The 266,511-nt window shown below is 42.9% G+C and overlaps 10 protein-coding genes and 1 long non-coding RNA gene across 24 annotated transcripts in view; 8 read left to right on the top strand and 3 right to left on the bottom strand.

Annotated features, from left to right (window-relative positions):
• The first annotated feature begins 23,345 nt into the window (after nt 1-23,345).
• Nucleotides 23,346-25,942, top strand: LOC115591012 (interferon-induced protein with tetratricopeptide repeats 2-like). Its single transcript, XM_030432584.1, has 2 exons — nt 23,346-23,424; nt 23,735-25,942. Exons 1-2 carry the CDS (start codon nt 23,417-23,419, stop codon nt 25,035-25,037), a joined length of 1,311 nt encoding a protein of 436 aa, XP_030288444.1. The 5' UTR covers nt 23,346-23,416; the 3' UTR covers nt 25,038-25,942.
• A 2,356-nt stretch (nt 25,943-28,298) lies between these two features.
• On the bottom strand, nt 28,299-37,399 carry LOC115590785 (interferon-induced protein with tetratricopeptide repeats 1-like). Of its 3 annotated transcripts, none has more exons than XM_030432199.1 (2): nt 37,268-37,285; nt 28,299-30,320 (listed from the first exon to the last, which is right to left on the bottom strand). In XM_030432199.1, the coding sequence occupies exons 1-2, from the start codon at nt 37,273-37,275 to the stop codon at nt 29,018-29,020; spliced, it is 1,311 nt and encodes a 436-aa protein (XP_030288059.1). In that variant the 5' UTR covers nt 37,276-37,285; the 3' UTR covers nt 28,299-29,017. The 3 variants fall into 3 exon arrangements, with proteins under 3 accessions (XP_030288059.1, XP_030288057.1, XP_030288058.1); XM_030432197.1 differs by lacking the exon at nt 37,268-37,285 and adding an exon at nt 31,281-31,565; XM_030432198.1 differs by lacking the exon at nt 28,299-30,320 and adding an exon at nt 34,641-36,445 and having other exon boundaries at nt 37,268-37,399.
• A 1,972-nt stretch (nt 37,400-39,371) lies between these two features.
• On the bottom strand, nt 39,372-44,674 carry LOC115590993 (interferon-induced protein with tetratricopeptide repeats 2-like). 2 transcript variants are annotated; one of them, XM_030432524.1, is made up of 3 exons: nt 44,527-44,674; nt 43,233-43,336; nt 39,372-41,067 (listed from the first exon to the last, which is right to left on the bottom strand). In XM_030432524.1, exons 2-3 carry the CDS (start codon nt 43,238-43,240, stop codon nt 39,765-39,767), a joined length of 1,311 nt encoding a protein of 436 aa, XP_030288384.1. In that variant the 5' UTR covers nt 43,241-43,336; nt 44,527-44,674; the 3' UTR covers nt 39,372-39,764. The 2 variants fall into 2 exon arrangements, with proteins under 2 accessions (XP_030288384.1, XP_030288385.1); XM_030432525.1 differs by lacking the exon at nt 44,527-44,674 and having other exon boundaries at nt 43,233-43,376.
• Nucleotides 44,675-50,716: 6,042 nt separating this feature from the next.
• Nucleotides 50,717-56,166, top strand: LOC115591824 (uncharacterized). The gene is made up of 3 exons (XR_003986021.1): nt 50,717-50,757; nt 54,976-55,065; nt 55,155-56,166. It is a non-coding gene; the product is annotated as an uncharacterized LOC115591824 (long non-coding RNA).
• Nucleotides 56,167-58,303: 2,137 nt separating this feature from the next.
• On the top strand, nt 58,304-68,292 carry trmt1l (tRNA methyltransferase 1-like). 2 transcript variants are annotated; one of them, XM_030432130.1, is made up of 16 exons: nt 58,304-58,438; nt 60,043-60,147; nt 60,242-60,304; nt 61,779-61,892; nt 62,263-62,327; nt 62,826-62,982; nt 63,273-63,393; nt 63,503-63,582; nt 63,697-63,949; nt 64,408-64,620; nt 64,704-64,894; nt 65,365-65,431; nt 65,585-65,748; nt 65,831-65,896; nt 66,834-66,960; nt 67,869-68,292. In XM_030432130.1, exons 1-16 carry the CDS (start codon nt 58,378-58,380, stop codon nt 68,056-68,058), a joined length of 2,037 nt encoding a protein of 678 aa, XP_030287990.1. In that variant the 5' UTR covers nt 58,304-58,377; the 3' UTR covers nt 68,059-68,292. The 2 variants fall into 2 exon arrangements, with proteins under 2 accessions (XP_030287990.1, XP_030287989.1); XM_030432129.1 differs by having other exon boundaries at nt 65,353-65,431.
• Nucleotides 68,293-70,387: 2,095 nt separating this feature from the next.
• Nucleotides 70,388-99,633, top strand: LOC115591137 (protein Niban 1-like). Its single transcript, XM_030432851.1, has 14 exons — nt 70,388-70,595; nt 85,529-85,659; nt 86,124-86,252; nt 86,345-86,459; nt 89,916-90,080; nt 90,790-90,905; nt 93,483-93,587; nt 93,881-94,043; nt 94,609-94,796; nt 95,472-95,618; nt 95,927-96,046; nt 96,160-96,267; nt 96,361-96,472; nt 96,566-99,633. Exons 1-14 carry the CDS (start codon nt 70,541-70,543, stop codon nt 97,855-97,857), a joined length of 2,946 nt encoding a protein of 981 aa, XP_030288711.1. The 5' UTR covers nt 70,388-70,540; the 3' UTR covers nt 97,858-99,633.
• kifap3a (kinesin-associated protein 3a) lies at nt 99,633-135,452 on the bottom strand. Of its 2 annotated transcripts, none has more exons than XM_030432852.1 (20): nt 135,255-135,452; nt 133,553-133,684; nt 133,163-133,308; nt 133,006-133,064; nt 132,746-132,887; nt 130,293-130,392; nt 128,888-129,012; nt 128,648-128,746; nt 127,594-127,772; nt 123,740-123,902; nt 119,136-119,236; nt 116,302-116,410; nt 116,110-116,222; nt 115,862-116,027; nt 113,913-114,038; nt 112,346-112,444; nt 111,684-111,769; nt 109,084-109,270; nt 108,838-108,928; nt 99,633-102,646 (listed from the first exon to the last, which is right to left on the bottom strand). In XM_030432852.1, exons 1-20 carry the CDS (start codon nt 135,293-135,295, stop codon nt 102,547-102,549), a joined length of 2,364 nt encoding a protein of 787 aa, XP_030288712.1. In that variant the 5' UTR covers nt 135,296-135,452; the 3' UTR covers nt 99,633-102,546. The 2 variants fall into 2 exon arrangements, with proteins under 2 accessions (XP_030288712.1, XP_030288713.1); XM_030432853.1 differs by lacking the exon at nt 99,633-102,646 and adding an exon at nt 108,122-108,474.
• On the top strand, nt 135,428-150,198 carry ntmt2 (N-terminal Xaa-Pro-Lys N-methyltransferase). 2 transcript variants are annotated; one of them, XM_030432855.1, is made up of 4 exons: nt 135,428-135,502; nt 144,027-144,199; nt 146,794-147,046; nt 148,167-150,198. In XM_030432855.1, exons 2-4 carry the CDS (start codon nt 144,128-144,130, stop codon nt 148,421-148,423), a joined length of 582 nt encoding a protein of 193 aa, XP_030288715.1. In that variant the 5' UTR covers nt 135,428-135,502; nt 144,027-144,127; the 3' UTR covers nt 148,424-150,198. The 2 variants fall into 2 exon arrangements, with proteins under 2 accessions (XP_030288715.1, XP_030288714.1); XM_030432854.1 differs by lacking the exon at nt 135,428-135,502 and adding an exon at nt 139,160-139,602.
• A 31,745-nt stretch (nt 150,199-181,943) lies between these two features.
• Nucleotides 181,944-189,098, top strand: gorab (golgin, rab6-interacting). Its single transcript, XM_030434370.1, has 5 exons — nt 181,944-182,153; nt 182,304-182,634; nt 183,196-183,297; nt 183,407-183,547; nt 186,909-189,098. The coding sequence occupies exons 1-5, from the start codon at nt 182,099-182,101 to the stop codon at nt 187,285-187,287; spliced, it is 1,008 nt and encodes a 335-aa protein (XP_030290230.1). The 5' UTR covers nt 181,944-182,098; the 3' UTR covers nt 187,288-189,098.
• A 12,096-nt stretch (nt 189,099-201,194) lies between these two features.
• On the top strand, nt 201,195-218,990 carry prrx1b (paired related homeobox 1b). 7 transcript variants are annotated; one of them, XM_030432236.1, is made up of 5 exons: nt 201,195-201,894; nt 208,832-209,007; nt 213,120-213,301; nt 215,631-215,696; nt 218,039-218,241. In XM_030432236.1, the coding sequence occupies exons 1-5, from the start codon at nt 201,648-201,650 to the stop codon at nt 218,148-218,150; spliced, it is 783 nt and encodes a 260-aa protein (XP_030288096.1). In that variant the 5' UTR covers nt 201,195-201,647; the 3' UTR covers nt 218,151-218,241. The 7 variants fall into 7 exon arrangements, with proteins under 7 accessions (XP_030288096.1, XP_030288099.1, XP_030288097.1 ...); XM_030432239.1 differs by having other exon boundaries at nt 215,631-215,743; nt 218,039-218,097; XM_030432238.1 differs by having other exon boundaries at nt 201,196-201,894; nt 215,631-215,743; nt 218,095-218,222.
• A 14,041-nt stretch (nt 218,991-233,031) lies between these two features.
• The window catches only part of LOC115591690 (myomegalin-like), a 49,885-nt gene continuing 16,405 nt past the window's right edge, over nt 233,032-266,511 (top strand). Inside the window, exons 1-3 of one of the 2 annotated variants that reach the window (XM_030433889.1) lie at nt 233,032-233,109; nt 243,529-243,584; nt 246,484-246,551. In XM_030433889.1, the coding sequence (XP_030289749.1) occupies nt 243,578-243,584; nt 246,484-246,551 (75 nt within the window). In that variant the 5' untranslated portion in view covers nt 233,032-233,109; nt 243,529-243,577. Of the gene's footprint in view, nt 233,110-239,549; nt 240,185-243,528; nt 243,585-246,483; nt 246,552-266,511 lie in introns of those variants that run through there. The other variant, XM_030433888.1, reaches the window with a different exon arrangement.

Below are 266,511 nucleotides of genomic sequence, written 5' to 3'. Positions count from 1 at the left end.
TATTAGTTATGATTTTGATTTGTCTCTGCCAATTGTATATAATAATGATATCACTTTGTCTAAATGGTTTGAAGAATGTTATTTACATACATATACTATTTGACTATATTCTTTGTCTGTAATGTTGATTTGCACCTGTATAAATAAAAAAAAAAAGTAAAAAAACAGAAAAAAAAAAAATGATGATATCAGACGACTTTCTATTTATGAGTCATTTGGAATGTATGTCACACTATAACATCAGAAGACACACATTTTAGGACCATAAAGCTGCATACAACACTTGGTAAAAATTAAATTCAGGAGAAAATGTTTTTACCTGAACTGTCTCACAATGGTCCGGTCAAAGACAAAACCAAATCTTGCTCGATATATCTGATTACACTGCAGAAAGACAACAAGATTGAATTAGCTGGATAAGCTGGCAAACACAATATGCTTGGAAAGGATGTCAGGAATGTCACTGAATTAAGTTTTAATGATTATTAAGTATCTTGTATTTCAACTAAACATTCTGTCCAAATAATTATGCTCACCACTGACGAAGTGAATGAAAAATGCAGAAGGATGTAATTACTCACACGAGCTGTAACTCTTTGTGAAAGTTCTATGAATTGAGGGCTGGAGGTGGAGAGCAAGACATCTGTAAAACCTTCATTCAACAAGCGTGCTGCTATGATGTAAGTAACAGGGTCAGGGGTTGTTGTTGCAGCTGTGGCTGTTGTTGTTGGGGCAGTAGTTGTTGTAGTTGGGGCAGTAGCTGTAGTCATGGGGGCAGTAGTTGTAGTCGCGGGGGCAGCAGTTGTAGTCGTGGGGGCAGCAGTTGTAGTCGTGGGGGCAGCAGTTGTAGTCACGGGGGCAGTAGTTGTAGTTGTGGGGGCAGCAGTTTTAGTCGTGGGGGCAGCAGTTGTAGCTGTGGGTGCAGTAGTTGTAGTTGTGGGGGCAGTAGTTTTAGTCGCTGGGGCAGTAGTTGTAGTCGCGGGGGCAGTAGTTGTAGTCGCGGGGGCAGTAGTTGTAGTTGCGAGGGCAGTAGTTGTAGTCGTGGGGGCAGCAGTTGTTGTCGTCGTGGGGGCAGCAGTTGTAGTCGTGGGGGCAGTAGTTGTAGTTGTGGGGGCAGTAGTTGTAGTCGCCGGGGCAGTAGTTGCAGTCGCGGGGGCAGTAGTTGTCGTCGTGGGGGCAGCAGTTGTAGTTGTGGGGGCAGTAGTTGTTGTAGTCGTGGGGGCAGCAGTTGTAGTTGTGGGGGCAGTAGTTGTAGTTGTGGGGGCAGTAGTTGTAGTTGAGGGGGCAGCAGTTGTTGTAGTCGTGGGGGCAGCAGTTGTAGTTGTGGGGGCAGTAGTTGTAGTTGTGCGGGCAGTAGTTGTAGTCGAGGTGCAGTAGTTTTGTAGTTGTGGGTGCAGTAGTTGTAGTCGAGGATGCAGTAGTTGTAGTCGTGGGGGGCAGTCGTTGTTGTCGTGGGGGCAGCAGTTGTAGTTGTGGGTGCAGTAGTTATAGTTGTGGGTGCAGTAGTTGTAGTTGTGGGGGCAGTAGTTGTTGTAGTTGTGGGGGTAGCAGTTGTAGTTGTGGGGGCAGTAGTTGTTGTAGTCGTGGGGGCAGCAGTTGTAGTTGTGGGGGCAGTAGTTGTAGTTGTGGGGGCAGTAGTTGTTGTAGTTGTGGGGGTAGCAGTTGTAGTTGTGGGGGCAGTAGTTGTTGTAGTCGTGGGGGCAGCAGTTGTAGTTGTGGGGGGCAGTAGTTGTAGTTGTGGGGGCAGTAGTTGTAGTTGAGGGGGCAGCAGTTGTTGTAGTCGTGGGGCAGCAGTTGTAGTTGTGGGGGCAGTAGTTGTAGTTGTGCGGGCAGTAGTTGTAGTCGAGGGTGCAGTAGTTGTAGTTGTGGGTGCAGTAGTTGTAGTCGAGGGTGCAGTAGTTGTAGTCGTGGGGGCAGTCGTTGTTGTCGTGGGGGCAGCAGTTGTAGTTGTGGGTGCAGTAGTTGTAGTTGTGGGTGCAGTAGTTGTAGGGGCAGTAGTTGTTGTAGTTGTGGGGGTAGCAGTTGTAGTCGCGGGGGCAGTAGCTGTTGTCGTCGTGGGGGCAGCAGTTGTAGTTGTGGGTGCAGTAGTTGTAGTTGTGGGGGCAGTAGTTGTTGTCGTGGGGGCAGTCGTTGTTGTTGATGTGATAGTATTACAGAAATTGGTCCCACAACAGGTTGGCCCACTGGTGAGTGTCCCAAGACTTTCCATGAAAGGTAGGCTACCCAGGGCTGGAGCAACTTCACATACCATTGAAGATGTACAGCCAAAGGCCGGAGAAGTGATGCCTGAATTTGTCACTGTAAATAAAACATGTATTTTATTTATTTTTTAATCACAGTTTCAACACATGTTTTAGTTATTAATGATTTCATGAAGAACTATTCAGATTCTTCAAATTGTTTAAAATCTTTGCAACTGACAATGTTCAAATACTATTACAAAAAAAGGTAAAATTGCATTTAAATGTCTGCGTTATTTCATTAAATCTTCATCTCTCAACTCATGATAGCTTTCATATAAATTTAGAACAGTGAAATGTATTTTGTATGTATTTTTGCCAGCAAAATATACATACAAAAAAATCAACTAGTTGAAGAACATTATTTAACATAACTAAAGCACTGAACTTCTGTGTAATGTTGAGGTACTTGAATATATACACCTGAGAGGCAAATATACATTATACTGTTCTAAATTAATATGAAAGCTATCATGAGTTGTTGCCTGAGAGACGCAGATTTAATGAAATAACGCAGACATTTAAATGCAATTTTACCTTTATTTGTAATAGCATTTGAACATTGTAAATTGTAAACATTTCAAACAATTTGAAGAATCTGAATAGTTCTTCATGAAATCATTAATAACTATTATTACATGCCTCTGATTCACGTATCTTGTAGCACTCTGCACTCTAGAATCTTTGCTCCGCAAGTTGTCCGGTCATTAGCGCGGAGGGCTACAAGATACGTGAATCAGAGGCAAAAAGGCCACTTTCCTTGACAGCGGTCAATCATATGAAAATAACTGACCACCGAATGTTGGGAAGACCCATTCAAGTAAATGGAGCATTCTACAGCATTAAGAAGAGCCGTGTAATAATAGTTATTAATGATTTCATGAAGAACTATTCAGATGTAAGTATTTTATTCTATTTCATTTTATTTTTATTGTGCTATGGACCTCTCATGAGATGTGTCCCTAATAAAGATTGAATTGAATTGAATTGAATTGAATTGGATAAAGACTCACAACTCGCTTGAAAGCATTGGTCCTCGTCTCCCCTGCATGCTAACGGAGTGTTGCATAGTTGGTTGGTACAACACTGCAGGCCGTTCTCTGGCAGAGTTGTTGCTGTAGTTGTGGGGGCAGTAGTTGTAGTTGTGGGGGCAGCAGTTGTAGTTGTGGGTGCAGTAGTTGTAGTTGTGGGTGCAGTAGTTGTAGTTGTGGGGGCAGTAGTTGTTGTCGTGGGGGGCAGTCGTTGTTGTTGATGTGATAGTATTACAGAAATTGGTCCCACAACAGGTTGGCCCACTGGTGAGTGTCCCAAGACTTTCCATGAAAGGTAGGCTACCCAGGGCTGGAGCAGCTGCACAATCATTTGAAGATGTACAGCCAAAGGCTGGAGAAGTGGTGCCTGAATTTGTCACTGTAAATAAAACATGTATTTTATGTATTTTTCAACCACAGTTTCAACACATGTTTTAGTTGTTAATGATTTCATGAAGAACTATTCAGATTCTTCAAATTGTTTAAAATCTTTACAACTGACAATGTTCAAATACTATTACAAAAAAAGGTAAAATTGCATTTAAATGTCTGCGTTATTTCATTAAATCTTTATCTCTCAACTCATGATAGCTTTCATATAAATTTAGTACAGTGAAATGTATTTTGTATGTATTTTTGCCAGCAAAATATACATACAAAAAAATCAACCAGTTGAAGAACATTATTTAACATAACTAAAGCACTGAACTTATGTATAATGTTGAGGTACTTGAATATATACATCTGAGAGGCAAATATACATTATACTGTTCTAAATTAACATGAAAGCTATCATGAGTTGTTGCCTGAGAGACGCAGATTTAATGAAATAACGCAGACATTTAAATGCAATTTTACCTTTATTTGTAATAGCATTTGAACATTGTAAATTGTAAACATTTCAAACAATTTGAAGAATCTGAATAGTTCTTCATGAAATCATTAATAACTATTATTACATGCCTCTGATTCATGTATCTTGTAGCACTCCGCACTCTAGAATCTTTGCTCCGCAAGTCGTCCGGTCATTAGCGCGGAGGGCTACAAGATACGTGAATCAGAGGCAAAAAGGCCACTTTCCTTGACAGCGGTCAATCATATGAAAATAATTGACCACCGAATGTTGGGAAGACCCATTCAAGTAAATGGAGCATTCTACAGCATTAAGAAGAGCCGTGTAATAATAGTTATTAATGATTTCATGAAGAACTATTCAGATATAAGTATTTTATTCTATTTCATTTCATTTTTATTGTGCTATGGACCTCTCATGAGATGTGTCCCTAATAAAGATTGAATTGAATTGAATTGAATTGAATAAAGACTCACAACTCGCTTGAAAGCATTGGTCCTCAGTTCCCCTGCATGCTATCGGAGTGTTGCATAGTTGGTTGGTACAAGAGGAACACTGCAGGCCGTTCAGTGGTTCAGTGAAAGTAGAAATACTGAAAAGAATAAAATGATTTAATTGAAGAAAAGAGAACATGATGAAAGTGTTACATGATGAAAATCAAACATGTTAGAAGATACCAGGGTTCTATTTGTTAATATACTTATAGTTTCTATATTCTGTCTATACTTACAAATGAAAGCTCCACTGTTGCAGTTATCTGTGTTGCAGCAGGCAAGAAATGTTGCAATTGAATTGACTGAAAATGACGCAAAGCCTCGAGGCGTGGCTGGACACTGTGAGGAAAATGCACAACCCCTGAAGTTCTGTGGCACTGTCCCTACAGAAGAAATGTCTAAAAAAAAATCAAAGGTTAGTTTGTTAATATAGTATATTTCACTGAATTAGAACAGACGACATAAAGAAATGAATACCTCGAGAAGCAGCTGTTACACACATTGTCTCGTTATTCATACATGTCACAGATGTCTGGTTTGAACACTGTGTATCGCTGCAACTTCGACACACAAGTGCTCCAGCTGTAATAAAGAGAAAAACAGTTAATGAAGGATTAATAATCCCCAATCATTCGTTCATTCGTTTTTCAAAATAAAACCAAAAATAAGAAAACGAAAAAACAACTCTTTTTCTCAGTATTCGTTTCCAAAAGTGAAATGAAAAAACAGATAACGACTTGTTTTTTCAGTTTTCGATTTAATGCTCGAATGAATAATGGAAAAAACGGATAACGAGCGTTTCCCGTTTCATGGGATGTGAGAGGCACCCATCTGCAGTCAAGATACCGGAAGTGCCAAGCGGAAGTCTCTTCTTCATGTAATGTATTGCATATTCGGCGTCCACACGGATCTGTGGATCAGGAACAGAGAGCGAGGGAATGGTAAGAGAAATAGTCTTGTAATTATCATCCAACGAGTGTGGTTTGTTCTCTAATATGTAATTCGTGCTATTATATATATATTACAAATGCGATGCATCGAAGAATTAGAGTGTCATGTATCGTGAAGGCTGTTTATCCGCTTGACTCGATGGTCCGGGCTTAGCCAAAGACAAGAGTATTGTTAGAGTACCAAGCAGTTCCGGAGCGACTTGTATGTGTCAGATGAACTGTTGTTTTGCAAAGAAGCAGACCTGAGAAATCATAATTAAAGGTGCAGTGCGTGAGAATTAGCCACCTGTCCAAAGAGTACTGTTACTGCTGCTAACAGTAGCTGCTGTTAGCTAGCTATCCCCATTAGCCACAGCCCTCTTAGCTGACTCCGCCCTGGCTGGGAGCTCAGAGGACAGGGGGAGAGTTTCCACTGTTAGCTGGTTAGTATACTAACTTGACATAACGTCACAAGTATAATTTCTCATTTTGTTCATCTTTGCTATTTTTTTTTTTATTTACAACTTAAAATTTTCAGAACAATTTTGGTATGCAAACATTTAGCCTACGGGATCTGCCTGAGAGCTGCTCATGTTTTTATTCAACAAAACCCATAAAAACACAAAATATACTACTGAATGAATTCATGATGAAGTCAGAATGTTTTTGATGCATTTTACAGTACTGTACGGTACTGTATTTAGGAAAAGTGTTTGTCAACTTCAATACATTTCAAGGGATATGTTCATCAAGTGTCTTTTTGAGATCGTATGCCTTTACATGTAATTTTGAATGATACCAGTGTTTTTGCATGTCTAAGGGCATATTGTAACCAGTGTTACTGGGTTGCACTCCTTCGAGGTCTGTGGATAAGTTGTAGCACAGAAAGCAAGTTACTTTCAAGAGATCCCTACTAGTAGAAGTCAGTGGAGTGTTTCACTTTTTTAAGTATACATAACTGTATAAAGTAAGGGAAAAATACATTTGTATATATTGTGGATGTTAAGTAGAGAGATGTTTGTCTCTCAGGTACTGTATGATTTTTAAGACAAATTACTCTCCCTTTTTAGAAAAGATCATCTGCAGATGCAATCTGCCCTGCAGAGATGGAGGCGATTTTCACTGTTCATTTTGTGGAACTACAATTATCCAGAAAGACACCATTATGCCCCATCTTATACAGTGCAAACACAAATGTGATATGACCCAACTCACATCGGCTCCATCCTCTCAACCGTCCTCACCAGAGACCCACCCTACTGTTTTATCATCAATGAGTGTGGAACATTCATACACACTCTCACCTTCTGTGTCAGTCGTCAAAATTGACCATTCCTACACACAAACAGTATCCCCGAAGACCTCCGATCTATCTCAGTCAACCCGAGCTCTAACCTCAGAGGATCCCATTGCTCCAAAGGAAGAAGTAACTGGGGATGTGCTACCAACTCATGTGAGGTGCCAGCACTGCCCAGTGGTTTTGTACAAGAGGAATTTGTTTTTACATATCCAAAGAAAACATGGCCAAGTAAAAGACACAACATCACAATCTCACTTACAAAATACATACGTTGACCAGAGTAACGGCCTCTATGCTGTTAGAAAAACTTCCAGAGGATTGTGTGTTCCAGTGCATGTGCAGCGCAAGACATGGGGACAGCAACATGTGATGAGATGTGAGATGGATGTTTGTTTTTCTACTTTGGAATATTTGGCATTGGATCACAATAAATGTTTGTCACAAAAAAGTCCAAGTCAAGTTATTAATGTTGCCAGCATGATAGTGTAATGTTGTGCATAACTGTATCCCAGAAATAAAATGGATTTAATAGAGTACTGACCATCTGACAATAGGAAAGTCTAATTATTAAAGTCATTTAATAGTTAAACATGAAAATGAACACATCTCCAGACCCAGGAACTCCCTGTTCTGTTGCATCACACTTCTCATCACACACACTAACCTCTGGTGGGCAGGCTCGGCCACATACGGGAAAGACAGGGAGAGCATGACAGCTTCCTGCAAACAAAATCCTATATAATATCCGGGCAATATAGTCCTTACACTGTATTACCGCCAATGATTTAACGTGCTGGCCTTGTGATTTTTCAGTTGTAGCGTGAATGATATGTGTGAGCAGCCCCACACACACACAAACATTGTATTCACGTTTAATAACTGCAATATTAATATTTACAATCAATATTAATTGTAAATTAATAAAACATTTATTAATAAATAAAAACTCATATTTACCGTATACTAATGTGATAGTAAGTATGACATTTGTTGTGACCGTTTTGTTAATTCTGTAATTTGAGAATTCAGTTTATTTAATCTTAGTTTTTCTTTAGTCATATTGTGTGTGTGTGTGTGTATGTGTGTGTCTGTGTGTGCGTGTGTGTGTGTGAGTGAAGCCCCTACCACAACACAAACATAATATTCACATTTGCATTCATAACGTTTATATTGACGCTAAATTCATGAAATGTTAACATTATAACTTAGTGATTATTATAGGCTTCTAACTAACGTGTGTAAAGTCCTGGTGAGACAATTAACTAATCAATTATACCGTTACAATAAACAGGTAACTGCACAAAATGCATAGAATTATGTTATGTGCAAACCATACAGTCTATGGTGCAAACGTACGTGTTTTTTAAGTTTTTATTTTGGTGATTAACTGACTTCCGGTATGGATTGGATATGTGGCGGCCATCTTGACTGCAGATGGGTGCCTCTCACATGAAACGGGAAACGCTCGTTATCCGTTTTTTCCATTATTCATTTGAGCATAAAATCGAAAACTGAAAAAACGAGTTGTTATCTGTTTTTTCATTTCACTTTTGGAAACGAATACTGAGAAAAAGAGTTGTTTTTTCGTTTTCTTATTTTTGGTTTTATTTTGAAAAACGAATGACCGAATGATACACGGATTTACACGGATATTAAGGATGATCACATCTCAATACTCTGATCGCCTGTGGTGGCCAAAAACTCAAAAACGTCTTCCTCTTGTGCAACAGGAGTTTAGATCACACAATGTTGTGTAAATGGTGTCTAGTTTGTAGGACATTAATCTAAGTGGTCATCATTTAATCACCTCTTTAGACTCTGTCTCTTACTGCTATACCATAACATACTTACTGCTATACACCCCCCCCAAGTCTCATCTACAAGGACATACAACTAAAAACCTGATTTTAAGTGTAAGACAAAGACTTGTTAAATTATAGTCTATAAATTATAGTTAAACTTGTCTAAAGTTTTCATTATTACTGTCTAGTACCTGCAGAAAGTCTGATATAAGATTAAGTAGAGTTACCTGTGCTGGAGAGAGCCCAGATGAGAGTCAGAGAAAAGATCAGCTTCATCATGTTGAACAGGATAGTGCTCAAGTTAGTTTTTGGATGGTGATACTACACCTTACCAGCACACCTGCTCTTTTTATACTCTTCAGTTCTCCAGAGATTAATGACAACTTGTGTTGGCACTTAACACTTGGAATCTGCAGTCCTGTCAATACATCTTGCCACACCTTTATTGGCAGCAAGGTTAACTTATGAAAGACTGTGCACCACAAACTGACGCAGTGGGACGGCGGCCAACCCAACCTACCATCTCAATGTGTCAGTGTTTGACTAGTTGTGAACTAGACTCAAAAATCAATTTTTCTTACAAATTGGTCCTTTAAAGATTTTTTAGAATAGGAAAAAGAAAGGTAATATTAGAAGGCTGGTGTGAGAGGCTTGTTGGGGTTATGACAGAGATTGTTCAAGTTAATGGCTGAAAATCTGCAGATTGATAAAACAGGGGTATCAGCAGTACCTGATTTAGAGGCAGTGTGACAGAAGGCAGAACTTTCAGGGTGTCGTGCAAAATTTGAACACTAATAAATAAACATTATGTACGCCAAGAAATCGTCTTTCGTTTGCTGCCAATGTTAAAACTTGAAACATTAGAGTCCTCATGAGGACTTATTTTATGTGTCTGAGATTTCAGAAACATTTTCTAATTAGTTTATTTGAACTAAACAGTTTAATTTGGTAACTTTTATACAGGAACATTGTTGCATCTCTTGCTGTTGTCCAGGGGGAACAGGGAACGGCAAAACGACAAACCAAGGATTCAGACAAGACAAAGTTAACGGTTGAAGAAAAATGCTTTAATGAGGATTAACCTTAAATCAAAATTTGGTTTACAAAACGTGGGGGGATGAAAGGAAGGAGGTAGAGTGCCAAAGCAACAAAACCAATAAAACAAAACAAGGCCTACTAATTCTTAGTCAAAACACAAACAAAAACCTCTGTCGTCTCAAAAAACAACTGTCAAAACAATGCACGAGGGGCATCCGTCCACCATTAAACTAGTGTTTTTAGACAGAGTTTACTATGTGATGACACACATAGGACACCCCAACTCACTTAACTCCCTTCTCCCACCACACACCTTTAAAAATCCAAAACAAAAATGAAATAAAAAATTATTTAAAACAAAGTGAAGATAATGAATTGTATTTGATTATCATTGAAACTTTTTTAATTGTTTCCTCTTCCAGGACAAATTTGACACTTTGGCACATTCGGCTGTCACTTTGACCTCATAACGTAGCATGAAAACTGGATCAGTATTGAAAAAGAAGAGTGTGATTGTTTTCTTTTTTTAGAGGTTTTTAACCACAGAATGAGTGACTGTACATACACACTAATAAGAGGGATTTGTATCTTACACACAGGTCAACATCTGAAATAGGAATTACTTTTAATGAATATATGAAAATAAACCAGACAAAAAAAGATCAGGAGGAGCCGCTGCACCGTTTTCACAAGTCCTGGTGGTTCAAACAATGGGTCTTTGCCACAGAGATGAGACAATCAGGTTATTGATTATCAGAGATCTTCCCCTGTAGGACAGCTGGGGGAGCAAACATTTCTATTTAGACAAATTGACTTTCACCTCGTCCAGCACTCTGCCTCTGAAAGTCTTCAGTTCCTCAGTATAGTCCGAGGATTGTAGTTCCCCTTTTCACCACTTAAGATTCCCATGGAGACCAGGAATGCTCCCTCAGCTCCACTGACCCACCAAACAAGCCCCACTTTCCCTCCAGGCAACGCTGGCTGAAGTAGATTTTTCATATAAAGCCAGGCTTTCATTTAATTCCTGCACATCTCCCTCATCCTGGACAAACACAGTAACATCATCCACATGTGCTAAAATGACACCAGGAGGTCTGTGAGCCAGCTCTGGCAGAGTGAGACCCCTCAGCCTGCTCCTCAATCTGCAGAGAAGAAGCTCAATGGCAACAGTATAAATCTGTCCTGAAACGGGGCATCCCTGCCTGATGTCTCCTAACTGGCACAGGGCAGCTCAACCCTCCTGCCACCATCACTACACAACAAGCACCCCTATACAACTGCTTTACCCAGGACATGAACCCCTTCACAACACCAGAAGCCTGCAGTGTAGAACCTGAGATCTGAGTGGTGCAGATTAGATCGTGAGTCTGTTTGACAGAATGACATCAGTCCTGCTGCATTCAGATGGCTGTAGAAATGTGATTAACCAGGTGAGAAGGCTGTAATACATCCTGCAGGCAGCTGTGGACGACCAGGACAGAGACTGGTCAGCCCTCAATTTAACCCAGTACAGACTTTGATGTTGCTAATGAATAAAGTATCCTTGTGAAACAACCTGGCATAACATTCAGGAAAGCATTCATGTGGTTTTGGAGAGAGGTGTGTGCCTGGGTGCAACCATGAAATGACATCACAGACACATTGCACAGCTGATACACAAACCAAACACTTAGAGACTTTCTTTACTTGTCATTCAAATTACACCTTACAGTGCAATCGGAACGAAATTTCATTGCAGTTGGCTCAGCATAGTACAGGATAAAAAACAGCAGCAAGTATTTACATAAAAATAGATCAATAAAAAGTTAAAACATAAATACTATATAAAATAAGAAATATATTGCACATGTGTATTATTATACTGCACCATCAAGTGAAGCAGTCCTGAGTGGGTGTGTGTGGTTGTCTGAGTGAGAATGGATTTTATTTTGGGGGAAGAAGCTGTTATAGCTGTTCTGCTTCGAAGGCTGCAGAGCCTCTTTGCAGAGTCCAGCAGCAAGTCCATGGTGGAGGTGGGGGGTGTCAGTCCTGATGTCATGAGCCCTGGTCAGGCAGTGTTTTTTTGCAATGTCCTAGATGGGAGGAAGTGAAGTCCCAGTGATTTTCTCTGCTGTCCTCACCACCCTCTGCAGGGATTTCCAGTCAGAGGCACTCCAGGCTGTCGACTTTTAAGCATGAGCACACTTCAGGAAGTTGTTCTTTGAGGCCTGAACCCATACAGAGCGCTGGGCACCAAGGTTCATGAAGACCTTTTCATGTGACCTTTTGATTAATGTGGACTTCCATGTGGACCTCAACCTTTAGGTTCACAGCTTACAGGATCCCAAACAGAATTCACAGTCATCATCATACATGAGCATACATGAGCATACATGAGCGGCTCATGTATGCTCATTGATCGGGAGTTTGTTCCACCACTGAGGCGCCAGAACAGAGAAGAGTCGCTACTTCGCTGGGCGACCTTTGTTTGCTTTCAGAGATGGCGGTACCAACCAGCCAGCTGATACTGTTGAAACCAGAGGTACCCACAGGAAACCAAAAACAGGGAGACCTAAAGTAAAAACACACTCTTCAGGATTTCAATTTTTCCTTCCATTCCTTAACAATACAATTTCAAAGTCAAAATAAATCTATGGTCAGCAATTTTTCAGCAGGATCCAAGAGATGACAAAATCTCTCCTGAACAGCATTCAAATCTAGTAGACAATGTAGACAATAATAAAATAAAATAAAATAACATAATAAAGTAGACAATAAAATAAAATATTAAATAATAAAGTAGACCATAGAGAGAAATGGTTGTATCTTTAAATTACAGTTTTGCTTTGTCTTTTTTTCCTTTTTTTAAATATAAAAAGTCCGATCAACAGAGGGAGGAGTTGTAAAGTTTAATGGCCACAGGTAAGAATGACTTCCTGTGGCGCTCAGTGGTGCATTTAGGAGCAATCAGTCTCTGGCTGAAGGTGCTCCTCTGTTTCGACCAGAGTGTTGTGGAGAGGGCGAGAGCCATGCTGCAGTATCGCCCGCACCTTCGACAGCATCCTCCTGTCTGACAATGCTGTCAAAGAGTCCAGCTCCACCCCTACAACGTCACTGGCCTTCCTGATCAGCTTGTTGAGTCTGTTGGCATCTGCTACTCTCAGTCTGCTGCCCCAGCACAGCACAGCAAACAGAACAGCACTGGCCACCACAGATTCATAAAACCTCCTCAACATAGTCTGGCAGATGTTAAAGGAGCGGAGCCTCCACAGAAAATCCCTGAAAGTTCCTTCTTGTGGACGTCAGTGTTCTTAGTCCAGTCCAGTTTATTTTTGATGTACACCCCCTATTTGCAGTGTTCGACGATGTCCACGTTATGCCCCAGGATGGAAACTGGGGTCACTGGTGTCCTGGTTTTCCTCAGATCCACCACCAGCTCTTTGTTTTTTGTTGTGTTGAGCTGCAGGTGGTTCAGCTCACACCATATGACAAAGTTGTCCACCACAGCCCTGTATTCAGCCTCATCACCCTTGCTGATACATCCAACGGCAGCAGAGTCATCAGAAATCTTCTGAAGATGGAAAGACTCTGTCTGGTAGCTGAAGTTCATGGTGTAAAGGGTGAAGAGGAAAGGACAGAGGACAGTCCCTTGCGGGGCCCCGGTGTTGCTGACCACTGCATCTGACACACAGTGCTGCAAGCGCACATACTGTGGTCGGCCAGTGAGGTAATCCACAATCCAGGACACAAGGGGAGGATCCACCATCATCGCCGTCAGCTTGTCACCCAGCAGAGCAGGCCTGATGGTATTGAAAAGCACAGGTAAAGTCAAAGAACGTGACCCTCACAGTGCTCCCCGGCTTGTCCAGGTGGGTGTTGACACGGTTCAGCAGGTAGATGATGGAATACTCAACTCAATTCCGGGGCTGGTAGGCAAACTGGAGGGGATCCAGGTGCGGCCTCACCAAAGCCCTGAGCTGATCCAGGACGAGTCTCTCCAGGGTCTTCATGATATGTGACGTCAGTGCCACGGGTCGGTAGTCTGAGAAACCACTGGGCTGATGGTGACACCATTTCCAAAGAAGTTTATAAGTGAAACGGCTTTGCCTTTTTAATTGATTCTAAACTCTGAACATAACCGGCTCTGCAACAGGCCTCCTAATCTTGCCTAAGGCACCAAACTGGCTAGAACCAGCCCTGGATGCCAGGTGGTGTAGGAGTAGAAGAATGGTTCCAGTCCACAAATATCAACAAAAGTTGCTGATCCAAATATAAAAGTCCCACCAACATTGTAGCTATCCAGGTGGCTGAGCAGGTTAAGTAATGGTCTCTCACTCAGAACATTGGCAGTTCTGATCCTGTCCTTATATTTCTTATTGCTTTAAAAACAGCCTTTATCTTCTCTCATGTGCAAAAAGGAGCATCTGGTCATCTTGGAGCCTGACTCAAAGAAATCACATCAGAATTTTTCTCAGTTAAAAGACAGTATTGCAAATCCCAGTGAAATATGGTCTAAATGTGAAACTTCAATGAAAGTCTTCAAACTGTGAACAGTCACACTCTCACACCCATAAACACATGCTTTAAGTATCATGTGTGTCATGTTCGCTGAATGTTGTCAAACTGGCAACAATCCGTACATTCCATTCACTGATCAGTGTTGGCTACTGATCGAAAAAAATTATTGTGGTTGCACAGAGACGCTTCCAGCATCTTTCTGTCCCTCACTCTCCTTGTGTGTCAACTCTGTGGACTGTCTTTGTCAGCAGTTCAAATGTTTTTATAAAAACGGCAAGACAACAAATTGTATTTTGGACGTTTTTAACCCACAGTTCAGTGTCCACAGCAGCCGGTGAGCTGTGTGTGGACGCAGCTTGTTGTTAATGATGCAGCCTTGCAAAATGATCCACGCAGTTGCAGTTCTGAACCAGGTGCACCTACAAGTTTTTACAAAACAGTGGCAAAAGTACGGCAATATTACACTGGAGAGGTCACACCACAGTCAGTGCGGGTTTACAGAAAGGATGTTATACCATAAATTATACAACAAGTAGTTCCGACCAAGCAATCTGATGGTCAGCAAGACATTTTGACCGTGCTCAAATCAGCATGACAGCACGCCTGACTCATTACTCAAAATATTACTCCGCCAAGTCTGTGGCAATAGTGTATCCATCTCCATGGCAACATAGTAACTGTCAAAGCTGGAGCAAAAAAAATTACGGCTTGAAATTCAAACTTTCTGCCGTAAAATATGCAGAGGAAAACTCGGGAGAAGCAGCCGCTAGACGTTTCTCTGTCGACCCCAAGAGAGAGTCAGAGATTGGCAATAAAATAAAACGGAGCTGTCCGAGGAGGACAGCAACAGGGCCAGGCTGCCTGCTGGAGGGAGGAAGAAGGCTAGCGAGGAGCCTGAGATAAACAAGCGGGAATTAGTTATCAGCAAACGGGCACACCACGAGAGAGTGTCCCGCCAAATGATCAGGGCAATGGCGAAACAAATGTACGCCACCGTGAGTGACAGCAGAGTTGAGGAGTTTGCAGCGAGTGCTGGTCGGCTATATTGTTTCCTCCGCCGCAACAACTTCACTTGCAGAAGACAACTATTGCCCAGAAGGATGCTGGAGAATTCACCGAAAAGCTGGAGAAGTTTGTGACATTTTCATCCCGGATTTTTGAGAGGAAGGAATTAAACGCCTGTCCCAAATAAACGCCTGTCCCAAATAAACGCCTGGTCTGTTCAGTGATTGAAACAAATAATTTTCCCTTCGGTGTGAGAGACACTATTGTGACCGCAGTGAAAAGGTTTTATAAAAAATACAAAAGAAAAGAAATCAACATCTTTGTTATAACTTGGGCGATAAAAATAAGCATTTTCTGTTCATCTGTGCATTATTGATTTAGTTCGGGAAATTCCCAGACCGTGATAAAACATTAACGTCAGCTCAGAGTTCATCGTCTGGGACTAGAAAATCCTTTCTGTTGCTAGGTCGTTACTAAGGGTTGGATTATTTGCTGTAGTGGTAACTACGTTCCATTACACATATGAGTCTACTGACATGACTGATTTTGTTTCAGTTATTAGTCAGACCCCATGTGTTTCCATGGAAACGCGACGCACACTTGCAAAAACCTTTAAAATTTGAGAGCAAATTGTCCATCAACATGGATATATTTTGATTATACATTGTATTTTTGTTGGTATTAGTTGTGTAATCACAATATTACCCTCGAGGGTGTGCTTTAACGTCATTTGAGCACTTCAGTGCTGCTTGCGGACCTCGCTGCAGGCGCCTCGGTCCTGACCTCATCACTGTCGTGCTCAAATGACGTGAAAGCACTACCTCTCGGGTAATATTGCTTAAGCGACTCTTTTGTGGAAGATGTCCAGATTGATGTCGGGTTAGGGTTAGGGTTAGTTGTATCTTTAAATTGCAGTTTTGCTTTGTCTTTTGTTTTTTGTTTTTTTAATCCACATTCATCCTCCTGTCTGCAATGCTGTCAAAGAGTCTAGCTCCACCCCTACAACGTCACTGGCCTTCCTGATCAGTTTATTGAGTCTGTTGGCATCTGCTACTCTCAGTCTGCTACCCCAGCACAGCACAGCAAACAGAACAGCACTAGCCACCACAGATTCATAAAACCTCCTCAACATAGTCTGGCAGATGTTAAAGGAGCGGAGCCTCCACAGAAAATCCCTGAAAGTCCCTTCTTGTGGACGTCAGTGTTCTTATTCCGGTCCAGTTTATTATCGATGTACACCCCCTATTTGCAGTGTTCGACGATGTCCACTTAATGCCCCAGGATGGAAACTGGGGTCACTGGTGTCCTGGTTTTCCTCAGATCCACCACCAGCTCTTTGTTTTTTGTTGTGTTGAGCTGCAGGTGGTTCAGCTCACACCATATGACAAAGTTGTCCACCACAGCCCTGTATTCAGCCTCATCACCCTTGCTGTTACATCCAACGGCAGCAGAGTCATCAAAAATCTTCTGAAGATGGAAAGACTCTGTCTGGTAGCTGAAGTTCATGGTGTAAAGGGTGAAGAGGAAAGGACAGAGGACAGTCCCTTGCGGGGCCCCGGTGTTGCTGACCACTGCATCTGACACACAGTGCTGCAAGCGCACATACTGTGGTCGGCCAGTGAGGTAATCCACAATCCAGGACACAAGGGGAGGATCCACCATCATCGCCGTCAGCTTGTCACCCAGCAGAGCAGGCCTGATGGTATTGAAAAGCACAGGTAAAGTCAAAGAATGTGACCCTCACAGTGCTCCCCGGCTTGTCCAGGTGGGTGTTGACACGGTTCAGCAGGTAGATGATGGAATACTCAACTCAATTCCGGGGCTGGTAGGCAAACTGGAGGGGATCCAGGTGCGGCCTCACCATAGCCCTGAGCTGATCCAGGACGAGTCTCTCCAGGGTCTTCATGATATGTGACGTCAGTGCCACGGGTCGGTAGTCTGAGAAACCACTGGGCTGATGGTGACACCATTTCCAAAGAAGTTTATAAGTGAAACGGCTTTGCCTTTTTAGTTGATTCTAAACTCTGAACATAACCGGCTCTGCAACAGGCCTCCTAATCTTGCCTAAGGCACCAAACTGGCTAGAACCAGCCCTGGATGCCAGGTGGTGTAGGAGTAGAAGAATGGTTCCAGTCCACAAATATCAACAAAAGTTGCTGATCCAAATATAAAAGTCCCACCAACATTGTAGCTATCCAGGTGGCTGAGCAGGTTAAGTAATGGTCTCTCACTCAGAACATTGGCAGTTCTGATCCTGTCCTTATATTTCTTATTGCTTTAAAAACAGCCTTTATCTTCTCTCATGTGCAAAAAGGAGCATCTGGTCATCTTGGAGCCTGACTCAAAGAAATCACATCAGAATTTTTCTCAGTTAAAAGACAGTATTGCAAATCCCAGTGAAATATGGTCTAAATGTGAAACTTCAATGAAAGTCTTCAAACTGTGAACAGTCACACTCTCACACCCATAAACACATGCTTTAAGTATCATGTGTGTCATGTTCGCTGAATGTTGTCAAACTGGCAACAATCCGTACATTCCATTCACTGATCAGTGTTGGCTACTGATCGAAAAAAATTATTGTGGTTGCACAGAGACGCTTCCAGCATCTTTCTGTCTCTCACTCTCCTTGTTTGTCAACTCTGTGGACTGTCTTTGTCAGCAGTTCAAATGTTTTTATAAAAATGGCAAGACAACAAATTGTATTTTGGACGTTTTTAACCCACAGTTCAGTGTCCACAGCAGCCGGTGAGCTGTGTGTGGAAGCAGCTTGTTGTTAATGATGCAGCCTTGCAAAATGATCCGCGCAGTTGCAGTTCTGAACCAGGTGCACCTACAAGTTTTTACAAAACAGTGGCAAAAGTACGGCAATATTACACTGGAGAGGTCAGCTCCCTCCCGTGGGCTCACCACTCGCGGGAGGGTTCAGAAGGGGCCGGTGCAGAGGGATATGGGTGGCGGTCGTGGGCGGGGGCCCCGACGGCCCAACCCCCGGATGGTGACTCTAGCCATGGGGACATGGAATGTCACCTCACTGGGGGGGAAAGAGCCTGAGCTGGCGGGGAGGTTGAGCGGTACCGGCTAGAAATAGTCGGGCTCACCTCCACGCACAGCCTGGGCTCTGGAACCCAACTCCTTGAGAGAGGCTGGACTCTCTTCTACTCTGGAGTTGCCCGCGGCGAGAGGCGGCGAGCTGGTGTGGGCTTGCTTATAGCCCCCCAGCTCAGCCGCCATGTGTTGGAGTTCTCCCCGGTGAACGAGAGGGTCGTTTCCCTGCGCCTTCGGGTCGGGGATAGGACTCTCACCGTTGTCTCGGCTTATGGGCCGAACAGCGGTGCAGAGTACCCGGCCTTCTTGGAGTCCCTGGGAGGGGTACTGGAGAGTGCTCCAACCGGGGACTCCGTCGTTCTCCTGGGGGACTTCAACGCCCACGTGGGCGATGACAGTGTTACCTGGAGGGGTGTGATTGGGTGGAACGGCCTTCCCTGATCTGAACCCGAGTGGTGTTTTGTTACTGGACTTCTGTGCTAGTCACTGTTTGTCCATAACAAACACCATGTTCAAGCATAAGGGTGTCCATATGTGCACGTGGCACCAGGACACCCTAGGCCGGAGATCAATGATCGACTTTGTGGTCGTGTCATCTGACCTCCGGCCGTATGTCTTGGACACTCGGGTGAAGAGAGGGGCTGAGCTGTCAACTGATCACCACCTGGTGGTGAGTTGGATCCGCTGGCGGGGGAGGAAGCTGGACAGACCTGGCAGACCCAAACGTATCGTGAGGGTCTGCTGGGAACGTCTGGCAGAACCCTCTGCCAGGGAGATCTTTAACTCCCACCTCCGTGAGAGCTTTGACCAGATCCCGAGGGAGGCTGGGGACATTGAGTCCGAATGGACCATGTTCTCCACCTCCATTGTTGACGCGGCTGTCCGGAGCTGTGGCCGTAAGGTCTCCGGTGCCTGTCGCGGCGGCAATCCCCGAACCCGGTGGTGGACCCCGGAAGTAAGGGTTGCTGTCAAGCTGAAGAAGGAGTCCTACCGGGCCTGGCTGGCCCGGGGGACTCCTGAGGCAGCTGACGGGTACCGGCAGGCCAAGCGTGCAGCAGCACGGGCAGTCTCGGAAGCAAAAACTCGGGTCTGGGAAGAGTTCGGGGAGGCCATGGAGGAGGACTACCGGTTGGCCTCGAAGAAATTCTGGCAAACCATCCGGCGCCTCAGGAGGGGGAAGCAGTCCTCCACCAACACTGTTTACAGTGGAGGTGGGGAGCTGTTGACCTCGACTGGGGACATCGTCGGGCGGTGGAAGGAATACTTCGAGGATCTCCTCAATCCCGCTGACACGCCTTCCATAGAGGAAGCAGAGGCTGGGGACTCAGAGGTTGACCCATCCATCACCCAAGCCGAAGTCACTGAGGTAGTCCGTAAGCTCCTCAGTGGCAAAGCACCGGGGGTGGATGAGATCCGCCCTGAGTACCTCAAGTCTCTGGATGTTGTGGGGCTGTCTTGGCTGACACGTCTCTGCAGCATCGCGTGGCAGTCGGGGACAGTGCCTCTGGACTGGCAGACCGGGGTGGTGGTCCCCCTATTTAAAAAGGGGGACCGGAGGGTGTGTTCCAACTATCGGGGGATCACACTCCTCAGCCTCCCCGGGAAAGTCTATTCCAGGGTACTGGAGAGGAGAATTCGGCCGATAGTCGAACCTCGGATCCAGGAGGAACAATGCGGTTTTCGTCCTGGCCGTGGAACACTGGACCAGCTCTATACCCTCCGCAGGGTGCTCGAGGGTTCATGGGAGTTTGCCCAACCAGTCCACATGTGTTTTGAGGACTTTGAGAAGGCATTCGACCGTGTCCCTCGTGGCATACTGTGGGGGTTGCTCCGGGAGTACGGGGTCGGGGGCCCTCTGTTAAGGGCCGTACGGTCCCTGTACTGCCGGAGCAGGAGCTTGGTTTCGCATTGCCGGCAGTAAGTCAGACCTGTTCCCAGTACATGTTGGACTCCGGCAGGGCTGCCCTTTGTCACCGGTTCTGTTCATTACTTTTATGGACAGAATTTCTAGGCGCAGCCACGGGCCGGAGGGGATCTGGTTCGGGAGCCAATGGATCTCATCTCTGCTTTTCGCGGATGATGTGGTCTTGTTGGCTCCTTCGAGCCGGGACCTCCAGCATGTCCTGGGGCGGTTTGCAGCCGAGTGCGAAGCGGCTGGGATGAGAATCAGCACCTCCAAATCCGAGGCCATGGTTCTCGACCGGAAAAAGGTGGCCTGCTCCCTCCAGGTGGGAGGAGAGTTCCTGCCTCAAGTGGAGGAGTTTAAGTATCTTGGGGTCTTGTTCACAAGTGAGGGAAGGATGGAGCGTGAGATTGATAGACGGATCGGTGCAGCGGCCGCAGTAATGCGGTCTTTGTATCGGTCCGTCGTGGTGAAGAGAGAGCTGAGCCGAAAGGCGAAGCTCTCGATTTACCAGTCAATCTACGTTCCGACCCTCACCTATGGCCATGAACTTTGGGTCATGACCGAAAGAATAAGATCCCGGATACAAGCGGCTGAAATGAGTTTCCTCCGCAGGGTGGCAGGGCGCTCCCTTAGAGATAGGGTGAAGAGCTCTGTCACCCGGGAGGAGCTCAGAGTAGAGCCGCTGCTCCTCCACATCGAGAGGAGCCAGCTGAGGTGGCTCGGGCATCTGTTTCGGATGCCCCCGGGACGCCTCCCTCGGGAGGTGTTCCTGGCATGTCCCTCCGGGAGGAGACCCCGAGGAAGACCCAGGACACGCTGGTGTGACTATGTCGCCCAGCTGGCCTGGGAACGCCTTGGGGTCCTCCCGGAAGAGCTGGAGGCAGTATCCGGGGAGAGGGAAGTCTGGGTGTCCCTGCTCAGGCAGCTGCCCCCGCGACCCGGCCCCGGATAAGCGGATGAAAATGGATGGATGGAGGTCACACCACAGTCAGTGCGGGTTTACAGAAAGGATGCAATACCATAAAACGACTCTTTTGTGGAAGATGTCCAGATTGCAATCGGGCTCTGTCATGTCAGTTGACATGATGCTATCTAGTTGTTTTAGTGGAATTTTTGCATAGTATTTTTGCAAAAGTATGGTGTAAATATAAGTAATATTAAGTGATAACTGATAATTAGTCTGTGTTAGAGCAATAAGTCCCGTTAAGTGTGGGGGTTTTGTTATTTATGTGACCATGCATTGAATGTAACACAGACAGTGTTTGTTACTTTCCAGTTGTGAACTTTCCATGTAGCTCTAGCAAGTTAAGGATAGAGGGTTTGTAGCACCCTATAATGTAATAATTTCCTGAGGGTTAGGGTTAGTGTGTTCTCAGAATTTGAATATTTACAATAACAATGATGTAATAATACAGTCATTTTCAGTGAACAATACTTGTACTACAAAGTTATATCTTCTCTCTGCTGTCATCAACAAACTGCACTTTGTTTTTGTAGCTTATCTGTCTGGAGTTGCGGTACCCACAATCTTCAGAGGGTGTGCATCTTCCTTACTGTGTCCAACCACAGGCTGTCAGATCTGATATTTCATTACAAAGCCTACTGTTTCATTCACAGCATGAAACACGACGTCACAGTCAAATCCAAGAGAGGGAAGTGCATCTGTGTGGCTGAGCAGAATGCTGAAATAAGCTGAACTAAAACTGGAGACAACCAAACCGAAGTCAATGATACTGACGTCTGATTAGAGTGCTGTTCGGGCTGCATGTCTCTGTCTGAACCTGGACGAGTCTGAGTGAGTAGTAAGTGAACCCGACCAGAGTTCCATTTTTTTAAGCTTTAAGCCCTGTAGCACCCTATAATGTAATAACGCCTGAAAATGTAATCAAATTTGCACATAACTCAATCGAAAATGTAATAAAATGTAAATGACATGATTGTTTTACCGCTGAGCAGTGTTCAAGAACAGAAAATCAACAATGTAAAAAAGAAAATGACCACAAAAAACTAAAATGCCACCACACAGGGTCCCCTGGTGGTGAGAGGGCCCGTTTCAGTTGCTTTATAGGAAAAATAGCCCTCAATTTATTTATAGAATCTGATTTGGTTTATTTTTGGTAAGAGTGTATCATATTTTCAGCTACCATCTTTGTGTAGATGAGGAGCAGAGTTGCAGCTTCTGAAAGCAGCTAAAAATCTTTGATATTTATCAGCAATCCAGTGATTTTCTAAAGTTACAGGTTTGTCTTATGAATGTACGGCTGCGGACCTAACATACGTATCCATCAAAGGAAACCTTTTAATGCAACATTTTTTAACTTGCTTTTAGCCTAAATATGTGCATTGCAGCTGTATGAGTGAGGGGAAAAACAGAGTTTACAATCAGAATAAATAGCGGAATGGACCCTGAAATCAGCAGAACGTAAACAGGATCCTGACCTTTCTAATTTTGACTAATCTCGGTCGCCTTACATTAAAAAATGTTAATAACAGTTGCTTCAAATAGGGGCTCTGATTTAGTGAGGTTCATTAATAAGGGTGGGTAAAGCTTTGGTGTAGAACAGGTTTTATACATGATCGAGCTGTGAAGGTCGTCAAACTTTTACTTGAGTCATACTTCTGACACTTGGCTAAATTGTAACTTCTCTTAAACATCTGTGACTCACAACTTCACTTGATTTTTTTTCCCAGATATTCGAGTCTTGGCTATGAGCTATCAAGTTGAAGAATGTTTTGTGAATCCTAGATAAGTGATTACACACCTATAACTAAATGTATTGTAGTTACCTAACTGTAATTGTTACTCTTACATCAATTCAATAACTTTTAATATCTAAATAATGAGATGTTGCATGTTCGTCCCATCACGAAGTTACAATGAACTGAAAGCTTTGCATGTGGGTTATCTGTGGTCAGGAAAATAAAGAGTTAAAGGTCATTGCACACTTTTTAATCTGAGGCAAACTGGAATTCTTTTAAGCGTCGGTAACATATATCACTTCGTTCCAAATCAAAAGGCCAACAGCGAAGTCAAACAGCGGAAGTGACAAGATACCGTGGCGTGAGCCCCACATGCATTCCTTCTTGTGACGCAAATTGTCGGCTGACGTGTGGCTGCAGCTTTCTATTGGTGGGAAAGGAAGTCCACAGTCCAAATCCAGAGTTTAACATGAAGCCATTAACAACTCCACAGAAGTTAAACATTACTGATTATGACAGTCAGCAGCAGCGTACATAAAGAACAGAAACCAGAGTAAGACCAGTGACAGCTGGATGATGAGGTGAGTTTCTGCTCCTGCATTAATATATTAAACATTATGGATTATGTTACTTCTGTCCTTTATGCTCCCTTTCTTTAATTGTTCATACTTTTTCCCACTGTGATTGTTTCTTCCTTCTCTTCTTCCTTCCCTCCCACACACTCCTTTCTTTCTCTCTTTTCGTTGCTTGTATAAAGGATATCACGACATGAGCTTTTGTGAACACAGTTTGTTTGCAAATGATTTTTTTTACTTGTGTTTGAGTACAACGTTTTTTTGGCATCAGTATTCTGTATGTCATTTTGTATTTGTGATATTAATTCTTCATCAGTGCTGCTCAATCAACACTGGAGTCCAAACTGGAGGCCCTGCAGTGCCACTTCACCTGGGATCTGGACTCCAGCAGGTCCAAACTCTTCCGTCTCAGGGACAAGCTGCAGGACATCGGCACAGAGGAGGGTTACAGCTGGCTGGGTCACATTTACAACCTGCAAGGTTACATCCACTACCAGCTGGGATTCATCGAAGAGGCCCTGCGTTTCTTCAGCAGGGCTGCAGAGGCCTTCCGCCAGATAAGAAACACCGTCTCAGATGAGGGTCCCTGGTTACTGGTGAGCTACGGGAACCTGGCTTGGCTGCACCACCACCTGGGAGAACCAGCAGAGAGTCAGGCTTACCTGTCAAAGGTCGACGCCCTGATGAATAAATACCCATCTCCATCCCAGGACGAGCTCCATCCAGAGATCTATGCTGAGAAAGCCTGGACCCTGATGAAGTTCAGCAAAGACAAGAAGCAGCTGGCTGTGAATTACTTCCAGAGAGCCATCAGGATGCAGCCAGACATGGTGGAGTGGCACACCAGCCATGTGATAGCGTTGGTCAATGCTTTTAAATACTGCAACAAAAAGCTGGAGGCAGATATCTTTGAGAAAATGAAGATCGCCAAGGAACATGATCCAGAGAACTTGTACCTTGCTGCACTTTACCTCCAGGCATGTGCGAAAAAAGGGGAAAAAATACAAGATGAAGTACGTGAGTTAGCCCGAAAGGTTTTAAGAAAGCCTGTCAGCAGCTACAGTGGTATCAAACCAGTACTAAAGCTGTACAGAATCTACGTATCTATGGATGAGGCAATTGATTTGGCAGAGGAGGTTCTGGAAAGACATCCCGACGAACGTTATCTGAAGAGGTGTGCTGCAATCTGCTACAAGAAGAAGATCTTGTTACACAAGTCCAATCCCCTGGAGACCGGCGTGATCAACAGAGCAATCAGTCTCTACAGGGAAGTGATTTCTCTGTACCCACACTCTTCACTTAAAAGAAAAATAGTTCTTGCTGACATATACGGAGAGTCGAATCACCAAGCTGAAGCTGACGAGATATACGAGCCACTGCTAGAAAGTGATCTGGATCCCGAAGAGGCACAGATGCTTTACAACTGCTATGCAAAATATGTACATTTCATTCGAAAGGAGAGCTACAAGTCCATAGAGTATCACATGAGGGCAGCGGAGATACCGTTACAGTCTTCCTATCGCAAGAACAGCATCCGAACGCTGCAGAGGATTAAAGACAGAAACAGAAACCGAATGTGCCGACAAATCGAGGAGCTTCTAGCTAACCTGCAAGATTAAGAGGCTGCAATATAAAGGGAACATGCTGAGCTGTCCAACTGAGTGGACTATACTCCTTTGAAATATATCTTAGTCTGTTTGTGTTGTTTGTAACTATTGTTTGAATAATGTTATCAGGCTGCCCTCTCAATTTTAATCTTAACAAGACTTTTACCTGATGTTTACTGGCTCTGATGAACTGTTCACATCGTTGTTTCCTTCAGTACTGGCAGGGAGAATGGATTAGTATGGTGTTGTTTATAAGGCATACCTTGGCCAAATATTAATTACATTTTTAGTTTATGATATATAAAAGGGGATAGGATGGAGGAGCCGCCAGAAGGAGCCCGCCAGAACAGAATGAGCTGTGGCCCAAATATTAAACAGACCTGGTTTTGCTCTTGGCTGACATCAGTGCCATCATGTGGACAGATCTGGGCCAGAACAATTTTGCTATCTGGGATGTAAGACACAGTTTACAGAGAAACTTAGAACTGAGACATGAGCTCAGTGATTACTGTCCCAAAAACACAACTATTCACTGATTTTGGTGAGGCTTGATCATAATTAATTAAGGAAATAACTGGGATTTATTTTTCCTGCTGATAGGAAGCTTTACTTGCTGCTTAGCTAGTTACTTGAGTTAGCCATGAGCTCAGACTTGGAGCTTGAAGCATGGAGGGAGGTGGTGATTGAGTCTGTAGCACAGGAGATTTGGACCAGCGGGAGGAGGTTTTCAGTCCCGGGTGGGAGAGTCAGTTATTAGGACTGCTAACTGCACAGCTAACTCAGCTAATTAGCTAACAGAAGCTAATTTTACAGTAGGGAAGTACAGGGTACATTTCTGTTGTATAGCCTCAAACTCAATGTAACACAAGATATAACAGACTAAAACAGGATAAAGGAATTAAAACATAATTACTTCATCATTTTATCGCGTGAGACATTTATGTGACATGTCTTAATTTTTGTCTTTGTCTTAAAAGGGGCACTATGACATTTAGGAGAAGAAATTCAAAACGATTCTTATATTCACAATATTATTAAGGTAATGATACAAATTCATGTATTTTTTTCCACAAGTGAATAAACAAGATGGAAAAGGAAGGAAAATAACTTCCCTAGGACAGTGTTTGAAGCTAGAAAGGTGGCAGGGTCGGCCACAGTTAAACAGTATGAGACGTGTTGTCCTTTAAGGTGAATTTGTTTATAATGTTTAGACAAACTGACCTTGAAACCAAAGACAGTTTGTTTATTTAGTTTGTTTAGGTAGAAGAAAACAAAATCAACCAATGAAGAGCCTTCTTTTCTCATGAACATTTCTTCCCCAAAACTACAGAGTGCTCCTTTAATTATGCATTTAATATTTTGGGCAATGTTTCCTGAGGTCACAGAGACCGACACAGATCGTTATCACTATTACCGGCTTTACAACATTCCTGATGAAAAGCAAAAAGCATGTGTGAGGGAAACTGTAACGCAAAGAAAGGTTATATAAGGTCACTACTTTACACAGTGGAGGTTTCCCTCACAACATCAAACACAATGACATTCAAGGGGGAAGACGCACCAAGATTTCAATTAACAGAAGAGTTTATTGATCTAATCTAAACAACTGTTTACAAAAATGAGATAAAGTGTGTAAGTCAGTATTATCAGTAGTGTTTGAAGTGTATGTGTGTGTGTAGAGGACAGTCATCAGTGCAAAAAAGAAGTTGAAAGCATATGAATCAGCTCCGCCCACTTTCACCATCACACTAAAAACAAGAACACAGCACGTTCCCTTAACGGAACCCGCTGTCTTAACCTACCAGGGGAACAGAACTTAATGCCATAGCAAGCATTGATGAAAAACTAAAGTTTGAAGGTTGCCATCGACTGATGCGAAGTCTCCTTTCAAATAAGCAGGACAACTATCCGTGTGAGTCCCCCACCGAAACTGACCAAGCCAAAAACCACAAGTCCATTTAGCTCACGAGCCCCCACTTTGTCATAAACCAGCTCTGGGTTCGGACATAAAATATGGGAGACCACACCAAGATTTTAATTAACAAAAGAGTTTATTAATCTAATAAGTGTTTGACGAGCGTGAGAGTGTGTAGCAAATAAATCTAACCGAACAGAAGCCCTGCATACTGGGAAGGAGAGAGAGACGGAGATAACTTGATTTCCAGGTTATGTAGGGAGGAGGAGCTCTGATGTTGATCAGTTTCAGGTGCGGTACCTCCTCCATTAAAGACCCAGCCAGGAAAAAAAATGTATTGCTATTATCGCTGTAATTAACAGCCAACACTTGTTGTTGTTTGAATTCATTGCAGGTATAGCAGCTTCATGCTTCCTACAGCTGCTGTGAGGCTGAGAATAGAGAACATTAAAAGATAAAATCAACAAAAAATATAATCTTAAAATAACACTGCGTACACTGAATACTGATTTTGAGTCTGTACTGGGTTAAATTGAGGGCTGACCAGTATCTGTCCTGGTCGTCCACAGCTGTCTGCAGGATTCAACTCTTAACTGGGGGAAAAGGGGGAACTACAATCCTCGGACTTTACTGAGGAGCTGAGGACTTTCAGAGGCAGAACTGGGAGGGAGTGCTGGACAAGGTGAAAGCCAAGTTGTCTAAATAGAAATGTTTGCTCCCCCTGCTGTCCTACAGGGGAAGATCTCTGATAATCAATAACCTGATTGCCTCATCTCTGTGGCACAGACTCAGTGTTTTAGTACCACCGCCAGGACTTGTGAAAGAGATGCAGGTTCCTCCTGATCTGGTCTGGTTTATTTTCATATATTCATTTAAAGTAATTTATATTTTAGATGTTGAACCACTTACCTGTGTGTAAGATACACAGCTCTATTATTTCAGCAGTGTGTATGAACAACAATCAGTCATTCTGTGTTTCAAAACCTCTAAGAAAGAAAGAAAACAATTACACTCTTCTCTTCCCATATTAATCCAGTTTACTACATTATGCGACCAAAATGACAGCCGAACGTGCCAAAGTGTCAAATATGTCCTGGGAGAGGATACAGTTAAAAATAAGGCTCCAATAATGTTTCAGTGATGATTAAATACAATTAATTAATTAATCTTCACTTTGGTTTAAATAAGTTTTCTTGTTTCTAGATTCCTGTATAAAAGTTACCAAATTAAACTGTAAAACTTAAATTAAACTGAAAATGATTCTGAAATCTCAGACATATAAAATAAAGCCCCATCAGGATTCTCAAATGTTTCAAGTTTAACGTTGGCAGCAACAAAAGAAGATTTCTTCGTGTACATAATGTTTATTTATTTATTAGCATTCATATTTTGCACAGCTGGGACACAGATTAACAAACTTTATGTGAATACAATCAGTTGCATCTGGTGATGATATTCAGGTTATAAGACACATCTTAACATGATCAATAAGAGAGTTTCATTCATCAATACTCCAAAGATTACAGCAAAGCAAGTTTCATACAGAGATATTATAATACAGTCCAAAAGAAAAACAAAGCAAGCCAACAGAGTATGAGCTGATCAACATCTACGAGAATCAATCTGGTTATCAACTGAGTTCAGATTATATATATATACACACTAGTGGATGTTTTGTTAACTAGCAAACTGCACATTCAAAAGCAAAAATCCTGCTTTGTTTCTAAAATAATTATGTGATTTATTTTGTGTTTGTAACTCTGAAGACATTCAGCCACACCTGGTAAACTAAAGCTGATCACGTCAGGAGGTCAAAGTGAAATTACGCGTCTTTACTTAATATTTGGATAAAAAATCTTTTCTGCCATAATTATTCGCATTGGATAAAGTCAGACCTTACTTTATATCGCGCTGTGATCAGTGGCTCACTTCCATTGTAGGTTTATTTATTCTTTCCTCAACTGCCGCATATCTTTCCAAATTATTATTATTATTTTCACTTTCTCTGTACAGATTTCTTCAGGTGATGCAACACCGACACTTCTGTCTGTATTTAGAACCAGTGCTGTTAAAACCACTACGGCTCTTGCAGGTTTTCCAGAAACTGCTCTATTTCTCTACACATTCGGTTTCTGCTCCTGCCTTTAATCTTTCCCAGAACTTTGACGCTGTTCTCACGATAGAAGGATTGTATCGGTATCTCTGCAGCCTTCATGTGATATTTTATCGACCTTTGACGATCCTGTCGATCAAAGTTCAGATATTTTGCGTACTGGTTGTAAACCAGCTGTTTGTCTGCAGGATCCAGATCACTCTTTAGCACCTCCTGGTAAATCTGCTCAGCTTTAGCCTGGCTGTGATTTGACTTTGCGTATATGTTTGCGAGGTCTATTTTCTTCACAAGAAAAGCCTGAGAGTAAAGAATAATCACCTCCTTATAGAGACTGATCGCTCTGTCTATCATGTTTGGCTTCGGGCGACTCTCTCTGAAAAAAATGATCTTCCATTTGTAGCAGAGTGCAGCGCATCTCTTCAGAAAACGCACATCTGGATGATTTTTCAGAGCCTCCTCCGCCAAATCAATGGCCTCATCCACAGAAACATAGTTTCTGTAAACCCTGAGAAGTGCTTTCACACCGCTGTAGCTGCTGACTGGATTCTTCAGAATCTTTGTAGCTAACTCTCGAGCTTCATCTTCAACTCTTTCTCCTTTCTTTGCACATTCCTGGAGGTACTGAGCAGCGAGGTACAAGTTCTCTGGATCTTCTTCCTTTGCAATTCTCATTTTCTCCAAGACGTCAGCCTCCAGCCCTGTGTCGCTGTGCTTAGAAGCATTGACTAACCCTATGACATGGCTGGTTTTCCACTCCACCATGTCCGGCTGCATCCTGATGGCTCTCTGGAAGTAATCTGCAGCCAGCTGCTTCTGGTCTGCGCTGAACTTCATCAGGGTCCAGGCTTTCTCAGCGTAGATCTCTGGATGGAGCTCGTCCTGGGATGGAGATGGGTATTTATTCATCAGGGCGTCGACCTTTGACAGGTAAGCCTGACTCTCTGCTTGTTCTCCCAGGTGGTGGTGCAGCCAAGCCAGGTTCCCGTAGTTCACCACTAACCAGGGACCCTCATCTGAGTCTGCTCTTCTTGTCTGGCAGAAGGCCTCTGCAGCCTTGTTGAACAAACTCTGGGCATCTTGGGTGAACCCCAGCTTGTATTGAACGTACCCCCGCAGGTTGTAAATGTGACCCAGCCAGCTGTTTCCCTCCTCGGTGCCGATGTCCTCCAGCAGGTACCTGAGACGGAAGAGTTTGGACCTGCTGGGGTCCAGATCCCAGGTGAAGTGGCACTGCAGGGCCTCCAGTTTGGACTCCAGTGATGTTTGACTGATGGAGAATAAAAATACAGATCATCAGTCGGCTTCAACAACAGACTGAAGTGTGCTGTATGTGGAGAAACTCTGTTCATCTCATGTGGAGGAAGAATAGAAAGTGGATACAAACATTGAAAGGAGACATTTATCTCAGGAAATGAACAACTGAATATGTGTCTCAGATTATAGGTTGATATCTCAACATGTTCATATGTTACTGTTTAAAAAACCTACTTTAATTAAAAAATTATTGCAGCTCACTTATTATGACTTTTGGACTGTTATCAAAGTTGTAGTCTGTAACTATTTTTTTGTTATTTGCTAAATTTGTCATTATGATCCGACAGTAGAATAAGATACAGGTCAGTTGTCTGTGGCTCCACCCGGTGGCTGCAATTTGGAGAATAAAAATACAGATCATCAGTCGGCTGAAGTGTGGAGAAACTCTGTTCATCTCATGTGGAGGAAGGAATATATACATGATGTGAGGAGCACTAAATGGCCAGGAAGGAAGGAAGGAAGGAAGGAAGGAAGGAAGGAACAATGTAGGGAAGGGTGCAAGGAAGAGTTGAGTAAGGAGCCGGAATAGAAGGAAATAAGGAAACAAGGAAGGAGGGGAGGAAAGATGAAAAATGCAGTAAGGAGCATTGAATGGTCAGTTAGAAGCTAAATAAGGGCGTAAACACTGAACACTGAAATAAACAGAGAAGGAGAGAATGATGAAATGACGGAAGGAGAGACAAAATGAATGGTTAAAGAAATATGAACAAAGGAGGAAGATATAAAACACTTAAAACCACATTTAATTGAAACCAACCATCCTGGATACATTTAACACCACCAGGATCACAGTTTACAGAAAAAGACAGGAAAAGGAGGAATGAATATATCGTCAGTGACTGGTTGGTTCCAGGAGTCAAAACTAAAACATGAAATGCATCATAATGATGTGAAAGCAGCAGCAGTCACTCACCTCATCATTCAGCTGTTTCCTCCACACAGTAGCTCTCTGATTATTGATTTGGGGTTCGCTGACACGATCTGATGTCCAACTTCCTCCTCCACTGTAAATGTTGAGCTGCTGTCGAGCAGCAGTTTGAACACCCACAGGAGAGTTTTACAGGCGGGGCCGTTTCCAAGAGAGCGGCGGGACGCGAGCTGACGCGAATTCGCTTCCGACGCGCGGCGAAGTTTAAAACAGCTGTAGGAGCTCTCATCATGAACAGTCAGAGAGACGAGCAGCTCTCATCGTGAACATTCAGAGAGACAAGAGAGAGGAAAAAGTGAGAATCGGAGAGAAAATAAGCGAAAGAATGAATTTGTATCTGTGCGAACTGGTTCGCGCGAACAAGGCGGCGCGGAAGTCCGCCCTGAGTTTCGTTTCCCCGGAATGAAAACTTTAAACCTGCAGCCACAGATCTGCCCGAGTCCCCCTGAATGCACAGACATGACTTACTGCACTATTTCACAGTATTTCTGTCATCGTGACGTCAGAACTGCTGAATATTCATCATAAGTACACATATAAAACAGAAGAAGCAGTAAAATGTAATAAAAAAGAGGTGCGTCTTATTTATTGGTTTGGAGTCACTGGGTCACATGACATGGAAGCTATTGACATTTAAAGAAAAAAAGCCATTATCTTATCTTAGCACTTAAAATTACTGTGCTACATGAAATTAGTTCTGTATTTTTTATTTATGTTGTATTATAGTGTTCACTAATTTAATGAAGTCAGCCAGAAGAAACATTGTTTTGTGCAAATCAATCAAACAATAATAATAATTTATTGTTGGTCCATAAATCAGCCTCCAGCGCAGCGCGAGGTTCTGGAGGCAGCTGACCGTCCTCCTGCTGCCGACACCGGGTGACACTGAGGGAGAGACGCCGCTGGGTGTCCCTGGATGTCTGTCCAGTGTCCAGCATGAAACTAACTTCACCTCATATAAACTCTGTATGGTGGTGAATGGAGCGAGACAAATAATGTTCTGATCCAAAACTTTAAAACATCACCTCCTCTGTGAACATTTCATTCATCAACATTCAGAGAGACAAGAAAGCGAAATGGAAGAATCAGAAAAAGGAAAAGTGAATCTGAGTATTGAGCAGTTTGAACACAGCCACACCGACCGGACTGCAAACCTGCAGCCACAGTTCTGTCCGTCAAACTGAGAGCAACAGAAACACGGCTCGTTACACTTTGGACTTCATTCTTCTCTTGAGTTGATTCACAATTAGTGGCAGTTTTGTTTTTGTCTTGCAGCGATGGCTCACTGGCCGTTTTCATAGTTTGACTTTAATGCAGCTGTCATGTGAGTAATTTTGAACACATCAGGCAGCTGATACCTGGAAGCGATGAGCAGTCTGTGGCTGTCTGCTGAGTCACTGTTAGGAGAGGTCGGTACGAAGAGCTGGGTGAGCAGTTACCTGGGTACCTGGACACACCTGCACAGTGACGCTCTGCTGCCACCTGCTGGTGTAACCAGGTTACTAACGACTCCACCAGTCGTTCACATTAAAGTGTTTTATTACAAACCAGTAATAAGAAGCTCTCTGTGACTCCAGAGGAAGCTGCGTGTCATCTGACAATCTGATGACAGCTCAGTGACTAAGTTGCATTGTGGGTAATGTAGGCAGCAGTTTCTCAAAAGGAAGAAGAACGTGTGGAATAAAAAAAAGTGATGTCTCTAGTTCTGCTGCATCAGTTTTTTGTATCACTTGTTTTGAAACTGTTCATAATGAGTCCAACAGTGTTAGACCAGTGGACTGCTTTTAAGGATTATTTCCCCTGATAATTATTATTAAAATCATTCAAATTAGATACAAACTCATTAGGAAATTATTCTGATATTTCGGATAAATGAAATAAAGCCTCAGTGGGACTCTTTGGAAAACATGAAAAAAAAAATTGAGTGTTAAAAATAAAAATAAATGCGTTTCTTGTATTTCCAAATGTATTGTTGATGTTAGGTTTTAATTTTTCTGTTTGATTAAACGTCATCAGCGACCAGCGTAAAGGACTGCAGCCACTAAAACAAACAACTCAAAGAAGATTTTTAGGGTATGTTTATTATATTCATGAGTAATTTGTACAACTGAGATATCTTAACAGACTTTCTATGAATACAATCAGTAACATCTGGCAATATTTTTTAGGTTATACAATAAATAACTGTTACATCATCAATACTCTAAATATAACTGCAGAACAAATGTTGCATAAATTCAGTCATGTTCCTATATAAACTTAAAATACAGTGCAGAGTACAGTGAACACCTTCAAGGACAAAATGGATTTAATTAATCGTGTAATTTGAATTTCATTACTGACAGTTGAACTGAGATCTCTGGTACTAAATTGGTTAAATCCTAAATCTAAATCTAAATGATAGAGACTACTACTGAGCGGCTGAAAATGACAAGCGGAGTACCCCAGGGCTCCATTCTGGGGCCTCTACTATTCAACATTTACATGCTTCTTCTCGCTCAGATAAAAACAACAAGATATGTTACCATAGTTATGCAGATGACACACACATTTATATAACCATATCACCAGGAGACTATAATCCCATACAAACACTGAGTAGAATAAGTAGAGTGAATTTCAGCAGCCACACTACGATAATTACAAAGTCAGCCTACTATCACCTTAAGAATATATCCAGGATACGAGGACTTGTGTCTCGGCAGGATTTGTGGAAACGTGTCCATGCATTTATCTTCAGCAGACTCGACTACTGTAACGGTGTCTTTACATGACTCCCTAAAAACTCCATCAGACGGCTGCAGCTGATTCAGAACGCTGCTGCTCGAGTTCTAACAAGAACCAACAAAGTTGATCACTTCACTCCAGTTCTTAGATCTTTACACTGGCTTCCTGTCTGTCAAAGAATCGATTTCAAAATCCTGCTGTCGGTTTATAAACTACTGAACAGTTTCGGGCCAAAATACATTTCTGATCTGCTGCCACGTTATGAACCATCCAGACCTCTGAGATCGTCTGGTTCAGGTCTGCTTTCAGTCCCTAGAGTCCGAACTGAACACGGAGAAGCAGCGTTCAGTGATTATGCGCCACATATCTGGAACAACTCTCACCTCTTTTAAATCAGGACTGGACATGTGAGGACCTTTCTGTTTGACACTCCTTTTCACTGAAGCAATTTAAAAGCTTTTAACTGCACTGTGATTTTGATTTCATCTAGTCTTGTATCTTTTAACCTTTTCTATTTTAGCCTACTTCCTTTCTCTTCACTTGTTTTAATGTTTTGTTTCTTGATGCATTCTTACTTGTTTTGAAATGTTTTTATATGCAATTTTTAATGTCTTTTAATGTTATTTTATGATCCTGTAAAGCACTTTGAGTTGCCTTGTGTGTGAATTGTGCTATACAAATAAACTTTCCTTGCCTTGAATTGATGTGGCTGTTGTTTAAAGGACAGTGTTGTTGAATGAAGCTGCTTCATTAAACTGTTGAGAGGTCTTCAGCGCGAATGTGCAAGTTTCAATCAGCCTTTGTCTCCCGTTAACTTTGCTTTAATCTGACAACTTGCTAGCTTGTTGATTGGACAGAACGTGTTGTGAGTAAGTAATTGCTTCCTTAACTGACTTGTTTTCTTCTCACCTTTTCCTTTTTCTGTGTTAACTTAAATTCTGGGTAAGATGATCCTCCATATTTATGCAGTCATCTATGAAGATGCACTGGAAGCAGACTTGCACAGCATCAGCTCTCCTACGTCTCGCTGGATTCCACAAATCTTAAAGTTTTACTAATGTATACGTATGTAATCAGATTAATGAGCCTGTACAGATTTTTCTGGCTTACAGCCACTGCACTATGGCTCTTGCAGGTTCTGCAGAAACGCCTCTAATTCTTCTGCCCGTCTCCTAAATGTGTCTTTAATCCTTCCCAGAGCTCTGATGCTGTTCTCACGAAAGCGCGATTTGTGCGGTATCTCTGCAGCCTTCATGAGATACTCCTTCGACCCTTGACGATCCCTTCGATCAATATTTAAATAGTTTGCAAATCTGTTGTAAACCAGCTGTTTGTCTGCAGGATCCAGATCACTCTCTAGCAGCTCCTGGTAAATCTCCTCAGCTTTAGCCTGGCTGTGATTTGACTTTGCGTATATGTTTGCGAGGTCTATTTTCTTCACCAGAGAAGACTGAGAGTAAAGAGAAATCAGCTCCTCATGGAGACTGATCGCTCTGTCTATTGTGCTTTGTTTTGGGAAACTGCCCCTGGAAGTAATGATCCATTTGTAGCAGAGTGCAACACAGCTCTTCAAATAACGCACATCTGGATGCCGTCTCAGAGCCTCCTCTGCCAAATCAATGGCATCATCAACAGATACATATTCAAAGTAAACCCATAGTAAAGGCATCATACCGCTGTAGCTGCTGACTGGATTCTTCAGGATCTTTTCAGCTAACTCTCGAGCTTCATCTTCAACTTCTTCTTTCTTCATGGTTTTAGCACTCTGCTCAAGGTAGTGAACAGCGAGGTACAAGTTCTCTGGATCTTCTTCCTTTGTGATTCTCATTTTCTCCAACAAGTCAGCATCCAGTCCTGTGTTGACTGATGTTGAGACACTATACAACAATAAGAAGTAGCTGGTTTTCCACTCCACCATGTCCGGCTGCATCCTGATGGCTCTCTGGAAGTAATCTGCAGCCAGCTGCTTCTTGTCTGTGCTGAACTTCATCAGGGTCCAGGCTTTCTCAGCGTAGATCTCTGGATGGAGCTCGTCCTGGGATGGAGATGGGTATTTATTCATCAGGGCGTCGACCTTTGACAGGTAAGCCTGACTCTCTGCTTGTTCTCCCAGGTGGTGGTGCAGCCAAGCCAGGTTCCCGTAGTTCACCACTAACCAGGGACCCTCATCTGAGTCTGCTCTTCTTGTCTGGCAGAAGGCCTCTGCAGCCTTGTTGAACAAACTCTGGGCATCTTGGGTGAACCCCAGCTTGTATTGAACGTACCCCTGCAGGTTGTAAATGTGACCCAGCCAGCTGTTTCCCTCCTCAGTGCCGATGTCCTCCAGCTTGTCCCTAAGACGGAAGAGTCTGCACCTGCTGGGGTCCAGATCCCAGGTGAAGTGGCACTGCAGGGCCTCCAGTTTGGACTCCAGTGATGTTTGACTGATGGAGAATAAAAATAACAAATATTAAAACACATCATCATAGGTCAATATAATACTCTCTGAACTATAATGTTTAGATTTCCTGTTCATCTCATGTGGACAGAATGAAGGCAGGACAAACAAGTGGTGTTAGGACTATAATTAAATGAACTGTGTAACGTGGGTGGTGAAAGGGAAGGTTATGGTCTGCTTTCAATGGCGGTAGCTCTGGTTAGCTTAAAGACACGGCAGGCAACATGTGAGATTTCTGCACGTACTTTTATTCCACTATACAGACCATACCAAGCCAGGTCTCTATGGCACTAATTATTACATGCATACATGCAGTGACGAACACAGGCTGAGGGTCCTACACCAACACATCACAAAATAAAATGAAATAAAAAGGGGTTTTCACTCCGCTGGCTGCATGTTTTCGCACGGTGGACCGGAAGTAAACCTGCTCTTCTTCTAGGTACAGGTAACATTAATCCCTAAACTAAAGGAGGCGCCACCTCAATAAATCCGACTGTTACAACCGCAAGGAAATGTGGAAGGAAATAATGTAGGAGGAGAGAAAAAAGGTAACGAGGAGCATCAAATGTACAGGAAGGGGAAATAAGGATGGAGATAAAGAGGGAGCATTAAATAGAGAGCAAGCAGATACAAATGTGAAGAGAAGGGAAGAAAAGAAAGATTAAAGAAGGAATTGAGAGAATGAAAACATCAATATAATGTTAATAATTTGGGCTGCTGGACTCAACAAAACAACAAAAACAGAATGAAGTAATTATGCTCATTATTTTTTACAAGCCTGTGAAATGCTGAAACAGCCACTTACCTCATCATTCAGCTGTTTACTCCACACAGTTGTTCTCTTTTACTTGATTTTAGCTCCTGAAGCTTCTTTAGGGTTCAACGACAAGATGTGAGTGATGTCCAACTTCTGCTTTGCAGGTAATGATGTGAAGCTGTTGAGCAGGTTCCCCTTAAATAGTGCCAGTGCCTGATGAACAGTTACTTTCGGTTTCCTTCCTCCAGTTATTCATGAGGCACCCTGACTTTCATTTCCCAGTAACTGAAACCTCCAGCCACCAATCTGTCTGTCATCCCTAATAAACAACTCTCACTTTACTTTTTAAGGACTTGTTTCATTTTCTTGATTTATACTGACAAATAGGCTATAAGTCATAGTACACCACGTGTGTATTTATACTTCTTTTTTTGATCAAGATAGTATGAAACTATTAACTAGTAGTTTACTGAAGGTGAACTTTATGTTACAGCCATGACTGTGACCCTGACATCCTGTTTCTGGTGTGCCCTCGTCTCTCCATGAGGTCGAAACACTTTAAAGTGTCTTTAAAGCTGCAGTCTGGAGTTTTGAGACAGAATTAGCCAGAATAATGGAATGAGCACAGATCCCAGGTCAGTCCTTCTTCTTCTCTGCTGCTCTCCACAGAGGAGCCTGCTGTGCACAAGCAGGCTTGTAACCATGGTAACAGAGAACACCAGATAACCAAGATGTCATATTCATAATAACAACAACATAAGCCCTGATTGTTCTATTTCTGATCAATACAACTAAATTACAATGACGAGTGCCTCATGCAGATCACTGTAGATATTCAGAGTAACAAACAGTATAACTCACATGGCTGTAGACGAGTTACCAGCTAATCATTCGGGTAATCATCATCACCATGCTGCCTTTCTGAGGCATGAGTAACTTTATTTCTCTAAACCAATTCAACCACATCAGAGCATCCTGAACACAGACTAACTTATGACTGCCCGCTCACCTGAAAGACGGTTTTGCTAACCAGTAGCCATAAAGACAAAGCTAAACACCGGAGTTAGCATACAAGCTAACAAGCTAGATTTAGCAACCACCATTGCCCACTTCAAAGAGAAGAAAGAAGAAGACTGACGAAGAAAAGCAGTGTAAAAATAAAGAACTGGACCGAGTCAGAGAGAAAACTAGGATAAATATCGGCGAGTCATTTCAGAGGTGGATGAGCTGCGGGAGCTGTAAGGACTTTTTTGCTGGACAACTAAGGACCGCTGCTTGATATATGTTTCATTCTATGTTTTAACCACATGGGTAAGATGGCGGCGGTTACAGTGATACTAACAATAGCACATATGGCCTTACGATGTTGCAGTCGAGCTACGTAGCTTGTATGCGTGAGAATGACTGACACTTCTCAGACACACCCCCTTGGCTCTGATTGATTGTGTTGATCCGGGAGCGGTGGATTCTTGCAGATCAAAATACAGCCACTGGGTGGAGCCACAGACAGCTGACCTGTATCTTATTCTACTGTCAGATCATGACAATTTTAGCAAATATAACAAACAAATAGTTAAAGACTACAACTTGAAAGTGTGTGTGTTTTTTTTTTTTACAAACCAGTAGAAGGAAGCTCTCTGTGGCTCCAGAGGAAGCTGCGTGTTATCTGACAATTTAGTTCCAGCAATAACAGCTCAGTGACTAAGATGCATTGTGGGTAATGTAGGCGGCAGGTTTTCAAAAGGAAGAAGAGTGTGTGGAATAAAAAAAGTGAAGTCTCTGGTTCTGCTGCATCAGTTTTTTGTATCACTTGTTTTAAAACTGTTCATGAGTCCAACAGTGTTAGACCATTGGATTGCTTTTAAGGAATTATTTCCCCTGATAATTATCATCAAAATCATTCAAATTAAATACAAACTCATCAGGAAATTATTCTGATATTTCTGACAAATGAAATAAAGCCTCATTGGGACTCGTTGGAAAACACAAAAGAAAAAATTAAGTGATAAAACAAATAATTTGCGTCTCGTATTTCCAAATGTATTGTTGACGTTAGGTTTTAATATTTCTGTTTGATTAAACGTCATCAGCGACCAGCGTACAAGACTGCAGCCACTAAAACAAACAACTCAAAGAAGATTTTTAAGGCATGTTTATTATATTTATTAGTAATTTTTACAACTGAGACATCTTAAACTTTCTATGAATACAATCAGTTACATCTGGCAATATTTTTTAGGTTATACAATAAATAACTGTTACATCATCAATACTCTAAATATTACTGCAGAACAAATGTTCCATAACAAATATTGCATAAAGGGTGTTATATTCCTATATAAACTTGAAATACAGTACAGGAGTACAGTGAACACCATCAAGGACAAAATGGATTTAATTAATTGTGTAATTTGAATTTCAACAATGTCAGTTGAACATGTGGATGTTGATTAAAGGACCATTGCAGTGTTGTTGAATAATTGTTATCAGATTAATGAGCCTGTACAGATTTTTCTGTTATTTTTCTGGCTTTACAGCCACTGCACTATGGCTCTTGTAGGTTCTGCAGAAACTCCTCTAATTCTTCCGCCCGTTTCCTAAATGTGTCTTTAATCCTTCCCAGAACTCTGATGCTGCTCTCACGAAAGTATGATTTGTGCGGTATCTCTGCTGCCTTCATATGATACTGTATTGACCCTTGACGATCCTGTCGATCAAAGTATAGATAGTTTGCGAACCTGTTGTAAACCATCTGTTTGTCTGCCGGTTCCACATCACTCTCCAGCACCTCCTGGTAAATCTCCTCAGCTTTAGCCTGGCTGTGATTTGACTTTGCGTATATGTTTGCGAGGTCTATTTTCTTCACCAGAGAAGACTGAGGGTAAAGAGAAATCAGCTCCTCATGGAGACTGATCGCTCTGTCTATTGTGCTTTGTTTTGGGAAACTGCCCCTGGAAGTAATGATCCATTTGTAGCAGAGTGCAGCACAGCTCTTCATATAACGCACATCTGGATGATGACTCAGAGCCTCCTCTGCCAAATCAATGGCATCATCAACAGATACATATTCAAAGTAAACCCATAGCAAAGCTTTCATACCGCTGTAGCTGCTGACTGGATTCTTCAGGATCTTCTGAGCTAACTCTCGAGCTTCATCTTCAACTTCTTCTTTCTTCATGGTTTTAGCATTCTGCTCAAGGTAGTGAACAGCGAGGTACAAGTTCTCTGGATCTTCCTCCTTTGCGATTCTCATTCTCTCCAACATGTCAGCATCCAGTCCTGTGTTGACTGATGCTGAGACACTATACAACACTAAGACATGGCTGGTTTTCCACTCCACCATGTCCGGCTGCATCCTGATGGCTCTCTGGAAGTAATCTGCAGCCAGCGGCTTCTTGTCTGCGCTGAACTTCATCAGGGTCCAGGCTTTCTCAGCGTAGATCTCTGGATGGAGCTCGTCCTGGGATGGAGATGGGTATTTATTCATCAGGGCGTTGACCTTTGACAGGTAAGCCTGACTCTCTGCTTGTTCTCCCAGGTGGTGGTGCAGCCAAGCCAGGTTCCCGTAGTTCACCACTAACCAGGGACCCTCATCTGAGTCTGCTCTTCTTGTCTGGCAGAAGGCCTCTGCAGCCTTGTTGAACAAACTCTGGGCATCTTGGGTGAACCCCAGCTTGTATTGAACGTACCCCCGCAGGTTGTAAATGTGACCCAGCCAGCTGTTTCCCTCCTCGGTGCTGATGTCCTCCAGCTTGTCCCTAAGACGGAAGAGTATGGACCTGCTGGGGTCCAGATCCCAGGTGAAGTGGCACTGCAGGGCCTCCAGTTTGGACTCCAGTGATGTTTGACTGATGGAGAATAAAAATAACAAATATTAAAACACATCATCATAGGTCAATATAATACTCTCTGAACTATAATATGTGTGGATTTCCCGTTGATCTCATGTGGACAGAATGAATGCAGGACAAACAAGTGGTGTTAGACTACAATTAAATGAACCACAAGGAAATGTGGCAGGGAATAATGTAGGAGGAGAGAAAAGGAGGAAGGAAAAAAGGGAGCAAGGAGCATCGAATGGGGGGGCGCTGTTGAGCAAGCTTTAATGTAGACACATCTCTTGCGAGCTCCTACAAGGTCGAATTTTAAAACTTTTTAAGACCCTGTCAAAACAAGTGCCAAGACCTAAACCTATGTCTTATAGTAATTTAAACACCGAACAACAAGATGAAACTGTTTTAAGACTATAATGGCGGCTTCAAATACTCAAAACAACCACGTAGCACTCAGTCAGGCATGGTGCCGACCGCTGCAGTTGGCTCGGCTAACCCCGAGGCCTCGACACTCGACACCCCGAGGCTGACATTGAAGATGCTTTCTGATTCGCTCTCTTGAAGCCAGATCCTGTGCCCTGTCCACATTGTCAATATTGATCTATGCACCTCTAGTCTCAGACACCGCCCTGTATACAAGAAATATCTTGGTCAGAACAACACTTAGAATATGGAAGCAGGTCTGCTGGCACAAGGGATGGCATAGTTTCTCATTGAAATCCCCAATCCATGCAAATCACATGTTTCCCCCCTCTCTTCAGGACAGTGTTTCTGCAGTGGCAAAACAGGGGACTGCGCACACAGCATGACCTTTTTTATAGATGGTTTCTTTGTATCTTTTAAGCAATTGCGCACTAAATTTCTTATCCCACACACACACTTCATTCGATACTTACAGCTGTGTGATTTCATGCATAAACAGCTGCCTCACTTTGCAGAAATTCCCCCAAGCTCTGATTTTGACTCTTTATTGGAGCCTGTCCAGTCATTTAAAGGTATAATATCTGACCTATATAGTGCACTTTCATCCCAAAAAATCCTGTCCCTTGCCACTATTAGACATAGATGGGAGCAGGATATAAGTGAGATCATACATGATGAAACTTGGAATGCAATATTAAAAAGAGTCCACACCTCCTCTATCTGTGCAAGGCACGGACTACTACAGTGTAAAATATTGCATCACGCTCACTGCACCAAAAAGAAGTTATTGGAGAGATTCCCAGACACAGATCCAGCGTGCAATCGCTGTAAAACGACCCCATCCTCAAATTTACACATTTTGGAGCTGCTCCAAGCTGACAACTTACTGGACTTCGGTGTTTAAACACTCCCGGAGGTCCTGGAGGTGTCTATAGCCCCCTGCCCCGTCATAACCCTTTTTGGAGTGCCTTCTGTTGTTTACAGTTTGAACAACTCTCAGTGGGACTTTCTGCCTTTCTGCACGTTGCTTGCCCACCGTCTAATCCTTCTGAAATGGAAAGATGCCATCCCTCAATCCCACACACATCGATCAGGATTACTTTATTTTATATGAAACTGGAAAAAATAAAACATACACTTAGAGGTTCATCTGGCAAATTTTGTAAGATTTGGCAACTTTTTTTTTAGATACATGAAAGAGAAATCAGAGCTGCATGAAACAATCTAATTGGGACAACCACTGGCTTCATTTTATTTAGATGACAACCCACTTGGATTTTACTTTGTATGTTCCGTAGCTTTCTAATATTTATTTGTTTGTTTTGTTTTTGTAAGATTCTCTCTGTGTATGTGTATAATGTCCTCTCTTACAACAAACTGAACATGCATTGTCTTAGATATACTCATCTACTTTTTTATTATTATTATTTATTTATTTACTTTTTGGGGTGCGAATTCTGTATGACTGTTCTGTTGTGAAAAAAAGCTCAATAAACAAAGTTTGAAAAAAAGAGCACAAATGGACAGGAAGGAAATAAGGATGGAGATAAAGAAGGAGCATTAAATAGAGAGCAAGCAGATACAAATGTGAAGAGAAGGGAAGAAAAGTAAGATTAAATGAGGAATTGAGAGAATGAAAACATCAATATAATGTTAATAATTTGGGCTGCTGGACTCAACAAAACCACAAAAACAGAATGAAGTAATTATTCTCATTATTTTTTACAAGCCTGTGAAATGCTGAAACAGCCACTCACCTCATCATTCAGCTGTTTACTCCACACAGTTGTTCTCTTTTACTTGATTTTAGCTCCTGAAGCTTCTTTGGGTTCAACGACAAGATGTGAGTTATGTCCACTTTCTGTTGAACAGGAAATGATGTGAAGCTGTTGAGCAGGTACATCTATAAATAGGTGCACCCATTTAAAGGTACACCTTTAAAGGTGTACACCTTTAAACAGGTTCAACAGGTGAACTTGTTTGGACTTGTTTTCCAACAATTACTTTTGGTTTCCTTCCTCCAGTTATGATCCTTAATTTTCATTTCCCAGTAACTGAAACCTACAGCCACCCATCCGTCTGTCATCCCTAACAAACATGCTTTCAGTTTACTTTTTAAGGACTTCTTGGCTTGGTTCATTTTCTTGGTTTATACTGACAAATATGCTGTGAGTCATAGTACACCATGTTTGTATTTGTACTTCATTTTTTGATCAAAATAGTATGAAACTATTAACAAGTAGTTTGCTGAAGGTGAACTTTATGTTACAGCCATGACTGTGACCCTAACATCCTGTTTCTGGTGTGCCCTCATCTCTCCATGTGGTCGTAACACATTAAAGTGTCTTTAATAAGGTAAAAAGTTGTCTGGAAGTGCTGTGATGCACAATGCTGTATTTCTCCTGGGGTTGATTCCTGTCCTCAGAGTGTTTCTGGGCCTCTATAATCTGTGGATAGATGGATGGATGGATGTTTGTCTCAGATGTCTCGTTAAAGTTGGCATGTAGTTGGAATGTGCAGCTCAGTTATCACCTCCTGATAACTATGGCCTACTTGAACAGTCCCATTTAAGTTTATTTGATAAAATGAACTTGACGTAAACTTCTGTTTTGGAAGGGAAACTTAACAGCAACATCAACATGACCCGTCAACATTTTTAAGTTACTTTATTAGTGTTTTTACTTATTTTTTCTACACAACTCTTCTTGTAGCATTAATACCTTAAAGTGAAACTCTTGCCAAAATGCAACCTAGGCTGTTTTTGTAATTGAATATGAGTCAAACCTTTGTGTAAAAGCATAATTACGATGAAAGAGGCACTTTTAAGATTTACTGTATTTTCGTTTTCGGGTCAAACTCATTTTCAATGGGAGTGCTACGGGCACTTTTACAAAAGCATCAAAATATCTATTTTTAAAACAGTAAGAAGTCTCGACACAACATGAAACTTTGCTGGTAGTATCACCAGGGTCTCTACACATGAACACGAGCATTGAGAACATTGTTTGTGTACACAAAGTTTACTAAAAATAAAGTTTTTGAACAACTCACGTTAGCAGTAGCTTGTTCCACTCCCAGTCGTCCTGCCAGTGGAGAAGAGTCGAAGTGTCGGAGTCTGTCAGGGAAATGGCGGCAATTGGTGGCAACATTTCAACTTCAGAAAAGGCAGACTTCCTGTTTGACTGAGGCGGGGCTTCAAGCTTTGTATCTTCCAGGGGGCGCGGTGGAGCCATCTTGTCACCGAATCAGATATCAATTCATTTAATCATACATTTTTTTTCACCAGATGTGATGTGTGTGCAGAGTGCTGTGAGTTTTGGGGTATGTGTAGGCCACCAAACAAACTTTCAGCGGAAGAAGAATTTCAACTTACAGATAAAATGGCGCTGATGGTGCTCAGGCCCTAATAAAAAGGAAAAACTTGGCAGAGTACACTAGAGGTACTTCAAACTTGTACTTAAATACAGTACTTAAGTAAATGTACATAGTTATCCATAGCTGACCTTTGGTATTAAATCATGGAGGGTTAAGACTGTAAAGCTCGATGTCACACAGGCGTCCCCAGTGAAAGCAATGATATGTAATTCCATTATAAATCAGGTTCAAAATCCTAATTTCATTTGTTGCCATGAAAGAGATTTTACAAAGAGAATATTACTGCAGTTGAGCCAGCCGTGGGTCGCGTTTGCTTGGTCAAATCAGCCGCACCTTTTTTAAAAATCCTGTGTCAAAATCCTTAACAGAGGATTGTGGAATAAAATTTTGATGTGGAATAAAAAAAGTACTTTGCATAAGTAGTAAAAAATTATTATTGTTCTCTGGTAAGGACTTTGATAAAGTATTACTCAAAAAGTACACAGTAAAAGCACTTCATATTATTCATTCAAGTAGTCTAGGTTGTAACCATAGTAACGGGCACGCAGTGGCTCGGAGTTTCTCCGGGGAACTGACGATGCATTCAGGTGTACTCTTAGACAATGGGACATGGGACTTATCGAATCTGGGGGCACTGTGTCAAGCAGGCGCCACCTACTGGACATTTGGGTAGATGCACTTTCCTTTTTGTGTACAAGATGCACTTTCCTTTGTTTGTGCAATTTAGGCCGCTCTCATGTCAGAACCATTTTACAGTCCCCACACAAACCTTATGTAATAAAATATTAGAAACATTTTCTTATTTATGACTGATCAGAATATTACATCACTGACCTCATGCAATTCCCATGAATCGTGATTGACTTACAATCACAATCAGAATTCCTTTATCGGTCCTGCAAACGGGGATATCTGTGTGTCAAGGACAGTTCATTTTAACAATAAAAGGACAAAAAACTATATAATAAAAAAGTAAGAAATAGATTATTTTATATATAATATGTACAAGTGCCATGCCCCTTTCTGTGACATCAACCCCATGAAGTCATTATTCACATTTAATTTCATTTATTTTATGTTACAGTACAGAGCAGAAATCAAAAACAATTGAGAAAATTACCTGAATTCACCCGATTACAATATTAAAGTAATGTAACTTGATTACATTCTGTTAGTAATGGATTAATAAGACAAGAGAAATGAAATATCAATTAAAAAATGTCCTTTTTAATCCCAATAACAATTGTTTATCTGTGTTAGATCTATTGATATTTGTTTTATTTTTATTTTGCCCTCTTTTGAAAAGACAGATTATAGGAAACAACAGTGATTGACCCTCAGGTTTAATATGAGTGTGGCGACACGAGAGTTATTACTATGTTATACACCAAATACCAACAACGCCACCTTGGGTTAGGGCCCAAGGACCGGAACTAAAGGTCAATTATTACCTTCAAAATGAAAAGGACACTCAGGTTCGTTCACTCAAGGAGGGCAGGAGACAAAGTTCAATGTTCACATACAAAACTTTATTGTTAAAAGGTTTGGCACTTTATCAGAAAAGGAGAAGGGAGCCCAACTGAAAAAAGAGGGGAATACGGTTTGAGGCTTACCGGCTGGAGGAGGGGGTTGGGTAGGGGAAGTGACATCCAAAAGAAAAAAGGAGAACACCCCACTCACACAGCAAAAAGTGACGTGTAAACAAAAAAAATCTTGAAAGGGGATCACACAGCACACAGGGGACCATCACCACCCAGGAGAACCACCACTGTCGGCCTTCAGCACTAGGGGGGAGAGGAGAGACACAATTAAGAGGGCTCAAAATTAGACAAATAATGACAATAACAATGCATGCCAACAAACTAAATGATCTAATAAGAAGGTGGTTTTTTATTTTAATGTGTATTTTTTATGTGTATTAAAGCAGATGAGTTGCCAATAAGAAGTTTCAGTAGTCCCGGTAGTAGTAGTTTGGTAGTATTATAATTAAAGAATAACCACCTCTGTTAAGGCTGCATAATTTGTTTATTCTATCATATATCTGCAGCATTTGACATTAGAGCTGTAAAAACCAGAGATAAAACAAAAACAAAACATATTCTTAGCTTATTAATCTTTTTATTTAGCTGATGGATTTTATGACCACATCTCACACCATTCTGGGAATTTTTGCACTTTTAAAACAAAAGCTCTGTGGTTTCTGGTCCTAAATGTCTGGATCCGTGAATCCAGCTGGTTCAGCAGGTCCAGCACAGTCCTCTCCCTCAGTAGCCTCAGCCTCTGTGGCCTGGATGGAATAACAGCAGAGGAGAACATGAGCACAACTCAACAGATGCAATAGTAAGTGAAGTTTGTTTCTTAACAAAGAAACCTCTGGCAACAGGGGCGTATAAATGGAAATTCCTTTGGGTTTTTTCAGTAAAATGGCATTTGCATATTTTTGACTGAGCCATCTTCCCTCAACAAGCTTTTCTTTTCTCAACCCTTCTTTCTTCTCTCCTTACTGTCTCTTCACTTTACCTTTTCACATCACTCCTTTACTCTCTTCTGCCTTTACTCAGTTTGCTTCCTCTTACACTCTTCTGCTCTTTTCCTAGTCTTCTCTCTCCTCACTCATTACTCTTTTACACCTTCTTATTCTACAACAGAGCAAAATTAGGTAATGCTATTGTCACCTCATGATTATCTAATCACACCTTACAACTTCACCAACACCAGTGACAGTTTGGCAATAGCATTGTGGCTTCAGTTCAGGTCTTTAACTCAGATAAACAGACGCACTGTACTATACTCAATCTTATTTTACCTCACCTAACCTACAAACAGCCAAGTCTAGTTCAAGCTCACAAAATAAATGGGTTCATACTACACAACTTACTTAACAGACCAGGCGTTTATTTCGGGATGAAAATGTCACAAACTTCGCCAGCTTCTCTGTGATTTCTCTGGCATCCTTCTGGGAAATAGTTGTCTTCTGCAAGTGAAGTTGTTGCGGCGGAGGAAACGATTCAGCCAACCAGCACTCGCTGCAAACTCTGCAGCACTGCGGGTAATACTGCTTAATTGAAACCCGGCTATTATTTGGTAATTTAAGTTACTGTACCTTATACCTTACACGGTCGCCTATCTCTGTCTTCAGCAAGCAAAAGTAAACAACTCTGCCGCGTATTCTGTTTCCGGGTACCGCGACGTAACGTTAGTTTAACTGGCGACCGTAATAACTGGAGTTTGCGTCTTTGCGCAACTTTTTTCTCTCCCGTTCAAATCGGGGACATTTTTAACCGGGGACAGGGCGGCCTAATCGGGAACTGTCCCCGGAAAAATCAGATCCATCCATCAGAAAATGAATTAATTGTTTATTTACTCATTTTCTGATTTATGGTTTAAAACACTCACGCACACACACTCATGCAGGCTTAACAAGTGGCTCAGAATCCTGGCAAAACTCGTAGCATGCAGCAAGAGTGACAGCCACGTACACACCAAAGTAGCACCACACCTAGCAGCAGGAAGCAGGCTAACCACAAGCGGCCGACCGGACCAGAACCAGGCCGTCGGAGCAGCGGCAGCAAAGCAGCAGCAGCAGGAGAACAGCGGCGAAGCAGCGGCAGCGAGGTAGCAGTGGCCAAGTAGCCGTGATTAATCAGCAGTGCTCTTACTTAGCTTTAGCGTTAGCTTTAGTGCTAGCTTAAGCGTCCATAGTTCCGGTTATAAGTCCGGCATTGGCGTCCCTTCCAAAGAGGGAGAGGGGTGAAGAGAAGCAACGTAGCGGGGAAGACAGCCACCATACAGCACAACCAGCAGACTGTTAGAGGAGCGGAAGAGGAACTTAGCACCTGGCTACAGCAGTAAATGACAGGAGCACGTCATAACTCACCAGTGCTCTGCTCGGCAGCGGTAAACAACCCCGATGGGCTCGACCGCGGTGGAGACGCCGGATTTATTAAAGAACGACGGTTTTAATTAAATGAAACACAGACGAATATACACAAAACAGCACAGAAATGTGCGCTTACCTGTGCTTGGATGCTAGTGGCAATGCAAGACCCGGAAGTGGGCGGGCCGAAGAGGCAGGAAGCAAAAGGTCAGGAAGCGGACACGGCCTACCTTTATCCCCTTGGTAAGAGCAATGATTGGCTAATAAGCCAGAGGGGCCGTGGTGCAGCCAATGAGGTTTAATTTAGCAGTGCTGCTCATTCCTACATAAGTCCCGCCTACAGACTCTCTAGCGAATGCAGTTGGTGCACGCCAAAAGGGGCGGTCCAGCTCGTTTCCCGCGTGAATTTAGTGCATTTCCCTCCAAAACTGTAGATGCCTATATAATGGCTGAGGGACCTTCACTCTGTTTGGAGCTGCTCTTCTCTGAGGACACGAACACGGTCAGTAAACTGTTCTGTATGATTCTGCTTGATGTGTCCAGTTACCTGCTCAGTACAGGTGTATTCATGTCTGTGTGGGAGGTGTGCAGATCAGTTATTACCTACAGAGCTCAGGTATCAGCAGCTCCACATAACTACCTTCATGTTGTCTAAGTTCTACATATGTGCGGGTTAACAGAGAGCCAGCCTCCCTGTTATGGCGGTTAGATTTGTTTTTGCCTCAAATGTTTCTGAAATAACTCTGAACAGAAGCCGAAGACTTCTCATTTAACTGTTAAGTGTTGAGGTAAATTCGGCTCGAACATAATCCTAATTGACCTAATTAAATCCGCGATGGACGTTATGTTTAGCTCTGTGCACCAAACTCCATTGTGATTTTGGCCGTTTTTTCTCTGCCGTGTTTATTACATGAATAATGCACAGCTAATTAAATGTAGGTCACTTTCTCAAAACAAGTTGTTAGTTTCGGTAAAGTCGGCATGTAGTAAAATTAATTTACTATTTTGAACGGCATGAAAGCTGGTTAGCTGGCCAGTGTGAGTGGTTATGTTTTATGCTATGTTAGCTAGCTGACTTTAAAGTTGTTGCAGATGCACTGCACGGTTTGGGAAACACGTTAGCAGCGGCTCAGCTGCCTTTATTAACGGGTAATGAACCGAGTACTGACACTATAAGGAGCTTATAAAGACATCTGAGTCATTTAATCGTCGTGTTTTTACAGACAGGTTTGCATGTTAGCTAACGTGTGTGTCTTGTTGGAGAGTTTTAGCTCGACGCCATTATCCTGCTGTGTAATGTTAGCTTGTTAATAGTAGCCCCACTAACGTTACAGCTGAATATCTGAGTACAGCACAATTAGCTAACAGGCTCCATGTGTTGTGTTGTGTTGTGTTGTGTAATAATGTCTCAGTATGTTAGTATGTCAGCATCTAGGAGGTCATTTTCAGCAGCTAAAGTAGTTTAACACACAATATGCAGCCTCATTGTAGCTGCACAGAATGTTTTCAGTGTTTGTCTCAGTTCTGGTTAATATGTTATTTAAATCACTGCACTGACTCCCTGTGTGTCAAAAGATAGACTTTAAAATCACATTACTTGTGTGTAAAGCACTAAATGTTCTCAGGATTTAATACTTTTAGTTTACTTTTGGTTTATCTTTAAAAAAACACATTTATTAAATCACATTATTGTGGATATAGTGCAGAGTGATGTGAGACTCCTGAAGTGATGTCATGCACATGGTTACAGACTGTTATATCATTCTTTATTATAAAATTATAATCCTGTAAGAAATCCCCTTTTTGCTGGATGTGTCTGTAATCTGATTACATCTTCTTTTTTCGTGTTACAATCAGAATAGATATACACACCACCCACACACACACAAATGCATGTGGTCATCATGTTATATTAAAGTTCTTCCTCCTCTCTCCAGGTGAACAATGGGACTTGTCTTCAGCTTCAGGTGGAACAGTTCTGACCTGTATGGTGATCAGACCCGGAGAGGAGAGACACCTGGTCCAACAAGGTCAGTGCAATGTAGTTGCAAAAATTAAAGGCAGATAGTGTGAGATGTGTCAGTTGCTGTTCATTAATACTTTAGGATCAGTAAATGATTCTAGAGGGTAGTCGAGTCTCATTCACAGGTCGTTGAATACCGATAGTTTGTGTTGGTAGAAGCCACTACAGTGTCTCTGTGAGGACACAGCTCTTTAAATTTAGCAGTATTTTAAATGTTTTTTGTTTACTGAGAGGAAATATAAACAGTCTGTCTGTTTAGAACGCCTGCATTTATTTGATCTCATTTATATGTAATATGAATGACATAATCATATTTTATTTAACATGTTGGTCTACACTGTTCAACCACAACATTAAAACAACTGACAAGTGAAGTGAAGAGTTCTGTCATTTCTGTGGATCCTCTTTGACAAACACCACCCACCCAAACACCGTTCAGACCAACTACACCTCCTCATGGCAAAGAACCCAAGGTGTCAAACTGGCCTCCTCATTCTCCAGATCCCAATCCAGCTGACCATCTATTGGATGCGCCAGAACCAACTCCCATCCACGTTGGGGCCCCCGTGGATCGTTCTTGGCTCAGACTGCATCCAGTGGAAGCTCAGTTGGATTGAGATCTGGGGAATCTGGAGGCCAGGTTGACACCTTGAGCTCTTTCCCACGTTCCTCGGGTCGTTCCTGAGCAGTTTTAGCAGTGTTGCAGGCGCGTTGTCCTGCTGGGGGGCACTGCCATCAAGGAGTGCTGCTGCCATCAGGGGGTGTACTCGGTCTGCAGCTGTGTTTGGGTGACTGGTGTTTGTCAAAGAGACATCCACATGAATGCTAGGACTCATGGTTTCACAGCCGAACATGGCATTGGAACACAATGATCCATGTTATTTATTTCACCTGTCACTGGTTCTATTATTGTCGCTCTCAGTGTATACACATGTTAAATACTTTATGAATTAGATCAAATAAATGCGTTCAGGCACTATAACCAGGCTTGTTAATATTTCCTCTCAGAAAAACAAAACCTGTTTAAATGACTTTCTCTTCCTTTGAACCCTGTGGGTTTTGAGCTAAGACTTACACATTTTAAATGGACAGCTTCATTTATGTAGGTTCAACATTAACATAAGCCTCGGCCTATTCAACCAGCAGGCCACTAATAAGGATCATATTCAGTTTCTGACGTGCAACTGTGCAGTGGTGAAGTTTTTGATTTAGCGGTTCTTGTGGTCTCATTCATGGTAGAGGTGCAGCAAACTGAGCTACAAACACCAGCAGAATGACCGGAGACATGTTAATTTCTGTCAGCATGTGTAAGGTTTTGCTTGAGCAGTTGTTAGTTTGTCTGCGTCCTTTGAGTGTATAAACTATGTTTAGCAGAGCTTGGTGTTAACATCGGCGTTCTTATTCGTGGTAGAAGTGCAGTGAAGTGAGAGCTACAACAACATCAGAACTGAGCGCAGAAGTGTTGTTTTGGAGGCCTCGTTGTATAGAGCTTTCTAGGGACAAAAGCTCAGTGACAGTAATATAGTTGTTAGTGGTCTGCCAGGCAAACCTGGTGTTATCATTGTTAGTTATAGGTTAACTGGACCGGACTTCAGCTATCTTCAATGGCAAATGCCCGAGTGCTGTCCATCAGAGCTGTAAGCTGTGTTTTCTATGAATGGCAGTAGTCAGGCCTTTGATCAGCTGCTGGTATTGGTAATAGCGTATCCTACGAGCCCTTGTGCCATCCCGCCAACTTACAGGCCCCTGTTGTTACACACCTATGGTATGGTAGAATCGTGCACAATGTGTACGTGTTTAGTTGGGCCTCGTGCCTGGCTAGGGACATGCTCAGGGCCACGGTAAAAGCTAGCTTGACGCCACTGAAGCGGCTCCGGTCTCTGCCCTCATCTGTCCATGCCGATCTCACTCGCGAGTTCAGTGTGTATGGGCGCGATGCCTTTGCTTGAAGATAATGTTGAACCTCTGTGATAAAACAAAATGAAAACAATTGCAGGAATTAATTTTCCTTGCAACTGTTTGCAACAGCATCCTGCTTGATAACACCATGCAGAGATCATTACAAAGCTGTTACAGGGCCCTCGGCCTCAATGCCCAGCAGACCACTAATAACGATCCGATTGTGTTGTGGTGACGTTTTTTGGTTGGAAGCAGATGTTGTGGTCATGTTCATGGTAGAAGTGCAGCTGACGGATAGCTACAAACAGCTTGAGCGGTTGTTAGTTTGTCTGCGTTCTTCTGAGTGTATTGAAGGTTTGTTTTCAGTTCAGGTACATTTCCACTGGAGCAGGCAAATGTGCATTCAGTGAGTGCTTGATAAGCTTTATGAAGCCTTGGAAGTTGTTGTTTTCCTGGAGAAACATCGTGGTATAACGCTTTTCAGGCTAACAGTGTTAGCTAAACAGTGTTGAGCGCAGTAAGCTACGACAACCAGTCTATCACTGTAGAGTTCTAGGCACAACAGTTCAGTAACAGCAATCCAGTTGTTAGTGGTCAGGCTTGTGTGAACCGACCAACCAGAGCAGACTTATGCCCTGCCTCAAAACCCACAGGATTCAGGGAGTTTTTTTACAGCTACTGGATAAACACGAAAAAGTATATATAGAAATATATCTTGTAATAAAATGTATATGAAAATACAAGTCTTCTCACTCTCTGAGTCCTGTTAAGAGCCCACAAAGTGCGTTATTTGACGACCTGAGAATGAGAACTCATAACGCAATTTTGTAGAAAGACAGCGTATTTTTGAGTATACCGACATCACGTAAATGAATCGATTGATTAATAATTGTCCTCTATAATGCAGCACACTGGCTTGTCTCACATTTCCTCTCTGAGGTCTCAACTTTCTGCTTTTAATGCTGTGTAGCTTAATCTATAATAATACATCACGTTTGATCAGCGAATATTTAATTTATTAATTATATGAATCTGCAAAGTAAATAGTAACTAAAGGTGTTAGACAAAGTGCAGGGAAAATATGAATAATATAGTATAAAAATATAATATAACTCAATTTTTGCAAAATATTAAAAGTATTTAACATGTATATCTACACTGTTCAGCCACAATATTAAAACAGCTGACAAGTGAAGTGAGCATTGATCATCTTGTTACAATCAAATGTTCTGCCGGGAAACTTTGAGTTCTGTCATTTCTGTGGAGCCTCTTTGACAAACACCACCCACCCAAACACCGTTCAGACCAACTACACCCCCTCATGGCAAAGAACCCAAGGTGTCAAACTGGCCTCCTCATTCTCCAGATCACAATCCAGTTGAACATCTATGGGATGCACCAGAACCAACTCCCATCCATGTTGGGGCCCCCGTGGATCGTTCTTGGCTCTGACTGCATCCAGTAGAAGCTCAGCTGGATTGAGATCTGGGGAATCTGGAGGCCAGGTTGACACCTTGAGCTCTTTCCCACGTTCCTCGGGTCGTTCCTGAGCAGTTTTTGCAGTGTTGCAGGCGCGTTGTCCTGCTGGGGGGGCACTGCCATCAAGGAGTGCTGCTGCCATCAGGGGGTGTACTCGGTCTGCAGCTGTGTTTGGGTGACTGGTGTTTGTCAAAGAGACATCCACATGAATGCTAGGACTCATGGTTTCACAGCCGAACATGGCATTGGAACACATTGATCCATGTTATTTATTTCACCTGTCACTGGTTCTAATGTTGTGGCTCTTAGTGTAAATGCTTATAGATACACTCAATCCTCGATAAACAAACACAAAACTTCCACAAATACACACAAATACTCTACAGTAACACTCAAAACCTCCACAAATACTCCACAAAAACACTCAAAACCTCCTCAAATACACACAAAACCTCCACAATAACACTCAAAACCTCCACAAATACACACAAAACCTCCACAATAACGCTCAAAACCTCCACAAATACTCCTCAAATACACTCAAAACCTCCTCAAATACACTCAAAACCCCCACAAATACACAAAAAACCTCCACAAATACACTCAAAACCTCGACAAATACACAAAAAACTTCCACAAATAAACACAAAACCTCCACAAATACATACAACCTCCACAATAACGCTCAAAAACTCCACAAATATACACTAAACTTCCACAAATAAACACTAAACTTCCACAAATAAACACAAAACCTCCACAAATACATACAAAACTCCCACAAATCCCCACAAAACCTGCACAAAGAGACGTGAAACTACCACTGCTCTTCTTTCTCATCTTGCAGGTGACGGACGGTTGAAAGGACGAATCACAAAGATGAACAAGACAAGTCAAACAATGGAGACGAGCCGCCAAAGGAGCCTGAAGGGAAAGTGTGAGTATCTTTCACCTGTACTTTACGAGGGGGATCAAACATGGCTGATATATCTGCAGAGAACTGATGGTCACTGTTCATTTCTCCAGAGCGAGAGCAGCCAGGAGCTGAAAGTGTGGGCAGAGGAACAGGCTGCTGAGGACGAGCTGGACGACGGCTTCCTGGACTGAATCCTGATTTCCTGTAATCAAGTCTTGTGGACTGACATGTTGTCTGGTTGGTGCTCGGCCCAGGACAGGAAGGCTCTGCAGCGGGTGATCCATCCATCCACAGAGCATCAGTGACAGAGGAGAGGTGAGGTGTCTGCTCAGAGCTCAAAGAATACTGAAAAGACAAACAGAACCAGAAGGAACTACTGACATAGCTTCTGTCCTCAGGCTGTGAGACTCCCGAACATCCTCAGCAAAATAGACGGCTTTGGTTTCTGTCCGTCTGTGATGTAGCATTACAGTTTTTCTTAATTGTTAACGTTCAAATACTGGTACATGAGACACAATGACCACAACATGTAACTCATGCACCAACTCCCTGAACCAGTTCTGCTAAACTACAAGCACAATTCCTGCTCAAAATTCTAAAGTTAATTGCCCTACTATCCACACTGACTCATCACATGGGCAAACACCTGTCACAGTTTTACAATTAGCAACCAGAGCTTCAGCATACAGTTTTTCTCAATTGCTAAAACACAATTTCTGAAACCTTGCTCCATTTTCCGAAAACCTTAAACACAATTCCTCAGCTTTAAGCACTATTTACAAAACCTCTGACTTCTCGTGCAAAATGAAACTTTCGCCTCAAAACAGATTTGCCTGTGCTCAAAACCAAACACTGCCCTCAAATCATAAACAAAGCGATCAAAATGATATACACTATCAAACAGTCAGTAAACAATACACGAAAAAATAGAAAACACGTTCAAAACATAGAATTCCTTAGGGAGAAGTACATTTTTAATCTCAAAACAAATTTAATATTTTTCTGTCATTGTCTTTTGATCAATGAAAACATGTTCTATCATAGTAGCTCAAAATTGATCAGAAATTATACTCTGCTTTGCTGTGCAATTTTTTTTGTTCCTCCTCCTCCTTGCACCCCTATTTTTACAGCACTGTACCCTGCATCTCACAGACTTGTCCTTTGTTTCTGTGATACTGTAATTCTTGTTCTTTGTTGATATGAACCTGTAACCAGTCAAATCTATTGAACAGTCAGTACTGTAAACAAATGGAAGTTTGTTTATTGTACAGTATACAGCCTACAATGCACTGTACTACAGTATACAATACAAAAATCAAAGGAGTAAACGTGATCAATGTGCTTCTTCTTGTCTTTGGGCTGGGTCAGGCCAGAGCACTTCGTCGACATCACAAGCAATATTTTCCCTCCTGAGGCAACGGGGAATCTGAACTGGCTTATATTGGTTGTTTCACATGATTTGAAACGAGTGAAATCAATTTTGAGTGGTTGTGTTTAATCAATGACGTGAAAACAGTCTGCACAATTAGCTAAATGAGATCAGGCAACTGCGAACTTTGTTCAGCAAATGGGTTTTAGTGTTTTAGCAATTGAGAAAAACTGTAAAAGGGCAACAGGTGAGCTCTTCTGTTTTGGAGCAAAGGAAAACATTGCTTGTGATGTGGATAATTTTTTATTTTTTATTTTTTTTTACTGTAACTATACAGTGAATTATTCTGTTTTGTATGTAGACCACTGTATGTGCAACTTTGTGTTGGTTGGGGTGTACACTATGTACATTGTTTTTGTGGGATAAATAAAATATATTTGTTGTTTATTTGTGTGTTCTGTGTATAAAAACAATATTTTAAAATATTTTAAAACACACTCATGTATGTACTGTCTGTAGTAAGTGTAACACTGAACAAAAAAAGGCCTAAGTCATTATGATGAATAGAGAAGAAGTGTTTTCCATTCATAGTGTTTTACATTGAGCACATCAATGACCAACTGGTTCTTATAAATGTCTATTCATATGATGGTTTGTGTGTCATTTGAAAACAAAATACCATTTTGAGAAGAAATAACATTGTTTTGAATGTAAAGTTTAATTTTGCGGGAGAATTGAGGGTTTTTGCCCATTGTGTGTGTCTTTTTTTGATTTGTGTGTAGAGTTCTGAGTATGAGGCATGATTTCAGAAAATGTGTGTAAACAATCACGAAAAACTGTAAAGTACACATGAGTTCAAACCTACATGCCAAATTTGGTGAGTCTGTGAACATCCTAAAGTCCTCTAAACAGTGTCGGCAAATTAAAAAGATATGGACTTCCTGTTGGGGCAAAAAAAATCCACAACATTAATTCCTGCCTGGCTATATCATGAGACCTATTTTCATTACGATCAGAGACTGTTTTTGGTCACATGACTCGGCGCTATGAAGTCCCCTGGCAACGCCCACAACCCAATCACGTTGAATAATAATGTTTCACCAGATGTGACATGTGTGCAGTTTGGTGAGCTTTGGGGGATGTTCAGGCCAACAAACATGCGCTCCCTGATTATAGTTTTTGCCGAATTCTTACACACATGTTGCAGACTTTGGCTCACTGTGTCATAACTTAACACACAGGCCGAGTGGGGCGTATGGTGGCAAGTTGAGTGCAATAAATCTATTATGGTTGGTGAACCAGTCCCGAACAGAGCGGCCCGATGGAAACTGACATTATCCCAGATGACAACAAACTGGGGCTGCTCTGGCTCCTCACATCAGGTGTATTGGTAGTGCTATGGCTTAGACTGATTGGTCTACAATAAGATTTTAAATGTTTTCATGTGTGTGAGTCTGTGTGCTTTTCCAATTTTAGTTGAGTTTTGTATTCTAAATGGAAGTGTTTTCCCAATGATTGCATGAGATTTCCTTTTTGAACAATGTAAAAAAACAGTGTGTAGTGTTTTGCAAGAAGTGTGTTGGAGAATTTCAAACTCAGTGCAAAGCATATATTGTGTTGGTGCTTTTGTTTAGGGCATGGTCACCAAAGTTAGAGGTTGTGATGCTTTGGGCATAGTAACCAATTTTAGTGTTTAAGCATTAGGCAAAAACTGTATTATAATAATGTTTCACCAGATGTGACATGTGTGCAGAGTTTGGTGAGTTTTGGACTTATTTCCAGAGAGGAACATTTTGAACTTACAGAAACATGAGTGTCCTCGCAGTGATGGTGCTCGGGCCCTAATTAAACGTTACACGAGTCAGATTTCAGGAAAATTGACGCTCGACTTACGTTTAAAAACTGCGCAGTTTGCGTAAAACTACGCACGACAAGATTTCCTGCGTGTGTTGCCGTAGTTAGTAATGGCGGAGCTCAAAGAGGCAGACGCTGGTCAGCTTCACCAGGAGGACGTCGATATCAAACGTAAGTTAACTGGCCCTGTTTGTCGCTTGAGCGCTCAGTTTGTGGCCTTTAAGTGTGAAATAAATCGCAGATGAGTCACCATCAGCGCTGTGCAGTGAATTCATGGAGAATTTGAGTTCTCAACTGCTCAACTGAACGAGGGCCTCACCGCGGAGCTCCGCCATGGGACCTAAATAGTCAACAAACACAGCGACAAACGGGCTGTGGCTAATATTAGCTAAGCTGTTGTCGTTAGCAGTAAGCTACATTAGCGAGCCCCTCCACAGAGGCTGTTTCACAGGGTTGAATTTGGGTTAAAATGTTACTACAGTTTCGGTCGACACGGTCTCATCACGGAGCTGCACTACAGGACCACAGAGCCGCTCAGTTTGGACATCAACCGTGTGATTATTAACGGGTTATTAACGGTTTATTAACGGTTTAACCTCCACGGAGCCGTTGGTTAAAAGACGTTGGCTTTAGTTTGCGAACAACAGACGAGCGTTAGCTAAACTTCAGGGGATATTAGCATCCTGACACTGACAATAGGATGCTGCTAACCAGTGGTGGGAAGTACATTTACTCAAGTAAAGTACTTAAGGTAACAGTTTTTCTGTTTTATTTTGTCATCCCTGACAGCTTTTAAAGATCCCATGACGTCAAAATGGCTGTTTAAGTTGTCATATCTCTCAAATACACCAGCATTAGGCCCGATAATGGCAAAAAAAAAGGTATTTAAGAGTATGTAACTGACTGGAAAATCATTTAAAATGTCGATGACTCATCCTGCACTCCAGGGGTTATGTTTATTTGTCGTCACAGCACTTTCGATGAACCCTATGAGACCTGATTTGATAAAAACTTTGTATGGAAGTTAATGAAGAGGGACAAATAATGTATTAATCCTGTTTGAATTATGTCATGAATCACACATAGGATCTTTATACATTTAAAAGAGATCATGTTTCAAGTCAATAAAGTCTCAGTTTGTTGTAATAAAAGTTTAATGTTATGCAGCTTTGTGTTAACTACATCTGCTCGCTGAACACACATCATCAACATGGAGACAACTCGGCACGGAAAGGGTTATAATGAAAATGAAAATCACAATAAGTCTGCGCATGTTGACAACTGCAGTTGTGTGAAAGTACAGTTGGTTCTGGTTCAGTTCTGTAAGCTGCTGATATACAAGAGCAGCTCGACAATCTTTAAGTTAGAGGTTTTGGTGAGCGTTCAACAAGATGACGTGACTTCTTTATTTTATGAGTTGTTGAAGCTGACAACTAATCTATTATTTGATTGCTTGTCATCTATTAACTTTTATCAATTGTGATATCGTATTAATCGTTTAACTAATTCTGTTGGGTAAACTAGGTCAAAATGATCTGATTTCAACTTGTTAGATGTGGATATTTTCTGGTTAGTTCCTCCTTTGTACAGTAAATTGAATCTCCTTGTGTAGACAAAACAAGACGTCATCTTTTGGAAACACTGAGCCCCATTATTCACTATTTACTCTGACAATTTACGTTAACATTTTGACAGATTAATCAGCAGTGAGCATTGGTCATTAGTTGCAGCCCTGACTCAGACTGGTGTTCTTTCCTTCCTCTCTGTCCCTGAAGGTGAAGGTGGAGATGCACCCTCAGCTGGCGACCCGGCTGCAGAACAAGCGGCAAAGCATGAAGCTGCTGCAGACGCCGATACCAAACCCTCAACCACGACTACTGGTGACTGACCAGCTATCTACTGACTCTCACTAAAGCTTTACAGACAGATTTTTTCTGACCTGATATAATGAGAATTCCTCTCTTCCACAAACAGATAGACACATCTCCATCCAAACCAAACTGGAGGGCCTCGAGATCCTCGTCGACCTCGACGGTGGTAGGTTAACTTCTTCAATAAATCCTCATCACTTCTTCTCTTTTTCTTTTACGTTTCTTCAAAGATAATTTAGAGGAGCTACAACATTTAACTGTTCAGACAATAAGCATGATGACCTAAAACTGAATTCTCAGTAGCTTTACTAAATAACCATTCACTCTCTGCCTGTTTGTTGTTTTCCAACTGTTCAGCTTTGATTGTTTGCTTGATGACTTTGTTTGAAAAAGATCCCCACCCCATCTTGAATGAATGTAGAAACTAGAATATTTTTGAATTTTCAAGCTTCAAATTCAAAACTGTATTGCAGACTCCAGATAAAAGACAAGACATAACATAAAATAAATAACACACAAACTCACAGGTAGGGGTGCAAATTTGAAGCAGTTTCTTCCATTGATAGTCAGCAACTTCAACAACCAGTCGCGATTTTATCATTAATGTGATTCCTCCGTTAGAAAGCTGCCTCAACCACGAACGTCTCTGTGTTTGTTACTTGAAGAATGATACACAAAGTAATGACATCATTTTAATTGTGGTGTCATTCGCTATTCAACAACTCTCCCAAAACAATCCAACCCACACTGAGGCTACTAAATAGCTCAACTGTAATATTATCATTGAATATGAAATGTACTCTTGTATTTAAAAGTTTAACTGATTCATCATTCACTATTTACATCCCTATTAACAAGAAAAAAATCATAGTTTAAATTTAATATACAACTAAGATGATTTCTCCTCAGTGACATTAAGTCAGCAGGTACATTTGTACATAATATTTCTTTAAACAGATTCCTGCAGCAACAAACATCTGACCTGCACGGTTCCGTCTCTTAATGAATATTCTCATGGCATCATTATAAGCTACCCAAAGTCTGTATATGCTGCTTTTCTGTAGTTTGACCACAAGTGTGCAGTATACAGTGTTGCACTGTATGTTGTGAACAGAGACCTCTTCACTCCATCTGTAAACAAACTCAACTGAGAGCATGTTTGCTTCTGCATACATCTTGCAGCATTGCTTGTTAATGTCATCATCATCTGCTTATAAAAGTCCTCAAGATTATTATCAGACAATTTGAAGTTTTTTTGACATTTCTTTCCATTTAGATCTACAGATTAAGAAAACTCATACTGGCATTGCATGTGATATCCTGTTCAACACCATACAGAACATACAGTAGAGTCAGGAGCTGCTGATTTTAACTATTTAAGCCGTTGTTCAAGCAAATATGCAAAAACAAAACAAGAAAAAAAGATTGACCTCCATCCTCGGTTGGTGACTTTGCCACCTTCTATTCAATTCCATTCTTTTGAGTTTTTGAGTCGGACACAACAAGACATTTAAGACATTTGTCTTCAGGAATCTGATGGGTATTTCCAGCATTTTGTGACATTTAAAAATACAGTTTTTCAGCCAGTTGTTTAAACAAGAAAGTAAACTGCAAATTCATCTGTGATTTTCACTCCTCAGCGGGACGGAAGTCGTGTCCTCTGTGTCCGGAGGAGAAGTTTAAAGCCTGCTACAGCCACAAGCTCCGCCGACACCTGCAGAACCTCCACTGGAAAGTCTACGTGGAGTTTGAAGGTGAGAAAACACAGTCACATTCTTTTGGCCACATATTATCTGGTGCTTGCATAGGTTTGGAATGAGGGAAAAAAGTAGGCAAAGCTAAAAATGAGAGCCCCATTGATCAGTTTGTCGATATTATCCACTAATATTGGCCAATCACAGATATACAGTATCAGTTATGTCAGTATTGTCTGATATGTAAACATTTTTACAGATTATATTGCAGAAAAAGATGCTACGGGTGATTCATGATTATTAGATTCCAGGTGAAGTTTACTGACTAAAATGCTAAAAGTAATGATTTCCAGAACTGTCAAAATATACAACCTGTGTGAAAGTGACAACTTCTACTGACATCTCAACTTAACTGTTGATCTTTTAACAGGTCAGAGGATGTGCATCTGCCACCTGCCCTGCAGAAACCTGAAGCCCAGCCTCAGTGGAGATCAGGTGAGAAATGAAACACACAAACTGTCTGCACGTCGAGTTTCTTCATTTGGGAACAACAGCAAACAGTTTGGCTTCAGGCGGCATCACCACAGTTTGACTCATTCATGTCTTTATTGGAGAAACTTATAATCTATATTCTGAAATGTTACATCAGTATCGTGGATCAGAAAAAAAAGATGGAGCTCATTTCCAAACTGAACTTCACAGTCGTGCCATATTCAATCCACCCAAACACAGAAATTAGAGGGGTCAGATAAAATACACACATAAATTAATTACCAAGTGTACTCGTTTAAGTTTCAGGGAATACATGAACACTTGCAAATAAAATTTATTATTGGAGATTTTATCTGTAATAGCGATCAAACTAAAAAGCAAAGTTATAGTAAAAGAAACTCTCTCTTCACTTATCTTTTATAACCATGCTGCATATCAAAGATCATCACCTGTGAAGTGGCTGCAGTCACCAACATTGTTTTTTGTGTGAACTCCTTCAAGGCACCGGGGAGACACGTGGCTCATTACCACTGTGTCGTGTGTTCAGTCACCATCGCCAGGAAGACGGACATGATCAGCCACCTGAAACGACACGTCAACAAAGGAGAGACCGAGGCCAGTTACTCTGGGAACTCTGACGTACCGTTTGAGGAGCCGGGTAATGACCACTCACACCATCTCTGCTCACGGCTCTCTTAGCCTGCCAGTGTTAACATCTGTCTCATCTGATCCAACCAGTCAGCAGTCTACATTAACGAATCACCTGATTCTAAGAGTTGTTTCACGAGGACAAACTTAACAAACTTTGTGAAACGACTACAACAAATTCTAAATCATTGTCTCCTTGTCCTTGAACATTAAATCAGAACATTAAGTTGTTTGTTTCCTTATGAAACACAAATGTAGGAAGTGATTATGATGTTTGTGTGTGATTGAATGTGTCTGCAGCTCCGTCTGGTCAGGCGTATGAAATCATGAAAGAACTTGGAACCAACGTCCAGCTTCTGCCGAACCACACCACCCCACAGAAGAGTGACACCTACTTCAACCGCAAGATGAAGACCAACAGGTCAGCCGGCACATGAGATGACTTCTTTTTTTAAATGTATTTCTTTTTTTTTAACCCTCACATCTGATTAAGCAGAATGTGTTTCTGTCTGTTTGTGTGTGTGCTTCAGGCAGCTGGTGTTTTGTTCACTGGCTGTTCTAGCGGAGGAGAGAAACCCACTCGAGTGTCTGGATGCTTTCGGAGCAACAGGTGAGAGTATAATGATCTCATGAATCAATAAAACAGCAGTAAAACACACAGAACTCCACTGAAAAACAAATCAATACCACACAGCCTGATGTTTTAACTGCCGGACTCTCTCAGGGATTATGGGCCTCCAGTGGGCAAAGCACCTCCGCAACGCAGTCAAAGTCACCATAACGGACATCAGCGACACGTGCGTCAAAATGATCAAGGAGAACTGTGAGCTCAACCACATCCGGGCTGAAGGAGGCTCACGAGTCCCACGGGGACCCGACGGGACCAGCAGTGAAGCCAAGGGTGTGTCCATCGCTACCGTGGAGGTCGCCAAGATGGACGCCAACGTCATCATGCACCTGCGACCCTTCGATTACATGTAAGTAGGAGACCAATCCTCATCTTTAGAGATTTCAAAATATCAAAATATATATATTGTGTATTGCAATATAGCTCAAATATATCACAATATTATATGATAATAATGAATCTCATAATACCCCCTCCATGGATTTTTCTTGTATTAGTAATTTTCTTCAGTTTACACAGATGTTGCTTGTCTGTAAAAGAGGATAAGCCTGGATGCATGAGTTGTTTCTTATCCTGCAAGTATTGATATCAATATTCATATTTAAGAAGGCTTCAGTTAATACTCCAGTACAAAGTGTGTTTTTGCTTTCTCACTCCGACAGCAAGTTGAGAAACACACTGCTGTGTCCGTCTTTCATCTTTTTGTGCCCTCGATGTTGTCGGTTCTTCTAATCTAATATCAATATTTTGAAAGGCATTGTGTTGAAGTTAGATTTAATCAGTCACTTAATGTCGTGAATCTTTCAGCCACTTGGATCCTTATGGGACGGCAGTGAACTACCTGGACGCTGCCTTCAGAAACATCCGGAACCTGGGCATCATCTCTGTGACGTCCACAGATACGGGCTCTCTGTACTCCAAGTCTCCCAACGTCACCCTGCGTCACTACGGCTGTCACATCGTACGCACCGAGTACTACAAAGAGCTGGCTGCACGCATGGTGGTAGCCACGGTGGCCAGGTAGATCTGTCTGTCCTGAGGTGATACTGAGACGGGAAAAAAAACGTCAGACTAGAATACTTATCTCTAACCATGTGTTGCAGGGCGGCGGCTCGCTGTAACAAAGGCATCGAGGTGCTGCTGGCGGTGGCGTTGGAGCATTTTGTCCTGGTGGTGGTGAGAGTTCTCAGAGGTCCCACACAGGCGGATGAGTCGGCGAAGAAGTTACGTAAACTGGTCCACTGTCAGTGGTGTGAGGAGAGAGTCTTCCTCAAACAAGGAAACATGGTGGACGGTGAGTCTGTTACAGAACCGGATTTGATGGTTTGACTTTGGTTTGACAATGTTCTTGAATATTTATAAAGTACAACATATGAGAGTTTGTGCTGTGCAACTCCCAGTATTGTTTTACCAGCTGGATAAGATTTTGTAAACTTTGAGTTGACAGTCATCTGTCGCTTCCTCACAGGCAATAAAGACAGCCGTGTTTCTCGTCTTTTTCAAGATGGTGTTTGTGTTTCAGCGAGATAATCTTCACGGATGATTTTTAAAAGCAGAAATGCAATGGCTATAAATATTTTATTATAATACTTTTATTAGATGTGGTGTTTAATTTGCTCGACACATAAATGGAACTACAGTTACTCTCACATGTTGTCAGGTGCAGCTTGTTGACGTTATTCAGTGGGTTTGCCAAAATATCTTCTTTTTTATATGAAGTTTGGTATGAAGCTTAAAGTAAATCCTGTTCAGTGTCTCCTCCAGACACGCTGCCCTGCAACTGTCATGGAAGTCTGCCTGGAAAGACAGCGGTGCAGCTTGGACCATTATGGTAAATCTCTCAGCATGACACACACACACACACACACACAACTTCTGTATGTAACAAAATAAATCTGAAAGCAGAAATTGAGATATACTGTAAGGTGACGGTCCTCGCAGGTACAGTACAGGTATTGATGTGTGTGTGTGTGTGTGTGTCCAGGTGTGGTCCACTGTTTAACACAGGCTTCCTGAGGAGGATGCTGTCGGCGGCGGTGCAGCACAGCATGGACGACATCCAGCCGCTCGTCAAAACTCTGATCTGCGAGTCTGAGTGCACCACCCTCAAGTCTCTCGTCCACGGGCCGTCAGCTCTCACCAACCAGGGTAAAACTCCGACATCACACCTGTCGTATGTAACGTGTGAGGAAAACTCGTGTTTACAGAATATTGTGCTTCCTCTCTGCAGTGGAGTGTGGAGTCGTCATTAAGACCTTACAGAGTGGAGAGGAGTCGGGTCCTGCTGATCAGTCCGGTGAGTCCGTCACAGTCGTTACAGAAAGGTTTCTTCTAGTACAACTGAAAGAGAACAATCTTTTTTAGATGTACACATTATCATACAGACTCTAGAGTTGGATTATTCATTTATTTATTTATTTATTTATGCTCAATACCAGCTTATATGTGTCTCTTTGGAGTTATATAATTTGTTGAATTCTGTGTCGCATCCTCAACTGTGATGTAAAAGACTCTCAGGTATATTTTGTTTGTTGACTTCCTCAATGTTCACAAAGTCTGTAAAGTCATGAAGCCGCTTCTGCACAGAGCTGGTACGCTGTTGAGTCAAAATTCAATAATATATTAATACTAAGCGTGTGGTATGTCCGAATTCAGCGCTGCACTTCCTGTGGTCCTCAGCAACAAACCTGCCAAGTGTGAAGTAGATCAGATGAACCGTTCTCAGATATGTGAATAACACACAGACAGAGTCCTTGCTTTATAGTTTTCACCGAGATCCTCCTGATTCGTGCACATTTACAGCCACAGGATTTAGGATCAAAGCATAACCCCAAACACTGTGTGATGCTGAGCAATCATAAAATAACAGGAAGAGAAAAGCAAAGCAACAAGGAGAAACCAGGACTGTCCAAGGCTCCATGTAGTGCAGACCTTTACAGTCACTGTAGCTCTGCCATTGTCCTCTAGAGGGCAGTGTAGCCCAGCCAGGGAAAATAGTCTTTAACCTCCTTATCTCATTTTTTCATGAGTTTCCCCTAAAGATTCTTGTACTCCAGAAAACTTTTTCAGATTCTGTGTACTGTATTTCTGGTTCTGGTTCTTGAAACACTTGTGAAAATTGAGATATTCTTGATGTAAAGATGGAGCAGAGTATCAGAGGATATTAAACATGACGTTGAATCCTCTCAGTTTAGTTTTCTCTTCAGATCTTAAGTAGTTTTTTTTCTCTGCAGGGAAGAGGAAGACCGGAGAAGAGTCGGGTAATGTCGTGAAGAAGCTGAAGTCTGACGCGTCTCTGGAACACCCGTCCTTCTACTACAGCATCCACCGCCACAGCATCAAAGGCATGAACATGCCCAAGTAAGTGACCTCTGACTTCTTTGTCTCCGGGTATGTGGCAGGTGGTGGACCATCGAGGGAGTCAGCCATTTGTTTTGTTTCACTGCACTGGAAAATTCCCAGAGTGCTTTGTAACGAGCTTGGAGCATCTTTGGTCATTAAACGGCTCGTCTGAGGGAATTCCCACTCGAGACGACAAGACGAGAGCTGGCGGCTTCAGCTGGAGGAGCGACGACTAAAAGCTGCTTTCAACTCAAAGAAATCATTAGCAGCGAAAAGCTAATGTTAGGCTATAAACAGACGACATCACGGTCACATGACTTAAACGTCACCACCACTAAGCGGCTCACTACACAATTACTATACAGGTTGTAAAGTTTGAGTTAGAATAGTGTGTAACTAAAGTGGCCTGTAAAGACGGACTAGTGAGTAGATGAGTCTCCGTGTTCGCTGTGAGGACGTTTAATGTCCCCGTCAACCTCTGTAGTCTCATTCAGACACTCATTATTAACCACTAACTGTTTTTAACACAGAGAAGAGCTTTATAATTAAACTGTGGGACATTTAATGATGATTTTATGTCGGAGAACAAAACCTGAAAACCCTTAAAGCTTGTGTTAACCAAACACTTCATGTCAAGCTTCTAAATGGAAACTGTTTGTCTTTGAGACGAGAGAACTGAGGTGAAAAAAGGTTAATTTCATTCCGGATTTTAGGACTCACTGTTTAGTCCTTAACAAGCTCTGTTTCCTCCAGTCTGTTGATAAAAAATACAATGAGCAGCTGTTTTAGGAAATGACTGAACCTTATTAAAACATTGATCTATATTTTTGTGAGGTGTTCTTAAAGATTTATGTCCTCAGTAGGAGCCAATGAGCTTGGAGCTGAGAGAAAGTGTTGAACCTTTGTTTTTCTATTTCTCTGCACAGGTTGAACAAGTTCCTTCAGTACCTGACGGAGGCCGGCTTCAGGGTGAGTCGGACTCACTTCGACCCGACGGGAGTTCGGACCGATGCCACGCTGGAGCAGTTCAAATCTGTCCTCACCAAGTACAGCGTGCCAACGTACACCAACGCCACGGCCACTCAGACGAGCGTGAGCATGCAGAAAACAGTGTGAGAGAAACCAGCACTCACACTCCTCAGTGCCTGAGAGGATCCAGCCGCTCTCAGTTGCTGTCCTGTTTCTGCAACCCGAACAAAGTTCTGACTGCACTGATCTCTGAAACGAAGTAGAAACTCTTTAATCAAACCCAAAGTGAAATCTGTTTTTATTAAAACTGCAAACCAAACTGATCCCGCAGCACAGATGAGCCCAGTCTGTCCTCTGTTTCTCTATTTATTTCAGATTCCTCCTCAGAGAAAGTTATTTTCTAGCTGGTTTATTGTTTCTTTTTTTTTTTTTTTATTCTTCTTGTCTTATAAAAACAAAATAAAATCTGCTTTCTGCATGTGTGTGAAGTCGTGTTATTCTTCAACCTGCACAGACATTTCTTTAAGTGTTCCTGTCAAAGTTCAAATCAACGAAAAGTGTAACAACAGTTGAATCAAGCTTCAGTTTTTTTATTTATTTAATTATTTGAAGGATAGTCCCTTAAGATGAATCATCTTGTTTTCAAGGGAGTCCTTAACATGTATACAGACAATAACAAGACAAAACATTACAACATGACATTACATTACAAGACGATAACATCCACACAATACACTCTTGACCCAACCGTTCCCTGCCCCCACAGTCCATCTAGATTCACATTTATACACGAGTGGTATTATAAACTACCCTTATTATATACCCATCTTCATATCCAGTACATTCGTCCATTCAGTGTCGGTGAGATGTATTTTATCCACAGTTCACCAAAGATCAACATTATCGTCAGTAATTTGTTAGAAACAAGAACAGGGTTTTTGTAAATGAATAAAAAGGGATTTCCTAAAGAGATGAAAAGAAGTGATAGATTTAAAAAAATTAGGCAAGGTATTCCAATCTGACTTTGGAATTGAAAGGAAAATCGACCAATTTCCTTCTGAATTCTCGGAACAAAGAAAAAAACAACTGTCAGTATGGCGTAAGTAGTGCTGTGACCTATAGGGGGTCAAATATTGTTTTAAGTATGGGGGGTATTTATAATAAATACATTTGAAAATAAACTTGTTCACAGGAGTCTAAAGAGTGACGGCATAAGATAAAGATGGAAAGCTTAACAATTAATTCCAGTGAAAATTGTGAGAAAACGTCCAACATGAGGATGATAAATTAACAGCAAATACCTAAAATCTTTTACACAGTTCATCCAAAAAGTAGAAGAGATGTCTCCATACAGCTCGTCTGCTGTCGTCACAGTCTGCAGAACAAACTGATGTGAAAAGATCAGAGAAAGAACTCATCATCTGTCAGATTAATGTAGTCGAGTCGAGGTATAAAGTAGAATTAAGAGTAAAATAAGTAGTAAAAGTAATTCAAAATTGTACTTGTGTACAGACGACTGACTGCCAAAATAAAAACTTCATAAGTAGCTCAATAAATTACTAAATGTAATTAAATGCAACAAAAACCCTTAAAAACAAACATATTCTAGAAGTGATTTAATTCATAACATGTGAACTGATACTTCTGTTTTATTGGGATTCTGTACTTTTATGCCTTTAAATTAAATTCTGTTATTCATTTACACTACTTGTTTTATTTACTTATCATGTTATTTTACATATTTATTCATGTGTTTTGCAAAATGCAGCGAAAACAACAGAGAAACAAATACGTAAATGAATCATGTAAAATAACACTAATGAATAAAAAATAGAAAATCTGATAAAATTGGATGATTTTTACAAAGGTAAATAAACACAAGTGCACATTTAAAAAGAAATGCACATTGTTGTGACATTTTAGATTTATTTAAAATATCTGCTGTGGTGCAATTAACAACATATTTATAGAGTCTGATCAATATATCTATAGGTGGATATCGGCTTCTTACAGATAAATCTGATATTAAAACTGAAGTTTATTCATGATTGTTTATTATTATTAAATTATCTGTGAAGTTTACGGTTAAACTAATCTTAACCTGACACAAAGTGTTCGATGACCATATTTCAGGGCTCCCAAATCAATAATCATCAGGCTCTTATATTTACTTATTTATTGAGCATTTATTGATCGGATTATTGTTTTGTATTTCGGCAGTGTTAGTCCTCCATACATCTTGTCGCCTGCTTAGTTCCCTTCCCTCTGCTGGTGTTTATTGTTTGAGTTTATATATAAAAATGTTGTTGATGCGGGCTCATAAATAAAGTTTATTCAAATGTAGTGTCATTAATCTTCATCACCATAATTACAGCTGTGATCAAAGATAATCACGGGCGATTTTTAGGCGCCTTGAGGAAGATAAAAAAGAAAAGAAAAAAGAAAAAGCGAGCTGGTTTTTCTGCCTGAGCGTCCCTGGATGACACAAGAGGAGGAGGAAGAGGAGGAGGAGGAGGAGGAGGGCGTGCCGTGCTCCTCCTCCTCCACTGTTGCTCCTACAGACCGATGTGACGGTGTCAGTACCTGAGGACTGAAGCGTACCTGTGGATCCTCTCCCTGCCGCAGCACCATGGGGATCTCCGCGTCCAGTCTGCTGGATGAGACCAAATCTGCCTTCATCAGAGGTAAGACGCGCCGCGGACGCGCCGCCGCATGTTGATCCAACACGGCGGCTCCCTCCTGATAACGTCTCACAGCAAAACTTCCTCTTCTCTGGTTTGTGTTGTCGCGGAGCTGAACGTGTAATTGTTGGTGATTAGTGGACATCGGACAGAAAACTTCTCCTCCCTTTTCCTCCCTGCGCCTCTGGGGAAGCTTGATTTCAGCGTCTGTCCGGATTCATCTGAGCGTCTCATTCAATTACTGAGCTCAAATCTAGAAATATAGTTTTACTATTCTTATTTTATTTACATTCTCGGGAAGCAGAACGATGACTACTTTCACCTGAACTTGTTTCCAAAGATCTGGATCTCTCAGTGGAAACCTGTCAGTCTGGTTTTGTTGCGTCTGTCCTCAGAAATATTCCACTTGTGTGTTTTTCTGCTCTCCGGGCGGTTTGTCTGACAGATTGAGACGCTTAGATTTAAAGCGTCTTCTTATTTCCAGTCGGTGTTTTTATCAGGTCACTCCTGACTTTCCAGTCCTGCAGGGGGAGAGAAAAAGTGAGGGAGGAGAAAGTGCCAAGACCTGTTTTCCCCCCTTCTGTCTCTGGTGTCCTCTGCTGCTGGGTGTGTCCAGTCATGGCCACAGAGGACAAACGATGCTCCTGCTTTTCTTTATTGTGTGTGCATGACGCACAGGTGAAGACAGGTGTTCCTTCATGGATGGTGGCCTGTGTGTAACAACTTTCACAGAGCAAATCACACAAATACTTGAGCAGAAAGTGTCTTTTAATGGAGAGGATGTTACTTTAACTTTAATTCACAGTTAAACAGAGTTGCAGCATTCTGCTAACCAACTGAAGTAGCTGGGGACTTGATTTAAAACAGAAAACAGCAAATAAAAGAAACGGAAAAAGGCTCTAACTCCATTCAGACTTTGCAGAATTAGCTGTCAGCACTTCCTGTTTGCAGTGAACCTGTGGAAGTACAGACAACTGTCACTGGGTCACTGTGATACTGAAGAAAACCTAAAATCATAATGTTTCTAAGGCAAGTTCAGCACATGTAAGGAGCGTCTTTTTTTGAGGATTCCTGAGCAGATTTATAAAGTCCTCCTCTCCTCCTGATGATATAAAGTCCTCCTCTCCTCCTCCTGATGATATAAAGTCCTCCTCTCCTCCTCCTGATGATATAAAGTCCTCCTCTCCTCCTCCTGATGATATAAAGTCCTCCTCTCCTCCTGATGATATAAAGTCCTCCTCTCCTCCTGATGATATAAAGTCCTCCTCTCCTCCTCCTGATGATATAAAGTCCTCCCCTCCTCCTCCTGATGATATAAAGTCCTCCTCTCCTCCTGATGATATAAAGTCCTCCTCTCCTCCTGATGATATAAAGTCCTCCTCTCCTCCTGATGATATAAAGTCCTCCTCTCCTCCTCCTGATGATATAAAGTCCTCCTCTCCTCCTCCTGATGATATAAAGTCCTCCTCTCCTCCTCCTGATGATATAAAGTCAGGTGAAGTGTTGTAGTCCACAGAACAGTTCTGGAGCTTCACAGTAAAACAGAGTTGCAGCGTTCTGCTGTGATCACAGTCTCCTGAAGCCCCAGAGGTCCAATACTGAATTGAAAAGATGTTGTTTATAACCTTTATTAAGCTGAAATTATGATCAATTAATCGATTGGTTGTTTGGTCCATCAAACGTCAGAAAAAGAAAGCAGAAAATATTCACATTTAACAAGCTGGAATCAGAGCAGTGACTCAAACTGATGAATCGATGATCATTGTTGAAGCGCTGACGTTCATCATGATTTCTCCGATTCATTCAGCGGGTGATCAATCACACTGATTGGTCAGTATGGAGGAAAAGGAGTCAGGAGGAGACATGAGACGCACACCTGAAGTTAGTCTGATGATCATCAGCTGGAGTTGGTTTGAAGGTTTCGAGACTGAACAGCTGCTGCGTTCACGTCACCGACTGATCACAGAGAGTTCGAGCGCTTCATTCATGCGTCCAGCAGCCGGTCAGGTGTGCAGGATGGAGGCCGCTGTCGGGCCGTTCTAGCTTTCTTGGGGTCGCCTGAACAACAGCCGGGGGTTCAGTGCTCCGTGAAACCAAACAAAATGAAGGTGAAAAGTCAGAGAAGGCTGAGATGAGACAAAAGAGAGCTCGGACAAAAGTGCAACAATGATTCAAAATGCAGAATAATCAGGTCTTCTACAGCCGGAGAAAAAGGCTCGTCTGTGAAACAACACCGCCACGTCTGTTGATGCTGGCGCCGGTTGCGTTGCCGCTGCAGTTGCCGTGGTAACAGGACAGAGTATCATATGCTCAGGATGTAAATGGAAAAGTTAAAAATCCTGTGCCTGAGCGTGTGTCCTCTAAAGTGGAAAATCATGTAAATGTGTTCATGTTGACACACAGGAAGCCTCAGAGAGTCTGCTGGGTCTCATGAACCTGCAGATATCAGTACACAGGTCATGTTGAAGGCCGTCAGACGAGCGCGTGACGGGCTGGGAGCTTTTTATCTGCGCTGAAAGCAGCTCGTGGCATCGAGACTCTGGGACGTGTCCGGGCTTTTCATGTTTGCCTCGTCAGTTTTTCCTGGCTGCTGTTTTTAGTGCAGGACTCAGTCGGAGCGGTGACTCTGTGCATCATCTGTCAGAGTGAAGACATTCCTGTGTCTCAGTCTGCAGAGGGTGGAGGGTGTGTGGAGGGTGGAGGGTGGAGGGTGGAGGGTGTGTTCGGGAGATGAATGTCAGGGTTTCTGGGTTGGGCTGAGATGACAGTCCAGTTCTGGCGGAGGCCGATCCCTCGATGGAATGATGTCACTTGTCCTCTCCGTGTCTCTCTGCAGTGTTTGGACTGTGTGATGTAGAAACACTTTTCTGTTTGATTCCCACTCGTGTGACTTTATTTGAACAAACTCAATCTCCAGAATGAATGTTAGCTAAGTAAGTTTCTGCAAACTGTTTCCATTTGTTGCAACTTTCCGTTTGTTTTGGTTGAGTTTTTCTGTTCCTCTCTCTCGTCACAGCGCTGTGTTCGTTCTCTGGTTAAGCTCAGGCTCAAAAACCACTCGGTCAGGGCGACGGAAACATCGTGGTTTCTCCTAAAATACTTGTTTTGGTTGCTGCGTTCACTGATGGAGATCGTCTGACTTCACGTGAATAATATCTGCTTTTGGTCTCCACAGAAACAGCTGGAGTCGGCAGCAGGTGTCCTGTAAAAACACCTGCTTGTGATGCCATTCACATCTGTATAAATCCTGTGGTGTCCTCTCAGATATGCTCCACCTCTGTCCTCTTTCACCTCCTGTTTGACAGTCAGATAATAATCATATAACTTGAGCATGATATGACACGTTTTGTATGAATGTAAACCTTGGAAGCATCTGTGGTTGGCAGAAAGATTAACTGCCAACATTACATCCTGGAGACGAGGCTGATTTGGCTTTTTTAGTCCATCAAAGTGATTTTTTTCAGGGGGGATTCAGACTGAACACAGTGTGAAGACGACACACTGCGCTGGCGAGGGCGTGTGGTTTAACTCTCTTTATCAAAGTCAGGGTTGCTTCTGTTGTTGTTTCTGCATAAATCCGAGGACAGAAAGTGGCCGCGCTGCTGCGAAATTCTGATTAAAATCAAATGTTCAGCTCTTCCTGTAAGAACTTGATAATGAGGCGGTGGAGGCCATATTTCACTAATTGCTCCAGCGTGTCTCTGTGGGGCTTTAAGGATTCTCGGGGGATATTCTCAGCTCAGCTTGTGAGATGTGTTTTTTTTCCTCTGTGAAGACTTGAACATGTAGATCCCTACAAACGACGGATACCAAACCACGAGTCTACGGTTCTTTACAGGGACGATGAAGAAGACATTTATTTATCCGAGTGTCTTTAACATCTGGCAGCGAGGTGACTCGTGTTTGTCGTCCACATATTTTATAAAAGGGGGAAAACAGAGAAGCTCAGCGGGGCAGAACATCTGTCAGCTCGGTGGAGTCTCTGTGTTACTCAACAGTTTGAAGCGTTTCCTTCGTCGTCACCGCTCACAGACTCACGTGTTCAATCTGCACCGACCTCACGATTAGATTCAGATTCACCTGTCGACGATTCTCAACTTATTCTGATGAATCTCATTGTGTCACACACTCCTTCTTCTGTTCTTCTTCTTATTTACATAGAAAAAACATGTTGGTCTGTTATAAACTTGTACATGAAGATGAATACTTCAGTTTGCTTTAAGAATCAGAATCGACAGTAAATATGATTAAAACTTTCAAGTGTTGCAGCCAAACAAGCGTCACGTCAACGTATTTGTCTTTGTGTGCGTATTTGCAGTTGAAATTCAAGACATTTTATTCTCAGTCGCAGAACTTTATAGTAACTCAGATTCCTCCATCGTGGCTGTAGAGTTTCTGCCGTTCCCGGTCTTGTTTTTGCTGTCAGCGTGCCGCCGTTCTTCATGCTGTGTCACTCGGCCTCCAGCTGCCATTACACAATCCCTCAGATATTCAGAGGAGCTGTGAGTCTGTGAAACTTTCCCCCCCTTCAGATCTGAATGCTCAGCTCTCCACAAAGAGAGGAAACTGCTGCTGCTCCGGCTCTCAGCTGGAGCCCCACCTGTTGTTTACCACGACCGACCGAGTAAATAAAAACCACAAGTACAAATACTGCACGACCTGCTGCCACTCAGACGGCTTTCACCATGAATCCTTTTGTTTTTGTTCTTCCTATCAGCATCATTTGCTGCTTTACTGCGCGATGACTCAGAGTTCAAACGGGACGGACGAGCCTCTGACATCATGTCAGAAACATTTTGTCTCCAGGCAAACAGCTCCTCCAGCCGAGATCGAAGCCATGAAGGTTTTCCACAAACGTTTGTCCGTCTTCAGCTCGTGTCTTTGAGAGTCAGTGCCGATGCAGTTTTTCAAGGTCTTTTCATGGAAGTTGAGCTCTATATGTGGGTTATTTTGAGTGTAAACACAAGAGATGAAGGTATAGAAACTCTGATGGTATGTGAATGTCAAACAGGCCCTGCAGCTCGTAAAAGTCACTGACAGGCGGATCAGAGAGTTTATGAGTGTTTCAGAAAAGCTTTTAAATGGTGACGCCCATCTGAAGCAGTTCACTCCCTAATGATCGGGGTGTGTGAGCATCTTTCCTGTCAGTGGAATCACATCAGGCCAATAAACGCTGTCAGCGCAGTGAGGGATGTTTATCGATGCGACCTTTCTCCGTGCGGCTCTTTGTCCTCTAATTGCATTCGAGGACGGAGCGAAGCATCCATTTATCTGAAAGACTGTGACCTCCTGAACATCCGTCAACAACCCACAAGGCCCTTTAACAAAACTCAACGCTGCTCTTGAAGACTCTTCTCAAGAGCTGGATGAAAAATATAAGTTTTTCTGCTGCACAACGTGACGACAACGGATGGTGAAAATCTAAAAGGGGCATCGGGGAGATTCTTCAACGTGAGACGACAACTAACTGTTTGAAACAAGAGGAAAGACAGAAATTAAGTTCTCAATTATCAACGACGCACAGCTAACGTATGCTAACATCAGCTGCTGTTTAACTGTAGTAATTAATAACAATTTGTCAGATTGTGAGCTTCCAGCTCTCAGTGTGACGTCAGAGAAAAATGGCCGCCATGTGAATATGAACATTCCCATCAGCCTCAGCTGTACCTTGTGTTTAGCTACTGCTAGTATGCTAACATGCCGAGACAACACCGCGAACATCAACACGACCTCAACATTAGCGCTTGACGACATTAGCATTTAGCTCAAAGTGCCACTGCAGCCTCTTAGTCCTGTCAATAATTGATGACTGTCTTCTGTCAACTGAATTATTGATTAATGAAGCATTTCTTCAGCTTTTAGTCTGATCAGTTCTGATCTTTATGCTGTGGCTTCGTTCTCCAGAGATCAGAACACACACACACACACACACACACACACACACACACACGCACACACACACACACACACACACGCACAGCCCCCTCCTCTTCACACACTCATTGTGTTTTTGCGAGACATTTTTCTGCCTTGCAGCGACTTGTCGGTCGTCTCGGGTGTTTCCTCCTGACACCACCGCTCAGAGGAGTCGTCTGAGCAGCTGGCCTGCAAGTGGAAAAACAATACAACATTATTTCTGAGTGTTTTTTGGTCTCACTGTACATTAAACTTCTTTGTGAAACACGTTGAGCCTCTTCTGAACGTGTGTATTTGTGAGTTCTGACTCGACGTGTAGATTTAACTTGAAACTGTTTTAGAGACGTCGTCAGCAGTGTGTCTGCATACTTGTTCACCCTGTCATCATGTGTGTTTGCATGTCAGAGTTTGTGTGTGTGGAAACAATAACATGTGCGGACTTGTTAAAGTTCCACACACACACACACACTCAGACATCCACTGGGGGGACATTCTCCAGCTCATTGTGATTATCTCATTAGATTTTTACTCGTACTCTCCTGAGAGACGTTTGAGACTCACTCAGAAAAGTCCACAATCCAGAGTGAGCGCTGATTTCTGAACACCCGCACGCACAAACACACTGTCCTGCCTCGGTGGCCTGTTTCAGAAGGAAATATTCACGACGTCACTGTGCAGATATGCAACAACTCGCTGTTTCAGTGCACAGAAGTACCCAGTGACTGATCCTGAGTAAATCTACACATTTCTACAGGTTGAACCTGTAGTAGATGTGATGGAGGATAACATTTGAGTGTGTGCAGGTGAAGTGACCTTGTGTTTAACTGCAGGGCTTCAACATACCAATGTTTTCATTGTGAATAATCCGTCGATTGTTTTCTCAATTAATCGATTCCTTGGTTTGTTCTAGAAAATGTTGAATAATGTCGATCAGCGTTTCATCTCATTTTCTCCAAAACTCAAAGATCTTCAGTTTACTGTCACAAAAGACGAAAAGAAACCAGAAGATGCTCATGTTTTAGTAGCTGCAATCAACAATTAATCGATTATCAAAACAGTTGCAGTTTATATTGATAGCTGGCAGCGACTTGATAAATCGTGAGTGAGTTCATGAGTTAATTTCACGGTACAAGTTTAGTTTTGCTTTCGTGAAATTGTTGAGCAGAGCTAACGAGCCGTCCACATCTGATCCTGTAGATGAATTGAATTAGAAGACGACGCTCTGAACGAGAGTCTCTCATTTGAGTGTGATTCTCCTCGAATGCTGTTTTACTGTGAAGCTCCAGAAATGTTTCGTGGACGACGAAAACTTAAACTGAGGAGACGATGACTGAAATATCTAAATGAGACTTGGAAATGAATTTGGAGGATTGTGCAGCTCCGGTGGACGACTGAGCTGTCTGAGTGTTTTCTAGCCTTCAATAATTAAAGTGGCCTTATCTTTTAATCTTTAACTGACCGAACTTCATCCTCAGACGACTGATGAAACGTGCAAAGAACCTGCGAGAACTTGTGAAGACAGAATGTTTCTACTTTGGTCTGACGTTATAGATGTTGGAGGTGGAGGAGCAGGTTTCTTCAGTGAAACACACACACACACACACACACACACACACACACACACACACACACACACACACACACACACACACACACACACACACCCCTCACTCATAGTTCACATACCAGCACACGTCTCAGGTGACGGAGAGGTTTGTCACTGTGAACATGTACAGTGTGTTCGGAGGGTTATTGATCACTGTGAGCGTTTCTTCTTCTGTCCGGGGATCAAAAACCCAAAGAAATGAATGTCGTATGAAACAAACACAACATTTGTTTTAGATATCTAGATATACATTTAAGTTTATAACCATATTTCAGTGACCGGTCTTTAAGATGAAGCAGACTCTGTTGCACCTCCTGGATGTATTTCTAACAAAAGCTGAGCGAGAGTGAAATCCTACGCACACACACGAGCCGCAGGATTATTCAGCTGGTTTCCAGGAGCTTTACTTGCATCTACAACGTGGATTATTCTGCAGGTGTGGCTCGCCAGGTGTTGTGTTCTTGTGCAGCTGCAGCAGGTGTATCGTACGGCACACGGCCACATATTATCACCACGCAGTGTTTCTAAACGTTGTCAACACACCAGAAGTTTAAACTTTGAGACAACGCTTGTGTAAAGAAATACTCCTCAGTGCTCGATGGCAAGAAGAAACAAAGGCCTCAACACACAAAACAGCTCCCATTTTTTATTTATTTATTAAAACCTTGCACACAGTAACTGAAAACGTACCAGCAGATTGATAATAATCTTAATATCTGTGCAGACTCAGGTGAAAATCTGATTGTAGATCTTAAACGTTTGCACATATTCTGTTTTTTTTAAACACGTGGTATCGAAAAGTAACCAAAGTATTGATGCTTTTGACAGCTGGAGCCTGACAGATACATTCCAATATTGATTTATCAGCTGATAGCCACATTTTTTATTATGATCCCTGAAATGTGGTTATCAAACACGATAACAAAGACTCATTAGAGGCAGATTTTACAGTTTAATGATGAACTTTATTGTCTAAAATGAAATCTGTGCACTGAAACTTAAACGTAAACTTCCCTGAGAATTGAATAATTATGAATTACCACGAGCATCTGCTTCTGCATTATAATAATTAATTACAAAAGAGGGTTCAGAGGATGAATACATCGATATCAATATATCTGTGATAGCCATATTATACTATTGTCTCCTAACAGAACCTTAAAACTGATTCATGACAAACCAACAATGGAATAAAAACACATTATCGCTATTTTTAGTTTTGTCTCTGAACTCTGAGCTCACTCGCGACTCTTTAGAATAAAGAAATAAACAATTAGACAGCGAGTGTTCAACCAGCGGACTGTTAAAATGTGAGTGTGTACGAGGGATGTATTACGGAGAGGCATGTGAGGATAATTACATCATCGTAAAGAGTTTCCTGGCACAAAAGCTGCAGAAAGCACCGAGTTCCTGAGAGAAATCCACTTTCAGACAAACACATTTGGTAATACGAAAACTTTCTTAAACCAACAGAAAACCTGTTTTGTTTTGTTTTTGTTTTTGTGGACGTGTTGAGTTTTGGGATGAGCTGGCAGAGCAGATTGTCACGATCCCGTTCTCACATTAAAACGTTGTGTTTACAGGCTGGAACGCCCTTCAGTTACAAGAAAACTGGAGACGTGAAGTCCAGCTATGAGCATAATGTCGTCCACATAATGACAGTCTGTGGTTCATGTGACCACGTTATTAGTCTGCATGTAAACACTGACGCTCGCTGTGTGACGGCTCGTCCGCTCTGCACGACCCTGTGATGTTGCTTTTATGACGATTTTGTCTTCGTCTGTTTTGCATCATATGATATCTTTATGATCTGTGCTCGCCGCGCCGCACAATGTTCAGCTTTAACAGTTTTTTTCTTTACTGGTGCCAGAGGACAGAAAATGAGAAGCAGGCAGATGGCTTCAGTCCTGCTGATTAATGAGAACGGTGCTGAACAACAAGACAAAGCAGCGACTGTGAGTCATCAGTGATCATGTTAATGAGATATTGATTCTGTTTTTTTTTTAAATATTTTTGTTTTGTTTATGAAATATCACATTTTTCTGCACACTGTGAAAATGATTCAGGTGTGAGGAGGTTTGATACGGATACAGACGGAGCTTCTGTTCCTACTTTGTGCTTATTTCAACCGTGTTTCTGCAAGTTTTTCTGATGGCTCGCGGTTAGAGGAAGACATTTTGAAAGATGGTGAGGGGGTTTTAAACATCTGCGTGATGTCACTTTGCTCGACAACAGAGACGATCTGTTACTACAGAGCAGCTGTGAGAAGATCAGGACAGGAATTAAACAAAGGAAGTAAAAATGGAGGCCGATTTGACTCTGAGCGGCGCCCTCCAGTGAAGGATGTCGTGCTTAACATGCATGCTAACGTGAAGGACGCCTGGAGGTGTTTGAAATGGACGTATTTCTTTCTGTACGTAGAGGGAGAATAAATAAGCTTGAACTCTTCAGCCATCTTGGCAACACCAAGTTGTATTGATGCTAACTGTTTCCTGGTTCAGCTCAATGAACCTCAAAAAGATGGAAGGATCATTATGTCACATCTTTAACTCTGCTGACATATCTACATGGTTTGACTTGTGATGAAGGAATGCCTCCGGAAAATGAAAAAAAGCACTTCACAGAGGAGGCTAAAGGCCAAATGTTTATCGCCATGTTCGTTCCTTGAATTTGAGTCCGACGGTCTCCAGTTCGCGCTGCTGGTGTCGGGATAGCTGCAGTCTCATCAGCACCACAGTCCGGCCCAGTCTCAGGTGCTCCGCCCACCTCTGCATACTAAATATCCATCGTTAAGATTGGCTGGTGTGTATTTTGATGTGTGTTTTGGAGCTCTTCTCTTAAACAGCTGAGGCAAAAATCACTCCAAATCCCCCAAAATACACCCGTTACCTTTTAGAAAACGCCGGCTGTGTGCAGCATGCTGTCGTGTGCTGTTACTGATAACTGTGGTTTTGTGCAGCTGATTATGCACAAGGTGAAAACAACAAAGCGCTCAATGTCCGCGTGAGTTAAACGAATCATTTGACATTCAAAACGGCGTCGATCAGCGATGTGTGATGTGACAGTGACACCGGTTTGTAGGTCAGCAGACATTCATGTGGAGGCCGTTAGGGAACTTTAAAACACTTTTCAGAACTTGTTTCTTAGATCAGGATGTCGGCACTTTTATTTTTATTTGTCCAACGTTGGTTGCTGTGGTAACCACGTAGGCGTCAAGTCCCCCAGGAAGAGCGCCCGGCTTTGGGGCCAAATTTCATAGCGGCCAAACTGTGTAATGACATCGTTGCGTGATGCACTGGGGCCCAAAAAAAGATATCCATCCATCCATCCGTTTCTGTCTCTCCTGACACATTTCATGCAGGTTATTTTGCTGTTCAGACTTCCTGAAGTCAATCTGGATAAACCAAAAGACAGATCTGTGCTGGCAGTCTGAACACATTTCCTCAGTTCATGTCAAAGATCTCACTTCTTCTCTGACTCACTGCTCTCAGATCCAAACAGATCCAAAGTAACAAGCTTTTAGACTCAATTATCAAACCTCTTTGCACACAAAGAGGATGTATTATAAAGGCCATCTCAAGGTGTGTCTGGGTGCTTCCTCCCTCCTCCAGCCTCCATCCAGTGTTTGCATATAGCCATTCAACCTGAAAAGTGAATATATTAAACAAACAGCGGCTGGTTGTATTTGCATAAAGAGCAGCTGAGTGATCAGATCAGCTCTGACGTCAAGGCCATTCAAATCCTCTGTGAGCAGCGAGAGGAGGAATCAACTGTGTCCCGGCTGCAGCCACAGCGACCGAACCAGCTGACAAACAAAATCCGTTTTCTGTCCGGGCTCTGCGTTCTCTCTGTAAGATGAAACCTGCAGCTTTTTTACGATCGCCCCCGAGTGACTCACCGCTTCTTCTTTATTGGAAAAATGTGAACCTCCAACCTGACTGAAGTAGGCTGCAGCTTACATCGTTACATAAGCAGAGTCTCTGTTTCTGTCTGTGGACGACCGGGTGTTGTCTAGAAAAAAAAGTTATTTTCTGTTTCAGTGCCCAATGAGCCTCTGCTGACAGCTCAAAGGCACAAACCTCCATATCTCTGAGACTCTGCAGCTCATACTGAAACAATCTAGATGTATACAAGGCAAGACAAAAACAAATACTGTGAACTGTCCCTTTAAGAGATTTAAAGGGATTTCAATGAATTATCTGCAGGTTCAGGGGCCTTAAACATTAAAGGGGATGGATTTCATGCTATCTGGTAAATCTGGGCTCTTAAAAACCTCTTTAACCATTAAATTAAAGGGGCAGTATGTAAGAATTTTGGTTGGAACTTTGAAAAATTAAAACATTAATGTGCAGCCTAAACCTCCGCTAGTCCCTGAGCTCCGAGTCTGAGCCGCTAGCCGAGCAGCTAACTGAGCTAACTAGCTAAGGGCAGCCGCAGTTAGCAGCTTCTACGCCGATTCTTACACATTGCATCTTTAAGATCTTTATAAGGCCAAAGTTTAAAGTTGTAGTAGTTTTTTTGTAACTTAGGATCATTAACGTCTTGAAAACGCCGTAATCAATGTAGAAAAAACATGATAAAGACATTAACACATTACACACCATCAGTTTATCGGTTTATTATCCCAAATCTGCGATAACTTCGTTAAATATATGAAGGCTGACTAACGATCCCTTCACACAACCAACTGCTGACTTTAAAAACAGCCTAAATTGAAATTGAATTGTCCTGTTGAAGGTGTTTGTGTATTTAAGGATTCGCTGAGCGTATTTTAACGGACTGTGTTTCACAGTGGAAGTAAGAAGGAGGTTGTTTCTTCATCAGCAGCTCGGAGCTGTGGATGGAGGATCTCAGGGGACCTTCCTTGTTTTTTCCTCGGTCTCAAACAATGTGGCGTGTAAAAAGGTCAACGCTGTCTCTCGTCTCCCCGCTGACCCTGACGAGGCCTGACAAAGCCTTTCCCCTCTGATCAGCTCATCACGCTGGATATCCTGCTCCCGTCGTTAACAGTTTCCACCTCCAGTCCACAGAGATGACATTTCATTCAGGAGTTGTACCCTGCTGGTGGTGGACAGGGATTTCAGAAGGATCATCCGAACATCTGGACCAGAACAAGAAAACCTCTGAGGATGTTCGGTGGGAGAATCCAAATGTTTTGTTGACCTGCTGACATGAGAAAATCACATAAAACCTTTTTCACAGTTCATAATCTTACACAAACTGTAGCTAAGACATCACGAGCAGCCGTACTTTAGAGGAGCACACGCCAAAGAAGTTAGAGTATTCCCACTAATCAGGGTTTCCTCGTATACATTTGTTATAACACCACATTTGAGAAATGTTTCTGTCTATCGTCCTCAACGGTGAAGTCTAAAATCCGCCCCTGGATATGTCCGTCTCAAACGATGTAACTTCCCACGTACTGCCACGAGTCCGTGTGGACGTTGAACAAAACATACAGTAGATTTTGACGGTGATGGAGGAGGAGGAGGAGGTTGTGATGGTGTACCTGTGTACTGAGGCTGTGTTGTAGACAGTGTTCAGGACGTGTGCACGGAGAATTCTGGAGAATTGACGATGAATGTCATTTTCCAGTACTGTCAGATGTCCAACGATGATTAGACCTCTTCGTCGGGTCGTTTGTCTGTCTGTATCCACCCTTAAAATGCTCACAGACTTTGTTTCTCCACATGTAAACTCTCATATATGTTCCCTCCTCGGCCCAGATGTGACGAAGCACTGCAGGTTCTGTTGCCATAGCGATGTGCAGCTGGCGTCATCATCCCCTGATGTAAGACGTCCCGGAGAGATAATGAAAGAGCCGTGAACCCAACGTCAACCCCGACACAGTGCAGTGAGAGAATAAACAGCAGCCATGTTGATCCTTTAAGTGCAGGATGTGTCACTGGGAATTACCTGTAATAGTTTGTGGATATTGAGCGTCTAAGTCTGAGTAAACACTCATCGAGCAGATCTATTTTTTTCGTGATGTGGTTTGCAGCCGTGCAGGCAGAAACTGGAGAACTCGTCCGGTGTGTTGGACGGAGCGTTCTTCTGTCTGCGCTGCCGAGATTTGTTTTGTTTTTCCGTAGAAACTGAATCCCTGCGTGTCAGGAATCTGTCCCGGTTAGGCAGAAATCGGAGCGGATTTTCTTTTCTCTCTGTAACCGTGTGAATGCACTGCCAGCAGTCGTAGGTTGACAGACCACAGGAGGGAGGGAGGGGGGGGTGAGGGGTGAGGGGGTCTGGTTGGTTGATGCTGTGTAAGTGAGAGTGGCCTTGGAGACTTGGACAGAGACAAAGAGTCTGATTGGACGCTTGTAATCTGGATAGAAGTTACTCACAGACACTAACAGCAGCCTCAGTGACCTGATTACTGTACCGTGTGATATCATCTGGTGTTTGTTATCCAGGCGGGAGCAAGACTTTGGCCGGTCTCAGCACAGAGGAAGAGATAGAAAAAAGATGAGCTCAGGTTTTGTTTTTCAGAAAACTGTGTGTGTGTGTGTGTGTGTGTGTGTGTGAAGATTTCTGGCAAATGAGTCGCTGCACAGACGTCTGAAAAGTTTTGAGCAGTTCTGACAAATTCAGCTTCATTTATGCAAATTAATCTGACAACACTTGAAAATATTCAGATGGACGTCGAGCTCATGACTGTGTCGAGAGCAGAGCTGGATATGATTAGCCTAGCTTAGCATAGAGACTGGAAGCAGGGGAACACCTGAAGTATTCAGTCTGAAGGTCAACTGCGAGGCTGCTGTTTATTGATTAATACCTACTCTCTAATCAGCGAAACAACTCTCTCCTGTTTTAACGACGACGTGGAGAACAGGATGGACAGATTTATATTCCCTCTCTTCTCTCCTCTCCTGCCCGTCCAGCTCGTTCTTCACATGTGGTTTTACTTTGTGAATAATTCCTGCCTCCCTGATTATTGGCAGTCCTGTTGGTGTCGGAGCATTTTTTGTACGTTATTGTTCCAGAATGATTCATTCAACCTCAATTCTGCTCCACAGTTTCCCCCCCTGCTCACGTCTGAATCACTTTAAATTAGTTGCTGATTCATTTCCTAAATAAAAATAAAAATAAAAATAAGCCTTTCAGCACGACCTTGCAGCTGATTGTGCTGTGAACAACCATGTTTGTAGAATGTGGTCTCGAGCGAGCACAAACACGGAGTCATTGTGTTTGCGAAGCTTCAAACTAGACTTCCTGGTTCATATTTCATCCTCCGCCCCGCCGAGCATCCTCTCTCTTATTGTTAGTCTGAAATCTGACCCGGTGCTCTGAGGTCACAGTGTTCAGCAGTGATCCTCGATCATTATCGCTGCTTTTAAAGCTCTTTAATGAAATCTCCCAATGAAACCAGTCAGCCTGACTTTAAACACTACCTGTCCTGTCTGTCGTCCTGCAGGCGAGGCCGAGGCTGAGCTGAAAGCGTTCAGTCCGTACTACAAGAAGCAGTACTCCACCGCCTGTTTCTGTCAGTTCGAAGATGATCTGGAGCAACACAAAGAGAAGATGACGCAGCTGCTCAAACAGAGGGTACGTGTCCCAGCGATTCAGCTGAATCAACGGCTGCACACTCACTCTTTAAAACAGGCCGAGCCAGTCAGGAGGTTTGGTTACAGGTTGCACCAATACGCACTTTTGAAGGTGTGACTAACAAAAAGAAAAGATCATAATCTACAAGAAAATAAAGGTTCATGCCTTTATATTCTGACAGAATATAGAAATATGTTCTTTGAATTTCTCTCCACACCCCCGCCATCCTCAGGCTCTGTATTTATTTATTTATTGTATTTATTAATATATTTTTTTACCTACGGTGGTCCTAATCCCCTCTGTAGGACATAATCATTCATTTCAGGGGTTTTGTAGCAGAAAATAATATTATAAAGGATGTGTAAAAGTGTGGATTTAACCTCTTTCTGAATGTAAGTTATTTCTAAGGATGAGACAGATTCTCAGCATGGTATTTATATCTGTGTTTTGTGTGTGTGGACCAGGAGGCTCCTCAGGAGGCCGAGGTTCTGTACGAGGACGCCGTCCTTTTCTTCGACGAAACCAGGAAGTGGAGGGATCGGTACCTGGTGGTCAGAGCCAACTACTGCCTGGAGTGTCACGACAGCCTGGAGGTGAGCGCGACCACAAGGATTGATTATACGCTCCCAGAACTCAGTTTCACAGCCTCTTTCACAGCCTTCTTCTTCTTCTGTCGTCTCGTCAGACTTTTGTTAAAGGAGTTCCTCCACGCCAGAAGCTGCTGCCTACAGGGGGCGCCGTTCTGACCACCGAGGAGAAGTACATGTCCATGGTGGACAAGTGTTTCCCCGACGACACCAGTGAGTGAAAGACTCAATAAATGTTATCACTTATCACCTCGTAGAGAATTGATGGAGCCATTTAGTGATTTTTTTTGTATTTATTATTATGTTGGAGGTATCAGACTTAAAATGTTATTTAAAGTGTGTTTATCTTTATCTGGTGTTGGATCACCGGCTGATTATCAGGATGATTTCAGCCTCAGACGTGAGTGTTGTGAAAACAGGCCAACAAATGCTGAGCAGACGTGAACCTCCGCAGAAGACGAGCTTCTCACGTAAAGAGATTATTTTTTGCTGTTTGCACACAAACATGCTCTCAAAGTGTCTCTTATCGTCTAGGAGAATAAAAAGAAGAGCGAACAGAGCGGCCTCACACTCAAAACATATTATTTTACACATTAACCTGCAGAACAAAAAGAAAATGACAAGTTTCATCATCATCTATCATCATGTGCCACTTCACATTCAGCTGGATGTTCTGAAGTGTCTGAAACAGGATCACTGAGCATGTTTGTGCTGAAACCAGCAGCTCTTTAAACTCGGGCTCACTGTTCAGTTTTCTTTTTGTTTACACATCCACCTCAGATCTTAAATCCAAGAGAAGAGAAAGTTGAAGTGTGATTCTGAAGAACAAACTCCACCCACAGCAGAGCTAAAAGCAGCTCAGGTGGGAGTCCGCAGAGCAAAAGGACTGAAGGAACTTCAGTGAGAACATTTAGTAGAACTCTGCTGATTCAGCCGCCGCTTACAGAGAGTTTACTCTGAATATTTACACCAGTTCGACACATTAATCTAAATATGAAGTCACACAAATCAGGTGAAACATGCGACACAGAGCACATGATGTAACAGGAAACAGCTTTTAGGTGAAATTCTACAATACTCCTTGTGTTTGATAAGATGATTTTCTGTGGAATATTCCTTTAATCTCACCACGTCATCAGTGGTTTCCTCTGTAAGTGCAGGCAGGTTTGAACAGGCAGAAGGTTTCCAATGTATTTACTGTTTATTTACTGCAGCGCACCTGGAATCATTACACAACACTTATTCACACCTGAACACAGACCTGGATGACCTGTGTCAACACACCTGATCCTCCCTGATCTTCAATCATTAATCTTTAATGGATCCCCATTATTCAAATTTCAGCTGCAAAAAATACAGATTAAAACAAACAGTGCAGTGTAACTACAGAACACGCTGAGAATAAAGACGTGATGAAACACAGAAGAGAGAAAAGAAGACTGTCATGGTTTCACTGAGCTTTTGGTCTTTTATAACTTGCTTGTGACGCTCACACCAACACTCGCTGCGTTTACAGGGAGCCTGATATCCTGATTATAATCGATTAAAAAGTCAAACAGAATAAAAAACAGAATAAAAATGCTCCATAAAAACACCTCGATCAGAATAAACAGTCCTAAATCTTTTCATAAACCCATCAAATCAAAGAATCGTCCCATGTAAACGATGTAACCTGATCGTCTTCTGGCTGTTTCTGATAACTGAATATAAACTCTTTGGATGTTCGATGCCGAGACGATGGATGTTCATCTTCAGGACGGGGAGCTGATCAAACACGCGGGAAAAGAGACGAGGACGATGAAGAAGTCTAACAGCTGCAAAATCTGTTCTTACACTTAAACATTGAAACATGAAATATAATAAAGCAGAGAGACATCTTGTTGGTGCTGACACCTGACCTGAGGGCCTGAAGGAAGTCTCATCCTGTCAAGTCATCAACAAACTAGATCACATCCCACGCCAGCGCTCAGAAGTCATTCATGCAGACGGTCTGTCACAGAGAGCAGCTCACAGCCGACAGAGCTTTGAGCACGATGATGCGTGAAGTGTTAATGCTCCAATGTGCAGAAAGCTGAAGTTACATAATAGATTTAATTTCCACATTACTACGTTATCACTTACTGCATGTTTAAACACACAGTAAGTAATAATCAGCCTCACTGAGTCATTGTTCCTGTTCTGTGGGTCATTAATGTTTCAGACAAATAATAACTGGAGATGGTTCAGGCCCGTCGTCAACATCTGGACAGCTGAAGTCTGTCGGTTCTCAGCTACATTATTTTACACAAAGACAGAAAGAAGTTCATGTGGAACATTTGCCGAATTCACAAGAAGGAACAAATAATGCAGAATGAGTCAGAGACAGAGATTCAGAGTTTATAACGATTCTTCAAACTCAACAACTCACTAAACTGACACATTTGTTGAGGGAGTCTGGTGACTTTTTTTTCTTTCATGCCCGACAAAGACGAGGTTTACTTTATTTGTAAATATCTGACATGATTAGCGTCAATGAAATGTTTTCATTCATAAATCAGACAGTGTGTGATCCATTCAGCTTGTTGTTGTGGCGTCTTCCTCTTCCTCTTCCTGTTTCTCAGAGGACATCAGTTGAGTAGGCGGTCCTTCAGCGTGGCGCAGGACACATGTGCTGTGTCTCAGTTCAGTCTTTGCGGTTTTTGAAGGAGAGTCCTTCAGAGAGAAGGAGCATCTGGAGGATCCTTTGTGAGGCGTTGTGACATGATTGGCCTTCAAATGCTCCTCTGAAGGATGCAGTCCCTGAATTGAGACACAACAATGTGATCACATGTGGTCCAGACCACCTCTGAAGGTGGTTTACTGTGATGTTCATGACATGTTTGGTCTCTCTTAACCTGCCGATGTTAGCAGCAGATGTTTTAGAACACACCGTTTGTTTCAACTGATCCAACCACTGAACTATCACCAGACTCCCTTAACAAATCAGCTAATTTAAGGAGTTTTTGAGTAGCGTAAAGCTTTATAAACATTGTGAAACTGTGTCTCTGACAGATTGTAACACATTGTGTCCTTGTTGTCAGTTCAGCATTAAATCTTTCAGCTGAAGTTGTTTGTCTCCTTGTAAAAAGTGTCAGTTTGTGGCAGCATGTCTTTACCAGCCTGTCTGCTTCTGTGTCTAAAGTGCTAAAGTCTTACCTGCCAACATTGATCAGCTGTTTGAACACACTGTTTACACTGATTTCACCATTTACACTCCATTTATGAAAGAAGAAACATGTTATTGATCTAAACATGTCACATGTTACAAAGACACTAAACAGTAACAATATAGGCTCCTTCTTTGTCCCCGTGGAGAAAGTCCCCAGACTCCCTTAACAAATGTGTCAGTTTAGTGAGTTGTTGAGTTGGAGACACTTTATAAACTCTGTGAAACTCTGTCTCCGACTCATTCTGCATTATTTGGACCTTCTTGTTAATTCGGCTTAATGTTCTAAATGAAGTTCTGTCTTGTCATTAAGTAAAACACATCGTACTCTGATCACAGGTGGACACTTGAGATGCTTGTTAATGCAGGTGACTGATGAAAAGCTGTCTGCTTGTGATCGATCGCTCAGGATGGAGGATAGAAACAAAGTCTTGTCTCGGCCTAAACTTCATACAGTTTGTAGACACATTGTGTTTCTGTTTCAGGCGTGAAGGAGGACTTTGCTCCTCCTCTGGCGGGGATGCCTGGACAGTTTCCGGTCTACCTGCGTCTGCCCTACAGGAGAGACTCCTACTTCTGCTTCAGGCAACAAGCCAAACAAGATGCGTTCCTCTCCATCCTGTCGGACTGCATCAGACACCAGAACCAAGGTGAGACGACCACGGACCTTCAGGACAGAGAAGATGTTTCTGTTCTACTTTCTCGGACACCTTACTAATCCACCATTGAGAACACAGCAGCTTAAAAAAGAAAGTGCTAAATCACCGGTACTTATGTTTTATTCGCACATTGCTCTGTTGCGTTCAGATGAAGCGCTCCAGTAGAGCCGCTTGATGGAGGCTGAAACAGACGTTAGAGAAGAGACGAGGTTGAGAGTCTGCACTGATTTCTGTTGCTTGTTTCTCGACTGCACGCTCATCTTCTGTCTCCTCCTGCTGTAGTTCTGTATCTAGTTAAATGAATGATCCTGCTGCAGCTCAGCGATCAACTGTGCTACAAACAGGAAAAGCCGATCATAGGAGCGAGTGTTTTGTAACCTGCGAGATGCATTTTCGGCTTGTATCGCATCACTTGAACCACTGTCGACAGTTGCCATGACAACAGACTCGCCTCACCAGGAGAAATCTGAGCTGTGTGCAGCCGAGAATGTTGATGAATCTTTCCATCTCATTCAGATTTATGAACGTCACATCGCAGCGCTTAATCACAGGGAACACACACACACACACACACCAGAGACTGAAGACACATTGTAATGGTAGTTCATTCATAACAAACAACGTGCCTGTGTGTGTGTGTGTGTGTGTGTGTGTGTGTGTGTGTGTGTGTGCGTGTGTGTGTGTGTGTGTGATCCGTCAGACTTCCTGAAGAAGAAGACGTGTGAGGTGCAGGCCTTCCTCAAGGCCATCCAGCTCTACAGGCAGGACAAAGGCAGATACGAGGCGTGGGACATGCTGATAGGAAGTGACGTCAGGGTACGTACGGATACTTTGTTACTGTACTTGTACTTGATTATTTATTTATCTGACAGCTTTTGACTTTTTCTCCCTTCATTTGTACATTTCAGAGCCTGTATTTTCTGACTTTTACTACTAAACAGCATGTTGGTTGGCAGTTTGGGATGCAAAAATGTCAAGATACTGTCGGTCAAGACGATGGAAATAAACCCAAGTTATCTCCAACAACAACCTCTCCAACCAGATGATTAATTACAGTGTGATGTTGAGGGTTAAACTCTCTGTGAAGGCGCAGCACTTGATTGATTGATTGATTGATTGATTAAATATGAGCTGCTGTACTGACATAACTGAGTCCGTACACAACCCTCCTCCCAATTAGTTTGGATAGGAGAGAGAAATGCAGTCTAACCAGCCTCAGCAGCAGCATTTCACTCCTCATTACTAAACATCACGAGGGGTTTAAACCTCCTCATCATACGTGTAACTTGAAATCTATAACCTGCCGGAGTTCAGAGTCAGAAACAGTCGAGCAGCTTCCTCCGTTCTGTTTACCGGCTGCAGCGTATTTGCATGAAGGGAGTGAACAAATCAGAGTCACGGCTCGTTTGCATCCTCTCCCTGTTTGCTTTTAATGTTCTGTGGAGAGAGAGAGAGAGAGAGAAGCTCTCCGTCCGTCTTACACTCGTCTCTCACTCGTTTCTTCTCCCGGCGTTTTGTTCCCCTCTGTTCTCTGTTGTGCTTCCTGCTGGTTCTGTTTTCGTCTCTGAGCAGGAATCCTCCCACAGAATGGCTTTCACGCTCCATTGTGTTGTTGTTGTTCGCTCGCATTGTGTCTGTTCAAAATTAGTTGGAGGTGAAAGGAAGTTTGACTACAGGAAGAGACGACACACACACACACACACACACAATTTAAAGTCAATTTGTTTGAGCAATAAGTCAGACATTTCCTGTTTTTTCTGCTCCACACACGTGCAGTAACAGTACATACCGAAGCGTGCGTGTTTGCACTCACCGGCACTTTTTTTCTTCCACATAGCTCTCGACTGACTGACACACACACACACACACACACACACACACACACACACACACACACACACACACACACACACACACACACACACACACAGTCAGAGGTGACAAATGAAAGGAATGAGTGAAATGTTGGCAGCAGATACGACACGAACAATGTCAGCAGGTTTTAAAACAGCTGCCAAATCGTCAATCAGTCAGACTCAACATGTGTGTGTGTGTGTGTGTGTGTGTGTGTGTGTGTGTGTGTGTGTGTGTGTGCTCACATGTTCAAGGTCAATATTCATCTAAGAGGCTGATGGGGTAAAAAAAAACATTTTAACTAATAGATCACCATGAAACTTCCACAGGTGATTATTTTTATGCAGAGTTGTCTTTTTTTCCCACGTTTTCTGAAATTATGTTTAAATATGCAAATGAGGCCATCTAATTAAATATGCGCTGATTTACATCAATGTCCAGAACAGAAATCTGAACTAAAATAAACACCTGAATGTGCATTTTGGATGTTTTCTTTCCATTAGTGTGAAAAAAAGACCAAGTGAGGATTTCTTTCTGTCGTATCATTAAAGGTAGAATCAGTAGGATTTGTCCCAGCTGTTCCTGAACGCACCACAAAGACAGTTGATTGTTGAGTCTCATTCCCAGGACGTCAAATAGACACATGTTGGGTTGGTAAAGCGTCCCGAGCAGCAACAAAGAGAGAAAATCAGAAACTCTCTGCAGATACGAGACACTAACACGCCTTTTCTCCACATTCCAGTCTCCCTCTCTGTCTGTTTACGGCTTTTACGTCTTTGTCTCGTCTCGCTGATTGGTTGAAATCAGTCTTGTGATGGTGGGAAATAAAAATAATCAAACAAAAGTAACGAGCCTGTTTTTAAAATGAATTGACAGCCGGCCCGTCTCTCTCCGACTGGCTGCAGCTCTGAGACTCTGAACACCTGTTGTATATTTTTGTGCTCTTATTCTGTAAACCTCGTGTTTTCATGTTATTGCACCTGACAAACAGGTGTGTGGTAAACTGACAGTCTTGATTTGAACACAACAACATGACCTCGCTGTTAACAACAGTTCAGCCTCTGACAACGAGGTTTACTGTGTTTGTTGCTGCTCCTTGATGAAATTCTTAGATCAGATTTGGTTTGGATCCAGAATTATTAGCAGTTGTTGAATATTTCAGCTGTTTTCTCATGAACTTTTGCACTTTTGATTGGAGAAAATCTGGTATTTTGATGCTGATCCAGGACTGAGAATCACTTTTAGTTAGTTATTTGATCCCAAGCTGAGCGGGAACCCTCAGTATTTAAACCATTTCAAAACCAAATATGGCAAAATTTCAATTATGTCTTTCCAGAAAATGCAGCGTTAGAAATGTGTTTGTAATCAAAGAGGAGCCCAGAGTCAAAATCCAGTTTGTAAGACTTGTAAAATTTAGCATATTCTCTAAACGAATCGGTGTGAAATGAAACCCCCACATGGTTAATCTGCCAAATGGAAGCATCTCATTAATCTGAGGTTTATCAGGCAGTATGAAAAGTGTCGTGTCTGTGTTTGTAGGTGATGGCCAACCTGGTGATGGAGCAGCTGCTGCCGTCTCTTGAGAAAGACATGTTGCCTCGTCTCAAAGCCAAGAAGACGGAGAAGAAGAGAGTCTGGTTCGCTGTGAGTCGCGCAGAAATATGCTGGAATTTATAACTGATGTCAATGCAGATGAAATGTGGATCTCATTTGCAAATTGGCACATGAAGAGCTTTTTTTTAATCGATTTAAATATATACACGTTTCAGCGTTCTGTTTGATGGGCTCGCAAATTTAATCCAGTTACATCTGAAAACACACATTATGCATTCACGCTGGAGGCCTTTCCCTGAATTACTGCTCTTATGTAACTGACAAATGAAGTCACTCCTTATGAAGATTTAGAAACTCTATTTGAATTCACTGATTGCACCCAGACGGTGGAGGCGGCCTACATCCTGGTCCAGGAGCATCTGCTGGAGGGACTCTCAGCGCTGAAGGAGGACTGTCGGATATCGGTCCGGCAGCAGGAGGTCCTGATCCACTCCGACATGGACCAGATCCTGGAGTCCAGGCGGCAACTGGAGGAAAAAATCCGAGGTAAATGTCCCTGTTGGTCTGACTGATACTTGGTGCTGTCACACACAGGATGAGCTGCATTCCTCTGTGATAAATGTGAATGAAACTGGCTCTCGGTCAAAGATCAGCCGAGGCCAGATGCATAAAACTGTGTACGCATAAAGACACGCAGATGTTCTTTCTGTCAGATTCATGAGGAGTCTAATCCAAGTCAACGTGGAGCTGGCTTTATTTTATATTTGTTAAACAGAAACACTCTGAAAGGAAAAGTGTGAATTCATTCACAACGCTGATGGAGAGTCGGCTGAAGATCTGAGTCCACCAAACATTTCTGGGGGTTGGAGCTTCACTTTTTTAGGGGAAGCTAATACAGATGTTAGCCTGTTGGAGAAGCTAATGATGCTAGCCTGTTTGACACTCATTTTAGGCTGTTGGAGAAATGAGTCTATGTATTAATGGTTATACTGCCTCTCCTCCACGGACATGATAAATGTCTCTGACTCGTCAAAGCCAAAAGCTGAACGTGTGAGTGTCCCTGCAGGTTCAGGTCGTGTTCTAACATTTAACATTTTCTTTCCGTCTTCAGTCAAAGTGTCGGAGCCGGCAGAGAAGCTGTGCTCCGAGTCCGTCCAGCCGTACCTGGGCTCGGTGCTGGAGGAACTGATGGAGCCGATCAGCTGTGGGTTCCAGGAGGGACGGCAGCTGAGTGAAACCATGATGGACCGAGTGTGTCAGGACGTTCTGCTGCAAGGAGACAAAGAGAAACTCAAAAAGGTTTGTCAGTAAGAAATAATCTGTTACTGAAGACCAAACCTCTCAATCAGAACAAAAGATGTCTGATGTCATGAAGGAGTGTGGGATCATTGGGATTGCTGTCAACCGCCAACTGTTCTCGTGATTCAGCCTCAGATGTTTTGTCTTACGTCACGGTAAATTAGAAATATCTGAGCTTTATTTTTGTCTAAACAAGCGATGTGAAGTCGTCACACCTTTCACAAAGTGTAATGAGCACTTTCTGATGATCTGTAGTTCCAACAATGAATTCATATGAAAGTAGTTGTTTGTTACATCACAATAACTCTGTGTGAAATTCAAGCAACTCATTGAACTCTCGCTGTTCACAGTTTGTTTTGCATTTGGCTCCACTTAGCCGTGTGTGCACTGACTGATAGCAGGTGTTGCTATGACAGCAACCAATGTTGCATCACCGCTGCATATAAAACTGTGGTGAGGTGAGAGAAATGTCATGAATGTGAACAATCCAGCTGTTAAACTCTGAGTGTTCCTGCTAGATGCCTCCAGGAGGGACAGAAACCTGTAGCTGCAGTTCCTCAGCATTCATTTTAAAATGACACAAACTGAATCATTCAAGGCGCAAATTTGTTTTCAGGCAGCTGCATGAGCTAAACAGGCCGTTCTCTCAAACCCCCTCCTCTCCCTCTCCCTCAGGTTCTCTCTGACATGGTGAAACCGAACCTGCTGAGCTGCTACCAGAAGATCGGCTCGCTGCAGGAGAAGCTGCAACACCTGCAGGAGAGATTTGGCTTCTCGAACATCACAGGAGTGATTCACAGCGCTCAGATCGACCTGCAGCAGGTACACAAACACAAACACACACAGCTCACGTCTGATTTATTTTCATTCAGTTCCTCCGCGGTCAGACAGCTCAGCTCTCGTGTTTCTCACTCAGAGTGGGCGGAGGAATTTCCTCTGAGTCACTGTATCAGCCAGCATTTCTGACACACTGGTGATTGTAATGTTTCAATGCACTGACTCAGCGTTTCAGACTTAAAACAAAGAAAGTGTCAGCTGTGTGAACACATGAATCAAAAGGGATTTCCAGCTCTGTATCAGGGGCCTCACGCAGCCGTCTGATCTGATCTGGTCCTCTGTGTGTGTTTCAGCTGATGGAGAATGCAGCGTACACGTTCGAGCAGCTGCTCTACAAAGCCGTCCAGGACAACCCGGACAACCCCAACAACGCCAGCTCCGCCATCGAAAAGGCCAAACACAGAGTGCTCAAGGTCAGAATGTCACTGAGAACAATGAGATGACACATTTTTATCACTGTAGTCAAATGAAAATGTGACGTCAACACACCTGAGACATGACACAGAGTCTCCTCTTTGTTCTGCAGCAATATGATTATGACAGCAGCACAGTGAGGAAGAGGATCTCCAGGGAGGCTCTCGTCTCCATCACGCTGCCCTTCATCAAGAAGAACCTCAACCCCACCTGCAAAACTGTGAGTCTCTCTCACACACACACACACAAAACAAGTATGTAATCATGCACACACAGTAAAGCTTGACTCAGGTGTGTGTGTCTGTCTGTTCAGGAGCTTCAGGGTCTTGAACAGTTCAGCGACGCCGACCACTCCAACTTCATCCATGTTGACAACGTTTACGAGAGCATCCTCCTGCAGACTCTGGACAAGGAGGTCTCTAAAGGTAAGACGCTGCATACACACTGATGAGACACAAACACAACCTCACAGGGATAGAGGATTGGTTTTAACCCTTTCTTCTCTCCTCGTCCTGCAGTGGTGAAGGAGGCAGCGAGCCTGAAGAAGTACAACCTGTTCACAGACAGCAGAGACCTGCTCAGTCAGTCCAGCCGCTCCAGCCTCTCCTCCCCGTCCGTCTCCACCCCCAACAGCCCCGCCATGGCGCTCGCCTCTCCGACTAAAACCTCCTCTGAACCGCAGCCTGCGTCTCCTCTTGCGGTGAACGGCCAGCCGTCCACCCCTGAGAAGGTGGAGAAAGTGAACAGCGTTCTACGGAATGAAGCCTCAACAGACAGAGCGGCAGTCATCGAGACGCCTCTGGGGAAGGTGGAGCAAAAAGAGGTAGCACAGAGCGTCGCTGTCAGTCAGGAAGCAGAAGTACCGGCACCCAAAGAAGAAGAGATCATCCAAACTGTGACTCAGGCTGCTGTCGAGAGCACAGCTTTAGCAGCAACAACCAACCAGAGAGAGACACAGGAAGTGAACATAGAAGCCGCTCCAGAAACTGTGACCCAAGAGAAAGTGATTTCTGTCCAAACAGAAAAAGTTGAGACGGCTGCTGAGCCTCTGCAGCAGAACACAGACGCCCCAAAAGAAGCAGAAATCACTTTGTCAGAAACTCCTGCTGTTGTAGAAGATATAAAGATAGAAGTAGAAGCAGCAGCAGCACAGACAGAAGCTCCTGATTCCACAGATGTACCTGAAAACACTTCAGCAGAAGGTACTCAGTCACAAACTGCAGCCAACAGTGAAGGACAGACGCACTGTGAAAGCTCACAAACTGAGTTAGAGGCTCCCTCTAGTGGTGAAACAGCTGTACTCACACCTGCAGACCTCAGCCAGGGCCTGCAGGAAGCAGAACCAGATACAGGCTCAGACCCAAATTCTCTGGATGTGTCAGTAGGCAGCGAGGCGGCTCCATCGGATGTCGAGTCCGTGGAAGAGGTCAAAGTGACACAGATTAGCGAGGACGAAGTCTCGACGACCTCTGACGTCTTGGAGGACGAGAGGACCAGCAAATTACCTTTGAGTTCAGATGATCCGGCTGAGGACAGACCGGCTCCTCAGACCCAGACTGAAGCCGTGAGCAGTGACATCGAGGTTGGAGCGAGCGTGGAGGCACCTGAAGCTACAGCTGAAGCTACAGCTGAAGCTACAGCCGAAGCTACACCCTCTGAGTCTTCTGAACCCGTCGTGGAGGAAACGCCCTCCAGCCCTGAAGCCCAGGCCCTCGACTCCATTAAGGAGATCCGGGACCTGGTGGTGGAGGTGATCGAGGTGGAGGAGCTGGTGCAGCATTACCCCGATGGAGTTCCAAAAGAGGAATGAAGCATCAGGACCAGCACCTGCGTCGCTGTCCTGCGGAGGGATTATGGATGTTCTGCTGAAGGAACCAGATCACGATCCGCTTCCTCAAACTGTCCTGAAGTTCAAACACGGTCCTCCGAGCAGAAACAGAGAGACTCCTGGGAAACATTCACACACTTCCATGAACTTTTTTTAAAAACACATATGCATGAAATTACTGTAAATTATTTATACAAATCATTAACATATCAATATATTACCGCTGTATCAAACCAACAGGTCTGATTCATTCCGACAGGATTTGTTTTTTAACACTACGATTATTTTAGCACCAAACTGTTTTAGAAAATCTGGATGTAGAAATGTTTTATCAAGATTGTGAAGAATCTTCTTGAAATGTGCTATGGAAGATAAATATTATGGAAAATACTTTCTAAGAGTACGATGTGACGATGGATATCAGTTTTTTTTAATTTTCACACGTCAGCTGAAGTCAGGACGTTGTTAGCCTAGCTTAGCATGAAGACTGGATGCTGCAGTAAAAAGCCCGACAACACGCGTCACATTTATAATGTATATTTACTGGAACATAATTAGGTAATATTGTAAAGTTCAGCAAACACATTTCATTACAATACATCTTCCTTTATAAACTGATCACGTGTTTTCAGTGATTTGCCGATAAAGTAAATAAACGTTAGCAGTTCTAAACTAATTTAGAAATGTTAGCTCTGACGCCGTGTCGTCTCACACAATGTCCCGCCCACAACTATAAAATAACATGAATTTGCAAAGTAACTAGTCATTAAGTTTATAAAATGAATTCAGGTAAAGTAACTGAATGAGTTGAATCACTCTTGGTTTGAAATTTGAAAGTTCAAAAGTCCAGAGTTTCATTTCTGCTGCGATTGAATATCAGTCGACCTCCAACAAATAACACGGAACAGTGACAAAGAAACGAAGCTGTAGTGTGTACAGTTACAAAAAAAATTAAAATGTATAACTGATAACACATAAAGGAAAGGAGTGACACTTATCTTCAATCTGAAAATGATTTATACGTTAATTATACGTGTATTAATCCCCAGATTGAGGCTGTGATGTCTGGAGGTCGGCCGGTTCGCTCATCACCCAAACGTCTTCATCATCGATTGATCATAATGACTCAGACTCATCAAACTTCGCTGATACTGAAGATTGATATCCATCTGAACATCTCGCTCTCAGGGAAAAATGTTGAGCGTTTTCTCTAAATCAGAAGTGTCACCAACTAATCTAAAAATCACAGTAACAGATATTTGATTATATTAGACTGTTTATCGATCAGCTTGATTGATACCACTGAAACCGTAGTTCAGGCACAAGTTAAACTTTTGACCTACTGAAGGATTTTAACTGAAGAAGTAGCTCATCAAAGTGCCTTTACGTACCTCCGCGGTGCCTCCACATGCCTTAACTCACACGACGACGGGCATCCGCCTCTGTCGCGTGGATGCGGTTGCCGTAGAGACCGGTCCGAGTCTGGACACCTGTGATGGAGCACCGTCTCCACCGAGTGCCTTCTCCCTGTATAGAGCATCTCATGCAGACGTGGTTAGTTTACAGCGATGACCTGAACTGACCGCCAGATGAATGTTGCTTAATGGAAACATTGTGTGGAAATATGAATAATAAAATAAGTGTCTGTAAACAAACATGCCCTCGAGCGATTCCTGCGTGAACTCTCTGCTCTCAGTGTTGGGAAAGCAACACAAACAATAAATGGATTTATTTGCCAATAAAACAAACACAGCACGATGCTTTGATTATTTATTTATGGTCCACAACAAATTTTTTTTTTTTTTTAACAGATCACAGACACGGCGCACTGACTAATATCAAAAACCTGCAACTAATCCAACATCTGTGAGGGATTATAAACTAAACACAGTTTGACTTCAGTAATATTCCTTCCATTTATATGATATATTGCACCACAGAAAAAAAAGTAGCTCATATTTCAGCAGGCGAGCGGCGCTCCAGGCACATCAAGGACAAGGATAAAAATAAAAAGCTGCAGCAGATTCTCTTTAACATTTGTTCATATTTAAAACACATTTTTCAAGATAAAGGCTGTTAACATTTCTTCTTAAATTACATTCACAGATAGAAAGATAAACGACATCTTAATCCAGGGACTAGATTTCATACAGTGGACTGCAGAGCTTCCAGTGTAGAAGGAAAAAAACCCCAACAAAAACATAATAATGGTCACTTTTCATTTTTTGGTCCATAATTTTCAGAGACGTTTCCTGACAGAACTGTGTCATTTAGTATTTATTACAGGGAAAATACAGACAATTGTCTCAGACAGTTATTGAACTTTGGTTAGTCGAGCATTTCCACTTTGACTTCCATGAAAGAAAAGCTCCATTTACACCAAAATAAACATTTAGTAATAGTTCAGTTATTACTGTATTTGTCAGACATGTTGGATTGTTTGCTTTCCTGTAGAAGTTTCACGACTGATACTGCCGGAATCAGAAATAAATAAATGGCTCAATAAATATGAAACTGACATTAAATGCACAGAAAATACAATAAAATAAATGTAGCCATTGATTTATTTATAAATCATGACTAAATTGGCATTTCTGTATTAAATTGATTAACTGTTGTATTAACACATATTTATTCACTGTAACATTTAACTTAACATATTTATTTTTTGGTTACCTTTGGATTTTGCCAAATAACACAATGAATCAATAAAAAAAGGTAAAATGCATAGTAAGATTAAAAACAATAGAGCATTAACACAGAAGCAAAGTAAAATAGAATTTATGCCTTTATGACATTAATGTCTACATATATTTTTAATTCTTATTTTATGGCGTAACATTTTTTAAATTTATTTCTTTATTTTTGTAGTTTCAGTCCTCTACTAATTAAAAGATTTCAGGTTATACAAGCAATTAATTGGTATTAATTAAATTTAAATTGTGCCAACAGAACTTTCTGTCTACAGTATTTCCTACAAACAATAACAATAACAATAATAATAATAATAAGCACCAAATTCCATAGTTAATGCATAACTATTTCCAACAAATATCCCAGTAAACACTTGAGAACATTCCGACCCGTGACAAAGTGTTAATCCTGACGTATAATTATCTGAAGCATGTTGCATAAAGAACGATTAAAGGGATCAGACAGAAAGAGTTTCTCTCATTTTTTCGCACTTTTTTCTCTTCAAGCCTCTAAAATCCTTGAAGGGGAGACACCACAGATGAAAAGGGAAAAAAATAAAATAAATAAATAATAAACACAAAACTTGCCCGGGAGTTTACTTATATTAAGATTATTATCTTTTGTAGAACAAGCTGTGATATTTTATGTTTAATGTAAAAATGAGGCATTTTGTTATTTAAAATTCACCAATTTGCTTCAACATGAAAGAAAACAAATCCAGTTTCATCTTTCTTGTTTCATGTTGTCGACATCAGAGCCAGAAGTTTTTACGCGGGAGTTTTGAATATCTTCTTTAATCGCTCAATAAATCAAGAAAATGCTGTCAACAGCCATCAAAGATCCATTTTCTCCATGTTTTAGTGTTTAGAAGTTATTTAAAGAGTCTGTACAGAGCAATAAAAGTGGAGTGTTTCTGCCTCAGAGTCTGAAGAAAAAAATCATTTAAACAAACGTTTTTTTTTTTAATGCAAACTTTTTTTTTTCTTTAATTTAAAATGTTGACAACCAGACTTCACCATGAAGCTTCCTCAGCTGATTTCTGAGGGATCAGGATTCTAATTAAATCGGCACTAATTTGCATAAATGCCCAGAACAGAAATATGAACTTAAATAAACCGTCCACATTTTCTTTCCACTCACAGAAGAAAAACAGATTGAAAAACAATAATTGTAACAGTGCGGGAAGAATATATGTTTTCATCTGTCGTGTCTCCGCTTACATTAAACTCGCTCTCTAGTTAAAGACTCTGATGATAAATAATTTAAAAAAGGACTTCAGACAGTGAAGCTGGTGTTCAGAAGCCTTTATAAACTTTACAAAACATCTCTGTTGAAGGAGAAATCTGATGTTTCAGATCTTTCTGCATGAAAGACTCAAACCAGCACTGAGTTTAAATATAAACTACTCAGAATCAGTCGGGGGCATTTTAGTGTTTCACTCGGCAGTTTTTTCTGTGACAAACTCAGGTTTTATTTTGTTTATTGTGAATATTTCTGGTCCCCAAAAGTAATGCAGCGTTTTTTTTATTTGATTTTATGTGCATATCTATTCACATCCCAACTCATTTTGAATCGTGTTGCCAGAAACTATTTAAAACACAGCGATGAGCTCTTGTTTCTTTTGATTTAAATAATGTGACTCGTCACGTGAGGCAGACTGTGGTGACAATCACAAAGTCTGAATGCAGCTTATCTTTAAAAACAGAACAATATCGGGTGCTCTTGAATCACTTCAGCAAAGTCAAGTGTTAAGTTACAAATTCAGAATAAAACTAAAATTAAACCTCTTGAAACAAGAAGAAATGACTTCCACCTGGTCCCAGCGGAGATCCTGAATTAGCGTCAGTAGTATTAAGATGATAATTCTTGCAGTGAGACACATAAAGCTAAGACACGTGTTCATATTATTCCTTCACAATCGGCTGCAGAGTGCAGACAGTGTTTGTACAGTATTTATGTGTGTGTGAGGCTCCAGGTTTACCGGGAGGCCGTGCTGTAGTTGTAGAAGAACGGGTCGTCAGGGTGGAAGCCGTAGGCGCTGACGGGTCGGGCTGCTGCCACAAACTGCTCCGACACACTGAGACAGCAAGAGAGGGGAGAGACGGGGAAATTAATACAGTCTGATAGAACCAGACAGAGATGAGGAGGACACAAATACACAAATACAGTCATGGATGACTCTTCATTAAAAGGTGTGTGTCGGCCGGACGGTCACTGATTCAGTCAGTCGGACTTTAATTTGCTCATACTGCCGTCTGAACATCAAGTAAATCACAAAATATATTTCAATAAATACATAAAACACCCAGAGTTAACTTTTCTAAATGTTTCTGTTCAGTGGCATTAAATCCACTGATGTATGAAGTTGGACATGTCGGCATGAAACGGTCCGTTTAATGAATCAAACATGTCGCGTCCACAGTTCAGTGGAGGTGACTGGCTGCGACTTCACACATCGCCTCCATTACAATTATCTAATAACTTTGGTTAATAGTTGCTTTGCAGATTCAGATTATTCTGTGTTTATAGGCTCTCACTTGTGATGTTAAATTGAAGATAGATAGTGCTGAGTGAGAACACAGAGTGGTGACTGCAGACAGAGAGAGAATAATGCAAATAAATCACTTTTAAATTAATTAACTGCAATTGTACATAAAAAGCGCAAGACACAGATAATCTGGAAAATGTAGATAATGTCAAAAACCAGCCGGGGCGATAATAAATAAGATGAATATCCCTCTTTTTGACTTCCAAACCTGACTAATGTCGGCAGGAGTGAAGAGTGGAGGCTGATCTCACATCACGTTAATCAGCACAAGCTAGACTGACTGGTTGTCCACATACTTTTGTCCCCATAATGTGATAGTTTAGAGTTTCGGATCACCATCAGGGATATATTAGTTTTATACCATCACACCAGCAGGTGGAGCTCTGACACCAGACATCTCTCAGGGAACCTCCTCCCTGCCGAGGTCAGACCGATCACTCAGTCACAGCACGGATGAAAAAAAGAGGCTCATAAAAAGTTAATGTAATATTCATCTGCCCTGCTGCAGGTGTTGGACATCCACAACGAGTGTGTGAGTTACACACTGCTCATGGCTGGAGGGGTAAACAGCAGAGCGGCCAAGTCATAAAAATCCTGAGAGATGTCAAAACACGCCGCCGTGACGAGGGCGGAGGCTGACGGCCAAACCTGGAGGACCTGGCTGCCCTCTGCCCGGCAACAGGGGCCTGTTGAGGGGGATGATAAAAGGCCTGTATCTACAGCGTATAAATCAGTTACTATGGGGATGTGGATACGGAGGGTGGGGGACGATTTCACGCTCCATCTTCTGACCAGCTGCTGGGAGTCTGGCGGCGGTGGCGGCGGTGGTGTTGGGGTCACAGCGATGGGCCACGCCAGGATGGAGCGTTTGATGGATAAACTGGGCTCTGATGGATGACACCACCTCTCACACGTATCCCGTCCGTCTGTGCTGCCGGCCGGCCCGTCGTCCTCAGCCCAACTTCTAAAATACGAGCTGTTTGCTTTGCCCCTGCAAGCGCCTATAATGACGTGTTGTTTTTAGCCAAATCACTTCCAGCGATCAGTTACACAGCTTGCACCATATCCCCACTCCACCTCCTCCTCCTCCTCCTCCCTCCTCCTCTGTTTTGCCTTTGCCCCCCCCCGCCGCCTCCCCCTCAACCACCATCTCCTCTCCCTCCTCCCTGGGCAGAAATATGTCTTTTTCCTCTCCGCACGCTACGGCTGTCAGGGGGGATTTGAGAGCCAGGCTAAAGGAGGCTGGAGGAACACTGCAGCTCTGACTCACACCATCCGCCCGCCTGCCGGGATAGTTAGACCTCAGCCTGGACTTCCAGGATGCCTGCAGGACCTGTCCTGACTCACAAGTTTAGGATGGGACAACAACTATGGTTTGTTGTAAGCAAAGATTCCAACCATGATACTTGCGCGATCACGTGAACTCGCAAATGCATCTGTTCTCTCGCCTGAAGCTGCCAGTAGTTCCTCAGACTGTTTGTTAGCTCATTATGGACAGTGACTGACAGGTGGTTCATCCAATCAGCTGCATATTATATTTTGAAGGTGCTTGCCGTTTTCCAACAAGTTTATAACTCTGTGAATCCAGATCGTCCTGTTCTACAAACCATCCGGCTGTGTTGTCTATAAAATGTCAGATAACAGTGAAAAAGGCAGATTATTATATATATCTTAAACTGTTCTGCCTCTTTACACCCGGACACAATACAGATTTAAAACTGTTTTATAAAACTTAAGGAGATTTTGTTTTTGCTTTTCTATCCTGTGTATCATCCTGTAACCAGTCAGTTATCTCACAGCACTTTTGGATCGACATCATGAGAGGGAACCTTTGGATTCATTAACAAACCATCAGATGTCTGATTGATAATTTGGAAATAACAGCTTATAAACTCCAGGATTGTACTGTTTATGATGCACCAGGATCAGGAGTGTTATAATAAAAGCAAGACAGGCAGTCAAACTGAAGCTAACACCCCCAAAGTACTGATTTATGATCATTTCTGACAAATATTTTCACTTTTCACGTTTTTTCAATATTTGTGACCGATGTTACCATTTCAATATGACTAATGTTTGGTGCAAATTAACAATGTTGCATGACAATTTTAATTTTCACTGAAAGTTACATTGAAATCCTGATGATGTGTAATTTGTTGAGGCCTTTAGATCTGTATGTCAGGACATCTCTGCAGCTCTGCAGCACCTCACTGTGATGCTGCTCGTCACACGTTGTAACTTCTGCAGCCATATTTTGATCATATTTCCATTAAATGTGGAGCACTGAAGCAAGTACTGAAGTAAGGTTGTAAAACGTGCATGTATTTATTTAGAAGTGCTGAAGAAAGGGATCAAAAAACTAAAATGGGAACATTGGAAACTTGGCTCTTAAATGAGGCCGAGAGCCGTCGACACAAGCAGAACTCAGATTTTTAAAAGCTGATCCAACAGGACGATTGTTGACTTCTTTCTTTCATGTTTTGAATATTTTTGAAGCGGTGGATTTAGAAAGACGCTGCTGCCGTCAGCTGTGATATTTCTCATTATGAAACATGTAAATTAACCTGCCAGCTTATTCACTTTGTGTGTGTTGTGACACGCCGACAAAATGAGGCAACGGTGGGTGCAGACCACTGAGACAAGGGGCCCAGTGTTCCCCGCTCGGCCCCAGAGGAGGCGGCGGGGACGCGTCCCATCCCACAGAGGACATTCCTCTGCAGTGAACAGGAAAAGGAATCAGGCCTTTTTCCTCCTTCGGTGTGACCCTTCGCCTCCCTGCGTCCGTCTCTACAGGGCCTCACTTTCATCTCCTCCTGCTGTCACTGCTCAGGTTACAGATAACCAACACGCCAGCCTCCACACATCATTATTATTTTAGCATCGATTCTGAGTCGACGGGTCAAATCACCTGGTATCCATGTTTTCATCAAACAAAATGCAGACTACATGAACAATATGTATTCCCCTAAAATACAATAGAAACAGGTGTGTCTCTTTCAACCTGTATAGACATTTGCAGCATTTAATCTGCAAAGTAACTGGTAACTAAAGTTATCAAACGAATATCGTGGAGTAAAAAGTACAAAATGTAGCGCAGTGGGAGTATAAAGTAGCAGAAAATGAAGTACAAATACCTTAAAATTGTACAAAAGTGCAGTACTACAGTATACGGTTTGTACTTTGTTACGTATTTACACTCGGTCTTAAAGCTCATTATGATATTCATATAAATAGCAGTGATTGTACAGCGTGACGTCCATTTTAAAAAAGGCCCCATTCACACCATGTTTCACACATAGTTTAAAATAAGCGCCGGAGCTGGCTTTGATTATTATGTTAACCTGGATCACTCAGAGTACAGCGGCCAAATTAAAACAGTCTCACAGACGCCGATTCCCCCGGCGCTCTCAGTATATTTAAAAGATATCAGTTACAAAGCTGAGAGAGAGCGAGCGAGCGAGGCGAGCGACAGAAAGAGAAAAGAAAGAGAGAAAAAACAGACAATAAAGAAACGAGTGAAGGGGTTTCTCTCTCTGGACGTCCTCCGGTTGGAGCGACTGTGTCACAGTCGGCCTCTCAACAGCCGCCAAACTAAACATTCATGCCTGCGAGGGGGGAGGAGGAAAAAAAATCCATCAACACGAGCTTTATCGCACGCAAGGAGAAGTTTGATAACAAATAAGATAAATTACTCACAACAAACTCTCCGCTTCCTCAACTATTCATCATCAGCAGCGTATCGAATCAGCTGCCGCTCGATATTGGGACCAAAAACGGATTCAGGAGAAACTCGAGCGATAACAAGATTGATTTTTAATTCCTAGGCTTCAGTTTCATGTTTCTCTGTGGAATGTCAGCGGTGGACTGGGACTGAAGCAGTTGATATGTTGGAGCCACAGAGGACAGAGAGAGAGAGAGAAACAAGAACATGGAGACGGAGAGACAGCCAGAGTGTTTGTTCTCAGAGCTGCAGTATTGCTATTGAGGGTGGAGCGATGCCTTCTGGGATTGGCGAGGCTTGTTGACTCAGGCCCGGCCTGGTTCAATAACACAGATCAGCGAATAGTGATTCAGAATAACAATGTGAGCGGGCAGCGCTGGCTGCTGGACGAGCCGGCTGAAGGTAAACACTCACAGTTTAGTGTTTCCTCTGTGACACTGCCAGTGATTCTGGACGAGGACAACCTGCCTCGCTGACAGCCTCCATCACACACTCACATCCAGCGTGTGTGTGTGTGTGTGTGTGTGTGTGTGTGTGTGTGTGTGTGTGTGTGTGTGTGTGTGTGTGTGTGTTGGGTCCGATATCTGGCTCAGTTCGGTCTCCAGTCTTAAGATACTGAATTCCACTACTCACTTTGCTCAGGGTCAAATAAAGGTTTCATAAATCTGGTGTGCGATGATTGTCACCTTCACCAAAATCAAAAGCCAAACATGAAACTCGTCGGTTGTCTGGTTAATGTGCCGTCAGCAGAGACTGTGAGGTGCCTCAAACCTGCATTCTTTCTAATGACCAGCAGGGGAGGGAGTCTGTTTGTATGTAAGCTTATGAGAAAAAGACCCAACTTCTAACTTCATTCACCGTCTCACTAAATTGTTTCCTAATGAGATTTTGGTCTTAAAGGTCCAATGTGAAGCATTGAGGGGGATTTATTTATCTATTTTTATTTTATCATATTTTCTTTTGCGGTTAATCACCTGAAACTAAAATAGTTGTGTTTCCGTTCCCTTACTAAAAGCATTTTACCTCCAGAGGTGTGAAGTAACCAAGTAAAAATACTTGTTGCATGTTCCTGTTCTGAAAGTAGGATTTTCTGTACTGACGTCTAAAGATAAATATCTGAACTTTCTCCTCCTCACATTTTAAAAACCAGCTCGTTTCTTTAGTTTGAAAGCATTTGAGGGGAATCAGGGATTATTTTTGATCAATTCAATTTGATCAAATGAAGTTAACTCTGAGATTTTTATCACCTAAAATGTCCAGTTTTTTTGACACTCATGTTTTGGTTAGTACATTTTGTTATGAGCCAGTTTGTTGCTAGCTAATATTAGCATCCCAAAAAATTAGAGCTGGGCAAAATGCGAAACTCACGGCTTCAGTAGTCCACAAACCTATGAATGACTTCACAGTGGCTACGTCCACTTCTTTTATACGGTCTGTCGCTCTTAAACAGCTCATGTGTTTACTCAGCCAGAGAGTATTTAACAGAGAAAGAAGAAGTCCTCACCGACATCACTCTAAAATCTCGGTAAACGTTAAAGGTGTCCTTCACACCACTTCAGTTAGCTGAGACAGGAAAGAAGAGATATCAATAGTTCCCTGATGGTTCAGTGTTCTCACTGACGTGTTGGACCAGGAGCTGTAAACATGAAGTCACGTGGGCCGACAGGTAACTCATTGTTTGGACAGTTTTGGCATCATCAGCTCTACATGGACCCACGTGGGGAGATCACATTCCAGTAACAGCAGGTCCAGCAGCACTTCACTGATCCTTATGTTTTCCATATGTCATCAATAATGATCAACAGCTGTTAAAATACGTGACACACCTCCGTCTGAACTCAAACTGATCAAACAGATATCAGGCGTCACAGCGCGTTCAGCCATTGTAATTTTAGGCATCAGAAATGTTGAAGCCAAACTTAAACACGTACGATTTTAAATGATTCAGATTCTCTAACTGGATTTGGAACCCGGTCCAGGTAAACAGGGAGCTCCGTACCTGTTCATGAATCCAGTCTGTCCCAGCTCTCCGCTCTGGAAGTCAGTGTAGAAGTCAGGACTGAGGGCGCCGTCAGCTGAGATGATCCCGTCTGCATCAAACAATTCAGACACTAGTTAATATACACGATCAAGCTAAAATAACATGACATTTGGTGTAAATGGACATCACTCTTCTCATCCTACTCTCAAAATGAAAAAGCCTGTTTTCTAAATTTACAATCTATCCCTTTAAAGCCGTCAGTACCAGGGCTGTAGAACAGGTCGGGTCTCTCCAGGATTTCTCCGTTCCCGATGAAGGATTCTGCGTCCTCCCCGAACAGGAAGGGCTCTCCTTCATCCATCTGACGGTTCTCCACCATCTCCAGCCACTGACCGTTGTACCAGCGGAACTTCTCAGTCTGGATCTTCTTCCCCCACTCCTCGTCGTATTCCTGGAGAGACGAGGAGGGAGAAGAGGGTCGAGTGGAGGGAGACAGACTATTAGTCCACAAACTGACGAGCAGGTAACAGAAACAAATCTTTCATTACACTGTTTGGCTGTGCTGTGAGCTACTAGCTAACATAATCAACCTTTATTTATACTGAAGAGATCATTGAGGGGCGACACGAGTTAATCACAAAACCAAAAATATATGGCTGAAAACAGGATGAGGGGCAGAACTTCACGTGAAGATGAGTTTTCATGTCAAGAAACAGCAGTTTCATCATCAGACACTGTCACTGCCGTCTGATCATTAGGGCGGCAATAACAAAATTAACAACATTCATTACCAGTAAATAATTTCAGAAAAATCTATGAATCGTTTCATCTATAAATGATCAAAACTTTGCAGGAAATGCTCATCACAATCTCCCAGAGATCTAAAGTGACGTCTTCAAGTTGCTTCTTTTGTCAAATCAACAGCCCACAATCCAAAAATTCCTAATTTACTGTCAGAAATGACAGAAAATTAGTAAATCCTCAAAATTTAAGAAGCTGGAAGCCGACAATGTTTGAAATTGATTACCTGATTATCAAACTAATCGTTGGAACTGTGGTGATCACTGTCAGCATGGAGTGAGCGTCCTGAGTGTGTGTGAGGAGGAGAAACTGAGAATGTGTGTGACTGGAAATCACTTAAGAGAGGAAGTGTGTGCACAGGTGTGTGTGTGTGTGTGTGTGTGTGTGTGTGTCTTCTCCATCCTCTTCACTACAGCTAATAAAAACCTCCGTCCGGTCAGCTTGGCTGTTTACGTGCAGAGGACGACTGCAGAGTTTTCTTTTCTTTTCTCTGCGGGGCTGAAGGGGGAGCGATAAAGGCCGCCTTTGAGACCACGACGCCCCGGCCTGAAAGATTAATCATTCAGATGCAAAGCAGAGCCCCGTGGGCACTGACAGCCACCCGAGGCCCCGGACTCATACAGGCCCATTGACCGCCGCAGAGGCCCCCGCTCAGCGCCGGGGTGACAGTGACACATTTGATCCAGTTCAGAGGCTGGAATCATGACTCAGGTTGTGACCGAGCAGTAAGTCTCTCTAATGTGACTGATTTTAGTTTATTAGCCACTGAGCTCATGACTCAATGAGCTCATCGCAGCAGGAGTGAGGAAGTGCAGTACAGTTTTTGGAGCTGGAAAATTCAGCCCGGCTAAGAATATCACTGTTACTTCGGCGTCTGTCCCACTTGGAGCATCTACAAAGCTGCTCGTGAGGCTGCGTGTGTGTTTGTACACGAGCAGGTCCACGATGATCAAAGGCCGACGGTTCAGGACTGCACAGTTACGGCGTGTGCTGCCAAAAGGAGCCCGCACAGCCAAGCAGTAATGATTGCGAGTGTGTGTGTGTGTGTGTGTGTGTGTGTGTGTGTGTGTGTGTGTGTGTGTGTATGTGTGTGTGTGTTTGGGTCGGCGGCTCTGCTTTCTCTCTCACCTCTGCTGTCCAGCGGCTGACACACTCCAGAGCCCACCGGCTGCCTTTCATGTGGTTCACATCTTAATAGGTCTCACTGATAATTTCAATGAAACACTTCCTCTGGCCCGCCGCACCGCCTGGCTATAATCTACAGCTAATTACGCTGATCTGAGGTCTGGCAGCGATCACACACTGACTGGGAGCTGACCACACCTGTCAGTCACGAGGTGATTCAGGAATTCATTGGGTAGTTAATTGCCGATGTCAAATCTGACTCGAGCGGATCAGGAGAAGGAGAGAATGTTTGACTGAAAACCTGCTGGAGGTAAAACTGACCCTTTCAAACTCGAACTGTGTGGTGTTCTCTGGACAACAAGGCCAGATTACCAACTTTGATGAAATACAAAACTCAAGTACTGAAGGTTCTGCTTTATCACCTGATGTAAAAAAGGTTGTTGACTTAAGTGCAGTCAGTGATTCATCGTGATTGTTTAGTTGTGAGTTGCAGAGAAGGAAGCGTGTTTACATCACGAACATCGTGTCCATGAGTTGATGAACATTTCCCTCTGCGTGGTGATGCAATTCGGTAAGTAGTTTGGTTAAAAGAAAATAGTTCCTGCATGAAACTGCTCACAACAAAGTCTGCAGATTATCTTGAGTCACCCGGTCATGATTTCTAGAAAGGGACATGCTGAGTTTTTCAGGAGAGGGCAGACACCTCTACAGCCGATATCTCCAAAACTCACACCACAACAATCTACATGGACACATATCACTACAGGTAAGAGAAATATTTAGATTTTGGGGTGAACTGTTCCTTTAACAGCCTGTTTTTGAGCATCAAAATCTTGTTTTAAAAACCCTCAAGGTCGATTATTTTATCTGATATTCAACATCAAGATTTCAGCATAAAAATAAAGAACATGTTGTTAGTGAGGCGTCTGAATACTCACAGCGATGATGTCCAGCGTGTTGTTGCAGACTTTGCGGATCTCTGCGTTGTTATCGTGCATCAGGTCGATCAGGTACGCAGGAGCTTCTTAGATTAGGACTCAAGGATGGAAAACATTTGATAATCTCTGGGACATTTCCATAGTTAATCAATCATTCGTCCCTAATTAATCGAAAGGGGGAAATAAGTGGATGTGTCGGTGCCATGGGAGGGAAAATCTGCACACAGCGTTTCATTTAAAGACGCAGGAGAGAGACAGGTGAGGGCGAAGGAAACTACTTTTCCTTCAACAAAATGAAAACTTACTGCAGTGCCTGAATCAGACTTTCCCGTCATTTTCTTTACACAGAAAAAAAAACATCACTCACAACATGCAGAGAGAAAGCATATTTGTAATTTGACACAAATTGCCACCGACCACAACTATGTACAATTACAGGCAGCTCAGAAAGCTCAGAGAAAAATGAGTGGAGGGGTTAAAGAGGTTGCAATCGAGATGCAGATGGAAATAAACAGTGATGAGATACATGCAGGGTGGCACTGGGAGTTACCTACACTACAGACTGAACACAGAAGAGCTGCAGAGAAAAGCGTTGGAGCAACTTGCTCTCTAAAGATGGGAGAGAAATGTCTTCAGTTCTTTAGGAATAAAGAAAAGGATACGAGTCTCTTTGACGATGACGTCCCTGGTTGCTTTGTGAAAGACCATCTGGTAGAAGACGTAGACGATCTGACACACAAACTCATCGTCCTCTTGTTGAGCTGAGATGGAAACACAATTAACAAGGTTTCATTTGGATCACGTCGCTTTTCATGATTCTGTGGAAACAAACTTTCGGTTGTTGTTCGATACGCTGATCTTAGTTTTCTAACTCAAGAGAGAGATATAGACGAATGTCATGATGATAAGCTGATTGTTCACAGAAGTTTACTCTCATTTTGTAAGAATCTCCAGAAACTTTTAACCTTTTTTTTCTTAGATAATCTGAGTAATTGTAGCTCTGAAACTTTAAAACGTTCTAAGACTTTTATCAGGGTTTAACTTGAAAAAACACCTGGAACAATCTCTGGACTTACTTACTTAATTCATTTTGTTTTTTTCGCCATTATTCTAACAGTCCACATTAAAGGGATATTCCAGTGTAAGTTTAATCCATGGTCTAAATCACTGTGAAACTGTGTTAGACTCCCTCTCGAGAGATCAAGTTAGCAGACCGCTAATTTACGGAGTTTTATCAACCTCAGAAACGACCGCACGTCAACAATACACTGCAGTAAATGGATCCAAATATAAACCGCCACCAAAAAGCCACAAATAATGCTCAGAACAGCACCAAACTTCAGCAACAGTACAAATAGGGTCTCAGCACATAGTCCGGGGCATCTAACCTCCGCTAGCTTAGCTGGATTTCTATTGTGAAGCTAAAAACAGAGTTCAACTCTCCTCCATCAGCTTCCGGGTCGGGGAAGTCCCGACGCGACGATTACCGAGTGCGGTTAGAAATGCTCAATTCCGTTCTTTTCCCTGTCCGCTCTCGATAATAACTGTTATAAACTGGCAGGTAAGACACATATGAACTTTGATTGCTTTTCCATGGCGGTTTATATTTGGATCCATTTACTGCAGTGTATTGTTGTCGTGCGGTCGTTTCTGAGGTTGATAAAACTCCGTAAATTAGCGGTCTGCTAACTTGATCTCTCCAGAGGGAGTCTAACACAGTTTCAGGGTGTGTTAGAACATGGATTAAACTTACACCGGAATATCCCTTTAAGCTTCATACATGGACAAGTTTCAAATTTGAATCTGACTCAATTTTGCATTTGTTTTGTCTGAGAAAGGATGAATTTTTCAATTCGTCAGGTCAAGATTTGGTGTTTTTTCACTGGGAACTCAGACAGAAATTCAGGAAGTTTAATTGTTGTATCTAAATAGATGTTTTTAAATTATTGTCTGACCTTTCCTAAACAAATTACAGCCATTTATTATCTTGTGTCTTTATTGTAGATGTATCCAAAACAGTTCAGCGTAAACAAAAAAGGTTATTAAATTAAAACAAAGTTAAATTTTTCAGAGAAAAACATAAATATATGATCCATATGGCTGTCGGCCAAAAGGAAGAGAGAGAAGTTGTGTAGGAGCTACCCGCTACCAGAAACTGAGCTACAAAGGGTTTTTAGCTTCCTGACCCAGACCGTAGAAAATACTGTGATACAGGATTTAAATTCTTACCATTGAGCAGCTCGATGAGTGCAGGAATGATGCCGGACTTGGCCAGCATGGCTGCACAAGAGTCATCCACGGACACGGTGCCAATCATGATCACCACCTCCAGAATGAGGTCATCCTCAGCAGAACCTGACATCAGGGAAAGTACCAGTTGAGTGGATGGCTGGCAAAGAAACCTCATTGATCCTGTAAAACATCTGGCCTCCGCTGAGCCAGGGAAAACATCCATATTGTGCGTCCATACAGAGCAGCTGGACTTCAGTGTCTTCATACCAACACTGTCTGGAAAACTCGGCTTGGAAAAATAAGGTTATAAAACGGCTCTTTTCCATTTGTGTCTGAAGACATCTATTTTGTTTTAAATGATCCCCGGAGGCTCCTTTAAAAGATTATGAATGACTCATCAGCCGTTTCTGTTTGAGGATCGGGGTTTGATGGAATCGGTTCTTCAGAGGTGTAGTGAAGGATGAAAGACGGCTGGACGTCTGTGCATCGCTGGGATCTGTTTGTGTCATCAGTCAAACTGTTGCAAGTGGCACATCATCACCATGTGTGTCAAAACTGCAAGTTTTTATTACTGACTGAAATGTCAGGTTAGATTCATCTGGTTTTTGCTACTTATTCTTCCATAAAAACATTTATTTAATTCATTATTTTGTCAATTTTTAGATGAAATTTGGGAGTTTATTCCCTTTCAACACCTTGTGGGAAACAGCACAGTTGATGTTCAATCCCAGGTCTAATGCCTCTGCAGTGATCACAGGTGTGGACCGGCTCAGATGAGCAGTGATGGAAACATGACACCCGGGTTGACAGGCTACGTTTTTACTCTGTTCCTGCTCGGCGGTGTTATGTACACTGAAGTTAAGGACATTGGCGCTTAAAATATGAGAAGTAATCACCGTAACATTGTCACATTTCAATTCTCCAGAATCCCCAATATCCCAAATTGATTAAAAAAAGGTGTTATTTACATCCTCAATGCGAGGTTGTGATCTTGGACCCAGACGAGGTGCACACTAACGCTTTTAGCTCAACAGCTACAGTGAAGATTTCAGCTATAAAAAGGGCATGAAAGGATTTCAGGGCTGCTGCAGACTGGGACCACAGCAGACGAGATGTATGGAGACATTTGATGTTTGATTTTGGTTGTTTTTTCCATTTTAAAAAAAGTCTCCAGCTACTTCAGTTATTTAGGAGAATGCTGTAACACGGTTTTGCTGTGAAGCTCCAGAAATGTTTTGTGTACAACGAGACTTCACCCGACTTTCCATCAACATGGGGGGAGGGGATGATGACTGGATTTACATTTTTGTGTGAACTGTTCCTTTAAATGAAGAACAGGTAGAAAAGTGAATCAAAAAAGCAGATGTGGGATCAGAGCTGAAAAAGTAAGTATCAAAAACAAGTGACCCAGTTCAAAACGGCACAAAACAACATTTAAACTTGATCCAAAATACGGTAAACCTGCAACTCTGGCAGCAGCATGAAGCAGAAATTAACATAATTTTTCTTATACATCAAAATAATGATGTACCACATGATCAGAGCCGGCACTAACACACAGACCTCAGACCTGCAGCGATACAGCGCACTGGAGATTTTCTGTGCTTTGATAAAGACAAAAAAAGGAAACGGGATGAGGAGGTCAGGGGTCGTTAGAGGTAAAGATAAGGCCCTCGATCTTAATGAGGGTTCTCTGTCCTCATATCATCCATGACCTGAGACACTTCACTGCGGTGTGATTTAGGGAGAGTTTTAGAGGTTAAGACAGGTCATGGGAGAGACGACTTGGTTTTCTCTGGTTTTTAAAGAGGAAGATAGATGAGAAACTGTGGCAGGGTCATCCTGCAGGAGCATTTCTGTCTGTTCAAAGATATTTCAGAAACATTTTTGTAACATGTAACAAAAAAACTCTGATCATAAACATCTTTGTATTCATTCACACACACCTGGTTTGAGTCTGTCTTTCAGGTAAGGCACCAGTTTGTACTCCTTGAGGACCAGAGCCCAGTCCAGGTCGGGGATGGTCAGATTGGCCAGCGTTCCCAGACACTCGATCACAAACTCCTCAGCTTCGTCCTCAGTGATCTGAGCGGCCAGGTCACCGACGTGGTCCTGCCAGAGGATACAGCAGCATGAGTGGATCACATACATACACGGTGTTGGGGAGACTCATCCTAAAAGACCAAGAACTGACCAGGAAGAGGCTCTTGGTGGGTCCATTGTGCTGGGAAAGATTTCTGATCATCTTCATCACCAAAACATCCTTCAGCTTCAGTGCGCGCTTCATCAGCATCTTCAGACCGTTACCTAGGGCAACAAGGAAAAGCTAGTTTACTTCAGTCTGTTCGTCCACACGATGTGTTCATCCTTTCTTTGGAGCTCGTACCTTCACAGATGACCTGGGCGTCACTCTTGTTAGCAGCCAGGTTGATGCAGAGTGAGATGAGCTCCACATCCATCTTCTCCTCCCCGCAGTCAAACACCATCCTCATCAGCTGTCAATCACAGGTTACGAATGTCAGTTAACCACTTAATTCATCACTGAAACAAAACACGCGAGTACTGGAGGTGTGGAAATTTCTCAATTCTGAGACGAATCTCTGTCGTGAATGATTCTGACGGATTTTCGATCCTCGGATGGACAACAAGTTGTACAGTTAAGTTGCAAAATCGCATTCTTCTTGAATTGTTGTGACGCAGAAATGCGATGACAGAATGACCCAATAGTGCTTCTTCTTGGTCTTATTTAAGTAAGCCAAATAAGTAGCAGACGGTAATTCTTAAGCTGTGTGTACGTTTGTGTGCCTGGTTATAATTTGTCATTATGAGAAGATCATCCCTGCAATCTCCTCCAATCATGTTAAAGACAGTCATCGACGTTTGAGCCCTGCAGAGATGAGAAAATGATAAAAGAGTGAGTTTGTGAGTTGAAAGGAGAGTGTTAGAGATAAAGGGAAGGTGAGCGTCATTCCTTAACTTCCCCAAACACCCTCCTCCTCCTCCTCCTCCCCTTCCTCCTCACTCCCTCGGTCTGTCCGTCACTCCTGCACTGATTTAACATTAAACAGGAAAAGCTTTGAGCTGAGGGGGTTGGCAGGGGGTGCAGAGGTGCACTGCTACCCTGTGAGGAGTCAGGAATCAGAGAGAGGGAGCGAAAGGCTGGGCCGGGCCTGGGTAAGGTATCACATACCAGGGGCCCCGGACCCCAAATCAGCCCCGTCTAGACTCTCTGGCACCTGCCTCTGCTTATTTACCACAGACGGCCACCGGAGGCCCAGGCAGGGCCGCAGCGCCACGCTGCACTACGACCAGCGCAGCCACCTCCGCCCCCTCCTCCACCTCCACCTCTGTTCCTCCTGACATCTCTGCTCTGGAAACCTCACATGCAGCACCAAAAGGTGACCCCATTAAAAGCTGCATAAGGGGAGAGGGGCAGGTCAGTCACCAGCCTGGGAAAGTGATAAAAGAGAGAGCTGTTAAAAGTCCTAAATAAGGTGGGAAACAGGGCGAAGCAGTTTGTTGAGAATGTAATTCTACAAACAGGACAACAGGGGAGTCGGACTCTCTTAGTGCATTAGAATGGTTCTGGTGTTGAGGCCGTTTTCGTAAAGATCTCCATTAACACTCTGTACTACTGTGCATCACAGTAAACATCTGGTGAGCAGCGGGGCGACTCTCTCAGCTGGTTCACCCTCTGTTCTGTGCCTCTTGTGCTTCTGACGTCGACCAAGAGGTGATTATTAAAAGGCCGATATAATATTGATAGTTTAGAGCAGGAAACAAAACCGATGGTGGATTAACTGGCTGATATTAAACCAGTTCTGTTCCCTGCAACAACAAAAAAGTAATATTTGACTTATTAGAAACGGACTTCCGATGTTCAGTTCAACAGTTTAAGTAATAAATATCAAAAACAATAAGATGATTACATCCCCACACAACTTCCTGTGAAGACATCTACGTCTATCAAGTTCCAGTGATAACAGTTGTTTCTAAAATATCCTGTTGGTGCAGATTCATTAACCAATTAACAAAATAATGATTTGACCACAGCTACCTGTTCACCAGCTGACCAGCAACTCTTGCTGTGCTGCATGTACACGATAATTAAATCAACTAGTTGATGATCTCCTTACTGTCGACTAAAATCAGTATACATACATGTTAATGACAACAATGTGTCATAAGATCAGCCACACTGGCATTTAAAACGATGTAGGTCCAAATTTCTCCTGCATTATAAGATTTCATTTCAATTTAATATTTCATTTTTCTTAAAAAACATCATAATTTCATCTAAAATGAAGAGTTGAATTTGTAGGACCTTGATGGTTCATGCTAATTAGCAGCTACATTTTCAATCTGTGTGGAAGCTAAAAGTTGTCTTCTTGATGTCATAGTTTTTCATCAACAATAGCAAACAAGACCAGCGTTCAATATTTATTTACTGTTCTGGTTATAAAAGATGGAGGTGTGGTGTTGTCAAATCAGCTAAAACAGAGCAGAAGAAGGATGGACAGCATTAGAGAAATGGAGGCAGAGGAGGGCAGTGAGGGGAGAGTGAGCGGGCCTGGGGGGAGGTTAGAGGTCATGTCCTGGTCATGCTGCTAGCCAGCACCCCGAGGTTCAGATCTGCTGCTGATGTGACCTTCTGAACAAACAGCCGACTCTCCCAGCCACATCTGGCCGGCATTTACACCCAATCTTCGACAAACAAACACACACACATTCAGCTAATCGCTGATGATGTGAGGAGCGACTGACCGGGTCAACTCAATCAGGAGGGAGTGTAACTCAAAAATGTTAGGATTCGAAAGTTGAAAGAAATCCGCCTGAGGGGGTTTGAACCACAGCGGTAAACTTCATTTCCATGATCACTACCTTTATTTCAGTGTTGACAAATGGTTCCAATTCTGTGTTGATGCTCAAATTTAGTAATGGCCATTAGGAAGATAATATGTGAGCAGACACAGAAAAGGATGAAGTGGAGTGAGAATCTTTTCAGGGCTCAGTGGAAAGAAAAGGAGAGGAGAAAAAACAAAGTTGTCATCGCTGTGAGAGTGAAGACTGAGCAGCAGTCCTCTGGTGGTTTCTGGTTCCAGATGTGGCGTGCGTCCCTCCCTCTCACTCGTTCTCATGCATTAATTCCCCGGTGCCGTTAGCAGCCGATGCTAATGCGTCTGTCTCGGTCTGCTGGCGGTGTACATTAGCCAGTCTTACCTGCGGTATGCAGTCTGTGTCGGCAAACATGGACTTGAATCTGTCGTCCATGCTGATGTGGTACAGAATGCACATGCTGAGCTGTCTCTGGGCCTCGTCAGCTGCAACATAAACACACGAGAAGGAGGAAAGTCAATGGATGAATGACCGGTTGTGCCGTAACGCTCCGCGGGATGCCAATGACCACATCTAGGAGAGCTGGGTGTTTTTTAAAAATATTAATGGGCTGAATGGTCTTTTTAAACAGAGATCCCTGTTGGAGGTCAAACGGCACTTGCTGCAGAATCACAACCGGTCAACTGCAGTTTGTCAGGTTGTCGTGTCTCACAGGCAGCTAACCAGAGGAAAAATAATATTTAAAAAAAAGGGACAAAAGTGGAACTGTAGTAAGCTACTCACAGCTTAAAAGGGAAATAGTCTAACAAATGTGGATTCATTTGCAGCTGAAAATAGTTCAGCACTAATGCATTACTTCCTCCTGTTGAGTTACATTTGCTAAGAATTCAATCAATAAGAAAAATAGACTATGCAAGCCCAATCATATATAAAAAAAAAAATCCCTTCTCAGTCCAGAAACAGTGACTCAGTTACTCATGAGAATAATCCACTTCACTGTGAACACTTTACACATGGACTATTTCTTTGGTCGAAAGCAGTTCCAATGAAAACTGGACAGTGAGGTCTGTGGATCATCCAGAATAACCGTGACTCTGTTAGTGGAAAGACACATTCATGTTGAAGCTGCATTAATAATTTTTTTGCTACTTGGAGGCAGTGGAACAAACTGTCAACCTCGTCAAGTTTTGATTGCTGTGTTATTATTATAGTTACAATATTAACATGTCCATCAGACGCAGAGCAACAGTATCATTGGAGTCGTGCTCGTGTCCAAATGATGAATCTAAGTCCAACAGACACAGATATATTAATGCTTTACTTCTTTCTGTATGATCACACAAATGGAGGCGTGCGTCTTCTTATTGACTGGAAGCTAGCCAACTAAACTAAGGAACGTCAGAGCTTGCGGAGCCGAGGAGGACGCCATTGATTTTTGCATCTGCAAAATCGAGCCTCTCGTCCATCAGTAGATGCACGCTTCCCTCTGCTCACTGATGGAGAAATAAAATAATTCCTACATTAAACTGCTCACAATAAGCTCTGTGAGGCGCTTTGAGCACGTCAAGCCGAGTGCGATCTGTTTCTCTAAATTGGATACAAGGCAGACATGTCTACAGCTGATATCTCCCAAACTCTTCAGCTCACACCGAAACAATCTGGATGCATAAACAACACTGATGATTGTGTGGTGAACCGTCACTTTAACTCTCAGCATAGATAGAAACTCTCAGAGGACAGTCAGAAAATGTTTCTTTTGTAAATTGGGTGAACTGACCCTTTAATATATGCTTAATAAAATGAGTCGACTGCTCGTCACTGCAGTTTCAGGTGCTTATCAAGCATCAGCAGCAGCATGAGGGAGATAAAGACAGAATGGATTGAGTGTTAGACTGTCGGTGAGCCCAGGACCTTTATGAGTTTGACCTCTGACCTGAGCAGGAGGCCTGCAGGAGGAGCCGGCCAGGGAGAATTAATAGAGTTCAGACCAGAGTTTGACCCGGGAACTTTTCATTAAGAGAAGTGTTAAGAGAGAGGCTCTTCACTGGACCAGAACCACTGACAGACCTCCTGTAATGCCCACCAGCCTCCAAAGCCCCGAGCAGGTCCAGTTAAAACTGGTCCCAGCCGTGTTCGGTCACCGGCCGTACAGGGAGCCTTATCGGCGAGTATTAGATCCAGATGTGCTCAGTGAACCCCTGGAATCACAGGAGGGAGAGAGGGCCGAGGAGAGACGGCTTCGAGCTTTAATTGGGAAAACAGGAGGAAGCATCAATTTTACTGCCTTTAATAAGTTAAAGCTACGCTGCTCGCTGCTCCGGCCCGTCAGCACAGCCAGCGATTGGCCAGAACATGTGCTTCTCATTAGTGATCCTTTACCTCAACCAATACCTCCAAATGCACATGAAAACAACCAAGCACACACACACACACACACACACATATACACACACTCGCAGGGAATAAGCTCCCCCAGACCTGGAAAACTCCCTCACGCTGCTGGTAGGAACATGGAGGATCCTTTATGGGCGAAGAGAGAGATCCCATTAAATGTTCAAAACACTGGTGGGGTTGGGGCAGGAGACAGAAAAAAAGGTGAGGGGGAGCTGTTAAGAATTAACTAGACTGTTCATGGGCAGTTAGTGGGAGAGCTAAACTCCAATTACACCCCAGCCTGATTTAAAACCGCCTAACCTTCGTAAAATTACAGCCGCACACATTAAGAGGCGTCTGGGCCTCGGTTTGTGGACTGCGCCGCTCCGCTGTTATTGCATTTTCTGGATAAATAAGCAAGCTGGGTTTGGTCGCCGGAGACATCACACACACCACATAACAGGGTCAAACGCTCTTTAAGAGGGTCCCCACCCCCACTCAAGTCCCCTAATTTGTTTATGTGAAGTAAAGATGCTGCATCACAGAGTGAACAGAGAGGGAGTGAGTGACAACGCTGGAAATATCGCTGCAACAAACGGGCACATTTCATCTTCAATTAATCCATTTATCTTTTTTTTTTTTTTACACAACTTCGGAGCTGAAACCAAAGAACGTTTAGTATTTCTTATTGATAAATACATTTAAGAATTCAAGATATTTATGATTAGTAGCATTAAAAATATCAGTTACTGTTATTATGTACTGATCAGCAAATCCTGTTTAATATATTATACGCAACATTTCTGCATTGAAATGTCTAAAAAAGAGTGAGGAAGGAAGACGGAGAACGAGACGGAACGTGGCGTTACATTCCTTTTAAAAACACAACCTCGTCCGAGAACATTTCTCGTCCGTGACTCACATCAGAGAGATTTTCATCTGCAATGGCAGACGTTTAACAATGAAAACAACAACTCCCATGATCCTTCGCCACTTCACCACATCAAAGTACAACAGAACGTAATTTGTTGTTATTGTTTTGACGCTGGTTGAACTGTTCACAGCTCATCAGTCAGAATCAGTCAGATACAGACTTGAACCTGGTTTTTCTTTTACTACATGTGGTGAATTTTGGTCAAATGAAACATGTTGACACGCGTAAACATCGCCCTGCAATTGTTTGATGAATTGATCAAGAAATTTGTGATTGTTGATCACTACCAAGGAATATCCAAGTAAGTATAAGTATCAAAAAACCCTTAAACTGGATTAAATTACACAAAATAAAACTTTTCTTGTAGATTCTTACTGGAAAAAAGAAAACTGTACAAGTTTTGTTTTTTATATCAAGCGGTATAAAAGTTGTGGCAGGACGTGCTTGTGTTCATTTGCCTGAAACAATATAGTGTGCAGCCCAAGTTGGAGTTTAAGGCTGGAACCTGGGATGAGTTTAAGAGGAGAAAGTACGAGAAAGGAAAAAATAAATAGGCCATCAAAGTTTTACATAATCCATGTGAACTCAGCCAATAATCCAAATATATTAAGTTTACTAAGATATAAATCAGGGAAGGCAACAGATGGATCCAGACGATGTTTGGTGTTTCTGCTTAATAACTGAAATGATGAGCTGATTCTAAAAAGTTCTGTTGATCAAATAACTGACCAAATGTTTCTGCATGAGCTGAAAAATAAATGAAATAAAGAAATGAAGAAGCAGCTGACAAAGAGGAGTCAGTTCAGGTGCTGGTGGGATAGATGGAGCGGGAGGTGATGATGACAAGTGGAGGCTCCTTCTCCACTTTCATCTTATCACCAGGGGTCATGAGCCTCGGTTAGGTCCTGATGGAGGCTGACAGCGCCGGCCCCTCGCTGTCCTCTCTCTGCAGAGATAAGACTGGAGTCCTCATGCAGAGTGCGTCAGTTGAAAAGAGGACAGTCGGCAGTGAGAGCAGATGATTAATGACACCTCGCCTCACATACAGAGTGAATTACACACACACGCAAGTACACAAATACAGCAAACTCAACAGTGTCAAAACTGTGAGCCGGTGTAATATTTCAGTGTTAACTTATATTATGTGTGTGCTTTGCTTCCTGAAAGAGCAAACCCCCACCCGCCACTTCCCAAAAAAACAGCCCTGCCTAAATCTCTGAAGACCTCTCCACCTCTCCGGCCTGCTCCTACAAAAACAACATTTGTGCAGAGGCTCTGGCATGTTATTCTAACAAATATATTATATTAATTATGCGCCGTTACCCGAGCCTCCCCCTGAGAGGCTTCAAAAGGCCTGTCAGAGATGCTTCTGACTGTGTCACATGCCCCACGGATGAGGAGACGCACCAATCGCACGCTCCGGAGCTTTTAGGAGGTCACTGCTGTAATGGTCACCAGAGGCAGATCTGTGTAAAAGCTGCACCTGCACGTACGCCTCAGTATTAACAAATTAGAGCCTCAACCACTGGGCACAGGACGGATACGCGTTTTCTCCTGACATGCGTCTGTATCAGGTTTCACTGACAGAAACACATACGGTACAGCCAACGTCATAAACACACAGACACAATAAACCTGTTAACATCGACAGGAACAAACAAAAGAAACACAAACAGATTACCGAGCAGTGAGGAGAGTTTGGGGACGAGTGCTGCCTGGACCATCTGGCTGCGCAGCGACGTGTCGAAGGAGAGGTTGAGCAGGAGGCGCAGGGTGGTGCTCTGGAGCTCCTCGTGCTCGCAGGGAAGCAGCCGAGCCAACTTCTCCACGGCCAAAGTTTCAGCCTGCACACAGCAGACAGACAGGAGAAATGACACCACAACACAAAGTTATCTGTAAGACACAAGTCACCAAAACTCCAGCTGTACAACATAAACAAATTAATGTTGTTCATTAATATTTCATTTTTAAGAATCTTCGTTGAAAACATTAAAATAAAATCATCAACAGAATGTGAACAAACAACAGTTTTGACATTATGATGTCTGTGTATTGTGTTGCAGATGTACTGCTAACCAGCTAGCATGCTAACCAGCTCCTGTCTCGGTCCAAAGCTCCGGCGCTGTTGCACCTTTAACCATCACCAGATAGACCGACTGACACCAGTCAAACTCCGACACAGTAGAACAGATGTACAACAGCAGAGGTCATCGCGAGAATGTTTTAAAGATAAAACTGTAACAATGATGTACAGTGAGCTCGCTGCCGTGCTGGAAAGACATCACACGAGCTGTAGTTATTTTACTTCCAGGATCCAGGATTTTTTTCTGATTTCTTTAACAATGCGAGACACGATGTTATTCAAAACACTTTTCATTAATTTCTTGATTGCGTTGAAATTGTTGAAAATAATCTGGCGTATTTAGATGACTGGTATCTCTGAGTGAGTACAACTTCATGTGGATCCAAATAAAAATCTGAATTAAATATAGGTTTGATTGATTGAAGGGGACTGTTGGGCCTCGGTGGAGGTATGCGCTCTACTGACTGCTATTCTGGTTTCTTAAATTAAGTATCTTAATGCTGCTTTTTTTTTCCATCCCCATTTGAAAGGCTATAATCAAATTATTATACTCTACATAATGTGATGACTGACAGGGCTGCAGGATATCATGAAACAATCATATTGGAATAATTTTGACAAATACAGTCATTGCAAGATGATTCACGATTAGTGGGGATGATCATTTTTGCATCACAATTTTCATCTTCACTGAAGAATAATCAAAATCCTGATGATGTGACGTTTTCCTAATCTAGAGACCAATCTTCTACATATTTTCACTCTTACTTGTACAGTTCTACCACCCTGTCACACATCTATATTTAAATACAGGAGCTTTGTCACGATTACATGCAAAAAGATGAAATATGTCACTGAATTATCTTCGAGTAACACTCAGGAAACATCTGTTCAACAACGTGAATCCTGCCTGCAGCTTGGAGAAGGTTCACAGGACCTGCAGGTAGGTGGAGGTGTTGAGCTGATGAGCTCAGAGACAAACACATGACTGCTGACTCTTCAGGGATTCAGACTTGATCCACATGCCGTCACAGTGACCGTCGGTGTGACACAGCAGTACCAGTCAGTTAACTTGTCTGCCTCCCTCCCCTGTGGTCTCCCCACAGCCAGATATCACGGTGACGCAACCTGCTCCCAGTTAAAACGGCCTCACTGCTACTGTGTGCAAAACCAGCTCCAGTCGCACCGTCACAAACCAGACGTCGAGCAGCTTAATCAACTGCAGCCTGCGTCAATTACCACTGACATCCCCCTCCATTAGTGACAGCAGCAGGAAAAAAAACTTATCAGCCTGTGTTTGAGTCTTATCTGATGAGGAGAAAGTCCCAACATGTTTTCTGAGTAAATAAAACCTGATGACACACGGCGCTGCATCATTAAGCCATCAGTCTTCTTTTGAATGTATTAAACGTCCATGTCCTTAAAAGGAAGCTCATCTCCCTCGTGTAAACTGATACACTCAGCTGAGTCAAAGTGTTGAAACCACCATTTTCCTGCTGGACACATGCTGGAGAGGGTCTAAACCCCTGAGGGGTTCTTTAATCTGAATCAAAGATACACTGGAGGGGAAACAAGCAGATAAAACCAGTTCCTAACAGGGTCTGGCTTTGATAAAGACCCACAAACGGAGTGAGATTGGAACCAGGTGGAGCTGGATTAGGGAGAGTCGGAGCAGCGAGGTTCCTGTACGAGCGCTGTGGGACACGAGGCCGGCCGTGGACCTTCTGAGCATTTATTAAACTGAAATTTGATAAGCGTGGTTTCAGCTGGCATTTCTACAGGCGAACAGCTATTTGTCAAAATAAGCTCGGGAGTGTTTCGCAGTACAAATAAAGAATGATCGTTTCCTCTAAATATGACTGATTTAGTTTAAACGTCAGCGAACTATGTTGTGAGAGAACGAAGTCATTAGAGATGTAAAGAAGGTCTAATTAGGTGATTGATTCTGTTGGAAGAAACGATGATTAAGAAAAAACACACAGACGCCGTGAATTTCAAACAATGAACAGTCGGACTTATTCGCTCCAACATGCAGTTAATTAATTAAACTAAATAAAATGTTGATCCAAGAGTAGTTTTCCTTTTTAACTTCACTGCAGGATTATTTTTTCATTTTTCTTTGCAAATCAGTGATTAATGTCGTGTTTGTTGTGAGAGTGAATTAAAAGGAACATGAGGAGAACGTCTGCGGGTCAGAACTGTGTAAGAACTCAGACTGTTTAAAATCCCGAATCCAGAACAATCCTCAGGCAAACAATTTTTAAAGAAACAACTATTGAAAAGCACAAAAGAGAGACAGTCTGGCTACGCTGGAGAAACATTACATGGTAAAAACTATTTGGACGTCAGCCTCCCGTCTTCTGGTGTCAGCGTGTCCGTCATATTTTGGAAGCTGCTGCAGGGATTTCAGACAAAACAGCCAAATGTGTTGGACGGGGTTGAGGTTAGAAAAATGTATATCAACTCGCGGGGAGATCAGTTCCAAATCATAACTGGCTGAGATCGAAACGTCTCCACTGAACCTCTTGATTTTCAGAGGTGTGGATACTTCTGGATTTTACAGATGTACAACAATGTGGGGTTTGCAGCCTACACAAAATTAAAGCCTTCTCGTGTTGTAAAGTTAAATTTGCTCTCCTGCGGGTTTATCTTAGGTGTTTATCTTCATACTTTTGTCCGCGCTGCTCTCCTCTGCCATCTGTGTACGAGTTTGACCCACTCAGCATTCAGTTCCAAGTCTTAAACTTTGAAATCTACTTCGGTTCATTTGACAAATGATACGTGTACCGGCAGGGACGTCCTGGTGCGTTCAAGTGCACCACATTTATCCAGAAATCTATACTCGAACGGCCACGTTGTTTGAATAGGAATGTTTTCCCCCTCGTTCTTTCACTACAGCACTTTTATATTTTATAATTAGATGCTAAAATAATAACATCCCTCTCCCATAGGCAGATTTTTCCTATTCAAAAAATCTGACCAAATTGTTCTCTGCAAACTCAAAAGGCCCCTTAAATAGCTACTCTCTGATCATTAAAGTTGTTCTATTGCAGCAATTTTAAATAATTAATTGTTAAGGACAAGACATGTGAAAGAGGTGATGTTAACGGTTTAATTGTCATTTAGTTAACCTCAGTTGTTCCGGACCCCTGACCCTACACAGAAATCAGAGTTTGAGAACCCTTTGATTAGCCTAACAATACTTTTACATGTTGGGAGCTGCGGCAGAGGCAGGCAGGGAGTGATATTTACAGTATTTTGAAAGCAGACATCTTGGAACATTTTGGATTTTATGAACTTACGAAGAAATCTGCCTCACAATTCATGAGAAGTTCATGAGCTTATTGTTGTGTTAATTTTTTGATCGACACGCAGACTAATGCTCTGAGTGAGAGCGACTCTGCACATCTGAACACAATGTTCAGGTATCTTCATCCCTCTTCTCGTCTCACCATGTCGTTCTTATTCTCCAGGAAGATGGAGAGCTTCTTGAGGAAGGAGACGACCACCAGCAGCAGCTCCTCGTCCTCCCGGTCCAGGATCTTCACCAGCATGTGGACGATGTTTTTGTTCCTCATCTTCAGCTCCGTGCGAGTGTCTTCAGCCAGATTCAGCAGCAGACACAGAGCAACTACAGGATCAAACGCACCAGAGACAACAGGATCATTCACTGTTCCAAGCAAAAACAATTATTCTTATCATTAGTTAATTTGTTCTGTTGTCTTTATAAATAATCGATTAATTTTTTAGTGTATAAAACAACAAAATAAATCAATCTGCCCAACATAAAACCGATGGTGACATCTTCAGATGTTTTGATTCATCTGATCAACAAATCAAACCTCGAAGATACTCAGTTCAGGACGAGCGACAACCAAATACTGCTTCATAAAATATAATTGATCAATAATCAATATTTTGGCATTTAACTTTTCATGTCAGATTTTATCCTGTTGAAGCAATTTGTTAGTTTTGTTTTTGACATCACATGAACTGTATATTGTTCACAGCAGCTGTATGATGCCGACTTTGACACCAGTGAGTTCATGTCTGACACATTCTGTAGATAACAAACGTGTCTGATAACTCTGGAAATGTTGGGAACTCCACTGAAATCTAAAATAAGAGGAAGGTTAAACAAACGGGCCTTCACTGCCAGTAGACTGATGTTTGCTCACAGCGCACGTCAAGTTCCATTTAGTCTCGAGAAAACTGTCAGACTAATCTTAAGACACCGACTACACTGACACTCATAACGTGTTGTCAAGAACCGGACAGAATGTGTGGTTTAATCTTTTTACCCTTCCTTCAGGCTTGTGCACTGAGGGAGTTGCTGGCTTTAAGGTTCACCAGTGGTCTGACTTGTGCAGCACGACCGGAATGTAACCTCAGATTTCATCTGGATGCAGCTGCATCACGTTCTGGTCGAGCTACGGCTCTGTGGCGGTTCAAATGTCCACAGGAAGCAGTTCAGTGGGGAAGAGTTTCAACAGAAGAGTTCAGTACCTCGGAGAAGCTGCTCCTGCTTGATCAGGAGGCTCTGGTACTTTCTGAGCGACTTCTCATGTTCCTTCTTCAGGTTTTGGTTGTCAGAGAATTCTTCATGTGAAATCAGTCAAGGAGCTCAAAACATTTACACAAAAAACACACGTGAACACAATGTCCTCTTGCACGCGAGTACATTACTATCTTCACCTCTGAGTTATTTTACACACAAACCTCATCTGTTTTCAGAAAAAAGGATATAGGCCTTCTTCTTCTTCTGCAGCTCGTCTTGCCAGAGGTCATACCTCTTCAGCTCATGCTCGATGATGTTCATACACAGGGCCCCAATCTTAAAATGTGTGACCAGGCCGTGGAACTGGGAGAAACTAGAGAGGAAATCAAGATGGAGAGAGAGAGGGAGAGAAAAAGACTTCCATTTATCCAAAAGTGGATTTTAAAAAACGTTTTTGGGGGGATTCCAGCTGGGAGCTGTCATTGAAATGACCCGATCCGTCACCCCTCAAGTAGTTTACACAGTAAACTGTCAAAGTCAAAACACGTTCAGTCAAACAGTATGTCCTGGTCCGACTTATAATCAGCCCAACTTGAACCGTTTCACAATCCAAACAGCATAACATGGAGATGGACGCGGGCCAAGAGTGACGATCAGTTTTCAGACGTGCACGTCCTCTCGCAGCCTAAATCAGCTCTGACAGACGTTTATGTATTATTCTAGCGAGGGCTAATTTTAGTGTTTCCTAACACCCAGTTGGAGAGCGAAACTTCAGTGCGAGGTACGCTGCCAAACGTGGATGACTACTGTATGAAGAGAGAGAGAAGAGAGCAGAGGCGACTGACTGTAACGGTCAGCGCTGTTAAAACTAAAACTCAGAAATACTGCGAGGAGGAAAAATGTTTTGACTGCCATAATTTGATAAAATCAGTTTGAGTTTCGAATGTATGGCCGGCGATGTGAACGTAATTTTGATCTGGTTTTTTTTCCTGGCTTTTCCAATGGAAGCAAATCTTCATACTGCAGTGTGAATAATATTTTAGACAACAGTGTTCCTATAAATTCAACAGTTTGATTTCTTTTCTGAGAAGGTTTTCTCAGTTTGATGTTGAAGAAGATGTAGAAGAAAACTATCAGGAATTACTGTTGAGAGTCATTCCTCTAATTGCTAAGAAGATTATCACAATAGAGAAAAAGCACACAATAGATGAAATTAATATGGAAACATACTTAACATAAACATAAAACAGATGAATTCCTGCATAAATGGTCCCGAATTATTCCAGAACTTTCCAACTTGCGTTATCGAAGACAAAGTAAAAGTTATAAATATTGTTTTCTTTTTTCTTCTCATTTAAATGGATCAGAACACAACAGGTCTATTTTTCTTCCTTTTCTTTTAGTTCATTAATATTTTCAGGATTTCTTCCCCTGAGAATATGGACGGTGGGAATTAAATATATTCAATAAATAGTTGCTGAAAAGGACGCAGTTGTGTCTCTGAACATCTGACTGCACTGTACAATTATAGCAAACTTTATCCAAATTTTAAAGGACAATAAAATAAATAAAACTGTGTCCCAAAGAGACAGAGTTGGCGACCGTCACTTGTGGCTCGGTGCACGTGTTGGAACGGAGGTGCTGCTGATTTACCTGGAGAAGCAGAAGAAGATGTAGGTGATGGTTGTTGCCAGGTCCACGCTCTGCTTCCAGTCCTCCCTCAAAACTCTGGCCAGAGCTCCGAGAGCCGCCTCTGTTAACATACAAACACATATCAATAAAGACACACAAACGCACACGGAGGCCGAAACAGAAAAGGTCAGACAGGAATGAAGAGCTCCAGGCGAGAAAGAGTAAAATATCTGTGTAGCTGAGAGCCGTGCAGCTGCAGATTAATGTAAAGGAGCGTGGGGGGAATGTGATGGGCCGAGGCTCCTGGGGATTTTGAGCTATGGGTGCTTCTCAACGTCAGGACGTGTGTCCCAGGGTTCGTCTCCTCTTTCCAGGCTGACCCGAGGCCTCTCGGTTCACACGGAAACTCGGCTCTTATCAACATCGAACCGGTTGATGCGGCGCGGCAGATGGAGCGAGCTGACGACTCATTGTGACAGATACAAATGGAGCTGTGCCATCACACTGCGGCTGCAGAGGATGACGGCTTCGTGCTGTTGTGGAAGAAACAGTCCGGTTGTCACGGAGGGGAGCAGAACTGAAGCTGACCTGTGTTTTCTTTAAAGGGGGAGCTGATAAAAGCCAAACAGACTCTTCTCAGGCAGCATTCTGATCAGTCCTATATAAAAAACACAACTCTTTTCATGCTCCAGCTTGAATTTGGAATATAGCTGAGGTCTGCACTTTTGAACTCTAGTGATTGGATCCACTTCACCAGGAAAAAAAAAAAGGTTTTTCAAAAATGAATAATTGAGCGTGAAAGTTCATTGTTGACATTTCCAGAGCTGTCAGCCACGTCTCAAGGTCTTCCCGTGCAGTCACAGAGATAACTGTCATACCAACAGTCACTGGGCGGCCAGAAAAAGATCAGCGAGGACGGTCACGCAACACCATCTTCCCTCCATAAACAACCGCCTGAACAATCTCCCCCTCAAGACATTTGAGGTCAAACGATTAATCATCGTTAAAAGTTTTCTCCGATCCAAATCGACAGTCTAAGGAGGCTGACGTAAGCTGTGCAGACTGTAAAGCTCCCTGAGGCAAATCTTTTACATGGAGCTGCATAAAAACAGGCAGGGTAGGTTTGTACCAAAAATATCTCTCATATGTGCAACAACAACATGCTGGAGTTGAAAAAAAAAATGGATGTGGACAGTGGACGCACTATTAATACAACTGTGGCTGTAGGTGAACATTTACACATGACTGTTGGTGCAGATGGTGCACTGTGTCACAAGTTTACACAATGCTGATTGAACCGATCACCACGAGATGCACGCGAGACCGTGGCGACTCCCCTGCATAGCACATCCAGTCAGTGTTCGAAATAAAAACACCCGGTGCAGGCTCGCAAGCCAGAGCACACAAAGGTCAGAAATATCAACAACAAACACATTTAAACCAGACGAATAATGAAACCATTTCACTACGTAGCTTACTGAAGCACGAGGAAAAATTAGGAAATAAACAGAATCTGAGAAAGTCAGCAGTGATCCTCTGCTGAGACGCTCCTGGTGGGATACGACTTTGCTTGGTTAATGAATCATTTACTCATTACTGACAGAAACATGGATCTATTGATTTTAATCTCAAGCTGTTCTGTGGTCTTACTTTCTATTTAGTCTGAAGCTGTCACGATGCTGACGGGACTGGACCTCGTTAGAGACTTTTTTTTATACTGGTGCCAAAATGTTTGCTGCCACATGTTTAGCTGCTCAACAGCTTTGGATAAAAACAAGTCGACGACCGGCTGAACGGTGAATCAAATCTGTAATAATGCGATCAAAGAAAGAAAACACAACTCTGAATGTGACCAGACACGCAACGCTACACTGTGCTACAGACAGATTCTGGTCAGTACAAAAATATACATAATTTATTCCCAGCCCTTGGAGTCATTAATAGATACACTGACATGATTGATTCCAGTGACACACATGCCGTCTTCACTGAGTACAGAGGACCGATAGAGAGCTTCATCACATGAAGATCAATATCAGCTTGCAGTCGACCACAATTCTTTAAATATGGATGTTGCTGCAAAGAAGCTACTACTTTTAAAAAGATGGATGCTTCCCCCACAGAAGATCAACACAATCAGGACAGTTTCAAGGTGAACACAGAAGAATCGGACAGATAGAAATTAACTTCATTACGTCTTCTGGTCTTTTAGCAACGGGACAGAAGTCCTGTCCTGTCATGTTCTTAGAAACAAGCTCATTATTTTAAGATGGAAGTATCCAAAGCCTCTTCAGAACCAGTATTTGTACTGTGCTTTGTAAAAAACGGTATACATCCATGTTATTCTGGAAAATCAACAGTTTGTAATCATGCTGTTGGATTTCTACAGTCCTTCTGCAGTTGTGCATCAACAGACACAGAGTAGAACTAAAAGAGGAAGTATGTTACTGAGTTATTTGGGTCATCATTTGTACCGTTCTGTATGAGTTCCTCCAGGTTGTCCGGGTTACGAGCCAGTTGGAAGATGAGTGTAGCTCCTCTGATCTTCTCCTGGACGTCTTCATACAGCAGCTCCACATACTCATCGATGCGGTTGATGCTCGCCTCCTCGTCCAGCTGACGGAAAGAAAACAGTTCAATACAGTGAGACTGGTGAGTGCAGTCTGAGTGACGGTACTGATATTGATAACAAGATAGCACAAACACACTAGAGCTTTCCTCTCTCAGTTCCTACCTCCACTCCTGCGTAAGGTGTGAAGTCTCTCGGCGAGATTCGTTTCTTCTCCTGGTTGTCTGTGAACGGAGACACTCAGCGTCACAAAGAGGCCTCGCACGACACATTACTTCCACGGTTTTGTTTGTAAAAGTAGTCACGATAAACTCGTCAGTACCGTTTGAATCTTTCCGTTTCTGCAGATAGAAAAGCAGCTGCTCCACCTCGCGGAGTTTCGACGGGTGAATCAGCCGACATTCCTCCACGACTTTCCGGGCCAAAGAGGACGTATCGGTGTGGGCGTTCAAGCTTTTCAGGCGAATACTGAAGGGAGCAAAAACATGCAGGCAAGTGAAATTAAAACAGAAAAGTCAACACTTGGTTTTCAGATGTAAGATATAATGTATGATCATGATTCAGATATAATTACAGACTAGGATGTGTTGATAATATCATTTTTTGACTTCGAGGCATTCATTCTCACTCTTTAAATCAGCAGTGCAGATAACACACAGATAGGTAGGATGACAGTAAACACTGAATCCTGAATTTAACGCATCATTCTCACATTTTCTGACACTCTTTGCGTTCTCCAATCATCGCCTCTCCCAGCTCCCCCAGGATGGTCGCCTCCACCTCATAATGGACGACGAGTGCTTTCTCAGTCGGGTGGACATCCAGAGTGCAGCTCTTCACCCTCCTGTGGGTCGTACGAAGGAAACAATGTTCTCACAATGAAACACAATCCAACAGTGATTTCACTTCCTTTAATTTACTTTCCAAACAATTAGTTAAATAGTTAAAAAGTTAACGCCCAGTCTGGTTTGATTCAGTTTGCCTCCATAAATTTAGGTTGTATAATTTGACCAAACTTATTCAGTAAACAATAAGTAAGAGCATTATAATCACATGCATTAATATTGTTCACAGGTTGAGTACAACAGCAGGACGTCTGTACAGACAATTAAATGACAGCAGAATATTTACAGGAATAATACGAGCTAGAGTCAAAGTTCAGCTGCGATGTATAAACATGGTTCTCGGATGTAACGCTTGTTAAGACGAGGGGGATTTAGAACAGCTTACCGGATTCATTAATGAGTGCTTTAGGGCAAATAAACTGAACAGAGCGAGATTGTTTGACATTATAATATATGTACTGTACTACCTGTTTTACAACAGTTTTTTAATGTCAGTAAAGAAACGGCTCTAGACTCGACTTGGAAGATAAAGTCTCGTGACTTGACTTGAAACATGACGACTGTGTGTCAGTATTTCACTGTTTAAAAGTGTTTTTTGACTGAAATAAATAAACAAGCTTTAAAAAAATTTACTTTTTTGTGTCTTGATTACATTTATTTGACTGGATATCAATAATCATAATATAAATCCAACTCTTTGTCATACTTTTTGAACAGGTTAAAGAAATTGTACAATAATCACATAATTAGAAAATTAATATTGCCTCGTCTTTTCTTTTCATAAAGACGGGATTCTGCAGGTAACACTGTCGTATCTTTAGGAGAAAAAAAGAGAGAATCAACTCCACTTGACACAAACTAAACTCAGTTCTGTTTTCTTCGCATCCCTTTTTTTTTAAATTTATAAATCACTTTGATTGGTTTGAAAGGTGCAACATGGACACATTTAATTGATTGAGTTAATACAGTGTTTGGTGATTACATCCTGAGTCATTCCTCAGTTCCCTGCATACAACTGTGTTTGTGTTGCTAGTTTATATTTGTATTTATTTTTTGGGTTTTTAATATAATCTGTATTTGGACTAAAGCACAAATCAACCCACAACAACATCAACTAGTTAGCTACAAGGTGTTTATATATTTGATTTCAGGCACATTTACATAATTGTAGCAGCAGTTTAAACTGTTAACATCAGGACAGCAAGTTTTCTATCAACATTAATCCTTCTTATTAATATTAAGTCCCCTAATTGTTAGAGAAAATGGGGTTTATGTTGTATTTTCTTCATTTAGCCTGGCTAACGTCCCACATCATTAACAGACATACAGGTTAGCTAACATTAGGCTAGCAGTAGCTGCTTTTAGCTCCTTTCAGCTAGTCAAACGTTCACAAAAACACATTATCATGCGAGTGTCGCTAACAGAAGAGTCTGTTAACCTCAGTCAGTCATTTAAATGACCTGTCGCACTGAAGATGAACAGCTGAGCATCCTGCTGGCTGCTGCTGCACCGACATGTTAACAAGCTAACGGTACAAAAACAAGTTAGCTTAGCATGTTTTCACTTCACCTCTTCAGGTAACGCGGATCTCCTGCTAGCATACTGTCCATGTTTCAGAAGAGAAATGAAGCCGTCATCAGAAGTCGTTCCTCTCGGACAGGAGCAGCTGGTGCTGATGCAGACGGGCGGATGTTTTTTATCCCTTCAGCTTGTTGCCAGGGCGGCGAAACATCTCCCAGCATGCAACGTGACGGAAGTCAGCGCTGCTGCCATCTGTGGTCAGGGAGGACGAGGCTGCTGCAGACAATCATGCACAGGTGACGTCTTATAGAGAAATATATTCATATATCACAGTTGCCGAATTGATCAGAAGGCCCGATTGATTAATAATATGTCGGAGAAAGTGTTTCACGGGGTTTATAAAGTATCTCCAAACTCCACAACTCTGAAAATTTAGCGATTTTCTAAGGGAGTCTGGAGACGTTCTCCACAGATGTCAAAGAAGCTTATTTATTCGTTTATTTTTATATTAACTTGTTTATCATCAATAAAATGTTGTCTTTTTTCATAAATTGGTGTAAATGGTGAAATCAGCTGAAACAGTGCGTTCAAACAGCATTACAGGAAACATTTACGAGGAAGGAAACAACTCCATGGGTTGTATTTAATGCCGAATTTACGAGAAGGCGTGTCTAATTTGAATTTTGCTGATGCAAAGTTTCGTAAAGTTTCTCCTCGTGCAGCAGCTTGTTAAATCAGACGATTTGTAAAGGGAGTCTGGTGATATTGTGGTTACAAACATCTACTTTCAACATTGGCAGGTTAAGAGAGCTCAAACATGTACTTTAGATCACAGTGAACCACATGGAAGTCATTCAACAAAATATAAGACAGTTATTTGTTTTTCCTCCATTTTTTTACAAGTTGAAGTAAAACATTGAAGACCTTTTTGATGCAGAAACGTGTTTAAATCCGTGAGTGTGAGACGTCTGCGTCAACAGTTCAAGACACACCTGTGCAAACCTCTGCTCAAAATATGAGATTAATAATATTATTTGTCCATTCAACAAAGCATATTTACTTCAACTGGGTAAAATGGGAGTAAAAAGTGCATTTATAGTCCTCGCTGTTTTTCAATGATAATTTGGTTGCCCAAAAGTGAACATTTGCTGCTTTTCCTTTAAATGATCAACAAATGTTTCCGTCAAAATATAGAAATTCTTCTTCTGTGTTAGAGAATAAAGCAGTTTGACTGGTTTGACTCTTAAGTCAGAAGACGAGTCAGAGTTACATAACTGTGAATATGAGCTGAAGTAAGAGATCTGTGGAGGAAACTGATACCCGCTTCAACTTTCTTTTGACTATTTATACTTTGTGGGTTCTCTTTGGTTAAACTTAAACCACAGTCAGTGCAAGACAAAGTGTATTCTAATTGGATAAGATATAACCTTATTTATCTCAGAAGGAAATTCTTGAAAATACAGTATTGTTATATAATTTATTGATTCCTACAAGTTTTGATTCTTTACGAGCAGACAGAAATATGTTTGGTTCATAGATACAATGTGATTAAATTATTGAGAAACAACTACATTATAATAATTAATAAGAATAAGGCAGATCACAATGAGAAATCACACTTGATAATGTAAAATGTGCTGAACTTCCAGATTTATTCCCACTTGTTTCCTTGGAATCAGACTTTTAGGATCTAATGCAGAAGAAAGACACTTTATTTATTTTGAGTGCGAGTGTTAGTGTTGAACATTTAAGGTCCACACCAGCCACGTATCTGACAAATTAAAGTCACAAGTGAGAAATAAACACAAGTAGTTGTAATCGATACTGTAACTTGGTAAATCTCCTCGGCAGGAAGTATTTGCTCGTCTCAGCAGCAGCCAGTCTCCACCTTTGTGACAGCTGATGTCACCGCGCTTAATTTAGCCTCTGACTCGTGATGGAGATATCAGAATATTATTTGTGTTAAGAGTCAGAAATAAACCGGATATTCCCCTGGAGACCGACTGAATGATCACTGCGTTTACGAGCATGTTAGTATTCTGTTTATGATCAGGTTTTCAGAGTATCCTGGTTATTTCTCTGTGCGTGCGAGCAGCTTGTCCTGATCCTAATTGTGAGAAATCAGAACCAGGGTACTTTGGCATAAACATCTAATTCATGTTTCCAAACCGTCTGATTTAGTCGCTGAGATGGTGAGAAGTCAACACACACCTGCAGGCCGACAATCAGAAACACGGAGACTGTTATAGGATATGAATTACCTGCACTTCAATCTGAAAACAATCAAAACCAGGATAAAAACAATATTTTTATTAGATTATTTTCTTACATCTGCAGCCATCAGGATTAAACGTACTTTACAAAGCTGAACGTTAAATGTTAAGTTGAGAACAGGGACGACAGACAGCTCCATGAATCACCAGCGACTGTAACTCATCCTGAGGTAAAAAAAAAAAAAAGGTGAGTTGACAACCTGAAGTGGTCGGTGAGTGTGCTGCATATAGCCAACGAGATGACATAACTGAGGCGCCGAAGCTTCAACCTCCGCAGGCTAAAAGAAGCAAAAATCAGTTAAAGTTAAACTCCCAACATTCAAAGCTTCTCTTGTGCTGTGGTTGGATTTGATTCGGAGCTGCTGATATTTAAAAAACCCAGAGATCATGATGAAAATGATGACTTTGGACTAAACATGACAGAATCAAAAAAGACTTTAGCCTTCGAATGATTTTGAAGCCAAAAAGATTCAGTTACATGTTGATATTAAAACAAATCAAGTCAGAGGTGAATCAACTCTTCATTGTCCTGACAGTGGATGTAGTTTAAATCAATATTTCAGCAGCCAATCACGTTGCACAGGACTCAACAGGTTTATAGACAATCAGAATAAATCAGACAACAACATGTGAAACGTTCGGCTCAGAAATGACAAGAGGTCGTTGTGGAAAGAATAATACTGAGGTACAACTCATCATTTTGTTTTTAAAACTCAAATTTCAGATTCAAAATATCTTCTATTTTGGATATCATGATATGTAATAACCCACCATTTATCTACATTGATGATTACAGATCAAAAGTGTCATTGTGCTTATATTTTGTATCAATACTCATCTCTGCAACATTGTCACAATATCCATATCGAGGTACTTGGTCAAAAATACTGTGATATTTGATTTAGGACTACCGGAGGTTTCAAATTATCAAGATGTATATTGTATATTTAGCCTAAAGATAGCACATATCATTGAGGGCCATATGTGGTAGCCTAGAATAACTTAACCAAAAAAGAAAAGTGCAGGACTTGGTCTTGACCTTGGACATAAATACAGAAGGAATTTTGTGTCAGTCTCTAGTTTCATGAATAAATAATCTCTCTCCGGCGTGTATTTCTTACAAACATTTTGGCCTTCTGTACAAATTAAAGGCGTTTCACGTCACTGGAAATGACACTTCTGCAAAACTCCTGCCAGGATGAAGATATTCAGTGTGTAGACAAGACAGGTTTTTTTTGCCTCGTCTCCTTTGTTTGTCTGGTTTTCATGCATCGGTTTGGATCAGTGTACCTGTGGATAAGATCTTATTCCTCTCTGTTCTCCTTTAAATGACTGGGTTAATGGATGGATTTGTGACTTTAGCCTATAGAAACATTTTGTCTGACCTTTGCACTTTCTTATTTTTTAAGAATCTAGATGTTTTCTAGGGTAAAAAAAATCACATGTTCAACAAAAGTGTAAGATGACTTTAAGAAGTCTAAACTGTGACTCTGCCGTCTGGCGTCCGTGCTGATACAAACCAGGAGCCGTGTATACAAACACGAGGAGACGTAGCTAATTTTAGGAGCACATTATACGGGCGTGGGGGTTGGACGCATGGACTCTCATGTCCCGCTGGAATCTGCAGCCTGAAGCTCCGTTGCCTCTGTTCACCCAGAGACAGCAGGCGTCTCCTTCCCTACACCAGCCCCCCTCGCTCACTCCCTCCTAAGTCAGTGTCCCGAGCAGGTGATCTGTACATCTGAGCACCGCCCCGTGAAAAAGATCTCTGCTGATCACTTGAACGCTGGCAGAGACGTGTTGAACACTCAGCTTGACAGATTTAGCAGCAGCTGGAGAAACAGTGTCCCAAACGGGCACCGTGAGTGTTACTCTCCTCGTCAGGACACCAGCACAGCTCTGAGGTGGCCACAAACAGCAAGAAATGGAGATTTCTGTTGAGGATGATGGTCGCAGCTCATCACCAAGCTTTGAGTACAAAGCCGCTCACCAGGCGGTCAGGGATCGCTGGAAAGAGACGGATGACTCCATGTGTCGTCACAGCATGTCCTTCCACCTGAACCACACGCTGAGGAGCGAGTTCTTTGCCAGCTACCTGTACCTGGTGGAGAAGATTCCTCTGGGTAAGAAGAAGGGCCACACACAGGTCCAACCCCCACACCAGTGTCGCAGTCGAGAGGTCAGGATTTACAACCTTTTCTTGACCCTTGACTCCATTAAGAGCCGGGCAAAGCTGGCGATGCATGCCGCTGGTTTTGCATGTTTTGGTTGAGTACAAATCACTTCACGCTGCAGCAGGGGCTTTAAAACATGCAGCACAGCAAACTTCACACTCTTAATTAGTTGAGTTAAAGTCACACATTCATCATGAGCCAACGCACTTAGAAAACTACTGCATTACCTATAATAATGCAGCAACGATTGAGAGAAATCAAAGCAGGCCTGCAGAAAATACTTTTCAAATCTGTGCAACAGTGCATGTGATGTGCAGCAGCTTCATTCTGAATGGATAAAACACAAACACACCGTGAATGACAACAGAAGTGTTTTTAAATGCTACACACTTGTTGTGCACGTACAGATGAAAACGTATCTTAAATTTCATTGGTTTGTTTTTGTTCAAGAGCAACTAATCTCTAACTTCATACAGTTTCTCAGCCTTACTGCAAACATGAAACATGTTTCTGGAGTTTAAACTCTTTATTCTGAGCTAAATACACATCTGCTGATACTGGACAGTACACAAAGACGGAGCAGGAACTCCCTGTTTCATGTATTGTACAATAATCTGTTGCGTATTAAAGTGGGTCACAGTAAAGTGTACGGCAGCTTAATGCGGTTGTAGCATGACGAGTGTCTGGCGTGTGAGCCTGCAGGTTCTCTGGTGGTTTCTAAGTTACAAAACAATCACAGGAATGTCTGTACACTGATAATGACAGAAATAACTGACCAATAACTTTGAATAATATATATTGTAGCTTGTAGATTATCTTGCTATCATGGATTAGGTTGTACACACCTAGTTATTTACAGTTAGGCGACCCTCACGTGATTGCAGCAGGACTCATGGGTAAAAATTTGGGGCTATGTGTCAAACGTATGACTACATGGACTATTAATGTGGTCTGTACTACATGCTCCCTCTGCACATGTGAACATGCACACGTGTTGTTTGTGATTTGTATTTTTAACAGCGAGAATGGCCGAATGGTAGCACACACCTGCCAACACACACACACACACACACACACAGAAACATCTGTACATGAGTACAAGGTGTGTTGCTACATCACTTTGATCACGTAGGTGATGATACTCTGTAGAGTGTGTAGGCTACAATATAGCAAATGATTCAGTGTGTTTAGTTTATATTGTAGTTTGAGTTTATTGGAATCTAAATTGAAGGTGGAGGGCAGAAAGAGAGAATCAGTTCTTTGCTGATATTTCATATTTCTTCCATCTTTATTGCTGAAACAAGTGCTACCTTTGATAGAAATACATTCATCAACAAATAAGAAAGACTGCTGGATTAAGAGCAGCGGATTTGTGATGATCACTGCTGACGGTGTCTTCCGATCATCCAACCTGACCAGCCGGACCGGCCCGGAGGAGAAAGACTGTCAGAATAAGAATCGTGCTTATTCTGCTTGGATTTAAGGCTGCTCCTGGCTAATGTCTGGTCACAGGAAAGAGAAATAGACGAAAGTCTGACCAAACAACATGAAATAGGGGACTGTTGTCCACATGTTTACAGAGACCTGTCTCCACCACAACGTCCTGGATCAAACGGCTGCACTCGACTCTGTTCTGAGCCGACAGCAGCAGGAGGAGAGGTGGACCCTGTGTTTACATCATTGATGCTTGGTGCTCGTAGCGGATGGACAGCGATGACCTGAGGTCATAGTATTAACATGAAGATGCAGATTATCACTGACATCTTATTGCTGCTGTCCAACAAACAATCCAATAGCGCACAAGAGAACAGACAAATCTAATCATGTGTTTGAAAAGGAGTCAGAAGAAGACTGAATTTATATAATCCAACCGTCTCTCCCCTGATGTATATACATAAACATACAAACATATATAATTCATGATCAAATATGTCCTGAAAAATATAATTTGATTTAATTTTATGTTATTTATTTGATGTATTATAGTTTATATATTGATTTCCCCTCAGCTTCAATGAATAAAAATATGTACAACTCCCATAATTTATAATATATGTTAGAATAATTTAAGTAAGTGTGTTTTCTGCAGCACCATCTTCACTATACCTATCTAAATATTTACACACACACATATATATATTTATATACACATACTGTGTATTTATACACAGACATGAGATGGATATTTAAAGCAATTAAAGATTAAAAATGTAGGATTTGTTTCATAAACTGTATCTTGTTTCTTAAAGAAAGACTCAAAGAAAGTTAAAATACATTGAGAACCAAAAGGTGGAACAAAAGATGTTTATCATATCAAATATAATGTAATTCATTGTACTTTATGTTTATTTATCTTAACGTTAGATGCACCACAAGACAATCTCCTCACCGTGAAGACTACACTTCATCATCGAAGGTGTAAAGACTGAGTGGAACCTGATCCTCCTCAGGACGGGATCTTGTCCATCATTAGAGCACGGGCTGCAGAAACAGGAGATCCTGACCCGCCGGTCGTTCTGGCTCAAAGATGCCTTATTCTCTTACCACCAACTTGATACAGGGCCCATTAATGGCATGGCATGTCAGGCATGACCGCACTTACTCATGTCAGTCAGACGGCTTCTGTCGGATTATTTACAGCTTTAAATGGACTCAATGAAATCTATTTTTTGTCTTTTTTTATGTCTTAATTTAGTGTCTTTATTTATTATTTTATTTTATGTCTTTAACTTAATTTAGACATATGATACAGAAATAATCATCATCTTCTGACACGAATGTTTGATCAGTTGTCTTATGTTGTTACATCGGAGCTCAAAGGTTGACTTCTAATGAGCCGGTCATCTTTGAAGGTGTGAGATAGAAGAATATGGCGTCTCTGGATTGACACTTCCTTGGCAGACATGTTCGTTGTCCCGCTGTCTCCGCCTCGTCTTGGTCCCGCTCGATGTTTCTATACTTACCCGTCCTCTGAAAGCCTCCCCAAGGAGTCGCATGACATGCAACTGCCAGCTTTAGATGCTCCAATGACAAAACCCTGAAACATTTCATGGCCGAGTGAGCACTCGTGTGGAGTCGTGGCATGATATGTCCGTTTCGGCATCTATAGCGTGACTTCCAGGTGCTGAACGATTCAGTCCATTTCTTGGCTCTGTGCCTCGGCCTGATGTTTCGGGTCCAGCTGGACATGAACCCCCTCCCTCCCTCTTAATGTTTCACTGTGGTGTCATGAATTCTGTCACTGGACATCCTTCACAAGAGGACAGACATTCCCCCCCCACCACCTCCGCCCCTCTACAGCGGGAACGTGTCATCTAAGCCTTCGGAAATGTTGCGCTCATTCTCAGGATTTATTTCAGCTCAGCAGAACTGAAGCATTGACAGTTTGGGATGGTTGAAGAAGGCAGGTGTAAAGTTTCTTAATGTCACAGGATGTCATTGACATCGTGTTATCAAAGACATCGTAGTACAACACATAATTGAACACTTCAATCAGCCGTGTCCTGATCCGTTGTGATTACAGAAGCGTTGTCTCAGTTTCTCAGTAATGTCAACTTCTCGCTACTCGGGAACCTAAAAACTCTGTAAATGCAAACAGTGGAGATGATTGAACCAGCAGCACGTTGTCTTATATCATGTAACAGCTGAGCAGAGTGTCTTTATTTATAGTCTTCTGGTAATCAAATTATCATTCTACATCTCCTGAGAGATTGTAAACGGTGTTGCAGTCCTGTGTCAAGTCGGATCTATTGTTGGAAACAACCTTTTACTGATTACCTTCCTAAAACGGCAAAACACTCCTGTATCATTAGAGATGTAATCATCCTTGAAGAGGTCACATGATGCTTTCTGGGTTTCCTTTCTTTTTCTTTAATGTGTGATGAAGCATTTTGTGCACATGAGTTACAAACTGCTCCTGAAACGCCTGGTTTGGAGTCGAGCCTTTACTTCCGGAGCTTATGTGCATCACTATGTTACATACTATAATATATATATATATATTTATGTATTTATATAAATGAGCTCTGATAGAAGCCTTGATGATGATCAGGTTTGAAAAATAATAATTGTTGCAGAAAGAAGTGAGCTGACTTCTGCAGCCCGCTGCTCATCTCTGCTAGAGGCTCCAGGCTACATTAGCCGCTAGCACTTAGCATTACATACACTTAGCAGCACATATCAGGCGCCCGTCCAGTTGTATTGTGGGTAACAAAGGTGCTAGTTTCTGCAAAGGAGAATAATATTTTGACATCACTGCTGGGTGTCATCCGTCAGTAAATACATTAAATTATCCAATTAATTTGAACCGTTCTCATTAATATGACCACACCTGTCTTCATCTGTTGTCTTACTGTCCGTCTGCGTCCGAGCAGTGAAACTGTTTCCGGTCACCTGTGAGTACATCAAAGGAGAGAAGCAGTTCTACTACAGAGCTCAGAAGTTCTACGAGGATGTCCCCGCCTCAGAGGAGGGCATGATGGGAGATTACGTGGACATATCCAACGTGGATCTGGAGGGTTCCCGGGAGTTCCTGAAGAGGTTTGTGGTGAGTGTCCAGATACAAACTCACATTAACATCACGAAAAGCTGAATCAGATCTTCTACTGTGGCGTCTGTCTGTGAGTATATTGATTTACACTGTTGCTGTTATCTCTGAACATACACGTCAGAATCTATTCTGGACGAGGAATTTATCATCCTGACTGTACAAAAAGAATTCCACCGTGTTTCATGTGGGAGGAGGCGTCTTTCTAATAGTAGCTCAGACGTGATGCCAGCCCCATAAACACCCCATACAGAACAAGCTGAGCCAACAGCTGTTAATCAGTTTGTACTGTGGTCATTTTTTACTGCCACTAATTAGTTCACAGTGGAGGAGGAGGAGGAGATATTTCTGAGACTTTCTGTCGAGAAACATACAGAGTGTGATGAAATACAACAAGGTTTATAATTGTTTTAAAGTGATTAGTCTGAAAGGACACGTTTGAAAATGTGAGTACCTGTTCATGACACAATACGCCACTTAGAAATAGTGTTTGTGCTTCTGTTGTTCTATCTGAAGCTAAATTCACCTCAAAAATGAAAAAATCAGTTGTCATATCATCATCCCGACGCCGAATGAAAAGTCAGGTGGAGTTGTGTCGTCCGTGAAAAATTTCTGGAGCTTCACAGCAAAACAGAAGTACCTGGGGATTTATATGTTTATATTTATATGAAATGGCTCCATACAGCTCGTCAGGTGTAATCCAAGTCTCCAGAATCTCCAGAATCCCAAATTGAAGATGTTATTTACACCCTCGACATGCAACCGAGCTCGTACTCTCACTTCAGACCGAGTGCATGCTAACATTTTTAACTCAGCAGCTACAGGGAAGATTTCATATAAATAAATAACTTATAAATAATGGGGCTTCAGGAGACTGTGATCACAGCAGACGACCTGTATGGAGACATCTGATGTTTAACTGTGAATCTCCAGAACTGTCCTGTGGACCACGACGCTTCACCTGACTTTATATCATCAGGAGGAGGAGAGGAGGACTGGATTTTCACATTTGGGTGAACTGTTCCTTTAAGCCTCCCTACACTCACACGTCTGTGCGCATGCGTCTCTTCGTCAGCTTCAGCGGGTGTATGTCAAAGTTTTTTTTTTAGATGCTCGGAGAGTCCAAGTGCTAATTCAGGGGGACGGGTTTGGCCCAGAGACCGGGTTATTTAGAGGATCATTTTTACAGGAGCTCTAATTATAAACTGCTAAGATTGGACGCTTTAAAGGAACCTCGGGAGGCTAAGTAGCTACTTCTGCACGGGTGCTAATGTAAACACAACACAGCCTGATTTAACACAGCTCAGCTGTGCTTCAGTGTTCATGCTGGCTCATACAGAACAGTTCAGTTCAGTCGGTCACGAGAATATTACAGCTGAGTTATTGTTACAGAAGCATTTATTATTTGTATTACTCATTAATCTGTTCATTTTGGATTAATCAATTAGTTTATCAAATGTCAAAAAACAGACAAATTAGAAGAAGTTTGGTGAATAATTTCTCTTGATTGACTAATCGCTTAATCGATGAATGCTTTCGGCTCCTTGTGGGATAAAACAAATTATAAATCTTCCAAGAGACCACAGATGTAAACGAGCTCTAAGCTAACCAATGCATCAAATTGCAGCATTTCAAAAATCAATTAAATAATAACTCCAATAAATACAAAGCCAAAAGATTTATAGTTTGTCATTTCTTTTCATCATCATCAGAAGGACGATGTGTGAGATCTGGCCAGAATTTTAAATTAAAACATTAAACAAAAATGAACGATATCAACAGGATGTGAAGGAATGTCTCTGCATTCAGTGCTTTTTATATCAGTTCTTCTCCTTCCATTGGGAGTCTTGGTTTTCTTTTATGCTCTCTCTCAGAAATTAACTTTTTTCCTTTCACTCTAACATAAAGACCCTGAATGTCGGATCAATAAGCTTCTCTTTCCTCCAACAACTCAGCTACAAATCATCCCCTCCAACAGTCTCCTCCCCGGCCGTGAACAGCTCCTGTTTAAACCTGACGTCTCCATTAAAAGCTGGTGTGGTAGGAAAAGATTTAGAATACATCCAGATTAAACTGAGCTACATACGCACGGAGCAATGTGGCAGTAATTCACTGCGACCAGGAAGCCTCCTGTAACAAGCGCAGAGCTCCTCGGGGCCCCATCTTTCATACAATCACACACCGGGGCCCCCGGTGCCGAGGGGTTGGAGTGAGGTCAGAATACCAAATGAAAAGGAAGAAAAACCAGCATGATTCAAGTGAGGTGACTTTTGTTCCCCTCGCGGTGGAGTTCATAGTCTGGTTGCCCCGAGGAACTGAGGTCGACTTGTTTGTGCCGCCGGTGCTTTGAGGTGCGGCGGCCTGACATCTGGAAACACAGAATAAAGAATCGACTCCTCTCTGACTTATAGAAATGGTAATAACATGCTGCAGGGAAACTGACATTTAGTGTTCTGTGAAACATCAATACAGCTCTTCTTTTTATGGTTCCCTCACTTTTACTACAAACGATCTTCATCCTGCAGATAAACCTCCAAATAAGGTTGAATTTTGTGATATTTAAGAATAATGTAATGTATTTCTTCCTGCTGCAGGGTCCTGGTAAAGCCGGCACACACTGTGCTCTGGACTGTGGCTCCGGGATCGGCCGTGTCAGCAAAGGCGTCCTCCTTCCCATCTTTGAGAAAATGGAGTTGGCAGACATGATGGAGCACTTCCTGCTCCACGCACACGAGGAGTACCTGGGCGACGACGCCGACCGCATCGAGACCTACTACTGCTACAACCTGCAGGATTTCACACCTCCGAAGAACAAGTACGACGTCATCTGGATCCAGTGGGTGGCTTGTGAGTACGAGAAAGAGTTAATTACAGAGATTTGGTGTAATGTCCGCAGTGAATCATCACGTTCTGTGTGAATATATCCAGACCTGCAGAGCGGTGCCGTGTCGAGGTAATGAAGAGAGAGATTCTTGCCTCTCGTGTGGTTATGGAGGATGCACAATAGTTACTGTTAAGCAGCATATACTCCTTTTCTACTGGTCAGAAATCTCATTTAAACCCGTTGAGATTGGACTTTTCTGTGCAGTGGGAAAGTGTAATCTCTGCATTTACACCCGGGTCAGTTATCGCTGCAGTTGACCCGGGATTTTATCATCTCGGCTCGGCTCTGATCTAAACGTAAGACCCCGGTAAACATGCTAAATTCTGCTGCGCGAACTGATGACACAGGATTAAACATCCGGTGGTGGAAGTAAATTGGGAGGAGGTCTATTCAAGTTTGTTTCACAAAAGCTGCTCAATGGTGTTTTGATGCAATAATACAAACATACCTGGGTCAACGACCGAGCCGGCTAACTTTTGTTTTATCCCCCGACTAACTTAAATGGGGATAAAATAATTTGATCGCGCGGCTCTTCTAATCTTCCCAAACGTTATCGGAGCGAATGGCTTAAATTATGTCACTGAATCGAGTCATTTCTCAAGAGTTGTGATGCTCAAAATAATTTATCCACCGTTTTACAGGCGCCTCTTTCACAACGGGTCTGTTGTTGTTTTCTCAGGTGAACCCGCCTTTAAAATCACCTGTGTAGACCCGCTAATGTTGGTGGAAAAGTGGCATTAACACGTCATAAATTTGGTTTTTGAGTCTCATTCCCAACTCGTCAGATACTGGTGCTTTGTGACTGGAGGTCGGGTCAGTCGTCATCCCAAAGCGTCAGTATTTGGTGAGTTGGAAACGAGACTCAGGATTCAACCTTCAGGTTTGGAAGATGTGACAATTATGGTTCAAAACAAAAGAGGCAGAAGTCTGATGAGCTGGATCTGGAGAGATTATATCCTGTTAGACCTGAAGATGATCCTTCAGAGGACTCTTCTCAGCGCCTCTCTTCACCACCAGATTGCAGTCGGTCAACTTATTCATATAGCGATGTTACCTGAGTTTTGTCTCCGTCTCTCTCTTCAGGCCACCTCACAGACAAAGACCTGACGAACTTCCTGTTTCGCTGCAAGAAGAGTCTGCGTCCGAACGGCGTCATCATAATAAAGGACAATATGGCGCGGCAGGGCTGCAAGCTGGACCCCATCGACAGCAGCATCAGCCGCCACCTGGACATCATGAAGTGCATCATCGCCAAGGCCGGCCTGGAGATCCTGGCTGTGGAGAGGCAGGACGGATTCCCAGAGACAATCGTGCCTGTCTGGATGATCGCCATGAAGTAGACGTGCCACTATCACCGAGTCTGAGGGGAAAACCAACCTAAAGCTGAATTCACATGTTGTTTAAATCTAGATTTGTGGCACAGCAAGAAATCTTCAAGATGTCATCAGGAGATAAATCCTGCGGGCGGCGTGATGGCACCCGGGGCGATTATATGGAGACAGAAAATGAAATAAAGGTTTAAAATGGGCATTAAACTTCTGCGGAAGCACCCGTACGTCCGCAGCGTCGGACTGTAATTTATTGCAGGACGACCACCTCCAGGTTCTTCATGCTGACGACGTTACAGATCGACCCTCGGTTCACAGGAAGAACATGTGGATTCAGATTTACTGTTCGGTTTCTCCTCTCAGTGAATGATTTGTACGCCTTTTTGACTAAATCCAACATGTTACAGCAGCAACAATAATGTACATGTTAGATTTGTTAGTATGATTAACATGTGATCTGCGTCTGGATGCAACCCGCCACAGCCTGAAAACTGAGGGTCACGGTTTCATTTCACATCAGCTGCTTCTAGCAGAACCGCAGTCCGCTGGGCTGACCCGGAACATGGCGGACAGGAAGTGTGGAACACCGATGCAGCGACGACTCGGCTGCCAGAATGACATAATTGCGTTGCACGTTTCTGCAAAAACAACACATATGTTGAATTGTTATGTTTCATACGTACCATCTCAACATGTCACGGTGCATTCAGATGATGTTTACGAGCAGACTGTCATCAGGAGGAAGACGTGTTGGTGAAGGCGTGAGGTGAGACCGCAGTCTGACGCCACTGTGGGTAGTTTCAGCGTGAGTCGGGACGTTTTACAGCCGTGTTTTGGGCGACAAAACCTGGTACTTCAAGCCAAAACATGATATTTTATCCGAACCCTAACCATGTGGTTGTTGTGCCTAAACTTCACCACATCAGAACCAACGGTCACAACATTTTATTGAAAATTGAAACTCATATCTGTGGTTTGCAGTAACGTACAATGCCAACATTTATTCGGCAGATCTTGTTGTCACCAGTGTCACTTTAAGTTGGCCTGTACTTAAACTCAGTACTGGCATTTTTACAATTTACTCCTCGTGTATTGTGACATTTTCTGGCGTTGCAGCACTTCTGACAGGCTGCCACGACTGTTTTCTGCCCTCTTCATATCACGCTGTGGACACGCAGGAGACAGAAGCGCCATGAAGCGCTGCCAGCTTCCTTTCGATGCCCATGTTAACTGATTTGGCCTGTTTGGACAGAGAGCACGGTGCACCACTCTGCTGCGGCATCTGTTCTGTTTTATCTGCGTGCTGCGAGCAAATCTGGGAAGAAAACCCTCCGATAATATAATAGAAATAGTGTTTTTTTACGTATTTGTTCTGCAGAGTCGAGCAGTTAAACACACAGACACATACAGGTCATTTTAACTTGATGGCCAGACTGAGACAAATCCTCTTCAGAAAAAGGCCACAGATAGTTTTTTCTTTACATCAGACTTCCTCCAGATGTGGTCTCTGACTGTCCTCCAGTCGCAGCGCTGCGTTCATTTACATGTGTGTTAACTCGACACTGAACATTTCCCTGATCCAGATCCAGATCACATGTTAACACCAGGTGGAGACGTGCTCTTATGTCACCTTCACAGCATGAAGTCCTCTGCTCACTTTCTCCTGCAGGAGATGCGACGTTCATTCAGTTTCGGTCGGGTGTAAATATTAATATAGTTTTTATGTAACGATGTGTTTTATACTTTTGCTTGTAACATTGCATTAATAGACGTAGTTTTTATATCGATCTCTTCTGTGCATTTCTTTCTGTGTAGAGCTTTTGTCTGTATATTTCAGCGGAGGAGGTTTCAGCTCAGGCAGCATGTGGATGAAGTTTAATGATTTCTGAATGCTCTTTTTTGTGTGTGTGTGTGTGTTTAATGTTTCATCTCACGGTCAGAACAAAGGCTAACGGGATTAGAGACGGATAATCAGCATTCGCTATTATAATCAAGGCTGGAACATAAACGATGAGCAATTTCTTGATATATTCCCACAGCACAGCCGTCCACACCGTCACAGTGACGGTGCTGCAGTCTTCCAGAGTGGGCGCAAAACACACAAGATAATTGAGATCCTCTGAAATCGTTATGGTAATTCTTTTAAGTATTATTACTGTTATTATATATTCTTTTTTTACAGACTAACAGTAGAAGCAGCACATTGTTTCGGGCTAATGACTTTCAGATGGGCCCCTGAGGTGGATGGTGGGGCTGATTATTTCCTGGTTTTGACAGACAGTGCCTGCTTTCATATCTGCCCTGGCTTCATTTCAAGCCTGTCAGATGTTGTCTGCGTAAAACACATCCAGGAGTCGCCTCAAATATTCACCATTTGCGTGCGTAAGCGCTCGACGGGAGCGGCGCGGAGTTGTTCCTCCCTGAGCTTTTTTATGAAAGGATAGTTTGTCAATGAGCAGACTGGCACCGAGAAAGCACAAAATCATCAAAGTGTTGAAGGCGCGATGGCGTGAGATGATCTCCACGGCGTGTTTCTCTCGTCAGAATGACTCTTTTGAGATGTGAATATACCAAACACATTTTCCACATCCCGTATGAATTAAAGATCAAAATGCCCCCGAAGTTAAACTTGTAGGTATTTTTTTTCTCTCCCTCAGCAAATAGCAGCCAAATGTGCTGTCACCTTTTCAGGAGTGGTTAGCGTCGCTGACAGTCAAGGCTATCATTTCTAATACTTCTCAATGTCTTCTGCAGCCGCTCGGCAGCGGTTTGAATATATTAGCCGGGGTAACACTAATTTGTCCAGTCACGTCAGCAGAGCAGAGCTTTGGGCCTGAGTCCAGACGGAGTGTATCTCAGACAGCTCAGAGACACGAGGCGGTGGAGTGACCGACACCATATTCAGGACAGGAGTCATCACCTCAAGGAGCACAACGCCGCTGGGAACAGCTCAGCTTAAAGCCAGAGCTCAAACAATGGACGGAAATGAATACTTCTTTCAGTTTGCTTAGAATCCTCTGATCCATCGCTCACGTGCAACGCCAAGTCACCCGTTCAAAATGGTTGCGCCTATCCGTCACATTGTTTGTTTGCAGTAACAAACTCCTGACTGCTGGTTTGACGCTATAATATCTCTATAAGTGACAATACTTTCATATATGCTGCACTCAAGAATATACATATATTTTTATTTCCGTACAACAGTGGCTTTATCAATCATGCTGAATATTTCTGATATCAACTGGTCCACACAGCCAGCGTTGCCAGATATCGCGAGAGAAACAAGCAAGCAGGCCTATGAAAACAAGCCCAAAACAAGCGACTCCTCCGTTCGTCGTAAAAAGAGAGAGATTATTACACTTTGCACACACATAAATATCACCCTGAATCCAGAAATGTATTGCATTGTATTTATTATTGTTTTTATATGTTATGATCCTTCTTTGTTTTAGTTCCAGGACTTTAAAACAACGACATACAATATAATAGGAAGAGGAACACTTTAACAACAAGCCCAAAAACCCGCAACCAGCGACTACCAATATTTACAGGCGACTTTACAGAAAAACAAGCCCAAAGTCGCTTATAATAAGCAGACTTGGCAACTGTGCGCACAGCTAGCAAATCCTGTCATAGGCTAGCTAGCTAGAGGTAGCCACAGCTAGCCTTAGCTAAAGCCCCCCTGTATTAACTGTTAATTGTATTGTCAGTGACTTAACATCATAGTATTTTAGTGTTATTCCACATAAGAAAAGCAAAAGTTAAATCCAGTCATATACTGTAGATGAAAACTGTGAGACTAGATCTGCTGGACTAACTAACTAACTAGCTAAACATTAGCTTATCAGAGCAGCAGTAACTGCAAGTTGTGAATCTTAATTAGGCCTCATGCTTCTTTTATATCATTTATCTACAGGTGTACTGAAATATGTGTTTAGTTAAGACCTAAATCTGACTTGTTGACATTAATTGAACATATTAAACACACAGTTAAAACAATAAACAACTAAAAACTAAAAACTACACAGCTAGGTAAAGCAGATCCTGTTTCTAGGCTAGCTAGCTAGAACTACAGTTAGACTCAACTGCTCCCCTGTTATAACTGTTTGATATATTAATGTAAGTGAAGTGATATATTAGTTTTGTAGTTAGTTTTGTGAAACTAGTCCTGCTGAAATGCTAGCTAGCCACAATGCTAGCCTAGCAGAGTAGCAGCTGTAAAGGCATTTTTTCGCCGCTAAACTACATTTTGGTGATGGAAGGCAGCTTTTAAATCACTTATTAAATGTATTAATGTGTAAACTAAAGTATTAAAGAATAAGTTTTACTAAAAAGATACTTGAATGCAGATCAGCATGACACACACCCATCACATTATTATTTCTCTGAGGACAGTCTGGGTTTTCTATTCGTTTAACACCGAGGACATCATCAAGAGAAAATGTGACTTTACAGTTGTGGACGCTTTTACATCTTAATACTTTATTCAGAACTTGTACCAGGACATTTACTCATTTCACTAAGAGACTCATCTGAATGGACCTTTCATCCTTTGCAGCCCTCTGGACCAACTTTGCCAAGCCCCATTACAAGTAAAACAACACAAAAGCTTTTTCAGTATTTTTCATTTTTATTGTAGGATGTGATGAACGCTGCAGCCTCTTGGGGGTGCTAACAGTGCTTCAGCTCTTCAGTCATGACTCTTGTTGTAAAAATGCATTGGTCACACTATAGCTTCCACCCTCCTGAAGACAGTAAACACCCCCAGGAAGCAGCAGAGGGGTCATTTTCCAGAGCAGAGCCACCGGCTCAGACAGCCAGAGCTTTCATCGCGAACAGACTGAGTCTTTGTGGAATCAGCAGCCGAGAGAGAAACCTCAGTCAGCCGCTGGAGCCGGGATGGTTTCAACGAGACAGCGAGAGGAGTAAGCCTAACCTCCTCTCCCTGGGAGAATCCATACCAGAGGAATGTGCCTCCTCTTCATCTCCAGTTCTCATAGTAAATCATGTCACAGAAAAAAAAAACCTTGATGATGTTTGGGCTGCTCGTTCGCTGGCTGCCCATTCAGGGTTTTTACTCTCCCAGCATGTCGTCGAGGGTCTGAGGGTGGGATTTTTTGCCACACTCAGCTCTCCTCAGCTCGGAGAGCAGGGATTAGTTACACAGACTTTTTTATAGGCTCGGCCCTGAACATGTAATATTTCACCCAGCGATGTGGGTTTGGAGCTTGGATCAGGTGCTGCTGACTGTAAGGGTTTAATCTGTGAGCCAAACATAAGATGACAAATGATGACTGCCTCAGAGCACATACAGTAGGTCCTGCCTTCAGCTTCACACACACACACACACACACACACACACACACACACACACACACACACACACATCGAGCTGTTTTCATCTGAAAGTAAACTCTGCAATACCAAACGGAGGAATCATTTGTCTTCCCAAAAATGACCTTCCTGCTGAGCCGTGTTTGATGGAAAGCATTGCTCACATAAAACAAAAAAGAATTTCTTCCCATCTGGAGCTCGTGCACAAGGCATGTGTGTGTTTGTGTGTGTGTGTGTGTGTGTGTGTGTGTGTGTGTATTTGTGTGTGTGTGTTTATGAGTGATTCAGGGAGCAATGCAGGGCCAGTGTGTTCCTGGGTGTGTTGCTGAAAACATTTCTATGTGTCGTTATATTTTCCATGACAACCTGCTCTCATCCTTCTGCTTAAAATAATCAGTAACCTATTCACCAGATTCAAACACGCACTGTAATGACTTTTGTTATGAGCTGACTTTCAGGTTTGTAGATTGAAGGATGGCGGTGGCGTTACACCGATGCGGGGAGGCTGTTCAGCTGCACTTCAGCCTTTGTTGCACAGTATTTTAAAGGAATCGTCTGGACAGTTTCTAGCCATGTTTGTGACGACAGAACCAGATTCTGAGGCCAAAACACAATCACAGTCACAATCAAAACTGTAACCAAGTGGTTTTTGTACACAAACATAACCAGGACATAAGCACAGTGTTGACACTACAAAAAAAGACGGAAAATTTACCCTAAAGAAACGTTAAGTTGTAACATTAAAAAATGTCAAATCTGAACATATCTTTGGTTTGCAGAAATGTACATGGGCAGAAATAACAGATCATCATCAACAGTCACAGTTTAGAAAAACATGACGTAAATTAAATCAAGTTATGTTCGTTAACTTTGAGACGATCAGCTCTGGTGATTCTGAGCCGCTCACCGACGGGAGGAGAGCTCAGAGATTACTTTTGGACTTCTGGGGTTAAAAAGTGGATTTATCTTCACTCCTGTTTATTAACTTGACTGAAGCAGTGGTGGTTCACGGAGGAGACCTCCACCGTCGTATCTGGAGGGGAGATGTACTTTGTGAACCAGAACCAGAGTCTCTGCTGAGTGCTGAGGTCAGTCAGAGGCTGAGTTGAATTCAGACGAACCTCCTCAGTGCTCACTAGTTTACAGATATTGTACAGTGAAGTAATCTGGCTGTTTTGGGGTGAATAAACACAAATCATCCTGTGGTCAAACTCACTCAGCTGATGTCACATTTAGTCTTGTTTTAAAGTTACAGCACATAACAAAATATGTAATAAGGCTCCAGAAATGCAGAAACCACAAACTTCACCTGACTTTGACTTTCTCGTTCTTTAAACTACATCACCTGACATTGTATATGCATCATATTTAGACAAATCTGTGTGAACAAAATTGGACCGTGGCATATTTTTCCTGCGCGCAATTTTAATTCTAAAGTTGTGTTATTTACACAGATTGATTCCAGGAGAGTGGAAGCTGTTACAGCAGCACATTAATGCTCATGGAGCCACAATCATATGTTAAACTCTCACATATGAGTGGAAATGCTCGGGTGTCCACATACTTTTGGCAACGTGGCGTTTCCTATAAACCTCCTATAAACAATTAAGTTTTGCCTCCTGACAACAAACAACGTGCAGGTCTGAATAACATCCAGCATATCACAGCTGGAAACCACCAGCACAGATGATGGCATCCGTGTGTGTGTGTGTGTGTGTGTGTGTGTGGTAAGTGTAAGTGTATACATTAATTCAGTGTAATTTGGAACAACAAACACCTCATTTCATTGCTCTGAGTGAGGTTTGAGAGCAGAGCCACCCAATTAGATTTACCCACAATTCATGCTTGCCACCGCCGCCGCCGCCGCCCCCCCTCTCAGTGTTGCCGTGGTAGCGTGTTGTCTGACAACATGTGGAGCCGCTCTCGGGGCCCCGGCGCTCTCGGTGCCCTTGGAAGCTCCGTCCCTCATGCTGGTTTCAATTCCATAACCTTTCAGATCACGGCGTAATGAGTCGAAATGGCTCGCACATGCACATTATGCCCCGACGAATCATTTTTCCACCGAGCCAATTTACTCCCATGATTAAATCTTTTTTTCCTACGTGAGTCAGAGCAGAGAGCCAGGCGAGGCCGAGGTTTGGAGCGCGTTGTGTGTCTTCGGGGAGTCAAGTGTGTGTGTGGAGTCAAGTGTGTGTGTGTGTGTGTGTGTGTGTGTGTTGGGCATCGGAGGTGGAAAGTAACTCAGTACATTTACTCACATTCTGTAGTTAATTGCAGTTTTAAAAGTTCTGGTACTTTACTTAAATTTTTTCTGACATTTTTTTTTTTTACATTTCAGATGGAAATATTGCCCTTTTTTTCTCACAGTAAAGTGTTTTTCCTTACTTTCTTTCGTCTCTTTTGTCCTTTTCTTGACATCGCTCTTTATCATTCCTTCCATCCTTTCTGATTAATTTGACTCTTTTCGTCTTTTCCTCTCTTGCTTCTTCACTATTTTCCTCCCTCAGCTGATTTGAGAGCACAAAAATCCCCCAAACAGCAAAGTGATTCCAGTCGGACAGCTAACACTCACTAAACTATTTTTAAATACTTTTATATTTGTAAGAGCAGTGGTCAAACCATTAGCACTTTACTAATAAGACTGCAGTGTTAGCGCACCAGCTGGACTTTTGCACTGGTACTTTTGTTCCAGTTCTACCATTTGCATTTCTGTTACCAGTGTAAATACGCCAAGAGGTGCATCATCGTCATCGTGCACCGACAAATGTTAGCGTCCTTTTTCTTCACTGATGGGTCCATTTTGTCATCCTGTCTCTGTTTTTCAAACAATAAGCAGTAGATTCCGCGCAAAATCAAAGTGCTATCGTGAACGGCAGTAAGAAGGCGGCTGCTTCAAAACGTCATCACGTTTTAATCACGAATGCGAGTCCCTGTTGCGCTGGACTGACGAGTCCCCCAATCAAATATGTGTTTGGAAAAGTGCTCCTTTAAAATAATTTACAACTTTGGAAGTCATGACAGGATTAAAATAATTAATCCTGTCATGACTTCCAAAGTAGTAAAGTCCGTTTTCAGAGTTTTAAAACTCCTTCTCAAGAGTTTTGGCATCTGATAAACCTTCATACTCATGGATTTGTTACTCAAACTGGACTTCCTGGATCAGATTTCAGGTGAGTGGTACCTGAAACAACGTTCTCCCAAACCCCTTTACATTTTACGATGCGATACATTTTAGTCTGAACGCTCGGCCATGTTTCTTTATTTTTATCCATAAGTACATTTTGCAAGTAGCTTTCAAGCATATAAAAAACTTGTGTGTGCATGTGTGGATATCTGCCAGTGTGTGTGTGTGTGTGTGTGTGTGAGTGTGATGTGATGTATTCATGAGAAGGAGGGCAGAGAAACAGGCCTCGCTGCTGGAGCCATTAGCTGCTCCAGTAAATCTGCTGGGACCTGAGAGAGTCGGCCCTTCAGCGGCAGGTATTTCCTGTCTCTTGATCTCGGGAGGCAGAGCTCATTTCTGCCGGTGGGGGTTCGGCTTCATAATAAGTTGCGGTTTGATGCCAACAGTTTATTATTCAATTTCTTTTTGTGGAGCCTAGTGTGTGTGTGTGTGTGTGTGTGTGTGTGTGTGTGTGTGTGAGAGCATGCAGCCCGCTCGCCAACTGTTGTAATTGGACGATTCTGTAAAACTGCACATTTCATTCATTGGCAAAGTTCTCGAATGTTTACTGCCAAATTTTTTATTTTTTTTTTAAATCAATTATTCCCACAATGTTCCTGCATTACAACGGCAATTTAGTTTAGGGTTAAGGTGTGGTTATCATAAAGCATAAAGCAAAAACACTTTATTAAAGCTCCACAAACTCAAATTCTTTATATTAACAATCAGTTAAATACTGTGTGTACTGTAAAAGGGTCGCACGCGGTGAGGAACCCCACAGAGAATTCACACCAGTTTTAATATGAAACCTTCGCTGTTTCCACTCCAAAGACTCAATAATAAGTGTGTTCAATCACATGGATCCGGACCAAAAATTGTAAGAATCCTGCCAGCACATCAACATCCTGATGTGGCTGTTCTTATTCTCCAGGTGTGTGTGGAGGCTGAGTGGAGGGCAGTGGACATGGCATCCTCTCTGGATCTGTTTGTTCTAACAGCGTCCAGGCTGGCAGGGATGTTGCTGGGGAACAACTTTCTCAAAACACTGAGAGCCACAGGGTGGTAGTCACTGAAGTGAAACTCTCGCCAAAATGCAACCGAGGCTTTTTTGTGAATGTACCCGAGTCAAACCTTCGTGTAAAAGCATAATTACGATGAATGAGGCGCTTTTGAGATTTACTGTATATTCGTTTTTCGGGTCAAACTAATTTTCAATGGGAGTGCTACGGGCACTTTAGCGATAGCATCAAAATCTCTATTTTTAAAACAGTAAGAAGTCTCGACACAACATGAAACTTTGCTGGTAGCATCACCAGGGTCTCTACACATGAACACGAGCATTGAGAACATTGTTTGTGTACACAGAGTTTACTAAAAAGAAGGTTTTTGAACAACTCACGTTAGCAGTAGCTTGTTCCGCTCGCCGCCATCCTGCCAGTGGAGAAGTGTCGATCTCAGAATGTGACGTAACCTGGAGGACAGTTAAGGTGGAACGCTCCTGAAGCTTAGTTCATATAAATGCAGGATAATTTGTTGTTTTGTCGTTAGTGAAAAACAATTTTGACCTTGAAGTTAAAAAAGGAGCCTCATATAAGAAACTATACGAAAATCAAAAGCTGGAAAAGTCTTGTGAGATCTCGTGTAGATAGTTGTTGCTGGAAGACAGTAGTTCCACCTTAACTGTCCTCCAGGTTACGTCACATTCTGAGATCGACACTGGCCGTTTTTAGACAGAGCACCAAGCCGCCAATCTGCCCGTCCTTTTGGCGGCTCCGTCCGCGGTTTTAGACAGAGGCCGGCAAACTGGGGGTCTGTTTTGGTCCGCCGATTTTCCGCCTTGGAGGGTACATTTATTTCCACCACGCCTGCTATCTAAGAATGAGGCGGAAATGTGCCGGCCTCTGCGTGAGGTGGGCGGAGGTGAACATAGTGCGACCCACAGCCGGGGAGTTTTAAAACCAGGAAACAGCTGATCACAGCAGTCAGTCCATCACTTCATCCGCGGACATTAAGATGAGCAACTGGACAGCTGCTGAGATCCAGGAGATGCTAGCGTCTCCTCGGTCTCCGTAGCTGTTTGGTTGTGTTAGCTTGTTGTTGTGTTGGCAAGCTAAGGACGGTCGCTACTTTCAAATTAAAAGCCCCCCGCTAAGAACCCAGTTTATTTACTGACAGTTACAGCAAGCATGATGTGGGAGCTTCTGCTGTCATAGCTGGTGATGTTCTGGATCTCCTGCCACATCATTTTAGTGCTGTTAATATTAAGATCTGTCCTCTTCGCCTCCTTGATACCAGCTTTCAGTCTTGCTCGGGTTGTATACTTTATTCTCACTTGACAGAAAGGATAGCAACTTTCATCCATCTTTACTTAAAGAGCTGTTTCCAGAGGTGGAAAGCAACACAAGTCTTGCTTCTTCGCCTCTGATCGAGGTTTCATGCCAGTAGCAGGTGGTTAAATTCTGCCCTCAGCGTGACGCTATAGTTAATCGCCTCTTGAGGTTCAAAGTTGTGTTTTTGAGACAGGACAGATTGAGGCTAGCTGCTAAGCATGCTAACTTCAGAAATTATCTCACTATCTTGCAACACAACACAAAAACATCTTCGACACAACATCAGCATTTTACTTTATTTTGAGAAAGTCTCTAGTCACGGTCGTAAAATGTTGAAGTGGCCTTGTGGGGATCATTGAAGTCTTATCTTATCAAATAAATCTTGGAATATTAGTAGTTTTTCCCCATCTGATCTGTTTTTTGCACTATATCATACTAACTCTTCACTTCCTCCCTTTTTGTGCAACACAAAAGTCAAAATTCATATGATCCCAAGAGGTCACCCGTCAGATAAACATAATTATAGGTCGTTTTAGGCATTTCAACAAACCACCAACGCTGGCGTTTTCCTGCTGAGGACAGTGTTGGTGCAACAGTGAGACGGAAGAAGAGACAGTGAACGCCTCTTTCAGTCAGAACGCCTCCTTGTTCTCTTCCTCCCTCGTCTCCCACGCGGGAACGGGCAGCAGCGTCTTCCAGCTTCTGATGTGTCTTTTCTCCTCTCCTGGTCTTTAGCCACTCAAAGATCCTCAACCTCAAGCAGGGTGTTTGCATTCGGAGGAAAACAGGATGTGAACTTTTAAGACCACACCAAAGGAGTTTATGATGCAGGGAGACATTGTTCAGTCGTGTTCCAGCGCTTGTATACAAGGGGAACATTGAAACACCCCGGCGGTTAAGATGTGAGGGGGGGAAATTTATTGGACTCACATGGGCGACATTTTTAGTCAAACCTAATAGTAATTTGCCCCTCAGACTGTTCCAGGGGAGGAAAGCTAGAAGTAATTTGGGTCGGACTGAGATGATAAGTGACACTGATCGTTAAAGTACACACATGAATCAAAGCGGTTCACAGTAGAGATTAAATGTTTAGATTGATGTGGATAGGAAATATTTGGAATCATGGATTTTAACGCTGATTGCACCTTGAAACAGTCACAACATGTTTATTAAAGGAAAGTATCCACTGCTGTTTAAAAGAAAGTGTGAGGGAGAAACATAAAAACCCCACTGGGTATAGAAAGTTTGTTTTGTAAAGAGCAGACATCACCAGGAGCAACCAAATAGATTAAAGATGTTCATACGATTCCTGCATTAAAATGTCAAAAATCGACTTTATGTACTTCGAGTCTGCAGGTCAGAGAGTGGACGTCTGGATGTAGCCGCCATTGTTTGGATTGAAAGACCCCGTCGTATACTCTTTAAAATGGAAACAGGTAACTTTCCCACTCTCTAGAGTTACAGAATGGTATTTATGTTGGAAATAACACGTTACAAAACATTATTTTATCTTTCATTTAGTTTATAATGGAGACAGAAAGCAGATACTGGATGACTAGTCAGCCTTCATCTCCAGGGAGATTTCGTGCCGCATAGTGAAAGTGATATTTATTTTATAGCCATTATATTCTCTAATTAATGTTTATACATCAGTATATGTTAAAGCAAAACACTTTTCTATTGCCAGTTTATACTCTTCATTCTTTATTGTAAAAAATGTGTCAAATTACACCAAAAAACTGCACTAAGTTGTTTACGTTGATTGAATATAATATTTACATCTTTTTCTAATGTAATGAAGATTAAAAGAAGAGTATGAAGTGCGAGAGGTGTTCAAGCGTCTGGTTGGTGAGAGCCCGAGCGGTGAGACGCTGCCACACTTACAGCCTCAATCATCACAGTATTTATGGTGTGAGGAAATTTGCTGCCATGTGTTCAGGAGCCAAGACTCAAAACCTGAACCTGATGTGAGCCGAGTGATCCTGACCTGAGATGGCAGCTCGCAGCTCGATGGCAGAAACTGTGTGAAATCCAGCGCTCACCCATCATTCCCCTCTGATGATTTGCAGGGAGGGAACCGAGGAGGAGGAGGAGGAGGAGGAAAGAGGGGAAGGACGGGTGAGCAATCCTACTAATTTGAAGCAAGTTGAGCGATTTTATGAACTAAGCTGTGAAATATGACTTTAATAATGGTTGCAAATGGCAGGGCCGGCGTCTGGGAGCAGGGGGAGGGAGAGGAATATGGCGGGAATAAAAGTGTGGAAAATAAAGAAGTCAAAATTCCAACGCTGGGATCAACACCAGCTCACCGCCGCCTCCCTCTGCTCTCGCTGCCACCCTGGCAAAACCCACCAGCTAATGAAATGTGAAAATACTTGTGGGCGCGGCGACTATGGGCTCAGCGAAATCCAGCTCCATAAACTGATGATTAAATTGATGTCCCTGCGGCGGGGGCTAAATTCTGTATAGACGCTCCACTTTGCTTTGGCGGCCTGCAGGGTGAAGAAGTGAAGAAGAGGAGCAGACTGAGACAACCGACGTCTGACGAGAGGTTTAACGGGTACGGCGGCGGGGTTTAACGGGGCACCACCCTGGCTTCACCCCGGCTCTGTGGTCGGACTGTTAAAACCATGACGCTGATGTTTGGATTGTCCTTTTACAGCTCTCGCTCCTATATTTAGACAGAGTGAAACAAACTGAAAATAATGACTCTGCAAAGTCTCACTAACAAGCATTTAATCAACTCAGCTGGTTTTCCTGTTTTGAGCGTAAATGCTGGAGTAATGTGAGGCATTTATCAACATTATAGCTGAGACACCTCCCTGCCAACATAAAAAGCACATGTTGGGAAAGTCCCCCTTTCAGCGCAGCCTCATGATCCTCCTCTTCCTGTGGACAGGATCTCTGTCTGTGTGTACACAAACACATGATGCCTGCCACATTTGGTTCTCGATAGAAAACATGCTCACATTTCCCGATGAGAAATGAGACTTTAATGACCGAGCCACCACGGGCTGCTCCGATCGACCGAGCGATCCTTGGAAAGAGTTAAGGGATGTTGTTCATTGTCACATGACATTAGGAGCCCCGACAGAAACTCTCCACCTCCACCTCCTCCTCCCTCCATCCCTCCATCCCCCAAACCCCCAGCCCCGTACGCACATCTTGCCTGCAGATGTGGCGAAACCGCAAACACTTCAAAGTGCCTCCCCTCAGACCAACAGCGTACCCTGACGCCAACTGTAAATGTCCTGGACACAGTGCACGGAAAATATTAAACCCCCCTGACTCGCAATGAACAGCCGGGCTGAACCGGGCAGGCAGGAGGGCGGGGAGGGAGGCACACATCTACAAAGGCCTCCTAAAAACACTTAATGACTCATCATTCTGTAGCACAACAACAAGGGGAGAGTCATCTCTGCTGTCTGTCTGCCGGTTAGAGACGCAGGAACGCTGCGGCTTCTCCGCCGCTGCTGACGGACGCGCCTGCAGCCCACTCATCGCTGTGTCAGACGCTTACCTGGCATCACATGGAGGTGTGTCACCAAAACATCTCCGCTGTGAGTCATGTGCAAGACCAAAGTCTGCAAAAAAAAACAAAAGATGTGGGAGGAGGAATGAAAGCGGCCTTTTGCTGTGATGAATGTTGGTCTGATTGTGTTTGGAGAAAGAGGTCTCAAGGCCTCTCCGCAGTCAGCTCGGTTAAGATAATGATGTAATTGGCCGGGGCCCCTAAAGAGCTCCATCACGTCCACACACACACACTTTTTTTGTGTGTTTTTTTGTAGCTTTAGCCATTATTCTTATTGGTTATGATAACATTTTACACAGCAGCTTAATTGCAGGGACGCAGGAACACAGTAACGCAGCTTTACAACGTCCACGGTGAGTCGTTTTATGATCAAAAGTCCAATTTAACTCAATTATATAAACCACAGAAATTTTTAGATCAAACAAAGGCGGACTACTTTATTATCAGCCAAACCATCAGGTGTAAACGTCCATTAGTTTCAGAGCGATGGTGCAACAAAAACCTGCCGTACCTACCACTTTAAATACAATACACAGCTGTGACGGACGGTTGTGTTCCTGTGGCTGAAAAGCTTAAAGCTGACTTTAATAAAACTGTCGTCTTGTGGACTTCTTGTTTGTTTACTCTGAAGATGATGAGTAAATGGCTTCCATAACGAATACAAAACTTACACAAATACCAAACAGTGAGCATTAACAGCAAACATTAACAGTGAGCGTTGTGCAACATCTAAGCATGCGTGTGAAATCGTCTGCAGCAGCACATGTGCTCTCTGAAACGCTTGCCACTTGCCTACGCATCATGCGTGGGATGGCGTGCCGGCACAGACCTCTGCACGCAGCTCTGCGCCGGCTCCACCGTGCAGCTCGCTGCCGTTTCTCATGGAAGATGAAATGCGCTGCTGGCTATCCCAGAGGGACTGCTGGGAAGGGTTGAAAAACGAAGGAGGGGAAACATGGCAACGTCTCCTCTGATTCCACATCCCAGGGAACTTTGACCTCCAGCAGAGAAAACCAAAATAAAAATCCCCTTCTCGCTGCCAAAGCCAGCACAACAGGAAGATGGGGTCGTGGAGGAGAGGTGGAGGGAGGGAGAACAATGAAGCCTCTTTCTTTCCCTCCAGATGGGTGCCTTTTGACAGCTCAAAGCTTTTGTTCTGCTAGAATAAGGGGGCATTGCTGCGCTCTGCGAGGTTGCCAGACATTGTAGGTTTTCTCATGACGATGCACCGCGACAGGGTTTAATATCACAGGCTGGAAGATCCTCCACCACCGAGGAGATGTGGTGAGGAATCAACTCCAAACCAGTGTGATGTATTACCACTTGGCTGGCCTTTTATACACGCTAACACGCAATGCACACACTCTGCTACATGCACACACACACACACAGCAATGTATTCAGTTCACGTGCACGGCAACACATCAAATCATTGATGTGTACTGCTACTTACAAAACTACCTTTTCAGTATCATGTGCATTATTTCCATTAATTGTAGACTGTCTATTTTAATTCTGCCCTTTTTTTCCGACATCAATCTGATTTCTTTTGTTTCACATGTTAATGAAAACAACTAATGTCACATATCAACATGGGAATGAACATTTTTACATGTGAATTACACACATTCACATGCAATTAGCTTTTTCTCACATGTGGAAACGAAACATTGCACATAAAATCACCTTTTTTTGTTTTGTTAAATTTGCTTCCTCAGATATGAACTCCTCATCTTCACACTTTTCTTCCTGAGAACTGTTTCTACATAGGAAATATAAATGTTCACATGTGTATTACAAACATATCCACGTGTACAATTTGCTTCGCAGGTTAAGGACCACGTGGTTCCGAAAGAAACTAAACATCTGAACTGTCTTTTGTCTCATTTTGTGTTTTTTCCTGTATTTCTTTATTTAGACAACATTTGAGACGTGATTTTCCAAAGTTTGGGTTTTAACTCACTCCAAAAATGGGATTATTAAATATACAAATAAAAACATTTAATATGTGCAATAACACATTTTATTATTCTAACACATACATTTGGATTCACTGCGACAAATTTGAGTTATTTTGTTAACTAGGAGCCAAAAATAATGCTCTTCAATATTTTGGGTATGACGTGTGCATCATATAACACATTTTGAAATAAGTAACAAATAACAGATTTGGGGTCGGTGTATAAAAAATTACAGCAGCCTGATGAGAATTTTTTATATTGTACAACAACTAACAAGTTCAAGATGTGCAAAACCAAATTTTGGGATTTGCGAGCGCTGTAATACATTTTGAGTTAATTTAGAAAAAACTAATTTATGATCATCGTTTCACATTCTTTCAATGTTTTTGTTTATTTGGCATTTTTGCTGAAGAAGACAGTGTTTGCCTAAGCAATGTGCATGTGTGTGTGTGTGTGTGTGTGTGTGTGTGTGTGTGTGTGTGTGTGTGGGGCACTTGTCCAGCCGTCGGATGGATGAGGTGTGATGCTGGCTTTATTCTCCCATGACAGCGCAGCAGCCGAGGCGCAGGGCAGCGACTCGCACGTCTCCGTCTCACATGATTCCTCACTGTGACTGACGGAGTGGAGGAGGCAAACAGTGACTTAACCTCATTACTGCTCCAACAAAACTACTATGTGGATTTGTTTTCAATTACAGTCTAATTCAGAGCCCTCCCCACACACACACAGACACACACACACACACACACTAATCTACACTTTCTCATGCTGGATATGAAATGTCTGTGTGCGCAATCATAAATATTTTACAGCACAAATGGGATTCAGATCTGATTATGGGTTCAGAGAGTGAATGTGTGTGTGTGTGTGTGTGTGTGTGTGTGTGTCTTGTGCATGTGCGTGTCACGACCTTGGACACCGTTAAGCCAACAGATCCTCCATTTATAAAATCAAAGTGGCTCCATATGTTTCATATCACACGTTTGACTCACGGAGGATGCTGTAATCTCCGTAGCAAGTCATTCTTCCTGTGACGGCTTAATGTGTGTGTGTGTGTGTGTGTGTGTGTCTGTTTTCATTAAGCTAAGTTCTTGTAATAATCTGCCTTCTGCGGGCCAGAGGTTAGTCAACTTGTTGTACAAAGCTCGGCAGCGGGGGCGGTGGGCGGCGGTGGGAAATGGATTCTTTTTCACCATGACTCAGGCGGCGCTCGTGAACGCTAACAGACGTGAACGTTAACAGGTGTCGCAGTTTGGTGTAATCGTTACTTCAATCATCAAATGTGTGTGTGCGCCTTCTGTGTCTGTTTGTGTGTGTGTTTGTTTTGGTGTGTGTGTTAGGAGGAGCACTAACACACATGTGAGATTGATAAAGTTCCTTTTGTTTTTGAAAGTTAAGTTATGTCTTTGCCTTAATAGGATTTGCTTCAATTGTTCCTCTTAATTCCCCAAAGTCACAACTGAAGGTGGCTCACATGCCCCCATGTTTGGCCCATGTGACCTCTGCAGTCACCTCCTTTGGCCCCTCTGATTGGCCTAAATCCCCACCTGTAACTCTTGTGACCAGTTGCCCCAAGTCCCAATCCCTCACCTCTTTTCCACAAACTTTACTCAGGCTCTTAAAACCTGTTCTGTTCAAAACTTGTGGGAAACAACTATTATTTGGTTGAAATAATAGTGTCCTAAACCACTGTAAAGGTACATGTCCATTCCTAAAACAACATGACGGTCGCAGCAACAGGTGTACTGGACCCTTGTACAGTTCAGGAACACATTGTGGTTTACCTCAAAATAACTAATATTTCCATGAACTTCCTACATTACGTAGCCAACATAACTTGCAGCTACATTAGGTGATGTTATTGCCTTTTAGATGACCCAGTCCCTCTCAGTTTGACCCCTGTGACACTGATTGAACAAAATGCCTCCAAAAGCCCTACGATAGGCTGAAGAGCCAAGCCCCTCCCCCTAGAGGGACCAAGCACCCCTCTGATTGGCCCAAGTGCCTCAAAAGTTCCCCTGCTCAGCTGAAGTACTGCTCACAGGTGCCCCTCTGGTTCTGCCCCTGGCCCGGAGAGAATCTGTACTTACCACCACACACACACACACACACACACACACACACACAGTGATTGTCAGCCATATCTGTTACCAGTTGCCTGACGGTGGGTTTGATTTGCAGCAATGAGACAGTACGTGTAATGACAGCATTAAGGCTTGTTCTGCATATATAGAGTTTCAAGGAAAACGAAGACAGATGCCTCTCCCTCGCTGCTCTTACACGTCAACAGAAATAAGGACAGAAAACACATTCCTGGTGGCTGCGCTGGCTGTGTTTAGTCGTGTCTGTGTGTGTTCTGCCCCGGCACTCGGAGCGGCCCAAAAAACAGGCGATGCTGGATGTCTTGACTCGAAGCCGAGGCTCCTTGCCATCGTCAGCCGGTAACGTGAGTAATGAGCTCTGTCAGACGCTGGCGGCTGACTGATGTTTTCCACCGCAGACGAACCTCCCTGAGCGCTGACGGCCACATGCTAACGACAGATCCACGCATCTGAATGTCAGCGTATCGGACCGGCTCCTATAGAGAAAGGTGATAAGATGATTGGAGTGATACGAGCACTAACTTCTCAGCTCGAGGTCAGGACCTGCTGGAGTTTCGGTTCGGTACTGTGTGTTCTTTGGTTGAGATTACAGCACGAGGGAGCGAGCACGGCTGCAGGACAATCAGCGCGCACCACAAGTTCACTAACACTTTGTTTTTTATTACCCAGAAGACATCTGAGTCTGAACTTCCTCAACTATTTCAACTTTCGACTGTCAAAGCCTGTTGTAACATCAATATGTGTTAATGTGACTTGAGTGGTTTGGAATGGAACATTTGGGGGGAACGAGGAGCTCAGAGGGAGTACGGCCGAGGTTCTGAACATTTTAAGACCTGAAAACGGGACTTGTTTTTGTCAAAACTGACAAGAGCAGGACTCCGGTTCTACAGCCTGTGACGCAAAAAAACCCATGTCAGGCTTTACAGTTCTATGTTTTCAATTAATCATAAAGGCTTTCACACGTTACAGCTCGTTGTCTTGAAGCATCTTCTGAAATTTCAGCATTCTTGGCTCTTAATTGGAGTTTTCTCAACTTTGCAGAGGATTAATGTGAAGAACCAATTAGAAAGCAGCTCTTACTGAAAGCTAAATCTCGTTAACTAAAGTAAATATCCTAAACTAACCTACCCTGAGCTGCTGTATGAGGGCTCAGTCAGACAGGGTGCAGTGTCTGAGGTCGCTTAATGGCCGTTAAAGTTGCTGTAAGTGATGTTTTTAAATTAAAATAAATGTTAAATAGCTCAATATCCCAACAGCAATCACTGTTATACAGCGTTTGGTCAGTAACCGATGTCTCTCCTTCCTTCTCCTGCGGTTAAAGACAATAAAAATGTTCTGGTATCCCTGCCCTCGTTATCCAATCAGGACAGAGAACTCTTGGCGATTACTTCTCTGTGTTCGTGTGGTGACGTAGAGACAAGGTCGAGGTGCGCTAACTGCAGAACGGACGTCAACACTGACAGTAGCTTTACGTGTTTTGCGTGCTGCTCATGCTCCCAGAATGCCTTGTGTTTTAGACGATGAGAAAACTTCAATGCAGTGCAGAAAAGCTCCTGACATCATTTGATTCTTCTTGGAGGTAAAAGTGTTGGTGCTGGATCCACGGAGCTGTGCGACTTTACCAACTACTTACACAATCACCATGATTTTAATCAGATTTATGACATTTTTACGAAGACAAATAACTTTTTTTGAACGATGATAACGCCTACAGAGCTGGTAGAAAGGTGCAGAATTAAACATTTCCCTTAAAAACTTTATTATGATCGTGTATTGCTAATTTTGTAATGTTTGTCGGGTCCAAAATGATTCTTCTGTTTATCCCTGTGTCAGAATTCAGACAGCTGGCTCCATTTTCTAACAGAGGTCGTCAGCCAATAGTATAACTTCATTGGTATCTCGGTAGTTGCCAGTTTGTGGAAAAAAACGTAAGAATGGCTAGCTAGCGTTAGCAAGGTAGCTACAACATGGCAACATACAGTTGATGGTTGAGCTCAATGTCAACAAAACCTGAAATATACTTCTGACGCTCAGCAGGTCCAAGTTGGTGGTCGTTTATGTGACATTGGACCTGGCGGTCAACAGCTGATTCCCGACTCATCCTAAAATAAGCCATGAGCGGAACATCGTCATCCAGGTGAAGCTCCTGGACCAGCTGAAGGTGTACAGGTTTTGGGAGTATCCTCAATAAAAGCCAGTCCAGTTTTTGTGCGGATACATGTATATCTAATTAACTATATACTATCTAAAATTAGCGATTAGCTTGTTAAAATAAAAGGTACAGATGTGTACGTTTAGTTCAACTAAAGATGGCCGTGTGTTGCGTAACCAGTCGGGCCTTCTTTCTGTCCTGCAGCTGACATCCTGGTCGAACAACGATGTCGTGACAGATTCTTTCCCTTTTAGCGATGAAACTTGCAAATCTCGTCTCTCAGCCTTCTGTGACCCAAATTTACGACAGCTCATTATAATTCCTCTCATGTGGGGAGCCATCGGACACAGAGTAATGACCCGGTCCCATCCGCGGATTGAGAAAAAAATGACACAGTGGAACAAAAAGCAGATTCAGTCTGAAGAGCCGCCATTGTCTCTGAAACAGTTTGTATTTGATCGACGGCTTCAGATAATTAAATCAACAAAAAAAAAAAAACGTCCCTATTTGTTTTACGGTGAGTGATTGTTTCCCTCGTCGGGCTGGTGGAAATTTAAAGAGAAGAAACCAAACAAACAAGAGGAGCATTAAAGAGCGCTGCTTTAACAGGACACACCCTTTGTGTTTCTAACACATTAAGGAAACCTTGAGGCCACTCGTAAAATAAAACAACATCTTTCTCTCTCGGCCATAAAATAAAACAAGGTTTGGCTGCCTCCGCAAAAAACACACAGGCAGCACTTTTCTCCCTGTTTTCCTCTGAGAAGAAAGATTGTAAATGTGTAATTAAATTAATAAAATAGTCCCGGGTAGTAAATCACTGCCCCCGAGGATGCCTGATTGCACAGCTGTGTGTGTGTCTGTGTGTGTGTGTGTGTGTTTGTGCGTGATGCAGAGGTGTGTGCGTGCAGTGGTTTGTGGTTCAGGGTTTGCGTATTAAAAACAAAACAGCAACACAGACTTTAAATGTTCTCCAGTCCTGAGGGCAAGGCGCTCACTCGGTATTACCTCCAGCGGTTAGTTAGCGAGCTGAGGTGGGGGCGGCGTGGCATTAGGCCTCGGTACACGGTGCCAGTTTCTGCCATAATAAAGGCATTAAAACGCTCCTCATTAAACTATTTTGGGCACAGGGGTTGGCGTGGCAGGGTGCTGAGGGCTGGGAGGGGGCTGAGGCACTGGCTGCCAGTGATTCTGTGCCAGGGCACCTCTATGTCACTGGTGGCTGGAGGGATATAATTACAAACACATGCTTCTTAATGGGGCTCCGGGGGACCTGAGTGATGGGAGAACAGAGAGGGAGTAATGTTCAGGGGTGTAAAAGAGAAAAAGGTGTAACAGCACGCAAATACGGCCTCGTTCACACCAGCGCAGATACGTGTAGGGATGCATCATTTCCCCTCAGCACATTCCGTACGGGAAAATGAATATTTCCAACAAGAGAAAAGCATTCTGCGTTTGTTCAGATTGTTTGAGCAGTAGTGTGATGTCCTCATACTGCTGTCCAAAGTGGCGGTACGATGGTGACACGGTTGCAGCCGTTCTACACCATATTCACATTTCCAGCGGCTGCACCACGGCACGTTTCAGCGGCGGGAGAATACGTGGCGAGTCTATTTGCACAGAACAGATCGAGCCAGACAGGAAGTCAAGACAGCAGGCCAACACCTGGTGCCGACCCTCAAATCTGCAGCACAACAAAGTCTGAAATATTAACAGCAAACACAATAAAAACAGGCAAATAACGGTTTAGCTACGTTAGCTGGTTAGCGGTTAGCCTACTCAAAAATCACAAAAGATGCACAAAAATCACAGAGAAATGACGCTCTGCTTCTGAAACGCTCCCAGTGGGATATGAAGCTGAGTCCGTTCCAAACCTTTTTGTTTTATCTGGTAATCTTTCAGTGCATAACGAAAATAAATCATCGGCCAAATATCGTTAAAATTGCCAGCAAAATAATTGGCACGCAGCCGTCTTTGTCTGATATTAACGATGGACATACTCTGTGAACGGCTGGTTGATCTTGGCCGGATCCGATCGTCCACTCGTGGAGGAATTTGTTCTTCTCCCATCTGCTCGGAGATACAGACTCCCCGGGGCAACGAGCAATAACTTTTTATGTTCTTGTTCCTGAGTTCCAAGTGTAATAAATTCGCTTAATTCGCCCACAAGTGAAAAAAACAAATTCGGTTGTTTCAGTTTTATAATACTAGACGACTTTAGCAATGATTTTGTCTTCTGTCTTGATGACTGTAGCGTAACAGAGACGAATCACAAAGTGTGAACTGGAGACTTGGCTGGAATCGTACCTACAACCTGGTTTCACGTCGTAACAGACCTGTCGGTTCGTCGTGTCACTGTTGGACATAATAAATATGCATCCTCCGGTTGCACTTTCAAAATAAAAGCAGCAAAAACGACTTGGTCACATTTATGAGAAGATCGTGGTTTCACTTAAAAAAAAACTTGTAAACGCTAGAGAGAAAAATTGTCTGCTACCACTTTAAAACTCCAACCACCTCCCCACGCCAACGTTCTGGCTCTTTAAACTATTTACGTCTGTCATTATCGCTCCCAGCTGGTATCGCACCTTCATACACCTGTATAGGTGACGCCAAGGTGAGGCAAACCGTGACACTGCCCTCTAGTGGATGGTTGTTTCTGTTGTAGTGTTGGTGTGACACTAGGCTCCTCAGTCATGAGTTCTGAAGAATTGTCTGAGTTACAGTGGGTTAACCACACGTGTTACAAAGAGAAATGTTGCCAGACTTTGGTAGGAAAACAGGGTGAATATTGTAAAAATTCCCCCCATAAACATTTCTTACCTACCGTTATTTGCTGTCTCGCATTTTGACCTGAAGGGATAAGTTAAAAAGGAATATCGATGTTGCAGATTCTCGTCCCAGTATCACTTGGTATTGGATCAAAACCAAATGTTGTCGCAGCGTCCACATCTTGTCTTCAGCCTCGATGACGGCAACAGAAAAACAAGTTGTCTCCAAAGAGAAAAGGACTTGATGTTCCAGCAGCGATCTGAAATGGATCAAATTAAATGTTCCTTCGTGTCGCAGTGTTGAGCTTTGTTCAATTCGCCGGTGGTCAAACAGAGACATGAAAGTAAGTAGTGACGGCACCTGTATTGTGTGATTGGCTGTCTTTAAAAGAATAAATGAAAGATCACAGAGGACACAGAGCTTCAGAGCTCCGTCCTGCTGATAGACCATGAAGAGGAACGGAGCATGTTTGTACCAGATGCTGGTGGAATTAGAGGAGATTTAGCTGCTTTTCAGTTGTTCTCTCGAAAACAATGTGAAAGTGCAAAGCGTGTCGAAGGCTACGACACATAAAAGACATCTTTAAAAGCATCTGCATCAGCGTGTAGCAGCATGCAATAAGTCAGCTCGGGTCACAACATCAGGATCCGTGACCTCTCCTGAGCGATGCTGCGTCAGGAGAGTTTGACTGACATGAATAATAAGTAAGGCCTGTGTCGCTGCGGCAGGCGCTGCGGCGGAAAGCAAAGTGTTGTGTAACTTTTGAGGTGGCTGATAATGATGATGATGGGAAAGCGCGCGGGTTCTGCCAGCCTAACCATGGCAACCCCCCTCGTGTTTACGTTAAATGTGGGACGTTTAGCGGCTCGGCGCTCTGATGTGGCTCGGCGCTAATCATGTCACCGAGAGGCAGAGACAGACGGAGAGAGCGAGAGTAGCTCTTTGAGAAATGATCAACACCAACAAACGCACTGATGAAAGAGCTTGGCCGCAGATTCAAACGCCCCATTTCATGAATAAATTTAGACGGGCGTTAAGAGAAACGGCTGCGGTGGCGACAGCAGATACATTTATGAGGCTGTAACTCAAATTAGACAAACAAAACGGCAGAAATCAAATTACTCGGCTGTCTATTGTGCTCCACTGATGGAGACTGTTTAAAGCCGTTCATCACAATCAGGGTTGATTGATTGGGTGCTCACATGACGACTGAACATCAGTTCACCTCACATCGAACACAGTTTGTCTGAACAGCAAACAGCTGCTGTCCAGCCAACACAAACACATCATCCTCGTGGTTACAGTAACTTCAGTTTAATCAGATAATGTTGGTTTATAATTTCTGGAAACCATGAATGTCGGGGGGAGGTTGTAGTTAATGTTACAGCAGCACAGGAGGAAGTCAGGTGGAGTCTGTAGAGGGAGGAGTTCTGGTTGGACCGCTGGGTCAAACACTAAGACCCCAGAACACGATGGAGGAATTATACATCTCATCTGGCCCGGGTTCCTCCAGGAGGAGCTCGAAAACGTTCCTGCTCAGAGGGCCGGCAAGAATACCTGAGTAATTCTGCTGCGACCACGATCCGACCTGGACGAGCAGCGTCAGAAAATGGATATATGGATCTTGGTGCAGCCACTGAAATGTTTCCCTCTAACTGTGAAAATAAACTTAACCACAACCTTCATTCTGTCGCTGTTTGACCTCTAACATTCATCTCACACTGATGTTTCATGGCGTCCAGCTCTGACAGTAAAGACTGTTTCTACTGTAGAAAGTTTCACACACACACCTGAACACATGTAGTCGTCACACACACTGATGCGTTTCCTGTCAATGTTCGCGTCCAGTTCCGGTTCCTGTCCGTTGTCTGTGTGTGAGTTTGCTGATCTTTGTGACTGGTTCTCATGGTATCAGACCACCATGTTCCCGGTCCCCCGGTATCAGCTGGCCTGTTGTGGTTTCGATGATGCAGCTCAGGAATCTGTCACCCCGAGCAAAATGCATCGTGGTGTTTAGAATCAGGGCCCACAAAATATGGAGGCGGTTTCTGAGGGGAAGAACTCGGCGACTCGGTCCCTGGATCTGATTAACTGTGTGTTTGTGGGAGGATATCTCGATCAGTGTGTGTGTGTGTGTGTGTGTGTGTGTGTGTGTGAGAGAGAGAGAGACAACTCACATCGTTTCCCTTCAGTTCATCATCTCCTCAGATACCCTTGTCTTATTTTTGTTCAGCAAGAAGAAGCAGCAGGAGACAAACAAGAAATACGACAGTGTATAAATATTAAATTTCAACTGAAAACTGTAATTTTACTTTAATAAAAGTAGAGATGTGAAAATGTGTGAAAATAAAATTGCTTGTGGATAAAACGTTTTTATTTCTAGTTTCGAAGGGGAAAAAAAATGACACCAGGAAGGAGAACGATGAACATTTTGTAAGGATGTCAAAAGAAAGAAAGAGAAGTACATTTTTAATGTTTGGATGTTTTGTGAAAATAAGGAACATTTGGGAAAATGTTCGGGGACGTATCACACGATGAGGAATGATCCAAAAGGGATGTTTGAATGTTTGCTTTGGAAATAACAAAGAAATTAAAGAAAAAGGACATTTGGGAAATTGGGAGGATTTTTCAAATATAATGAAGGAAAGTGAGAAGATTCTTTCTTAAACATGATATTTTTGAGGACATTCTTGAACACATGGGTGGAGGAGAGAGGACGTTTTAAAAAAGGAAAACACAATTTATGTAATATTTCACAACAAGTACAAGTTCTGATAATGTCATCAGAGTGGGAACATGTTATGAAGTGTGGATATTTTCCAAAAGGAAAGACATTTTGGAAAGTTAGCACAGCTTTGGATCATGAAGACAGTTTTGGAATCAAAAGGTATTTTTGGGAAATTAAGATCATTTTTTAAAAAAAATTACAATTTACTTACTTTCCAGAAAGAAAAATCCCACCTGGAAGTTTGGAACATTTGGGGACAATTTGGAGAGTGAGAACAGTTATGGAAACACAAGAACATTTGGACACTTTTGGAAATCAAACTTTACTTATCGACAATGTCAGAAAAGTGGGGACCAGTTTGGAGGTGGTCGGGTATTTGGGGACACGAGGACAATTTGTAAAAAGTCAGGACATTTGATATTTTTGGAGATCAAGGACATTAAATGAAAAGAGGAGAAAATATTCAGAAGTTAAGACAAAACTTACTATAAAGAAACTTAGGACACTTTGGACATTTATGAAGAGAATGGAAGACATTTTGGACATAGTTACTGGGACATCAGACTTTTTGGGGGGATATTTTATGTAGAAGAGAAAATATTTATTAGAACAAAATGAGTTTGTTTAACTAAATGACAGTGAGGACATTTCCGAAAGTGAAGACACTTAAAATGTTGGGAATGTAAGGACAAGATTTAGCATGTAAACAAAGACAGTGGACGGTTAAAGGACATTTTGGAAAAAAGATTTAGGATATTCTTTTAAATTAAGGACATCTAATGAAAATAGAAGAAAGATTATTGAGAATGTGAGAATAAAATCGTGGTATTTTCTGCCCGATGTCAACATTCGTAAAGAGTGAGGACATTTGACAAAGTGGAGACGCTTAAAGAATGTTTGTGGATGTGGATATTTTTGGAAGAACGGTTGAGTAACGTGAGGACGTCTCGTCCCGTCCTCTCGTTGTCGTGTTTGGAATGAACTCTGTGTGGTCGTGGTTTTGGTCACGGTCAGCGTTGGTGGGGTTAAGAGTTCATCATCATCAAAACCTTCATTCTTTGGATTCATCTCGTGATTTCTCCTAATCGTTTAATCCGCTCTGCTCGCTCTCTGTTAGAGACCAAAACAAGTTCAAACGCTGTCAAATGTTCCCGAGACGAAACAACGTCAGAGATCTTTTACCAACTGGCTGCTACTTTTAATAAAAGCCTGTTTACAGGAATGCTTTTCTATTCATCTGAGATCCCTGACCTCTTGTTTCAACCCACATTTGTATTCCTTTATATCTCCGCTCCAGAGATCCTAATAAAATTTGATTTTGAAAATAACCAAATCAGTTTTATGTAATGTTTATGAAGAACATAAAAACAAGGCAAGGTCGTAAATTAGTGTAATTATCACAGCTTTTTTTGTTCGAAACAATGAGTCATTATGGCTTTGCATATCCACAAACACGACACATACTTGGAGTTAATGTGATTAACTCAGCCGCGGCCTGCTGTGTTTGTGCCATAAATCTCTATAGTCTGCTCTCAGCGGGGCTCTTTACCTCCAGCAATGGCCAGAAAAATCCCACATCCACGACCACTGTTCATTTTGTTCCCCCGCGTAATGAAATCAGGTAATGGGGGCGTGGCGAGCGAGCTGAGCGAGAGCTTGTATACAACACAAGACTACCAGAAACTCCAGGGGAGATGATGGGGCACTGCTGTTCACGGTGTACCTTCGCCAGAGACGGCTAATAGGCATTCTCTCCATCTCCCTCTCCGTAGATTGGCTCCAGATGTGTGTGTGTTACACTCTGGGAAATGGCTGAGATGAGAGACAGCGAGGCCGCCAGAGCCGCAATAAATTCGTGGAACGGCTAATGAATAAAACAACAGCGGATTAAATGTGCCATAGCTAAAAATAATTTGATTAAGAATCTGATTCGGCAGCCAAATTGTTGGAGGCCATGCTGGAGACAGCTGTATCTTTATTTGAGCTCTGGTGTACGAGACCACATTTTCCCTCCTAATGAGCTTCTACGAGCCTTCGATCGAGCTCTTTTTATGGGGATTTCTGGGCAGAGCTCGAGGCTAATGAATCAGTTGTCATCACATGTGATTGCCTGTTTAAAAAGTCCCAAACTTTTCTGACTCTGCTCCGTCAGGTTCAGCCAGGGTCAGTCTGCACAGAAACTCACCGTCTCCAGCCAATAACCTGCCCGAATCAGCAAGTGGCTGCAGCTCACCGTCACTTTCATCACAGATCTCTGGAGGGAACGCAAGACTTTATATTTTATTTTGGGGTACACATTATCTGCAAACGTACATATCAAGTACATGTCCTTGTGTGCGCACTTAGCATAGCTTAGCATAAAGAGTGGAGGCGAATGGAAACAACCAGCTCCATCGACGTTAAAAAATACAACAGAACAGCTTAAAACAGATTAACATGATTAAACTGATTTGTTTCTGTGCTTGAAATTGTAGTTTAAGGTCAAGACACAATAAACCGACATCTAAGAATGAGCGGCTACAAAGGCTGACTGTTGTGACGCCTCCCATCTTTGACATATTTCTCTTGAACAAATATAAAAGACTGCAGCTTCTCCAGCAGCATGAAAGGAAATAACTCTCCATACCAGCAGGTAGTCGTCATTAAAAAGGACAAAACTTTAAGATACTAAAGTTAATAATGGACCTTTGTCGTCACATCTTTTCACCGTCATCAGTTACAGCCGCTGCATGGTTGGATTCAGGCAACAGAACTACCTGGTTCGGTGAAGGAGAAGATCACGCTTTAGGTTCAAATAAGCTCATCTATTTTGTCGCCTGACTTCCTCCTTTGCTCCTGGTATAATTACCACAACAACTAGCTGTCAGCTTCCAATAATAAATGTAAATGCGGGTCATACTGAGCCGGAGGACCCGACCACTCATCTCCTTTCTTTGTGTTGTGTTATCTGCTTTTTCTGTCAGAGACAACTTGTCGATCATGTCAGGTAAACTGCTTCCTGTTTGTACCAATCTATGCTCCAGTACGCTGGGATCACTCTCGTTACAGGACCCACGAGATTATCCTCTCTTCTGGCTTCCAACAAGAAACTCAACAGACATATTTCCCCAAATGTCAGAGATTTCCTTGAAATACTTGAAGGAAATGACACAAATATCAGAGGAGCCCAAAGAGGGTTAACATTTGCTGGTTGTGTGAGAGCCGTGTGATGGTTGAGAGGTCCACCTGCCTCGGGCCAGCTCTGATTCACATCCTTAGTTCCACTTGTTGTGCTTCCTTTGTGTCCTTTTGTTCTCGTCCTGCCCTCCTCTCTCCGTCTGAGTGTCTGTCTCATCTGACTGCTTGTGTTTTTCGTCTCAACACGAACTGACAGCCCGACTCCACTCCTGACTCTCACCCATCCGTCCCGCTCGCCGCTGCAGGCTGCAGCTGGGGATCGACTCCCGGGTCGAGCCCAAACGTCAGACTGTTGAAGGGCCTGTTGAAAGCCTGAACCCTGTCCAAAGAGCTCACAGGGCCCGCACACCCAACGGACTGCCAGGGGAAATAGAGCTGGGGGGGGAGCCGGTGAGACCATGCAGAGACAGGGAGGCATTGTTTCTCCTCCTTACAGGTGGGACTCCTCAGCGTCCGCAGCACAGACCTCTGTTCAGATGGATCAGGGACACTCTCCAACAACATTAAGAGGGCTTGGCGTGAGGCTGGCACGCCGCGGACTGAAAGCCAAGTCTGGAGGGAATGGTAATGATGGCAGACGAGCTCAGGTGCAAACTGTATTCTGACTTTTGATAGCCGTGAAAATTGGTGAAAATTCCTGCAAGGCAAGCCCAAACCCACAGAACTGCACTTCAAATGAAATGCAGGATCCCAAAGTGTTCAAAAATACCAATGTGTTAGCTTTAATTCAGACAGAAGTCTATAAAATCATTCATAAGACGTTGATATTTCTTGCAATATATTTCCTTTCCTCCCTAAGTGCTGCACTTACACTTGGCTTAAGTTATTTCAATATAAAACTGAATTTAATAATTAATTTTCTTTTCTTTTCTCATTTTAATGCTACATGAAGACACAGTTCAATTATTCCTAAAGTGTGAAGGGAAACATCAACACTCAAGAGATTAAAACACCGAAACAAATCCTGATGAGAGTTTACACCAAGAGAACCAAACCGTTGAGAGGCAGACGATGAAACAGATGACTGAATCAAAGAAACGACAGAAAGAAAGCAGGGAGGGCAGGAAAACACACAGGAAAGACGAGATAGAGACGCCGAGGGTGAAGTGAATGAGAGATAAAGGGAAACAGCGCGCATGATGTCAGGCCGCTGTTTAGCACCGTAAACTGGCTGCAGATGGCGGGACGAGAGGTCAGGGATGGAAATTAAAGGACAAATTCAGAACAGCAGCCGAGGGGAGAGAGGAGGCGCGGTGACCGGGACGAGGGGAGGAGGCTGAGGGGTCAGCGTGGACCCGGCTGCAGAGTTTAAACAGCAATTAGAAGTTCCTCCAGCTTCAGCTCAGCGCCACCTCCTGACCTCTAATCATCCTCAATTTGATTCAGGCTCCGACGCTCTGATACACGTCTCCTCGGATCGACTGTTTAGTTTTCACAGCACTTCCTGTTTGATTGGGCACCACGGGCTCTGTGTCTTTATGGACAGCAGGGAGGTCAAAGGTGACGTGCACACTCACTGCGCGTGTTAAAGGATCCAACAGCAACCAACCCATGTCAATATATCTTTATGTGTTACAGTTATGGTGGAAAATCACTACAGAACTAAACAAGGTTTACTGATTTCCAATATGTCCGCAATGCAAATCAAGTACATTTTATTTCTACAACCCAAAATCACAATCACATTACTTCAATGGGCTTTACAACCAACCGCCAGTTGTCTTCCAGGAAATTGTGTTATTTGTGCAACATCATGGTGATTCAGCCTATTTCTGTGATAAGCTGCACGTTATAGAACTGCATGTAGACAATTAATAAAGGTTTTTACACTATATTTACTGTAAAGTTCCCCAAGTCCAACAGGTAACCGCTAACGTTGGTCTGGATGCTGATGTTGTTGCAACCAAGACGACTGTATCCCCACCAACATTAGTGGCTTTCGTTTAGGGAGATAACCTCTTTAAAACATTTTCCCTTACAGCCCTGGTACTTTTATATTTTTTTTACAATGCTTTCAAGTTCTTCCAGTGTCTTTGCATGTTGGATATTATTTACTTAAAATAACCAAATAGTCATAGACAAAGTGATATGACTGACACCAGTTTGGTGTTGACAGTATTGATAAAGTTACGTAACAGGTCGTCTAGGTAACATGTGAAGGTGTTACAAAATTCATCGTCCTGGTTCCCACCCAGAAAATACATTTTGTTTAATTAGTCATGCATAAATTAACTTGAGGCCGACGTCCACTTGCTGCGTTAAAGAGTGGAAGAACTTTCTCTGGTTCTTGGAAGACGCGTCTCGACACGTGGACGACAGATCTGACATGTTGAACTTCTGAACTGAGTGCAGTCATCATGGTAACCTCCTCCTCCATCAGTACCACCCATTCCTACAGGGGATTTATACACTTCCCCCACCTCTAACCCCGATGTGCCTCCGCAGGTCATCCCAGTAATGAGCCATGTGCTCCCCTCTGGCACTCACTAATCAGGGATCCAAGGCCGTCCCATCCTCGGCCCGACGCCGCGGCAGCAAAAACACACTCTGAACCCAAAGTGGTTGTCTCTCTGCCATCTGGCCTCCATGCCTGGCCCTGTCTCCACTCTGCCGGCGATTTATGCCCTCCTGAGGTGTTTCGCCTTTTAACTCGCACATAATTGGCCCCCAGATGCAAAAAAGATGTGGAGGCCAGTTTTTATTAGTTGCCAAGCAGAGGTCATTGTTTTTGCATCGCTCCGGCTCCTGAGCACTGCCAAGGTTAAAAAGACACGCTTCATGTCTGTACCTTGACCAATTACTGAAGGAAATAAGGAGGCTGTACAAAGTCATGCATACATGAAAGTAATGATGGAATATGGAGCTGAATGAGGGCAGTATGTGACGGTGTGTGCTGAAGGACAGTACTAAAGAAAGCAATAAAAAACAAATCATACAGACTCAGCTCTTTCCTACAAATACCTTCTGTCCTCATTCCTGTCTGACGACCACCTCCACGCACACAAGTGACTCACCAGACATGATACGCCTGCTGTCAATTTGTATGAGTTAATAGGAGATATCCACAAGAAAAGCACACGACAGGACAGGAATGAGAAACTTAACTGTTTTCTGGATAGTTGCAAAAGTCCAATATGATTTTAAAGTGCGACCCCACCGAGTGGTAAAAGGTGGAACCTGTTCTGAGGGCAAGACTGACAATAGCCCTGCATGATTAAATCTGTAGAGTCTCTAGAGCTGTAAAATCCTCCAGTATTATAAACCTGTTCTTAAACCAGCCTTCCTGGATCGTGTTAATCTTTTATTCTGTAACTGAAGCAAGAAGTAAGGCGGTGATATTCTTCTGGTCTGAACGCAAACTAAACATGTGTCCTACATGTTTGAACTGGGGTCTCAGACTCTGAATTTAGATTGGCACAGGCCAGGCTGTAGAATACAGTAGCATGTTATTGAGTATCAGTAAAACTCAGTGGCAAATAAAATAAATTAAAATGTACGTTGTTCACCTTTGTTAAAAACTATGTGCTGCAGAAAAGTAAATTAGAGCGATTTTAGTGTCAGGTGTATTGTTGTCAATCGAAGGCAGTGGGCATCTTACTAAATGTTAACTGACAAATAAAAAATATTTTAAAAAGTGGTTTTTTTTATTATTATTATATTGCTAGATAGTTCAATAGATGTATTGATCGATAGCTGGGTAGATCAAGTTGTGCACTTAAATGTCATGCTGCTTTCACACGAAGCACTTCTTCAATTAACCTCTGACCCCACTGACACACAGGTGGCCTCTCTACAAGAAACGATCTGGACCAGTTAGAGGTTAGGAAATTGGTGTAAAACGGGTGTAAAATGAGATTAACACCCTGAATATTTTTTTTTTTAATTATTGAAATAAAGTGACGTGTTGATGTGATCATGCAGAGTGTGGGCTGTGAACAAATTAGTATTATTTGATTTTATTTGATGAAATACCATGAAACCATTATTTTAATTTAATCTGAACCATAAAAAACAAATTCCTTCAGTGAAACTTTCCGTAAGGAGTTACGGAGCTCGTATTTAGTACACCTTACAGATGCCTTTTGTATTATAACCTACAAAGTAATAATTTATTTGAAAGATTTATTTAAAGGTAAGATTGTTTAAGTTCTTAAAGTATATATCATGATGGGTGACTACATATTGTGTTATCTTACTTAGATTTAATGTTAATTGTTTTTTTGTACAGGCGATATCTGCAGCTTCAACGTCACGGGTCTGTTTGGGGTCCTTAACGTGGCAGTGATAAACAAAGATGGCGGCGGCTTTAAGAGCCGCATAGAGTTTTTCTGAACTGAGGAACTTTAGAATGATGATTTTACATCATTAATCACAGTATTTCATATATGCATCATTTTCCCGTCTTGTTTGTGGTGTTTTAGGTGTTCCGTTGTAAAATGAGCGGCTGGGCCGGTTTCTCTGATGCGGAATTACGGAAGATTCAACAGAAAGGTAACTGCTAACGTTAACCTGAGAAGTTAGCATTTGACTTTGCTGTTGACATTTTAATCCTCTTTAACATTAAGACTGACTCATGTTGTCCTTTGGCAGTAATTACGGAAGACCTTATATACCTTATATATAGACTGTGTGTATTTTCAGACTCGGCGATGCCCGCTGCGGCAGCCCGCGGTCGGAAACCGGCTCCAGCCAACCGGAGTCGGCAGCAGCTGCAGCGGGAGAAGGCCCTCCAGCTGGCCGCGCAGAAAAGCACCGGAGCCCCGGCACCTGGCCTCCTTCTGGAGCAGCAACTAAGCACACCACCGCCGAAGGAAGAGGCTGTGTTTCAGCCCATGGCCCCTACAGGAGCTCCGGCTGTCAAACAGGAGCTGCAGCAGAAACCAAACGAGGTGAAGTCGACTGAGAACCATCAGCCGCGTTCAGAGGAGGAAACCCCGGCTGTGAAAGAGCTGGAGAAACAAGAGGTGGAACTGTTAGTATGTCTTTTCTACTGTCCTCGGCTGAGTTTAACTGAGTGGAGAGCAAATATTATGTGCAATATAAACGACCTCTGTTTCCTAATGTTTAGGCTAATGACATCTGTTTATCCAAGTTCTTCTGTTAGAGCCTCAATGTTTCATATTAGCCCCATTTGTAAAATAAAATAAAAAAACTGTTGGAAAACATAATTTTGCCCATAAACCAGCTGCATCATGAAGACATGTTGGATAATCTCACAGATCTACAGTCTGCCTGTTAACTTACCTAAAACCACTTTTGGCAGCAGTACATGGTGCAATCTGCACAAATCTTAGATATAAACTTTAATGTTGCTCTAGAGACAAACATTAAAATGTTTTGTGCAGACTGTAGACATCTATGAGATCACAAAAATATGATTTGCTGGATAACAGTCCGTAGTGAATGGAGTCCCTGAGGACACACACAGGGTTATTACTGGCTTTGGAGTCTAGATGAAGATGAATGATAAAGGAAAAACAATGAGATGTTACTGAGACAGTGAACCGAGGATCCACTCCATGTCTAATTACAGACGGGAGAAGACGCGTCTGGAGCAGCTGCAGCAGGAGCAAAAGATAATCGAAGAGAGGAATAGGCGCAAGAAAGCTCTGCTGACAAAAACCATCGCGGAGAAGTAAGTATGGCTGTCTTGGTTCTGTGTTGAGCAGCATGTTAGTATGACCAGAAGACCAAAATTGAGGCAATAAGATTAAATTGATTAAACAGTTTGTTACCTTCCACAGGTCCAAACAGACTCAAGCAGAAGCCGTGAAGTTGAAGAGGATCCAGAAGGAGCTCCAGGCCCTCGATGACATGGTGTCCAATGATATCGGCATCCTGAGAGGAAAGATAGAGCAAGCAAGCTGGGAATACTCTACAGCCAGGTACAGAGACAACACGAGGACATGTGGGAAAACGGGGGACGTCAAATTGTGGCAGAAATGCTTTTTGAGTTTTAGTCAGTATAGAGAATTATAGATCCAATATGAAACTGACAGAACAGCCAAAAAAAGTTCAAAGTGGTGCTTCAGGTTGTTGATTTTAATAATCATGGTGTCGGATATGAGACATACTGGTTGTCAGAGTCCATCCATTCTAAACTTAAAGGTCAGATTTTCACTGTTAATTTTCTCTGTCATCTCTCATCTGTGTGTATCTGACTCGAGTCGCTAAGAATACACAGTTGATTGGCTGAGTAGCATCCTGTAACACTATTTAGCATGCAACTAGTCTGAGTTTCCTCAGCTGCTAGTTCTGTAGATGCAGGAAATGCTGCTCTTTTTTAAAATAGAAAAGTCCTTTCAAAATCTGAATAGAGAAGAAATATGCAAGCAGATGCATGTCATTAATTTGCATCTATCATCTGCACATCTTTAAAAATGCACCTTTATTGCTGTCCGTGGTCTTGAATGTAGCATCGGCCAGTTTATTCTCTCGTGTTTCCATTTGTTGGTTTGTAGCTGTTTGTCGTAGCAGCAGACTCATTATGAGGATTTGGTTCTAAGTTTTCTAATACTATCAGAAGTTTGTCGTAGACAAACTCTGAATGAGCTGTTTTGGAGTTGTCTCACAACCAAAGATTTCACCTTACTTCAGTGAAATCAACCCAAAAATCACATAAGTCAAGTTATCGACCTGTCTCAGTGGGATATGAACTCACACTGACTAAGGTAGCAACTCTCTTAATGAGTAAATGTCAACATATGTAGAAATACCTGAGGTTCAGACGTCTGAGTCTGACTGTAGAGTCCATCAGCAGGTAACAGGAGTTTAATACCACAGAAGGCTGAACAAGAAAGTTGCAACAACCCATCGAGCTGGTTAGAGCTTTTCTTTGTCATTTCAACAGTAAATAACGAGTCTTTGAGTTTCACACTGTTGGTTGAACAAAAGAAACAATTTGAAGACGTCACTTTGGGCTCTGGGAAATTGTGATGATCATTTTTTACAATTTCTTGACACGAAAGACCAAATGATTCATCATGAAAAAAGTCAGGTTAATTTAAATTAAAATGCAACTAATTTGCAGCCCTGCTGAACAACTGTAATACAAACTGCTCTTACACATCGCTGTTCTCACTAATGAGGAGTTATTGTGCTTCTCATTTAAAGGCAGCACGGCTCGACCTTTGGGAGTTATTTGGGGCAGAGTGTCTCGTCTCGACCTACTCGTAGACAGACGAGTTTGGTCATCACTGGGACATCAAAATGGTTGTAAATTTGAGCCAAGGAGCTCTCAGGGTTTTAGAAAATTATTTGAGTATTTATCAGAGACAAACAGTTTGATCTGAATAAACAAACTTCAGATTCAGTCGCAGTCCTGCAGTAAACTGTGGTCACTTGTAATAAAAGTGAGCAGGTAATGAACTGTACACCGACTGTAAATGCTCTCACTGCCCCCTGCAGCTTGTTTCCAGTATTCCTGTGTTCTCAAACTCTTTGAGCCAGTTCAGCAGACGCGGTCCTGCTCAGATGTTCGACATGCAGAGACTAATGAAGCCCTGAAAAAACTTGATAAAACTGAGTGTGAAAAAAACCTCTTGAATCATGTTGTTAATCAGTGCAGCATTAAATTCTCAGCAGCCACAGAAGGTATAGAGACTGTAAAATCTTTAATACACAATACTTTTTTTTACCCACACTGATGCAGTCCAGCTGTGTTTGACCTTGTGCTTGTAGCTGTGATTTTTCTCAGCAGCCTGCTGTGTGGTGAGATTAGCTCCACGTCATGAACGCTCCTCATTACAGATGTTTGTATAAGGGGAAGAGGACCCGGCCTTCACACACTCGCTGCTCTGGATTCTCCTCTGATTATGTTGATTTAATGAATTGTTGAGATTTCTCTGAGGTACAGAATTGAAACCCTGTTTGACATCATCTGTTTCCAAACACTGTGTGATGTTTCTCACAATTAAAACAAAGTTTCTGTATTCAGACATTGTGGGAGGACTCGTGTGTGTCCTCAGCAGGGCCGGGCTCGAAAGTATTCAGTGCTTCTGCCAAAATGATGAACCAGACCTGCACTTAACATCCGACCCGAGTGATCCGCACACAAGTTCAGCTCTCAGACCGTCAGTTCACAACTACATTAGCATGTGTCAGAGTGACTAACTCTGATCCGATCTCACTTCAAGTTTATAAAGTGTCTCCAACTCAACAACTCACTAAACTGACACATTTGTTAAGGGAGTCTGGGGACTTTCTCCACGGGGACAAAGAAGTAGCCTATATTGTTCCTGTTTAGTGTCTTTGTAACATGTGACATGTTTAGATCAATAACATGTTTCTTCTTTCATAAATGGAGTGTAAATGGTGAAATCAGTGTAAACAGTGTGTTCAAACAGCTGATCAATGTTGGCAGGTAAGACTTTAGCACTTTAGACACAGAAGATGTATAAAGTAATTTTTCTACAACAACATAAAACACGTGTTTTCAATTAGCAAAAGAGGTTCTCATAATTATGGCTGCGACTAATGATCATTTTCTACATTCATATGTTTGTTGGTTGGTTCATAAAATTTTAATAATTAAATATAACCAAAATCAAACAATTAATCTAACATCAGAATTATTTTTCTGTTAATCAACTCATTGATTAGTTGACTGATTGTTGCAGCTCTAATCAAGAGTCTGATTCTGATCAGACATTCTCAGAATCAAAGCAGCGTCATCATATTGTCTGTTTGTCAGACGAATGCTAAGGATCGGATATTAAGTAAACAGTCAGAAAATGCTCACATTTTAAAAACTTAATTTGCATTTTTGGTTTATGAATTATTCAGAAATGTATTTTCAAAATAGTTATTGATTAGTGTTGCTAGACTAGTCATAACCTACACAGTGCAACACCTCACACTCTTCCTCAGTGGATTTACTGTCTAATATTCTAACTGGTGTTTTGGTTTTTATACCAGTGAGCTTTTATACATTTGCTGGATTTTTCTGAATTTATTTAATTTTTTTCTGTCTTCACGTTACGCTTTGACAGGAAGCAGGTGTTAAAAGAGGAATCTGCATGATTTGAGCTCTCAGCATATTTGGTCATAGTAGATGTTATCAGCAGGAAAGGAATGCAGACAGGAGAGTTTTGATTTGTAGCAGCAAATATTCAAAATGAAAAGAAACACTCCTCCTGTCACGATCTGTAAGCGAGATGTCCAGTAAAGTTCAGAGTGAAAATGAGAAGTTTTTCACGCCTGTAGTTTAGTTTTTCTTCACATTTTCTTCCTCACGTATTCTCTCAGAAAGCGCTACGAGAAGGCGGAGGCCGAGTACGTGACGTCCAAACTGGACCTGCACAGGAAGACGGAGGTGAAGGAGCAGCTGACGGAGCACCTCTGCGCCATCATCCAGCAGAACGAGCTGCGTAAAGCCCTGAAGCTGGAGGAGCTGATGAAGCAGCTGCAGCTTCAGGCCACTGAGGAGGAGCTGGAGAGGCAGAAGGTGGAGGAGGAGGAGGCGGAGAAGAAGAGGAGAAGCTGTGTGGAGACGCAGAGAAACGGTTCAGTGGAGAATCAGGAGGGAACGATGCAATCAACCAGAGACTGTAGACCCACAGAGGAAGAGACGGTGAAGGAGGAGAAAGGAGGTGACGTCCAGCAGGAGCACCACCCGACGACCTGACGCAGCGACGACTGAACAAGACTGTAAAACTCTAGAAAACTGTGTTCAGAGTGAGGCCGAGGCCTCCTGATGCTCAGAAAAGACAATCACACGGTCATCATCTGTCAGCTGAGCTGTAAAATATCTGGACGTTATCACACATTAATATAAAATACTAACGCTAATGTAACACACTGATACTGTCAGCTAGATGAGATGTTGATGCTGTAAGGTTCCGGGCTGGGTGTCCACGTCACTACAAACTGAGTCAGAGTCTCCTAAACATCACGCTTTTAAACAACTTAATGTATTACGATAATGATTACTGGCACCAGAAGTCGTGGGGAGGTGGTGGTTGATTTTTATGTGGTGATGAAACATTGTCTGTTTTAATCTGTTTAAACAAAACCATCAGTGAGAAGATTGCTACTTCGATATAGTTATTATAGATATTCTGAATGCCTGTCACCGGGTCTGATTCCGATTTATCCGGGTCAGAGAAGTCATAAAATTACAAGTATCTTTTATGGAGGAGTGCTGAGGGCGAGTCGAGGAGTTTCACAACCTGAGAAAAAAACAAATTCTCCTTTGTTTTATGTTTTATTGATTCTGGCAGCTTCTGCGGACAAAAAGTAAAAGTTCCTTCTAGCAGCTTTAACCTAATTATAGCCAAAACCTTGAGTTGCCTTAAACGGAACAATAAAATGTTAAAGAGAAGCTCCGATCAGAAATAGAGAGCCGGTATTAGATCGTTACCAGGGTGAGTAAAGTTACATCTTCACCTGCAGCTCTGCAGATCAGTTTATGAATAACAATTCTTTATTATGCTGATAAAAGATGTCAGCTGGAGTTATTGCATGTTCTTGACAATGTGTTTTCTGTTGCTGATTAGTAGAATACACACATATTTTTAGCAGACAGAGTTGATCTGTCAAAAACTGTCAAGTCACGAAGAAAATTTCCAGATTCAGGTCAAAATGCAACAATGCGATTTAGTCAAAGTTCGTCCGGCTGCTTTTGTTTAGATGTTTTTTTTATCGAGAATTTTACAGAGCTGTAATCCATCTGTAAAAAAGTTGTTTTATGGTACTCGTGCTTGAGTTTTTCATCAGCAGTGGTATTTGATAAGAGTCAAAGGACACCCGGCCCTCCGTACATGTGTACCTGCAGCATCAGACACAATCATATTCAGCTGCAGAGTAAAATATCTCACAGCCATAATCCTCCATTGTGTCTTCATGTGTGCCATTCCAAACAAAAAAAACTTCTTCCAAACATGTGGTTTTACATCCCATGTGAATTATCTCTCTGAGCAAAGGTCGAATTCAAAAGCTGACTGTTTCTGATTGTCGTCTCTTTGTGGCGACAACCAAAGATGGGTCCTGTTTACTTCCTGGATCGTCTCTGTTTGATGCAGACGCTCCGCAGCATTCGTCCAAACAGGAACCGTCCTGTCTCACGTGCTGCAGATGAACACGTTAGCCGGCGCTGCGCTCGTGTTTCAGAGATAATTTGGGTTTTTGTCGGTGCTGCTGAGGAGCAACGGGCCTCCTGATGGTAAGATGATACCTGTTAATGTATGGACGGATGCTTTCGGCCTTTCGCTCGCTGCACATGTGTTGAAAATAATATATGACAATAATCTAATGTTAAACTTTCTATCTGTGGGCCTGACCAAAGTCTGTATACTCTGTGGTTTGTATGTGGAGCGAATGACTGTTGCCTATGAGAAGTTATTTAAATGGGTAAATATTTAAGAAGGTGATATTTAGGTATGCAGTATGATATTTTACTAAAATAAACTCTAAAGGAGCTCAGTTTCCTCTCGTCTATTTTGTCCTGGTGTTGTAACTTTTTTTTGATAATGAGTTATCTGCAGGACCGCAGCTTGTGGTCCTGGAAGGAATTTACACGGGGGAGCACTCTGGGACTCTCACGGCTTTTGCAAGTCGTTTTTTTAAAGTGCAGTAAGTGTTTCTGTAAACCGCTTTGAGATTTTACAGCGCTCCGGTCACATCTGGCCGTCTGAAGCAGAGGCCGTAAAAGCAGCTTTTTTAATTAGTTGGGAGGTAGAAGCTCGGAGAGGGAGAGTGACCACCGTCCCGTCTGTCCCCGCTGAACCTCCAAGGTCAACGTTTGAAGTCCCGAGGAGCTGATGTCAGATCAGATTTGACCAAATTAGAAAGACATTTAAATTAAAAAAAGGTGCAATTATGTCATTTCCCCTCAGCTGTGACCTTCACTGTGAAACAAAACCCACGAGTGGAAGATAATTAAGAACATTTACTCAATTACAATTTCTATCCTGCTCGTTTTATCCTGAAGTGTGTTTTTATTCAAGGATACTTTATAATGAAATGTTGTAATTTTTACATTTATTCAACCACTTTTTGTACATTACAGTTAAGATATTTTAAAAAAAAAAAAAAATTGTAGAAAGTCAATCTTTCCTGTAACTGAGTCATAAAATCTTATTTTCTTTTAAAAACATTTTTAAAAAGTAATGATTGTTGTTCTTCATCCTGCTTTATTCTGTCTTGCGTATCTATAAAACTTGTGATTTAGGCTGTAAATGTAAATGCTGCTGTAGATATTCTGATTTAGATAAAAGATGGAATTGAAAAAATGGAAATATTCTGCAGAGTCAGATTTATTTTCCCACTTGTTTAAATAAAAGCAGGTTTCAGGACTCAGTTATAGACTCTGTAAACTGCAACATTCAAATATAATTAAAAAATATTTTTTAAAAACGAATTATATAGATATAAAACGATATTAAAGGTGCTGTTTAACATAAAACATTTGCTTTTGAAACTTCAGGGCGGCTCAAAGTGAGGCCTGCGGTCCGAAGTCGGCCAGCCGACCGGTTTTATTTGGTCCAACAGACTTGGAGTGATAAAAATAATAGAATCAGTGTTGATACTTTAATTTGGTGATGTAAAAAAGCTCCTTTAAATATGTAGAAATCCTAATTGTTAATTATTATTTTCATACTCTGATCACGACGGCAGCATGAAGTCAGTTCAACCGAGGAAATGAAAAATACGGAAGCCCTGAGAGACATTTTGTTTTTATTGATTATGGCAAAACACTTTTAATTGTTATTATAAAAAACAAATAAAGAAAACAAGAGAAGATGAAGAGAAAACAATTTAGATGAGATTTAGAAAAGAGGTCACTAAAGTGTTTTCTCACTGACCTCTCAGGGCTTCCGTAGATTAAAGGCCTTCCTTCTGTGATCTTAGCAACATAATACAATAACGAATGCTTTCTTTTTATTTTTCAGTTTTGGCTCTCAAAGGGAGAAAGTTTGAGCATTTCTGTATTTCTGTAGTTTCTCTTTTTGCTGCGTTATTTCAACCAAATATTTCAAATAAAAACATGATGTAGAAAAGTTCAATTTCCCAACAAAGTGAGACTGAGGAGAGTGTTTTATCCTCCTCCACATGTTCACATGATCCTCCTCGCTGCTTCAGCTTAAAATGGGAATAATAATAATTGTCACAGGACTCCTCTGGAGGGGGGTCCTGTGAAAAGAAATGTGTTTTGGATTATGACAAAGAAAAATGAGAAGATTCAGGCTGCGGAGATTAAGGCATCCAGCCGGGCTTCAAACTGCACAAACGGCTCCTACATTTGGAAATACATTTCCATTAATGCGTGTGTGTGTGTGTGTGTGTGTGTGTGTGTGTGTGTGTGTGTGTGTGTGTGTGTGTGTGTGTGCTGGGCCGGACTTCAGAGGGTTTATAAAGTAAAGTGTGATTTATGTGGCGCTGGCGTCCCTCGACAGGTCGAGAAAGACCCTGAAACCCGAGAAGTCCAAAAGCCGAGAGAGAGGAAAAAAAACAAAAAAAGCCCCAAAAATCAAGTTTTCCTCCAAATCTGCGCCATCTGGACCAGCCGAACTTCACCTCCACACCGCTGAACTCTGAACTCACTGTCGGTACAACTGTGCAAGACAGAAAAAGAGAAAAATGCAACAAATCAGATTCAGATTTGATGTTTTCACAGTGAAGTTTCGGCCTAATTTGCTTTGGCAATTAACAAAAACGCGCGTCCGGTTTAATTTAGCTGCTGGATGATTAACCCAATCTCATTTTCAGTTTTAATTTAATGCTTCACTGTTGCAGCCGAATTAATATTATTTCCCTGAAGAACAGATATCCAGACTCCATATTTAAATATCTCGACAAAAATTACAACATTTTATCTTTCAACGAAATATTTAAAGAAACTTCAATCGAATTTGGCTTCGTGCGTAAACAGATGATGGAAAATAAACTCAGCTCAACTGAAAGTGCGTGTTGAATATAAAATATAACTACAAAACATTGTGATTAATTTCAAAACGTTTAAAATTGATTCAACCTACAACCTGAAAAAATAACAAACACAAGAACCGGAAGAAGCAGAAGCGCTCATTGATTTATGTCCTCTGATTAATTAGTGATAACCGACGTGTTCCGCCGTGTTTCCGGTGGTTTTGGCGGGTTTATAATAATGAGAATGAGCGCGGCTGAATTAATTTCACACGCGCTCTGTAAACTCCGCGTGTTGTTTTAATCAGGAGCAGATCTGCTGTTTAATGTCGGAACACCACAGACCGTTTACAGTTACAACATGTGAGCCGCCTGCAACAACAGAAACAGAACCAGAACCGCTCGTAAAACATAAAGAGGGGACGCTCATAGTTCATATAATACAATTACATACAATTACCGGGAAGGGCGGTTGTTTATATGTCTTTTCACACCGCCAGTGGATCAACACGTGACAGCGTCATTCTGAGGATCAAGAGTTTCAATGAGAATTAAGAAAGAATTCTATTGTTTTATTGTTTGACTGCAACCAAAAATGTTGGATTATGAAACCTTAAATGTCCACTATGTAGAAATCCATCCATTAGTGAATTAATAAAGGTGGCAGGGTCCGCCACATGTAAACAGTAAAACAGTACGAAATTGTGTGGCGGACCCTGCCACCAGCCACTCTACGGGCTTTGCATAATTCATAAACAGTCAAATTATTAAACAATTAATATTCTGTTAAACTGAAAATGGTAGTTTTTTCTTTTTCAGCTGCTTCAGTCGTGAAAACAAAGAGAGTTTGTTGGTTCTCCTTAAAACTACGGACTGCTCCTTTAACGCCTACATTTACTGTCGGTATTATATTTTTGGAGCGTTTAACGACGAACTGATCGATTTTATCAGCAGATATTTGCTCCTCACAGATAAATCAGTATCTGTGTTTATGTCGCCTGATATGTGCCAACATGAAAACATTTGTTTTTAATGATGACTTATAATTATTAAATTCCTGTGAAGCTTACTGTGTTATTTTACACATTTAAGTTAAATATTAAACAACTTTAAATATCTATGACACAAGTGTTTGATGACCACATTTGAGGGATTGCTGCCAATAAATGTCTGCATATTGGTCCAAAATCCATTATCATAATCTCTTATATTTACTTATTTATTGAGCCATTTATATATTTCATTATTATTTAATTTGGCAGTATTAGTCCTCCGTACTGTAGTGAGTAATTGTCACCTGCTTGCTTCCTCTCCAGCTCTGCAGTCTTTATTTTGCTGGTGCTATTTAAAGGGGGCGCTCTGTAGAAAGGTGGCAGGGTCCGCCACACATAAACAAAGTAAATCAGTATGAATTGTACACCTACTGAAGCACACTTGTGAGTATTTATTTATTTATTTATGTATTCTGTGGGACTACATTTATCTGACGGCTGCAGTCTATCAGTGAACAAGCAGGTAAACCTTGTTTATATTTAAATATTTGATTGTGACACACACTCGTACTCGTGCTGCAGCGTGTTGATCCATTCAGAGCTGTCAGTCAACATGCATTCACATAAATCCTCCATCTTGGTCTTAATGTGTTCAGCTCAGTGCCTCTGTGCAGTCCTGGCCTGAGGGAGCTGAGGGTGATGATGATGAAGGTGATGATGATGAGGGTCCCAGGCCGCCACCCTGCCGCCGCCGCTGTCCAGTGACCCCTGGTGCTGATTGGAGCAGCGCTGTGGCCCCTGTCCTCTTGTATTTCCCTAATTGGCAGTGAATGGCCTCCTTGTTGACTCTAGGAGCCTCATGTTGCTCCCTCTGCGCGCCGCCTGATTGCAGCGGCTGCACCGGGATTTCTTCCTCTTATAGCGGCGAGCTGCTGCTGCTGCTGAGCTGCAGACGTCTCACACAGTCTGAGCTGATTACAGGCGGCCGTCACAACACCACAGACTCAACATGTCACTGCAGACATCAGGACGTCTTCAACACTTTTCACATGGAGCTAAATACATTTAGGCTGCTCGGTGTTTGTTCTCAGGAGGAGCAGTTTATACTTGTACTTCACTACATTTAGAGGGAACATGTACTCTTTTTTATTATTACTTGGCAGGTTTTACACAGAAACACATCAGAATTGAATTAAATGCGATGAATGTTGTGGATTAAACTACTCATCACCTCATACAGTAGTTTATGAAAGAATAATCTGGTAACTTTTACTTTAATGATACACTGTGCGGATGATCCAGATGTTTTCGGCCTCGTGGATCTTTTTGTTCATCTGGTTCACTTTTGTATTAATTGTTGTTTCTTTGTGTACAGTCACGGTTGCTCTGCAGCTCCCCGCACCAGCATTTTAACTGTAATTTATTTAAAAACCCATTAAACAAAGTTAAAGCAGCAGTCTGTAGAAATGTAAATGAGCAGAGAAGATCTTCATCGGCTGGTTAACAAACTAAACAATCCAATTTTCTTTGTTTTCGTGTCTGAATAAACCGAATGAACAAACTTAAAGGACAAAAACACAGTTTATACTGTTTCACTTTGTTTATATGTGGCGGACCCTGCCACCTCTCAGAGATGTTCCTCTGAGAAAAGCTAGTTTATTCACGTAATGGAACAAAAGTTTATATTATTACCTCATTGATATTGTAATTATTAATATTCAGAGTTTAGATTTGTTCTCAAAACTTAATGGTGCCTCTTCAAGTTTAATTGTTTAATTTTGTGCATTTTGAGTGAAATTAATTTTTGATTTATTTTCAAAACACAGTGAACAAAGTTAAAGATGAATTTGACAAATACATAATTTTTTTCCCGACAGATATCACAATAAGATCACGATAATCATGCGGTGAAAATCTGATATCATGACCGATCTTTAGATGATTTTATTGTGTATTGACACTATAAAAGACTTGCTGACATTTCATGATTTGATCGTACGTTTAATGTAAAGTCTGAATCTGAGGAGCAGCTCCATCTGTCGTCTGCTCTGACTTCACTTCCCTCCTGGTTCAAGTCTTCGGTTGTTTGATTAAAAGCTTAACGTCATGTTTTCACCTCCTTTAATTTCAAAATCTTCCTCCAACATGGTACAGAGACGGATCACACACTCTCACCTGTCCACTCATTAAGATTTACACTCAGAGGGTCGGCAGGTTTCTGTGGGTTCATGTTCAGTCACCACCCACAGTCCAGAACCAGAGCAGAAAAACCTAATTATCCTGCTCGGGCTTTCAGCCCTGACGTGAGTTAAAGTGTGGAGTTTCATGACTCTGTGATTAAGTCCCGTTTCCAACCAATTCACTGAAGCTCTGCATTAATTTATGATCCGTCCTGTTTCTGGTTTGTGCAGTTTAATACAGAATCAGAGCGGCTCGTCCAGATTTATGTGTCAGACTTTATCGAAGTTAAAGGCGAGCCCAGAAGCTGCCTGTCAGACTGTAACTCTGATGAAACACTCACATCGTTTTTTAATCCCTGAAGATAAAACAACAGATTATCAGAGACGTTGTGTGACAGCGACATGTCTGGAGTTCAGCCGGTGAGTCGGACGGTTCACGTTGGTTCTGTTCATCATGTAAACACAAGAACATGATGATAACCTGCTGATTGATTATCAGAAATGATGATGTCAGCTTTTCATTGATAACCTCTGTGTTAATGTCCTCTGCTGTCATTACTGATTGATAAGATGTTTATTAATTTATTTATTACTGAGTGTCACACTGATCAACATTTATTGTTTTTAAATAAACTGACTTGACTTGCTGTTCGTCTCCATTATGAGTTCATGTTTGATTAATTCAATAAAGCCTCAAATGTTTCAGGAGCTTCAACTTGCAATAAGAAAAACTGAATTTACAAATGTATTTCTGAATTAACCGGAGTGTTAATGTGTGGAAGCTCATTTCTGCCAGTTAAAAAAGAAAACTGAGCTTGATGAAAAAGATGATAAGTCATAATTATGAGATAAAAAACAAAAATATGAGACTTTATCCCATAATTATACTTTTACCTCATAATTCTGACCTTCTATCTCATAATTATGACTTTCTATCTCAAAGTTTTGGCTTTTTATCTCCTAAATATGACTTTTTATCCCATAATTATGACTTCTTTTTTTTTTAAATCGAGGCTTTACATAATTATATTCTCTACCAGCAGACACTGGCCTCCATGTTAATGTCTTCATCCCGATGCAGACTCTGTCGCTGCAGAGTCCGTCTCGGCCTCCTCCGCGGACTCGTCCTGCAGGATGGCATTTTTTTCCCCTTCTGACATGTTTGGACGTTTCCATTCGCCACAGACAAACTGGAGCAGGCGGAGCAAACAGGCCACTTTCACATCGAGCTCTGAACAAAGAGCCGAGGCCCCGGAGGAGAAGACTTGGAGTCTGAGACACGGGGAGGCCTTTTTTTTTTCTTTGCTCTTTCTTTTTTTTTTCCCCTAGCTGGCACCGGAATGGACTTGTAGGCAGGAAAAGAGAATCTGGAGGGAAAACTAATGATGAAAAAGTCTACTCTATCCCTGTGCCTTCATTAAATACATGGAAAGAACGAGAGAGGCACATCTGGATTCAATCCGCGTCCCTTTGATGGCATCAAGTGTTCTTTTCCCAGATCAGGGGGCTGGAAGCTACGGGATGTCTATGGCAGCTCGGAGCCCGGAGTCGACTCCTGCCATCTGAGCACATGACCCCCTCCTCCTCCTCCTCCTCTTCCTCCTCCTCCTCCTCCTCCTCCTCGACATCACCTCCACCATCCAGCTCACCTCCCTCCATTCCTTCACTCCTTCACCCCCACCGCTCCTGCAACCCCACTAACCTACAGTTCAGCGGTGGGAAGTAACTCAGTATCAGTCTATAGGTACTTCACTGGGACACTTTCTACTCTTTCTGCACACATTTCTGTTTCTCCTTGCCACAGGAAGCTTTAGATAAAGTCTTCTTCTGACCCCTCGTCACAAGTCACGACCTGTTGGAATGAGCCGATCAACCAATCAGGGCTGTTCCCTCCAGATTCAGGTCTTTTCAAGCCTTTCTATTGACTGTAGAGGTGATAACATGCAGTGTGTCACAAAGATCTGAACAAACATGGTGCGACTGCTCACTGATGTCAGAAATGTGCTGTCCTTCTCATCCTTCTTCACCGACTGATCTGAAAACATAAAAATCAACTTTAATGAACTAATTTTCATTTTCACGCCACAGTGACTGAACACGACCGCTACATTCTCACCTGCTCGGGTCAAACTGAAAGAAACCACGTGAAGTAAAAGTCGGGGGAATTCCTTCGATCCAGACTAAAACTACCTGGGAATCACTCACCTGTGAGCAGTTAACAGCCTGATTTAACTAGAAAGTCTTTAAAGGAACAATGCACCGAAAAATTAGAATTAAGTCATTGCGCTGATATAAAGTGTCGTAGTCCACAGAACAGTTCTGGAGCTTCACAGTGAAACAGAGTTGCAGCATTCTGCTAAACAACTGAAGCAGCTGCAGACTTGATTTAAAAAAAAAAAAAAAAAAAAAAATACTAAATAAAACAGCTGTGTAATGCTCGCAGAGTGTGATCCAAGTCTCCAGAAGACCTGAGATCCCAGACTGATCTGAGAAGAGGTTTATTTACATCCTCGATACGCCATCAAGCTAAAAGCGTCGAGCTTTATATCATCAGGAGGAGAGGAGGACTTTATATCATCAGTAGGAGAGGAGGACTTTATATCATCAGGAGGAGGAGAGGAGGACTTTATATCATCAGGAGGAGGAGAGGAGGACTTTATATCATCAGGAGGAGAGGAGGGACTTTATATCATCAGGAGGAGGAGAGGAGGACTTTATATCATCAGGAGGAGGAGAGGAGGACTTTATATCATCAGGAGGAGGAGAGGAGGACTTTATATCATCAGTAGGAGAGGAGGACTTTATATCATCAGGAGGGAGGAGAGGAGGACTTTATATCATCAGTAGGAGAGGAGGACTTTATATCATCAGGAGGAGGAGAGGAGGACTTTATATCATCAGGAGGAGAGGAGGACTTTATATCATCAGGAGGAGGAGAGGAGGACTTTATATCTTCAGGAGGAGGAGAGGAGGACTTTATATCATCAGGAGGAGGAGAGGAGGACTTTATATCATCAGTAGGAGAGGAGGACTTTATATCATCAGGAGGAGAGGAGGACTTTATATCATCAGGAGGAGAGGAGGACTTTATATCATCAGGAGGAGGAGAGGAGGACTTTATATCATCAGGAGGAGGAGAGGAGGACTTTATATCATCAGGAGGAGAGGAGGACTTTATATCATCAGGAGGAGGAGAGGAGGACTTTATATCATCAGGAGGAGGAGAGGAGGACTTTATATCATCAGGAGGAGGAGAGGAGGACTTTATATCATCAGTAGGAGAGGAGGACTTTATATCATCAGGAGGAGAGGAGGGACTTTATATCATCAGGAGGAGGAGAGGAGGACTTTATATCATCAGGAGGAGGAGAGGAGGACTTTATATCATCAGTAGGAGAGGAGGACTTTATATCATCAGGAGGAGAGGAGGACTTTATATCATCAGGAGGAGGAGAGGAGGACTTTATATCATCAGGAGGAGGAGAGGAGGACTTTATATCATCAGGAGGAGGAGAGGAGGACTTTATATCATCAGGAGGAGGAGAGGAGGACTTTATATCATCAGGAGGAGGAGAGGAGGACTTTATATCATCAGGAGGAGGAGAGGAGGACTTTATATCTTCAGTAGGAGAGGAGGACTTTATATCATCAGGAGGAGGAGAGGAGGACTTTATATCTTCAGGAGGAGGAGAGGAGGACTTTATATCATCAGGAGGAGGAGAGGAGGACTTTATATCATCAGGAGGAGGAGAGGAGGACTTTACATCATCAGGAGGAGAGGAGGACTTTACATCATCAGGAGGAGGAGAGGAGGACTTTATATCATCAGGAGGAGGAGAGGAGGACTTTATATCATCAGGAGGAGAGGAGGACTTTACATCATCAGGAGGAGGAGAGGAGGACTTTATATCATCAGGAGGAGAGGAGGACTTTATATCATCAGGAGGAGGAGAGGAGGACTTATATCATCAGGAGGAGGAGAGGAGGACTTTATATCATCAGGAGGAGAGGAGGACTTTATATCATCAGGAGGAGGAGAGGAGGACTTATATCATCAGGAGGAGGAGAGGAGGACTTTATATCATCAGGAGGAGGAGAGGAGGACTTTATATCATCAGTAGGAGAGGAGGACTTTATATCATCAGGAGGGAGGAGAGGAGGACTTTATATCATCAGTAGGAGAGGAGGACTTTATATCATCAGGAGGAGGAGAGGAGGACTTTATATCATCAGGAGGAGAGGAGGACTTTTATATCATCAGGAGGAGGAGAGGAGGACTTTATATCTTCAGGAGGAGGAGAGGAGGACTTTATATCATCAGGAGGAGGAGAGGAGGACTTTATATCATCAGTAGGAGAGGAGGACTTTATATCATCAGGAGGAGAGGAGGACTTTATATCATCAGGAGGAGAGGAGGACTTTATATCATCAGGAGGAGGAGAGGAGGACTTTATATCATCAGGAGGAGGAGAGGAGGACTTTATATCATCAGGAGGAGAGGAGGACTTTATATCATCAGGAGGAGGAGAGGAGGACTTTATATCATCAGGAGGAGGAGAGGAGGACTTTATATCATCAGGAGGAGGAGAGGAGGACTTTATATCATCAGTAGGAGAGGAGGACTTTATATCATCAGGAGGAGAGGAGGACTTTATATCATCAGGAGGAGGAGAGGAGGACTTTATATCATCAGGAGGAGGAGAGGAGGACTTTATATCATCAGTAGGAGAGGAGGACTTTATATCATATCATCAGGAGGAGAGGAGGACTTTATATCATCAGGAGGAGGAGAGGAGGACTTTATATCATCAGGAGGAGGAGGGAGGACTTTATATCATCAGGAGGAGGAGAGGAGGACTTTATATCATCAGGAGGAGGAGAGGAGGACTTTATATCATCAGGAGGAGGAGAGGAGGACTTTATATCATCAGTAGGAGAGGAGGACTTTATATCATCAGGAGGAGGAGAGGAGGACTTTATATCTTCAGGAGGAGGAGAGGAGGACTTCTATATCATCAGGAGGAGGAGAGGAGGACTTTATATCATCAGGAGGAGGAGAGGAGGACTTTACATCATCAGGAGGAGAGGAGGACTTTACATCATCAGGAGGAGGAGAGGAGGACTTTATATCTCAGGAGGAGGAGAGGAGGACTTTATATCATCAGGAGGAGAGGAGGACTTTATATCATCAGGAGGAGGAGAGGAGGACTTTATATCATCAGGAGGAGAGGAGGACTTTATATCATCAGGAGGAGGAGAGGAGGACTTTATATCATCAGGAGGAGAGAGGAGGACTTTATATCATCAGGAGGAGGAGAGGAGGACTTTATATCATCAGGAGGGAGGAGAGGAGGACTTTATATCATCAGGAGGAGGAGAGGAGGACTTTATATCATCAGGAGGAGGAGAGGAGGACTTTATATCATCAGGAGGAGAGGAGGACTTTATATCATCAGGAGGAGGAGAGGAGGACTTTATATCATCAGGAGGAGGAGAGGAGGACTTTATATCATCAGGAGGAGAGAGGAGGACTTTATATCATCAGGAGGAGGAGAGGAGGACTTTATATCATCATCAGGAGGAGGAGAGGAGGACTTTATATCATCAGGAGGAGGAGAGGAAGACTTTATATCATCAGGAGGAGGAGAGGAGGACTTTATATCATCAGGAGGAGGAGAGGAGGACTTTATATCATCAGGAGGAGGAGAGGAGGACTTTAGAAATCTCTTTAGAAATCCTAAAAACGACGCTCCTTACGTGTGCAGAACTTGCCTTAGAAACATCCTGATTTAAGTTTTCTTCAGTTTCACAGTGATCCAGAGACAGGTGTGTGTACTTTCACAGGTTCACTGCAAACAGGAAGTGCTGACAGCTAATTCGGCAAAGTTTTTATGGAGTTTGTTTGTTTTCTTTCTTGTTTTGTTGATTATGAAAGTTCACCTGACTTTCCATCAGAATGGAGGGAGGAGACAGTGACTGAAGTTTTTAGTTTTTAGAGAGAACTGTTCCTTTAATTCTATCTTGCCCAACCAAACACTAAACTGTCACATGATGATGGTCCTATCTGACGGTGACATTTGGACCAGAACTTCTTCTCTAAATGTCGGTTCCGTGAGAGACGTCACTCTGCTGTGGGCACATCTGTGGACAGACTGACTGGCACGGGTTATGGTTGGGTTTAATTGGTGGCAGACCGCAGGACAGTCAGAGTGGCTTTATCAACACACACACGGGCAGTGATAACACACACACACAGACACACACACACACACACACACACACACACTCATTAAGACGAGGCAGGGTGTCGATGGTGCTGATGGTGTGTTTCTGCTGAAGGGGGGGCAGCTCGTGGTGGGGGCCTGTGAAACGTCAGAAACAACATAAAGGCACTGCCACGTAATTAGAGAGAGAGAGAGAGAGAGAGAGAGAGAGAGAGAGAGAGAGAGAGAGAGACTCGTCCTGCCTCCTCGCGCCTAGCTGCCGCTGAGCAAGCTTTGCGCACACACGGAGCTTTGCGCATCTGGTCGTCATCAGCAGCGGCAGCAGCAGCAGCAGCTCTTCCTGCTCAGATGTGACTCGACCAGAGTGGGAAGAGAGAAGAGAAGCTTCTACTCAGAGGACTTTCTCTGTTCCACTTCTCTGTGTGAAGAAGTTCTCGGGCTGCGGGACGAGCTGAGATCACTCCGGATGGATTGTCTGTAGGAGTTTAACTTTGCTGAAGAGTTTTTGAACCCTCCGCGGCTTCATCTTGGATGTGAACAGACCCGCTCTCTGCGCGGAAGAACCGGGTCTGTCTCCGGCTGGTTTCTGGAGCCTGCGCGCTCCGCTGCACGCACGGATCTTGTTGGCTCGCTTCTATTTCTTCTTCTTCTTCTTCTTCTCCTTCTTCATTTTTCTTCTTCTTCTCAGCGCCGCTCCACTGTTTTCCGCTGTTCCCCACTTGCGTCATGACTTCTAGCTATGCACATGTAATGGACAGGCAAGCCTCGATATCAAACCGCCTGGAGAGTCCGATCACGTCTAACCTGGACAACCTGCAAGCCAAGAAGAACTTCTCGGTCAGCCACCTGTTGGATCTGGAAGAGGCCGGGGAAATGGTCGGCAGCCAGGCGGACGAGAGCGTCGGGGAGGCGGGGAGGAGTATGCTGGAGTCCCCGGGTCTGACCAGCGGGAGCGACACGACCCAGCAGGAGAGTAAGTGAAAAAAAAGGAGCCTGAAGAGAAAAACTGCTTTCAGATCACGTCACCAAAATGTTTAATTCCTCTTTGGTGCGTTTTTTTTTTTTTTTTTTTTTTTAATAGTGCAGATGTGAAAACAAAGCGTTCAAAACAGGCCCGATCTGCGGAAAACACCGCAGAGTTCACGCAAATGTAGTTCTAATGAGCAGCTGAGGACTGAAAGTCATTTGTTTTCATTATGTTCTGGCGTGTGTCCGCCTGCAGAGCGCATGAATGGAGCTCCGCAGCGCGCATGGAAGGAATCCTTTAGTGAGTTTTGGCAATGCATCATCCCTGACGGCCTCCCCCTCAAAACGGCCATTAATTCACCATTAACACTTTGATGTCAGTGAGGTATGGTGATGTTGGTGGACATGGTCAGTGAAGTAACCCTGCGAGTCAAACTCCGGGGTAATAAATCTCTCCTCTCCTCCTGCTGACCAGAACGAGGCCGCTGCTTTTCTTTAAGCTGGTTTTTTTTTTTTGATCGTGCAGGTTTTCATCTTTTTTATTCAAGAGAAAAAAGTTTTCTAACTTCATCTGAAAACACTCTGAGTAAGTGACTTGATGCTTTGACGCGTGTGTGATAGTTTGGTGCTCCACATGTGATTTATTTTATTATTTCATAATCATAAAATACAGTTTTGTTTTTTTCCCCGCGCCGTCACTCGCTCCTCTCCGCCTGTGCGTAAAAGTGTAAGCCGACTTTGGTGAGGTGAGAAGCGGGCGCTGCTCCGCTGAGCTGCCCGCTGACGAGGTCAGAAATGAAAATTTACAACTTTATTGCGTCAAAACGCGCAGTGAGGTTGAGTAAAACTCGGATAAACTCGGTGAAAGCGCAGAAACCCGCAGCTCGCCCTCTTCGGCGCACCGTTGAGAGAGTAAATAAACGCTCCCTCCTTCCTCCTCCTCCTCCTCTTCTCCTGCTCGGAGGCCCATCTGCAGAGGCTGACAGAACCGTTACAGGCTTTAATGAGTGTTATTGTTATTTTTTTTAAAAGGCTAAAAGAAAAAATCGGCTGAGAAATATGCGGGAGGAAGTGGCGAGGTCACGCCGTTAATTCACGCTTATTTTCGGCCTGTCAAACTCTCAGAACGTCGGAGCCTAATCATTTGTCATAATTAGCGCGCGTGTCTTCGCGGCAACAATTACGGAATCAAATAACAGCTCATCGGATCTTTTTTGTGTTGAGAGGAGAGTTTAAATAAAAAAAAAACAGCAGAAGGAAACAATCATTCTGGGGTTGGTTTGATGGGCTGAAACATTAATGGTGGTTTTGTTGTTTTATTATTTAATTCGATTAAAATAGATTTCAGTAGATTAACACAGCATCCTAATCCTGCAAATTACGTTTAATTTTTCCCGATTTTCTCACAGAAACTTGAACGCAACAGTTGATCTGACTCAGCCGAAAACTTTAATCTGCTTCACAAATTATCTTTATTTTTACCCAAACACATTATACAAGTTCTACATCGAGCAAATCAACGTTTCAAGTTAAAATAGTAAAAAACAATCCAAACGTGGTTCCGTTTGTTGTTTTAAGGACTCGGTGAGATCTCTCCTCCTGAATGAGTTGTGGCAGGAGGACTAATTGACTTTCACTGATAGCTGCTAATGAGATCAGTCTGATCACACGTGCTGGCCGCAGCAGCTGCAGCATGATGAAGATGATGATGAAGATGATGATGATGGTGCTGGTGGGAATGGCTTTGATTTGCTGCGTTAAATGTCACCCTGCAGGCGTAATTAAAAGCTTTCCGAGGCCAAAAACCGCCGCGCAGAAACTCGCACGACTATTAAAGGAAAACTCAGTCCGGAAGGTTTTCAGCTCCACTTCGAGAGAAAGAAAAAACATTTAGATTTTATACATTTTTATTTTTGTCCATCATTTCACGACAACAAAATAATTGTGAATGTACTAAAAGCCGTGTCACATTGTCACAGATTTATATTAAATAATAATAATTAAATTAAATTAAACACAGATGAGAACCAGGAGAATATATTTAGTATTTTTTATTTGTCATTTGATCAGATTCACCCAATTTAGCGCGCTTTTTACGCACACGCCCTGCGCGTAAAATCCTCCTTAAGGACTCGTTTTAATACCAAATGAAATTCTCAGTCATCATCATATTTAATTACTTCTCCTCGGACGGACAGACTTCATGTTGTTGTCGCATTTTCTCCGGTCGTAACGTCATCACACGGTGCGGGCAGCACTAATGAAGCGCGTCATGATTCTCTCCAGCGGCTGAGGGGGGAAACTATGCGCGGTCGCTGGTCAGCCATGTGCGGCTGCCGTCAGCGTTTACAGCCGCAGTTTACTGTCAAGAATCCGTCACTTCACTCCGGGTTTTCTCTTTTTTTCTCTGTGCAGCCTGCAGCCTCAGAGCTGCTGCGCTGATTTACAACAGAGTCAGGAGAGGAAACAAGATGGAGGAGAGGCAGGTGAGAGCGTTTTGGCCTCAGCTGGTTCAAATATTTACGCATAAATATTCACATGTGAGTGAGTGAAGGAATATAAAAGCACGTAATCTGTGCGTAAAGTAGATCCTGCGCAGTTTAGCACCTGCAGCAAAAGTAACATGTTCGGAATAATATGTTTATTATATATCTTTCATTAATCTGAGAGTTGGAGTTGGTATTTACGTTGCAGATTGAGATTTTACACTTAAAGCAAGATAATTGTTTGAAATATTGAGTGTTTTAATGGTTTTAATGTGCTGATGTTGGGCCCCGGGGGGTCAGGACCCCCACAGAGGGTCAACAAGATAAACCTGAGAGGTCACACAGTGATTATCTGGATTAGGACGAAGAAAGAAAAATAAATCAGCTTCACCAAACTCTGTTTATTTTCCCCCCTAATCTTTAAATCTGCACATATTTATTGATTTTCAGTTTTGAGTAAAAACACGAAAAGATAAAACTTCTCTGATCTCTCGTGTGGAAACAGAGAAAACTGTTATTGAACGATTAAAACAGAACAAAAATATAATAAATAATAGAATAAAAAAAAGTAAAATGAGCAAAAACATTTTACTTTTATAATCTGAGTGGACCAGCGAGGAGCAAAGACTTATTTTATTATTTCAACTTATCTTCATTATCAAACACATTAAAAAAGATACAAATCTAAAAGTATAAAGATATTTAAAACAAAACCAATCATGTGAACAGAGTAATTGGTTTAAGATCATTTAGGTCATTTAAAACTCTTCATTGCATAAAAACATTCAGAGCTGCAGCATCGATAATTCAACAGGCGACAGAAACGCAGACGAGTGTTTTTAAAAATTGATTGAACCTTCAGATAAACGTCGGCTATAAAAGGTGAATAAACACAAAGAGCTCCTGAGATAAATGTGACCGGACACGATCGATTAAATTCACACATAAGAATCAGAAATGAGTCTTTTCTTTGTTTCTGAGTTTTCTCATAATTTTGCTTTTTGTTTTTTTTTCTGGTAAAACACAGAAAATATTTATGAGGCCTGAAAAAATCCTGCGAGATGAGAAAGTGTGTTCAAAGTGCTCAGTGTGTGTCAGGAGGTTTATATTAATCAGCTGCTCTTCAGTCGTTTTAAAGCAGAGTTTACATTTAGTTTACTTTTAGTTTACATTTAGTTTACATTTAGTTTATCCTCTGCTGCCTCCTGATTGGCTGAGCGTGCTGGTGGGGAGATGGGGGGGTTTAATTAGTCAACATGGTGACAACAAAACAAACTCGGGCTCGGTGTCGACACACTGCGGCATCTGCTGCAGGACAGAGTGTGTGATGCTCAGCGACGACGTGTGTGTGTGTGTGTGTGTGTGTGTGTGTGTGTGTGTGTGTGTGTGTGTGTGTGTGTGTGTGTGTGGAAAGAGTAGCAGTAGTTAACATTCACAATTCTGCATTAAGATGTTAGCAGTTACGTCATTTCTTTAAAAAATGTATTTTTACCGTATGTGTTAGCTTTAAAATGTACTTTAAAAGTTTTTTCTAACGGTCTCATGGACGTAAAAAACTTTTTGGTGTGTGTCAGTTTTTCAGCTTTTTAGATGGAACACCTTCTTCTGCAGGTTGAGACGGTGTTAAACTTTTTAGATTTGGATATTTTAGATTTACTGAGTGAAGACGACCATGAGATGCAGCTGAAAGCTCAGAAAAGTCATCGTGTCGTTGAGGTGTTTTTTAAAAAAAGAAATCCTCCTTCATTTTATTTTATTTTATTCCATTTTACAGAAGTAAAAGTGGTGAAAAGTCAAAAAAATAAAAACAGGTAAACTCAAAATGCTTTGAATATTTCCTGAAGTAAAACAGCAGCAGAAGAATCTGACTCTGAATAATTTACATTCATATCCGACTTTCCTGCATCAGCTGAAATAAACTCTGCATTAATGTTTTTTAAAAATACCCCAAAACAAAATAAATCAACGTGAGCAACAAATAACAGCCTCAGATAAACTCGTTACGATCTGTAGTCACTTCAGTTTATCGCCGAGAGACATCGAGACAGTTTGAGACCTGAAAAATACAAAAACAAAGTGAAATAACAAAACAGATAAAACAGTAAAAATGTATATGTATGTATGAAAAGTTCAAGTGATCGTTGTTCATTAAGTCATGTGTCAGAGCACACAGTCGTCAGAGGAAGTGATGCACAGGAACATCGATAATTCTCATTATTGACCAACTTCATTCCATAAATCATCGAAAAGAATCATCATCCGGTTTTTATCAGACTACTAATGACCACTAATGAAACTTCTGTCAAATTCAGAGCTATAAAGATAAATAAATAATTTAAAATTGTTAGCAGGACAAAATGTTCCGCAAACGACCGACAGCATTGTTTCTTGCGTGTGTGTGAACGTGATTCTGGACGATCTGACAACAGGCGGATTTATTTTAACGCAAAATCCAAAATCTGCAAAGTAACTTAATACTCCAGCTGCTCTTCCTGCGTGTGTGTGTGTAATTACGCAGATGATCACAGCTGTTTTGTCGATGTGTAAGTGTTATTTTGTGGTCTTGTCGCGGCTCCGGCTCTGACTGAGCCTGACGGTGGAGCAGAAGGTGTCTGTGATCAACTCGCATCATGTGATTATCTTCACCATGAACGCTGTTGTTTCCTCTGCAGTCCTGTTTGTTTGTCTCTACATCTGTCTGTCTGCTAGATAATTAGTCTCCGGGCCGGTGAAACAAGTGATTTACTCTCGGCTCAGATCCAAGGAGTTCCTTAAAGGATCAGTTCACCTAAATTACAAAAAGGAAAAAACATGAAGTTCTCGCTCGTGTTCGCTGGATGCTTTTGGTTTTATGTGTGCAAGTCGAGAGATAAATGTAGTTTAGTTTGTGGTGCTCACAACTTTTCCAGAGAAAATATTATTGTCACGGGAGAATTATTATAATGTGACACACACACACACACACACACACACACACACACACACACACACACACACACACACACACACAGTTGGCACTCTTGTTATTGGCTCGTTTGACCAGACAGGAAGTGTGTGTAGACAGAGAGAGGGATGAGATGCAGCAGAGGTTCTGGCCCGGTTGGACCCGGTGACGTTGAGGTTCACCTGCTGGTGTTTGAGCCGCGGTGACACGGCTCGGCTCTCGGTGCGTCTCGCTGCAGATTCCCGTCCGGCAGCAGGTTAAACATTCAGCCTGGTGCAGACGGCCGTGCGGTCCTGGTAGTTATTGTCATCAGATTATCAGGATTCAGATGCAACGTGATGAACATGTGCTGCTAAACTAAAACTCCGTGTTCAAAATGTTACCTGTGCGTCTGAAAGCTGCAGGTCAGGTTGGCTGTGAGTCCTCCATCAACACCTGAACCTCAAACTGCTCCGATGTGTGAGCATGTTTGGGAATAAAGCTTCAAATTCACGTCATATAATGAATATTTTGAAGACATTTATCCTCATAGTTTAAATAACAACAATACCACTACGACACTACGTTGTCACTTTGCATCTCCACAGATCAGTGTTGTGAAAAGACATCGTGCTGTTTGCTGCAGACGAGTGTAAATATAATATAATATAGTGCTGACATTTTGAAGTTTTTATAATAACCAGAGTAAAGAGAAGAGATGAGCAGTGTTGGAGTAAGTGTGGAGATGTTTCACTTCAGTAAACGTTCTCAGTCACAGATAAAAGTGTTTATCGACGACGACGACGTAAAGAATCAAACGTAAACTCTAATTTAGCAAATCAGCCTCATTGAGAGTTAAATTTATCAGGTGAATATTGTCACATTTTATGTTGTTATGGTGGAAATAATTTTTCTGTAGTTTAATTTATTTCATGATCTGATCATTTTATAAACTCTCGATCTGAAAAGTAGCTGTGAAATAAAAAACGTACAAGATTTCCTCCTGAAATGTGGCGGAGAAAAAGTGTAAAGTAGCAGAAAACTTAAGTACAGCTGAGTTCATTGATACTTGAATAAAATTTAAGATATCGTGTTAAAATATACTTAAATATCAAAAGTACGAATTAAAGTAAATAATATGTGTGTTTACATGAATGCACTGTATAATACGGGTCGACTGAACTGATATTCAGCATTTTTCTGATTATTGGAATCTGTTTTTTTTATCTAAATATCAATAAAGTTCAATTAATTTAAAAGTGTGCTACTTTGGCAGATTGTCGTAGAGTAAAAAGTCCAATATTTGCCTTCAAAATGTGGTTGGAGTGGAAGAATAAAATGGAAGAGTCCCTCAGATTTGTACACGGTGCCGTGATTCGGATCCTTGAATATTAAGTTCTTATAAGTTCTGTGATTTTATAACTTTCTGATTGGAGTCTGAGGAGCTGCATCTTCTCTGCCGCTGCAAACTAAAATGTTCTGTGTTGCCATAAAGTTTTTGTGACATCGCCTCCTTCTTCTTCTTCTGCCTGCAGACGAGCAGATGAACACGGAGGAGAAGAAGAAGAGGAAGCAGCGCAGGAACCGGACCACCTTCAACAGCAGCCAGCTGCAGGCTCTGGAGAGAGTGTTCGAGAGGACGCACTACCCCGACGCCTTCGTCAGGGAGGACCTGGCCCGCCGGGTCAACCTCACCGAGGCCAGAGTCCAGGTAGTCTTTTACTCTGATATACATCCTCTTTCCTTACAAAATAAAAGCCTGATTCCGTTGAAGTTTGAAGGTTTTCTTCCGTCTGCAGTGACTTAGCTATAAAAGTCCTCAGAGTGCAAAATATAAGAAGAGTTCTGTGGGGATCAAACTGTAAAGCACACATGAACAGATTGTTTTAAACCCACAGAAAAGGTTCTGGTGGCTCTGTTGGACCTGCTGAGGAGCTAAAATTATAAATATGAACAGATTTATGATGTGTTTTGTGTTGCAGCAGAAACAACATGGTGCCCAGCGTCCTCACATCATCTGTTAGCTCTTACAGGTTTACTCGGTGGCTGGTAGTTATCAGGACCTATTAACGTGTTTGGATTTCACATTACGGGCTCTCAAAGGAGCTGATAAGAACTTGTCAGCGACTTGCATCCCGCTAACACGCTCTCTTAGATTCAATAATGGCTGATGGTTTAGAGTCTGCGAGCAGTTTTGGGCCGTGTGTTATCAGAAAAGTGGATGTAATGACGTCTAATTTCCCTCCGAGGTTTACAGATCAGTGATAAACGACAAATGTGTTCAGCACGTGAAGGCTGCAGCAGAACGGGAGCTAAAAACTCTGCCTGTAATTGGCCAAATGAGCGATGTCACACTCTCAAATGTAGCCGAATAAAGGAGCTAGAGGAGGGATTTGATATTTTAAAGGAGCAGTTCACCCCAGGATAAAAATTCAGTCTTTATTTTTGTCTTCGTACCGCTTGTCTGCTGTGATCCAACTCTCCTGAAGCCCTGAGATCACACACTGATCTGAGGAGATGTTATTCACACCCTCCACATGCGGTCGAGTTCATTCATGCTAACGCTATATGCTACAGTGAAGATTTAAGATTAAAAAAGTGTGTAAACAACTTCTTTTCAAATCAGTTTGGATTGAGCAGACGAGCTGCGTGGAGACATCTGATGTTTCTTTGGTTGTTTCTCTGTTTTAAATCAAGACTGACTTTATATCATCAGGAGGAGGAGAGGAGGACTGGATATTACTTTTTGGGTGAACTGTTCCTTTAAATGCAACTGGAATAATTAGTTAATTTGTGGACCTTGTGCCTCCTGTGGTCGCTGTAGGTTGTGGGTTGGATTCAGGAGTGAGGGAGGGGACACAGTGAAGTTAATTTAGTTCCTTTCAGACTCAGTTAAGAACATTTTCACATCTCTAATTACAAAACATATAATCTGCAGTTGAATCTTGAGTTTGAGTCTCAAACTTCGCCTATGTTGCTTCATCTTAAATCAATGTTTCCTTTAGTTTCATCATTAAAAGCTGTCTGCTGGCTCGGCGGCTTCTTCTTCTTCTTCCTCTCTCGTTGTCTCCACATCGTCTTTTTCCATCTCATTGGTGAACCGAGCCTCGACCGCTCTGGTACAGAAATCTGATTTAATGATCCGCAAATTTGATTTGGTTTTTTGACATCGGCTGCTCTTCCTGATGAGTCCCTCCACATTTATCCGGGCTGGGAATAAGGAAATGCATTCTCTCGTGCATCCTGAGCGGCCGGGGAGGAATTCGGGGTTTTGGTCAACAAATCTGTGATCAGTAGACGACATGTTCCCCTCTGAGAAATCTCTCAAATAACAAAATAAATTCTCCCCAAAAACATTAAAAACGAGACACAGGGTGTCGCCTGCTCTCTCTCAGTGGGGCTTCACTTCTTGACCTTCACGTTAAACGCTCCAAATTTCTATTTCTAACTTTAAAATGGAAACAGACGACTTTACAACCCCCGTCTCCTCTTTGTGTTGCAAACAAGGCGTTAGCATCATGGCTACCGCTAGCAGCCCGGCTGCTGTCCAGAGCAGAAGACGATAGTACGAATCGCAGTTTGATCCAGAAACTCTGATCTCATGTCAGTGAGAAGTCGGAGTCAAACAGCCGGTTGTATTGATAAGTCGGCAGGTTTTGTAGAGAGAACGATGGTTTGAACTGTCTGAAAGTGCCGAGAGGACGAAGAGATCAGCGTCTCCGTCCAGTGAACGTCCGTCTCTTCACTCTTGTTTCACCTCACCTTCTTTCTCTGTGTTCCCTGTAAACAGTGACCGGGGAAACAATGCCTCAAACTGTTTTGGTTGAGTAATGGCAGGCGTGCTTCCTTCACGCTGTCATTCGACCTTCTTTTATTTTTATTTTTTGGGAAGAATTCAGCCTGATTTCATTACTGGTGTTATTTTCCTACATTATTTACTCTGTGACAAGAGTATTTACTTCAGACTGAGAAGTTAAAGCAGACAAAAACTTTTCTTTTGCTTGATTAAAGAAAAAAAGAAAACGTCAGATGACTTACGTGAGGTCAAACTGCTCGCCGCTCTGCTCTACACATGGCTGCTGAAGACTCGGCTCCACCCCTTCATCTTCTGATTAATCAGCCTAAACAAAAAAAGTGTCATCAGCGTAATTAATCAGCACGTTGTGATCAATCGCAAATTCAAACCTGTTGAATATATTTGTTCCCAGAGTGTTTCCTGAGTTGTGTCCGCCTCCTCCAATCAGATCGGTCGGGTAAATCCTGTGACAGAAATTTCGCGTTTCGAGCTGCAGCTGCGAAACTGTAGAAGAAGAAAAGTGGGATCTCGATGTCACGTCACGTGTGTCTCACATGGAAAGTCACGCCCTGGTTCAACTGATAAAACGCTGGAATGTCGGAGCAGTTATTCTCTCAGGCGTTACGTTTAGCGATCATGAATAAAACATGTTCGACTGGATAGAGTATTCACTGTATTTCCTGCAGATGTATATGAATATGTTCCTGTAATTGCCCGCGCTCCCTGAACGCAGCAGTGAGAGTATTTGTTCTGTGGGCAGAGCGAGTGGGAAAGAGGAAATGGTGATGTTGGAGGGAGCGAAGCAGCACATCTGTGATTAATGTGGAGCAGAGAGCGATGCAGAAAATCCTTTGATAAAAGAGACTTGGGGCTCATTCCTGAGGCTGTGCGTCAGCGGACAGCGAGCCCCTGCGAGCGCCCACGGCTTCTAATAATGGATTTTATTTCACAGCGAGGAACAACGTTAGCGCCCCCCCCCCCCAATCACCAGAACCCTCCCGGCCCGAGACACATCATCATGTGTTTATCAGGAAGAGGAGGGTGATGATGGTGACATGTGGATGAAGGATGTGTGCGTGCTGGAGAGAACACGACAGTTTTTAACTCCGAGATTCAGCCTCCGTTTGTTTGATCTGTTCTGAGGAGGTTTTAGATTTTTACGGCCTCTGTTTCCTTTTATTTAACTTCACATAGTGCAGAGAAACACAGCCGGAGAACAACAAGGAATTTAGACTTTTAGTGAAGAAAAAAACAAGTTACAGATCACGGATGTTGATTTTCACTTTTAACGTAATTCAATGCGTGTTTGTGAGTGTGTGTTATGATAGTTAGTTTAGTATTCAGTACTTTAGGTTATTATATGTGTGTATTCTGCTGACAAGAAAAGGCAAAGCTTTAATAATTTCCTCCACCGAGGAGGTTTGTTGGTTGGTTTTTCAGCAGGATGACACAAAAACAGCTGAGCAGGTTTTGGATCCAGGATGTTTTCAGTAATTTCAGAACGCATGGATCTTGAAGGAAAGGTGTTATATTTAGGTGGCTGGTGTCTGTGAGTGCCATTCTGGATATATTTTGATTATTGTGATTGTTAAACAAAACCAAATCAAGACAGAATGGGTCGATGCAGATGAGAACTATTCAAGAAGAACCCAAAACCTGATCCGACTTAGTGTTAGGAGGAAAATGATCCGGTTCATAAGTCTTTTATTGAGTGTGTTTATCGCACATTGAAAACAAAAAGTCTCTTGAATTCCTCAAATTTCTGGTAATCTGGGTCAACAAATATCCAACCAACAAACAGAGGAGCAGCACCATAAAGCTCTCAGCAGTGATGAAGACTGTGAGCTGTGGTTAAAAGTTGTTGGACCTTTGAGTTCCAGCACCAACCCGGGATATTAACTCCTGATTGTTTTCGTATCTTTGATACTTTCAAGGCTTCTGTAAAAACTTTGTAAAGACTAAAAAACTCCCAAACAAGCAGCTTTAAACACAGAGACATTCATCGTGTTGTTCTCTTTGTATTCCAGGTTTGGTTTCAGAACAGGAGAGCGAAGTTTCGCAGGAACGAGCGCGCCATGCTGGCCAGCAAAAACGCCTCGCTCCTCAAGTCGTACTCGGGAGACGTGACGGCGGTGGAGCAGCCGATCGTACCGCGCCCGGCACCGCGCCCGAACGACTACCTGTCCTGGGGCAGCGCCGCCCCCTACAGGTAAAGACTGCTCTGCTCTCTCACCCAGTAAGCCGACATTTACACTTCAGCACCCTGTTCACACACTGCACGGCGTCTGTACTAACATGTCTGCTAACACGGAGGAGGAGGAGGAGGAAGTGCAGCTACTGAAGTCTAAAAGAAAAAGTGATGAAGGTGGTCTGTGATATAAAAAGATAAAAACTACCATCTGACAAAAGGGTTAAAAAGCGTTCTCGAGGTCGCTGCTTCAGACTGTGATTCTTAAAAACACAGACAAAACAGCTGAGTGAGGAAGAAGAAGCCCGCTGGCGCCGCCGCTCGTCTCCAACATGCGTTGTCAATTTCAGTCAAGAATTCGGAGGATGTTTCATAACTGACCCGTCTTCAGAGATCAGCAGTAAAAGTCAAGTGTTAGTGTGAAAGTTGGGGGATTTTTATGCTTTTACTTCAGTTGAAATTGGAAGGAATGACGGACTGACACCTGGAGAAACGGAGGGAAGAAATAAAGGAATGAAAGAAAACAGTAGCAAAGAAACAAGACCAACGAACAAACGGAAGGAAACAAGGAAATAATGATAAATAAATGTATCTCACATTGGATGTAAAACCAGTTAAATGTATTGTAGTATTATATAAACCCATTATTCTAAATACTACAGTGCTGCTGCAGTAAACTAAACTTCAGTCCTGACTTCTTCTTCTTCTTCTTCTCTGCTTTCTTTTCTTCTCTCGGCTGCAGAACGTAGAATTACACAAACTGTCTCCAGTTGAAAAAGCTCAAGCTGATACCACAATAACCACACGTTAACACCACCGTGACACACACACACACACACACACACACACACACACACACACTCTGACCCCGGCGCTGCCTGCTGTTATTGTTTCATTTCCTCGTCCTGCTCTACCTGCACATACTCCTCATACTTCATCTCCTCTGATCCACCTGGACTCAAACCCGGCGAGCTGCGTCTCAGCGCAACATTTAATGTCCGCCTGTTTTATTCAGTCCAACTTAACTCGCATGAGTCCGTCTCTCAATAGCGTCCCACTTCCTGTCTCAGCTCCGAGCCCGTTGGCTCCGACCGAAGACCTTCAGAAAACACCTCACAGATTCACAGATTCACAGATTCACGTTCTGTTCAGGTTGTTTTCCTGAAACAGCTGCTCACTGTCGTTAAACAAACAGGGAGAAGTAGTTTGTCTGCTGGGGACTATTATCAGTGGCAGATTAAAGGGAACACTTCACCCAAAAATGAAGATTTAATCTCGTAGTCCACAGAACAGTTCTGGAGCTTCACAGTAAAACAGAGCTGCAGCAGAAACAACAGAAGCAGCTGGAGACTTGATTTAAAACAGAGAAACAACCAAAAAGATATTCAATGTCTCCGTACAGCTCGTCTGCTGTGTTCGATCTGCAGAAGACTTCACTGCAGCTGCTAAGCTAACAGCGTTGCAGAGGGTGTAAATAACATCTTTTAAAATCAGTTTGGGATCTCTGGGCTTCTGCTTATAGAAGCCAATGGATCCATTTTATGTTTCTCTGTTTTAAATCAAGTCTCCAGCTGCTTCAGTTGTTCAGCAGAATGCTGCAACTCTGTTCTACTGTGAAGCTCCAGATCTGTTTTCTACTTTCTGTCGGAGATGAGACTGAATTTTTGCATTTTTGGGTTCCTGTTATCCACATTTGGTGCTCTCGTGAGTATCTGTGGTAATGAAAGAACATGGGTGTGGCCGAGGAAGAGGATAAATCACACGCCGTGTCCTGAGATACATTCACTGTCTGTTTCTAATCATAAAACACTTTAAAGTTTAGAATTCTTCCTGCATGGCTGTGAGGAAGCGTTCAGACGGCTCGTGGACGCTGTGTGTCTCCTCTCTTCTGTCCCGTCCTGCACGTTTTCTAACTCCAAACCAGTTGTGTTGAATCAAAACAGCCGTCTCGTCTCGCCTCGCTCTCACCGCTCCCCTCTGTCAGGGAGCGCGAGGGGAGGGGCGGGGCCAGATCCCACGCCCCTCCTGACGAGGTGATAATGTGAAAACAAAGCGTATTAAATCCACCGTTGACCCCCGCGACCCCTCTGTGCTACACTACACCAGATAATGAACGCTACACAGAGGGACAGAGCTCTTCTGGGCAACATTTTTTGTGACTCTGGTTACATTGGTCATGATTTACAGTAATCCTCCGTTATGAAAGTCGGTATAAAATGTCAGACCCTGCGGCCGCGGCTCGAGCTCACTGAGAGCTTGTTGGCCGGACGCAGAGCGGCGAGGGAAATCTGTTGTGAAACAGGAATAATGCTAATGTGGTGCTAACGTTTGACTGTATATTATCCTAAAGCTGGTACCCGATGCCGGAGGGGGGGCCAGTGCGAGTGCCACAGAAAATGCTGCCCTCAGAGAACAAGTACGCCTTCACTTTACTACAATGAGTTCTGTTCATGTTAAAGAAAAGTGAGATACACTCCATTTACATGTCTTATTGTTTGTTTGTTTCACTGTCAAGTTGTTTCCTGATTGTATTTCTTTAATTCTATTGAACCTTTTTAATGTGTTTGTGTAGATTTTCCTGTTTAATTAAATACATTAAGTTTTCTTGTTGTCTTTAAAGAATCAAACCAGCTTTTTTTTTCTTTTTGCACATTTTAACTTGTCGTCTTTTCCTGCAGATTGATGACTTTATGTAGATACTGCTGTTTGAAACACGCTAGAGATGAAGCGTTCATCCCGTCTGCTTTTATTTTTAAAGTCATGTTGTTGTCGTCGTGTCGTAATGCAGCGCAGACGTCTGAAATCCATCTGCACAAACACATTGTGCAGCACGTTAAATACACAACAGTTGGTCTGACGTCAGAAAAACAACCAAAGATAGAAAAGCAGAAAAATATTAAAAATCTAATTTTGAATGTTAATAATAATTTATCTTGTTTTTTTTATCTTACACTTTGAAAAAAATTACGACAGCTTTTTTCCTCAGTCTTTTATTTTGAAAGCGTGCATCAACGCTTTAAAAAGTGATTCAGGATTTTTTCTTAAATCCTTTAATTCTCAGAAAATCTGACAAAACAATGGATTCCAACTGAATAAGAAGACTATTTAAAAAAAAATTATATTTCAAATGTAGAAGTAAGTAATTAACTATTTAACACCTTATTTATTTGAAAAGTATTTTTCTAACCTTTCTGGTTTTCTAAGAATTAAAGGATCTGACAGTTATTCCAGAGGAACGCGGAGCAGCTCGCTGTCCCGCCGCTATTTTGTATTTATGAAGCGATATATCTCAAAATGACAAAGACATACAAAGACAATAATCAGATGGAATTGCGGACATAGTTTTACAGATCCACCTGGTGATGGAGACGTGGTGCTCTGATTCAAATTCAAAGTGATAAAAAACAGTTGAAAACAAGAGAAGAAAGTTTTCTTTTAGATTTTGAGTGCAGATTTGTTACCGTGTTACTGCAGCCGGCTCCTCGGGAGGTTTAAAGATGAGTGTTGAAAGCATAAATACAAACAAACTGAATGAAGGTACGAAGAGAAAACATGTAGATGTCCAGTCTTTAGGAACGAGTGTGGAGATCACTTTGACAACAACAAAAGCAGACGAGCTGTCACCAAGACAAAAAGCTAATTTTTAGCCTTCGCTAAATCGACTCCTGGCATGAACCGGAAAACAAAGGCGACACAGATTTATGGCATTTTGGTTCAAATAAACAAACAAAACAATAAATCATGTAGAAACAGAGAGAGAGAAAGAGAAAGAGAGAGAGAGAGAGATCTGTCCTCAGTGAGAGGAGGTGAAAACACATTTTAGTTTAAATACAATCGCACAGAAAAAGAGTAAAAATAGGCTCAAAATAACAAGAATATAAGAATTCCTGATCCTGAAAATAGGCTGAAAAGAAACCGATGTACGATGATGAAAATGATCTCCGTGACAGTGAAGGTCGGCGGATCAGTCGGCGGCTTCATCACACTCCACCTGTTGATGAAGACCATGAGGCGTAGCAGAAAGCTCAGTGGTGATTATCAGATAAGTCAGGTTGGTGTTCACCTTCTCTAAACACTCACATAAAATCTATTTCAAGGTAAATTATTCCGCTTATACAGGCAGTTAAATGTCAAACCTGCTCTCCAGTCTAAAAATATGTTGTTTTTTCTTCTCCAACACATCTGGTGACCTCTGGACGTTTAACTCACGACCCCCCCGAGATGAGAACCAATGAATTAGAGCAACAACAACAACAAAAAAACTCTGCTCGTCATCTGCCATTTGTTTTAAACTTCTGGTTTAATTTCTTAGCCACTAATTCCAAAGAAAAAGGAAAAAAACATCAAGAGAGGCAGTAAAACAAATCCAGGATAAGAGAGACGGAGCGGGACGCTTTACAACTGCAGATGGTTTAAGGAACAAAAACTACAATCTGGTGACGACCCGGTTGCTCGTTAATCGCCGCCTGAGATGGGAGAGGAAGAATCTGTGGAGGAGTTTGATGGGAAACAAGATGAAACAGACGTGTTCCTCCAAACTGTTTGTTGGTTAAGAGCCGAGTTAATCTGGGAGGTTATCTCTCATTACTGTAGGCTTTTACTGCGAGAGGCGTTCACTTACTGTGACGTACAGTGAAGTTAAAATGTGCAAAAACTCTGGTTAAGGGATTATTTTGGGGGGGTTGTAAACGTCTTAACGTCAGATTTACATGAAATCTTTTGAGCTGATCATGTGACACCTCTTTCATATTTCCACAGCTGTGTCATGTCAGCCTCAGGTGATGTAACCATTCTCCCCTCCTCTTGTCTCTCAGCGCCATGGCCACCTACCCGCCCACCTGCTCCAACACCAACACGTCCCAGGGAATGAACATGGCCAACAGCATCGCCAACCTGCGGCTCAAAGCCAAGGAGTACAGCTTGAACCAGGTGCCCACGGTCAACTGAGAGGAGGGGGAGAGGCTGGGGGGGGGAGGCGCGGGAGGGGAGGGGACCCTCTCTGCCGTCGGACCCCTGCAGACGGGACACCGTCTCTGGGATGAGAACCACCTCAACACACCCACGGAGCCTCGATCGCTTTTACACCTATATGCAAAAATGTTGGACAGCGAGTGATGCAGGATTTTCCCCCCAAGCCGCCTTCTATTTTTTTTTATTTTGATTTTTTTTTCACTTCCTCCTGAGCATCACTGAACTCTCGTTTGTACAAAAAAAAGACATCTTTGCTGGATGCTGTAGCCGAATATCTGCGTAGTTTTTACATGTGTGATTGTGACTGAAGCGGAGGGCGAGTTTTTCATTTTTTGTTGTTATCCAATCAGCGAGCTCGTTCTCGACGGAGACGCGTGGACGGACTACGTGGACTTCTCTTCCTCCCTTCAGCTGTGGGATAAAATCACACACCAAGTTCGGGATTTTTCTTTTTTTTTCTGTTAGAATCAACAACAAACTGACACAGACTTCTGACATTTATGCATTTTTTTTTTTTAAAGAAAAGTTAGTTTTGTTTTTCCACATTTCTTTCCATTTTATACCACTGACCAGCAAACATTTTCAACGCATTTTGATTCTCATGTAATAGTCCAATATAAAGGAGAGGCTAATTGTATTTCTGAATCCAAAACCAGTAGATTCTCTTAATTTCCTATGATATACTTTATTTGTAACAGAATGAAAACTTGTATATTAATAAAAATGCATTTCAAGCAATGCAAAGTGTCCAATTCAACAGATCTCATAAAGGAGGGAAAATATTAATCCCTCCCCCGTTTTTTGGAAACACTGAGTGAATCTTTATGGTTAGAAGGTTTTTAAATCAACGTAATAGAAATATTTGATTGCTGCAGCGCAGTCACACTATAAGAAATAAGCATGTTTATAGTTGAGAGCATTTGGACCTCGTGCTCGGCCCATAAAAGGGAGATTTACAACTCGAGAACAGATTCTCTTTCACTGAAACCTCAAGCTGTTCCTGCTTTGTGTGTTTTCTTTTTTCCTGATTACCACAACCTGAAATTTCCATCTTAAAAACAGGATATTTATGAGCAGGGAAATCCTCTCTTTAATATGGAGGGCCCCCGGGCCTCGTTTTAACTCCGCGGCTGTCACACAAGGTGTTTCTTCTCTTTGGCCCCTCGTAACCTCCGTCGTCAACAAGCACATGTCGACACTCGTCCTCGTACGGGGCGAACACGGGTCATAAAAGCGGGCTCGGATGAAACCGCAGTAGGTTCAGTAGGTGAGCTCACGTGAGCGTTCAGGTTTATTGTTTACAACTCAACAAATAACCAGAAAACCTGTAAAGCAGATTTGTTTGTCGTTTGTTTTTTTGACGACTGAACTCCCTTTAAAAAGTTCAACATTTAATTTTGTTTTGACCGCAGCAAACATTATATTCATTTTTAAATATTATCGACAACACATTATTAATTTGTGTCGTCTTCTGCTTCATTCGGCATAAAAGTGAAAAATTTCAGACCCATATTTTCATTTTTGGAGACTTGTTATTATATTTTTTTTTACTTTACTACCCGGAGATACTTAACAGATTCAGATTTTACACTCGACATGTGAAAATGTGTCTGAAACAGCCTCGTTGTCGCTCGATGAAAGTGCGTCTCTGAGTCCCAGTATGAGTTCTCGTAGAGGAATGAGGTCTGAGATTTTTTTCGACCGGCGTGTGATCCCTCTTCTGATCTGAAAGCGGGGAAATCCCCATGAAAGCACGACAATTTGGAAAACCTTTCAACATTTCATTATCTCCACCGTGGGAGGTTTCACTGCGATGAATTAGTTTATTTTGAATGTGGGACTTTTACTTGGAAAGGAGCCTTTTCTTCTTGCAAGTTTGTCATTTTTCAACTGCGTGAAGGATTTAAGGACTTGTTTAAGTGCTCGTCGTTATGAAGAAGGCGGTTCATTAACGTGACTTCAGGGGTTTTTTTGTACGCCACGTTAAAAACAAAAAGGGGATATTTCTGTTTTCTTTTCAGCCGTTTTACTTTCTGCTGTCGGTTGTTTTCCTGCTCACTGATCCCTGACTGTGGTATGTCCAGTGTCAGACCCCTGTCCCCCCTCTCCCCTGCCAGGCGCCCGGTCTCACCTTTCACGGCCAGGGCCCGGGCTGACCTGAAGTGATTCCAGATGTGGAGATCATTTTGACCCCCCCCCACTCCCCTCCACCCTTCGTGCTCCCCCCCTGTTCTTCGCCCCCGGGCCCGGGCCAGCCACTCCATCAGGGCTGACAGCGTCCCCTCGGACAGCGTCTCTCCACGCCTGAGCACATGACATGCAAGGCAGCTCCCCCCTCACCACCACCATCGCTCCACCTCCTCCTCCTCCTCCTCCTCCTCCTCCTCCTCTCGCCTCGCCCTCACCCACCCACCCCCATCCTCAGCAGCACATCTGGAGCTCATTACAGAGGAGACAGTAAAGGCGAGGGAGGGGCGGGGAGTCTGCGTGCAGAGAGAGCGGGAAAGAGAGTGTTTCTTAACCCTTCTCCCTTAAAACATCCACCTTTTCCCCTCTTTTATCCCTTTTCTCTCTGCTTTTCTTCCTCTTCTAACCCTCCCTCTTTTCCTTCCTTCCCTCCCTTCCTTCCCCCCTCACTCTCTCGCTCTCTCTCTCGCTCTCTCATGCAGTGATCTTTGTCCTGCTGTCAGTGCCACATGATCACAAATACTTTATTAATGAGTGGTTTTGGAAAAGAGCTCGGCACTAAAAAGAAGAAGAAGAAAAAAAAGAAACTCTGTGCGCAGTCGGAGTGAAATACTGCACAGCTGTTAACAGTGTGTGGTTTGGGTGAACAACCAAAAGAATGTCCCGAGATGTGGAGTTTCCACGCAAAGTCAAGTTGACTGAGAGGTTGCACTGTTTGTGTGATTAAGTCACTATTATTACACACTTTTTCATAAACACAGATGCAGAGCTCGAGTGCACTCTCTGTTGGACTGTAAAAGAAACATAATTAACTTCAAACTGCCTTCTCAAGGTTAATGCAGACGGCCATATGCACCCAACTCCTCCTCGCCAACAACTTGTTGTTTCTTCTCTTCAGGAACTGAGAATATCTGGCTGCTTCTCCCCATTAAAAAAAAAGATGGTTGCTTTTTCTGATTAACATGGACTATTTTTGAAAGTCTTCACAGGGTTTCAGGAAAGTTTTATGGCCTCAGAAGTCAGTAAATTCTCTCAGAATCTGGAGACCATGTAAACTTTAAACGATAACTTCTGTTTTATTACGATTTGGATCTCGTCTTTAACGCAACGATGGCCCGGCGAGGCAAGAAGACAAAGCACAGAACCTCTCAGAGTTACATTCATGCTGGATGTTTTTTCAAGAGCTCGATTGTCCCCCGGTGACGACGCAGGATCAGTGTGTGCGTCATGTGGCGTGCGATCGTCTGACGGCGACTGACAACGTGCACGATTTCACCCACTGACACAATCTGACGTCCGCTCTCACGTGAGGCGGCGATCGTCCCAGACTGTGGACACGAAAAGTGAAAAATACTCTAAATTCAAGACTTTTTACTAAATGTTTCACTTTTTTTGGGCAGAGTAATGTTGTGCGACTTTGTTTCAGGGTGTGTGAAGGTCTCGGTGGTGTAGATATTCTAATAACTAGCATAAAAAATCCTGAAATTAAATGTTTTGTCATTAAACATCGTCCAGTATCTCTCATGAGAAGACGTTGTTGTCCAGCGATAAAGATGCAAGAAGTTTATCTGATTGTAACCACTTTACCATTTTACTTACTCTGTGTTCAGTTTCATGCTTCATGTTGTGACGACGCCGTGCGAATGATCTGATTAGGTTCACGCATAAAAACCCACACGATGATGAAGAGGAAAACATCACATGTTGACTTAAAATGGCTTTTTCACGCCATCTTGAACAGCGGCCACCGAGCTGAGCTGTCACGCCTCCTCCGTCCTTCTCTACTTCCTGACATGAAAATCAACATATTGTAGAAATGTTGATACGTATGAAACTAAAGATTTAAAGGTCGTGTTTGTATGAATTCCTAACTCGTCCAAAACACTGTTCTGGGACAGAAGCCTGGCCACCAGCCCAGTATGTGACGAGCAAAAATCAACTTCCTTACAAACAGGAGCTTTAACGAGGCTTTTATTCTCGTTCCTATGCTGGTTTTTATTACGACGTGTGTCTAATTTTGTAGTTTTGGCCGTCATTTACTTTCAATATTGTCCTCACCACGTTGATTTCTGAGCTCAGGTCTTACACAGATGATCTAAACCTCTTGATGTGGTCGATGAGCTCGAGTGATGCTGATAATCCCTCAGCTGGAGCGCAGGAGGTCAGAGGTGAAGCGGGTCGCTGGGCTGTGATGGATGTTTAGCAGAGACAGTTTCGGTGTTAATTTCACCGTTTACCTTCATTCTCATCCTGATAAATGAACCTGGAAGTTCGGTTCCAACCTGTCTGATCATCTGACTGCAGCTGATTAATCAATGATTCACTGGTTTGAGTCGTGAGAAGGTCGTGGACCAAACGAGACATTTGAGGAGACTTTGCGAAACACTGATCCGCATCAAATTCAACATTTCCTGACACTTTATTGACCAAACAACCATCCATCCAGATGTTGCCATGTGTCAGCTGCTCATTTGTAAAATATATCATCCTAACTGAGGGAAGTTCTGGTGAAGTTCTTTTAGCCGTTGCTACATTTTCTCCCTGAGTGACAGAACTTTAAACCACTCAACGTCGGTACAAACCCAAATGTCGCATGCTGTATTTTCCCACGCGGTGCGTAACACAGCGACCAAAGATAGTTTCCTCTCGTCCTAAAGTAACTTAATTACGGTGTGATGAAGCTTCTGGCCTGACTTAAATGGCTGTTGTGACTCTTCTGGTCCATGAATTAGCATTTTAATCCCGTCGGCCCTGCTGAGGTCCAGCGGGGCAACAACCAAAACAACAATTATGGTGAGTGACATGACGTGAGCGCAGAGACATCGTCACTGTGTAATCATCGCCGGAGTTCATATTCCCTCATGGCACATCAGCTATTTTTAAGTTTTTTTTCTTGATGTCTTACAGGAAGTTCGGCCTCTTCCAAGCAGAACACGTGAGTGACCTGGGAAATATGGAGGAAGTCTCCAGGGCTCAGACATTTACTGACCGCAGGGAATCATTCCTCCTTCGTCACAAAGCTTTTAAAAGACAGTTATCAGATTTACAGATTATGAGAAGAGTCTGCTGAGTGCTCATGAGCGTTATCTACCTGTCAGCCGGGGTTAAGTGTGTGATACGCTGTCCAGCCTCCTTCAGCTCGCTTTGAAGACATGAATCGAGGAGCCGGAGCTGCAAATCCATCAGCTCCATCAGCTCCGACTCCACCCGTCAGATCCAAAGTTTAAACAGGAAACAGTTTTGTTAAAGGCTTTTGATCAGCACGGTGGAGCTGATGGCGGTGATGCAGCGTCCATGTGAAACCTTCAGCCAGAGATTATCAGCTGTCTTACTCCCTCTGCTGGACGCCGACCGTCCTCACTGCTGCTGACCACCAGGAGCAGGAAGGAGCCACAACAAAGTCGCTTCTGTCTGTCAACGCTTTAGTTTAAGAAATAACGAATATAAAAAGATAAAATCTCTCTGAATGCATCGGACAAGAAGAAAAGTATGAGGCAGGTTTAAAAACGACCGCTCCACCAATTTAATTAATTTACAAGCTCATTATATAACAAAAGAGACTTAATAAGAAGTTGATTTTTGTGTTGTTCGTGTTTCAAACCTCCGTCTGACGTTAAAGCAACAACATGTAACTTCCTGGAGAGAGACAGGAAGTTAATTTTTCAGTCTTTTAATATGGAAATGTTGAAATAACGCTGTTTGGACTCCCGTCACAGACGTTGTGTCCTCGTCAGCGCTGGTCGTTAAACTTTAAGGCAATAAAAACCTGCTTAATACAAATTCTCTCTTAATTCATTCCTCAAGGGAATCATCTAATATTATTTCCATTAACATCAATGAATCCTGATATTTGGTGTTACTGATACATTTCAGTAAACACAGATTCAACAGATAACTTTGATTACTTGTTATTAAGCTGTGATCTCTTTAAACAAGAGATAAAGTTGAGTTCCCTCAAATGAAAACTTTAATTAATCAGAATAAAACTCACATTTGTTCGATCCAGTTTTGTCGTTATGGTCTCGTCCGGTCTGCTACCTCTGATATCAGCTTTACTTTAGAAAGATATATTTTTCTGTATGTGACATTATTGAGTCATTTTGCAGGACAGAAGGTTCAGATTAAAACTCTGTGTGAGTTCCTGTAAACGTCACAGAAACGACGCAAAAACAACAATTTCTGGTTGCTGCTGTTTTGCAAAAGTTGCATCCTGTTTCTTTACATTTCAGCCAAACTAGCCATCAGAAGTTAAAGGATTAACGTTCAAACCAACAAACTCTCCAGCAGAGACAAACCGGATGTCCTTCATGTGTTTTACTCTTTTTTACTTGCACTGTTTTTGTGTCTTTATCTCTGTTGTTGTCTCCTCGCAGCGGCCCGTCGTCTCTGTGTGGAAGCCGGATCAGCTCATGTGTGGTGAGGTTGTTGTTTAATGGGCTCCATCCTGACCAGTTGGAGATGATTATTCACAGAAACATGACACTGGGCTTGGATCAAATCAGCCCGGTGTGGGCACATGTTACAGGTCTGGGCGTGTGTGGACGTCCGAACACGGCATACAGAAGTGTGTGTGTGTGTGTGTGTGTGTGTGTGTGTGACGGAGAGTATAAGAGGGATACAGTTTATGCTCGTGCCTTTTGATCAGAGCCTAAAACTTGAGGCTATGAGGAATGTTTCTTTTTCTCCTTTGAAGGCAGTTTGAGTTTTCTGTAATAGTTTTGGTTCAGCTGGGGCCCGTGTGTGTGTGTGTGTGTGTGTGTGTGTGTGTGTGTGTGTGTGTTGGTATAAATGGGGGCGAGCTCTGAAATGAATATCATTGTCACATCTCGTGCCAGAGCAAATTCCCCGTCCAAAACGAGCAATTTAGAGCCAACGCCTGCCGTGGAAAATCTGCCTTCAATTTTCCTCCACTGGTGGCTCTGCGTGCGCTCGCCCCTCCGACTCTTTTTCTCTCATTCACACACACACACACACACACTCACACACACACACTGAGCAAACCAAAAGGCCGAGCTTCCTCCCTCACACTCGCACTAGCTCGCAGATCTAGTTGGCCTGCAGCGATCGGACCCCACAGTTTATTTTTTTCTCAATTATCCATTTAGTGTAAGTGGCAGGCGCCTGATGGGCTGCACGCCGACAGGAAATGTTTGTATTGTCCTCAGTTAACAATGGCCTTTAAACTAATACCTGATTAGTGAAAGTGAGCCGCCGCCGAGAAAATAGATTTTTTCTGGGGTTTTTTTTTAGAGACAGCTGCTGAGTTTCTTTGTTTTTCCAGTTCCAGTAATCGCCTCCTCCTCACATCACAACTGTTTTCACTTTGATTGGCTTTGTTTTTTGTTTTTTTTCGAGACACTTCGACTTCTGTATCTGCTCATGAATTCTGAACAGTGAGCCTTGGCTGGATGTTCTGTGTGTGCTGGATGGAGACCCGGGTTAGAATAGATTATCTGAGGACGTGTGCGTGTGAATTAATGAGGTTTTTGTGATTCACACACAAAGAGAAACTTTGTTCTTCTGATTTTTAGAAGCTGTTGTTTGATGATCATTATGTTCTCTCAGAGGGCAGCGGCCAGGGATTTTGGGGGGAAATATAGAAGACATTAATCAAAGTCCCTAAACTGGCCTCTCCGCCAAAACCCCCCAAAAAGGCAAAATTCCTGTTGATTTTTGAATTGATTCCTGTTATTGTGTCACAAAAGTCCAGTTCACGCTGCCTTTTTAAGGCGTGAATTGTGCTGATAGTCCGACTCGTTGTCTGCGTGGGGGTTCCAGAAATGGCAGCGGAGGGACAGAATGTGCGGCAGTCAGATGGCGTGGTGTCAGGTAGGTCGTGTCTTCGGCAACTTATATGAGAATGTGTAAAAGTGTCTGTCATCCTGTCTGTCTTACAGACTCGCAGTCAAGCTTCCGTCCAAAAAACAGCATCTGTCCCGGCAGCGAGAGCCAGGAAGCTCCTGCTGTTTACTGGCGATGATTACGTGACCTGATTTTGAGCAAAAAACATTTAACTCACACGTCTTTGTTGCGTTCCACTGTTGTGTTGTTGTAGTTACTGTCTTTAGCAACATCAGGAAGAGTCCCAGCGATGGTCAGCCCTCCAAACCGAGTCTTCAGTGAACTTCCCCCCCTGGAAACAGCACCGGACAGGGTCTGCTGTGTCTCAGTTCAGGGTCTGCATCCTCTGAAGGACTCGGCCTTTGTGGTCTTTGAAGGCGAGTCCTTCAGAGAGACCTTGTTAACCTCGTCAGCCGTTGTTAAATGTGACGGTCTAGTCTTTGGAGCATTTCCTGGTTGCGTCACCAGATGTTTTACCCTTACGTCACGATTTCTGCCGCCCAGGCCCGCGAAAGTGACGATCTACGCCACGTGATGTCGCCATTTTCTCTCTTTCTTTCTTATTTTTCCTGTGTGCAAACAATCTTGGGATATGTGAGGCCACGAAGGATCGTAGCGGTGCATCCTCCAAAAACAGGGAGAAGAAGGAGCATCTGGAGGAGCCTTCAGATTGGGACAGCGTTCACGTGGCGTTGTGACGCGTTGTTGCCTTCAAATGCTCCTCTGAAGGATGCAGACCTGAACTGAGACACAGTCTGAGTCTGCTGTGTACTGATGGTGATTCTGTTATCTCATGTAGAGCAAAACACCAACAGCATCTATACGATTATAAACAGTCGGCTGAGACAGATCTCAACGTTACGGTGTGTACCGTCACGTCTCTTCTGGTTCCTGCATGTTGTGTTAAAATGACACTGCAGCGGCTTCATGTCGGCGCTGCTTGGAGCCTCGGCTGCAGCCACAGTGTGAAACCTCTTTGTGAACAAAGATGATCACCTCAGTTACTCTCTGCTCCTCTCGACCCGACTATCCGGACTTTGAGAACAGGATCCTTCACGCGATCCAGCCTCTGTTCGCGCTCTGCTGCACAGGCACAGATGATTCCAGCACACATACAGCGTGACAAACTCAAGTAAACCTCCAGATCTGCCAAGCAGCCATAAAAAGCTCTGACGCAGCAGTTTCCAAAATGTGTCTGTTCTGATGTGCTGTAATTACAAGTTTCCATGACAGAGACCAACTTGGCAGAGCAGAAGGTTGAATGTGAACTGAAACAATGCCACGATGATACATTATGACCCACCACTTATCATCACACATCATCCCAGTGTTTTCAGTTGGACGCTCTGCAGCTCTACATCTGAGGAATCCTGTTTTTCTTTGGACCCGTCGTGCTCAGTCTGAACGGGCCTCATGAAATCCTGCTGACGCCTCACTTCCCCTGAGGAACGGCTCTTCTTCATCTTTATTTTCCCCTCTCCGCTCATTATGCGTGTTGTTGGACTATTGTGCTGCGGAGGATCTGCTGCACACACATGAAATCTACAGAGACAGCAGGAATGATGGGAGTGGGAGAGAATGAGGTGGGGATGGGAAGAGAGAGCAGGAATGAGAGAAAAACATCCTAACAAACCGTCCGACCCGCTATAGGCTGACGGTTTATTTAAGAAATGTGTCTCAACTCGTATCTGCAGCTCCAGATCACATCCATCCTGCAGAAGCCTCAGGTCCGAGTCACGGCCTGCACGGATCTGTTTTCTGCAGCACATTTCTTAAAACTAACTTTTACTATGCACTGAAACAGCCAACAAAGACGAGATGAGAAGATCTGTGTGCATCTGAAACAACGTCAGCTTCTGTGTTCATGCGTTTGTGGCTTTTAGTATGTAGCATTAAGCTAATTTAGCATCAACATGCTAATGTTGAGAATGTAAAGATGCGTTCATGCCAGAATAAAATCACTCCTCTTCACTTTGAATCTGGATAATGATTTTATTTCATTAAGATGAACGCTGCAGTTTCCACCTGTGCCACGTCCTCAAACGCCTCATCTGCAGGGTTTCTTGTGGTAAAGTTTTGCCATGGCGGGTCAGGAGAGGAGGCGGGAGAGGCGACCCATGAACACATCGTCACAGTTTATACAGGATATTCAGGAAACAGAAGCGAGACGTTAACATGAATCTGCTCACAACAAAGTAGACGTGTAAACGGCTCATGATTTCTGGAAAGAGACGTAACAGTTGAGTTCTAGTGCTTTGAGTGTCATCTAGATCCATTATATCAGAGAGAAGGCAGACATCCTCCAAACTCTGCAGCTCACACCAAAACCATCAAGGTGGGTCAATAACACCATCACACACCATCTCCCAGAAGCCCTCTGAGTTTCCCGCCCTTCGCCACACCTGTTCTTCATTCCCTCTCTAAGTCGCACAGGTGTAAACACACCACACACTGTCAGCTGTCCTCCACTGACTCCTGATTATGATCCTCATCCTAAATGATCCAGTTGGAGTTGAGTTGAAGTTATTTGCTTTATTACTTTGGAAACAGAGCGTTTTATTCTGAAGGAAAGCTTGTGTACTTCCTTTGTCATCGTTAAACTTTCACTGCCATCAACATCATCAAGAACAACGACGTAAATCACCATCATGATTCTGCAGTGAGTTCTATATGTGAATGATCTGAACATGTTTAATACAAAGTCTGTGTTGGTGTGTAACATGTGTTTATAATGATGGAGCCACCTGTGGGCCCGGCGGCGCTGATGCTGTGTGACTGATATCGGTGCCAGGCCCGAGGCGGCGATGACGGTTCTGATCGCTGCGTGAGCTCCGTGTGCAGCGATGAGCTCATATTAACAGTCAGCTGAGACGTCCTGACTGCGTCACACACGACGATGACAAACTCAAACAAACACAGCAGGGAAACGAACAGAGGGCTGAATATTTCCTACAGACGGGTCACAGCGGAAATATTCATAAACGTAACGTCACTCATCAACATGTACACAAACCGTACAGGACGCACGCAGACACGAACCGTCACGGGTGCTGAAACACACTCAATTTAATACTGACGCTTGTTTTACGTAAGCGAGAAGACGTTTTTCTGTGTACTTATTAAAGTAAGTAGCTTTTTAAGGGACCAAAGGACGCTTTATATTAGGGAAGGCACAGAGAACCAATTAAAAATAATAATGAGGATTCAGGAGATGATGTGATAAAAAGAGGGATGCTGAGGGAGTTTCACAGGAAGGACGCTGCTCTGTAGTTCCTTCGTACGACAGCAGAACTGGCTTATAACCTAAACTTAAAATTATGAAGACATTATATGATATACTGTAGGATTAACCAGAAACTAAAGCTAGATTTAGACCTAAAGAAAAGTTATTTTCAGTCCCACGCTTGAGGGAAAGTTGGGGGAAGTTTCTTACTCCGCAAAACCTGAGAACCTCGATTTGATATGATGTAATTTACGTCCTCGATGCACGGCAGCACGGTCTCCAGGATATAATGTACCACAGATACCGAGCATGTGACATCACACTCACATTTAATGCTTATTAGCTGATTTGCACATCAGAAGTTGGAGGGAACGGCTGGATATTCTGAAGGACACGTGGAGACATTTCCGGTCTCTACTGAGGCGACCAGAACTGTTTTCACTGGAAGTCAGATCGTCTTCATCTGTGATTGCGGCGACTGAAACAGGTACTGTGACCTCACCAGGTACTGTGACCTCACCAGGTACTGTGACCTCACCTGGTACTGTGACCTTACCAGGTACTGTGACCTCACCTGGTACTGTGACTTCACCTGGTACTGTGACTTCACCTGGTACTGTGACCTTACCAGGTACTGTGACCTCACCTGGTACTGTGACCTCACCAGGTACTGTGACTTCACCTGGTACTGTGACCTCACCTGGTACTGTGACCTAACCAGGTACTGTGACCTCACCAGGTACTGTGACCTCATCAGGTACTGTGACCTCACCTGGTACTGTGACCTCACCTGGTACTGTGACCTAACCAGGTACTGTGACCTCACCAGGTACTGTGACCTCATCAGGTACTGTGACCTCACCTGGTACTGTGACCTCACCAGGTACTGTGACCTCACCAGGTACTGTGACCACACCAGGTACTGTGACCTCACCAGTTACTGTGACTTCACCTGGTACTGTGACCTCACCAGGTACTGTGACTTCACCTGGTACTGTGACCACACCAGTTACTGTGACCTCACCTGGTACTGTGACCTCACCAGGTACTGTGACCTCACCAGTTACTGTGACCTCACCTGGTACTGTGACCTCACCAGGTACTGTGACCCCACCAGTTACTGTGACCTCACCTGGTACTGTGACCTCACCAGGTACTGTGACCTCACCTGGTACTGTGACCCCACCAGGTACTGTGACCTCACCAGGTACTGTGACTTCACCTGGTACTGTGACCTCACCAGGTACTGTGACTTCACCTGGTACTGTGACCACACCAGTTACTGTGACCTCACCTGGTACTGTGACCTCACCAGTTACTGTGACTTCACCTGGTACTGTGACCTCACCGGGTACTGTGACCACACCAGGTACTGTGACCTCACCTGGTACTGTGACCTCACCAGGTACTGTGACCTCACCAGGTACTGTGACCACACCAGGTATACCTGGTGAGGTCACAGTATACTGTGACCTCACCAGGTACTGTGACCAGACCAGGTACAGTGACCTCACCTGGTACTGTGACCTCACCAGGTGGTTTTTGTGCCTGAACCTAACCGCAACATGAGCACAGCGAACAGACAAACAGAAAACCTTCAGTTTGAACAAATCTGCGGTTTAGCAGAAAGATATTCTGGTGTTTGAGTTCACACCACAAGTCGATCGATCGCCTGCCTGGTCAGTTAGGATGTAGATTCAGAACGCTTTCTGATCTTCATGAAAAATAAAGTTATCAATTAAGAAAGTACAATATTTGCTTCCAAGATGTAGTTCAGTGGAGCAAATCAGTAAAGTACGACTATTTCAAGTTGTACTTAGGAAGAGTATTTGAGTAAAAACCTTCTTGTTTCTATGTTACACACTTTATTTATGTAGATTACTTTAGTGTGTGTGTGTGTGTGTGTGTGTGTGTGTGTGTGTGTGTGTGTGTGTGTGTGTTTGTGACACAGACATGAATTACTCAGATATCTGTGAGGATGAGATGACGGGTCCGGATACATGTGGCCTCAATGTGTTTTCTCCCTGTGAGCGACAGAGTCAGACACACACACACACACACACACACACACACACACACACACACACACACACAGGGAGGTGTAGTTCACCTTCTGACCACCAGGTGACAGAGCAGCAGTGGTCTGTTGGCACCGGCTGTGTGGAGGAAGCAGAACTGAGCAGTGAGTCAGAACCTGGAGGTGCAGAAGGAGGAACCAGAGAAATGTAGAACAAATGACGTCAGATGATGAGAAACAAACCGCTAAATATAAATATTCAGTGAAGAAGAGCTGCTGCAACATACAGAGACGTGTTGCAGAGGGAGGAGGGAACAGAAACATACAGTGAAATGTAGTGAAGAGGAAATAAAAAGGAGATAAAAAAGGAAAATAGTCGAAAAAATGATTTTATTTTGTTTCTCTGCTCGAGAAAATCTTATTTCAGGATCCAGATTTTATGCAGGATCAGGAGTAAAATGTTGGGAATCAAGAAGTTGAACATGATATTTAGAGAATTCAGAAATTTTGATCTTGCACAGAAGTGAACTTCAGGTTCACAGTCTTTTTTATCAGTTCGCCCTTTTTGTTCATTTCACTATCGAGGAAAAGGTGAAAAGTTGATGGTGACGAGAATTTTGCATCTTAAATAATTTAAGAGCATTGTGAATGTAACTAAGTACATTCACTCATATAGTTAATCAGGTACTCGAGTACAATTCTGAGGTAATTGTACTTTACTCGAGTATTTCCATGTTCTGCTACTTTAAACCTCCACTCACCACATGTTGGAGACAGATATTGTTCTTTTTACTCCACTAAATTCACTCAGATAACTTTAGTTACTAGTTACTTTGCAGATTACATTACCTGTTGACATTACTCATTATAACAGTTAACATGATGAGCTTTATGTCTGTCTCTACGTCATCTGTCTTGTCTGAAATAGTATTTATAAGGTTTTAGTCCTGTTGATGACGTATGTAAGAGCACGAGGACATGATGGTGTCTCTCCACCTGCTGTGACGCAGTTACCTGGTGGTTTGAGGGGGGGGGTCCCCGTCGGTTCAGGACCGGGTCTCCCCTCAGGGGGACAGTCCTGGTCTCGTGGCCCGTCAGTCTGACCGGTCACTCTTTCACGTGCTCGTGCGCCACGCTGAGCGCACGAGCCTCCCGCGCCGCATCACGAGGCTTTTCCTTTGATGTTTTGGGTTCACCGCACCGCTGGGATGCGGGGGGGGGGGGACTGACGCGTGAAAATCCAGTCTGCCGTTTATTGGGTCGCGCGGGTGGAGGGGGGAGGAGGGGGGGTGTCCCTCTGTGCTCCCGACCAATCAGATGAAACGGGAACATCAGCGGCAGCAGCAGCATCTCTGACTCCAGACCGAGCAGAGCATCTGGGATGCTGGCGGATGGATGCGGGCTGTGACCGACCGGAGCTGGAGGACGGAGGAGTAATCGATCAATTAATTAATTAATTAATTAACTAACTTAAGAGGTGCCGGTGATCCGGTGATGTGCGCGCGGAGGATTTCCCGTCGATGTGAATGGGAGGAGATGGAGAGGAGCCCGCTGCTGTCACCGCCACACACACACCAGTGAGACTCTGAGGTAACCACACACACACACACACACACACACACACACACACCAGTGAGACTCTGAGGTAACCACACACACACACACACACACACACACACACACACACACACACACCAGTGAGACTCTGAGGTAACCACATACACACACACACACACACACACACACACACACACACACACACACACCAGTGAGACTCTGAGGTAACCAGACATCAGCTGGTTCTGGTTCTGACAGCTCTGATGTAAAACTGCAACTTTACAACGAAACAGAATCATTGACATGTGAGCAGTGTGTTGTTCTGTTTACTGTGTTGTGGTCCACTGTGTTGTTGTGGTCCACTGTGTTGTTCTGGTCCACTGTGTTGTTCTGGTCCACTGTGTTGTTGTGGTCCACTGTGTTGTTCTGGTCCACTGTGTTGTTCTGTTTACTGTGTTCTGGTCCACTGTGTTGTTCTGGTCCACTGTGTTGTTGTGGTCCACTGTGTTGTTCTGGTCCACTGTGTTGTTCTGGTCCACTGTGTTGTTGTGGTCCACTGTGTTGTTGTGGTCCACTGTAGACCAGGACCCAGAGTGTTGATGCTGTCAGCTGTCTGATGGGTCTGCTGGAGGTGTCTGAGGCTCAGAGCCAATAACTGTTTCCTGTTCACTATTGATTCATTGATCTCTGAGCTGTGTGACAGCCAGCAGGCTGTGTGTGTGTGTGTGTGTGTGTGTGTGTGTGTGTGTGTGTGTGTGTGTGTGGGTGTGTGTGTGTGTGTGTGTGGAGGCTGGTGCCTGCAGGTGGATGATGATGATTGTGTCTGGACTCTGCAGTAAACGGGTCAGAACTTCTTTAAACCCACATTTGTTTGAGGCCGTCACAGCATCAGATTTTGATCTGATTGAATCAAATCAGTCTTTATATTTGTGTTCTGTCTGTTTTGTTTGTCTCTAAATACAAGAAATAGACGAGTCACACAATTATTACTTTCAATTATTAGTGTAAGACAAACAGATGAACTCGTAAAACAAAAGATGCACGAGGCTGAACATCTTCGCTGGATTATATAATCCGACATGTTTTATCAACACGATATCAGTATTTATTTTGCTGCTGGACCGGCTTTATTTTTGTGTCTCTCAGTCTGAACTCTGGACTCAATTCTGCACATGTCAATAATTTAATGGTCCACTCAGGAAGAAAACCTCTTCATGTGACCGCGATGCAGTAATTATGCCTTCGAGTGATCATCGGTCACTGATTAACACGTCCAGCTGGATGCTCGTGTGCAGGACGTTAACTCAGTATGAACTCTGTGTCTGCCGGCTCGCTCACGTCTCTGCTGTACTTCCACCTGATCTGTTCTCAGAGCGGAAATATAAAACCAGACTTTTTTATATTTTGACTCATCGCTGACAAGCAGGAGCTATTTTCTGCCTTTGGTTTCAAATCATTGGATTGGAGCCCGACTGACACGGAGTTGCTGATATCAGGGAGTAAAAATCTGAATTTATCAGCCGACAACAAGTAACAGGAGCTTTATTACCTGAACTGACATCAGAGCACTGAAACATTAAACTTCATTGGGACTTTAACAGCAACAGCAATGACGTCTCTTCACTCAAGATAATCCTCGTATATTTGTCTTGCCCGTGTCATTGCACAGAAAGAAGATCCATCGACTCAACGACCAGAGGCTCATGCATGTGATGGAAATCATTAATTTCATACCGCTTGGCTGAGCCGTAACATTAACTAGCTTAGTTAGCTCAGTTAGCTAACCTCTCGTTTGTGATCACGATTCCTGTCTGTGGATCATCCAGCTCCATTATATTTGAGAGAAACTATAAAACTCTGCAACTCAAAACCAAAGCTGATGTATAAATCACTACAAATAGGAAGAAAAATACGTATATTTGATTTTGTTTTTGGTGAACTGTCCCTTTAGGCATCCTAACAACACGCTGTAATTTTTTGATGATTTCCTAAAAGTAAAATGTCAGAAAAGGTTTGTTAACAGAGTATTTTTCCACCCTGAGTCGTCCGTCTCTGCTCGGAGCTGATTGTTATTACATGAGGCAAAACATCACACTGAGTTATTGATTAGCTTTAAAAGTGGTGTTTGGTAATCTGAGCCTGGATGGGGGTTGTCATGACGCTGATTAATAATAAATGTTTTTGACTGTTGACTGGATTTTTATTGAAAACAGCTGCGGGACAGTAATAACAGGCAGCGCTCTGAAAATGTGAGAAAACACTTCATGTGTTTGTATTTTGGACGCAGATCTTTTCTGCAGCTTCTCTACGTGGAAATCATCACGTTCCTGTTTGATTCACTTCACAACCAGCACGACGTTTCCAGGAGGTTTTTGGCTGCGCTGTAGAAAAACCCAGTTGTAAGTCGGCTCGCTCCGACACACTGTTGGCCTTTTCTGAAAGATACTCATCGACAGCTCGTACAGAAACAGACGACTTAATTAGACGGTTACATCCTCCCAGCAGAGGACGGCACACGGGCCTGGATCTGATCCGGGAGAGAGAGAGAGAGAGACGAGGTCTGTGCCTCGTTCTCTACAGACGGTGGTGGAGAGACACTGAGAAAATACCTCAGAATCTCCTCTTGAACACTGAATAACATGAAGCTGCTCCGGGCGAGATTATGTAAAAAAAAATAGCACAAAAAAAGCAACTGAGCTACGAAACGAAGCTGCAGCAGAGAAGGTTTCTCTACATTACACGTCTGTCAGGTGTTGAAGATTTACTCCAATTACTCAAATGAGTTTCAGGTGTCGTTGCTCAAATCTGCTCCATCAGTCCGTCCAGAGAAAGCTGGACTCATCCTCTTGTTATCCTTCAGTATTAACTGATCAGAGAACAGCTGGTTTGTAACGATGAGACAAGTGAGCCAGCTGCTGCTTTGCGTTTCTACTGGCATCATTCAGTCATTCAGTCGCTGTGTGCGTCTCTGATTTCCCAGCATCGCTTGGAGCAACATCAGCTCGTTACATGTGTTGCTCCTGGCTTCGCTCGCTAACACTGGCACCCACACACGACCGGTCCTCTGACAATTAATGCTTCACAAGTGTTGATGTGTCTGACAAGTAGAGCTTTAACAGCCTCTACCTGTTGTCTCTTGTCTCTACTCGATTTAGTACCTTTGTTAACATCTAATTAAAGAGCGATTCTTCACAACAATGCAATTCAACTTTAACTGCATTTTAACATTCACTGCTCGCTCCGTCTGTTCCGCTACAGGAAGTGTTCTCAGTTTTGACGACGTTGTTGGTGTTCAGATGCAAAAGTCAAAGAACATCTGATGATGATTGTCGTCCAGTGAGAATCAGATTCTCAGTTACCATGTTTATTTTGAGCAGAGCGGTGCTGATCAGATTACCTGAGATGGATTTTTATCGATCTGAACCGGGTCACAGAGAAACACTGAGACCAAGTTGAGGATTCAGAGTCAGTCCAGGTCACTGTGACGACCTTATGTTCTGACACAAAGTGTCATCACAAAGTCAACCGAGACGAGTGACGGTTTGAAGGTTGTTATTTTGGTTTGAGGTGGTGACAGGCCGTCCTATCAGCTCCCAGAGTGGGTGAAGGAGGGCGGGAGTTACAGTAAGAGAAGAAGAAAGGAGACAGATGTGAAGAGGGGGAGGCTGCAGACAGCAACGGACATCCTGTAATTATCCTGATCACACCTTTCCTGCACCCTTCCCTCCTTTCCTCCATGCTAATTCTACGCTAAAGCCCGCTAACTTCCTCCTTTTTTGATTGCAGAACATCACAGGAACTCAACTTTGGCAAAGTAACCTGAGGTGGCAACAGTCCACACATCGTTTCCTCCAGTAGACGTTCAGGTACTCATGTAAAAACAGACTCTGGTAAAAGTAGAAGTACTGATCCAGCTTGTTTACTCCAGTTAAGTAATAGATTACAGGCTCTGACATCAGTACTCAGAGTATCAGAGTAAAAAGTCTCCCTCTGAAGGACATTTGTGGCCAAAGCTAACTGAAGCTCACGTCATATTAATAGAATTCAAAGACTATTAAAGTTAAAGGTAGAATCAGTAGGATTTGTCCCAGCTGTTCCTGAACGCACCACAAAGACAGTTGATTGTTGAGTCTCATTCTCAGGACGTCAAATAGACACATGTTGGGTTGGTAAAGCGTCCCGAGCAGCAACAAAGAGAGAAAATCAGAAACTCTCTGCAGATACGAGACACTAACACGCCTTTTCTCCACATTCCAGTCTCCCTCTCTGTCTGTTTACGTCTTCTTACGTCTTTGTCTCGTCTCGCTACATCTAACGTGCGTGATGAGAAGATAATCCATAATTCACCTGAAATTCATCAAACTAAAGTAACGAGCCTGTTTTGAAGCTGTGAGGAGGAGAAAGTTCAGATATTTGTGTTCAGATGTAGAGAAAGTCACAGAGATACTTTAAGTCCAGATACCTGAAACATCTGCTGAAGTACAGACACAAAGTATTTGTTTTTGAATCCTAAAGTGAAACTGAAAAGCAAAAAATCTGAGAAAACTGAGAAAAAAAGTCATTTCTGTTGCGTCACATGAGCTCACATTTTCCCTGCGGTCCCTCCGGGAGACCTCGTCCTCCAGGTTATAAACGTCTCTCTTAGACTATAATCACACAGAGAGATGAACACAGAGTAAACACCGCAGCCACCGAGCAGTAAATCACACAGAGTGGAGGGCTGTTCTGTTCTTTTTGGCTGGTTGCATAACGTGTTTTTGGCTCGGTGTGGAGAATCCTCCCCGGCCCGGCCTCGGCTCCGAGCTGCAGGCCGGCTCAGCGCTGTATGTGAGGAATGTGAGGCAGGTATGTGAGGAGGAAACTTAGAAAAGAGAGTGAAAGACAGAAGAGGTTAGTGGAAGAAGGGAGGGAGAGATTCCTCGAGCTGCTCGTGCATCTGAAAGTCCTGAATCTGGAGTGAATTCTGCAGAAACTTCACTCGTCCACGCTGCAGGTGTTTGTGCTCAGAAACACTCTGCTGGAGTTATTTTAAGATCCAGTCTGCAGAGTCAGAAGTAGCAGCCGGTATCTTTTAAAGTGCTGGGAATCATTTACACTCTGCTCAGACTGGACAGAACAATCTGACGCTGCCACACGAGGAAGTAGTTCATTTCTTAAAGAATCTGTTTTCACTCATCGTTCCTGGTGGCTCATTAAAGTTATAGCGTAGTGATCTGGGAAGGTCGTCGAGCGCTGTGATCGTTGCTTTTCTCTCCGCTGTGTTGAAAGATTCTTTTAATGCGACGATCAAAAAGAGACGATGGGCCGTCGATCACACACTCCACACCTCCGCTGGGTTCCTGCTGAGGAAATTCATTGGTTCTACTAGCTCAAGACCGAGTGATGGAAAATCAAAACAAGATAAAAGCAAAGAAAAATCAGAATCATAGAAAGAATGAACAAAATCTATGTATATTAAAATAAAATAATCCATCAAAAACAGCTTTCTAATAATGATTAATCAGTATTAATTGGATGTTGTGATGTGAACAACGATAAATAAGTCACAAATAAATTAATAAATACACATTATAGGTTTTATTTTAAATGTTAAGCTGCTGTAAATAAATTCACTTCCTGTAGATGTTTCAAAATAAAAGCCTTCCTGGGAATTGCACCCTACACAGGAGGATGTGCTTTTAATTTGAAACTGATTGTGAAACAGAATTTGCTCAATTTAATTTTGGGTTGTCATAGATACTGATGTTAGAATGAGCCTATTTCTGGTTTGTCACATTGGACTGTTGAGTCGAGGCAGATGAAGGTTCTGTTGGATCATTTAGCCCCAAAACAACCAGCGAGGTCGAACAAATATGCAAATAAAGAAACGTACACCGCAGGAGACCACACCTCTTTCTGTTTGGAGAAGCCCGAGGAGGAATTTCATGAACGTTGATCCAGACTGAGGCGGCTGACTCCGAACCCGCCGCGGCCCGGCTTTGATCCTGGAGCTCCTGTACCGGGCCTCAATGTGCCGCCTGTCTGTTTGAGTCGGGTCAACACAGCTGCACTGTGTGTCTGTTAGAAGTGCTTTGTACAGAGTGATAATGGAGTCGGTTAATGTGGTCTAATGAGAAAGATCCTCACATCTGTGTGTGTGTGTGTGTGTGTGTGTGTGTGTGTGTGACCTGCAGGCAGAAATGTTAAGCAGCTCGTTGTGTGTGTGTGTGTGTGTGTGTGTGTGTGTGTGTGTGTGTGTGTGTGTGTGTGTGTGACCTGCAGGCAGAAATGTTAAGCAGCTCGTTGTGTGTGTGTGTGTGTGTGTGTGTGTGTGTGTGTGTGTGTGTGTGTGTGTGTGTTGTGCACTGGGGGAGATTAGAGTCTGAACTCATACCTGGTTTTACCTGCTGCAGGCCTGCTCCGACATGTCACACACACCTGCAGGGGGAGGAGGGGATGCATTACACACACACACACACACACACACACACACACACACACACACACACACACAGAAACACACTCATATGGGTTTCCTTCTTGTGCTCCACCCTACCTTCAGAAAATACCAGAGGCAAATAGTCAATTGACAGTTCAGTGAGTGTTTTACAGGCACTAACTGGAGGACGTTGGTGTGGTTTGTACACATGCCGACACACACACACACACACACACACACACAGCAGTGAAGCGTCTGTTTGGGAGCGTGCTGAAACAGATCAGTCTTTCATGCTGAACCAGGCGCTCTGTCTCTCTCTGTGTACCTTTGCTCCCCTGGTGTTTACCTCCTCTCTCTCCGCTGCTCTCTGCCACGTCAAATCACTGCCCGGCTGCTTCTTGGCTCGCTCCTCCGGGAGCCTCGTGGCCAGACGAGCCTGACTGTGGTCACTTCTCTCTGGGTCTGAGGAGTCAGAGACGACTGGGTGGAAGATTCGGCTCACGGCTCTGCTGCTTTGGCTGGAGTTTTTGTCCACGTCTGACTGGAGGATAAACGGATGTGTGCAGGTCTGTGGAGGCAGTCAGACTGAGGACCTCCGCTCACCTGACGGCTCGGCAGACAGCAGCTGAGATCTGAACCGTGTTTGTGTTTTTCTCTATGAAAAATGAGTGGATATCTCTACAGAGGAAGGTAAGGCTTTGTGGATGGTAACAGCTGTTGTGATGAGTCACGGGGGTCAGCTTGGTGTGTGTGTGTGTGTGTGTGGTTTGTGATCTGTGGTTTTCTGTGTGCATGTGTGGCGGTGCATTCATGAACATAATGTGAATAGAAAAGCTCTCCTCTGCCGTGAGTACAGATGAATAAAGTAAAAGAAAGTCTTCTCTACCTCGTGCTGAAAAGAGGACCTTTGTGCTGCTGTTACATAAGGAGGTCTGGACTCCTGCGAGTGGTGTTCCTGAATCACAGGCAGCTATTGGCTGAGCTGATTTCAGTCATTTCAAAGCAAACACCTGGATTATCTGTGTTCAGTGCCGTCGCTTCTCACGACTGCCAGACACAACAGAGGGTCTGTTACAGTCTGTAATCACAGACGCAGACTTTAATTCATCATTTCAGATGTTAATGTGCTGATGACTGTGTGTAACTCCTCTGAAGGTTTGAGGTTCATCTCGTCAACGCGAGCTGTGTTTCCATCAACGTATCTTTATGAAGGTTTTGAAGTATCACATCAGAAAAGGTTGATGGAAATGGCAGAATAAATGTTGGGAAATTACATTTTTGCAATGACTTCATGTTAAGTTTTCTTTTTTTTCCTCTTGTCACAATGTTGTGTTAAAGCTTCTGTTGGGTTTAGGCACAAAAAACACTGGAAAACACGCTTTCACATCCAGAAGTGTCTCGTTAACAGATGTGAGATCTGCACGGACCCTCGTCAGATATCCAGCACTCCGACACAATCACAGACTTATTCTGCATTTTCTTCAACAATTCAAAACTTACTCTCAGATTCACTTGGAGCTTTGATGGAAACATGATGAACGTCTGACAGTTTAATAATTGAATTATAGCTCGTTATTGAAGCTATTTGATGTTTTACACTGAGAGAAATATTCAAACTGACGACTTTTTTTATGCCTGTATCATTCCATCAAAAGGAAATAATCAGTTGGAAAAGTCCTTCATACACATGTTTTGTGTTGAGTGTGGATGAGCGATCCTGACGGCTGCTCGGTGACGTTTAAGGACTTAAACTGAGACGCAACATGGAGAATATTTGTTTTGGATATAGATTTGCTGCCAGAATCATGTCTCAAAATTCCCAAATCAGGACTTGTACTTGCCTTTCATTTGAGCTATTGAAAAACTTATTTGCATTACTTGTTTAATTAAGTCTCTAGATATCAACAGTAACTACAAAAAGCTGTTGACACTTTCCAGAGCTTCGAGTGTCGTCTTGAGATTTACGGCTTTAATTGAGTCAACAACAGATTAATCACAAACCAGGAAGTTGTAGTTCAGCATCTTCACCCCGTGTGCACCAGGACAAAGAGGAAGTAAAGGCACTCCGATTGTCTGTTTATTAAAGCACAAACAGCCAATCAGTCATGGGTTGATTGTGGTGCGTTCAAGTGCAGCTATACGCATCATTCTGTCTTTGAAACGAGCTATTACGTAGAAGTTAGCTCGTCGAATTCAAGTTTCTCTAACTGTTGTACACAGATGACAAACCTGAAGGAATGAAGTCTTTGTGTTTCAGAAACTAACTATTGCTCGATATTTTTTACATGATTATGTCACAATAAATACGGGATGACCTTTAGAGCTGAAAATCTTTTCGCTCCACAGTCATATGCTCGTACTTCTTCACACACGTTCTGCTGTTTATCCACAGAGGTTGTTTTGGTGCGAGCTGCAGAGTTTTGCAGATATCCGCTGCAGAGGTGTCTGTCTTCTCTCCAATATAATGCAGCGAGGTGACTCAACTCAACGTCTCTTTCCAGAAATCCCGACCTGGTCACTCAAGATAATCCACAGAGGTTCTTGTGAGCAGTTTTTTACGTGGGAACTATTTCTTCTTTTGTGGTATAGCGTGCATGAACTCACAGACGACAGATCCCTGGTCATGACAACGTCAACTTTTAACGGCATCCTCCTCGGCTGAGTTCTTAGCTAGCTTGATTAGCTTAGTTGGCTCAATTCTCGTCACATGTATATGCACATTTTCTGCGTGGTGCACAGAAAATAGTTCCTGCCTCTTACCTGTGTCTACCACATGCAGTTGGCACAATTATGGATGTGCTGTGGATGACATAAAATGAGCTTTAAATGAATATTTAAAGGGAACATCAGGGTGCAGCTGGTCAGCTCTGTTTCTGCTGGTGTTAGCATCTTGAGTTTATGAAGTTTCCTCTCAGAGACTCAAACCTGAAGTCGTTCTGGGACGTGTTGCATCAGTTTATTGAATTATTAGCTAACAGAGAGCTGATTTAGAGAGATTTGATGATGGTGACGACACTTGAGAACACACATGTTGTCCTCCTGTTGGCTCTCAGCTGCTGGAGGTCTTCACAGTCGTCCGCTCAGCTTCTTTTGTCTCACGGGACACATTTGTTCGCCTCTCCTGCAGCTCTCTGCTCCTCCAGCTGTCACCGCCCGCGCTCATTTGTTCAGGCCGGCGTGGAGGTCACAAACACACCTAGGTGGTCGAGGGGTTGTAAAACAAGTGAATACACTCGTTGCACTGAGAGCTTTTGGTTCCTGTGTTATTCAGAGACAATTAGTCGGGGCTGATTATGTTCTCACCCTGACGTGAAGCTCCTTTACAGCCCGGTGAGATCTGCTCTGAGTTAATCTGGCTCATTGATTATTCATGTAAGGCTCCGGGGACGTTTCTTATGGAGAGAAAATCCTGCCCACGCTCCTCTGATCCTAAAAATCCTCCTCACTGACCAACTTTAAGCCACGTTGGGCCGGTGAGCCTCAGAGGCAGACACAGTCTGTTTTTATACTCTGACGTGTTACAGAAAAAACCACAAACCTTCAATTTAGTGACCAAAGAAGCCTTTTCATAACCATTAACGTGACTCTGAGTAATAACGCTCTCAGAACGCTCCAGGTCGACCAGCTGAGGAGGGAGTTCTTTGTTTCTTCCACTCTCTTTCTTTGTTTACCGTCTCTCTGCCGGTGAGTGATGGCGGTGTGACTCCAAGCATGCGCTGACTCAGTTTCCACCACCAGTGTGTGAGTGTGCCTTCTGTCTCTGACATGTCAGTGGGAAGCTTCAGCTCTGCTCATCCTCCACTATGTTTGACCCTCTGGGCTGTTGAGGATTTCTCACATTTTCAGTGACGTGTGAGGCGGACAAGACAGCAGCAGGTAGAGGGAGAAAAACTACAAGTTATTTAGCATAAATCTGGTCAGACAGGTCTGAGCGCAGGCAGCAGGAGCTGTTTGCAGGCTGCTGCTGTTTGTGAGGACACGTGGGACAGTGTCGCGTCTGAACGAGGTGGGCTGATAGCTGTGTCTCGTTTCAGGCACTGTGGTGCAGAGAAGAAGAAGGCCAGGCCGAAGAGCATCGGACCGATGATGGGTGAGTCCATATCCTAAATGTTTTTTAAATGTTCTCACCTCGAATCAAGGTGTTTCTTTGTTCTGTTCACTGGTTTTATTCCTGCAGGAGAAACAGTTCGAAGGACTCATTACAGCTTTAAGACCGTCAGCCTGATAGAAGCTCTTGTGTTGACTAACTAGCTGTTTGTAGGAGCAACAGTCCGTCACCACCACGAGTCCATGAAAGACTGAGTGTGTTAGTAACGGCCACCACCCCTATAAGAGTGTGTGTGTGTGTGTGTGTGTGTGTGTGTGTGTGTGTGTGTGTCCTCTGTCACTCCCTTATAATTTCACAGGACTCGACCTTGACAGAAATCTGTAATTTTGTAGTTAAAAATACAAAAAGAAAGTAAAAAAATACACAGAAAAAGAGTATTTTCATGTGGAAGACAGAAACCAAGACATGAATAGCTGCATAGTTATTTTCACTTTATGTGGAAAAACTCACACAGATCTATCAAACTAAAGTAAATGTTGGTATCATAGCTTTGTGTTCGTCTCAGCTGCTGATCACTGACTTAAAGATTTGAGGTACAAACAGGAAATGGATCTGAATGAACTGATCGGAAGTGTCCTTTGTAATAAGTGTTCAATGATCTATTCAGGAGCCTTTTAAAGTATTAAAGCAGTCGTTAAATATCAGTTTCCTCTTTAGAAGATTAGTAAGAAACTTACATGTTTTCCCTCGTGTGCAGCAGATGTGATTTTTGGGCCATTTTCATTTTCATAATTCTGGGAAAATATACTGATGTGTTTTGTTGGATGACATCTGAACTTGCCAACGATTGGACCTCAAAAATGTAGTTTCAGAGACTTTGTTTTCTGCATTCTGGTGACTTTTAAAGAACGATAATAACAATAAGTAGACCGCAGCAACATTCATTCTCCTCTGAGCTGCTCACTTGGACCAAAAGTTGAACTGATCGCGGACACTGTGGCCTCATGAGACATATTTTAGGACATTATTCAACATTTCTTGTGATAATTACGACAAAATCTTACTCAAATGTGACACAAAGATGAGTTGGAAATTGTTCTGGTCAACAGCCCGACCCGAGTGCAGCAGCAGTAATTCTTGTAAAGTTATATACTTGTTATATCACACCTGTCAGCCTCTCCATGGTGACTGACGGAGTATTTCTTTCTGTTTTCCATTTCTTTGTCCGTCTCTCGCTCACCGAGCACAACAGTACAGCAGACTACAGGCTGTTCAGAGACAATAAACAGGTTATGATCACTAAAAATGGGGGAAAATGCCTGAAAATCACAAGAAATACAGGAGAAGGATCAGGAGAGGATCCCTGGATAATCGTGAGATCTGGAGTCAGGATGCTGTTAGCCTAGCTTAGCATAAAGACTGACAACAGGGGAGAACAGATAGCCTGGCCTGGCTAACACCTGATAGCTCACTGATTAGCATCTCATTTGTTTAATCTGAACACCAACAGAAGTTTAAAATGTGCATTTAATTCTTAAACTATTAACCTGACGCTCCAGGTTCAGGTGTTTACTCGGGTTTGGACGATGGAAGCACATCCTGCCCTCACAAGTAGAGTTACCAAACACACTTTTGTGTGTGTGTGCACGTGTGTGTGTGTGTGTGTGTGTCTGGATGGTTGCAGCTGTGCGTCATCTGTATCAGTGTTGTGTAACATTTTGCACCCTGGCCGCCTGCAGCAGGCCTCCATCCAGAAAGACCTTCTACCTTTTTTTTACGTCACAGAGCAGCTTTTAATAATGTTTAATGTGCCGAAATTTTAAGGAACCGTCAGAAACCTGTCCGCTGCCAAAGCCATGTTGATTACACCCCTTGGGATCTGGCACCACACCACGTCCACCACCTCCACCACCTCCACCGCTACTCGGATACAAAGCAACTGACTTTTAAAGGAGTAAACTATTGTACAAATCCCTCCTGTGTGGAGATTTCTGGGAACACTCCCGGGCCTTTTAGAGAGGATAAGTTTGGCTTTGAGACGTCTTAAGACCTCTGGAAGTGTTTCAGCTGGACGGGAATGTACCATGCTGCTCTCAAATGTGTGTGTGTGTGTGTGTGTGTGTGTGGACACGGCCCATATATCCAGGTTTAATAGGGTTATAATGAGGCGAGGGTTGATCAGGACGTCTCAGAGATGCTGCTCAGAAAGCCCCGAGGTGTTTGGATTTCAGCTCCGCTGCAGCAGACTGATGATCCTCCGCACCAGTGGAACATTTTTACTGCAGGTCGTCAGGATTTATGAGGATTTTTTAAACAGTGTGGTTTACAGATGATTGAATGCATTTATTTGCATTAAACACGGTCTACTAGACAAACCCGCTCTGGACAGTGTGTGCGTTACAGAGAATGCTGCCAATCTGCCGTTAAAACACAACGTCTGTCTCTGCTCAAGCTTCACTTCTTTGCTTGTTCTCTGGTTTTTCACCACATCACACGGTCTTCAGCAGCGACGCTACTTTAGAATTACCTGTCAGACTCCACATGTACAGATCCAGGGACACTAATCAGCTCTCACCCTCTGATGAACACCATGTGAGTTGGTCAGCTGCTGTTTATAAGGTCAAGAATAAAGTTTCCAGCTTGATTATAAATACGTTTTTAGACGTGAAGACTCAAATACGATGTTATCGTCTGTCAACAGAAAGTGTTACAGACTTCTACTGACTTCTACTGAGTCTCTTGCATCTGGCTTTTTAACAGCATCTATGAAAATGTGAGGAATTAGTGACTTAATAAACTGTAACATGAAGTTACTGGTTCTGCCTTTTACCTGTCAGCTCAGGGGACGACGTCGGAGGAGACACAAAGATGCTCGAAGTTACATGTTGACTGTAAATGTTTGATTTGATCTAATCACGTCTTTCTTTTTCTTTGCGTGCAGATTTCTCCTGCGATGAGACGGACAAAGGCCCTCCGGTACAGATGCACAGCCTCAGAGAGTTTGAACAGGTGAGAACATGCTCTGCTGTCAGCGGTGTCCTCACCTGGAGAGGAGGCTGCGGCGCTGACGCTGCGGTTGTGATGAGGAGAAGAACTCTCCAGCGTTGTTAGCGTGGCGCTGTGTGTTGGAGGTGTCCGGGCTTGTCTCTGCTCCGTGGTAATGACTATGTAGGTGTGTTTGGGAAGATGATGTGGCAACTGAAACCCTGCATGAGTCAAGAGTTTCCTCCAATCCTTCAGATTTTCCACTGTCCCGTCAGTCTGTCTCCTCTACATGCTGTAATACTGCTTCTCTGTATGTGTGCACACACAGATGATGCGGTTCTGATCCGGGTCAGAGCACATTTAGAGGTCTTTGTTGAAAGATGTGTTTCGCAGCTTCAGTCGGAGCATCGGTGTGAATTTGTTGTGGTTTGAATTTTTGAGGTGGATTTAGACGACCACGCTGCGTCACGGTTGTCGAGTGCAGACGGCAGTTTTTCTCCCAGGAGCAGCAGAGGTGTGTCAGGTGTGGTTCACCTGAGAAGTGTTCTGAAATCCCATGGAAAGATCTGCCTGTCAGCTGATGTGGGTCAAACTGCTGACTGTTGTTTGTGTGTTGCTGCTGTTGTCGTTCATTTCTTTGTTGTCTGTCTCAAACCGAACCACAAAAGTGAGTAGTATCTCAGACTCTGAAGCAGAAATCTCCACTCCAGCTATAAGTTGAAGGTTTCAACAGACGGCTTTGTTCATACGTCATTCACAACCTGATTTATTAAACATTTTATTCCTGAGAAACTTGAAAATCAATTCTTTATGTCTTGTTGACAGTATTTATGGATTTATGAAGTGAAGAAAAGAGATATCCAGAATTCTGTCAGTAAAAACTTTTGACTCTTACATGTCAACAAAACAGCTCCTTTCATATCGCTTTAAAAAGCAGGATGATGGTGCCGGTATGTCCACATCGCCGTCTGTGAGAGAGTTACAGATGTGGAGCGCTGATCCACCAGCAGAGGTTCTGATGAGAGTAAACCGGCCGCGCAGGACGCTCAAAACTAAAGAGAAATGTCCCACAATGCAACGTTACAGGACCAAACAACAGCGAGAGTTGTTCAGGTGCTTCACGGTGATTTCAAGCAAAACAAACTTGCATATTTAAACATGACATTTAAGTTATTTAATTGTAATTTAAATGATGTTTCCTCATGATATCTATGACTTAAAGTGTCATGGCCGACAGAGATCCAGTGTGTTTCTGTGATGAGATTTGTGACTTTTTTTTTGGGTATTTTCAAGGCCCAGGATTACTTTTTCCTTTAGTTACTTCATGGTATTGATGAGCAGCGATCACATTAACGTCGTGTGATGTCAGAAACAGACGGAGATGTCACAACACCATCTGTACTGTGTTATTGGAAAGATGTGACGGCTCTACATCACGGCCCCGATCGGACCCATTAAGTTGTTTCCTTTAAAAGAGTAAAAGACGAGAAAAAGGAAAGATTTAAGCATTTTTCTGCAGTTTTGTCGTCTCGGTGTCGACACAAACACATGCACAGCATCTTTTTCTTTGTGACAGCTGGACCGCTGTTTCAGAACTTTTCCATCCTGCTGTCTCGTGCAGCCGCTCGGCTTCGTTTCATGATCGTGTCAAACGCTTCGCACAAAGACAGGCTCCGACATAAAAAAGGAGATATATGAATAAATAAATGAAACCCACATCCAGACGTATTTTTAGAAAAGTGGGATCAAGCATTCTGTGTGAGAAGCCGCTCGGCTCGGTTCTGAAGATGGGCGGCGCACTTTCCCTCTGGTTCTGTGCCACAGTAATGGATTCTGGGAGCCGTGCCAGGTGCATTATGGGTCTGATATAACTCTGGAGGTGCTCGCTGCAATTACCCTGCTCCCCTTTTAGTGAAGGACAGACTCACAGAGGGAGGCGAGGAGGAGGAGGAGGAGGAGGAGGAGGAGGAGCTGGTTGTGGTTGTGTTGAATTAATGTGGAGGAAAAGGTCGAATGATGTGAAATATGAACCTCCAGCAGGATGAGATCAAATCCACAACGTGTGATTGATTCTGAGACGCAGAGAGCAGCAGCAGATAAACCCGACCGTCTGTCTTCACCTTTTAAGGCCCGTTTGACTTTTTAAACAGGCGCTAATTTATAGACGCAGGAGGGAGAAAGTTTAAAGGCTTTACATCGCGCCTCGTTTTTCATCACTTCTTTGCAAACTGTGCTGGATGTGCACGACTTCAGGGGGTCTGTTCAGTTTTCTGAAAGCAAGACCTGATCCAGGAGCCTACGCTTGGATCCTAAAATGAAATAAAATAAAAGTTGGCAGTCTGCACACCATGAGTATGTGGAAACTAGAATTTTTCTCGATGTTGCAAGGCTCAGTTTTCAAATTTATGTCCATCGACTGGTCCGGTGTGAGGAAAAGATGATATTTTGGATTAAAATATCTGTTTCTGTTGACACAAACTCAGCTGGGAAGTGTCTCAATATCGAGATCGTGCATGCTTACAAAGTGTTGAAACACTGAGCTGAACAGACGTCTTTTGGCGGAGATGTCTCTGGGTTTTGCGCGGGACCTGCTGGGTATATTCTCAGGTAGCTGCTGCTGATGCTGGAGGTCGACGTGCAGCATCTGGGGATGTTTTTTGGGATTCACGTGCACTTTTTTTTGTTGAGGATCTTTGAAGCTGGTGTTGTCGTTTGTTCTGGAGAGAGAAGGATGGTGTTACGATTGTGTCCTGACTGGTAAGACAACCTTATATTCTGGTGACTGCGCTGGGGGATAACCACCAGAGATAATCAGTGTGACTGTGTGATTATCATCTAATTGTCACGGCATCTGTGTTGCTGACTTGTTGTGTAACTCGTGGATCGCTCAGCTTTAAGTGGGCAGAATGCATCTTCAGCTGGTATAAAAGCTTCACCCATGAATCCTCGTACTCGCTGAATGCAGAGAAATTCCCCCCCGAAGCTGTGCGAGCAGAGGCAGGCGGCTGAACTCTCTCCTGATTGGTCGATGCTACATTATAGCATGTAGGCAGCTTTCCTTTGAAGTTCTCCTCCTGAATATCCCACAGAGGGATGAAGGGATGACTCATGCTGTATGCAGACGTACGGCACAGACAGCCGGCTGGGAGGCAACCTAAACACAGCCTTTGTACGGAGGGATGAAGGAAAAATGGGAGCGAGATTGTGAGTTTGAATCACAGTCGAGATGTTGCAGAGCTGCAGAAATCCTTTAAAGGACCAGTGCAGAGTTTTCACATGTTTCAAACATACAAATCATACGTTAAATCATCAATGCTCAGTTTTCCAAAGAACATTTCCTGGCTTGTTAGATTTTCCCACTTTTCCTGTTCTTCTTCTTCTTCTGTCGCACGGTACAGCAGCTGATAATCACAGGTGAGCTAACGTGTAGCTTGTTAGCTTGTGAGTTAGCTCAATCATAAGTTAGTTAGCATTTTGTAATTGTTCGGTGCGACACAAATTTTAAGAATACCTTTGTTTTTGTTGCTGGAATTTCTTTTTTTTTTTGCCCTCGAATTCAAAATCTGTCGAGGATCTTTGGGAACTGAAACCCGCTAACTCCACATTACACTCGCTCGTTGTGACACAAATGATTTTAATACATTTTTAAGTCTCCAGTTTTGGATCACGCTGCTTTTAAATGAAGTCGCCGCCTGTTTTTCTATATAACATTCAGCTGTTGAGTTTCTGTGCAGTCAGCAGATCGTCCGGCGCCGCAGTTCTTTGTGAATCGAGGGAGAGGATGAGTGATGACGCGTCGGCTAAACTAGATCGTGGAAGGCTTCTCGAATTCCAACCAGATGATGATAAACTGTATTTATATCTGTTTTAAATGGTCCAGAACCTGCGAAGTACAAACCCAACACACGTTCACGTTTATAATCCGACTTTTCTTCTTCTTTTTTTTCTTGATTAAGTATTTTGGACGCTGCAGCGGAAATTGAGTTTTGACGCTTCGAGCTTTCGATTGGATGCGAAAATATTTAAACCCTTTTTTTTTTTTTTCAAGTGTGTCCCAAAACACAGATGTGACACCTGAAGTCTTAAATCACATGCTGTCTCCAGGTAAAACTAATCCAGGGGAGAATATTATGAAACATGACGTTCACTGTGATGAATTCTGTCTTCAGAAACTCAGAAAACTGCCGAGAAACAACCTAAAACTTCCCCTGATTCCCGTCAGCGCGCTTCAGTATTTAAAGTTTGGATTCTCAAACTATAACAAACGGAAACAACTGATTTTCAGTGCAGAGCGGAGACGTAACAGTCGGGCTCCTGTCTGAAGAGTTTCCTCCTTTTCTGATGGAGCAGATTAAAGTTTGTTGACCTTTCTGTGCCACTGTAGTTTTACATTAAGTTCTTCTGACAGTGGCAGCGAATGTTGGTCCTCTCATCTTAATAGAGCAGTCTGGATTATTGAATCCAGATTATGGCTGTCCGTGTGTGTGTGTGTGTGTGTGTGTGTGTGTGTGTGTGTGTGTGTGTGTTTGTCCTCCCTCCACATTTGCGTCAGTTTAAAGAATCAATCCTCCCGTCGGCTGGTTGGAAGAAACATGAACCTGCCAGAGCCGCATTTGTATCTGTCAAACAGCCACGCTCTGCAGGCCTGAGGTTTTCATAAAACACAAAAAAAAGAAAGAAAAATCGCCCAATCAAAATGCCCCCTTTTCTCAAATGGCCTTTATTAGTCCACAGGAGAAATTGGAAGCACATGGCCGCCTATAAATGTGAATTCAAACCGACCGCAGAGACACTTAGATTGATAGAAGAAGGGGGAGGATTGCGTATAATTTTGGCCATTAAAACCTCAGGACAAATTAGGGTTGTTAATCTGTTATTTTGCCCTCGGTCTCAGCGTTCGCTTCTAAAAAAGCCACATACGCTATGAAAGGTCTGTCAGAGTTGGATTACCATTACCGGAGTGGCAGTAATGGATCGCACTCGGAGACCAAAAAACACAAGACGGAACACCCGATCCTGCAGCCGACAGCCGGCCGCCGTGATTAAAACAGCACATTTTAATTTAATTCCCTTTATCTGCACGCTCTTTTATCTGCTGCTCACTTCTTCTGCTCTCCTAGTTTTTTGTTGTGGCATCTGAAAATAGGTCAGAAGACTGTGTGTGTGTGTCTGTGTGTGTGTGTGTGTGTGTGTGTGTGTGTGTGTGTGTGTGTTCAACCCTCAAGCTGTTGGCTCTGATTCGCTGCTTTCTGCAGCTCTGCACGAGAACACTTGAAAGACGTATTCTGTAGCAGGAGCAGCGGCGTTGAACTGTCCGGTCGTCTCACACACGATACTGAACATTTATTCAAATGATGCTTCATGATTCCAACCAGTCCTGCAGAATAATAATCAGAATAATTGGGTGTTAAGTGAGTCCAGAAATGGGTCAGCTACCAAAACCAACACATCCGACCATGTTGACACGGCGGCCTTTTCCCTCATACGCAGATTTAGTCGCTCTGTAACGACGCCACCCGACTTCTTCCTTTGCCTTTCTTGCCATTATCGATTCGTCCATTAGAAGTCTTGAGGCGTTTTAAAGCTGCTAACGTGTTGCTATCTGTATGCTGTAGCTAGCTGGCTGTTAGCGGTACTCTCCAGCGGATTCACCGGCGGTCTCTGTGAGTTCTGAGTTAAATGTGAGGTCGTTACTGAAGTGTTAAAAGGTGATAAACAAGGATTTCAAGCTGCTGCTGGAGTCGTTCTGTGTGTTTCCAGGTGGTTTGAGCAACACTGGGAGTTTTCCGGTGTAAATATATACATGGAAGAAAAAGTGTATCGCACAGCAAACACACACAAAAACACAATCCAACATTGATTTAGATCAATAAAACCAAGATGGACTCCTGTTGGAGAATGAGAAGCTCACAGTGAAAGTCAGACGTGTGTTTAAATGTTAAAAAAAACATTTTTAGCTTGTTTTTTTCAGTATTTATTGTCGTGTCTGACAACTGAGGCTCCAACTTATTATTTTAATCGTTGTTTAATCTTTTTTCATGATTCATTGATGTATCGTTTGTCCTAAATAAGTTAAAAGTGACGTCCTCAAATCATTTCCAAACAAAACCCAAAGAATCTTCATCAACCATCACAGACGACTTAACAATTGAAATGATTAAATGATTATCAAACACTGCTCCACTTACACACCGCTTCGTTGTTTCTCCAACAAAAGCCTGATTTTAATAAACACACAAGATATAAAACAGCGAAACTAGTTAAAGACAATACAGACGAACACGGAGAGTGTTTGTTAATGAGGCGTCGTGTGAGTTTACATTTTGAGAGCAGAGAGAACAGAAGCTGAATGAATTTTGGGAATCGTCTTTGGTAAAAATAACCTCTTCGAGCGAGGACGACTTCAGACGACAGAACAGGAAACAGGAGCTGTGTCTCTTTATTTCAGGAAACACCGTCTGTATCCAAACTCTGATATTGAAGTACGATACAAATTTCCTCCTCTCGGTTTCTCTCAAATCTCCCACTAAGAATAGACGCTGGTGCCAGATCGTCTGTCTGCCCCGACTGACCCGCACTGCAAAAAACTCTCCTTATAAATCCAGATTTCTGTGTGTTAAACTTGCTGCTGTTTCTTACCTCAAAAAATGTTATTCAGGGCGAACTCTGTGTCTCACATAACAAATCACACGACAGTTTAGTGGATTACATTTAAACAAATCAACCTCAGATCGTTCTCTGAATGAAAGCAGCAGATTTGGGCGGCGATGACGTGAAGCAGCGCGTGTTTTTTTTGCAGTGTATCCGGTGGACGAGCTGATGAGCGTTAATGGACGCGCTGACAGCTCAGGGGTCAGTTTTCACCGCAGCAGCACTCAGACGGCTGCAGATCGATACACAGCGACTCGGCTTTCAGCTCAGCCAGCCAGCAGATCCGCTCCAATCAGACACACACACACGAACCTGCAGAGCGGCTCTCAGCGGTCATGCTGGGAGGGGATGACAATTGCTGTTGTTCAGCACATCTGCTCTAAAATCTTTGGTATGTGCACGAGAGCAGACGCGAGCACAAAGACAGACTCAGAGTCCAGAGGACGTCTTTGTCCTGATAAACTTACGACAACCTGCAGTGCAGCTTGAAGAGACGTCGTGTCAGCGCGTCCGCACTTAATGACATGAGACAAGATATCAGCTGTAATTATAATCTTTGTATGTTTACACCGCGAGAGCTTCAGAGCGTTGACAGGAACAGAGAACTGAGAATCACCAAAACTGTTGGGACAATGTTTTTATCCGGTATGAGACAGTTTCTCTGTTCAGTGAAACATATTCAGATGTATTCTTACATAAAGGAAAAGGTAACGATGGCTGATGAGACGTTTTCTGCAGACATGAGTTATTTTCCTCACAATATGTCGGCCTGAAAACCACAAGAGAAGCTGATAATGTCGGATCACCGGCTCAGAGGCCCTGGCTACTCAGTATTTGGGAGTTTAACAACCCATTCTCCCATTAAAATCTGTAAATGACAGATAAGTTCAAACTATTTATACTCTGCTTGGTTCGAGGCACAAAAACCACCTGGTCAGGGTTCGAAAGGCATCATGGTTTGGATTAAAATACCTGATTTGGTCGCCACAAACAAGGCTGGAAACATCTCCAGGTGTCTTTAAATGTCCACTGATGTGACTCGATCTCCTCTCACACATTCGGCCTTCTGCTGGTAATAACGCGACCACCATCCCTCCCACCTCCGGCTGCGAGGTGGCTGCGAAGCAGTAACTTCAACCTTGGACATAACTGTGGTTTATATGTTATATGTTGGCCTCGGCTGGTTTCCCATCAGTGTTAGCAGGTCTACGCAGGTGTTTTAAACGTCGGTACACCTGCTAAAAATCACGTATTGACCCCATTCCCACTTCCTGCAGGCAGGTAGGAATAGTGGGTCTGTGATTTATGGCACTGACGTCGTGTTTCGCGTCATGAATGGGCCGAAACAGAAGACAAAACAACAACAGACCCATTGTGGAAGACGGATATAGAAATGACTCGTTTCGCTGTCAGAATTTGAGCCATTCAGTCCAAAAACATTTGTAAATTCTAGAAGAGACACATTGTAAAATTATTTAATCCCAGCCTCTCTAACAGACTAAAAGATCCATTTACATGACAAATTAAACATTTTTAAACTCCATGGTTGCAGAGTAATTATGCCTGTGAGACTGCGACGGTGGAATCTCACCACAAACATCTTTACTTACAAATAAAAACCCACATAAAGATGTCAGCAGCGTCTGTCGACCCTCGGAGGATTCCTCAGTGTGATGAAGCCGATTCAGACGTGTTCCACTGAACTGCACTAGCGCCACCATCTGGAGAGACGGCGAGACCGAGAGCGAGAGGTTGGGTCGCTGGTTCTGAGCTCCGCTTTGTTAATTGATCCCAGCCGTGTGCAATAAATCCGTGCTCCTCTCCAGCGGGTCAGAGAAGACATATTGACTTGATCACGGCGTCGGTCATGGATGATAATTGTTCAGTTAAAGTGTACAGTAATCTGCTCCCAGCGGCTGACTGTTAACATCAGGCTGCGTCTGGAAACACCTGACAGACTCTGCGTCTGTGTTTCATTTCTGACAAGCTCGTGTCTTATTTTGTTCCTCGAGAGAATCGGAGAAACATCCCGACTGTTGAGACGTCACGAGGCAGGAAGTCGTATTCGTCCTCGACGTGATTTCACGTGTGTGAATCTTTGTGAAGTTTGTTTCTCTACATGTTTGTTCCTCTGCTTCAGTGTGTGTTTCTTGTGTATTTATGTATTTATGTTTCCTCTCGAGCTCGCAGATCATGTGGAAACGGTTACAAACAAAAAGAAAAGAAGAAAGTGTTTTTATGAATCGGTCTTCTGCTCAGTGGCAGGCCGGGTCCTGTTATTACCCAGACGGTACCGGCAGCCTTTAATGACCGGGTCAGAGAGGCAGAGGAACCACAGTCTGTCTGACCAATCAGCGCCTGAGGAAATTGACGTAGAGGACCGTAAACATTACAGTGATGTTAATGTGACTGAACACGACAATAAAACAAATATCAGCTGTTTGTTTCTGTCGATTCTCAGTGAACTCGCGCAGGATGTTGTGTTTTAATTATTCCACATGTTGTAAAAATAATTATCTGGATGTTTAATTAGCTGGTTTAATGTGGACTGAAATCTGCAGTGAAGATATTAGAGTATTCTTAGAGATATTTATAAGAATATTCACTTAAAAATGTCAAAATCATGCAGATTTGCACAGGAAAATAAGTGAGAGTGAGATTTATTTCTTTATAATTAATTTACTATATCATTTATGTATTTATTGATCCCCTCTAAACACTCGTGTAAATAATCACATGGTCAGATGAAAGCTGCTCGTCAAGCTTTTTCAGAAGTGTCGTCTTCTGCGTGACTCTCAGAAGTTTGATTAATACAGACGTGTTGTAATTTAAACTAATAGAGGTGTCAGAAAATGTGGCCCAGGCTGTGAAAGACATTTGAATTGTTATTTAAAGGTTGAATTTATGACCCCAGTTCACTTTTTTAATAAACACTAGGCTTTGAAGAGGAGAAAAGTGTTAGTAAAGCACCAGTCAGATGACAAAAAAGTGACAAAAAACAAAAACATGAACACTAAAAGTCTCCTCATCACTTTAATAACGTGAAACACTGACAGCCAGAACATAAAACTAAACTGAAAACTTTATATGAACATAGATAATTACAGTCATCATGTCACAAGTCTTTAACTTCCAAGTCTAAATCGAGTCTCGAGTTATTTATTTGCTGTCAGGTTGCAAAGTGAAAACAGCGACGTGAGGCTCGACGTGAGTAACATCCAGACGACGTTACGCACGTGTCGATAAATCAAAACTAAAACGTTTTAACAAAGTGTTGTAGAAAACGTCCCGTCCTCGTTCTTTCCTCCGCAGCACGCAGCTCTTTTTTTTACGAGGATCACCGTCTAATCAGAATCCAGTTTGTGGGCCAAAGAAAGCACGAGCTGTTTGAAAAGGCCAAGACACACAACGGATATAAAATCAAATGTGGATACACCACTTCTGTCTGTCCGACGTCCAGGGAAGCCGGTCCAAGTTGGACGGACCGGACCGGCGGCGTGACGCGCCTCCATCAGAAACACCTTTTCATTAGCGGAGGAAATTGAATGTGGATTTTTACAAGGTTCTTTTGTATCTTTTCGGTCCCGCTCGCTGTGATTGTGCGTCGGTGTGTTTCCCATCAGCCGGCTGGTTGTTGCAGCTTATTACTGACGCTCCGACTGATGGTCTCCATTTGTTATTGTTTTACGGCCTCTCTGCGGGGCTGCTAATGGCCAGATCTGTGTGTAATCAAAGCCTTTCTACTCGTCTCCACCCTTTCTTTCCCCCTTTTTTTTCAGATGCATTCTTGCAGATTCTTCTCTTTCCTCCTCCTCTTCTTCTTCTTCTCTCCCTGCGTTAAATCCCCCTTTTTCTCTGTTGGAGTAACTTTTTAAAAGGTTGTGAAAGAGCGACATGTGCAGAGCAGACCTCGGAACAGACAGACCTCCCTCCCCTCCTCACATACCAGAGAAAACTCACCCACTTGCCAGAGAAAAAGGGAGGAAAAAATGTTCTGTTTGAAAAAAAAAAAACAGTCCTCCGTTGGAAGCGGCCTATAAGAAACCATGTGTCATCATTTATTTCCAATGTAGGGTTCCTGGAATCAGCGCATTAGAGTCGGGTGTTGAAAATGAGAGTTTTGCTGCTGAGCTTTGGGGACAGGTGCTTTCTGGTTAAACCCTCTGACTTATCTGTGATGGAGGGAACCTTTAAATGCAATAATTGCTAGCAGAGAGAGAAAAGTGAAGACCAGGAGCAACGACAGAAACTCCCGACTTTCATCAGCCACTCTCGGCTCCGCGTCACATCTTCCCCCCTCGCTCCTCTGGTTCTCTTCGTCACTCCATTCGTTCCATTTGCTGTCATATTTTAGATCACCGACACTCTCAGGAGCATTTAATGAGTCAAACCACGACTTCTTTACTTCACAGATCATCCTGCAGGGACCTTCAACATGTTTTCAAGCCTGATTAGATTTCAAATAACTTTGGTTTGCTGTCCAACATGACTGATCGTACTCAATCTCTGCCTCCTACTTCTTCTTCTTCTTCTTCTTCTTCTTTAGGGACAACAATGTGCTTGTACTCTGGTAACATCAATACACAAAAAACACTCTGTAAAGGTTTAAAAATGGTGTATAATGGGGGTAAAAAACCTGGTTCTGTCGCCACAAACACAGCTGGAAAATGTCCCGACGTCTTTTAAAATATCCAGTGGTTTCACACTTCTTAACGCCAGCTCGACCTGTGGTCAGTCTGCTGTAACACCACCACCACCACGCCCTCCGTCTCCAGACATTAACACCAGCGCATTCACATGTTACTGTAGAAATGTCAATATGCACATCACAGTCAGATGTGAAACGATCCCACACACACTCACTACAGCAAATCTGGATCAGTCCACCGCTGAAAAACGTCCCCAACAAATGGACAACTTCGTCCAGTCGAGCACGTCTCCTGAAGGAACCAATGAGCTCGGAGCTGAGAGCCACAGACAGGAAGTCACAACATATTAATGGATGGACAGACTCACATGCTGTGTCTCAGTTCAGGTCTGCATCCTTCAGAGGAGCATTTGAAGGCCAATTACGTCACAACGCTGCGCAAAGGCTGTCCCAGTCTGAAGGCTCCTCCAGATGCTCCTTCTGCTCCCTGTTTCTGGAGGATGCACCGCTACGATCCTTAATGGCCTCAATATCCCAAGATTCTTTGCGCACCTGAAAAAGAAGAAATAAAGAGCCCACGGCAGCAGAAATCGTGACGTAAGGGTAAAACATCTGGTGACGCAACCAGGAAATGCTCCAAAGACTAGACCGTCACGTTTAACAACGGCTGACGAGGTTAACAAGGTCTCTCTGAAGGACTCGCCTTCAAAGACCACAAAGGCCGAGTCCTTCAGAGGATGCAGACCCTGAACTGAGACACAGCAGGTGTTTCTGGCCTTTGGCGGTGGTAAGATGGCCGACTTGTTCTGGGAAGTTCTGCAGTTGAGTCTGGTTGGACAGTATGAAAAACCCAGATGATGCTCTCGCTGACAAACTGAGCTAACATCGGGCATGTGAGGGAAAATACTGTGAAAATAAAAAAGTGCACAACATCTTTGAAGTGACCTCGTGAGAAAGCAGAACCTCCTCTCTGCTGACGCTGAGCGACACGGCACAGATCTCTGTTTTAAACAGATCAGGAGTTGTTCTCTTCCTGTTAACGAACCCTCTCCATGCTATGAAAGTATCTTCACAGAACATTAGAATTGAACCATCAGACTCGGCTCCCCGCTGGGTGGAGCTGGACTCATGATGTCCTGCAAAAAAACCAACACAACCTCTGAACAACAGACCTTTACATCCCTCCGCCTCCCTTTAAAATCCTCTTTAAGCAACTTGTGTGATGATATATCTGCATCTTTGCTCTGATTAAAAACACAGCATGTTTACTCTTTAAGTAAACACTAAAAAACCCAGCTTTTATTCCTGGAGTGTGATGGTACACAAAGAGCAGGGTTTGGACAGTGAAAGCAGCCGTCGGGTCTTCGGATGATTCCTGGAAGAGAAGCAGTTTGTGTTCATTTGTTCAACACAGTCACAACTGACTGACGGGAATCTGCGTGTGAAGGAGCTCGAGACTGACGTCGAGAAATTCAGTTGATTGTTTGTGTTTCCTGAGTCGGGGAGTATTTTGGTTTGTAGATGGAGACCAAACCAAAAAACAGTCCAGCGCCAAACCAAACATTCTGGACCGACGAGCTCACATGCTGTTATTCACCTTAGATGTTCTGGATGTCTCTCACGTTTGTCCCCATTTCACCCCGACTAGATTTTGAAGTAAAGGTAAATTAAACCTGTAAAGCTTGCGGTGATTCTGCACAGAATCACATCTGACTCTCACGCAGAAAGCCAGAAGTTAATGTTCTCCGTTTTCTTTAACTGGAACCATAATCTGACCCAAAGGTGTTCGAGACGCCCAGTCTTAAAGGAGCAATCTGTCAGATAAAGACATCTATGTTAGCATGCTAACCAGCTAGCCCCCGGCCCGTTCTGGCTGCTAACAGAACTCTGCAGCTCAGAGGTGACAGCAGTAGTTTCAGCTGGAGGATGTAAAAGCAGCCAGTTCACTACTGAGTCAACCGAGGAATTCAAGTTTCTGTCTCTGACTGAACTCACACCAGATTAATCGCCTCAATAATTCATCGTTTTATCCAAACTGGACAGAAACTGAATCAAACTTCTGGTTCGGTCCAAATAAATCCTCCTTTTTAGGAGTTCAGAGAGTAAGATGTGAAAATATTCCGGCTCTACACACTGACGATGTCCCACTCTCTCTCTCTCTCTCTGTCCTGTCCTCCGTCGCTCTCGGAGCCAAATCCACTCGACCCGGTCCAGACAAACTCCACTGGCTCCATGTCTCACTGAGCCGTGAGCTGTTGTTGGTTCCTCCATTTTTGGAGCTTTGAATTCTGGCCACATTTCTTCAAATTAACCACGAGGTAGTTTTTTATTTTTTTTTTTATGCACAGATATCGTAGAAAGCAAGAATTTTAAGAACAACTGGCTTCAGAAGTAAGTCGGAGGTTTAGCCGAATGGTTTGCAGACAGTTCTGGAGCCTCGAGCCCAAATAAACCACACTGAACATATAAAAAAGCAGTTAGGAGACGATGGAAAATCATCCGGGGGGTTTCCAGCTGTGGAAGGTTGACCTTTTTGGAGATAGCATGTTTCTGCAGGGCTCCGACGATTGGCAGGTAACTAACAGACCCAGAAGGCTGAGCGTAGCCTGGCTCGGATCAGAACCGACCCAGCCCGCGCCAGCCAGTGTTGAGTAATGCTGTTAGTAAATACCAGGCCAATTATTGCTAACGAGGGCCTAATTGGAACCAGATGAACATTTATTGAATTTGTCAGAGAAAGGTAGAGTGGAGATAGCTAATGAAGTGCAGCCGCAGCGCCGGGCCGGGCTGGGCTGGGCCGGGCCGGGCAGCCAGGCGCTGAGGGAACGTATAATTCACCTGGCAGCGGCACAATGTTTGAGCAGAAAGTCGTCAGTCAGGAGGAGGAACGTCAGTTTTACATAAATAACGATGTACTTAATTTAAACTTTAATCCAAGAAAGTCTGGAAATGAATTCTTGGAGACCCAAAAATGCAAAATTACATCCAAAAGCCTTAAAATCTGAAACATTTAACTTCCAAACAAACACGACAGGTCGTCTCTCTCACTCTTGTTTTTGTATGACGGGCTTCACAGTCCTCTGCAGCTGTCGGCGCTCATGTGACGTGGGAAATAAAAACAGTCACATGACGACATGAGATGCTTTTTCTATTCATAGGTGCATTGAGGTCGTTGTACCTGAGTATTAAAGTGCTGTTTTCTGCTTCTGTACACTCGTAATCCTTTTACACTTCAGGCTGAACTTGAACTACTACTCCTACTTCTGTACATCTTCACCCCAAAATTATAAATCCTGTCTTTATCTGCTCTCCTGAAGTAGCTGGAAACTTGTTTTATGATGTCAGAACAACCAGAAAAACATGAAACAGCTCCGTACAGCTCGTCTGCTGTGATCCAAACCTCCAGAAGCCTCAAATCTATCTGTCGAGCACGGTCAGGCTCGCCCACCTGCTTCAGACGGGCTGCATGCTAACGCTGTTAGCCTAGCAGCTGCAGTGAAGATTTTGACTTTATGAAATCTTAAAGTTGCACTAGAGTAATTTTATATACTGATGATGAAATGACTTGTGTCTGTGCAGTGTGGCAGGTGTTGCTGCAGTTCGATGAGCTCTTCAGCCTCTTTTAGTCTATTTTGTTTTCACGTTTTTCAGCTCTGATAAACCCTCTGTACACTAACCTGCTCCAGCAGAGCGCTAGCAGAGCTAACAGAGTAAATATTGGACTTTTACTCCACACAAACACGACTCCAGTGGGATGATCTTGTTGGAAGTTTGAGCCGTTATACATACCAGCTTTAGAAGGGAATAATATGTCACCAAAAGGCCAAAAAATCAGTGAATGCAGCTTTATATATCTGTTCCAGCAAACAGCATCAGCACGTTTGATCTGTAGTTTCACATTTAAGCATCTTAAACCTCATAAATCACCAAACATCCATCTTTGTCTTCATCGTTTGAGTCTCTGCTGTGAATCCAACCTGCACTTTTAGAGATTTTTCAACAAAGTTAATTCAAGGATTCTGCTTGTCAACTTCTCGTCGGTGTGAGACAGGAAAACAAATCAGGACACGTCAAAGTCCTCGGCGTCGCTCGACACACACGACCCGGAGGAGGCGGCTGCGTTGGGTTTAATGTGCTCCCGCTCTGAAATGCGTTTGGCGTGACCTCTGCCCTGATTTATTCCCTACATCTCTCTCTTATTGTAGGTCCGTCCTCTTCTTCCTCCTCCTTCATCACGTCATTCATTCCTCCCATCAGCCCCGTTTCTACCCTCCCACATCCCCCCGCCTGCCTCCCCGTCTCATTATACAGTCGCTCCTCATCCTGCCAGCTGATGGTTCAGTGCAGCGAGGGCCTCGGGCTCCGCGCTCTGTCCCTTTGATTTCCATCCACACACAACAGAAAGGAGGGCACACATCCAGTGTATACAGCACACACACACACACACACACACACACACACACACACACACACTGTACTTTATATACATGTACTGCAGGCCAACATATAGACTGGGGGGGATGTACAGTCGATGCTCAGCCAGGCGGAGATTCACCGGTCACACTGTCCTCACTGTACCTCACAAACATGTGTGTGTGTGTGTGTGTGTGTGTGTGTGTGTGTGTGTGTGTGTGTGTGTGTGTGTGTGCCAAGCTTCTATTGGATGAAAGCCTCAAACCTCCAAAAAGTTAAATTCTTCAGGAAAAAAAGGGGGGGTAAAACAGTCCAGCAGCTAATTACCCGCCATGTGTTTTAGTAATTACAGGTCCGACAGTGAGCACACACACACACACACACACACACACACACACACACACACACACACACTCTCAGCACATAACGAACATGTGCACACTTGGATGTTAGTGGACTCGTTGCAGGACTACGTGGATTCGTGACCTTTCATTAGTTTCGAGACATTAAAGTTTTCCAGAATCGAAGAAAAACACCTGAAATATTGAATGAAACCGCAGCTTCTGCTTTTTTCCTACGAGGGGGAATGTTTCTGAATAACTAAGACAAAACTGTGCAGCCTGAGGATGATAATGTGACTTTACTGACTGGTAGTTTGAACCACCATTGCAAACGCTCCACGGACAAAAGATTCAGTCCACGTACGAGCTCACGAATTATATTCATATTACATATTTTAGCAGTAATAAAGTTCCCGTGGCTGAAGAAGAAAAGGACGCGGGGTCATCCTGAACAGAGCAGCGAGAGGGAAAGTAAATGTTTAGCTAGCGACTTTAGTGAAAACAGCTAAACTCCTCTCACTTCACGTCAGACTGCTCGGTATCTGACGGCAAGGTAGAAGAAATAGTTGCCTAAAACTATTTTTCTCTCGTCTCTAACAGAACCAACCGGGTCTGAATCCTTCTGTATTTCACTCATCTTTCTTTTTGGTTAAAGGATTAAAGGTCGAAGGTTAAAAAGCCGTCGTTCCATTTATTTTAAAACCATGACAACACATGTTAAAAGACCTGAAATATCCATTTGAATAAATACCTTTAAACTTTTTTCAAAACTTCCCTCCCAAACCTTCATCACATTTAGTTCGAACTTCCGATCTCTCCAGACTTTTTCGAGGGACTGAAAAAAAAACGATGTGTCAGTTTTACACTCAGCCGCAGCAGAGACCAGTTTCCTGAGAGTAATTTCAGGATCGTTTTAATTTCCCAGCGATCATCATCATCGTGTCCTGACCTACATGAGTGAAGAGTTTCCCTCCGTCGCTCCTCTGTAACGTCGCCATCTGGTGGAGCGCTCGTGTCCTGCGAATTCAAACGAGACGACAACAGACTGTAGTAGCATCGATTATAGAGACATGGAGATATATCACTGACATGTGTGTGTCTGAGCATACATGTCGGGGTGTTATGGCTTTGTGTAAATTCAGACGTGCACACACACACACACACACACACACACACGAGGAGGTCTTCACAGTCCTGCTCTGTTCGTCAGCTGGGCTTCATTCACAAAACGTGGCTCCGCCGGCAGCATTTCCTCTGCTTTCTATTTGGGGAAAGAACTAAAAAAGAAAAAAAAAAAAAGAAGCAGTGACTTTGTTCTGAAGGTCTGTTTGTTTTTTCGGACCTGTCTGCTCTCTCTCTCTGCCTGTACGGCACAAATGAACCCAAGCGGAGAGCCAGAAATTCAGGGATAGATTAGGTTACACGACTTCCCAGAGACAAAAGTGGCCTATATGGGAGGGTCGGCCATGACAGTTGGCAGTTGCTTCGGTTTGGGGCGAACCTGATACCATAATTTAGATCCGCCATAAACACACAGAAATGAGACGCAGGCCGACTCTCCCTCTGAAATACATCCGTGGGAAAACGCAGCGTTTTGGCTGCAGAAGCCGACTGTAACATGAAATCCACGCTTTTATGATTAGATGTAACGTGTTTATCATTGCTTACACAAACTGATGGGAAGCATTTGCGCGGCCTTGCCCTTCGCCTGCCTGCATGTGTGCAGATCCGAGGCCCGGGAACAGAACAGGTATGGGTTTCTGCTCAGGAGACGGTCCGGTAATGACTCCGTGTTTAGACGCGCCGCCTCTGTCTGGTTTCCTTGTTGTCTCTGAGGTCTAGCGTGCGCGTTGATCTGAAGATGAATGAATTGTTCGTGTTCGTTGTTTTGCAGACTGTTCAGCTGTAGGGAATGTGTGTTTCTGCGTGCGATGTTTTCTGCATGCGCTCATTACCGAGTGCGTACGTGTGTGTTGACGTCTCCTGATTAGCTCTGGCACGGCCCGGCGAGCGAGAGGTTTGTGGAAGATTAGCTTAGCGGGATGGTTTCCTGTCAAGATCTGCAGAAATCAAGTCTTTCCAGTGCGAGAGCCAACAGTCAGCAAACACATGCAGCGCCGCAGAGATGTTTGATAATGTGGACGCAACTCTTTCGCCAGTTCTGAGAACAAAGTATTTGTTTCTGTCTGGCAGCTGAAGGACGGGCTGAAAGCTGAAGCCGGTGCAGAGGCGCCTTGAGATGCACTGCTGCAGACAGCCGCTGCACAACCCAGACACCAGAGTGAACCTTTCTATAAATCACTTATAGGCGGACATTTTGACTTTTGTTCATGTCACATCACTGTGCATCTGCTCTGCTCAGGTTTAGGGACAAGAACCACTTGGTGAGGGTTAGGAAAATATCACGGTTTGGATTAAAATACCTGTATTGGTCGCTACAGTCACACATGGAGACGGTGGAGACTTCCCCTGACAAATAGTTGGTTTTGGGAGCCGAAATAATAGTTAAAAATATCCAGTGGTGTGACTGTTGTGAAGCCTCATTGGCTGTAACAACATCGCCGACTCCTGATGTGAAAATCGGCTAATAAACATTTGATTTCGACGCCATGTTTGGTGCACAAGTCGACCTTAGACGTTACTGGTGATGCCCTGGCGGTGTTTCGTACATGTTTCTTCTTTTGTAGTAACCAAGCAGTGTTTAAACCTATTAAATCTATACCATATAAACAAATCACAAATTCAGAATATGTGCTGAGGCTTTAAATGTTGCACCAGTTAAGACTCGAGCAGGAGGCCACTGATGCAACCGAAGACGAAAAAGAAGCAGCGACAGAAAGAAAATGGTCGCCTCTGTGGGTGACAAATCCAGGCTGTGATGTAAAGAGGTGTGTGTGTGTGTGTGTGTGTGTGGGCGGCTTGTGTTTGAATCGTTTCATGGTGAAGTGTGTCTGCAGGATAAAGACTGATGACGGGAGAGGATGGCAGGGCAGACGTGGAGGAGCGTCGGCGTGCTTCGAGCTGAAGAGCCAAAAGCTCGTTATTACATCTGGGCGTTCTGTCACTCCGGATCAAAGAGGGAAATATGAGGCAATCCTTTAAATGATTTACGACACACAGAGTTTTCTCACAAGTCAGGTTTCCAAACGTTCAACAAATTAATGAGCAAATGTCAAACTGTCACGCGAAAGAAAAAATGAAGGGAACCGACAGTAAAACATACTGTGTCCACATACTTTTGGCCTCGTGGTGGATTCTGTCTCCTCTCTTTATTTCTTTCACTCTCACGTTAAATCCTCCTTCCTGACTCCTCCTGTCTGACAGCTGACGGACTGTAGGAGTCCCTCAGAGGGAGGAGGAGGAGGAGGAGGAGGAGAGGGAGGAGGAGGAGGTGGAGGAGGAGGAGGAGGAGGAGGAGGAGAGGGAGGAGGAGGGAGAGAGACTCAATCAGACGACGTTCTGATGGACGATGTGGTCGTCAAGACGTCATGATGTCATCCTCTTTGTTCTGTGACGAATAAGTGCGGCCCTGTCTTCAGAACTCAAACTGTAGTTAGAGTCTGTTTGCTTTTAGTGCTGTAAAGCATGCCGCCATATTTCTGCAGTCATCAGGCGAATATTGGGTTCAGCATCTTGTCCGGAGACGCTTCCACATGCAGCCGAGAGGGATCTGAACCACCGATCAGCCAACGAGTGCTCGACTGGTGGTTATAATCCGTTCACACAGTTTAATAATTTAGTTTATTAATCCTCGGACTGGCTTCTAAATCGATATTTGGAGCTTGGACGCTGATGCTGCAGCTACAAGCCGCCCCCCCTCCTCCCTCTGTTGGTCTCAGCTCCACATTTACCCTCTCGCCCTTCTTCCTCTCTCGGCTTTTATCTCTTTGTCGATTCCCCCTCGGCCCCTTCGATGAGGCGATTTCCTGTC

This window comes from Sparus aurata, chromosome 11 (genome assembly GCF_900880675.1).
Source record: "Sparus aurata chromosome 11, fSpaAur1.1, whole genome shotgun sequence".
NCBI lineage: Eukaryota > Metazoa > Chordata > Actinopteri > Spariformes > Sparidae > Sparus > Sparus aurata.
Note: the sequence above shows the minus strand (reverse complement) of the source record. Positions and strands in the feature narration are given on the sequence as shown.

Excerpts from the sequence above, each read along its gene's own strand:
- kifap3a (XM_030432852.1), bottom strand. The coding sequence starts at position 135,295 with ATGGACAGTATGCTAGCAGGAGATCCGCGTTACCTGAAGAG. Across the intron at positions 130,393-132,745 it reads GGAGGAACTCATACAGAACG|AGGCGGCTCTCGGAGCTCTG; the intron begins GTACAAATGATG and ends GTATGTTAACAG. Across the intron at positions 123,903-127,593 it reads TGGAGAATAAGAACGACATG|GCTGAAACTTTGGCCGTGGA; the intron begins GTGAGACGAGAA and ends TGCTGTGTGCAG.
- gorab (XM_030434370.1), top strand. The coding sequence starts at position 182,099 with ATGAGCGGCTGGGCCGGTTTCTCTGATGCGGAATTACGGAAGATTCAA. Across the intron at positions 183,298-183,406 it reads ACAAAAACCATCGCGGAGAA|GTCCAAACAGACTCAAGCAG; the intron begins GTAAGTATGGCT and ends TACCTTCCACAG. Across the intron at positions 183,548-186,908 it reads TGGGAATACTCTACAGCCAG|AAAGCGCTACGAGAAGGCGG; the intron begins GTACAGAGACAA and ends GTATTCTCTCAG.
- trmt1l (XM_030432129.1), top strand. The coding sequence starts at position 58,378 with ATGGCGGAGCTCAAAGAGGCAGACGCTGGTCAGCTTCACCAGGAGGAC. Across the intron at positions 60,305-61,778 it reads CCTCGTCGACCTCGACGGTG|CGGGACGGAAGTCGTGTCCT; the intron begins GTAGGTTAACTT and ends TTCACTCCTCAG. Across the intron at positions 64,621-64,703 it reads GTGGTAGCCACGGTGGCCAG|GGCGGCGGCTCGCTGTAACA; the intron begins GTAGATCTGTCT and ends CATGTGTTGCAG.
- ntmt2 (XM_030432854.1), top strand. The coding sequence starts at position 139,404 with ATGGAGATTTCTGTTGAGGATGATGGTCGCAGCTCATCACCAAGCTTT. Across the intron at positions 139,603-144,026 it reads GGTGGAGAAGATTCCTCTGG|TGAAACTGTTTCCGGTCACC; the intron begins GTAAGAAGAAGG and ends GCGTCCGAGCAG. Across the intron at positions 144,200-146,793 it reads AGTTCCTGAAGAGGTTTGTG|GGTCCTGGTAAAGCCGGCAC; the intron begins GTGAGTGTCCAG and ends TTCCTGCTGCAG.
- prrx1b (XM_030432235.1), top strand. The coding sequence starts at position 201,648 with ATGACTTCTAGCTATGCACATGTAATGGACAGGCAAGCCTCGATATCA. Across the intron at positions 209,008-213,119 it reads TCACCGAGGCCAGAGTCCAG|GTTTGGTTTCAGAACAGGAG; the intron begins GTAGTCTTTTAC and ends TTTGTATTCCAG. Across the intron at positions 213,302-215,630 it reads GGCAGCGCCGCCCCCTACAG|CTGGTACCCGATGCCGGAGG; the intron begins GTAAAGACTGCT and ends ATTATCCTAAAG.
- LOC115591137 (XM_030432851.1), top strand. The coding sequence starts at position 70,541 with ATGGGGATCTCCGCGTCCAGTCTGCTGGATGAGACCAAATCTGCCTTC. Across the intron at positions 85,660-86,123 it reads CGCAGCTGCTCAAACAGAGG|GAGGCTCCTCAGGAGGCCGA; the intron begins GTACGTGTCCCA and ends TGTGTGGACCAG. Across the intron at positions 94,797-95,471 it reads ACAAAGAGAAACTCAAAAAG|GTTCTCTCTGACATGGTGAA; the intron begins GTTTGTCAGTAA and ends CCTCTCCCTCAG.